Raw genomic sequence first — 288,358 nt, 5'->3', positions numbered from 1 at the left:
ATATTCAAATTAGAGTTTAAAAAAAGTACTTTTACACACAGCACATATGGAAGCACTGCATGATGTAGGCATTGATGGTGATCTTTCAGGAGTCACTGGAGTCAGGAAGGGTCCCAGAGGACTGGAAAATGGCTAATGAAACTTCCCTGTTTGTGAAGGGAGAGAGGCAGAAGATGGGAAATTATAGGCCGGTTAACCTGACTTCAGTGATTGGTTAAGATTTTAGAGTCCAATATTAAGGATGAGATTGCATAGTACTTGGAAGTGTATTGTAAAATAGGACTGAGTCAGAACAACTTTATCATATGGAGGTCATGAACAACAAATCAGTTAGAATTCGTTGAGGAAGTACCAAGCATAGACATTAGACAGCTAGTGGTTGTAATCTATTTGGATTTCCAGAAGGCCTTTGACAAGGTGTTGCATAGGAGTGCTATGTACAAAAATCCGATAAAAAGTCCCTGGTGTTAGTGGCAAGGTACAGGCATGGATAGAATATTCACTCACTGGCAGAAGACAGAGTGTAGGGATGAAGAAGGTCTTGTTTAGGATGGCAGCTGGTAACTAGCGGAGTTCTGCAGGGGTCAGTGTTGGGACTATGCTATTCACATTATACGTTAACCATCTGGACAAAGGAACTGAGGGCATTGTTGCTCAGTTTGTAGATGATTCATACGTATCTAAAGGTCGAGTTAGTATTGAGGAAGCAGGGAGGCTGCAGAAGAACTTGCGCAGGCTAGGAGAGTGGATGAAGAAGTGACAGATGGTTTACAATGTGGGAAGGTATAAGGTTATGCACTTTGGTAGGCAGGATAGAGGCGTAGCTCTTTTCCTAAATAGAGAAAGGCTTTGGAAATCTGAAGCAGAAAGGAGTCTAGTTCAGGATTCTCTGAAGGTTAACATACAAGGTACAGTTGGAGTTATGAAGGCAACTAAAGTGTTAGTATTCATTTCAAGAGAGCTAGAATACAAGACCAGGGGCGTACTGCTGAGGCTGTATAAGTCTGTGGTCAGACTTTATTTGGAATATTGTGAGCTGTTTTGGACCTCATATCTAAGGAAGGATGCCCTGGCCTTGGAAGTATCCGGGGATGGTTACAAGAATGGTCCCAGGGATGAAGGACTTGTCATAAGTGGAGCAGTTGAGGATGCTGTGTTTGTACTCAATGAAATTTAGAAGAGTGAAGGGAGATCTATTTTGAAACTTACAGTTACAGAGAGGTCTGGATTGAGTGAATGTAGTTAAGATATTTACACTATTTGGAGAGTCTCAGACCTTAGGGCAGGCAGACCCTCAGAGCAAAGAATTGAGATGAGGAGGAATTCAACCAAAGGGTGGAAAATTGTGGGACTCATTGCCATAGAAGGCTGTTGAGGCCAAGCTATTGAGTGTATTTAAGAGACAGGTATGTTCTTGATAAGTAAGGGGATCAGAGGTTATGGGGAGAATGTAGAAGAATGGAGTTGAGAACTTCCCACCAACATATCATAATCACCTCCTACCTTCACCCACCTATTGCCATCCCAAATACCTTTTCCCAGCCCCAACGCCCATCCCCCCATTTATTTCTCAGTTTCCTTCCCTCTCCCCAGTTCTGATGAAAAGTTATAACCCGAAATGTTGACTCTCTTGCTCCTCAGATGCTGCCTGACCTACTGTGCTTTTTACAGTGCCACACTTTATCGACTCTGACTTTTCCAACATCTGCAGTTCTCACTATCTCCTCCTTGTGAAATATATCAGCCACTATCAAATACTGCAGCAGACTTAATGGGCTGAATAGCCTAATTCTGCTCCTAAATCTTATGGTCTTAACGTTCTGAGCCTGGTATGACTCTTCTTCAGAACAGGGGCCTATCATGGAAACATAGGTCAATACTATTATTGACCATAGTAGCTCAGCCACTAAGAACAATTATCAAGATTAGTGTGGTGCTGGAGAAGCACAGCAGGTCAGGCAGCATCCAAGGAGCAGAAAATTGATTTACCTGCTCCTTGGATGCTGCCTGACTTATTTTCCTGCTCCTCGGATACTGCCTGACCGATTTTCTTGCTCCTCAGATGCTGCCTGACCTGCTGAGCTTTTCCAGCACCATTCTAATCTTGACTGATCTCCAGCATCTGCAGTCCTCACTTTCGCCTCACTAAGGACAATTGTTTACTTAAGTGTCTTGGGGTCACTGCCAATATCATCATAACTTACAGTTAGTTTCAGTCTGCTACCGTGTACCATTGGGTATTCTTTCCACAGTTAAATAAAAATAACAAATACGTTTAATTGGTAAGCAGTCGTCTGGAAATTTTTTTTTCTACTTTTTAAAACCTGAGAAAATGGAAGGATAATGTTGAGGGATTAATTATTAAAACGTGAGCCTGCTAACTTATCTGCAGCAAATTTAAGTGTTTTTATTTTTCATTCCAATGCAATTGGTCAGATTATCGAAACTACTGTATAACTATGAGCCCCAAACTAAACTACTGAGGGAAACCTTGATTAAGGTAGTAACAGTTTTGCTAAACCTTTTCTGAGGTGAACCAAAGCTATCTTCCTTATAAGTAGCTATAATGAAGCAATCTATTGACACTTTGGTATATCTCATTGGAGAAAGTGAGAACTGCAGATGCTGGAGATCAGAGCTGAAAAATGTGTTGCTAGAAAAGCGCAGCAGGTCAGGCAGATCCAAGGAGCAGGAGAATCAACGTTTCGGGCATTCCTGAAGAAGGGCTTATGCCCGAAACGTCAATTCTCCTGCTCCTTGGATGCTGCCTGACCTGCTGCGCTTTTCCAGCAACACACTTTTCAGCTCTATATCTCATTGCACAGTTCTAATTTGAGCAAAAAACTCAATGCTATTTTTCTAAATATATAATCAGAAGTTGATAGCACACTAATATCTATTGCAAATGCATTCTACCATGTTTATTTTAATGGCTTTAGAAACATTAAGCATGAAAAGTTGAGCAGGAGAATATTGGGCATTTCTTGTGTAATCTGGAATATGTTAAAGACATGAATAACCTAGTTGTAGGTCTCCAGACCTACAAAACATAAAACCCACCCATTTCCTTTTGTGTTGTAACTGCAGATGTGGAATTTGACCCAAGTGCTAAAGAAGCATTGTAGCTAAGCCAGCCTGTCACTGGTTAACCAATTCCTATGTATATAATCTCTCAATAAGCTTGCCAGTGTTGAATATGTAAACATTATAAAAACACCATGGTGTCTCTGTTTTTCCTCAAGCAATGAAAATCCTGATTTGGAAAGTAGGCATAGCCATAAGTTGAATATGCAACATTACAGTTTCCTGCTCAGTAACTATCACAATATTGGACTGAATCTTACTTTAGTTGGCTAAGTTCAAATTGTGTCAAGTTTTATGAAAGCTTTATAGCCATGAGACCTAACAGGTTTTCTTTCTTTCTCACCAAACTCACCTTAACTACTCCACTGATAAGGCATCCTTCTCATCCAGTTCTAAACCATAAGACAAAGGAGTGGAAGAATGGCCATTCAGCCCATTGAGTCCACTCCATTATTCAATCATGACTGATGGCATTTCAATGCCACTTACCCGCACTCTCCCATATCCCTTAATTCCTTGCAAGATTAAGAATTTATCAATTTCTACCTTGAAGACATTTAACATCCCGGCCTCCACTGTGCTCCGTGGCAATGAATGCCACAGGCCCACCACTCTCTGGCTGAAGAAATGTCTCCTCATTTCCGTTTTAAATTGACCCCCTCTAATTCTAGTCCTAGTATCCCCACCTGATGGAAACAAATTCCCAGCGTCCATCCTTTCTAAGCTATTCATTATCTTGTAAGTTTCTATTAGATCTCCCCTCAACCTTCTAAACTCTAATGAATACAATCCCAGGATCCTCAGCCAATCATCTATGTTAGGCCTACCATTCCAGGATTATCTGTGTGAATCTCCGCTGGACACGCTTTAGTGCCAGTATGTCCTTCCTGAGGTGTGGGGCTCATAACTGGACACAGTACTCCAAATGGGGCCTAACTAGAGAGTTATAAAGTCTCAGTAGCACATTGCTGCTTTTACATCCCAACCTTCTTGAGATAAGTGACAACATTACATTTACTTTCTTAACCATGGACTCAACCTGCAAGTCGACCTTTAGAGAATCCTGGACTAGCGCTCCCCGATCCCTTTGTTCTTTGGCTTTAGGAATTTTCTCATCATTTAGAAAATAGTCTGTCCCTGTATTCTTTTTTCCGAAGTGTAAGACTTTGCATATGCTCACATTGAATTTCATTAGCCATTTCTTGGACCACTCTCCTAAACTGTCTAAATCTTTCTGCAATTCTAGCTCCATATTACCATATGCTATTCCCAGAACAATTCATCTGGGATATCACAGAATGTCCTGGCATCCCTGGTGCCAGTGCCATCTTTTAAAGGTCGTTGTGTACCCAGACAAGTAAAGTCGGTCCGGTGGTGCCTTGTACAGTTCCTGGGATTTGACCAGATAAGGGGAAAGTGGCACCTTGTTTTCCCATCTCAACTACCTTTCCAGGCAATGTATTCCAGATTCCACTCTCTGGGTGAAAACGTTTTTCCTTAAATCCCCTTGAATCCTCCTGTTGTTCACCTTAAAATTATGCTCCTTTGTTGTTGACCCTTCAACTAAGGGAAACAGCTCCTCTATATCCACCCTATCCATGGCCCTATTATATACCTCAATCAGGTCCCCCTCAATCTTTTTTGCTTTAAAAAGAACAATTAAGTTTATCCACCCTTTATAACTGCTCCATCCCAGGCAACATCTTGATGAATCTCCTCTGCATCCCTTCCTATGGGGCAGCGACCAAAATTGCACACAAAGTACTCCAGCTGTGGCCTATTTGAAATACAGCTCCAAAATTACTTCCCCACTCTTATAATCTATGCTTCCATTGATAAATGCAAATGTCCTCTATGCCTTCATAACTACCTTATTAACCTGTTCTGCCATCTATGACAAGCACCCCAAGATCCCTCTGTTCTTCTAAGCTTCTTAATATTCTGCTGTTTATTGAGTACTCCTTTGTTTTGTTACTTCTCAAGTACATCACCTCACAATTATCAGGGTTAAATTACATCTGCCACTGATCTTCCAATCTGACCAATCTACCTACATCCTTCTGTAATCTAAGACATTCAGTTAAATCCCTGGTGGCATCCATCAGTCAAGGGTCCTAGCACAGTAAATCAAAGACAGTCTCCGATATCAGTCCAGGGGATTGGCTGTGGTTAAACATCCATTTGGGGAGATCTTGGTCAGGTGGTCTGTCATGGAAGTGTGTTATGATCAGTCTTGCGGCTCCATCGTGTAAAATATAGAAATGAAGGACTAATGAGGTTGAAGAAATGTACAGCCATCAGTTAGGAGTCTGGGTACTTCTTGTCTATTCAGTTAGGTCTATAGGGTGGAACACAGTCAGTCCACCAGGTCCATCCCCAGAAAATAAGGACAAAGAGTTTTTGTGGGATGAGGTGGTAGAGGTGGCCTTTGGTATGGGAATTAGTCATCAAGGTGGTTGGGGGGGGGGGGGGGAGGGTGCAGGGAGGATGGATAATAATTTTCAGAGGGATACAACAGTATCTGAAAGGTGAGGGGGATACAATAGAGCATGGCTCAGAAGAGTGTATGCAGGAGGGAGATTTGTCCACGGGTAGGAACAACCTCAGTTCAAATAAAAGTGTAGTGAATGACCACACTTGGCATAGTCACTTCACATTCTAGAGGCTAGGGAGGAAAGGTAGGCAGGTATGTGTAGATGGCTTACATGGTTACCTGTGGACATGTGAGGTCTATGGGGTTTACGGGAAGGGCTACAGGAAAGGAATTTGGATGTTAAGGGACTCATCAACATATTGACTGAGAGGTTGGAAGCCGCTTACGAAAGAGCTCACTGTTGCCTTCCACTGTGCTGGAAACCAAAAGTGCTGAATGGTGAAGAAAATGGCTGCATGCACATTTAGAGTGGGCAGGGTAAATAATTCAACTTTGTGAGGGAAGGAGCTGCAGGACTCACTGATAATAGGGCCTTTAAGGGGAAAGAACATTGCACACATACCTGTGTATTTATAGATGACACAGACTTGCGTTGTCCCTAATGCCTGGGTATCCCAATGCATTGTCCCTTGCTTTGTGTGGTATCTTACTGCTGAACAGTTAATTGACAGGTAGTCTTGGACACAGGGGCCACAAAGGAGTAGTACGAGGAAGGCCAAAGGTGTTGGCATGACCTAATGTTATGTATAGACATTGTTCCTCTTTCTTCCAGATAACGCAGCAGACACTCATATAGACATCTATCCTTGGAACTTCATCTATGGCCATGAAGTGATGCTTGATGATATGACCAAGTCATTTTAGACTGAATGGAGAGACCAACAGTCATTAAGTGGACTTCACCAGTTTCCTCATTTCCCCTCCCCCCACCTTACCCCAGTTCCAACCTTCCAGCTCAGCTCCTACCTGCCAATCTCCCTTCCCACCTATCCGCTCCACCCTCCTCTCTGACCTATCAGCTTCATCCCCACCTCCATCCCACATATTGTACTCTTGGTTACTTTCTTCCCAGCCCCACCCCCCTCCCATTTATCTCTCCACCCCGGAGGCTCCCTGCTTTAATTCCTGATGAAGGGCTTTTGCTCCTCAGATGCTGCCTGTGCTGTGCTTTTCCAGAACCACTCTAATCATTATGTAAAGTCAAAGCAGTGAAACTTGTTCAAAGTGTTCTGGGCAGTGAGGGCCATTGTCTCCCACATACCTGTTTGCAGCTGCTGTTCTTCCCTATGTATGTAGCTAAGGTTCCTGAGAGCTGACAACACAGGGTCCTCTCAGTGTAGGGCTGAGCAGGTCTGGTCTCCAGCAGTTCTCCGTGTTGCTGTGGTCTGAGGTGTTCCTTCCTCAGCCAACTGTGAAGCTTTCATAGTGTGTCGCTCACCAGATTATAGTTGTACACATTCTAGGCCTAACATTTCCACTAATGTGTGGGTATCTGAACTAGTGAGGAGTGCAAGGGGCAGCCTTACTGATGCTTCCTCTGAAGCCTTGATCCATTGGTCCATAGAAGTGCCAGGAAATGGATTTTGGAGAAGCTAGACATTTCTCAATGGAAATGGTGAAGATGCTGGCTGCATCTGCAAGATACATGTGAAAGTAGTTAGAATAAGCATGCAATGAATACAACAAATATTTCTGCATCCCATAGGAGCAGTCCTGGTCTTTTCATGCTAGTCCCAGGATTCTGTCCTCGTAGGGACTAAGGAATCTAATGTAGGTCTTCTCTCCAACCATGCAGGCACATTCTGCCCTCTTTGGCTATTTTCTCCTGTAATTAGAGAAAGGGAGGAATTGAATGAGATAAAGGTGGATGGCATTGTTGTTAGTGCTGGAGAAGTTGGTTGAAAGCTGGTGAGGTGTTCTGAGGGAGTATGGAGACAACACAGAGGCCATGCAGGGCCAGTGGTGTGTGGGAGTTGTCAGTGTCAGGGCATATGCCTACGTAGGAGGTGCTTGTATATTAGCAAAGATAGATTGAATGTGAGGTAGCAGACAGAAGAGTGTGGCAATGACCCTGGAGCAGTGTCTGTTGGCTGGTTCTCCTGACCATGGTATGGCATTGACCTCAGATCATGCAGCCAGGATCTGGTGGTATAGTCTCCTTGGCTTGTACTTTGCACCACCCCTTTGACAAGGATCTCCAAGTGTTACAACATGGAATAAACCCCCTCTGCTAATTTAAACCAGCAACACAGAAAAGATTTCTCCTGTGCAATAATCTGTGAAAATTCAAGAGGAAAAGAACAATCACAAAAATCACTATTTAAAGTAAAAATTAACAATTTTATTTTTTAAAGTCTAACAAAGAATAATTAACTAACAACTATTTACAACTCATTTATCTAAACCTATATTTTACCTTCCCCTCTACAATACTGGTCTGGTAAAATCCCCAATTACGATTTACAGAGAAATTCAAATTTCAAAACCAGCCAGCTGTTGAATATTCTCTTTGTATCTTCCCCTGTAGATTTGCTCTCCAGGTAAGTGTTGATGTTTTTTTCTGTGCAAACTCCTTCTCCAGACAGGTACCTCTCAGGGAGTTCTTACTAGCCACCTACATTTGTTGGTCTTTTGGTAGTTCTCTTTGCCGTTCTGACTAACTGTTCAAAGTGTCTGATATTTATACCCCAAAACATCAGATCATTTCATTGGTTTTAGTATTGTCAAAATACCAAATTCAAACTTGATTCGAGTTTGGTATCTTAGGTCATAATTTAAACCGATTGGCTGAATTTGAATTTGTTTTTGTCTCTCAGCAACCCAACCAGTGCTATTACCTTGTTCTGGACTCTCTGTGCCTCCCCAAGGCCTTGCCAGCTTTCAACTCTCTAAAATGTACAGTACCCCTTACACTTCATAACACCTCCTCCTTAAGAAAAAAATGAATCATCAAAATAAAAGATGGCTTCATTTCTTTCTATTCTTTAAATTTATCACCATAACATACAGATGACTTTAATCTAAGGTCAGCTTAATTTCTTCCTATACATACACAACATTGGATTAACATAAATCTCATCTAAACTTTATCACTTAATTCTATGATAATGCATCTGCTATTACATTCTTACGAACTGCAACATGTATGATTTTAAAATTAAAAGTCTGTAACATAAGACGCCAATGAAATAGTCTAATATTCTTGCCTTTAAAGAATTCTAAGAATGTAAGAAGATTGTGATCCGTGTACACAATCATCTCTGACACGTTGTTCGTGACATACACATTACAATGTTGTAAGACCAGTGCCAAACTCAATAGTTCTTTTTTCAGTCATGGAATATTTCCTCTGCTGGATATTGAGTTTCTCCGAAAAGTAACCAACTGGCAGTTCAATCCCATCCTTATCTTCCTGTAGCAGGACTGCTCCAACTCCTATGTCACTGGTATTGATGGTGACATTGAATGGCTTTGAAAAGTTTAGTGAAGCTAAAACTGGCTTGGCAGTTAATATTGCTTTCAAATGATGGAATGCATCCTGGCATTGTTCTGTCCACCAAAATTTGTGTTCTTCTTCAGCAAATCTGTTATCGGTGCCACTACACTGCTGAAGTTTGGAACAAACCTCCGTGGAATCCGCTGAGTCCTAAGAATCGAAGCACCTCTTTCTTTGAGGTTGTTCATGGAAATTCCTCGATGGCTTTTGTCTTTGCGTTCCTTGGGGTCAACCTTCCATGACCAATGTTCTGTCCCAAGAACATCATCTCTGCTTTCACAAATTCAGTTTTGTTTAAGATTATTAGCAGTATTGCTTCTTGTAGTCGTTCAAAGACGTCTTCCAACTGTACCAAGTGATCTTTCCAGGACTTACTAAAGATCACTACATCGTCCAAATAGACTGCACAATTTGTTAACCCAGCCACAGCTCTGTTCATGAGTCTTTGGAATGTGGCAGGTGCGTTCTTCATTCCAAAGTGCATCATTTAAAATTGATATAGCCCATTTGGGGTCACAAACACAGAAATTTCTCTCTCCTTCTTTGATAAAGGTACCTGCCAATAATCACGCAGTAAGTCCAACTTGGTGATGTAACTGGTTGGTCCAACTTTCTCAATACAGTCCTCCAATCTCAGAATTGGATATGAATCTGATTTTGTAATGGATAGTCCGATAATCCACATAAAATCGTTGAGTTTCTGGTTTGGAAACTAAGACGATCAGTGAACATAACTCGGACTGGCTTGATTAGATGATATCCTTGTTGAACCTGGCCTCCACCACCTTCTGGACCTGTCTGGCTTCGAAAGGATTAAGTAGATAAGGGTCTTGTTTTATTGGAACAGTATTCCCTACATCTACTTCATGTACAATAGCATAAGTCCTCCCCATCTGATTCTTATATATATCCTTATCCTGCAGTAACAAACCTTCCAACTGTGTTCTATGCTCCTGAGACAGATAGTTTACTAACCTACCCTATTCCTCAAGGACTTCTTCATTTTTTAATCTATTTTGAGGCACATCAAAATCCACATCATCTGGATTTGATTCCTCACTCTGGGGGGGAAGTAACTAGTACCTGTCTCTCATACCCAATACCTTTTTTTAACTATCTGACATTCTTACTAGATAGTTCACCTGACTCAACTTTTTCTCAATTTGATAGGGACCACTAAATCTGGTTTTGAAGGGATCTCCTATCACTGATAACAGTACTAACACGGCATTCCCTTGGGAAAACATTACAGTCTCTGAGTTTTTATCTGCTACCTGGTCATTCAATATTATACCCTCTTTAGGTGCTGTTTATCTAACTCACCTACTCGATTTAATCTCTCCCTCATCTCCGATACATAATCTAAGTGTGAGATCTCCGACTTTGGTCCTATCAATTTTTCTTTAATTCATTTCAAAGGGCTTCTCACTTCATGCCTGAATATTAACCCGAAGGGAGTGAACTGAGTAGATTAATTTGGGGCATCTCTAATGGCAAACAATACAAATGGGATACTTTTATCCCAATCATTCGGGTAATCCTGACAGTATGCTCTGAACATGGTTTTCAAGGTCTGATACCACCTTTCTAAAACTCCCTGGGAGTCAGGATGATGCACACTGGATTTAAAGTGCTGTATACCCAAGCTGTCTATAGCCTCCTTAAGCAGCCTAGCAGTAAAATTTGACCCTTGGTTTCTTGGATAGCCCATACCATTTGAAGAAAGCTACCAGCTCCTCTACCACCCTTTTTGCCTTGATTCTCCATAATGGATTTGCCTCCAGGAATCTCATAGACACATTCAACAGGTACTGGTTCCCATTTTTAGTTCTTGGGAGGGGACCTACACAATCAATTATAACCCGCGTGAAAAGTTCTTCAAATGCAGGAATTGGCAACAAAGGTACTTGTTTTATTATCACCTGCGGCTTACCTACCATTTGGCATTTATGACACTTATGGCAAAGTTCACAACATCCTTGTGCATTCAATGGCCAATAAAAATGTTTTTGTACTTTAGCCTGAGGCTTTTGTACCTCTAGGTGACCTCCTACAGGTTGTTCATATGCTACCCGTAACACTTCCTCTCTGTATGCTACCGGCAATACAATCTGGTGCACTTTGGTCCATTTCTCCTCTGCACTAACCTGCAGTGGTCTCCATTTCGGCCTTAGGATTCAATCTTTCAGATAATAACCCTCAAATATATTGTCTGCCTCCTTGTCGGAGTACTCATCCACATATATAGCTTTGATCGTCTTGTCTTGCTGTTGCAAGTCCCTTAGGCTTTCAGGACTAAACACGTCTGTCTGACCCTCTGCCAGTTCAGATTTTTCCTGCACCATTACCTCAAACAGGGTGCCTGCTAACTGAATCTCAACTCCTTCATCTTTCTTTTTAGTTTTTGCTTTGTGCTGTGATTTATAGTGGGACCAGGTTACTACACAGTCTGAGAAAATACCAGGATATTTCTGTTTTAACTCCTCAGTTTCTTGGTCTTCCTTGGGCTTCTCTACAACAAGGGGTGTCACTCCCACCTTGAATCCTGCTAAATCATTCCCCCGGAACTGACTCTCTGTCAATCAGTCCCACTGTAACTTCCCCAGTCTTGAGTTGGCACTCCAACCTGATCTTACACAAGGGAACACTAAATTTCTGTCCGTCTATCCCACAAGTTACCACACTCTCCGGTAACAGATCAGAAAGAGTACCATATTCGCTCATCTCTTACTATCAGCGGTCGGTTAGATCCTATATCTCTCAAAATTATAACTTCTTGTCTTTCTCCCCCTGTTCTTTCTGAGTAAACTTTACCCACGAAGGTGAATTCTTTGTAGAGGTCAGGTACTAACTCCATACCCAGCCCCTTCCTAGGCTGTGCACTCTACTGCAGCTCTTTAGCTCTTCTTAGAGTCTCCTTTACTACTTTCACTAATGCCACTGAATTAGCTTCTTTTCCCACAGTGCCTTTCTTTAACAACCAGCACTGTAACTTTACATGTTCCACTTTCTGGCAGTGAAAATGCCTTTTCCTAGTGCCCTTCTGAAATCATCAGCACTGTAATTTTCTGTGTCCCACTCCATTACAGTGACAACACTGGAGGCCTTTCACCTCCCTTCCACCATCTTGGGCATCTTTTTTTAACCTGCAGTAAATCATACCGGTGTTCCCTACCCTTTCTTTCATAGTGTAGGATTTCCGCTTCTCCCAACTACTATCCCTCACAGAACAAAATTGTGGCCGGAAGCTTGTCTTATGCACTAACATGTATTCATCTCCTACTTCTGCTGTCCTTCTCACTTTCTAAACCTTTCTGTTCCTCCACAAGAATTCTTACCATCTCTGGAAGTGAATTTTTAAACTCCTCCAGCAGAATAATCTCTCTTAGCGCCTCAATGATTAGATTAGATTACTTACAGTGTGGAAACAGGCCCTTCGGCCCAACAAGTCCACACCGCCCCGCCGAAGCGCAACCCACCCATACCCCTACATTTACCCCTTACCTAACACTACGGGCAATTTAGCATAGCCAATTCACCTGACCTGCACATCTTTGGACTGTGGGAGGAAACCGGAGCACCTGGAGGAAACCCACGCAGACACGGGGAGGACGTGCAAACTCCACACAGTTAGTCGCCTGAGGCGGGAATTGAACCTGGATCTCTGGCGCTGTGAGGCAGCAGTGCTAACCACTGTGCCACCGTGCCGCCCGATCCTATCTATTTTTAAAGCTCATACTCATCCTTAAAATGACAATGTTTATTCTTTCGTACTCAACATAAGTCTGACCTGGTTCCTTCTTTATGTTTCTGAACCACTGTCTATATGCTTCTGGTACCAATTCATAAGCACTTAAAATGGCCTGTTTAACCTCTTCATAATCTTTTGTCATATTGCACTTGCCTGTTTCTTTGATACACTTAAGTGCTCAAGTAATTCCCTCACAATTTCAGCTTTACTTTTGTTCTTGGTTAAACCCAAATCCAACTTCTTTGCTATTTCTAAAAGTATGGCCTTTTTCTTTCCTTCTAAATTTTCTTAGCAAATTTGAGAATCATCTTCAAACCTCTTGAGCAATTTCACTTTTAATTTAATCAACCATGATTCACTGAAAGTAAACAAATTGCCTCACCCTACATTTTATTTCAAGATCTAGGACACTAACCTGCAAATGTTTAAACCTACTGGGCTTTTCCGTAGCCCACATCTATTCAAATCTGTCTAAAACTGTTCCAATCTCGGATGAAAGCCCCAAACTGTTACGATATGGGGTAAACTCCTCTGCTAATTTAAACCTGTAACACAGAAATAATTTACCCCATATTGTAATCTGTGAAGATTCAAGAGGAAAGAACTATCCCAAAAGTCACTATTTAAAGCAAAAATTAACAATTTTAATTTTTAAAGTCTGACAGAGAATAATTAACTAACAAGTATTTACAACTCATTTATTTAAACTATCTTTTACTTGCCCCTCTACAATACTGGTCCGATAAAACCCCTGATTAAGATTTACAGAAAAATTCAAATTTCAAAACCAGCCAGCTGTTGAACCTTCTCTTTGTATCTGCCTCTGTATATTTACTCTCCAGGTCGGTATCGATGTCTTTTTCTGTGCAAACTCCTTCTCCAGACAGGTACCTCTCAGAGAGTTCTTACTAGCAACCTACATCTGTTAGTCTTTTGGCAGTTCTCTTTGCCACTCTTTGCCGCTCTGACTAACTGTTCAAAGCGTCTGATACTTATACCCTAAAACATTGGATCATTTCATTTGTTTTAATATTGTCAAAATGCAAAATTCAAACTTGATTGGAGTTTGGTATCTTGGGGCATAATTTAAACTGATTGGCCAAATTTGAATTTTTTTTATATCTCAAAGCAACCCAACCAGTGTTAGCTGTTCTGACCAAGCATTACATAGAACATAGAACATAGAACATAGAACAATACAGCACAGAACAGGCCCTTCGGCCCACGATGTTGTGCCGAACTTCTAACCTAGATTAAGCACCCATCCATGTACCTATCCAAATGCCTCTTAAAGGTCGCCAATGATTCTGACTCTACCACTCCCACGGGCAGCGCATTCCATGCCCCCACCACTCTCTGGGTAAAGAACCCACCCCTGACATCTCCCCTATACCTTCACCTTAAATTTATGTCCCCTTGTAACACTCTGTTGTACCCGGGGAAAAAGTTTCTGACTGTCTACTCTATCTATTCCCCTGATTATCTTATAAACCTCTATCAAGTCACCCCTCATCCTTCACCGTTCCAACGAGAAAAGGCCGAGAACTCTCAACCTATCCTCGTACGACCTACTCTCCATTCCAGGCAACATCCTGGTAAATCTTCTCTGCACCCTCTCCAAAGCTTCCACATCTTTCCTAACGTGAGGCGACCAGAACTGCACACAGTACTCCAACTGTGGCCTAACCAAAGTCCTGTACAGCTGCAACATCACTTCACGACTCTTGAATTCAATCCCTCTGCTAATGAACGATAATACTCCATAGGCCTTCTTACAAACTCTATCCACCTGAGTGGCAACCTTCAAAGATCTATGTACATAGACCCCAAGATCCCTCTGTTCCTCCACCTGACTAAGAACCCTACCATTAACCCTGTATTCCACATTCTTATTTGTTCTTCCGAAATGGACAACCTCACACTTGGCAGGGTTGAACTCCATCTGCCACTCCTCAGCCCAGCTCTGCATCATATCTAAGTCCCTCTGCATCCGACAACAGCCCTCCTCACTGTCCACAACTCCACCTATCTTCGTATCATCTGCAAATTTACTGACCCACCCTTCGACTCCCTCCTCTAAGTCATTAATAAAAATTACAAACAGCAGAGGACCCAGAACTGAACCCTGCGGAACTCCACTTGTAACTGGGCTCCAGGCTGAATATTTACCATCTACCACCACTCTCTGCCTTCGACCGGTTAGCCAGTTTTCTATCCAATTGGCCAAATTTCCCTCTATCCCATGCCTCCTGACTTTCCGCATAAGCCTACCATGGGGAACCTTATCAAATGCCTTACTAAAATCCATGTACACTACATCCACTGCTCTACCCTCATCCACATGCTTGGTCACCTCCTCGAAGAATTCAATAAGACTTGTAAGGCAAGACCTACCCTTCACAAATCTGTGCTGGCTGTCCCTAATCAAGCAGTGTCTTTCCAGATACTCGTAAATCCTATCCCTCAGTACCCTTTCCATTACTTTGCCTACCACAGAAGTAAGACTAACTGGCCTGTAATTCCCGGGGTTATCCCTATTCCCTTTTTTGAACAGGGGCACAACATTCGCTACTCTCCAGTCCCCTGGTACCACCCCCGTTGCCAGTGAAGACGGGAAGATCAATGCCAACGGTACTGCAATTTTCTCTCTTGCTTCCCACATAATCCTAGGATATATCCCGTCAGGCCCGGGGGACTTGTCTATCCTCAAGTTGTTCAAAATGTCTAACACATCTTCCTTCCTAACAGGTATCTCTTCTAGCTTAGCAGTCCGTTCCACACTCTCCTCTTCAACAATACGGTCCCTCTCGTTCGTAAATACTGAAGAGAAGTACTTGTTCAAGACCTCTCCTATCTCTTCCGACTCAATACACAGTCTCCCACTACTGTCCTTGATCGGACCTACCCTCGTTCTCGTCATTCTCAGGTTTCTCACATACGCATAAAATGCCTTGGGGTTATCCTTGATCCTATCCGCCAAGGATTTTTCATGCCCTCTCTTAGCTCTCCTAATCCCTTTCTTCAGGTCCCTTCTGGCTATCCTGTATCCCTCCACTGCTCTGTCTGAACCCTGTTTCCTCAACCTTATGTAAGCCTCCTTCTTCCTCTTTACTAGACATTCAACCTCCCTCGTCAACGAAGGCTCCCTCACACGACCATTTCTTTCCTGCCTGATAGGTACATACATATCAAGGACACGTCGTATCTGCTCCTTGAAAAAGTTCCACATTTCCACCACATCCTTCCCTGACAGCCTATGCTCCCAACGTATGCTCCTCAAATCCTGTCTTACAGCATCGTAATTTCCCTTCCCCCAATTGTAAAATCTACCTTGTTGTGCGCACCTATCTCTCTCCATAACCAAGGTGAAAGTCACAGAATTGTGGTCACCATCACCAAAATGTTCACCCACTAACAAGCCCACCACTTGTCCCGGTTCATTACCGAGTACCAAATCCAATATGGCCTCCCCTCTGGTTGGACACTCTACATACTGCGTTAGAAAAGCTTCCTGGACACACTGCACAAACACCGCCCCATCCAATCTACTTGATCTAAAGAGCTTCCAATCAATATTTGTGAAGTTGAAGTCGCCCATGACTACGACCCTGTGGCTTCTGCACCTTTCCAAAATCTGTTTCCCAATCTGTTTCTCCACATCTCTGCTGCTATTGGGGGGCCTATAATAAACACCCAACAAGGTGACTGCACCTTTCCTATTTCTGACTTCAGCCCATACTACCTCCAGAGGCAGATCCCCCTCAAACTTCCTTTCTGCAGCCGTTATACCATTTTTAATTAGCAATGCCACCCCCCCCCCTCCTTTTTTACCACCCTCCCTAATCTTACTGAAACATCTGTAACCAGGAACCTCCAACAGCCATTCCTGTCCCTCATCTATCCATGTTTCCGTGATGGCCACAACATCGTAGTCCCAGGTACCGATCCACGCCTTAAGTTCACCCACCTTATTTCTAATACTCCTTGCGTTGAAGTATACGCACTTGAGCCCATCTCTGTGTCCGCAAGTAGTCCCTGTCAGTGCTACCTTCTCCACAGCCTCCCTACAGTCTTGGGCATCCTGACACACAGCTAGCTTACTTGCTGGACTACAAGTCCGGATCCCATCCCCCTGCCAAATTAGTTTAAACCCCCCCGAAGAGTGCTAGCAAACCTACCCCCCAGGATATTGGTGCCCTTCTGGTTCAGGTGCAACCCGTCCTGTTTATACAGGTCCCACCTTCCCCAGAATGCAGTCCAATTGTCCAAATATCTGAAGCCCTCCCTCCTACACCATCCTTGCAGCCACGTGTTCAACTGCACTCTCTCCCTATTCTTTGCCTCACTGTCACGTGGCACCGGCAACAACCCAGAGATTACATTGTTATCTTGTTCCCGACTCTCTGTGCCTCTCCAAGTCCTTGCTAGCTTTCAACTCTCTTAAAGGTACAGTACCTCTTACACCTTCATAACACATACCTTTGACAAGAATTGCAGTGCTATCTTCCCCTTTCCTGATATCTTTCAGAGACGTGCAGGAAGGGTAACTTTAAAAAGCTAGGCTCATTCAGGTGCACAGTAACGTTTTAAAGATGGCTTGGGTGCAAGGGTTGCTGGTCTTTTAGTGGATATCCCCTGAGTGGTGAGTTGTTCTGAGGACAGCGCATGACAGATGGTTGTGGTGGATACCATAACAGTGATGTAGATTGTTTATACAGCAAGTTTGGTAAGTTATGGCTTGAGAACTCACCTAGCTTCACAACGAGAAACCCTCTAAATAACTCAATGCAACTCAGGCTTAGCCAAAAATTTTAAGTTATAACCATGTTTTCTGTTCTCAAACTCTGGATTACTCTGGCTGCTCTGCATAAACACATTTGTAACAAACTGCAGCTGGACTAATCTACTGACATCAGAAAACCTTAACTGCCTTAACTCAAAACTTCTAGTGCTACTCTGACTCAATAATGTATTGATCTCTCTATTTCAACGTTGCTATGCACAATTAAATAATGTGCATCATTTCATTGTTCTGTATTGCAAACCTCACCCGGGATTTTGGCTATATAACAGTGTCCAACTTCCAGCCCAGTGTCTAATCCAGAAAGAAAAACTATATATTCCCTTATGTTTAATTGATGGGAAAAAGTAAAAATAGAAATTAATGTCTGAAAAATCCAGAATGCAGGAATTGATCAATACATGCAACATTCTTCTGTGAAGAGTACTTGTATCGTTTAAGAGACAGTGAAGTGCTGTGATGGGGGGAAATACAGGACTTTAATGTATATTAAGATGTGCCAAAATGCTTTCCTAATCCAATTCTATTTAATTATCTATGCAATCCTCGTAGAAATATGTTTCTATCAGTGGTCAAATCTATGTAGTTATTGCCAAAAAACAGTTTTGATAAACACAGTTCACACTTAGGACATTTTGTTCTTCTTGAAGTATTGTATGAAGGTTGTAGAGTGTAGAACCCCAACTTACAATGGATTGAATCATTTTCTCTTGAGGCTTGTGCTGAACTACCTAGCTAACAGCACTTAACTTGATAGATTGTTTATTAGCTAGTAAACTGCAAGCAGATGCTAGATATGTCTGATCTCCAACAATTTCCATTCTGTAATGATGTTCACAGCTGAAAGAAGGTGCTGAAAGCATTGCACAGATGGGTGTGCCTCCAAATATTTCAATATCAGCATGTCAGAAGAATGCTTCAGCCAAGATTTAATTCTAAAGGGACATTTTCTGAAAATGTGGTTTTTTTTTATTATTTCATGAGATGTTAGTGCAATTGGTAATACCACAATATATTACCCATTCCTTTTTGACTTTGAGTCACCATTTTAAACTGCGATTATGTGGTGATAATCCCACAATGCTATTAGATGGGGAGTTGCAGTAGCAATGAAGAAACAACAGCATATTTTCAAGGGTGGGAAAATTGAAGGTATGGTGTCTGCATGTGCAAACTGCCTTTTGAAAATTGAGGTTACACGTTTGGGAGGCATTGCCAAGGAGAGCTTGGCTATGTACTGAAACACCAGAACAGATTTTCCTCTTCTGACAAAGGAGCAAAGTGCATTGTGTGGGCTTTAAAAATGGCAGTCAAGATTAGAGTGGTGCTGAAAAAGCACAGCAGGTCAGGCAGCATCCGAGGAGCAGGAAAATCGACATTTTGGGCAAAAAGCTCTTAATCAGGAATGAATTACCATTCCTGATGAATTGCTTTTGTCAGAAATGCCAATTTTCCTGCTCCTTGAATGCTGCCTGACCTGCTGTGCTCTTCCAGCACCACTCTAATGTTGACTCTAATCTCCAGCATCTTAGTACCCACTTCCGCCTTTAAAAATGGCAGGCAAGGCCTTGAACTGTCACATTACCAATGTCATAAATTTTCATTAGCACAAGAAAACAGGCAGCCACAAATCCACAGGTTGCTGTCTCAACATTGCGGGCACTTGTGGAAGTGAATAATGAGAATTCTGTAATTTGTAAAGCTAAGTGACCACTAACTAACTAGAAAATCATTAGTCATTTAATTCATTGTGTCTGCTCTGCCGATTAATGCAATCATACTGTGATAATGCTGCCCATTTAACAAGGTTATGTAGTCCTTGGCTTTTTTTTCAGACAGGCTGTAAAAGACACAAGCTCTGAAAATTCTAGGTTTGAAGAGTTTTAGGGCCAGTTTGATTATAGCTAACAGATGCTTTCTGAGGCAAAAGGCTTTTAAGTTTAAAAAAAACACTTGTACAATGAAAAGTACCAGTTCTCCCAGCTCAGCTTTTCTCTGGTTTGATTTGGGTTGGCAGTCTGGCTGTTCACTGAAAGCAGTCAGGCAGTTGTGAAGCTGCTGGACCCAAAGAGGCAGGTCCATGCTGACCCTGTCTCTAACATTTCTCCTGTAAGACCTGTGTTTGATTTTTCTCTTTGTGCCAAGGGGTTTTATGGGGATTGTTGCAAGTATTGGGAACAGCATCAATAAGGTTTGATGTTGGGTTTCTGGATAGGTTAAGTTGTTCAGTAGTCTGTTCTTTTTTTGTTTGTCTTTTATTTGGTAATCTTGTAAGTAAATTCCGTTTTGTTTAAAACTAAGTGGTTTGACCAGCTGCATCCCTCCTGCAATATCCATATTGCAGCTGATTAAAACAACTAGCAAAATTAAGGTCCGGGCTACTTTCTTGAAATGTTTTGAGGGGACTGGCCTGGTCCATAACGATAACTGGACTGATAATCCGCAATTCCAATTTCCTGTCATTTCCCCATAAATGTTGATTTCTTTATTGATTAAAAATCTTTATATCCAAGTCTTGAATATACTTAATGACCCAGCTTCAACAGGTCTCTGTGTTAAAGAATTTCACAAACTTAAGAACCCTCTGAAAGAAGAAATTCCCCTTCAAATCAGTCATTTAAGTGTAACCTCTTATTCTGAGATTATACTCTCTGGTCCCAGACTCTTCTACAAATAGAACATAGAACATAGAACATAGAAGAATACAGCGCAGTACAGGCCCTTCGGCCCTCTATGTTGCGCCGATCAAAGCCCATCTAACCTACACTAGCCCACTATCCTCCATATACCTATCCAATGCCCGCTTAAATACCCATAAAGAGGGAGCGTCCACCACTGCTACTAGCAGAGCATTCCATGAACTTACGACTCGCTGAGTGAAGAACCTACCCCTAACATCAGTCCTATATCTACCCCCCCTTAATTTAAAGCTATGCCCCCTTGTAATAGCTGACTCCATACGTGGAAAAAGGTTCTCACTGTCAACCCTATCTAACCCCCTAATCATCTTGTACACCTCTATCAAATCACCCCTAAACCTTCTTTTCTCCAAAGAAAACAACCCCAAGTGCCTCAGCCTTTCCTCATAGGATCTTCCTACCATACCAGGCAACATCCTGGTAAACTTCCTCTGCACCCGTTCCAGTGCCTCCACATCCTTCCTATAAATGGAAACAACCTTTCAGCATCTACCTTGTCAAGTCCCCTAAGACTGTTGTAAGTTTCAATATGGTATATTCCAACAAGTACAAGCTCAAACTACTCAGTCTCTCCTTACAAAGTAGTCCTACTGTATCAGCTTAATGAACCTTCTCTCGAGATGCCTTCAATGCTAGTGTCCCTTACCTTAGATAAGGGGAGAAAAACTGTTCACCCTATTCCAGTTATATTCTGACTAGTGCCTTCTACAATTTTGGCAAAACCTCCCTACTTTTATTCTCCATTCCTTTTGAGGTAAAGGCCAACTTTGCATTTATGTTCCCTATTACCTATTTTATTTGTATTTTTATACATTTAAAGATGATCTTGCTGTCCATCTTGATATTATTTGCTAGTTTAGCTTAAAGTTTATTTTATCTCTCTTTACTGATTTTTGGAAATCTTGTGTTGGTTCTTACAGATATCTGAGGTTTTTGAATGTCTCAGAATCTCTTATTTTCCGTTCAGTGACATTTTGTTTATTCAGTTGTTCAGAAGAAGACTAGTTTGATGATTTCACTATCTTGCAAATCGCTAAACCAAAATGCTCAGCAGGGTTGTTTACACAGCCATTCAAGAAATTATGAGCTTATTTATCATCTGACATTTACATGCATTTCTAAAGAGAATAATTATTCAAATTGTATTTTTTATTTTGATTGGTGTATGAGCTTTTCAAACGAATTTCAAATGTTATTACAGGACTGCGATGGTCTGTTAATCAAGGATTTTTTCTTTGCTGTGACGCAAGAGCATCATTAGCTGGGCCAGGATTTGTTGTCCATCCATAATTGCCTAGAGAAGGTGGTAATGAGCTGTCTTCTTGAATCGGTGCAGATCATGTGCTGAAGGTGGACTTACAATGCCACATGGAAATTCCAGGGTTTTGTTCCAACGGCATTGAAGGAATGGTGATATTTCCTAAACTGAACTAGTCCCATTTGCCCACATTTAGGCCATATTCCTCTAAACATTTCCTATCCAAGTACCTGTCCAAATGTTTTTATATGTTTTAAGTGCTCACCTCTACCTCTTCCTCTGGCAGCTCAATCTATATACGCATCACCCTCAGATCTCTTTTTTAAATCTTTCCCTTCACTCCTTAAACCTATGCTCTCTAGATTCAAACTCCCCTCCGTAAGGAGAATACCTTGGGTATTCACTTTATCTATACCCCTCATAATTTTTTAAACCTTTATAAGGTCATCCCTCAGCCTACTGTGCTTCAGGTAAAAACGTCGCAGCCTATTCAACCTCTCCTTATAACTCAAACTCTCCAGTTTTGGTGACATGCTTATAAATCTTTTTGCATCATTTCCAGTTTAATAACATCCTTCTTATGGTCTTATGGTCTTCTGATAGCAGCGCGACCCTATTGCAGTACTCCAATAGTGGCCTTACCATGTCTTGTACAGCTGCACATGACATCCCAGCTCCTATATTCAATGCTCTGACCAATGAAGGCAACCCTTCTAAACACCTTCTTCACCACCCTGTCAACCTGAGACACCACTTTCAAGAAACTATGCACATGCGCCCCTTGGTCTATGTGTTCAATAATACTCCCTAGGGTCCTACCATTAACTGTATAGCATTAACTGTATACCATTAACTACAGCAAGTAGTGAAGAAGGCTAATAGCATGCTGGCCTTCATAACAAGAGGGATTGAGTATAGAAGCAAAGAGGTGCTTCTGCAGCTGTACAGGGCCCTGGTGAGGCCATACCTAGGGTACTGTGTGCAGTTCTGGTCTCCAAATTTGAGGAAAGACATTCTGGCTATTGAGGGAGTGCAGCGTAGGTTCACGAGGTCAATTCCTGGAATGGCGGGATTACCTTACACTGAAAGACTGAAGCGACTGGGCTTGTATACCCTTGAGTTTAGAAGACTGAGAGGGGATCTGATTGAGACATATAAAATTATGAAAGGATTGGACACTCTGGCAGCAGGAAACATGTTTCCGCTGATGGGTGAGTGCCGAACCAGAGGACACAACTTAAAAATACGGGGTAGACCATTTGCGACAGAGATGAGGAGAAACTTCTTCACTCAGAGAGTGGTGGCTGTGTGGAATGCTCTGCCCCAGAGGGCAGTGAAGGCCCAGTCTCTGGATTCATTTAAGAAAGAGTTGGATAGAGCTCTCAAGGATTGTGGAATCAAGGGTTATGGAGATAAGGCAGGAAGAGGATACTGATTAGGAATGATCAGCCATGATCATATTGAATGGTGGTGCAGGCTCGAAGGGCTGAATGGCCTACTCCTGCACCTATTGTCTATTGTCTATTGTATAAGTCCTTCCCTGTTTGTCTTGCCAAAATGCAATACTTTGCAGTTATTCACATTAAACACCATCTGCCATTCATCAGTCCACTGACGCATTTGATCAAGATTCCATTGTACTTCCAGATAAACTTCTTCACTGTGTACTACACCACCAATTCTGGTGTCATCCACAAACTTATTAATCATGCCTCCTATATTCTCATCCAAGTCATTTATGTAAATGACAAACAGCAGTAGACCCAGCACTGATCCTTGCAGCATACCACTGGTTACAGGCCTTCGGTCTGAACAACAACCCCCACCACCACCATCTGTCTCCTACCACCAAGCCAATTTTTTTATCCAATTGGCTAGTATTACCTGGATCCCATTTGATCTACTCTTACTAACCAGTCTACCATGTGGAACCTTGTTGAAGGACTTGCTAAAATCCATGTGGATGCTATCACTCTGCCTTCATCAAATTACTTGGTCATCTCTTCAAAACCTCAATCAAGTTTGTGAAACATGATTTTCCACACACAAAGCCATACTGACTATCCCTAATCAGTCCTTACCTTTCCAAATGCATGTAGATCCTGTCCCTTAGAATCTCCTCCAACAACTTGCCCATGATTGAAGTCAGACTCATTGATCTGTGGTTCCTTGGCTTTCTTAAATAATGGCAAAACATTAGCCGCCCTCCAGTCTTCTGGCACCTCATCCATGGCTCTCTATGATAAAATATCTCTGCTAGGGGCCTCACACATTCTTCCCTAGCTTCCTACAATGTCCAGGGATACACTTGATCAGGTCCTGGGATTTACACATTTTAAGACCTCCAGCACCTCCTTTTCTGTAATGTGGACTATTTTCAAGACATCTCTATTTATGTTCTGAGTTCCCTAACTTCCATGTCTTTCTCCACAGTAAACAGTAATGTAGCATATTCATTTGAGATCTCATCCATCTCCTGTGATTCCACACATAGCAATGTAGTGTAGGGAACCATTCAAGTAGAGGGATAGAAGAGAAATTTTGTTGTAATTGGGGATAGTATAATTAGAGACATAGATACTGTCCTCTATAACCAGGATTGAGAGTCCCAAAAATTGTGTTGTCTGCCTCGTGCTCGGATTCAGGATATCTAATCTGGACTTCAGAGGAACTTGAAATGGGAGGGTAAAGATCCAGTGGTCGTGGTCCACATAGGTACCAATGACATAGATAAAACTAGGGCAGAGGTTCTGCTAAGGGAATATGAACAGCTAGGAGCTAAATTACAAAGCAGAACCAAAAAGGTAATAATCTCTGGATTACTACCTGAGCCATGAACTAATTGGCACAGGGTCAAAAAGATTAAGCAGGTAAATGCATGGCCCAAACATTGGTGTGGGAGAATTCATGGGACACTAGCAGCAGTACTGGGGAAGAAGAGACCTCTTCCTATGGGAAGGTGTTCATCCGAATTGTGCTGGGACTAGACTCCCAGTGAATTGCATAACTGTAGACAGGGCTTTAAACTAAATGGGGTTGGTGGTGGGGTGGGAGGGTTCAGTTACAGGATAAATGATGAAACCCAAATTAAAGGAGGAGGTAAGAGAGTAGAATTCAAGAAGAGTTATTTAAATCTCCGGCATAGACACAAATAGCTCAGAATATGGAAAAGATTAGCAATCAAACTTCAAGCACACTGGACAAACAAATGACAATGAGAAGAGGGATGGTTAATACAGGGCTGAAGGTGTTATATCTGAATGCACGCAGTATAAGAAATAAGGTAAATGAGCTTGTGGTGCAGATTGAAATTGGCACGTATATGTGGTGGGCATTAAAGAGAAGTGGCTGCAAGGGGATCAGGATGGGGAGCTGAATAATCAAGGATATACATCCTATCGAAAGGATATGCAGATGGGCAGAGTGGTGGGGGTTGTCTTATTAGTAAGAAATTGAATTAAATCAATAGTAAGAAACAAAGTAGGGTCAGATGGTGTAGAATCTGTGCGGGTAGAATTGAGGAATTGCAAAGGTGAAAAAACCATAGTTGGAGTTATGTACAGGCCTCCAAACAGTAGTTAAGAACTGGGGCGCAAGATCACCAGGAGTTGGAAAAGATGTGTAGGTAAGGCAAAGTTACAGTGATCATGGGGGATTTCAATGTGCAGATGGACTGGGAAAATCAGGTTGGGAGTGAATTCTGAGAAAAGGAATTTGTAGAATGTCTATGAGATAGCCTTTTGGAGCAGCTTGTGGTGGATCCCACTAGGAAACAGGCAATACTGGATTTAGTGTTGTACAATGAGGCAGATTTTTAGAGAGCTTAAGGTGAAGGAACCCTTAGGAGGCAGTAATCATACTATGATTGAATTTACAAACAGCCCTACCACAAATCCAACCCAAACTCTGGATCAGATACATAGATGACACTTGTGCTACCATTAAGAGAACAGAAATTGAGAACACACACTGGATTATCAACACCATACTCACAGGGATCAGATTTATGAGACAGGAGGAAACCAACAATCAACTCCCATCCCTGGATGTGATGGTACAAAGAACGCAGAATGGTGAATGCACCATAAAAGTGTACATGAAAGCCAACCAGGTCCTGAATTACAACAGCAACCAGCTGAACACACACATGAGAAGGTGCATTAAGACCCTGTTCAAAAGGGCTGCAACACACTCTGGCACTTCCGGCCTACCAAGGGAAGAAGAAGAAGAAGAAGATCTCTACAGAGTATTCTGCAAGAATGGATATCCCTGCAATTTCATCTGCAAATGCCCAACAGACAAATAATGAGACGAGGACATGCTACGACCCAACTCACTAGCCACACTATCTTGCATAAAGAAAGTCTCAGAACTGACAGCCAGACTTCTCCAACCACTCAAATTCATGACAGTCCATAGACCGACTGCCACGCTCAGACAACAACTCACCAGAACAAAAATCCCTATACCCATTATTGCAAGGCTAACACAATTTACATTGTTGGATTCCATGCAAAGACTGCACGAAACACTAGGGCAAACAGGTAGACAACTAGCAATCCACATCCACGAATACAAACTAGCCACCAAACGCCACAACCAGCTATCCCTAGTAGACATACACACAGATGAGGCAAAAGTGAGGACTGCAGATGCTGAAGATTAGAATCAAGATTAGAGTGGTGCTGGAAATGCACAGCAGGTCAGGCAGCATCCAAGAAGCAGGAAAATCAACATTTTGGGTAGGACTCCTGATGAAGGGCTCTTGACTGAAACGTCGATTTTCCTGCTCCTCAGATGCTGACTGACCTGCTGTGCATTTCTAGCACCATTCTAATCCTGATACACACAGATGATTAAGACCACAAATTTGACTGCGACAACACAATGATCATAAGACAGGCTAAACAGAGGACAGCTGGAGAATTTCTATAAGCATGGCACTCACCCACGGACTCCATCAACAAGCACATTGACCTGGACTTAATATATCGACGGCTACAATGAGCTACCAGAAGCAGTAGAAATGGAACCAAATAAATTCCAGAAGACACAGTACAGCAGCGTGCCAAAGGACACTCCAAAGCACTGAACATGTCACCTAGACAGGGGATGAAACATCTGCAAATCAACTTCCCAGCTCGGTGAATGTATCCATGATGATTGAATTTACTCTGCAATTTGAGAGGGAGAAGATAGAATCAGAGATAACGGTATTACAGCTGAATAAAGGCAACCACAGAGGCATGAGGGAGGAGCTGGATAGAATTGACTGGGAGAGGAGCCTAGCAGGAAAGACAGTGGAACAGCAATGGCAGGAGTTTCTGTGAGTAATTCAAGAGACACAGCAGAGATTCACCCGAGGGAAAAGAAACATGGTAGAGGGAGGATGAGGCAACCATGACAGTCTAGGGAAGTCAGGGATAGCATAAGAACAAAAGTGAAATTGCAGGGATATCCATTCTTGCTGAATACTCTGAATAATGTGACAAAGGGCAGTGGGAAACCAACGGATTTGGAAGCTAACCAATGGAGGGAAACAAAAAAAAGAAATAAGGAGGGACAAGATTAAATATGAGGGTAAGCTAGCTAGTAATATAAAGGAAGAGTGTAAGAGTTTCTTTAGAGATATACCAGATAAAAGAGAGGCAAAAGTGGAAAATGCTGCTGGAGAGATAGTAATGGGGAGCAAGAAAATGGCTGAGAAACTGAATAATTACTTCGCATCAGTCTGCACAGTGTGAAGACATGAGTAATTTTCCAAATATTCAAGTGAGCAAGGGGGCAGAGCTGAGTATGTTGGCCATTACCAAGGAGAAGGTGCCTAAAAAACTGAATGCCCTGAAGTTAGATAAATTATCTGGACCAATGGACTACACTCCAGAGTTCTAAGGGAGATAGCTGAAGAGATAATGGAGGCATTAGTGATGATCTTTCAGGAACCGCTAGAATCAGGGAGGGTCCCAGGGACTGGAAAGTCACTATCAAGACACTCCTGTTTAAAAAGGAAGTAAGGCAAAAGATGGCAAATTACAAACCAATTAGCCTCACCTTGGTTGTGAGTAAGATCTTGGAATCCATCGTGAAGGATGAGATTTCTGAATACTTGGAAGTATATAGTAAAATAGGGCAAAGTCAGCATTGTTTCATCAATGGGAGGCCATGTCTGACAAAGCTAGTAGAATTCTTTGAGGAGAAAAGATTTAAAAGAGACCTAACGGCAACTTTTTCATGAAGAGGGTGGTGCATGGATGGAATGAGCTGCTAGAAGAAGTGGTGGAGGCTGGTACAATTACAATATTTAAAAGGCATGTGGATGGATATATGAATAGGAAGGTTTAGAGGGATATAGGCCAAGCGCTGGCAAATGGGATTAGATTAGATTGGGATATCTGGTCAGCATGGACAAATTGGACCAAAGGGTCTGTTTCTGTGCTGTATATTTCTATGACTCTAAGTGACGAGCAGGTTAGACCAAAGAGAACCAACGGATGTCACCTACCTGGACTTCAAGAAGACCTTTGACAAGGTGCCACACAGGAGGTTACTGACTGATAAGGGCCCATGCTGTTAGAAGCAAGGTGCTAGCTTGGCAGCAAGCAGACAGTGGGGATAAAAGGGTCCTTCTCAGAATGGCAGCTGGTGACAAGTGGTGTTCTGCAAGGCATAGTGCTGGGACCACAACTTTTCACTTTATACACTAACGATCTAGATGAGAGAACTGAGAGCATTCTGGCTATGTTTGCAGATGATACAAAGATAGGCAGAGGGACATGTAGCATTGAGGAGGTGGGGAGGCTGCAGAAGGATTTGGACAGTTTAGAAGAATGGGCAAAGAAGTGGCAGATGGAGTACAACGTGGCAAAGTGTGAGGTCATGCACTTTGGTAGGAAGAATAGAGGTATGGACTATTTTCTAAATGGGGAGAAAATTCAGAAATTTGAAGTGCAAAGAGACTTGGGAGTTCTAGTCCAGGATTCTCTCAAGGTAAACTTGCAGGTTGAGTCAGTAGTTAGGAAGATAAATGCAATGATGGCATTTATTTAGAGAGGACTTGAATATCAAAGCAGGGATGTACTTCTGGTCAGGTCACATTTGGAGTATTATGCACAGTTTTAGGCCCCCAGGAAGGATGTACTGGCCCTGGAGCATATTTAGAGAAGGTTCACGAGAATGGTCCCAGGAATGAAAAGCTTAACATATGAGGAATGTTTGAGGACCCTAGGTCTATACTCAATGGAGTTTAGAAGGATGGGGGTGGGGGGAAATCTAATTGAAACAGACAGAGTAGATGCTCGCAAGCTGTTTCCATTGGTAGGAAAGACTAAGACCCAAGGGGTTCAACCTTAGAGCAAAGGGAAGACCTTTTAGAACAGAGATAAGGAGAAACATCTTCAGTCAGAGAGTGGTGAATTTATGGAATTCACTGCCACGAAAAGCAATGGAGATCAGGTCATTGAGTGTATTTAAGACTGAGATAGATAGGTTCTTGATTGTCAACGGGATCAATGGTTATGAAGAGAAGGCGGGAGAAGAGGGTTGAGAAACTTATCAGCCATGATCGAATGGCAGAGCAGACTCAATGGGCTGAATAGCTTAATTTCTGCTCCAATATCTTATGACCTTGTTGATCTTTAAGGGGCTCTATTCTCTCCATAGGTATTCTTTTCCTCTTAATATACTTGTAAAATCTCTTTATTTTCTTAACCTTATCTACCAAAGCTATCTCATGTTTTGTTTTGCTCTTCTGGCTTTCCTCTTAAGTGAATTCCTACCACCACTATTCCTCAAGGGATTCACTTGATTCCAACTGTCTATACCTGACATATACCTCCTTTTTTCTTGACCAGCGCCTCAATATCTTCAGTCACCGGCTAGCCTCGCCCTTCACACTATCAGGATTTTTTAAGTACGAGCAGCAGCGGAGGTAGGACGAACTTGGAATACTGCAGATAAGGTAAGGCAGTTTTTATTAAAATTACTTACCGGTAGTGGGCAACGGTGTTTTTCTCTTTCACAGAAGGAGCAGGAGTAGTGGAGGAAGTGACGGGAACCAGAGGGGCAGCCGGGAAGGTAAGCAGTGAGTATAAATACTCACCCTTCGACTCCAACGGCCATTTTAAGTGCGAGCAGCAGCGGAGAAGGAGCGGGAGCAGCGGAGGAAGTGACGTGGACCGGAGGGGCAGCTGGGAAGGAAAGCAGTGACTATATATATCAGCAAGGTGGTTAAATGTGAGACTCTACTACTGTAGTGTCTCCCACCCGCCCTCCTCCTCTAACCTAGTTAATAAGTAGGAAGAGTGGGAGCGACGACCAGGGGACTGCCGGTAGTATATCTGGGCAGTGGCTGAACCTGAGATACTACACTTGTTGTGTCTCCCACACACTCCCCCCCCCAACCAAAAGTAGGACTCTGGTTTGTTAAGGTAAGGATTTTCTATTTCTTTATCAGGGAATGGTTAAAAATTTACTTTTTATGGTTTATCTATTAATTTGTTTTAGAAAAAGACTATAGCAGAGTGGTATTAGAAAGTATTTTAAATCAAACCTATACAAAGTAATAAAGTAAGTAACTAAGCAGAGATGGCTGGGCAGGTGATGTGCTGTAGCTGTATGATGTGGGAGCTGGCTGATCCCTTTGTGAATGGCAGTGACCACATCTGCAGCAAGTGTTGGTTGCTGGAAGAACACCGGTCCAGAGTTGATGATCTGGAACCTGAGCTTCAAACACTGCGGCACATCCGGGAGGGGGAGAGTTACCTGGACGCTTTGTTTCAGGAGGCAGTCACACCTGGGAGATTAATTAATTCACATTCAGTTAGTGATCAGGGACATCAGAGTGTGACTGTAAGTGAGGCAGGTAGGGGGAACCTGAGTTCAGGAGTGCAGGAGCCTCAGCCCTTGACCTTGTCCAACAGGTATGAGATTCTTGCTCCCAATACGGATGAGGAAAAGGACTATGGACAGGATGAGCCAGCTGACCACGGCACCATGGTGCAGAAGGCCATTCAAGAGGGGAGAGCAAAAAGACAAGTAGTTGTTATAGGGGATTCTATAATTAGGGGGACAGATAGTATCTTATGCAAGCCGGATCGGGAGTCTCGCGTGGTGTGTTGCCTGCCCGGTGCCAGGGTGCAGGACATCTCCGACCGGCTTGAAAGCATATTGGAGCGGGAGGGGGAGGATTCAGTTGTTGTGGTCCACATTGGGACTAACAACATAGGCAAAGCTAGGGTGGAGGAACTGTTTGGGTATTATCAAGCACTAGGAAGGAAATTGAAGTACAGGTCCTCAAGGGTCATAATCTCCAGATTACTGCCCAAGCCACGTGCCAATTGGCATAGGGATAAGAAAATTAGGGAAGTAAACACGTGGCTAAGGGATTGGTGTGGGAAAGAGGGATTCCATTTCATGGGGCATTGGCATCAGTTTTGGAACCGGGGGGATCTGTACCATTGGGACGGTCTCCACCTGAACCGATCTGGTACCAATGTTCTAGCGAAGAGGATAAATAGGGTGGTCAGTAGGACTTTAAGCTTCTGAGTTGGGGGGAAGGGAAAGTGAAAGCGACAGGGAGTATGGAGTTAAATGGAAAGATAAGCAGGAGGATAGCATGTATGCAGGATTTAACCTTGAGGCAGATTAGGAATGCAACAAAAAGGAAGGATAACTTAGGAGATCTTATGACTTCCAATATCTCTAATGATAAGAATGTTAGCACTAAGGCACTTTACCTGAATGCTTGTAGCATTCGTAACAAAGCAGATGAACTAATGGCACAGATCATCGTGAATGATTATGATGTGGTAGGCATCACAGAGACATGGTTGCAGGGGGTTCAGGACTGGCAGTTAAACATCCAAGGATTTACAACTTATCAAAAAGACAGGGAGGCGGGCAGAGGGGGTGGGGTGGCCTTGGTAGTTAAGAACAAAATTTAATCTATGGCACTGAATGACATAGGGTCGGATGATGTGGAGTTTGTGTGGGTAGAATTGAGGAACCACAAAGGCAAAAAAACCATAATGGGAGTTATGTACAGACCTCCTAATAGTGGTCAGGACCAGAGGCACAACATGTACTAGGAAATAGAAAAGGCATGTCAGAAAGGCAAGGTCACAGTGATCATGGGGGACTTCAATATGCAGGTGGACTGGGTAAATAATGTTGCCAGTGGATCCAAAGAAAGGGAATTCATGGAATGCTTATAGGATGGCTTTTTGGAACAGCTTGTCATGAGGCGGGAGCAGGCTATTTTGGACCTAGTGCTATGTAATGAACCAAACTCCATAAAAGACCTTAAAGTAAGGGAACACTTAGGAAGCAGCGATCATAATATGGTAGAGTTCAGTCTGCAGTTTGAAAGAGAGAAGGCAAAATCGGTTGTAATGGTGTTACAGTTAAACAAAGTAATTATGAGGGCATGAGAGAGGAACTGACAAAAATCGACTGGAAGGAGAGCCTAGCAGGGAAGACAGTAGAGCAAAAATGGCAGGAGTTTGTGGGTATAATTGAGGACACAGAGGTTCATCCCAAAGAAAAGAAAGATTATCCGGGGAGGGATTAGACAGCCATGGCTGACAAAGGAAGTCAGGAAATGTATCAAAGAAAAAGAGAGATCCTATAAAGTGGCCAAGAGCACTGGGAAATCAGAAGATTGGGAAGGCTACAAAAACAAACAGAGGATAACAAAGAGAGAAATAAGGAAGGAGAGGATCAAATATGAAGGTAGGCTAGCCAGTAATATTAGAAATGATAGTAAAAGTTTCTTTCAATACATAAGAAACAAATGACAGGCAAAAGTAGACATTGGGCTACTTCAAACTGATGCTGGAAGGCTAGTGATAGGAGATAAGGAAATAGCTGGAGAACTTAATAAGTACTTTGCGTCAGTGGAAGACATGAGTAATATCCCAACAATTAAAGGGAGTAAGGAGGCTGAGTTGAGTATGGTTGCCATTACAAAAGAGATAGTGCTAGAAAAGCTAAAAAGTCTTAAAATTGACAAATCTCCTGGCCCCGATGGGATACATCCTACTGTTCTGAGGGAGGTGGCTGAGGAAATAGTGGAGGAGTTGGTTGAGATCTTTCAAAAGTCACTGGAGTCAGGGAAAGTCCCGGATGATTGGAAGACCGCTGTTGTAACCTCATTGTTCAAGAAAGGATCAAGACAAAAGATGGAAAATTATAGGCCAATTAGCCTCGGTTGTTGGTAAAATTCTAGAATCCATTGTTAAGGATGAGGTTTCTAAATTCTTGGAGGAGCAGGGTCAGATTAGAACAAGTCAACATGGATTTAGTAAGGGGAGTTCGTGCCTGACAAACCTGTTAGATTTCTTTGAAGAGCTGACAAGTAGGTTAGACCTGGGAAACCCAGTGGATGTGGTCTCTCTAGATTTCCAAAAGGCCTTTGATAAGGTGCCACACAGGAGGCTGCTGAGTAAGGTGAGGGCCCATGGTGTTCAAGGTGAGCTACTGGGATGGATTGAGGATTGGCTGTCTGACAGAAGGCAGAGAGTTGGGATAAGAGGTTCTTTTTCGGAATGGCAGCCAGTGACAAGTGGTGTCCCACAGGGTTCAGTGTTGGGGCCGCAGCTGTTCACGTTATATATTAATGATCTGGATGAAGGGACTGGGGGCATTCTAGCGAAGCTTGCCGATGATACGAAGATAGGTGGACAGGCAGGTAGTACTGAGGAGGTGGGGAGGCTGCAGAAGGATCGAGACAGTTTGGGAGAGTGGTCCAGGAAATGGCTGATGAAGTTCAATGTGAGCAAATGCAAGGTCTTGCATTTTGGAAAAAAAGAATACAAGCATGGAATACTTTCTAAACGGTGAGAAAATTCATAAAGCCAAAGTACAAAGGGATCTGGGAGTGCTATTTGAGGATTCTCTAAAGGTAAACATGCAGGTTGAATCCGTGATTAAGAAAGCGAATGCAATGTTGTCATTTATCTCAAGAGGGTTGGAATATAAAAGCAGTGATGTGCTACTGAGACTTTATAAAGCTCTGGTTAGGCCCCATTTGGAGTACTGTGTCCAGTTTTGGGGCCCCACACCTCAGGAGGGACATACTGGCACTGGAGCGTGTCCAGTGGAGATTCACACGGATGATCCCTGGAATGGTATGTCTAACATACGAGGAATGGCTGAGGATCCTGGGATTGTACTCATTGGAGTTTAGAAGGTTAAGGGGAGATCTAATAGAAACTTACAGGATAATACATGGCTTGGAAAGGATGGATGCTAAGAAATTGTTTCCGTTAGGCAGGGAGACTAGGACTCGTGGACACAGCCTTAGAATTAGAGGGGGTCAATTCAGAACAGAAATGCGGAGACATTTCTTCAGCCAGAGAGTGGTGGGCCTGTGGAATTCATTGCCACGGAGCACAGTGGACGCCAGGACGCTAAATGTCTTCAAGGCAGAGATTGATAAATTCTTGATGTCACAAGGAATTAAGGCTACTGGGAGAATGCGGGTAATGGAGTTGAAATGCCCATCAGCCATGATTAAATGGCGGAGTGGACTCGATGGGCTGAATGGCCTTACTTCCACTCCTATATCTTATGGTCTTATGGTCTAAGGAACATGCTGTCCCCTAGATTTAAACATAGAAAAATAGTCAACAAGGTAAATGATAATTTTTCAATAAATAGCAAAATAATAAAGCGGGCTTATATAAGCCTGAGAGAATAGCAGGAATACTTCAACAATCAAGATCAGATGTTACAAAGAGAATAAAATGATCATAGCATCCCTACATTGCAGAAAGAGGCCATTTCAGCCCATTAAGTCTGCACCGATCCTCCAATCATCCTACCAAGATTCAGCGACTACCCATAATCCCACATTTATGATGACTAGCTCACCTAGACTGCAGGACATTAAGGAGCAACTTAGCATAGCGAATCCACCTAAAACCAAATACTTTGTATCTGAATGTGCATAACATTTTAAATTAAGCAAACAAATTGATTTTGAAAGTTGAAGTAAATAAATATAATTTGATAGCCATTACAGAGATGTGCTATAAGACAACATGAACATTGCAGGGTATATGACAATCATGAAAAATAAGAAACTAGGTAAAGGTGACGAATAGCACTGTTGATCAAGCATAGCAAATGTGCAACAATTAAACATGACCTGTGTTCAGGATCTCAGATTGTAGACTCAGTTTGGGTGGAGGTGGAGGTGAGTAATAGTGGGAGAAAGAATTCCCTGATAGGAATAGTCAATATGCCCTTATCTGTAACTACAATATGGAACAAAGTATATAACAAGTAATATTGGGTACTTATAACAAGAAGATAGCAAATAATCATGAGTAAATTTAATCCACATACGAAGTTCAGAAATCAATTGGCAGTAGTAACCTGAATGGAGAGTTCATACATTGCTTTTAAGATTATTTTGTAGAGCAGCTCATTCTCGAACTGACCAGAGAGCAGTTTATAAAGCTACTAACAATGTGTAATCTGACAGGATTAATTTAGCAATCTCAGAGTTGAGGCACCTCTAGATAACAACGATAACAATATGATTTGATTTTATATTCAGTTTGGAAGGGAGAAATTAGATCTAAGACTCGTTGTTAAACCTAAATAAAGCAGCTATGTGGATGTAAATAATTAAAAAAACTGCAAATGCTGGAGATCCGAAACAGAAACTGCTGGAAACAGAAACGGAAATTGCTGGAGAAACTCCATCTGGTGACTATTCATCAGAAATGTTAATGGCTAGAGAAAACTAGCTATTTATGCTAGTTGAAGTGGGGGCTGGAGAGGGGAGAGATGAATGGATAGAGGAGATAGAATGGGTAAATGGAAGGATGGAATCAGATTCTAAAGTTACTGAACTCGATGATAAATCCTGGAGGCTGCAGGGTCCCAAAGCAGAAAATAAGATGTTGTTACCAACTTAACAGAGTTCTTTGAGGAAGTGACCAAGTTGATAGATGAAGGAAGGGCTGTTGATGTCATTTACATGGACTTTAGTAAGGCATTTGTTAAGATTCCCCATGGTAAACTAATAGAGAAAGTGAAGTCACATGGTGTGCAGGGTGTTCCAGCTAGGTGGATAAAGAACTGGTTGAGCAACAGGAGACAGAGAGTAATAGTTGAAGGGAGTTTCTTGAAATGGAGAAAGGTGACCAGAGGTGTTCCACAGGGGTCAGTGTTGGGGCCAGTGTTGTTTGTGATATACATAAAAGATCTGGAAGAGGGCATTGTTGGTATGATCAGCAAGTTTGCAGATGACACGAAGATTGGTGGAATAGCAGAAAGCATAAGGGACTGTCAAAGAATACAGCAAGATAGATAGACTGGAGATTTGGGCGGAAAAGTGGCAGATAGAGTTCAATCTAGACAAATTGAGGTAATGCTTTTAGGCAAGTCTAATTCTAGAGTGACTTATACAATGAATGGAAGAGCCTTGGGAAAAGTTGATGGGCAGAGAGATCTGGGAGTGCAGGTCCATTGTACCCTGAAGGTTGCTGCACAGGTGGATAGAGTGGTCAAGAAGGCAAGTATGCTTGTCTTCATTGGACGGGGTATTGAGCATAAGTGCTCACAAGTCATGTTAAAATTCTACAAAACATTGGTTCAGCCGCATTTTGAAACTGTGTACAGTTCTGGTCACCACGTTACCAAAAGGAGGTAGATGCTTTGGGAGGATGCAGAGAAGATTTACAAGGATGTTGCCTGGTATGGAAGGTGCTAGATATGAAGAGAGGTTGAGTAGGTTAGGTAAAAACAATGACTGCAGATGCTGGAAACCAGATTCTCGATTAGTGGTGCTGGAAGAGCACAGCAGTTCAGGCAGCATCCAAGGTTGCTCCTTGGATGTTGCCTGAACTGCTGTGCTCTTCCAGTACCACTAATCCAGAAGTTGAGTAGGTTAGGTTTGTTTTCACTAGAAAAAAGGAGATTGAGGGGGGACCTGATTGAGGTTTACAAAATCATGAAGGGTATAGACAGGGTGGATAGAGATAAGCTTTTTCCTAGGGTGAAAGCTTCAATAATGAGAGGTGAAAGGTGAAAAGTTTAAGGGGGATACTTGCGGCAAGTACTTCACATAGAGGGTGGTGGGTGTTTGGAACACATTACCAACAGAGGTGGTAGAGGCAGGCACGGTAGATTCATTTAAGATGCATCTGGACAGATGCATGAGTAGGTAGGGAGCAGAGGGATACAGATGCTTAGGAATTGGTCGACAGGTTTAGACAGTAGATTTGGATAGGTTCAGACTTGGAGGGCCGAAGGACCTATTCCTGGGTTGTAAATTTTCTTTGTTCTTTGTTCTTCGGGTTTCTGTTGAGGCTCATTGGAACACTGTGACAGAAATGTTGTATGTGGGCATGAAAATTGAGTTAGTAGAAATCAAACTAACTTACTGGCTAGGGGATAGTTCAACAGAGATATAGTGGCAGGCATTTAACAGGATATTTTGGAATATCATGTTTCCAGCTGATATTATTGCCAGATCCCAGACTGAAATCTGGCTTGATCGATTGTATTTTGTTTATTTGGTTTTAAAGAAGCAATCTTTCACTGAAACACAAACGTGCAATGGTGCAACTTCCAGTTTAACAACAAAACAGATTTACTTTGAAAAAAGTGAAGATAAAACAGAACAAACCAAACTATTTGCATATAACATACATTTTGTGTGGATCTGCAGGAGATGGGGAGATACTAAACAAGTATTTTGCAACAGTATTTACTGTGGAAAAGGACATGGAAGATATAGAATGTGGAGAAATAGATGGTGACATCTTGAAAAATGTCCATATTACAGAGGATGAAATGCTGGATGTCTTGAAATGCATAAAAGTGGATAAATCCCCAGGACCTGATCAGGTGTACACTTAATGGTAAGGTCCTAGGGAGTGTTGCTGAACAAAGAGACCTTGGAATGCAGGTTCATAGCTCCTTGAAAGTGGAGTCGCAGGTAGATAGGATAGTGAAGGTGTTTGGTATGCTTCCCTTTATTGGTCAGAGTATTGAGTACAGGAGTTGGGAGGTCATGTTGCGACTCTACAGGACATTGGTTAGGCCACTGTAGGAATATTGCGTGCACTTCTGGTCTCCTTCCTATCGGAAGGATGTTATGAAACTTGAGAGTTCAGAAAAGATTTATAAGGATGTTGCCAGGGTTGGAGGATCTGAGCTACAGGGAGAGGTTAAACAGTCTGGGGCTGTTTTCCCTGCAGTGTCGGAGGCTGAGGGGTGACCTTCTGGAGGTTTACAAAATTGAGGGGCATGGATAGGATAAATAGAAAAAGTCTTTTCCCTGGGGTCAGGGAGTCCAGAACTAGAGGGCATAGGTTTAGGGTGAGAGGGGAAAGATATAAAAGAGACCTAAGGGGCAACTTTTTCACGCAGAGGGTGGTACGTGTATGGAATGAGCTGCCAGAGAATGTAGAGGAGGCTGGTACCATTGCAACATTTAAGAGGCATTTGGATGGGTATATGAATAGGAAGGGTTTGGAGGGATATGGGCCAGGTGCTGGTAGGTGTGACTAGATTGGGTTGGAATATCTGATCGGTATGGACAGGTTGGACCGAAGGGTCTGTTTCCATGCAGTACATCTCTGACTCACAGCAGCCTGGGATTCAGTTTATCCGGACCTGGGAGTTTGTCTACTTGTACACCTGCTAAAACCTTCAATGCCTCCTCACACTCCATATGTCAAACTGCTCAAGAAACTTGCAATCGCTCTTCCTGAATTCTGTGCCCCTTCCTCCTCCAAAGTGAAGACAGATGTGAAGTGCTTGTTTGACACTGGAGCACTGACCTCCAGCTCCATGCATAGATTGCTCCCTTGGTCCTTAATGGGCCACATTCTTTGTTTAGTTATCCTCTTTCCTCTTGGTGTGTTTGCTATCCTAATTGCTGTCAGGTGCTGCCTGTTGCCCCAAAATAACACCTTTCTCCACTCAGGCCTTCATTGATTTGCTTCTTTTGTACCTGTTAACATGCTTCTCTTATCCTTTTTATCCAGTCCTGAATATCCCTCAGTATGTGGATTCTTTGGGATTGTTTCTGTATTTCATCTGACAGGGAGCATATTGGGCCTGTAATCTTGCTAATTCTGTTTTTGAATGCATCCCCCTGTTTTGCTGTAGATTTTACCTAGCTGTTTCCCATCTACTTTGGCCAGATTATGCTATATTTTAATAAAATCTGCCTTGCTCCAATCCAATGCAAAAAGGCTTTGGATTGAGGTAAGGCAGATCTTATTTTAAAAAACAGGATCTGGCCCAAATAGACTCAGTTATTGAGTGTGAAGCTACAGCAGAACAGTAGGAGCCATTCACAAAGATCCTGGGGAGAGTACTGCAACAATATTTTTCCTTTCGGGTAAAATGTAGGAGCAACAAGCCCATAGAAATACTGGATGTGTACAGATATTCAGGACTGGATAAAAAGAAGAGGATGTATAAAGGGAGCAAAACAATAGAGGCCATAGAGAAGTGTAGATAATGCAGGAGGCTATTTAAGAACACAATTGGAATATCGAGGGAGCATAGAAAAAGAAATACTGGCAGGCAAGATTAGGGAGATTCCCAAGATATTCTGCAAGCATATCAAGGGGAAGAGAACAAATGGGGAAACAGCAGGGCCTATTAGACACCAAGGGGCAATTTGTGTGTGAAGTCAAAGGATACTGGTAGACTGTTAAGTGAGTAACTCCTGTCTGTCTGCTCAGAAGGAGGAGGATGCAAGTACAGAATTAGAGAAGATGGACTGTAAAGTTTTTGAGCATTTTGATAAAGGAAGCAAAGAAGTATTGAAAGTTTTAGCAGATTTAATAGTAGATAATCCCCAGATCTGGATAAGTTGTATCCCAAGCTGTTGTGGGAGATGAAGGAGGAAATATTCTAATCAGGACTCTGGCCCAAACTTTTAATTATCTCTAGTGACAGGAGGGGCCAGAGGACTGCAGGACAGAAGGGTGGCAGAGATAGACGAGGGAGTGTAGATTGGTGACTGTCTAATTAATGGTAGGGAACGTATTGAAGAAGAAAATTAATCTCCATTTGGAGAAGTAAATTTGATTAGGGCTAGTCAGCATGGCTTTCAGAGGGGGATCATGCATTTTAAAATTAATCTGGTTGAACGTTTTGAGGAGGTGACCAAGTGTGTAGATGAGGCTAGGGTAGTTGATATAGTTTATATGGATTTCAGCAAGACCTTTTGACAAGGTTCCAGATGGACTACTGATTGAGGTAAAAGCACATAAGGTCCAGGATAACTTGACAAGTTGGATTCACAATTGCCTTGGTGGCTGGAGGCTGGTGACCAGTGTCAAACTACAAAGATCAGTTCTGGGTCCCTTACTGTTTGTAATATTCGTAAATGATGTAGATAGATTCATAGAGATGTACAGCTTGGATCCAACTTGTTCATGCCAACCAGATATCCTAAATTAATCTAGTCTCATTTGGCCCAAATCCCCCTCAACCCTTCCTATTCATGCACCTGTCCAGATGTTTTAAATGCTGAAATTATACCAGCCTCCACCACTTTCTGTGACGGTTCATTAATACTGACCGTACCTAGTCTTCCATCTAAGTACTAACCCAGTCTGTGGGGAGTGGTTGAAAGGAGCAGCAGCACGGAGTGAGCGTAAGACTCACTGTCTCTGAGAAAAATACTGGAGTGATGTCACAGGGAATCTGACCTGATTGCTGGTAGGAAATCTGCAGTAAGTTTTAAAAAGAGCATAGCTGAGAAGTACATAAATTTATGAGCTAATTTCTATAAATTAATAAAGTAACTAAGTAGAGGTGGCTGGGCAGGTGATGTGCTATAGTTAATGTGGGAGTTGGCTGATCACATCTGCAGCAAGTTGGTTGCTGGAGGACCTCCGGCTCCGAATTGATGATCTGGAATCTGAGTTTCAAACACTTCAGCACATCCGGAGGGGGAAGAGTTACCTGGATGCTTCATTTCAGATGGCAGTCACACCTGTTAGACAAGGTAATTCAAATTCAACCAGTAATCAGGGACAGCAGGGTGTCAGTGCAAGTGAGGCAGATGGGGGATCCTGAGTCTAGTAACATGGGAAAGCAAACCTTAGCAGGACTTATACACTTAATGGTAAGGTCCTAGGGAGTGTTGCTGAACAAAGAGACTTTGGAGTGCAGGTTCATAGTTCCTTGAAAGTAGAGAAGAAGGTGTTTGGCTTTCCTTTATTGGTCAGAGTTTTGAGTACAATGTTTGGAAGGTCATGTTGCGGCTGTACAGGATGTTGGTTAGGCCACTGTTGGAATATTGCGTGCAATTCTGGTCTCCTTCCTATCGGAAAGATGTTGTGAAACTTGAAAGGGTTCAGAAAAGATTTACAAGGATGTTGCCAGGGTTGAAGGATTTGAGCTACAGGATAGGCTGAACAGGCTGGGGCTGTTTTCCCTGGAGTGTCGGAGGATGAGGGGTGACCTTATAGAGGTTTACAAAATCATGGGGGGCATGGATAGAATAAATAGACAATAAATAGGGGTGGGGGAGTCCAGAACTAGAGGGCATAGGTTTAGGGTGAGAGGAGAAAGATATAAAAGAGACCTAAGGTGTAACTTTTTCATGCAGATGGTAGTACGTGTATGGAATGAACTGCCAGAGGAAGTGGTGGAGGCTGGTACAATTGCAACATTTAAAAGGCATTTGGATCGACATATGAATAGGAAAGGTTTGGAGGGATATTGGCCAGGCACTGGCAGGTAGGACTAAATTGGATTGGGATATCTGATTGGCAAGGACAAGTTGGACTGAAGGGTCTGTTTCCGTGCTTTACATCTCTATGACTCTATTTAAAGATTTCAAAACACATGGTAAATGTACAATCTGATTAATCCCAATAATACTTGAAATGTAAACAATGTAATTTATAAGTGAGCTTTTAGACTCTGAGTTAGTAACAGATGGGTTTTCTGTACATCTAAAATGAATAACTAACTTCTAAGTATTTCTTTAATCACAATGATTACTTCTAAAGCAGATTTTGAGATGTAACTTTAGAACTTATGAGTTTTTATGCACCACTAATGGATATTTGTTTACCTGAATCTGTTTCGTGACCCAGCAAGATAAATAAATGGGCTTCAAGGTTTTATTGAAATTTTTGGAACTTATTTTTGTTTAAGTATAAGGAAAATGTCAACAGCTAAGAGCAAGATTCTGTTTTTGGTTTACTTTAAGTTTTGAGAAGTCTTAAAAATTCTTGGACAAAGATAGTAAAGCTCATGAGAAAGGGAGGATTTAGAGAAGTAGGTTACTTTAGAGTAAAGAGTTAGGTACTGGGATAAAACCAAGAAGAGATTACTTAAAATTGAATATATTTAAGTTTAGGAGCATATAGTTCCAGGAAGAAGCTGTCTGTATTTCCAGTTTATAAATGGCTGTCACAAATGACTTAAACCTACCAAGGTATTAAAATCAGGGACTTTGCTGTGATTATTGTATGAATGGTATTTTTGTGTACAATTTGTATTTTTGTATGTTTTTGGGTAATGTGCTAGGGATATATTTTGAGTGCTTTCCAAAAAGTATTGTTTTCTTTTCAATTTATATATGAGTGTTTTGGGATTAATGGGATTCTACTTTTCTGTGTATTGAAAAATATTTGAATATATGTTATAAGTAGTTGGTTTGGTTTATTCTGTGTCACCCTAATTTCTTTTATTAATAGACTTCTGTTTTAATGTTAAGTAGTCAATGCTGCAGATTTTGCTTTATGTTTCAATGAGACACTATATTCTCAAAACCAAAGCGAATCAAAATGTGATTTATCAAACCTGACTTCAGTTTGAGATCTGACTTGGCCAGTAATGATATCAACTGGGATTACAACAAATGGTTTGGCCAGGATTATTGCATTCCCTGGATTAAAGAGGGATCCATGTCTTTACTACTGAAAATGACAGTTATGTGGTAGTTCTGGATATAAAACAGCTGTATTCTGGTAAAGTTTATTGCGCAGAATTTGAAGATGGCTTTGAATGTTAAGGATTTTTGGAAATGGAAGACATCACTGTAGATTATTTCAAATTCTTGACTAAAACTAAACAGAGTGATTTAGCAGATAAATTAAAGGAAGAAGCGAAAACAGACTATGTAAGGATGAGATGCTTCAAGTGATTACATATTGAGAAATGGAAGAAAGAAAACCTGAAACCTGGGCGGCTTTGTTGGATTTGATTTGATTTAATTATTATTGTCACATGTACCTAAGTTTTGCATACAGTACAAGCAGATCATAACATACAAAGACACAAAGATCATAGGGTGATTGAACAGGAATACAAAGTTACAACTGCAAAGAAGGTGTACAAAAAGCAAGATCAACATTAGATTTGAAATTTGGAAGTCCATTCAGAAGTCTAATACAGCAAGAAGGAAGTTGTTCTTGAATCTGGTGTTACGTGTGTTTAAGCTTTTGCACCTTCAACCTGACAGAAGACATTGGTCAAAATTATAACTAGGGTGGGAGGCATCTTTGATGATTTTGCTGCAGTTAGGAATAAACGGAATTGAACTTAAAGAAAAGAAAAAAAGACTTGAAACTGAGGTTAAAAAAAATGCTTCCTCAACATTGCCCCTTCACCTCACAATGCCCACAGTTCCTTCATCTAGATTATTATGCGTATAACGTGAACACTTGTGGTCCCAACATGGATGCCTGCGGAACTGCATTTGTCATTGACTTCCATCCTGAAAAAGACCATTTAGTCCCTATTCTTTGCCTTCTGCCAGTCAGCCAATCCTCTATTCATGCTACTACCCTAAACCATGGGCTCTTTTCTTACAGCAATCTGCTGTGCGGCGCCTCATCAAAGGTCTTCTGGAAATGGAATTTCAAATGCACGAGCGGATTAAAGAAATAGGAGATCTATGAATGGAAGAAGTACTTTTAAGAGAACACACAAAAGGACTTCAAAGTAAAACAAGAGAAAGGCTGGAACTGAAAAGCGATATGAATAAACTGCCATGCTTTCATTGTACTAAAATTGGAAATACCAAAGCCAATTGCTGGAAATCAAAAAGTTGACATGGAAAGAATGTTTTCCCTTGTCCCCGAGTTCAGAACTAGTGGAACATTGTTTTAAAATTAGGGATCATCCTTTTAGATGAGAGATGAGGAGAATTATTTCTCTTGAGGGTGTCTGCCTCAGAAGACAGTAGAGTCATAGAGTCATAGAGATGTACAACATGGAAACAGACCCTTCGGTCCAACCCATCCATGCCGACCAGATATCCCAACCCAATCTAGTCCCACCTACCAGCACCCGGCCCATTTCCCTCCAAACCCTTCCTGTTCATATACCCATCCAAATGCCTCTTAAATGTTGCAATTGTACCAGCCTCTACCACATCCTCTGGCAGCTCATTCCATATGTGTACCACCCTCTGCATGAAAAAGTTGCCCCTTAGGTCTCTTTTATATCTTTCCCCTCTCACCCTAAACCTATGCCCTCTAGTTCTGGACTCCCCTACCCTAGGGAAAAGACTTTGTCTATTTATCCTATCCATGCCCCTCATAATTTTGTAAACCTCTATAAGGTCACCCCTCAGCCTCTGACACTCCAGGGAAAACAGCCCCAACCTGTTCAGCCTCTCCCTGTAGCTCAAATCCTCCAACCCTGGCAACATCCTTGTAAATCTGTTCTGAACCCTTTCAAGTTTCACAACATCTTTCCGATAGGAAGGAGAGCAGAATTGCAAGCAATATTCCACAGTGACCTAAGCAATGTCCTGTACAGCCACAACATGACCTCCCAACTCCTGTACTCAACACTCTGACCAATAAAGGGAAGCATACCAAAAGCCTCCTTCACTGTCCTATCTACCTGCGCCTCCACTTTCAAGGAGCTATGAACCTGCACTCCAAGGTCTCTTTGTTCAGCAACACTCCCTAGGACCTCACTATTAAGTGTATAAGTCCTGCTAAGATTTGCTTTCCCAAAATGTAGCACCTCACATTTATCTGAATTAAACTCCATCTGCCACTTCTCAGCCCAATGGCCCATCTGGTCCAGATCCAGTTGTAATCTGAGGTAACCCTCTTCATTGCCCACTACACCTCCAATTTTGGTGTCATCTGCAAACTTACTAACTGTACCTCTTGTGCTCGCATCCAAATCATTGATGTAAATGACAAAAGGTAGAGGGTTCAGCACCGATCCTTGTGGCACTCCACTGGTCACAGGCCTCCAGTCTGAAAAACAACCCCCCTCCACCACCACCCTCTGTCTTCTACCTTTGAGCCAGTTCTGTATCCAAATGGCTAGTTCTCCCTGTATTCCATGAGATCTAACCTTGCTAATCAGTCTCCTATGGGGAACCTTGTCGAACGCCTTACTGAAGTCCACATAGATCACAGCTACTGCTCTGCCCTCATCAATCTTCTTGGGTACTTCTTCAAAAAACTCAATCAAGTTTGTGAGACATGATTTCCCACGCACAAAGCCATGTTGACTATCCTGAATCAGTCCTTGCCTTTCCAAATACAAGGTGCTCCTGTCCCTCAGGATTCCTTCCAACAACTTGCCCACCACCGAGGTCAGGCTCACCGGTCTATAGTCCCTGGCTTGTCTTTACTGCCCTTCTTAAACAGTGGCACCACGTTTGCCAACCTCCAGTCTTCCGGCACCTCACCTATGACTATCGATGATACAAATATCTCAGCAAGTGACCCAGCAATCACTTCTCTAGCTTCCCACAGAGTTCTCGGGTACACCTGATCAGGTCCTGGGGATTTATCCACTTTTAACCGTTTCAAGACATCCAGCACTTCCTCCTCTGTAATCTGGACATTTTGCAAGATGTCACCATGTATTTCCCTACAGCCTATTTCTTCCATATCCTTTTCCACAGTAAATACTGATGCAAAATATTCATTTAGTATCTGCCCCATTTTCTGTGGCTCCACACAAAGGCCGCCTTGCTGATCTTTGAGGAGCTGAAAATGTGTTGCTGGAAAAGTGCAGCAGGTCAGGCAGCATCCAAGGAACAGGAGAATCGACATTTCGGGCATAAGCCCTTCTTCAGGAATCTTTGAGGATCTTTGAGGAGCCCTATTCTGTCCCTAGTTACCCTTTTGTCCTTAATATATTTGTAAAAACCCTTTGGATTCTCCGTAATTCTATTTGCCAAAGCTATCTCATGTCCCCGTTTTGCCCTCCTGATTTCCCTCTTAAGTATACTCCTACTTTCTTTATACTCTTCTAAGGATTCACTCGATCTATCCTGTCTATACCTGACATATGCTTCCTTTTTTTTCTTAACCAAACCCTCAATTTCTTTAGTCATCCAGCATTCCCTATACCTACAAGCCTTCCCTTTCACCCTGACAGGAATATACTTTCTCTGGATTCTTGTTATCTCATTTCTGAAGGCTTCCCATTTTCCAGCCGTCCCTTTACCTGTGAACATCTGTCTCCAATTAGCTTTTGAAAGTTCTTGCCTAGTACCATCAAAATTGGCCTTCCTCCAATTTAGAACTTCAACTTTTAGATCTGGTCTATCCTTTTCCGTCACTATTTTAAAATGAATAGAATTATGGTCGCTGGCCTCAAAGTGTTCCCCCACTGACACCTCAGTCACCTGCCCTGCCTTATTTCCCAAGAGTAGGTCAAGTTTCGCACCTTCTTTAGTTGGTACATCCACATACTGAATCAGAAAATTGTCGTGTACACACTCAAAAAATTCCTCTCCATCTAAACCTTTAACACTACGGCAGTCCCAGTCGATGTTTGGAAAGTTAAAATCCCCTACCATAATTACCTATTATTCTTACAGATAGCTGAGATCTCCAAACAAGTTTGTTTCTCAATTTCCCTCTGACTATTGGGGGGTCTATAATACAATCCCAATAAGGTGATCATCCCTTTCTTATTTCTCAGTTCCACCCAAATAACTTCCATGGATGTATTTCCGGGACTATCCTCCCTCAGCACAGCTGTAATGCTATCCCTTATCAAAAATGCCACTCCCCCTCCTCTCTTGCCTCCCTTTCTATCCTTCCTGTAACATTTGTATCCTGGAACATTAAGCTGCCAGTCCTGCCCATCCCTGAGCTTTGTTTCCATAATTGCTATGATATCCCAGACCCATGCTCATAACCATGCCCTGAGTTCATCTGCCTTCCCTGTTCGGCCCCTTGCATTGAAATAAATGCAGTTTAATTTATTAGTCCTACCTTTTCCCTACCTGCCCTGACTGTTTGACTCACTTCTGTTCTCAGCTGTATCACTCTCAGATCGATCTCTTTCCTCACTATCTCCCTGGGTCCCACCCACCCCACCTTACTAGTTTAAATCCTCCCAAGCAGTTCTAGCATATTTCCCTGCCAGTATATTAGTCCCCTTCCAATTTAGGTGCAATTCGTCCTTCTTGTACAGCTCACTTCTACCCCAAAAGAGATTCCAATCATCCAAAAATGTGAATCCTTCTCCCATACACCAGCTCCTCAGCCGTGCATTCATCTGCTCTATTCCTGATGAAGGGCTTTTGCCCGAAACGTCGGTTTCGAAGCTACTTGGATGCTGCCTGAACTGCTGTGCTCTTCCAGCACCACTAATCCAGAATCTGGTTTCCAGCATCTGCAGTCATTGTTTTTACCTACCTGCTCTATCCTCCTATTCCTGCCCTCACTAGGTCGTGGCACTGGGAGTAATCCAGATATTACTACCCTTGAGGACCTCCTTTTTAAATTTCTGCATAACTCTCTGTAATCTCCCTTCAGAGTCTCAACCTTAGTGGCAGGGCCACTGAATATTTTTAAGACAAGGGTGTACATACTCCTGTTAGGCGGGTGAATCAATAGTTATAAGGGGGTAGATGGAAATGTGGAATTTGAAATACAAATGATCTTACTGAGTATCAGAACAGGCTGCAGGAGCCAAATGGTCACGTGCTTCTGCTATTTTGTATGCTGATATGTAACACTTTTCCACCGAAATAATTATTTTTGCAATGTTTTATTAGAGTTGCTAAAGGGTTCTAATTTTATTTGACTACAGGTTCAATGCACAATAAAAAGTATTTTCAAAGAATATTACTGGAAAAATTACTCTTAGGTTCACTTGGCTCCTCTTTCTTAAGAATGTAAGAACGAGGACCATATGTAGCCAAATCAGCCCCTCGAACTTGCTCCGCCATTCACTACAATCATGGCTGATCTCAGCTCGGCCTCAAGTTCACTTTCCTGCTCACTCCTTGTTACTGATTAAAAGCCTGTCTATCTTTCCTTAAACTTACTCATTCACCATACTCTGGGACAGTAAATTTCAAAGGCTCACAACACTTTTACAGAAGTAATTTCTCCTCATCTCTGGTTTAAATCCACGATCCCTTATCCTAAAATTAAGACTCCTCATTCTAGTTTGCACCCCCCCCCCCCCACCAAAAAGGAAACATCCTGTCTCTGTCTACATTGTCAATCCTCTTTAGCATGTTACATACCTCAATTAGATTTCCTCTCAGTCTTCTAAACTCAAGAGAGTGTAGGCCTAAACTGCTCAATCTCTCTTCATAAGACTCATCTCCTCTGAATTGCCTCCAATGCAACTGCATTTCTTCTCAAGTAAGTCATCGACGATGGCTTTCTAAAATGCAAGTATTTGTACACAATACTCCAGATGCTGTCTCACTAATGCCTTGTCCAGTTGCAGCAACACCTCCCTACTTTTACAATCTATTCCTTTAGCAAAAAATGCTAAAACTCCATTCGCCTTCCTTTCTAAGTACTGTACCTACATCCTAGCTTTCTACAATTCATGCACGAGGATACTCAGATTCCTGTCACTGAAGCACTCTGAAATTTCTCTCCAATTAGGTAACAAGTTGTTTTTCTATTCTTCCAACCAAAATGGACAACCTCACTTATCTATGTTAAACTGCCATCTTCTGAAAATTTGATGGCCAAAGATAAAATTAAGTTGGAGACAAAGGAACTGCAGATGCTGGAATCCAAGATAGACAAGCAGGAAGCTGGAAAAACACAGCAAGCCAGGCAGCATCAGGAGGTGGGGAAGTTGATGTTTTGGGTGTAACCCTTCTTCAGGACTGTGGATGGGTGTAAAGGGAGCTGCAGATAAAGGTGTTGTGGGGGGGGGTTGCAGGGTGGTGTAGTGGGGATAGGTGAAAACAGGTAGCGGGTACAAACTGGTTGATCAATGAGAGGGATGAATCTGGTTGGTGGCTGAGAGGAATGGAAGGGAGAGGGAGAGGCTGGGAAGGGAGTCGAGTTGGGGGATGGGAAGGGAGGTTATTTGAACTTGGAGAACTCAATGTTGAGTCCTCTGGGCTGTATACTGCCCAAGTGGAAAATGAGATATTGTTCCTCCAATTTGCAGTTTGGCTCGTGGCAATGGAGGAGGAGGCCAAGGATGGTCATGTCGGAAAGGGAGTGGGAAGGAGAATTAAAATGGATGGTGACTGGGAGGTCTGGGTGGCCCTTTCAGGCCTAGCTGATATCCCCGGGACTGGCCTCCAGCTTTTGCCTCCACTCCTGGCTCCTCCTACTCTGCAATCAACTACATTTCCCCAGGTTCACCCCAGCTAGCCTCACCTATCTACCCCACGGTGCACCCCAATCCCCTGCAGACCTTCCCCTATTCCCAACCCGCTCCCCAGTCCACCCGTCTCCCAATCTCCTTTCTCTCCAACACCTACTCCCCCACCACACCACATCCAATCCTCACCCACCACATCTATCACCCTTCCCCTTCCACTTCAGTCTCTTTGGGGCCCCCACAAAACCCCAGCCCCGAGCCTTGCCACATATTCATTATACCCCCACCCTGACCTCAAACTCTGAGTCTGAACTGTCCGTCCTTAGCAAAGGGGTAACATTCGTGTCCCTCCATCTCCACCTGAATGAATTCTGCACCCGCCAATGTTGAGCTCTTCTTTCTCTGCCTCCGTCCCTCTTTCTTCAACAAAAACTCCCAACCTCCCTCTGAGGATCCCTTCTCCAACCTCCAACCATCCTCTTCCACTTGGTCAAAACCCCGCCGGCCTCATACCCAGCCTAGACCTCTTCATTGCTGACTGCTGACCATGACATCAGCTGCCTCAATTTCTCCAACACCCTCACCCCCTTTGAACATGCAGAGGTCCACTCTCTCCATACAAACCCCCAGTTTATCATCAAACTCGTTGACAACAACCTCACTGTGATCCATCAGGCCAAAATCACTCACATTGTCCGTGCCTTCATTGCCTCTGGTGATCTCTCCTCCATTGCCTCCAATATCATAGTTCTCCAGCTCCACACTGCTCGGTTTGACCTGCTTCCCAAGATCCACAAACCCAACTATCCCAACCAACCCATCAGCTCGGCATGTTCCTGCCCTACTGAACTCATCTCGTTCTGTCTCGACTCCATCCTCTGCCCCTTGGTTCAGGCACTTCCCACCAACATCCATGACACCAACCACACCCTCCATCTCTTCAGTAACTTCCAGTTCCCTGGTCCCAGCACATTATCTTCACTGTGGACATGCAGACCTTATACACCTCATACACCCCACAAGGATGGCCTTCAGGCCCTCAGCTTCTTCCTCTCCAACAGACCCATCCAGTATCCCTCCACCAATACTACACAACCCAACCACCACTTCCCCCACCTCTCTGAACTAGTCCTTGCCCTTAATAACTTTTCCTTTAACTCCTCCCATTTCCTCCAAATCTAGGGGGTGGCCATAGACACCCGGATGTACCCTGGCTTCACCACAACTTCCACCTTGCCCTCAAATTCACTTGGTCCATCTCGAACACCTCCCTCTCCTTTCTTGACCTCTCCATTTCCATCTCCAGCAACAGTCTCAAAAAGGACATTTACTACAACCTACAGATTCTCACAACTACCTGGACTATACCCCTCCCACCCAGTATCCTGCAAGAATTCCATCCCTTTCTCCCAATTCCTCTGCCTCTGTTGCATCTGCTCGGATGAGGAGACATTCCACTCCCAAGCATCCCAGATGTCCACCTATTTCAAACACCGTTCTTTCCACCCTCTGTCATCCAAACAGCCCTTCACTGCACCACCTCCATTCCCTGTTCCACTGCTCCAAAGCCCCCCCAACACAATAATGACTGAGTTCCCCTTGTCCTCACCTACCACCCTACCAGTCTCCACATCCAATGCATCATCGTTAAAACGTCCGCCAATTCCAACTAGACCCCACCAGCAAGGACATCTTCCCCTCCCCACCCCTCTCTGTTTTCTGCAAGGACTGTTCCTGTTGCCAATCTCCCCACCAACCCCTCCAAAGCCCCCCCCCCCCCCGGTACCTTCCCCTGCAACCAGAAAAGATGCAGAACCTGCTGGCACACCACCCCCTCACCTCCATCCAGGGCCCCATTCAGTCCTTCCAGGTGAGACAGAGGTTCACCTACCTCTCCTCCAACTTAGTTTACTGCATCCAGTGCTCCTGATGTGGCCTTCTCTACATCAAGGAGATCAAACGTAAACACAGGGCTCGTTTCGCCAAACATCTCAGCTGGGGCCGACAGGACCTCCCAGTCATCGCCAATTTTAATTCCCCTTCCCACTCTTTCCGACATGACTATCCTTGGCCTCCTCCATCGCCAAAATGAACCAATCAGCAAATTGAAGGAACAACGCATCATCTTCCTCCTGGGCAGCCTACCGCACAGAGGACTCAACATTGAGTTCTCTAATTTCAAGTAACCTCCCTTCCCATCCCCCAACTTCCTTTCCAGTCCCTCCCCCTCCCTTCCTTTCCTCTCAACCACCAATTGGATTCATCCCTCTCATCGACCAACCAGCTTGTACTCTCTAACTATCTCTACCTATTCCCCTTCACCACTCTGCGCCCCCACCCCAATGCCTTTATCTGCAGCTCCCCTACACTCACCCCTGCTCCTGAAGAAGGGTTCTTGTGTTTAAAATGACTAGCTCAAATCTGTGGATGTTCATCACAGCATCATGAAACTTCACAGTTTATAGATGATGTTTTCTTAAAATTCAAATATTTCTACATATGAGGTACAGTATACTTACGTATTGTTTCTTTTAAAGCATACATATGAAAATAATCTAGTGCCCTACAAGTATTGGTCTTCTCATTGTCTTCAATCCAGTTCATTCATGGAATCCAGTTTCCTTTCTTCATATTTTTCTGATCTGTTCAATGCTTTTCTCCTTTTATTTCATCCACCTTGCGTCTCTATTGCGTTTTTGGCTTGAAAAGTCTTCGGAATTATGCATCGTTTTGCTGGAATTTGAACAGATTTCGGTTTGTACTATTTCAGTGAACTTGTATTGATATATGAGCTTTTAATGTTGCATCTGGCTTCTAAATCTAAAATGTTAATTTCCTTTCTGCATAATACTGAAATCTTTTAATTAAATTTTGAATAACGCAGATGAATAGTGCATCCTTATACATCAATGAAATCTAAGGATTTATTGCATTTACACCCCCAGTTGTTATGGGATACAGGCTTCCTTGGTTTGGTTTCTTTGTTTCCTGCAGGGGAAAGTGAAGAACTTGATCTGAAAGGAAGTGACAGTTCCATTAACTTAGAATGGACAGAATGAGTATACAAAATTCTGGCAACTAAAGACATTCTTTTAGAAGTAATGCAAAGTGATTCTGATTGCTGCCACTAAGTAAGTAAATGCCATGATGGGAGAATGATTTGACAGTTTTGTTTTGAGCTTTAGTGCTACATTTTTGGAAAGGTTTCTATTTGTCTTTCACAGTAGTCAAAAACTGGTAAATTGTGAATTGTAACTCTCGTGGCAAATTGCCTTCATTCAGTTGCCCTTAATGTAACCTCAAGTGTGCCATTTTCTAAAAGCTCCAATTTCTTAAGTTGCCTTTTATTAAAACTGTTTTGTAAAAAGTGGATATATTTAGTAAATTGTAGGTTTCTTCTTATTTTTATTGCTTTCATTTATGTGACTAGAGAGTAACCAATGTTGAGTGGTGTTGTGGCACTTTCACAATTATACTGCAATGTAATATGTTACATCTCTTTTTCCACAGTTATTCCTGATAAACTAAGATGTGACATTGTCAGTTGTTTACATTTTAGAAGTGTACTGACTAATCACAGAATTCAGAGAATTGGTACAGAATGCAATGAGGCCCACCATGTCATACAGTCATCAAGCTCTACAGCATGCAAACAGGCCCTTCAGCCCAATTTGCCTATGCTGCCTCATCTGCACAATTTAACCTAGTCCCATTTGCCTGAATTTGGTCCACATCCCATCCATGTACATTTTTAAATATTTCTCAAATGACAAAATTGTACTCGCTTCCATCACAGCCTCTAGCAGCCCGTTCCATAACTCATCACCTTCTGTGTGAAAGAATTGCCCCTTTGGACCCTTTCATATCTATCCTGTCTCACTTAAATCTATTTCCACTTGTTTAGACTTCCCTTCCATGTAGAAAAGCTGTCAGCTATCTAATTTATCTATGCTTGTCATGATTTTATAGACCTCTATAAGATCACCTCTCAATCTCCTGTGGTCCAGGGAAAGAAAACCCAGCCTATCTAACCTCTCCTTATAACTTCCAGTCCAGGTAGCATCCTAATAAATCTTTTGTGCACTCTTTCTAGTTTAATAATATCCTTTCCATAGTAGGATGGACCAGAACTCCAAATGTGACCTCACCGTCTTGTACAGCTGCAACAAGACGTCCCAACCCCTATACTCAAAGCTCTGACTGATGAAAGCAAGCATGCTGAAAGCCTTCTTCACCCTGTCTACCTGTGACTCAACTTGCAAAGAACTATGCACCTGCACCCCGAGGTGTCTTTGTTCAGCAACACTGCCCAGGAACCAATCATTTACTGTACAAGTCGTGCACTGATTTGTCTAATCGAATTGCAAAACCTCACATTTATCTAAATTAAACTTCATCTGCCACTAACTGATCCATTGGCCCATTTGATCAAGGTCCCATTGTATTCTGAATTAACCTTCTTCACTGTCTTCTACTACACTGCCAATTTTGGTGTCATCTGCAAACTTACTAACTACACCTCTTATATTCACATCAAAATTATTTATATGAATGATGAAAAGCAGTGAACCCTTCACTGATCCTTGCGGCACACCAATTTGTGGGTGGTACGGTGGCACAGTGGGCGGCATGGTGGCACAGTGGTTAGCACTGCTGCCTCACAGCACCAGAGACCCGGGTTCAATTCCCACCTCAGGCGACTGACTGTGTAGAGTTTGCACGTTCTCCCCGTGTCTGCGTGGGTTTCCTCCCACAGTCCAAAGATGTGCTGGGTCAGGTGAATTGGCCATGCTAAATTGCCCATAGTGTTAGGTAAGGGGTAAATGTAAATGTAGGGGTATGGGTGGGTTGCGCTTCGGCGGGTCGGTGTGGACTTGTTGGGCCGAAGGGCCTGTTTCCACACTGTAATGTAATGTAATCTAATCTAATCTAATCTAAACCACTAGTCACCGGCCTCTAGTCCAAAACACAGTCCACCACCACCACCCTCTGTCTCCTTCCTTCAAGCCAATTTTGTATCCACTGGGCTAGTTCCTCCTGGATTTCATGTGATCTAACCTTGCTAACCAATCTGCCAAGCGGAACCTTGTCAAACACCTTGCTGAAATCCATATAGACAACATCAACCTCTCTGCCTTCATCTATTTTTTTTGTCAAGTTAGTGAGACACAATTTTCCATGCACAAAGCCAGGTTGACTATCCCTGGCCTTTCCAAATGCACGTAAATCCTGTCCCTCAGAATTCCTCCTCACAACCTACCCATTACTGATGTCAGGCTCACAGGTCTATAGTTCCCTGGCTTTTCCTTACCACCTTTCTTAAATAATGGCATCACACTAGGCAACCTCCATTCTTCCAGCACTTTACCTGTGGCTATCAATGATACAAATACCTCAGCAAGGGGCTCAGCAATCTCTTCCCTAGCTTCCCACAAAGGTCTGGATTCTGCACCTTCAATGACTTATGTACATATATGGCAAGTCCCTCTGCTCCTACACCTCCTTTAGAATGAATCACTTCAGATTTCTCTGCATTAAATGTTGTCTGCCTCCTATCTTGTCATTTTATATTTATGTGCAGATCTTGTCGTTCATTAACAGCATAACACTGGAACCCTTTCTGTTTAGTGGTAATGTCACTGGCCTGTAATCCAACACCCCAGGCTATGGTTCTGTGGACATGGTTCAAATCCCGGATTAGTGGTGCTGGAAGAGCACAGCAGTTCAGGCAGCATCCAACGAGCAGCGAAATCACCTTTTACCATGGTTCAAATCCCACCAGAGCATTTTAAATTCAGTAAAAGTCTGAACTAAAAAGCTAATGACAACTATGTAACCACTGTCAATTATGGCAAATCCCAGTCAGGTTCACTAAAGTCCTTGGTCTAGCCTACATGTGACTCCAGACCCACAGCAATTGGGAATGGACAATAAATGCTGGCCTTGGCGATGACTCACACATCCCACAAGTGAATAATAAAAATTAGATGCCTGGTCCAACAGACTTCAGGGATCTATGTTCTTCCAGTCTGGGGATTTAGCTAAAATCAGTCCTGAAGATCAAGTTCCACCAGTCAGGGAATTACGGGTAATTTAGTATTTGCTTCCATTGCCTTTCTAGATGGAAGTGGCCATTGGTTTGGAAAGTATTGTATCAGCATCTTTGGTGAATTTCTGCTGTGCATCTTTTAGATACTACACACTACTACTGATCTTTGGTGAATGGAGTGGATGCTTGTGATATAGTGCCAATCAAGCAGTCTGCTTTGTCCTGGATGGTGTCAAGCTTCTTGAGTGTTGTTGGAGCTGCATCCATCCAGGCAAGTGGGCAGTGCTGCATCCTGGCTTGTGGGCTGTGGATGGTGGGCAGCCTTTGGAGAGGCAGGAGGTGAGTTACTCGCTGTGGGATTCTTAGCCTCTGACCTGTTCTTGCAGCCACTGTATTTATACTTTATTTATATGGCTAGTCCAGTTTGATTTCTGGTCAATGGTAACCCCAGGATGTTGTTAGTGGGGGATTCAGTGATGATAATGCCACTGAATGACAAGGGCAAGGAGTCCATATAAAATTCTATCTGAGCAGGGTCAGTTTGGACAGGAATCCACTGCATGTCTGAGCTGCCATGATGTTAAGATCACAAAGGGAATGGTTACAGAAATGGAAGAATTGGAGATAGTATAGAAATAACCGTTCCCTCCAGGGATGAATGGAATCATCGCTGATTCTGTACTCTCGTCACAAAATGGTTAAAGTGTGGAATGACATGTGCAGACCAGACCGTAGTACAATCCCTGCACTCTGTTTAGATTCAATGTGCCCCATGTGAACTGAAATACCTTGGATCACAGTTCAAGAATCGCTGATCACCGAGCCTATGCGTAGTCAAATCAGTTGCTGTAAGAGACGACCAATGCTTGGCCATTAGAAATCCTTTCATCCTTGGGATGTCTGAACTAGCTTCTCATCACTCATGATGTTGTGATTTAGTCAGTTCTGACAGCAAATAATTCAATTAAGCTGGCATTTTAATGGAGCAGGTTAAATATATTTATAAAAGTGAAAGATTATTTACAAGGATATTTGACACATATAAGTGCCTTCAGTAAGCACTTTTCTTCTTCTGCCTCACACTATATTAAAGTGCAGTCTTGACTTTTACAGCTGGGATGGTGAGAGCCTGTTTTGCAGTTGATCCTGTTGACCTGGAAAGTTTGGGGGATCATGCCTAGATGCCTTTGGGCCTAGATGGCCCAGGTTTTCTGAGTCTCCTGTCTAGATGTAATTTAATACTCCCCAGCTTAAAGTTTTGCAGAGTTTGTGATCACAGACAGGGTGGAAGTAGAAGGGTTGGGCATTGTCCTGAGAAGAGGTTTTTGGAGATCTTGTGTGGGTCCTGTTGTGCGTGGGTCTCACTGAGAGGAAGGGACACCTGAAGTGAATTTGAGGATTCCTTACTCTCTCTTGCCTTGGTATTGATGTTGCGAACTTCTGGCTAAAGTGATGGAGGATGAAAGTAGGTTCTGTTGCTGCAACTGTACAAAGCGTTAGTGAGACTGCACTCAGAGTATTGCATACAATTTTTCCCCTTACTTCAGGAAGGATGGAGTTTCATTGGAGGTTGCTTAGAGGCGATTTATTAGATTGATTCCAGAGCTGAGGGGTTCATGTACTGAAAAAAAATGAGTAGTTTAAGCCCATACTCTCTAGAGTTGAGAGTAATGAGAGGAGAGCTAATTGAGGTAAACAAGATGCAAAAGGGGATTTACAAAGTAGAAGTAGAGAGATGTTACCTCTTGTGGGGCAATCTGGAATGAGAGGCCATAGTTTTAGGATAAGGAGTAGCAGAGATAGTAGAAGTGGGAAACTTCACAATCTTTTAAAAGGTCCTTGGATGAGCATTTGAAATATCATAACATCCAAGGCTATGGGCTAAATGCTGCACAGCAATGAACCTTATTACTTCAGAACTTTATAAATGGCGTAGAAAATCATATATCCAAATTTGCTGAAGACACAAAATTAAGTAGCATTGTAGACAGTGTAGATGATAAAATAAAATTACAAAGGCATACTGTTAGTCTAAGTGAATGGACAAAACTGTGATAGATGGAGTTCAATGTAAGCAATTGTGAGGTTATCCATTTTCGATCCACAAAGGATAGATCTGACTGCTTATTGAGTATGAAGTTAAACATACTGGATGTCCAAAGAGACTTGGGGGTTCAGATGCATAGATCTTCAAAATGTTATGAATAAATGCAGCAAATAATCAAGAAAGCTAATAGAATGCTGGCCTATCTATCTAGAGGACTGAAGTACAAGGTTGGAGAAGTTATACTGCAGTTGTACAAATCCTAGTTAGACCCCACTTGGAGTATTGTGAGCAGATCTGGGCACCACACCTTAGCCTTGAAGTAAATGCAGTATAGGTTTACAAGAAACATTACTTCAGGGGTTAGGTTATAAGGAGAGATAATACAAATCAGGCCTGTTTTCTCGAGAATTTAGAAAGTTAAGGGGTGATCTGATCAAAGTCTTCAAGATAGTAACAGGAAAAGACAGATTAGAGAAAGATAAACTATTTCCATTGGTTGAGGATTCTTGAACATGGGGGCTATAGTCTGAGAATAATGGCTAGATCATTCAGGAGAGATGTTAGGAAGCATTTCTGCACACAAAGGGTGGTAGAGGTTTGAACTCTTCAAAGAGACTTGGGGGTTCAGATGCATAGATCTTCAAAATGTTATGAATAGGGTGGTAGAGGTTTGAACTCTCCAAAAAAGAGCAGTGAATGCTGGATCACTTGTTAATTTGAAATATGAGATAGATAAACTTTTGTTAAGCAAAGGAACAAAGGAATATAGACCAAAGGCAGGTATACGGAGTTAGGCCACAGATCAGCCATGACCTCATTATATGGTGGAACAGGCTCAAAGGGGGATATGGCCTATTTGTGTTGTTATATTGGGGCAAGTATAAATTTAGTGTTGCTTTGTCTGTACAGACTTGATGGACCAAAAGTCTCTTCTGCCCTGTTTGATTCTAAGATTCAGGTTTAAAACAGAGGTGATGAGAAATTACTTCTCTCAAAGTGTCGTGAGTCTATGGAAATCACTATCCCAGAGTGGAGCGTAAATTTAAGAAGGAGATAGACAGATTTTTGAGGCCAATATGAGAGTCGCAGGTAGATAGAATAGTGAAGACAGTTTTCCTTTATTGGTCAGAGCATTGAGTATAGGAGTTGGGAGGTCATGTTGCGGCTCTACAGGACATTGGTTAGGTCATTTTTGGAATAATTCTGGTCTCCTTCATATAAGAAAGGTGTTGTGAAACATGAAAGGGTTCAGAAAGGATTTACGAGGATGTTGCCAGGATTGGAGGATTTGAGCTATAAGGAGAAGCTGAATGGGCTGGGTCTATTTTCTGTGGAACTTTGGTGGCTGAGGGGTGATCCTATAAAGGTCTATAAAATCACGAGGACGTAGCTAGAATAAATAGACAAGGTCTTTTCCCAGAGATTGGGGAATTCCAAAACTCGAGGGCATAAGTTTAAGATGAGAGGGGAAAGATTTAAAAGGAATCTAAAGGGTAAGTTTTCCATGCAGAGGATGGCACATGTATGGAGTGAGCTGCCGGAGGAAGTGGTGGAGGCCGGTACAACTTAAAAGGCGTCTGGATGGGTATATGAACAGGAAGGGTTTAGAGGGATATGGGTTAAATGCTGCCAAATGGAACTAGATTTATTTAGGATATCTGGTTGGCGTGGACAAGTAGGACCGAAGGGTCTGTTTCCATGCTGTACCGTCTCTATGGCTCTATGTACCTTGTTGATACTTTTCTAGAATAACAGTTTCTGGAAAAAAAGCTTGCAATTGCTTTACATTTGGGTATATTGTCACAGCTTTAGAAATGGTGTGAAGGTGAAAGCTCCAAAGGGAGGCCCACGACTGCATTTTACACATTCTTCAATTCAGAACAAAGTTTAAATGTTGTACAGAGAAAAGGGTAAAAAAAAGCCTTATTTCTTTAAAACACTATTACTCATAATATGACCTTGGGCCATGTATGTTCAACATCTCCTTCACCTTTGACCCTTGGCAGACTCGCTGTTCCAGATGCCTTAAGTTTCTCTTTACACACTGCCAGCTTCTACAATGTTGACTGATGAGCTGGAATACATTGTTTTTCAATTTCCTATTGCTGTGCAGCAAAAAAAATCAGGAAATACTATTCAAAGACTGCTTCTGCAAGACTCCATTAAAACAGCACTATTGCACCCCTAGTTCTTTTGACTGTTGAAACTTATTCCTATTGTGAACTGTTATAATAGTAAATTTGAATCAGTATTTTGGTATCTACTGAATCCTGAGTACAATTCTCTGACTGAAAACAGAGCCTGAGTAGAACTTTATTTACAGTTGTGGCTATAAGCCATATTGAGAAGGAGCTAATTTGACTAAAGATAATAAGGTTATTAATTACAGTTCCTTCAGAGTTCCTTCTGTTTGGGCATTTTAATCTGCTTGCATGCATGACCAATATCAGTAAGACTTCCAAATCAATTTTCTTAAATAAACCTATAATTTTCTACTGTTTCTTTCCTTTTATTGATGCTGATAAAACAGAAAGCCAGTACGTTTCTGAAACCTTGAATACCTTCCATTTCTTTTTTTGTAAAGATATGTATTTCTAAGTTTTCAGACAATCTTTGTGGTGTAACGAGTAGTGTCCTGCTTTTGAGCCATGAGTCAAGGCTTCCACGCCTACTCTGCATTCTAGATTGCTACGGAAGCTATTGGGACATACATAGAAAATGCCAGCAGCCCAGGGAAATGGCCCTTACTTGGACTTTTAATTGTCTTGATTGGTTGCCTACCTCCAGTTGGTAGGAAGTTGAACTGCTGCTATTACTATCAATCAGAAACTTCTATAAGGGTCTATCAGGTTTCTCTGATATGGCTTCCCTGTTATTTTACCAACTCCCCACTTCCTAGCTTGCCATCAGGGGACCATAAAGCTCCACCATTTCTGCTTTTATGTACTGTAGAAATGAAAATTTCCTAAAATGACAACCACTGCCACACTGATTTGGGACAAAGAATCTGCAGTCCCTCTAAATGCAGATTGTGGCTGCACTTTCACCAATATCCTTATAATCAATAATCTGCATTATTGAACCTCTGCCTGCTGCCAAATGCTCACCTCCAAATTGGTCCCTGCCAGTTGACTGAAATGGCCGCATTTAATTGGTCCCAGTTGGTCTCAAGTTTGGCTCTTAACTCACCAAGGCTTCTTAAGAGCCATGAGTTGAAAAATGTGTTGCTGGAAAAGCGCAGCAGGTCAGGCAGCATCCAAGGAGCAGGAGAATCGACGTTTCGGGCATAAGCCCTTCTTCAGGAACCTGACCGCTAGCATCTGCAGTCCTCACTTTCTCCTTCTTAAGAGCCATGGCCTTTACCTAAAAGGACAAATGTAGAAACATCACCATTTCCAAATTCTGCTGAAATCCACAAACCATCATGACTCAACCACTAAGGGGTTAGGAGGGCTAAATGGAGACATGTAAAGTCCTTGTAAATTGAATTAAAAAGAATCTCAAGTCGCTTTATACATATCTGAGAGTTGCTATGGAAAGTATAGGTTCACTCAAGGATAAAGGAGAGAATTTATGTGTTTAGCCAGAGCAAGTGGGCGAGGTTTCCTGATGAGTACTTTAAAGCATCTCAAGCATCACAAGGAGAGGGACATGGATGATGGTAAGATTAGAGGGGTATGTTGATGTTCTAGGGCATGTTGATAATAATAAAGAGGAAGTGTTGGATGTCTTAAATTGCATTAAAGTAAATGCGTCACCACAGCCTAATGGGATCTATCCCAAGATACTGAAGAAGGCAAGAGAAGAGATTGCTAGGCCTTGACAGAGACTTTAATGTCCTCTTTAGACACAGGCAAGGTCCCAGAGGACTAGAGAATAAGTAATGTTCCTTTCTTTAAGAGGAGCAATGAGGATAAGCCAGGAAACTATAGGCTGGTGATCCTTAATTAGAGGTAAGAAAGTTGTTGGAGAAAATCCTTAGGGGCTGGATTTACTTGCATTTAGAAAAGAATGGACTTATTAGGGATGGCTAGCATGGTTTTGTGCAGGTAAATTAACAGGGAAGCCACATCAGAGAAACCCATTAGACTCTTCTTGAAGTTTTTGATTGATAATAATAGCAGCAGTTCAACTTCCTACCAATTGGAAGTCTTGTCTCTCAAATTTGATTGTTTATTGAAGATAAGGCCAGTATCACCTTTTGTTCAGTATGGAAATGTCAAATACTAGGGGGCATATAGTTAAGGTGAGAGAGGAATGTTGTCTACATAAACTTTTCTAAAGCATTTGAAGAGGTCCCTCATGTAGGCTGGTCCAGAAGATTAGGTCACATGGGATGCACAGTGAGGGGTAAGTTGGCTTGGTCACAGAAGTTAGATGGTAGTTCTGGAGAGGTGTTTTTCTTATTGCAAGTCTGTGACCAGTAGTGTTCCACAAGGATCAGTGCTGGGACCTCTGTTATTTGTAATATATTAAATGATTTGGATGAAAATGTGGGTGGTCTGATGAGTAAGTTTGTATATAACACTAAATTTGGTGGAATAGTGAATATGAGGAAGAATAGGAAGAATATCTGTGTCAAAGGATATAGATCAGTTGAAAGGTTGGGCAGATGAGAGATTCAGGATGGTGGCGACCCAGCAGGTCTGAGTCTGGGCACCCCACTAAGGCAAAGTGGGGTGCCCATCCTCACCCCACCTGTTAAATTACTGAAAATATCTTTAGCCCAGCACTCTTGGCCATTTTGCATCATGTATCAAACTTTAACAGTTTGGTCCTTTTTTAAAATGACTAAGGGCAAAACCTCTGACAGTTCGCAACAGGCAGGGACACCGCTCCCCTCCCCCCTCCCCCCCCCACCTCGGGGGACTTACCTGCAGAGGCAAGCCTGATTTTGGAGTTCATGAAACTCCAAGAGAAGATCGATGCATCCATCAAGGAGACCTGGTCAAGGTGGGAGTCGATCTCGGTCATTCTACAGAAGCTGGGTCAGGTCTGGGCTCTTGAGTGGCATGTTCAGACCCTGGAGGAAAATCGAGGTCATCAGAAAAACATCTGGTTGCTGGGCCTTCCCAACGAGAGGAGGAACGCCAGCTTGGGGATTTCCTGGAGCAATAGCTTCCACAACTATTGAAACTGGAGTCGGAGCTGGGCCAAGTGCGGGTTGAGCCGGCCCACTGGGTTGCTGTGCACAGGCCTGGGTCGGACCAACACCCCTACCCCGTTTCTAGTTCGACTTCAATGTTACAGGGAAAAACAAATGCTGCTGGAGGCCTCCAGAATCTTGGGGAAGGATCCCCATGCCATGATGTCCAAGGGCTCAAATATAATGTTGTTTCAGGACTTTTATCTGGTTGTGGTCCACAAGAGGAGGGCATTCAATGAGGCAAAGAAGCATCTGAGAGACTTAAATATTCAATATTCTATGCGATATCTGGCAACGCTGCACTTCAGTCATGGAGGATCTGTGTATAACTTTGGATCACCATTTGTGGTGCACCTGGAATGTCAAGGGGAGCCATTTGTCAATCAAAAAGATATTATCAAGTCTTAAAAAAGGAAGGGTTGCTGTAGCTCTTTTACAGGAGACACATCTACTTGATAAGGAGCACTCAAAGCTGCAACAGGGTGGGTTTGGCCAGATGTTCTTTTCATCTTTCAGCTCAAAAAGTAGGGGAGTAGCCGTTCTTATTTGGAAGAGTCTTCCCTTCCAAATGTTAAGCCAGATAAAAGATAAGTCTGGACGGTATATATTGATTAAAGCCCTAATATATGGAAAGGACTACGGAATTTTGAATCTTTATTGCCCCCCGGCACACCCTTTTAAATTTGTAATGGAAGCACTCTCTAAGTTGGGCGGCACGGTGGCACAGTGGTTAGCACTGCTGCCTCACAGCGCCTGAGACCCGGGTTCAATTCCCGCCTCAGGCGACTGACTGTGTGGAGTTTGCACGTTCTCCCTGTGTCTGCGTGGGTTTCCTCCGGGTGCTCCGGTTTCCTCCCACAGTCCAAAGATGTGCAGGCCAGGTGAATTGGCCATGCTAAATTGCCCATAGTGTTAGGTAAGGGGTAAATGTAGATGTAGGGGTATGGGTGGGTTACGCTTCGGCGGGGCGGTGTGGACTTGTTGGGCCGAAGGGCCTGTTTCCACACTGTAAGTAATCTAATCTAATCTAAGTTGATGGCCTTGGGGTCCGCCATACAATTATAGGGGGGAGATTTTAATTGTGTCATTGACCCAGAGATGGACAGGATACCTAGGAGCTCTGCGGGCATATCTCTGAAAGCTAGGCAACTGGCAGATCTGAACAGGGATTTGGGGCTGGTAAATGTGTGAAGGTGTCTCCACCCTGAGGGTAGAGACTTTATTTTCTACTCTAACCCACACAAGTGCCATACCAGAATTGACATGTTTTTTGTCCCCTCGATCCTTTTGAACTCGATACTGTCTTGTAAAATAGGTAATATAACTATTTCTGATCGTGCTGCAATACACATAGAAGTTAAGACTAGTGATGATGGGATAGGTCCCCGACATTGGTGTATGGACCCTTTCTTATTGAAGGATAGCAAGTTCATAAAATATTTCTTGCAGGAATTTAAAACCTTCTGAGATATCAACTCAGGCACGGCCAGTAACCCTTCGATGATGTGGGAAACTGCTACGGCATATGCGCAAGGCTTGGTTATCTCATATTCTGCGACCCGGAAAAGACAAAAGGGAGAGCAACAGCATCTGCTCGAGGCTCGCCTGAAGGCAGCTGAAATTGTGTATGTTGATAGGCCCTCCATTACTAAGGTACAGAGGATCACAGCCCTTAGGGCAGCCTTGAATACCGCACTGACTCAAACAGCAAACAGGGAGATAGTATTCGCAAAGCAGAGCTTATGTGAATACAGTGACAAGTCTGGCGGGTATCTAACATACCTTGCCAGAAAGAAAAAGGCTCCCCAAGCCATTCTGTCTATGAGAGAGAGTGCTGGTACCCTGACTTGTAATCGTAAAAAGATCCATGCAGCCTTTAGAAAGTTATATTTTGAATTGTGTAAGTCGCAGGACTGTGAGGATAGACCTAGGAAGATGGAGTCTTTCTTTAAAAATCTGGCCCTCCTGGACTGAACCTTGGAGCAGGTGTCATTCTTGAATGCCCTCCTGACAATCCAGGAAGTACAGGAGGCGGTGAGGCAGCTTCAGAGTGGCAAAGTGCCTGGACCAGACGGACTCCAGGCTGAGTTCTATAAAGAATTTGTAGGGGAACTGGCCGGGCCACTCATAAATATGTATAACTATTCACATAGTCAGGGCTGCCTTCCACCTTCGTTGAGGGAAGTAAATATTTCTCTCATTCTTAAGAAGGGAAAGGCCCAAGAAAACTGCTCTTCATATAGACCCATATCCTTGTTAAATGTGGATTTTAAAATTCTCTCAAAAATGTTAATATTAAGACTGGAGAGGGTGTTACCATTCATTATAAAAGAGGACCAGACGGGATTTATAAAGGATCGCAGCTCAACTAATAACATTAGAAGAGTCTTAAATATGGTACAAGATTGCCAGCAGGGACCGATACCAGGTTGAGTTGTCTCCCTAGCTGTAGAGAAGGAATTTGATTGGGTAGAATGGCCATATCTTTTCTATATGCTGGAACGGTTCGGTGTTGGAGAGGTCTTTACTAAATGGGTTTCAGTATCATATAATGATCCCAAAGCAGCGGTGATCACCAACGTGTTTAGTTCAGATAGCTTTAGTGTTGGCAGAGGCTGATGTCAGGGATGTTTCTCTCACCATTATTATTTACACTAGTGATTGAACCGCTGGTGGAAGCAATATGAACTGACCCTAACATAACAGCTCCGGAGGTTAGATCGGGCAAGCACAAAATGACTCCCTGTGTGGATGATGTCTTCCTTTTCTTAAGTGATCCTTTGACATCTGTGCTCCGCTTTATTCAAGTGGTCAATTTATTTGGTATGTTTTTAGGTTACAAAATCAATTTTGTGAAATTGGAGGCCATGCCATTGGGAGGCCTTGCCAGTACATCCAATTTTCTGGACTGATCTTGTTTTCCCTTTCGGTGGTCACTCTAAGGTTTTCTGTACTTAGGTATTTTCATTACTCCAGTATTTGGTCAGCTATATAAAGCTATTTATACACACTTATTAGAGAAAATAAGGCAGGTCCTTCAACGTTGGGAAGATGTCCCAATATCTTGGCTAGGCAGAGTATCTTAGTTAAGATGAATATTCTACCTCGTCTTTTATATCCTATGAGAATGCTCCCCTTGATGCTGCCGAGACAGGCATTCCATAAGCTTTACATATGGCTCAGCTCCTTTATTTGGAATCATAGACAGCCCCTTAATTAATCAGAAAAGCTGCAGCTTCCACAAGTAAGGGGAGGGCTGGACTTGCTGGATTTCAGGAGGTACCATTTGAGCTCCCTATTATCTTATGTAGCTGATTGGGTCTCTTGTGACCCACAATCAATCTGGTTAGATATTGAGATTTCCCAAGCAAAATGTCCCCTCATCAATCTACTATTTATGGACAAGATGAGAGTTATTACAGACTATTGTAAAAACCCTATTGTATTAAATACAATCAAAGCCTGGAGGATAATGCAACAAGATGAGGGTAACCTGCAAAAAAACCTCCCTTTCTACCCCCATAGTGGGAACATTGGGATTCTAGCCAGGACTGACCGATGCTACATTCAAAATTTGGGAGTCCTGTTTGGGAGATTGTTCAATGGGGAGGTCATGATGTCCTTTGAGCAGCTGTGGCAGAAGTTTGGACTGCTCAGCATCGACCTCTTTCAGTATTTTCAAATACGACATTTTATACAAAAGAAGACCACACTGATAGTCAATCCTTATAAGTCGGATAGGGAAAGGAGAGTGCTTTGGCTGATGGGGCCACCCTCGGTCAGTACTCTCTACCACTTAGTATGCAATAAGGTATGAAGGACATGGAACGGTTATATAAAACCTGGAATAAGAATTAGGGTTGGAAATCTCTTTAGAAATGTGGGAGGACGTATGGGAAAATGCCAGTAAGGTCTCTATCTGTAACAGAACTCAGGGCACTCAATTGAAGATACTCCACAGGACTCACAAAGCACCTGAACGACTCACAAAGTTCAAGGTAGGAGCATCCCCAATGTGTCCTAAATGCAAAATTGAAGTTGGTACTCTCACGCATTGTCTGTGGACATGCCATAAGATCCGCAGGTATTGGGACAGAGTGGCAAATGCCCTGACAAAGATTTTGGGTACGGAGATTGGATTGGATTCAGTGTCCCTACTTTTGGGCTCGCCAAATTTTCCCTCTCTGGATGTATATGGGAGGAAATTATTTACTATCCTTTCCTTTTGTGCGAGGAAAAATATTTTAGTGAACTGGGTATCCGAAGGTCCCCCAGGACTTTCAAATTGGCATAGGATAGTCATGGAATATATACACCTTGACTTCCTTATGAATATGGTGCACTAAGAAACGGAATTATTTTATAGAACAAGGCAGACCTTTTTGAACTACACCGACACAGATATTTCGGCCATATTGTCCAGGGCTTTTGCTTACCTGAGGTAATGGTTCCAGCTGGTTTGGAGGCCCCCTGGAGGAGGAATCCCATATAAATATGGGTTTTGTTATGACTTGATATAAATTTATTTTGAGTATGAATCTAGTTTTTTATTTACCTTTTTGTTTATTGTTAATAATGTATAATGTTTTGGTCGTTTGTAGAATAGATTAGTAGTTAGTTTTAAAAAAATTACATTAGTGTTGACTTAGATTACTTACAGTGTGAAAACAGGCCCTTCGGCCCAACAAGTCCACACCGCCCCGCCGAAGCGTAACCCACCCATACCCCTACATCTACATCTACCCTTTACCTAACACTACGGGCTATTTAGCATGGCCAATTCACCTGACCTGCACATCTTTGGACTGTGGGAGGAAACCGGAGCACCCGGAGGAAACCCACGCAGACACGGGGAGAACGTGCAAACTCCACACAGTCAGTCGCCTGAGGCGGGAATTGAACCCGGGTCTCTGACGTTGTGAGGCAGCAGTGCTAACCACTGTGCCACCGTGCCGCCCACCAGAGTATATATTGTAAAGTGGAATACACTAGTTTGTATTATTTTTGTAATTTTGTAAAAAAATCTTAAAAATCTTCTTTTTCAATAAAAATATCTATATAAAAAAAAGTTGGGCAGATGGAGTTAATTTGGACAACAGTGAGTTGATACAATTTGGGAGGTCAAATGCAAGAGGAAATTAGGTCCTGCATTGATATACAAAGATATCTTGCAGTATAAGACCATAGCTTCCTGAAAATAGCAACACAAGTGGATAAGGTTGTACAAGTGTAAGGTTAGGATATTAAGTATAAAGTTAGGCAATCATGTTGCATCTGTATAAAGCTTAGGTAGGCCACATTTAAAGTATTGTGCAGAATTCCGGTTGCACACCATAGGAAGGATGTGGGGAGGGTGTCAAAGAGTTTTGCCAGGACAATTGCCTGGATTGGAGTGTATTAGTTTTAAAGACAGATTGGACAACTTAGATAGTTTTTGTTAAAGTGTCAGAGGCCGAGGGTTGACCTGATGGAAGTATGTAAGTTGTGAGAGGCATGGATAGGGTAGATAGTTGGTAGGTAGATAATCAGTCTTTCTTCCAGTATGGAAATGTCAAATACTCTGGGCCATAGGTTTAAGGTGAGAGAGGGAAGGTTTTAATGAGATGCGTGTGAGAAATCTTTTAAATAGTTGATGATAGGTGCCTGGAACATGCTGCCAGGGAAGGTGGTAGAAGTAGATACAATTGCAATGCTTAAGAGATATTTATACAGACACATGAACAGGCAGAGAATAGAGGGATTTAGTCTATGTGCAGCCAGATAGAATTAGTTTAGAATGGCATCATGGTTGGTGCTGACATGGTGGACCTGAAGAGCCTGTTCCTGTGCTGTATTGTTCTATGTATCTACCTCCACCACCACATCTGTGTAAAAAAAAACTTTGAACTTTTCTCCTCTCACTTTAAATGTTCCTTCATTGTTGCTTGATCAAAATCCTAGAAATCTCTTCTTAACAGCACTGTGGGTCTATGAGGCCTGCAGCAGTCCAAGAAGTAGCTGACCATTATCTTCTGCAAGGCAATTTGGAATGGGCAATAAATGCTAGCCTAGCCATCAACTCCCACATTCAATGAATAAAAAAACAGAAAAGAAAATATAAAATTCCAGAAATAAAGGTTGAAAATTCTGACTGTAAATCAGTCAAAATCTAAAAAGGCATACCAACATTTTGGCATGTCTTATAGATACTCTCCCCCAACTTTTAACATTTTTCAAAATGCTGTCTCCTTTCTTATTCCAATGCTCGCTAACTCATTGCACACTGATCAACATTTCCTGTTTTCATTCACTGCATTTTCCAATATTGGCAGGAAGCCCATTCACTAAATTTTCCAGTGGCTATATTCTGCAGTTCTAACAAAAGGATTCTTTCTAGCTGCAAAAAAGTGTCTCTGGTTCAGTAGCAAACTGTGAAATGAGAAGGCATTTGTTTTCTAACACTCTAAAGCTACACAAAACCATGGCAGGAACCCTGCCTGCTGAAGACTAGGTTCCAAGAGTGCCAGGTAGATCTAATAGTGCAATAGTTACAAACATCTTCTTTACTGCCATTTAGCAAAGAACATAATTTTACAATTTCACAGTTTGCTTAGAATTTACCCTGCCTATGTTGGATTCAACATTATTTCAAGCACAGCAGATTCACGAAGAAGTATTTTGGCACTTGCTAAAAGTAATAGGCTATCACAATGGCTTCATTGGATAAGCCACTGAGTATCTGAACCATGCAGATCAGCAGGTTTCAGGTCTAATCCTAACTTGTGCATAACGTAAATAATTTCTGTGAATATACAGAAAAGAAACTACTTAAGAGTTTCCATTCTGAATTACCATCCTTTTGGAAATGTGTCTGTGTGAATATTATATGATAAGATTAGCTATGGCTGTGATACTCTTTGCAGTTCAATAAAATGCCACTACTCCAGAGGTAAATAAGAATGTCTTTAACCAAATAATGACAAAAATCATTAGCAACTGGAATGATGAAATGCTCTCAAACAGATCTCAAAAATAGTTTACTTGTATAAAAAATTCCTATATACATTTTGTAAATAATTTTCAATATGTATAAATGAAAGTTATTCCAATACAAACCGTATTTAAATAATGCAATGCAGTTAAACTTTTATTACCATGAAACTCATTTTTGTAGTATATTTAGAACCTTTGCCTTTCTTCAGTCATCTCACTTAAGCATTAAATGCATGGATTCATGAAAATAAGTATCCGACTCATCAGCACCGTAAAGGAAAAAGATTGGCTCACGTCACAGATTTGGACCTTTTGTCAGATTTGTGTCACAGCTGAGAACTGAAAGAAGACCTTTCTTTTCCCTTTTTGAGATGCTAGCTGACTGTTTTCTGTTTTTAATGTTAAGTATGATATAAGGCAGTCTAAACTGTTGCAATCCAGATGATAACACAAGTACCTGGAAAACAAATCCTATTAGTTTAACTGTGTTATCCCTATGTCTGCAGAACACTCTTGAATTGTTTATGACTTTGCGCAATTATAAGGATGCAGATATTTTAATTAGATGTGTGAATTTCATCAATAATTAAATAAATATATATGCATTAGTACATAACGTTAACTGTCTGGTTGTAAGTACTTTGGAACAGTGAAGTACTTTAAGACTGTTAAAAACTGAAAAAAATCTCAGAAGTCACACAACCCCAAGTTACAGTCCAACAGGTTTATATGAAATCACGAGCTTTTGGAGCGCTGCTCCATCATCAAGTCTTCACCTGATGAAGGAGCAGCACTTCGAAAGCTTGTGATTTCAAATAAACTTGTTAGACTATAACTTGGGTTTGTGTGACTTCTGACTTTGTCCACCCCAGTTCAACGACACCTCCACATTATGGCTATCATTGACATGAAAAACAATCTCTGCACTCTTACAAAATGCAAAAGTGTTCCTTCTTCCCAAGCACACTGCTCTTGACTACTCAACTCTTTCATGCATCACCACCAGCATCGGTTTAAATAGTAGTTCTATAGTAGATCCAAAGATTCTAGAGACCAAGTTATATTAAGGGGAACAGATTGAGTAGAGAGAGATTAACTATTTCTGATAGCTGGGGAATCCAGATCTAGGGGATGTGGTCTGAAAATTAAAGCCAGACCATTCAGGAGTGAAGTGACAGAATACTTCTACACACACAGCATGATAGAACTTTGCAGCTTTTTTCAAACATACAAATTAAGTGTAGGAGTAGGCCATTCAACCCCACAAGCCTGTTCTGCTATTCATAGATTGTTTAATCATCGATATTAAAAGATATGAAGCAATTTTGGATATGAATAAGGAGACAATTTACGCATTCATCTCATTGAATCATGGAACAGGCTTGAAGGATAAAGTGGTCTACTCCTATTTGTACATTGATTTTGGGAAACTGTTGTACGAATGGCTAACACATCATCTCATAGAATCATAGAACCTCTACGGTATGGAAACAGACCATTTGCCCCAACAATCCACACCAACCTATTCCCCTCCTGCATTTCTCCTGACTAATGCACCTAACCTACACATCCCTGAACACTATGGGGAAATTTAGCATGGTTAAATCACTTAACCCGCACATCTTTGGACTCTGGGGGGGGGGGGGGGGGGGGGATCGGGAGCTCCCGGACGAAACCCACACAGACATGGGGAGAATGTGCAAATTCCACACAGTCACCCGAGGCTTGAATTGATCCAGGGTTCCTGGCACTGTGACGCAGCAGTGCTCACCACTGAGCCACCATGCAGCATGTGGTATTCTTCTCTCCGTTGTTATTGCTAAATTAATGCATTTAGTAAAATTAATTATTGTGTGGTATTATTACACAGTGCAATTTTAAGACCATGAGTTTTGTTTAATCCAAGAGCTAAATAAATTAGACAATATTTTAGGATACAACAATGGCTCAGCCAGATGGAGAATTGAGAAACTGAGCCTTACAGATGGGCCCCCCGATTCAGCCCCTGTGCTATGCTCAACAAACTGATTTTCGTTTAAGCAACAAAAGAGTTCACAAAATTTGTCTCCCTATTCCTAGATTAGGCAGTAGAAAATCTAATATCTGCTTGAAATTGCAATGTGGTGCTTCTTGGATGAAGACACTCTCACAATCACCTGTTGAAGGAGCGGTGCTCTGAAAGCTAGTGCCTCCAAATAAATCTGTTGGACTATAATCTGGTGTTGTGTGACTTTTAACTCTGACAATTCCAGTCCAACACCGGCACCTTCACATCATTCATTCCCTCAGCTTGCATGGACTAGAGTGCATGATACTCAAAGTGAACAACTGGATGGACAGGGTAGTTATGGAGAGAATGTATCCACTTGTGGGAGTGTCCAATACTAGAGTCCATGAATACAAGATGGTTACTAATAAATGACCGAAAAAATAGTTTGCAAATAAAGAGAAATTTCTTTACTTAGTGAATTTGTTTTGTGCTGCCACAGGAAATGGTTGAGGCAATTAGCTCAGAATTTTCCCAAAGGATACTGGACTTTGTCAAAAAGGAAATCAAGTATAAAAGTAGGAAAATCTCAATAATACAACAATAAAGTGCATCAGTCAGTCCATTACCAGAGAATTGCATCCAGCTTTGGTCTCCTTATTTATTAAGGAGTGCACTTGGAGGAACAGAAAGTTCATTTTGTCAATTTCTATGATGAAGAGGTTGTCTTATGAGGAAATGTTGAGCTGTTTGGGCCTATGTTATTTGGAGTTTTGAAGATTGAGAGGTGGTTTTTATTGAAACGTACAAGATTGTGAGGGGGTCTTGAGAGGGTATATGCTGAGGATACTTCCTCCAAAAGACCAAAAAAGACACGACCCACGATCACTAGTTTCCATACATACAGACAAAGAAGGACACACTTTGCCTGAGACAACACACACATTCTAGGACAGGTGAAACAAATACATGCATAAGATTTGTTGGAGGCATGATATTCTAACCAGAACTCCATCAACAAACACGTCGACTTAGATCCCACCTACCTTCCCTTGAAAAAAATCAGAAATGACATCACCCACCTTAAGAAACAAAGACCTATAAATAGAGGCGGGACATACCACCAGCGCTTCACTGAAGACTCTCACTGCTGATGTTACCCAGTCATAGTGACGAAACATCTGAAAACAAACCTTCCAGCTCAGCAAGCTAACTTACATACTTATCATCAACCTGAGCTACAAATCTTCTCAAAAAATCACTAATACTTCATCTTGTTGGAGAAAATGACAGTTTCAAAATAAGGAGTCTTCCATTTAAGAATGAGATGAGGAGGAATTTCTCTTCAGAATAATCAATCTTTGGAACTCTCTACCTCAGACAGAAGTGGAAACTGGGTCATTTAAAATATTCAGTTCAGTCTTTTTTTTTAATCTACAAGAGAGTGGAGGTTTAAAGGGGGAGACAGAAACATTGAGGTTAGACTACAATTAGATCAACAATGATCTTATTGAATCCTGAAGCAGGATAACTTTGTTAGATGGACTACGCTGACTCCTAATGTACTCATCCATCATATATTTCATTGAGTCATAGAATCCCTACCGTTCGGAAAGAGGCCATTCAACCCACTGAGTCCACACTGATCCTCTGAAAGACATCCCACCCAGACCCAGCCCAGCTCCCCCATCCTAATCCTGTAACCCCACATTTACCATGGCTAATCCACCTAGCCTGCGTATCTTTGAACTGTGGGAGGAAACAGGAGCACCCAGAGAAACAAATGCAGATATGAGGAAGAACTTTCAAACTCCACACAGTCACCCAAGGCTGGGAGGGAACCAAGTCCCTGCTGCTGTGAGGCAGCAGTGCTAACCACTTAGCGATTGTGCTATCCCTATTTGAGAAAAAGAGATAGGAATTAAGCTGCAAGACTGAGATAATATAAATGGAATGAGAAGATTTGTGTAACATCAACGCAGGTACAGGCTAATTGGGCCAAGTTACTTATTTCTGGGCATTAAATTCTGTGTTATCAATTTCAAAAGGTAACCAAATAAAAGCATATTAAAATATTACAGCAAATCTACAAAGATTTGGTGGTTGTGCTGGCATCTATATCACATCTTCTAGTCATTTAACATTACGCAAACCAAAGCATGTTTTAAGATTCTCAAAACATTTTCTCTCGTCTTGGAATTCCTTTTAATGTGCAACAAATTCTAATTGTTACCAGAAGAATGTATAAGGAATCCAATTACAGGATTATTAATCAATATAGTAGGTCAGTGCTGAAAAGGCAAACAAAATTGTATTACAGACCCATGCTATATATCTCTATGTCTCTGGAGACAAAATTAGAAATTACTGGAAATGCTCAGCAAGTCTGCCAGCATCTGTGGAGAGAAATCAGAGTTAACATTTTGCGTCAAATGTTCCCCAGAACTCTGGTCTTGAGGTGGATGTTGACAATAAATGCAGAGTTTGAAGAGCCCAGCTGATCCTATAGTTGTCTCTGATTGGTCAGGATTCTGAGCAGAAACTGCTTCACAACCAGAAAAGGAAAAGATTCATCTCAGTTCAAACAATTGCCAATATCTTTTCTATATGACACAGAAATGTGGAAGAAGTCAACAGAAGGCATTACAGCCTTTTTGCTTTGGTAAGTGATAATTCACAGCTTTCTAGGTTGTCCTGTTACAATAACTGATGGAATGTACAACAAATCTGTTTTTTTTCTCTCTTTCTGCCTTCTTCTAAAACAGTATTGCTTAAATCATCCAAGCTTTTCATGTCCAGTTTAATTTGTCTTGTTGATTATATTGATTTGTTTCACATCCAAAGAGGCAGTATATGAAGAGTTAATGTCATGTTGGGTGCTTATAGCCATAAGGCACTCTGAGACGTAAATTGTCATGTATTGGAAGTGTGTGCTTATGGTAAAACTCAACCATGCTTGCGAGGCATATGAACTTTACATCCGCTTCTAGGAAGAACTTGGATTCCTAAAGAAAAAAGCAAAAATGGTATTTAGAACAATACTGCTCTACTGCTATCAGGAATACTAACACAATAAATTGAAATCAATAAATATTGAATTTCAGTACAGCTTCATGGTACTATTGGATACCATTGCCTGAAATCTCTGAAGACATATCATTAATTGGAGTGAATACAAATTTTGAATTCGAAATGTGGATTACATTTTTGTCAGACTTTATTTAACTTTTTAAAAACGTCCTAACATAAACTTTCACGACCACAGAGATAACGTTCAGAAGGGGACTGACTGGGTTGCTCTTCCAGAAAGTTGGATTGGATATGAAGGGCCGAATGGCCTCCTATGTTATAATTTCTGTACAACCAGAATTTTATGCTCCCAAGAGAATGGATTGGCAGCTTTGGGATTGTAAAATCATGTGGCATGCTGTGCCCATCACCTTTCCAGTTTCACTTCAATATAAAGGGAATTGGGTTGGTATTAGGCAGCCCATCTGCTCTTCAGTAATTGAAGCCCTCAAATGGCTATTTGAAACCCTTAAGAGGCCAATCAAAGCCCTTTAAAACTCATCAGATGTGAGAAAAGGGGAAACAAATCGAGAGATTTTCCATGACAATCTAACCACATCTTTAATGTAGCTACATTGATTAGTAGCTTGTGCACTGAGTATCATTGTTTTGCAAGGGTTTCTCAATGAACTGAGATTATGTTTGAAAAGAGGAATACAGAATTAAAACAGCAAATGTAGTTGACTACTCATCATGAGCAAAAATATTTAAAGAACGTTTGCTGACCTTTTCAAAAATTCTGTAGTTCCTCACTTTCTTCTCTGAGCCATCCCATACAACTAAAACCTTTTTCAACAGGGCAGAAAGTAGGAAAAATAAATTAAAACAGACCAGTTAATTATCAGTGATGGAGCAAAGGGTGCAACTACTATAAATTTTAAGACTGGTACCTTTCCTGCCTTTGAAGAATTCCGTATACAGTACAGTCCATTCTCTGGGTTGGATCTGGGATGTGTAGATACGAATAACCTTTTTGAATAAATGAGAATTATTTTAAACAAGTATTTCAAAAGTCTCTGTACTTTATTAAAACAATTGTATTCACCAGGGAAAGGGTACTGAAAAAATTCTTATAACTAAAAGCTCACAATTTGCCATTTCTAGATGGACTTCTTCCAAAGAAGATCTAAAGAGAAATGGTTACTGAAATAATAGATGCATTGGACTAATTTTCCAGAATTTCCTAGATTCTGGAAAGATCCCATAAAACTAGAAAATAGAACTCCTCTATTCAAGAAATGCAGAGATAGAAAGCAAGAAACTATAGGTCAGTTAGCTTAACATCCATCAAAGTGAAAATGCCAGAATGTGTTATTAAGGAGGATACAGGGGTGTTTCAAACTACTCTATCTCCTTCATGATATTGAAAAGACCATAAGACCATAAGATGTAGGAGCAGAATTAGGCAATTCAGCCCATTGAGTCTGTTCTACCATTCAATCATGGCTAATATGTTTCTCAACCCCACTCTCCTACCTCTCCCTGTAACCCTTTGATCCCTTTACCAATCAAGAACACATCTATCTCTGTCTTAAATACACTCAATGCTTGTCCTCTACAGCTCTCTGCAGCAATGAGTTCCACACACTAGCTGAAGAAATTCCTCCTCATCTCAGTTCTAAAGGTATGCCCACTAGTAGAAACATCTTCTCCATGTTATTCTATCCAGGCTTCTCAGTATTCTGTAAGTTTCAATGAGACTCCCCCCACAGCCTTCTAAATTCCAATGAGTACAGACCCAGAGTTTTCAATCATTCATTCATCATGTGACAAGCACTTCACCCCCAGGATCATTCTTGGAAACCTCCTCTGGACCCCCTCCAAAAGCAGCACATCCATCCTTAATTGGAGCCCAAAACAATATTCAAAATGTAGTCTAACTAGAGCCTTATATATTCTCAGCAGTACATCTTCTCTTACGTTTTATCTCTCTTGAAAGAATGCTAACAATGCACTTGCCTTTCCAACTGCCAACTGAACCTGCACGTTAACCTTAAGAGAATCCTGAATTGGGACTCCCAAATTCCTTTGAGCTTCAGATTTCAAAAGCCTTCCTCCATTTAGAAAATAGTCGAAGCTTTTATTCTTCCTGCCAAAGTGCATAATTACACAATTTCCCTCATTGTATTTCATCTGCCCATTCTCCTAGCCTGTCCAAGTCCTTTTGTAGCCTTCTGCTTCATCATCATTACCTACTCCTTCATTTATCTTTGTGTCATCTGTAAAGTTAGCAATAATGTCTTCATTAACATGTAACATGAATAGATGTGGTCTCTATTCGGACCCCTGCAGAACTCCACTAATCACTGGCTGCCATCCTGAAAAAGATTTCTTTATCCCTACCCTCTCCCTCTGCCAGTCAGCCAATCCTTTTATGAGCAGCCTCCTGTGAGGCACCTTGCTAAAGGCCTTCTAGAAATAGATCACATCTACACTCTGCTTTGTCTAACTTATTCATTACTTCTTCAAAGAATTCTAACAGATTTGTCAGGAATAACCTCTCTTTGCTTAAGCTGAGCTGACTCATCCTATTTTACCATGTACTTCCATGAACTCTGCAATCTCATCCTAAATAACGGACTGTAAAATCTTACCAACAACGAAGATCAGGCTAATCAGCTGATGGTTTCCTGTCATCTGCATCCCTCCCTTCTTAAGCAGAGGTGATACATTGGCCATTTTTGAGGTGTATGGGACCTTTTCTGACTCCAGTGATTCCTGCAAGATCACCACCAATGTCTCTATAATCTCCTCAGCTATCTCCTTCACAACTCTGGGGTGTAGTCATAGAGGCATAGAGATGTACAGCATGGAAATAGACCCTTCGGTCCAACCCATCCATGTCAACCAGATATCCCAACATAATCTAGTCCCGCCTGCCAGTACCCGGCCCATATCCCTCCAACTCCTTCCTATTCTTATACCCATCCAAATGCCTCTTAAATGTTGCAATTGTACCAGCCTCCACCACATCCTCTGGCAGCCCATTCCATACACGTATCACCCTCTGCGTGAAAAAGTTGCCCCTTAGGTCTCTTTTATATCTTTCCCCTCTCATCCTAAACCTATGCCCTCTAGTTCTGGACTCCCTGACCCCAGGGAAAAGACTTTCTCTATTTATCCTATCCATGCCCCTCATAATTTTGTAAAAATCTGTAAGGTCACCCCTCAGCCTCCGACGCTCCAGGGAAAACAGCCCCAGCCTGTTCAGCCTCTCCCTGTAGCTCAGATCCTCCAACCCTGATAACATCCTTATAAATCTTTTCTGAACTCTTTCAAGTTTCACAACATCCTTCCGATAGGAAGGAGAGCAGAATTGCACGCAATATTCCTACTTTGGCCGAACCAATGTCCTGTACAGCCGCAACATGACCTCCCAACTCCTGTACTCAATACTCTGACCAATAAAGGAAAGCATACCAAATGCCTTCTTCACTATCCTATCAACCTGCAACTCCACTTTCAAGGAGCTATGAACCTGCACTCCAAGGTCTCTTTGTTCAGCAACACTCCCTAGGACCTTACCATTAAGTGTATAAGTCCTGCTAAGATTTGCTTTCCCAAAATGCAGCACCTCGCATTTATCTGAATTAAACTCCATCTGCCACTTCTCAGCCCATTGGTTCATCTGGTCCAGATCCTGTTGTAATCTGAGGAAACCTTCTTCGCTGTCCACTACACCTCCAATTTTGGTGTCATCTATAAATTTACTACCTGTACCTCTTATGATCGCATCCAAATCATTTATGTAAATGACAAAAAGTAGAGGGCTCAGCACCGATCCTTGTGGCACTCCACTGGTCACAGGTCTCCAGTCTGAAAAACAACCCTCCACTACCACCCTCTGTCTTCCACCTTTGAACCAGTTCTGTATCCAAATGGCTAGTTCTCCCTGTATTCCATGAGATCTAACCTTGCTAATCAGTCTCCCATAGGGAACCTTGTCGAACGCCTTACTAAAGTCCATATAGACCACATCTACTGCTCTGCCCTCATCAATCTTCTTTGTTACTTCTTCAAAAAACTCAATCAAGTTTGTGAGACATGATTTCCCACGCACAAAGCCATGTTGACTGAACCGAATCGGTCCTTGCCTTTCCAAATACATGTACATCCTGTCCTCAGGATTCCCTCCAATAACTTGCCCACCACCGAGGTCAGTCTCACTGGTATATAGTTTCCTGGCTTGTCTTTACCGCCCTTCTTAAACAGTGGCACCCCCCCATCAGATCTGAATGAATCATCCACCTTCAGACCTTTCAAGTTCCCCAGCATGTTCTCCTTCGCGACATGCACTTCACCCAACTCTGTTCCTTGACTCTTGAAGTTCTGGTATGCTGCTGGTGTCTTTCACTGTGAACACTAATGCAATGTAGCTATTCAGTTCCTCTGCCATTTCTTCATTACCTTCTATTACTTCCCCAGCATCATTTTCCCATGGTCCAATGTCCATTCTTGCTGCTCTCTTACCTTTTTAGATATCTAAAATACTCTTGAAACCTTCTTTTATGTTACTATCTAGCTTGCCCTCACATTTCATCTTCTGTCTCCTTTTTTTTAAAGTTATCGTTGGGCTGATATTTAAAGACTTCCCACTAATCTTCACCATGTTGCATGTTTTTTTCTTTTGCTTTTAGGCTATAAGGGGTCTTCTGTTGGCAACGAGGAGGTGGAGATTTTTTTTCCATCAGAAGGTTTCTTCTTTATTAATATGGTTCTATAAATATATAATTAGAAAGAGTAAAATAGGGCACTGCACAGTCCAAATTCCTGAAAAAATTTACCATCAGGGCTTACAGAATAATAACCACTTTAGCAAAGAACCAGAGATGCCCGCATATGCGTCAATGCTTCATCAAACAGCCAACATTTATGGAAGGAAAGGGGAGAAAATGAACATCTTATAAAATTGAACTGTTGCATTATCTATGCTCTCTTGATGTATTTAAACAAACCTTCCAAAAATATTAGTGTTCACTTAGAGAGTTATATTGTATACGGCAGGAAGCAAATGCAATTGCATTTCTACTATCGCTTGAAGATTGTAGAAAAATTGAATGTTGCCATTTAATCCTAATGGTTAGTAATATATCTACGTTTATTGATGCAATAAACAATTACCTCTCAACATCGTTGGATTCTGTTGTATTTACAAAGACAGAGGGTGGCAGCTGTACCTGCAATAAAGCCACATTATAAGTAAAGCAAGTAAAATGACATAAAATAAATAAATGTGGTAATTCAGTTGAAGGCATACTTTCATATAGACCCTTCCTATTTTCTGTGGTTGGAAGAAAGCACTTTGGGTTAGGTTTAAACTCAAGCGGAGCAGTCATGTTCAGGGGTAATATTTTCTTAAATAAAACGAGCACTGCAAAGAGTACAGAGATCAGAGGCACAGCGCTGCAAAGTGTAAAGACCACTTTCTTTGCTCTGTGGACTAAAAATGAAAAAAAAAATTGCTTTAAATCTAGGAGACTGCGTAAAAATGCTTGAAATTTTCAAAACAAATCACAGGAATACACTGGGAGCTGTATCTGCAAGGTTTCCTTATTCAAGCAGTGAGAGAGCATTTCAGACAAAATAGCACTACCCAGAGGCAGCCATTTGATTGTTTTTCTTCAATCAGGACCAGTTGTGGACTCAGCACAGTAACAACTATTTGACTGGTTCCTGGGCAGATGACTACAGCAGAAACAGCCAACATGCGAAGAGAAAACATCCATCAACTTTCTTCCCCCTCTCTCTCTCTACACTTTTTTGTGGAAAAGTAAAAGGAAATCTTTAGTAGCAAGCTACTCTCCCTTTCTCTGTAAGTTGTTGGCCCTACAAATCCATTAATGAAAAGAAAAGGAGAAAACCACATTCAGACATACTGAGAGGACAAATCTTCCACCAGTGAATGAAAAACTAAGAATCTGTATATCCACAACTTTGTGTCATTAGCAAAGAATCAGAAAGAGTCAAAAGAAGGCTGAAAGAAAATAACTCACCAACATCTCTGATATGGACTACTACTGCCAGAACTGTGCTCCTCTGACATTTTTTCCCTCTCCACTTACATTTGCTTCTTAACATCTCTTTATGTGTTTGTTTAGATGTGTATGTGAATTTAAGAACGGGTAGAGTTTTAGTTGTGAAGTTATAGATTAGCAATTCAACTTGTTTTGCTATTGATTTAAAGAGACAGTTTGATTACAATAAATCAATATTTTCTTGATAATGGAAATCAATCTGGTGTGCATATTATTATAATCTGAGCTACACAGTTAGTTAAACAGTTCAGTGTTTTAAAGTAATATTCATATTTGTGACATCTCCAGAAGTAATGAGCCTGACTCCAATGCACTATCCCAGTGAATCATTACAAAAAAGTGCAGAGATTGACAGAACAGCAATGTAAAGAATTTGGTCAGTCTGTGACTCCAGAATGAACTAACTGCATCCTGAGTAAAATCAAAGTGTGTCATCAAAGGAACCATCCAATTGATTGGTTGGTGAGTATTTTCTCATTTCTCTTTCAAAATTAGTAATTGTAACTTTTTATCATATAAATAGTAATGCTCATCAGCAGCAGTCAGATTTATTAATTATAAATTAAGAACCATTAATTCACACATAATAAAGTTGGGATGTCAGGTGACATATTGCCGTTGCAGTAAATGTGCTTTGATGGATACGAAATGAAATCCAAGGCAATCAGGCTTGAGGATCTGATAGCTTGCATGAATGATTGCAGGAGCTACGAGGAGGAGGAATGAACAGACCATGGCACACAAAGCCATTCGGGGAGGGGAATAATTAGGAATGCAGTGGTGGTGGAAGATAGTATAGGCAAAGGGATGGACACAGCTCTCTGCAGCCAATAGCAAGAGACTAAAGATTGAGTTGCCTGTCTCATGACAAATGTCTAGACATTTGTCAAAGGCTGGAGATGATATTGCAGTGGGAGGGGAAGGATCCAGTGTTATGGTCCACAGGTATATCAATGACATAGCAGAGCTAGGAAGAAGGTTCTGAATAATGAATATCAGCAGCTAGGAGCTGAATTAAAAGCAGAACATTGATGGTAGTAACATTTGAGTTATTTCCTGAGCCTTGAGCAAATTAAAGTAGGATAATAAGATTCAAGAGATGCATGTATAGCATTTTGATACTAGTATTTTGTGTCTGTCTTCACTGTAGAAAAATTTGAAATCTTCTCAAAGATATTTAGAAATCAAGAGGCCAAAGGAAAGGATGATCTTAAAGCAATTGCCATCATCAAGGGAAAAAAACTGCTGGGAAAATGAAGAGACCTTAGGGCTGACAAGATCCCAGGATCAGGTGGGCTGCCTTCTAAGGTCATAAAAGAAGTGTGCATTGATAGTAGAGATAATAGTTACTATTTTTCAAAATTCCATAGATTCTGGAAAGGTCACAGAAAAAAGCAATAACTCCTTTATTCGAGAAAGGAAGAAATCACAAGGCTATAGCTCAGTTAGCCTAATGTGCACTTGAGGGAAATCCTGGAATTCATTTATGAGAAAGTTCTAACATGTTACTCAAAGTCACAATGGAAGCAGAGTCAACATGCTTTTGTGAGAGGGAAATTGGGTTTAACTAGTTTATTAGGTAGTAGCTTAGCAGTACAGGACTTCAGTATTGTCATAAAAAGAGATCTGCTGTTGAGCTTTTTAATCTCTCACTCATCAACACAAGATCCTAAGAATATCAAATGTCAAAGGGAATAACAATTTATAACAAGTTAGTAAGTTTGCAGATGACACCAAAATTGGAAGTGTAGTGGACGGCCAAGAGGGTTACCGCAGATTACAACAGGATCTGGACCAGATGGGCCAATGGGCTGAGAAGTGGCAGTTGGAGTTTAATTCAGATAAATGCGAGGTACTGCATTTTGGGAAAGTAAATCTTAGCAAGACTTATATACTTAATGGTAAGGTCCTAGGGAGTGTTGCTGAACATGGAGACCTTGGAGTGCAGTTCATAGCTCCTTGAAAGTGGAGTCGCAAGTAGATAGGATAGTGAAGAAGGCGTTTGGTATGCTTTCTTTTATAGATCAGAGTATTGTGTATAGGAATTGGGAGGTCATGTTGCAGCTGTACAGGACATTGGTTAGGCCACTGTTGGAATATTGCATGCAATTCTGGTCTCCTTCCTATCGGAAGGATGTTGTGAAACTTGAAAGAGTTCAGAAAAGATTTACAAAGATGTTACCAGGGTTGGAGGATTTGAGCTATAGGGAGAGGCTGAACAGGCTGGGGCTGTTTTCCCTGCAGCGTCGGAGGCTGAGGGGTGACCTTCTAGAGGTTTACAAAATTATGAGGGGCATTGGTAGGATAAATAGAGAAAGTCTTTTCCCTGAGGTCGGGGATTCCAGAACTAGAGGGCATAGGTTTAGGGTGAGAGGGGAAAGATATAAAAGAGACCTAAGGGGCAACTTTTACACGCAGAGGGTGGTACGTGTATGGAATGGGTTGCCAGAGAATGTGGTGGAGGCTGGTACAGTTGAAACATTTAAGAGGCATTTGGATGGGTATATGAATAGGAAAAGGTTTGGAGGGATATGGGCCGGGTGCTGGCAGGTGAGACTAGATTGGGTTGGGGTATCTGGTCGGTTGGACCGAAGGGTCTGATTCCATGCTGTACATCTCTATGACTCTATGACATTATACCGTTGATTGGTTGGTAAATAGACTCTGATAGTGGCATTGCCTTGGGAGTACCAGGAAGTTTCATTGACCGATATTCATGTCTTGAATTAGGTTGCAAAAGACAATCTAAGCTTTATAAGGATTTTATTGTCAATCTACAGTCTAGCACAAAAATCAGATTTTACCTTTCCCCATTCAGACGTCTGCTCACCATTAGAGGAGAACTAAAATCATGATAATTTCTAATCAACCCGTTCAGGGGCGTAATAACACGTTTCAGGAGCAGGTGGTATACGAACCCTAGCTCAGAGGTAGAGACACTACAACTGCACCACAAGAGAGCCAGCAGAACTGAGATCATTGTTTAAAAAAATCCATGTTCCCAATTAAGTAGTTAACAATTAATAAACACTATTCACCAGGCACAGTGCAACAATAATAAAAATAGAAGAGGATAGGAAAAGAGGGAACGAACTAAATTAAAATTAAGTTGGAGGAGGTGGCAGAATAAAGATTAATTTTCTAAGAATCAATAACATTGCTGTGGGCCTGGAGCCACACATATGCCAAACTAGGCAAGGATGATGCATCTCCCTCTCAAAAGGATACAGTGAACCAGAAGTGTTCCGACAACAATAGATACATGGTCCCCATTTGTTAAAGTTGCACATAATGGAATTGTGAGCTAACTCAAATTTTAGAAGAATAAGAGGGAATGTGATGGTATGGATCTAAAATCCATCTAAACTACAAAAGGTGGTATGCAGAGCCCAGACCATCGCAGAAGCCAACCTTCTATCCATGGACTCCATTTACATGGCTCACTGCCGCAGAAAGGCTGCCAACATCATCAAAGACCCTTTGCAAACCATTAATGATCTCCTACAACTTCTTCTATCAGGCAGAAGATACGAAGGCCTGAACACACATAACAGGAACAGCTTCTTCCTTGCTGTTATTAGACTGATGAATGGACATTTTAGCCTCAAATAATGCTGATCTTGCTAATGTTGATCTTGCCTAGCTCACGCCCTGTGCAGTGTAACCTGTATGCCTCTGTCTAAGTCTTTTTGATCTGTACATTCTTGCATTCTATGATTTGCCTTACTGCTCATAAACAAAGCTTTTCACTGTATTTTTAGATTAGATTAGATTAGATTACTTACAGTGTGGAAACAGGCCCTTCGGCCCAACAAGTCCACACCGCCCCGCCGAAGCGCAACCCACCCATACCCCTACATCTACCCCTTACCTAACACTACGGACAATTTAGCATGGCCAATCCACCTGACCTGCACATCTTTGGACTGTGGGAGGAAACCGGAGCACCCGGAGGAAACCCACGCAGACACGGGGAGAACGTGCAAACTCCACACAGTCAGTCGCCTGAGGCGGGAAATGAACCCGGGTCTCAGGCGCTGTGAGGCAGCAGTGCTAACCACTGTGCCACCGTGCCGCCCATTTGGTACACATGGCAACAAATAAACTCAATCAAAATTGACTAAGGTTCAGAATGCAGGAATGATGAAAGGCCTATGCCTTTCATCGACTCTCCTGCTCCTCGGATACTGCCTGATCTGCTGTGCTTTTCAAGTGCCACACTTTTCTGCAGTCCTCACTTTCTCTTTGGCTATGCAAAGATTTTTCTCTGGGATTGGTTCTAAGAGTATGCTCTTTTGATTTTTAAGGATCAAGTATCACTGGCAAAAGTTATTTACCGCCCATCCCTAATTGCCCAAATAGCGAAGGAGGCAATTAGGACTTGACCCTTTTGTTGTTATTGATCTGAAATTGAGAGTGCATTACAAAATTCAAAGTTCTCAAATGTCAAAAAGCTCTCAAATGTATTAAAGAAAGATAAAAATAATTATAGACTTCAGAAGACAAAATCTGATGGTGAAATGGCAGACTCATCACAAATTTAACAAAGAGAAGTGTGATGATGCATTATGTGAGGAAGAATGAGGAGACACAAAGTAAAGCTAAATGGTACGACTTAAAAGCAGATGTAAGAACAGAGAAAACTAGAGAAGCATGTAGCCAAATTTTTGGAGGTGATAGGAAAAGTTACAATATATAGAATCCTTGGCTTTATTAAGAGTGGCATAAAATGATAGGTAAAACAGCAGCAGGTATAGAGTGACATGAAGTGTTTTTATACTCAATAAAAATATTGTGATGTGGAATGTAGTACCTAAAAGGGTTATGGAAGATGCTTAAATAGTAACTTTCAACACAATTTGAAGGAAAGAATTTGGGACTTTTGGGAAAGAGGAGATTAATTGATAAGGACCCAGCACAAGTGCAATGGACCTCAACACCTCTTTATATGCTGTATCATTCATGATTCTATTATTACCATATCCTTGATATTTCAGATCTTGCAACAGTATTGTGATTATGTGACTTGGTAATTAACAAAATAGCTCTACTTTCCTATAAAGTGGCCAAACTGCCAAGTGTTAGTATCCAATAACAATTGACTGTCTTTACCCCCTCTCCTGAATTTACTCAATCGGTTCAGAATCCTCCCCATTATTGCGAGATGATTCCACTAGAGGCCACTGTTTGTTAACCTCCATTACTTATTTCCTGTAAGTCACACCCGTAAATTAACTTTACAATACTCAAAATTAAGGGCAACTGTTTATATTTAGGAATTTTATATAGCAACACAATTTTTGATTTCCTTATTGTTAGTACAAAATACATTGTAAAGATACAGTGCCTTTTAAAAACAAAAGACAACCTATGAAAAAGATCAATACATCCAATATATGACACAAGAACAGGAGCAAACCATTCAACCCATCAAGTCTTCCCATCAATCTATTAGATACTGGCTGATCTTCTATCTCAATGTCACTTTCCCTAATTATCTCTGTATCCTTTGAAGTCATTTGCCTATTCAAATCTATTGATTTCTGTCTTGAACATATTCAATGAATGAGCTTCCACAGCCCTTGGGATAGAAAGATCCAAAGATTCACCATTCTCTGTGTAAAGAAATACCTCCTCTCAGTACTAAATTACTTACCTCTTATCCTAAGAGTTTATCCTGATTTTAGACTCACCAGGTAATCATCCAATCTATGTCCAAGCTTTCTTTGTAAGAATATTGTAAATTTCAGTGAAATTACCACTCATTCTTTGAAACTCTAGGGAACATGAACCCACAGTCTCTCCTCATATGACAATATCCCCATCCTGGGATTAATGAGATGAACCTCCGTTGCATTTCTTTGTGATAAGTATTTCACTCCTTAGCTAAGGAATTCAAAAGCAGGGTGCACAATTTAAAATTAAGAAATACCACATAGGTCCAACAGCAGAAGAATTTTTTTTTAAGTTTAGTAGGTTATGGACTTTTGGAATCCTCAACACCAGATGGCAGTGAACGCCCAATCTTTGAGTATGTTTATGATAAAGATTGTTATATTTCTGATTATCCATGACATACAGGGTTATGGGGATGGGAGAAGAGCTTTGAAGTGTCCCAACAGCCATGTAACAGAAATAGGCTCAGCAGGCTGAACGATCTACTCCAGTTGCTATGTTCTTACAATCTGGAGTTTTATCTCGTCAAAGTTCTACGCAATTGCATTAATGCATCTTTAATTCTGTACTCAAATTTCCTTGTGATGAAGGCCAACAAATCATTTGCACTGTTAGCTCTTAGAGACTCATGAACAAAGAAACTTGGTTCCCTTTGGACATTTGTACTTCTGAACCAGACACCAAGACCCAAGATGGTAAAAATGATAAAATAAAGATCAGGTGATGCTGAGGTTAGACTTTTACACACCTGAGCATTGCAAAGGAAGTGAAGACCAAGAAAGGATTGAGATTTTTGTATTATGACATGCTGAGAAGAAATGAACTGTGAACCTTGCTTTCTAGGCAACTAAGGCAAAAGTAGTAGAACTGATGGTTGTGTGATCATACAAATTCAGATGAGAAGATAACAAGTGGATGTTAAAATTTCCATAGTACTATTTGGAGAATATCAGAAAGCCTGCCTGGTGTCTTGGCCAAAGATCAGTGTCACCAAAAGCAAACCAATCAACTCATCGCTGTTTCACTGATATTGCTGATGCAAAATAACAATTATATTTGACAACATATTTCATGTGAAATACTAATCAATTTTGACAAGGCAATTAGGTGCTTTATAAGTGCAGACCAGTTTTAACCAAAGGCCACTAATGTATTGAATAAATAAAATAAAATGTAGTGAAATTATCAGAGGGATAGGAAGTATTTCACTTTAGCCACAACATCAACATATAGTTAACAAAAACAAACACTGCCAAATGGAGTATTTTTAACTTTTTTTCCAAAAAAAATTAATTCAAATAATGCCATGTTTTATCTCATTACAATCCAAAGCACTTTTGTGATCTGCTCTGAGTCACTGGTCGTAGCATCAGAAGCTTAGGGGATAAATACTAATGGAGTTAGCAATATGTGGGGTGTTCTACAAAAGAAGGACATATTCTTACATTTTCATAATCATCATCATCACACTCAGATACAAGGCTCTGTGATGGCTGCGATTGAGACCTTAGTCGTGGAACCAGCTTTTCAGTTTCAGCAGACCGAAAACTTCGTCCTTCAGGAGATGAGCGGCTAGAAGAAATAATGTTTTATTCGCTCTTGTCCTTATATATTAACTATATATTTTTCTCATATTCTAATGTAGCAATGAACAATATGACTCATTCAATCTTAAATATCGTGTATACCATTATAAAAATGTGCAGTGCATAAAATGATGAGCAAGGACCAGAATATGTTATATAAATGTGGTGGAGCTAACGTTGCCCTGCAATTTTCAAGAAATAGTGCTATAGCATTATCTTCCTGGGAGACTCAGCATTGAATTATGTGGAATGGCATGCAATTCCTGTACTTGCACAATGTATTATGATTCCTGATGAAGGGCTTATGCCAGAAACGTTGATTCTCCTGCCCCTCGGATACTGCCTGACCTCCTGTGCTTTCTAGTGCCACACTTTTCGACTCTGACCTCCAGCATCTGCAATCCTCACTTTCTGCTAGGACAATGTATGCCCACTAAACAGGCCAAAAATGTTGTTACGTCTGAACCCTTTTAAATTGTTGCAAATGAAAAGAGCAGTGAATGCTCTGCCCCAGAGGGCAGTGGAGGCCCAGTCTCTGGATTCATTTAAGAAAGAATTGGATAGAGCTCTTAAAGATAGTGGAGTCAAGGGTTATGGAGATAAGGCTGGAACAGGATACTGATTGGGAATGATCAGCCATGATCATATTGAATGGCGGTGCAGGCTCGAAGGGCTGAATGGCCTACTCCTGCATCTATTATCTATTGTCTATTGTCTATTGAATATGGGTTAAGGACAGGTTTTTTTTACTATGATAAGAAGAGACCATTTGGATTCAATTCAAGAAAAATTTGGATATTGGCCGAAGGGAATTATTTTAAAATTTCAGAAGACATCAAGATAGCAGATATCTTGACTGCAAATAGATATTAATAGGATGAAGGATAAGGTTACAAGGTAAAAGATATATATCAGTGTCTCTCTATGAGTCATTCATTTTCATTTCGTTAAAATGTTGCATTCTATAAATGTAAGTTGCTGTTTGACACTGTTCCAGAGGAGAGAGACTTTTAGCCAAAGTCTCTCAAATTGTAGCAGAAAGGGGTTAAAGTAGTTCTAGACTTATTATAAGCAGTATAGACTATAGATACAAAGAGGTAATAAATCTGTGTAGAATCTTACTAAGCTGTCAATTGTTGTCTCCATTATTACATTCCAAACTAAAGGAAGATTATTGAGTCTACAGATAGGGTACAGTGCAGATTCATGAGGATGCTGTCTGAAATTGGGAAATATAAATACAAAGAAAGATTTCAGCTGATGACAGAGAAGCAGTAAATGGGAAAAATCTACTTGATTTCCCTTATCAATCTACATGTTGCAGATACATCAATCCATGGCAGTATTGGTAGGATAACCATCACACTGTAAGTTTTAATATTTATTCCACAACAATCTTTCTTTGTGCAAGATATACACTTTAACTAATGCAAAGGTTATTTCCCCCCTGATTTCTATTGACACCATGTTTGCTAGGGGTCCATGATGCCATACTGGGTCAAATATTGCTCTAGGGCAGGGACACCCCACCTCAAGTTTGGCTTTTTGCCCATGTTTGGTCAAAGGCTGAAATAAGGTCAGGTGCTGAGTAGTCGTGGCAGAACTGAAACTAAGCACTAACAAGCAGGTTATTCCTTTGCAAACATCATTTGATACCACTGTTGATAATCCCACTTTACTGAGAGTCATTGAGATGTACAGCATGGAAACAGACCATTCGGTCCAACTCGTCCATGCCGACCAGTTACCCTAACCTAATCTAGTCCCATTTGCCAGCACTTAGCCCATACCCCTCTCATCCCTTCCTATTCATATACACACCCAGATGCCCTTTAAATGCTGTAATTGCACCAGCCTCCATCACTTCCTCTGGCAGCTCATTCTACACACGCACCACTGTCTGCATGAAAACGTTGCCCTTAGCTCCCTTTTATATCTTTCCCCTCTCACCCTGAACTTATGCCCTCTAGCTCTGGACTCCTCCACCCCAGGAAAAACACCTTGTCTATTTATCATATCCATGCCCTTCATGATTTTATAAACCTCTGTAAAGTGACCCCTCAGCTTTCAACACTCCAGGGAAAACAGCCCAGCTAATTCAGCCTCTTCCTGTAGCTCAAATCCTCCAACCGGGCAAAATCCTTGCAAATCTTTTCTGAACCCTTTCAAGTTTTACAAAATCCTTCCAATAGGGTAGTCATTGGCCTTGCTGGATTTTCTTGCTTTTTGTGTACACAACATACCTGAGCAATTTTCCACATTAATTTTTTGAAAAAACCAAAGAACTGCAGATGCTGAAAATCAGAGGCAGTAGAGTTAACGTTTCTCTCTCTCCACAGATGCTACAAGACCTGCTAAGTTTTTCCAGGTATTTCTGTTTTTGCCTCCATCATAAGTAAAGTGGGACTATCAACAGTGCTATCAAACAATGTTTGCAAAGGAGTAACTTGCTCATTGGTGCTTGGTTTCAATTCTGCCAGGACCACTCAGCACCTGACCTTGTTTCAGATTTTGACCAAACATGAACAATGAAGCTAAACTGGAGGTGACACTGCCCCAGAGCAGAGTTAATGTTTTGGGTCAAGTGGCCCTTCTTCAGAACTATTTGTAGCTTGGAAAAGATTGGTATGTATGCTGACAGTGGGGTGAGGGAAGTGGGGGAAGCGGGGGTGTGGTGAAGGTGCAAAGAATAGGTGGAAATGAAGCCCAAACAGAGAAAAAAGCAAACAGGCAAACAAAGGAATGGGTAAAGGTCAGCAGGGAAAATAAATAGCTGCTAATGGAGACAATTAGTGATTGACAATGGGTTGTTTATAGGAGCAGTGCATGTGATGACAAGGCCTGGTGTGTGGGGTTTGGGGTAAGGACATGGGAGAAGGTGCTCAGGCCCTAATATTATTGAACTCAATATGGAGTTCCGAAGGCTGCAGGATTCCCAAGCAGAAAATGAGACGCTCTTCTTCCAGCTAGCGCTGAGCTTTGTTGGGGCACTGCAGGAAGCCTGAAAAAAGGGATGTTGTTCTGTCTCCTTCTAAACTGACTGTACTCCATGCTCTCAGAACTAACCCTGACTTTGTAATCAAGCCTGTCAACAAAGATGGTGCTGTTGGTGTCTGGCACACTCACTTCCACATTGCGGAGGCTGAGCATCAGCTCTCAGACACTTCCTCCTATCTCCTCGGACCATGACCAGATTATTGAACACCAGGCTATTATGTCCACAACGGTTACTAACCTTATTTCATGTGGTGATCTCCCTCCACTGCCTCAAACTCAGTCTCCCAACCCTATACAGGCCACTTCCACCTTCTTCCCAAAATCCATAAACTGATCTCCCAGGGCAGACCCATTAGTTCTGGCTGCTCCTGCCCCACAGAACTCATCTTTTCCTACCTCAACTTGTTTATTTCCTTTCCTTGCCCAGTCCTTTCCAACATACATCTACAATTCTTCTGATGCTTTATGTCAGTTTTAGAATTTCCAGTTTGTGGGCTCCAGCCGTCTCCTCTTCCCACGGAGATGTTATCCCTTTACACATCCATTCTCCAATAGAATCATCTCTACTTTGTCCTGGAAAAAAGCCTTGAATTGACCCCATCTACCACGACCACTCTCCTCCCCATGGCCTGCTCACTCTCACTTCAAATAATTCCTCCTTGAAGTCCTCGCACTTTCTTCAGATCAAAAATGTAGCCGTGAGTACCCACATGAGCCTCAGTTATGCTTGTCTCTTTGTGGTGTACATGGAACATTCCTTGTTCCAATCCTACTTTGGACCCCACGCACAACTCTTCCTCCAGCACATTGATGACATCAACAGTGCTGCTTCCCTCTCTCATAAAGTCATAGCCATACAACATGGAAATAGACCCTTAGATCTAACTTGTCCATGCCAATCAAAATTCCCAAAATGAACTCATCCTATTTGCCTCTGTTTGCTCCATATCTTTTCTATTCATGTACCTGCCCAAATTTCTTTTAAATTCTATAAAGCAACCTGCATCTACCACTTCCTCTGGCAGTTCATTCCATATACAAACCACCCTCTGTGTGAAAAAGTTGTCCCTCAGGTCCCTTTTAAATATTTCTCCTTTCACCTTAAAATTATGCCCTCTAGTTTTGAACTCCCTATCCTAGGGAAAAGACCTTTGCTATGGAAATAGTCGATGCAGATACAGTTACAACATTTAAAAGACCTTTGGACAAGTACATGAATAGGACAGGTTCAGAGGGATGTGGGACAAATGCAGGTCAGTGGGACTAGTTTAGTTTTGGAAACTTGGTTGGCATTGACAAATTGGATCAAAGGATCTGTTTCCATAGTGTATGACTCTCTAACTCTATAGAGGCATGACAGCAGGTGACCAGAGTTGGGAACTCAACTTTAAGGGTATTCAATATTTAACATCAACAAGGGAAAGGTGATGGAGTTGTATTGCTGTTTGAAGAGGAAATTAATGCAATTGTTTGGAAGGATATTGGTTCTGATGATACCGATTCTGTATGGATAGACCTGAGAAACACCAAAAAACTTTATAGGTGCTTGTATATGGACCCCTAAACTACAGGAGTAATATTGGGAATGGCATTAAATAGGAACATGGAGATGCTCAAATAAAGGCAATCTGTAATTATGGGTGACTTTAATCTGTGTATAAATTGGGAAACGAGGGAAGAGATTGCTGCACCTTTGGTGATGATCCTTGCATCCTCGCTGTCCACTGGAGTAGTACCATATGATTGGAGAGTGACAAAAGTTATTCCCCAGGGAATAGGGGTAACCCTGGGAATTACAGACCAGTCAGTCTTACATTGGTGGTGAGCAAATTATTCTGAGAGACAGAGTTGTAATAGATGTAAAGTATTCAGCCTGGAGCTCAGTGACCAGTGGTGTTTCGCAGGGATCAGATCTGGGACCTCTGCTCTTTGTGATTTTTATAAATAGCTTGGATGAGGAAGTGAAGGATGGGTTAGTAAGTTTGCCGATGACACAGAGGTTGGTGGAGTTATGGATACTGTAGGCTGTTGTAGGTTGCAACAGGACATTGTCATGATGCAGAGCTGGACTGAAAAGTGGCAGATGGAGTTCAACCTGGAAAAGTGTGAAGTGATTCACTTTAGAAGGTCAAATTTTAATGCAGATGATAGGGTAAAGGCAGGATTCTTGTCAGTGTGGAGGAACAGAGGGATCTTCGGATCACAAGTTGATAAGGTTGTTAAGGAGGCTTATGGTGTGTTGGCTTTCATTAGCAGGGGGATTGAGCTTACGAGCCGTGATGTTATGCTGCAGTTCTACAAAGCTGTGGTCAGACCACACTTGGAATATTGTGTTCAGTTCTGGTCGCCTCGTTATCAGAAGAATGTGGAAGTTTTCAAGAGGGTGCAGAGGAGATTTACCAGGATGCCGCCTGGATTGGAGGGCTTGTCTTATGACAAGCAGCATGATGGCTCAGTGGTTAGCACTCACAGCACCAGGGGCCCGGGTTCAGTTCCAGCCTCAGGTGACTGCACATTCTCCCATGTCTGCGTGGGTTTCCTCCCACAATCCAAAGATGTGCAGGTTAGGTGAATTGGCCACGCTAAATTGCCCCTAGTGTTCAGGAATTTGTAGGGTAGGTGCATTTGTAAGGGCTAACGTAGAGTAGTAGGGGAATGGGTCTGGGTGAGATACTGTTCGGAGGGTCGGTGTGGACTTGCTGGGCCAAATGGCCTGTTTCCACACTGTAGAGAATCTAATTCTAAGAAAATTTGAGGGAGCTAGGGCTTTTCTCATTGGAGTGAAGAAGGATTAGAGGTGACTTGATAGAGGTGTACAAGATGATAAGAGGCATAAATAGAGTGGATAGCCAGAGACCTTTTCCCAGGGTGGAAATGTCTATCATAAGGGGGCATAATTTTAAGAAGTTGGAGTCAGGTTTAAGGGGGATGTCAGAGGTAGGTTCTTTATGCAGAGAGTGGTGGGTGCTTGGAATGCACTGCCAGCTTTGGTAGTAGAGTCAGATACAAGACAGACATTTAAGTGACTCTTGGATAGGCACATGGATGATAGTAAAATGAAGGCTATGTAGGCTAGTTTGATCTTAGAGTAGGATAAAAGGTCAGCACAATATTGAGGGCCTAAGGGACTGTACTATTCTATGTTCTAAGTCAAATTAGTAACAATACTGTAGAGAAGGAATTCCTGGAGTGTATCTAAGATGTCTGCAGTTTTGGTCCTAATCTGAGGAAGCTTGTTCTTACTATAAAGGGGGTGCACCTAGGATCTACCAGACTGATTACTGGGATGGCAGGACTGATGTAGAAGGAGAGGTTAAAGCGGTTGGGATTATATTCGCTGAAGTTTAAAAAAAGGGGGTTGATTTTATAGAAACATGCAAGTTTTAACAGGACTTAGACAAGGTAGATCAGAAAGCATCCCAATGGCAGTTCAGGTCAAAGTCTCAGGATGGAGGTATAACACTTAAGACTGAGATAAATATAGATTTCTTTACCCAGAGAGTGTGCACCTGTGGAATTCACAACCACAGAAAATAGTCAAGGCAAAAAAGGAGTGATCAAGCACATGACATGAAGCAATTCAAAGGATATGGGGAGAAGTGGGAAGAGGCTATTGAGTTGGATTGTCATCCATGGTCATAATGAATGATGGAGCAAGCTCAAAGGGCTGAGTGGCTGACTCCTGCTCCTATTTCCTAAGTTTCTTTGACACTGCCTAGAACAGTGATTGGATTTTTGGATAAAAGGAAACATTTTAAAGGAATGTAGGAACATAGTGAGTAGGGTTTGTATAAAGGTTTGTAGCTCAGGTGTCAACAGGGGATGAAATGTCTGCAAATCAACTTCCCAGCTCGGTGAATATACACACAACTCTGACACAGTGAGTAAATTTCATAAAAATTCTTGCTCACATGAAGGGTAAATGCTAAAACAGTGGTGTTGCCAATTTACTTGAAATGTCAATTACATATCAATCATAACAATAATTTATAGCAAATCACTTACTGTAAGGGTTTTGCCAGTTTTGTATCATATTGGTGAAAGTTAGGCTTAACAGCAGGAGGTAGTTGCTTGGTGAAAGCTGAAGTTCCTTTTGGCAGCAGTTCTGGTTTATATAGTTTAGGCTTGGCCTGTACCATTTCAGATGGAATTGGTGAAAACACGGGTTTGTTTGCTCGTAATGGAGGATGGCTTGCATTCGATCCTTTGGGCAATGGTGCAGGAGGAGATCCAGCATTACATCCTTTTGTCGAGAGTATTGAAGGAGATGCAGTGCTTGGTTCTTTGTTCATAAATATTGTAGATTCAGCATTAAATCCTTTATTGACAGGGACTGGAGGAGGTGCAGCATTAGATCCTTTGTTCATGGGCACTGGATGAGGTAAAGTGTTAGCTCCTTTGTTCATTGGCAATGGAGGAGGTACAGTGCTAGCTCCCTTATTCATTGGCAATGGAGGAGGTACAGTGCTAGCTCCCTTATTCATTGGTACTGGAGGAGGTACAGTGCTAGCTCCCTTATTCATTGGCAATGGAGGAGGTACAGTGCTAGCTCCCTTACTCATTGGTACTGGAGGAGGTACAGTGTTAGCTCCCTTATTCATTGGCAATGGAGGAGGTACAGTGACAGTTCCTTTGTTCATAGGCACTGGAGGAGGTACAGTGACAGTTCCTTTGTTCATAGGCACTGGAGGAGGTACTGTGCTAAATGCTTTGCTCATGAGTGTGGAAGGAGACCCAGAATTATGTCCTTTGTGGAAGAGTGCAGAAGGCGATACAACATCAAGTGATGTCTCTTTTCCAGCTGTATGTTGTAAATGCTTATTTAACTCCATTGCAAATTTGCTTTTCACTTTGACGTCAGAGTCTGTAGTTTCTGAGTATCTCCTGTGTTGCTCCTTTCCATTTGAAGTGGATTTTAAATGTACATTAGAGGGGTTTGGACAGCCTGGAGAAGCTTTGGGAGACAGACATTTGAACAATGCACTGGTTTCAGTTTTTGTAGAAGAAGGGGAAGGCAAATGGACCTGTGATGAACTTGATACACCTTCTTTAATAACGACCAACTCATGTGACATGCGTCTTTGTGTGGGAGGTGGCAGAGGAGGAAGTGGTTTCTTATTGCTCCTTTCTAGCTGAATTGGAGAATTCAACATAGGGCGAACACCTAAAACATTGGGAAGAGAAAAGTAATATTTCACTTCACCACAACTAAAAATCCATCTGAATTACCTCAGATACAATTTTCAAATTTTTAATAGATGCCACCTATAATCTTTGTCACTTCTCCAACAAGAAATTAACTGATTCAATACATTCTACAACACTCTAGTACTTCTGATTGTTGTGAAAATCTGTGTTCATTGAACCAGTGGAGATTAGAATCCAATGTCACCATTTAGAAGACCAACCCTGGGACAATCTAACAGCTATTATTTGCTATATAATTTGGAGATGCCAGTTTTGGACTGGGGTCGACAAAGTTAAAAATCATACAACACCAGGTTATAACTCAACAGAGTTATTCAGAGGCACTGGCTTTCGAAGGCTAGTACCTCCAAGTAAACCTGTTGGACTATAACCTGCTGTTTTGTGATTTTTAACTTAGCTATATAATAAAATTATTCATACTTCAAAATATAAAGCCATTGCTTAATGCATTTTGGGATATTTTTGAAGTATAGGAAAACATTAGGTCAGATGATCAAAAGCTTGGTCAAAATAGTAGGTTTTCAGGAATGTCTTAAAGGAGAAAAGTGAATCAGAAAGAGGCAAAGAGATGTAGGGAGAATATTCCTGAACTTGGGATCTGTGCAACTGATAGGGGCGGCATGGTGGCTCAGTGGTTAGCACTGTTGCCTCACAGCGCCAGGGTCCCAGGTTCAATTGACTGTCTGTGTGGAGTTTGCACATTCTCCCCGTGTCTGCATGGTTTTCCTCCCACAGTCCAAAGATGTGTAGGTCAGGTGAATTGGCTGTGCTAAATTGCCCGTAGTGTTAGGTAAGGGGTAAATGTAGGGGTATGGGTGGGTTGCGCTTCGGCAGGGTGGTGTGGACTTGTTGGGCCAAAGGGCCTGTTTCCACACTGTAAGTAATCTAATCTAATGAAGGTGTGGCCACCAATGGTGGAGTAATTATATTTGGGAATTCACAAGAGGCCAGAAATAGAAGGATGACAGAGATCTTGGTGGGTTGTGAAGGTGGAGAATATTACAAAGATTGGAAGGGGTGAGGTCGTAGTGGAATTTAACAGCAAGGATGAGAATTTTAAAGCCTGATTTTACTTGACTAGAAGCCAAATAGTGAGTACATGTACAACAGGGGAACAGGACGCACATGCTTGAATCGTAAAATCATACCATATGGAAGAGGCCCTTCGGCCCACTGAGTCTACACCAGCTTGCTTCTATAATTCTAAGGATTCTGAAAAGGTTCCTAATGGCTGAATGGTAGCTTCCATAATTTAAGAAGGGAAGGAGAGTAGAGATCTATAGACTTGTTAGAGTGATGTCAGTACTAAGGAAAATGTTAGAATCTACAGCTCATTCTGCTATAATGCGTGTTTCATCAATGCAAATTAGCTGTAATGCAATTGGCGAATAGAGGATGTTGTTTCTAAAGCACTAGCTTTTAAAACATGCACTACCAACACTTTAAGTGCTATTTTTATTGCACGATTTTTATCTAGCCTGGGGTTTCACAAGAATGCAATCATTGCATTACAGAAGAATGACCTGTGTTATAAAGCGTGTAACAAATGGACATTCGGAAAAAAATAGCAAAATTGGAAAGAGTCAACATAGATTTACAAAAGGGAAATCTTGTTTGACAAGCTTGTTGGAACTTTTTGAGGATGTCACTTGACATGCCAGAGGCCATGAAGAGAAATCCCAAACAATACAATATTCTTTTCTATAATTTTTGGCTTAATTCAGTTTCCTTTAAAAATGAACAAAGTTATTGGGCTCATAAAATGATCATATTTTCAGAAACTTTTGAAGCTGTTCTATTCTGGTGATATTCTAGCTAAAGCTGACACAAAGGCGTTAGACACTAGCTGTCTGCTTCCTGCCAGCTTTGGATAAAGGAGAGCCTCAAAACAATTTATGTTTTCACCAGCTGGGGGAGGCAAAGCTGCACTGCTAGCTTAACAACCTTCCAATTAGTCCACTGAGATGAACCATCAGTACTGAAATACCTGTCTTTGTCACATGACCAGAAACTGAATTGCTGATGTGTACATTTGTGGGGTTCTGAGTTAGTTGCTGCTGATCTATAGGGGGCAAGCAGATCTCCATCTCTGTCTTGGAAGTTGCCGGATGGAAAGTTGACTACACTTTTGCCTGCAAGAAGGATAGCTACTGAGTCCAGCTCACAAAGGAAACTATTATTGGACACTGACCTTCAGAAAGTTATAACTTGTGAATGTTTTTTTTTAAGTGCCTCTGGATTGAACAAAGGTTGTAATATTTAACACATTTCTTTTCCTGTCCTCTTTTAGTTAATTCTCAGAGTGCATGTCTATATGGAAGGAATATCAAAACTATTCCTCTACATTTTAAATGTTTTGTTAGTAAATCTATCCTTGATTTCAGTTTAAAGGATTTTGCTGTAGGCCTATTTTGAAAATTGTAATCTGAAAACCAGGGGAGTTGGGGAAATATCCTACAGCCTACCTCAGTAAGTGACAAAAGTTAAAAAAGGAATAGAGTAAGTCTAACAATACCTTGCTGTTCTGGGCATAATTGTTGATTGTTATTAAAGCCCACCTGGTTCACTAATGTCTTTAGGGAAGGAATCTGCAATCCCTACCTGGTCTGGCCTGTGCGTGACTCTGGGCAAATAGGGATTGGCAATGAATTCGGGCCTAACCAGCAATGTCCACATTTCATAAAGGAGTAAAAATAAAAATACCTTCTGATTCTACAGAGAGTCCATCTGGTCTCAGGTAGTCACCCTCCTCCTCTTCTTCATCTTCCTCCTCATCATCATCCACTGCGTAATCTGAGTAAAACAATTAAAATCTGTAAGAATACATGACACAAAAGAGAAAACGTAGGAATGTGAATTCCTTAAGGTACTGTGAATTCTGTTATGGACTAGGCCAGACCACTCAAAACATTCTTAAGCAGGCAGCCCAGACCGTAACTTTGCAATTTGTATTGGTAAGTGTACAGTGAAAATTACCTGGAGTAAATTAGCTAGATTGATTCAGGTTTTAAAACACAAAGATTTATTTCCAAAATTAAACAAAGAACAGAATAAAGAACCCCCCAGAGAACTCAGTCTATCCACATTAGACTTAATTATGCTGTTCCAAATATACAGAACAGTACCAATAAGCAACCCTCTTAAAGAAAAACAGTGGAAATGGAGCAAATGCTCACAGGTTGAAGTTAGAAGGGCAGAAGGAGAGAGAGAGCCTGTTTCCACCCAGCTGAACTCCTAATGAGTTCTGGACTGAACTGCTCAGCTAGAGAGCTGACTACTCCCCTTTCATTATACAGGTCACTTCAAAAACATGACCACTTTGGCCTGAAGTCTCATCTAGGAGAAAGTGAGGACTGCAGATGCTGGAGATCAGAGCTGAAAAATGTGTTGCTGAAGAAGGGCTTATGCCCGAAACATCGATTCTCCTGCTCTTGGGATGCTGCCTGACCTGCTGCACTTTTCCAGCAACACATTTTTCAGCTTTGAAGTCTCATCTGTTAACACATAAACAAAAGGCCTCTCAATACCCTTTAATTTCCAAACCAAACCAGTCTATTCAGAACTGGGAGCTGTTTACAACCTCTCAGAAAAAAAACCAAGGACACAGTATCCTTGAGAAAAGAAACAGCTTTTCGAAAAACGCGACCAGCTTTATGACAACTCTCATAATACTCTGCAATACTGCTATAAATACTCAATACAGAATATATATTCATCTGGAAGAAAACGAGGACTGCAGACACTGGAGATCAGAGGCGAGAGTGTGGTGCTAGAAAAGTGCAGCCGTTCAGGCAGTATCCTAGGAGCAGGAGAATCAACGTTTCGAGCATAAGTCCTTATGCTCAAAACATTAACTCTCCTGCTCCTCAGATGCTGCCTGACCAGCTGTGCTTTTCCAGCACCACATCTTGACACAGAATATATTCATGCCTATTTACAATCTTGCTATAAGAAGGACCAAAGTAAATCTCGTCTTCCTCCTTACAGCATATAAACTCAGTTCAGTGTATGCTCTATCCAAGAAAGGTCGAGTTTTTGGATGCTGCAAACATTAATATCTAAAGCAGCTCAGGCATAATTCAATTATTGGATGTGAGGAATGTAATGAGTGATGAGATGAAATGAATGACATCAGTAAAGAAACACTTTTGCTCCACAGGTTTTTCTCTGCTATCTTCTCAGCCTTTTACATACATGTACTACCAGATTCTCATCTCTTAACCCTCCATTGAGTATGGGTTATGATCAATTAGTCACAGTGGCAGGTAACCCTTTAGATGTAAAATTAAAAGTTTTAAACTAAAGTCATGTTAAGACATAACTTGAGATATGGAAATGCAATTACTTATAAAGCTTTGTGCATACTTTCCTACATTTATCATGTCCTTTACTCTTGTTCTGTATGATAATAGAGTCATAGAGATGTATAACATGGAAACAGACCCTTCAGTCCAACTCATCCATGCCAATCTGATATCTAAATTAATCTAGTCCATTTGCCAACACTTAGCCCATATCCCTCTAAACTCTTCCTATTCATAAACCTATCCAGATGCCTTTTAAATGTTGTAATTGTACCAGCCTCCACCACTTCCTCTGGCAGCTCATTCCAAATATGCACCACCTCTCTGCGAAAAAGTTGCCCCTTAGGTTCCTTTTAAATCTTTCCCCGTCATCCTAAACCTATGCCCTCTAGTTTTGGACTCCCCTACCCTATGGAAGAGACCTTGTCTATTCACCCTATCCATGCCCCTCATGATTTTATAAACCTCTATAAGGTCACCCTTCAGCTTCTGATGCTGCAGGGAAAATAGCCCCAGTCTATTCAGCCTCTCCCTATAGGTCAAACCCAACAACCCTTAAAACATCCTCAACTCTTTCAAGTTTCACAACATCCTTCCTATAGCAGGGAGACCAGAATTGAAAGTAGTATTCCAAATGTGGCCTAACTAATATTCTGGAGACAGGCAGCATCCAAGAGCAGGAGAGTCAATGTTTCAGGCATAAGCCATCATTCTAAAACATCGAATTCCCGTTGAAGGGCTTATGCCCGAAACGTCAACTCCCTTCTCCTCGGATGCTGCCTGACTGGCTGTGCTTTTCCATTCTGATTCTGATCTCCAGCATCTACAGTCCTCACTTTCTCCTAACTAATGTCCTGTAAAGCCCCAACATGACATCCCAACTCTTAAACTCAATGCTCTGACCAATGAAGTCAGAATTCACACAACACCGGGTTATTGATTAGATTAGATTAGATTCCCTACAGTGTGGAAACAGGCCTTTCAGCCCAACAAGTCCACACCGACCCTCCGAAGAGCAACCCACCCAGACCCACAGGTTCAACAGGTTTATGTCGCAAGCTTTCAGAGCACTGCTCCTTCGTCAGGCAAACTGATGAAGCAGCAGTGCTTCAAATGTTTGTGATTTCAAATAAACCTGTTGAACTATACTCTGGTGTTGTGTGACTTCTGACTTTATTCACCCCAGTCCAACACTGGCACCACCACATCATGGCTGACCAATAAAGACAAAGTAAAAACAATAACTGCAGATGCTGAAAATCAAATACTGGATTAGTGGTGCTGGAAGAGCACAGCAGTTCAGGCAGCATCCAACGAGCAGCGAAATCAACGTTTCGGGCAAAAGCCCTTCCTGATGAAGGGCTTTTGCCCGAAACGTTGATTTCGCTGCTCGTTGGATGCTGCCTGAACTGCTGTGCTCTTCCAGCACCACTAATCCAATAAAGACAAAGGTCAAAGGAGACTATTTCAGAAAATCGTGCATATATCTCAAACAGGGATTTAAAACAAAATGTATTCTTTTATAGGGTATAAGCGTCACTGGCGATAATAATATTTATTATTCTGCGAAGGGTGTTCTCACAGTCACTGTCACAGTGAAGCAGTCTGGGAATAATGTCCATATAGTTGATGGCATAGTGAAGCAGTCTTGGAAGGGAATAAAAATTAATTGCTGGTAAAATGTTAGCAGGGCTGGTAAGGTCACTGGAGAGAAAACAGACTTAATATTTCAGATTGAGTGACCCCTCCATCAGTTATGCTGAGCTTATCCAGCAAATTCTGTTTTTATTTCTGATTTATACCATCCTTGGTTCTGTCAGTCTGGAATGGTGCCCTTGCAGTCAATGTAATGGTGAAGCAGTCTGGGAATGGTGTCCTCACAGTCGGTGTCATGGTGAAACAGTCTGGGAATGGTGTCCTCGCACTCGGTGTCACGGTGCAACAGTCTGGGAATGGTGTCCTCGCACTCGGTGTCACGGTGAAGCAGTCTTGGAATGGTGTCCTCACAGTCGGTGTCATGGTGAAACAGTCTGGGAATGGTGTCCTCGCACTCGGTGTCACGGTGCAACAGTCTGGGAATGGTGTCCTCGCACTCGGTGTCACGGTGAAGCAGTCTTGGAATGGTGTCCTCACAGTCGGTGTCATGGTGAAACAGTCCAGGAATGCTGTTCACGCAGTCCATGTCACAGTGAAGCTGACAAGGTATGGTGTCCCCTCAGTCGGTGTCATAGTGAAGCAGTCTGGGAATGGTGTCCTCAAGTCAGTGTCATGGTGAAAAAGTCTGGGAATGGTGTCCTCGCAGCGCATGTCACGGTGAAGCAGTCTGGGAATGGTGTCCTCAGTCAGTGTCGTGGTGAAGCAGTCTGGGAATGGTGTCCTCACAGTCGGTGTCGTGGTGAAGCAGTCTGGGAATGGTGTCCTCACAGTGCATGTCACGGTGAAGCAGTCTGGGAATGGTGTCCTCACAGTCGGTGTCACGGTGAAGCAGTCTGGGAATGGTGTCCTCACAGTCGGTGTCGTGGTGAAGCAGTCTGGGAATGGTGTCCTCACAGTCGGTTTCACGGTGAAGCAGTCTGGGAAGAGCCTCCTCACAGCGCAGTTTTATAGCAGCTCCAGAGTAGGTTTACGAGAATGATTGCTAGAATTAGGGCTTGTCATATGAAGAGCAGTTCAAGATTCTGGATCTCTACTCAATGAGTTGAGCAGGATCTTGGCGGTTCTCACTGAATAGAATGGATGTGGAGAAAACGTTTCCAGTTGTAGGAGAAACTAGGAACAGAGGGGACAGCCTCAGAGCAAAGGGACAACCCTTTAGAATTGGGATGATGAAGCAATTCTTCAGCCAGAGGGTGGTGCATCTGTGGACCTCATTGCTGCAGAAGACAGTTGAGGCCAAGTAATTTGTCTTTAAGACAAATAAGTTCTTGATTAGTAAGGGGATCAAATATTATGGGGAAGAGAGGAGAATGGGATTGAGAAACTTATGAGCTATGATCAAATGGCACAGCAGTCTTGATGGACTGAATGACCTAATCCTGCCCCTATATCTTACGGTCTGATTGCCTATCCCTAATTGTCTTGAGGAGCTAGTGGTGAGCCACCTTCTTGAACAGCTGCAGTCCACGTGCTGGAGGCAATCTGTTGAGGCAGAGTTCCAGAATTGGAAAGCATAGCCATAAAACTATGTCAATTTATTATCTCTTCTCATAGAGCAATAGGCTCGACAATCCTAGTTGGACATTTCGTCGTATGACATTCCTTCCAATGGTTGCTTGATACACCCATGCTCATTTGGAAAGTGAACAGGCTTGCTTAGTTGATTGCCTGTGAAGGATCATCTAATCAACCTTAATAGTTCTATAATGAATAAGCTTAACTGAGAGAGAGTATAGTAACATGTTCCACTTTTTAACAATATTCATGTTATGTACTAAAACAAATGTTAAAAATGTCATGCCCCTCCATTGAAATGTTTGCAGCAGAGTCCTGAAGATTAGTTGTCAATTCATAGTCTAGGACAATTTTGGAAGGCTGATATTTTAAAGCAGAATATCTTGAAGTAAATATTGGGCCAGGATTTGTGTTTGACTGACCACTTAACTATCAACACTGGGTAAAACTGACGGTAATCACTGCCATCTGTACAATGCAGAAATCCAAAAGATCTTTGTCAACAATACCTTTAGAGGGCACTGACCCAATCTTTATACATAGAATTATCTTTACACATGCATTGTGAACCTCAACTGAGAACACACTATTCTCATTGTTGAAAAGATGAGAATCAATCACAAGTTGCTGAGTTTCTAATAATATGAAACCATGGTTGGTGGCTGAGCAAGTTCTCTGGCTCTGTAAAACTCAGATGGGGAGTTGCATTCCCTTAGAAGAACATTTAAATGTTAATCTTAGAATCATAAATGCTGCAGATCTTTGAATAATTTTGTTTATCAAAAACTTTTTCTCCCATTGATCTATATTTGTGTTCCAATGTTTATTTCTGCACTTGAATGTTTATTTCTGACTTGAAGGTGATTTGTAAAACCTATCTTTTCCTTCCTACTTTGTGAGAACATTTCTATCTGTCTAGTGTATCAGACTTCCCTCGGCCGTTTTTGTTCCCCAGACACCACAGATTTCCTGCAGATGGCGCTAAATTGCACTATTGTCAACACCAGTTTCAATCTGTCGAGTTTACTAAATATTTGCGTGCATCTGTATTTTAGGCCACAACTATTGCTGCCCCTTAATTACTGATTGCAACATGTGGGCCATTCCAGGCAGCAGGCAGAGAGGGAAATATTGGATTTGGCAGGGTTTTGATAGCTGACATTCAGATGTTCTGTTGGATTAACTTCTATAACCAAGTCACTTTTCATCAGGACAGGGATAGAAAGATACACAGCATTCACCTGAGAGCGACAGAAGATGATCATCATTTTGTCATCAAATGCATGCATCAGAGCAATGCTATTGGCACTGGCCTTATGGAATTTGAACCGCGTTGTTGATAATATGTCATTATCCTAACACTAGCTGATGAACTACAAGTCCCATCATTGCCCATAAAACTACAGCAAATATAGCAGGAAAGCAAAATGCTAACCACTCACCTCCAGACTCTGATTCTTTTGCTGTGTATTTTATCTGCACTGGACGCTCTATTGAGCCGTAAAACTTCTCGGCATCAGAATAGTCACTGAAAGGAAGAACACGCAAAGCAAGTCGTTAAAATCCAGCCATTAGATCTAGATCTATGATCTATTCTGTCGCAGCATTTCTGCAGATACTCCATAGCAAGTTCCTCTCAAAATTTGACATTTACACCCCAAATATGAAGATGAACCTAGCTATGAAATTTGAATGTACCTTTTTCAGTCTAAAATATTGCTGTCAATTCACTGTAGGTACATATGCTGTCATTCAAAAAACAAATACAGCAATTAGCAACACAGATAATTAACAAGTAACCAGAAATAATAGGATGAAAAGGCCATTTTAGCTTTTTAAGCCTCCCTTAATTATGTCATGGCTGATGTGCCTCAGGCCTCAAGTCCTTTTTTATGTCAGTTCCTCAAGGTCCTCAATGTCCTGCTACTTCAAAAATCTATCTTCTTAAATACTCTCAGTGATCTAAACTCCACAGGCCTCTCATGTATAGCATTCCAGACTCTCATAGATTCTGAGAGGAGAAATTCCTTTGTCTCTTAATTTTAAATGAATGTCCCCATATTCTATAACTATGTCCCTAGTTTGCAATTTCACAGCTAGTGGAAACAACTTCTCAACATTTATCCTTAGAATCTTGTATGTTTCAATAAGACCATCTCTCATTGGTCTAAATTCTAATGATAAAAGGACTAGCCTGTTCAGCTATTCTTGATAAATCAACCCCTTCATCTCAGAAATCTGCCTAATGAATGTCTTATTTTAATTGCAAAAATATACTTTATTCATAAAAAAATTATACATATACTAAAGCAGTTCTGAAAGCTCTTTGCAATTCAAGGAAAACAAACCTTACATCTGACATTCCCTGCCAATGACATTTCTTACTTATGCAGGACACTATTTACATATATTGATTTGGAGATGCCGGTGTTGGACTGGGTTGTACAAAGTTAAAAATCACACAACACCAGGTTGTAGTCCAACAGGTTTAATTGGAAGCACTAGCTTTTGGAGCGACGCTGATGAAGGAGCGTCATTCCGAAAGCTAGTGTGCTTCCAATTAAACCTGTTGGACTACAACCTGGTGTTGTGTGATTTTTAACTACATATATTGAGGTGGCGAGAAGGTCTGACAACTGAAAAGACCCCCATTGTACTTTGGGAGAAACCACCTCAGATGGTGGTCTGCCCCCACTGTGCCCTCGGTGGCAGCTGCCCCAAGCTTTAGTGCATCCCTCAGCACATAGTCCTGGACTTTAGAATGTGCCAGTCTGCAACACTCAGTTGAGGTAATCTCTTTGCACTGGAAGACCAACAATGCTTTCAGCAGATCAAAGAGCATCTTTCACTAAGTTTATGTTCTTTCAAACACAGTCTTTGTTAGTCTCAGTGTGCATCCAGGATGCAGCCCGCAGAGACCAGAATCCCACGTCTGGAGCTGCTCAGGTCAAACTTTGACAAAAGCCACTAAATCTCTCTTCAGACCTTCTTTACAAAGGCACATTCCAGCTGCTCCCCACAGCCACTTTGATGGCACGCATGTGGACATACATGAAGAACTTGATGGAGAGTGCCCATCTCACCACCGGCCATGCTATGTTTTGGTGCTTGTTGGAAAGTTTTGGTGATAAGGTATTCTGCCAAATGACTTTGGCAGTCTGCTCAGGGAACCAGGAACAGGATCAACCCTCTTCCCCCAGGACCTCGAGGATGTTATGTGTTGACCACTTCCTGACAGAATTGTGGTCAAAGGTGTTATTCTTTCCAAGTTTTTCCACAAAGGATAGGTGATACACAATGGTCCAATCATTTGGAGCATCTGCAGGAACAAAGCTAGGCCCATTGTTTGCAATACCTGCAAACAGGATGGAGAGGGGACCCTCACTTTCCTTTCTCCTCAATGCCTTCAGGAGATATTCACATTGCATCAGGCTTCAGAAGGTCAGATCAAAGTACTGCTTGCTGGGAAAATCCTGCAGATAGACTATATCCGCTGCTTGGAACATACAGCAATCCAGGAGGATCCTCTTCATGAAGAAGATCCAATTTACTAGCATTCCTTCTTTCACCTTCTTCACAATCATCCTGACTGTGTTCCATGCACCCTGACCTGGGGTTCAGTCTCTTGCATTGGTTATAGCTCCAACTGGCTGTATGCTGAATTGACGTTAGGCCGAAGCCAGCATAAAGATCTACCAACAGCAACTCAGCTCAACTGACAATTCTCCAACACCCAATCATGATCTGTTGACCTTACTCCTTGTTCTCCCCTCTCCTCCAACCCTATCTGTGTCTTGTTAAAAAGAGTTGCTGTCAGTACAGCTGATCTATTTTCTATATTAGCACCTACATTTAAAACCATTAGCAGTTATTTTTCGTCTGTATAATCCATCTACCAGCATTCCCTTTGTTCTAAGCATTCCCCATCTGTTTCACTTGCCCCTCCTTACCCTTTATCAACAGAATAAAAACCATCACTTTCCACTGCACTTGAAACATTAACTCTGTTTCTCTCTTCACACATGTGAAGTGTCCTAACCCAACCATTTCCGGTTGTTTCACCAATAATTTTCTCTCCATTGTATGGTCAGATGTGGAGGTGTTTGCTGATAATTGCACCATATTCAGACAAATTACAACTCCTCTGATACTGAAATGGTCTATGTCAGAATGACAAAGCTACCTGGACAATATCCATTGTTGGGCTGACAATTGGCAGGTAATGCTCATGTCACACCATATCAGGCAAAGACCATAACAAGAGAGAATTTAACCATCTCCCCTTGATATTCAATGGTCTTACAATTGATGAATCCGCACCATCAATATCCTGGGGGTTACCATTGATGCAAAATTGAACTGGATTAGCCATCACATGCTGTGCTTACAAGAGCAGATCAGAGGCTAGGAATCCTGCAGCAGGTAACTCACCTCCTGACTCCCAAAGTCTGTCCATCATTTACAAGGTGTAAGTCAGGAAAATGATGAAGCACACTGCCTAGACGAATGTGACTCCAACAACACTCAAGAAGCTCGATAACACTAAGGACAGAGCAGCACATTTGACTGGCACAACATCCAAAAGCATTCTCTCCCTCCACCACCAATACTCAGTAGTGGCAGTGCGTACCATCTACCAGATGCACTGCAGAAATTCACCATGGTTCTTAGACATCACTTTCCAAGCCCACAACCACTTCCCTCTGTAAGGACAAGGGTACTAGCTACATGGCAATACCACCATCTGTAAGTTCCCTACCAAGGCACTTGCCATTATACCTTGAAAAAACATTGCCTTTCCTTTAGTGGCACCAGGTCAAATCCTGGAATTCCTTCCAATGGCATTTGGCTCTACCTTCAGCAAATAGATTGCAGCAGTTCAAGAAGGCAGCTTATAACCACCTGCACAAACCAGTTGGAATCAATAATTATGGAAGCAATAGCAATTGGAATATCGTAATCTAATTAAGCTGAGTCAGCATGGCTTCGTGAAAGGGAGATCACATCTGACTTAAGTAATGAGAGTTTTGTGAGGAAGTCTCAGCCAAAGTGGATACGGGGAACTAGTAGATGTGTTGTATTTGGACTTCCAGAAGGTGTTCCTCAAGGTACCTCACAAAAGGTAAAGTCTGAAGATAAGAGCCCATGGTGTTAGAAGTATTGTATTAGCATGGGTAGAGAATTGGATATGGGCAGGAAACAGTGAGTGAGGATAAGGTGTTCTTTCTCAGATTGATGACCCATAACAGAAATAACTCCACAGATGCCAGTATCCCATCACAATGTCCGAGTTCTCTACATGCCCTTTATTAGTTTTCCTGGTTATTAGCACATCTAGATAAATAGCGATTAGATTAGATTACAGTGTGGAAACAGGCCCTTCGGCCCAACAAGTCCACACCGACTCGCCGAAGCACAACCCACCCATACCCCTACATCTACCCCTTACCTAACACTACGGGCAATTTAGCATGGCCAATTCACCTGACCTGCACAGCTTTGGACTGTGGGAGGAAACCGGAGCAAACCCACCAGAATGTGCAAACTCCACACAGCGACTTTCTCCAGCACTCATAGAGTCATAGAGATGTACAGCATTGAAACAGACCCTTCGGTCCAACCTGTCCATGCCAACCAGATTTCCCAACCCAATCTAGTCCCACCTGCCAGCACCCGGCCCATATCCTTCCAAATCCTTCCTATTCATATACTCATCCAAATGCTGCAATTTGTACCAGCCTCCATCACTTCCTCTGGCAGCTCATTCCATACACATACCATCCTCTGTGTGAAGAAGTTGCCCCTTAGGTCTCTTTTATATCTTTCCCCTCTCACCCTAAACCTACGCCCTCTAGTTTTGGACTCCCCAACCCCAGAAAAAGACTTTGCCTATTTACCCTATCCATGCCCCTCATAATTTTGTAAACGTCTATAAGGTCACACCTCAGCCTCCGGCGCTCCAGGGAAAACAGCCCCATCCTGTTCTTGAGGTTCCCTTACCCATGCTTGGCCTGATATAATGAGACTTTATGGGCTCCATTGTCACAATGTTGAGAACACCTGGGCAACCCCTCATCAATTTCCCCCACAACTGTGTTCTGCTGGGTCTATCCTGCCACTGGAACAGAACATATTCTGGGGTGGTGTCTGGAAGTATGACTTTTGTGATTATAACTGTCAAGCTGTTACGTGATTAGTCTGTGAGACAGCTTTGCCAGTTTTAGCACTTGCCTGCAGATGATAATTAGGAGGGCTTCACAGGCTGACACAGCTGGCTTTGCTATTGTTGATTCATGTGTTTTGACTGGTGCCAAGTGGTTTGTCCAGTTTCATTCCTTTACTTAAAAAACAAAATTAAAAGGAGCTAGAGAAGACAATTTAGTCCCTTGAGGCTGCTCTACCATTTCATATAATCATGGGTGATCTCATCTCAGCCTCAACTCCACTTTCCTACCTCTCTCCATAATCCTTTAACCCATTACTCATTAAAAACCTGTTCATCTCCTTCTTAAATTTACTAAATGTCCCAGCGTGAGTTCACATTGGGATAGTGATTTCAAGCATTCATGACCTTTTTAACAGAGTAATTTCTTGTCATCTGTGTTTTAATCTGCTACCCCTTATCCTAAACTATGATCTCTCATTCTAGAATTCCACTTACGCAGAAACACCCTTTCTATACTTGCTCTATCAAAACCCCTTAGCATCTCTATTAAATCTCCCCTCATTCTTCTAAGCTCCAGACAATATATGTGTAAACTGCACAATCTCTCTTCATAAGGCAAACCCCTCACCTCTGGAATTAATCTATTGAATCTCTTTTGAATTGCCTCTAAGACCTGCAATGCTCCAGGTCTAGTCTCACTAATGCCTTGCACTGGCACAGTAACAGTTGCCTACTTTCACTCTCTACTCTTCTAGCAATGAACACCAAAATTCCATTTGCCTTCCTTATGACCTGCTGAACCTGCATACTAGTTTTCTGTCATCCATGCATGAGGACAAATGGAACCCTCTGCACCAAAACACTCTTATGTTTCTCTCCATTTAGATAACAGACATTTTAGTGATTTGATGCAATTGAGCGGCATGCTAGGCTATTTCAGACAGCAGTTAAAATTGTGCATTGATGTGTATTTGGAGTCACATTTCACCAGACCAGGCAAGGATGGTAGATTTCCTCCGAAAAGGATATGAATAACCAGATGTGTTTTTGTGAGAATGATTTCATGGTCATTATTAGACCTTAAATTCCAGATTTGTTTGGATTTATATTTTGTCTAAAAAGCAATTTGGATGATCCTAAAATCATGAAATGTGCTTTGTACAAGACACAGGCAGTCCCTTATCCTTCTCACTCAAGAAGGCTCGAATTTATCACAATTTGGAAATGCCGGTGTTGGACTGGAGTGTACAAAGTTAAAAATCACACAACACCAGGTTATAGTCCAATAGGTTTATTTGGAAGCACCAGCTCTCAGAGCGCTGCTCCTTCATCAGGTAGCTGTGGACACCACAATCACCTGATGAAGGAGCAGCACTCCGAAAGCTAGTGCTTCCAATTAAACCTGTTGGGATTATAACCTGGTTTTGTGTGATTTTTAACTAATTATCACAACAACTCAAGAACTCAATTTCTTTTGGAATAAAAGTTTTCTTCTTTTTGACTTTTCTCATTTAATGTTTCTTCCTTCTGCCTTTAAGGTATTGCCTCGATGGATACTGTGCAATGGTAACCAGTTCCCTTCATGGTGCTGCACACAAATGGCTCTTCTACAGGCTTGACTATAAGCTTTATTCATCAACAGGTTATTCCTCTCGGTGATATGACAGTATGGGAAAGAACAAGGCTGGAATTATGCCACACAAACCCAGAAACAATGAGGATAACTAAGACATTCCTCAATGTTTCCCAGGCTGAATGACTGAATGTATTAGATATTGAAGACTCACTTATGACAATGAAATAACTGAAAGAAGGCATTAAACAAGAACTAAGTAAATGTTTGTAAAAAAGATAACACAGTACAACCTCGATTATTCAATTTTGGATTATCCGAACAAGATCTCAAGGTCCCATAAAAACAGCATTAAGCAACTCAGCATCCAGTTAAATGACATTATGGTGTGCCTTGCTGGATAACCAAGTAATGTTCGATAAATGGCACTCAAATTACCGCTTGTTTTTAATAGATCAGTTATCTGTTAAACAACATTATGGCGTGTGTTGCCAGATAACCGAGAAATGTTCGGATAACTGGCACTCATAAATTACTGCTTGTTTCTGATCAGATCGATTATCCGAACGATCAATTATTCAAACAAAATACTCCCTGCCCGTCTCGTTCAGATAATCGAGGTTCTACTGTAATTAAGAAGTATGTGTGACTATAGAAAAATTAACTTTTCCTTATTCTATAGTTGAAAGTTTTCAGTGGATACCTCAGATTTCCTTGCATGTCTGTCTTCTCATGATAACGATCAATTTCTTTTCGCAAACCCATCATCCATTTCTGAAAGAAACAGCAATAAGAAATTATCAGACCACGTTTCATCTGTGTCTTTTCAGCATTAATTCACCATGGAAGCTATGGGAACAAAGGATAAGGAAGGCCCCCAAGCCTTCACAGTCGTGATCATTCAGTTGTTGTATTAGATACAATCTGTATTGTCACAATTCTTAAAATTCTCGTACTGTTGATCATTTCATTATTCTAGAGTGAAAACTGGAAACTGTGACCTTTTTTCCAGCTCTTCTCCTATTCCACACTTCCAATCCAAACAAGGGTCTTAATTGGGAAAGAATGAAAAGAAGCTAAGAAACTCCAAATGACCTTTCCTGGAATGTTGAATCTCCAAAATGTGATAGTGCACATCAACATTCTCTTTAACCTACAGCTGCTTATTCATCACACAGCACAGAATAAGACCATCTAGTCAATTGCAAGCATGCTGTTTGAGAGAATGGCTGATTTCCTTTCATATGGAAAGAAATATTGCAGTCAAGCACATTCCCGTTCCCAACTGTCATCTTCATGCATTTGTACTTCCAGTGGGGTTTCTGATTAGATTCACAAGTCACAATGGTCAGGAGCAGGAACTTTATCCAGTCTCAACCACCTTCTTTTGTTTTAAATTATTGGACACTAACTAACCACAGAATCACAAAAGTTTGGAACAGTTCACCCAGCAAAAGGATTAAAGAGAAAATAATCAAAAGAATCCATCAACAAAGGAGCTGAATTCTTAAAAGATCCACCTTAACAGGAAATTTATATGATATTTTGAATTTGATTTTTCATTTCTGATTCGTTCAAGAAGTTTAGTTAGCCCTCATCCATCCTTAATTCCAAGTATTTTCTCTTTGTGACTTAAGTATTAATACAATCAATGACTATGAAGCACTGTACATATCAGAGAAAACTCTGTTCTCTATCTTACAAAGGAAGTACTCTATGCTAAGATAAGGGCAGAAGTTCAGTGGGGTCAGGAAGACCCCGCGGAGCGTTTTAAGATGATGGTTGATACTTGGATTCATAAAACCCACTCCCATTGCCAGTGAAAATCATTTTCCCTGATTGGAGAAAGGAAATAAAGTTTAGGGATGGGGAGGATGCACAGAGGAACAAGTCTCAAGACTTATCCATTTAAAATTGGTTCAAAATTGAAATATGGCACATTTTGGCGGATACAAGAGCCTTATATGGGAGTCATAAATTGATGGAGTAGATGTAAACACTCTGAAAGGCAAATATGGTTTGTTTGATTGTCATGACCTGAGATTTTTCAAGTCCTCTGGTCTTTAACCTTAAAATAAGATAGCAACTGTCACCAAAAGAAAGAGAGAAAAAAAATCTTACTGGACTGCTTTAATTGATAGGTGTAAGTTAGAGAAAATGTTAGCATCTATTTGTGCAGCATCAACACAGCTGTGTTGAGGAGTCAGTTGGGATTTAAAAGCTCTGAAATTCTTTTTTGGTTCAAGAATTGTTTCACTATAAAGTTTATAAGATTTAGTGCCATATTATATTGTTAGAATCTTTTTTTTGTCTCCACATGACACCTGAAGTACGATGATGGAGGCATGGGGGGAGTTGAAGGAAGGGGTGAGAATTTTGAGGAAGGGTCACTGGACCCAAAACATTAACTCTGGCTTTGTTTCCACAGATGCTTCAGATCTACTGAGTTACTCCAGGTATTTCTGTTTTTGTTTCAAACCTTCCAATTAGTCTGCCTTGGCGCTAATCTACTCCCAGTACTATCTATATTGTACTTAAGTGGTTAGCTTGAGACCCCAATGAAATTAGGGGAAAATGAGGACTGCAGATGCTTGTGACCAAAGTCAAAAAGGGTGGCGGTGGAAATTACAGTCGGTTAGGCAGCATCCGAGGAGCAGGAGAGTCAATGTTTCAATCATAAGCTCTTCAGGAGGAATGTGGGAGGGCCCCAAGGGGCTGATAGATACATGGGAGGAGGGTGGGGCTGGGAGGAAGTTAGCTGGCAATGTGATAGGTAGGTAAGGTGAAAGCGATGGTGATAGGTCGGAGTGGAGGGTGGAACAGATAGGTGGAAAGGAAGATGGACAGGTAGGATAGTTCAAGAGGACGGTACCGAGTTGGAGGGTTGGACCTGGGATAAAGATGGATGGACAGGAGATGTGGAAACTGGTGAAACTGACATTGATCCCATGTACTTGGAGGGTCCCAAGGCAGAAAGTGAAGCGTTTTTCCTCCAGGCTTCAGGTGGCTAAAATTTGGCGGTAGATGAGGCCCAGGACTTGTATGTTCTTGGCAGAGTGGGAGGGGGAGTTGGAGTGTTCAGCCACGGGCTGGTGGGGTTGTTTAGTGCGTGTGTCCCGGAGATGTTTTCTGAAATGTTCCACAAGTTGGCATCCTGTCTCCCTAATGTGGAGGAGACCACATCGAGAGCAACAGACACAGCAGATGGCATGTGTGGCTGAACACTTCAACTCCCTTTCCCACTCAACCAAGGACATACAAGTCCTGGGCCTCCTCTGCTGGCAAATTCTAGCCACCTGATGCTTGGAGGAAGAATACTTCATCTTCCGCCTTGGGACCCTCCAATCACACAGGATCAATGTCGATTTCACCAGTTTCCTCATTTCCCCTCCCCTCACCTTATCCCAGATCCAACCATCCAACTCGGAACCACCCTCTTGAAGTGTCCTACCTGTCCATCTTCCTTCCCACCTATCTGCTCCACCCTCCACTCTGACCTATCACCTTCACCCCTATCTTCATCTACCTATCACATTCCCAACTATCTTCCCCCCAGCCCCACATTTTTCTTTCAGACCCCTTGGCCCTCTCCACATTCCTGATGAAGAGCTTATGTTCGAAACGTCGACTCTTCTCCTCCTCGGATGCTGCCTGACCAGCTGTGCTTTTCCAATGCCACACTTCTTGACTCTCTCTTTCTCACTACTGGAGATGTCAGATTAGTTAATTATTTGAATTTCCTCATTAAATGTTGTGAGAACTAAACTTTTTGTTCCCTATATTCTCTGATCCCTGGCTCCACGTTTCTCCCTGGTAACTGTCAGAAGCAGTACCCAACCTTGTTATATTTGATCCTGAGATGAGCACTGACCACATATCTGCTCCATCAAACACACATAATGTGGGTGCAGGATACGTTAGGTACAAAGTGAAGCTCACTCTACCCTATCTCACTCCCAAGGAAGGCACAGCATAGGTTACATCAGTCCTTTGGAGCACAAAATTAATTAGCTGAAACTTAGGGATCCCAACCTCTGAGATGACTGCTCTGCAGCTCTGACAAAATTATAAGATTAGATTCTCTACAGTATGGAAACAGGCCCTTTGGCCTAACAAGTCCACACCAACCCTCCTAAGTGTAACACACCCAGACACATTCCCCTACCCTATATTTTACCCCTGACTAATGCACCTAACATTATGGGCAATTTAGCATGGCCAATTCACCTAACCTGCACATCTTTGGATTGTGGGAGGAAACCCTCACAGACACAGGGAGAATATGTAACTCTACACAGACGGTTGCCCAAGGCTGGAATCGAACTCAGGTCCTTAGCACTATGAGGCAGCACTGAGCCACCATGCCACCCATAGCAACTATAACTTTTCTGTAACAGGACCCTACCCTCAGAAATTTATCAAGACTCCTGAGACAGCACCTTCCAATGACCACTACCATCTAGAAGGACAAGGGCAGCAGATACATTGGAACACCACCACCTGCAAGTTCCCCTTCAAGAAGCCACTTACTATCCTGACTTGAAAATATATTGCTGTTCCTTCAGGATCGCTGGTTCAAACTCTGGGATTCTCTCCCTAACAGCGCTGTCAGTGTCCCTAGACCCCAGTCCCCAAATACTGCAATGGTTCAAGGTGCAGGACACCACCACAACCACTTTCCCAGGGGCAATTAGGGATGGGCAATAAATACTGGCCCAACCACAAAGCCCACATCTCATGTATGAATTTAAAACAAATTGGGGCCACAAAAGGAAAACATTTGGGAAACAGTAGGTTAAAGACAGACCAAGGTTTGGTTGAGATCTATGTTGCGTTATTTGCAGAACTTTCTGGTTTTGCTTGTTGTAACTTTTGGATCTATTCAGAAAGAATGCTGAGCCATACACATCAATGTGCCAAACTCGGGACATTCTGTCTGTTCTGAACTAACTGATCTGAACCACAACAGTGCTCGCAACAAGAATTCCACAAATAAGAAGGTTACTGAAACATAGAGTTTATTAAAACTCTATTATTAACATAGAGTGTATTACTTACAGTGTGGAAACAGGTCTTTTAGGCCAACAAGTCCACACCGCCCCACCAAAGCACAACCCACCCATACCCCTAACCTAACACTATGGGCAATTTAGCATGGCCAATTCATCTGGCCTGCACAGCTTTGGACTGTGGGAGGAAACCGGAGCAAACCCACGCAGACATGGGGAGAATGTGCAAACTCCACACATCAGTCACCTGAGGCGGGAATTGAACCCGGGTCTCTGGCGCTGTGAGGCAGCAGTGCGAACCACTGTGCCACTGTGCCGTTCTGATATCAATATAACAATATGAAAATTGTTTTTCAAATTTAAATTAATGGGAAGTCCCACTGTCTATAATCATCCTGCACATTTTTTGGCTAGATGTCTTCTTTCTTTCAATGTATAAAATGAATACAATTTTATTCAAGGATAGATAAACATTCATTGTTTCATTGAGAAACCAATATCACCGAGTCTGGAGACCTTTTGTTCTATTTGTGAATGGTTAGTTCCATTTTAAAACAGTATTTGTTACCCACATTTTTTTTTCCTCAATTCATCCTCTTCTGAAGACAATAATTCAATATTACAGATTTTGCCCATTCCCCTATAACAGACGTGAGCAAAGGTAATGAGTGTTGGTTGGCTGTTCATGCATGGGCTATCACAGCCAAATTTGATTTTATCCTCATTTCAGATATAAACAAGAGTTTTTAGGGATGGCAGTGGTGTCACGGGATAGAGATCTAGATAAGCTGCCTTTCAAACTTCCAGGTCCAATACCCCATTGAGGGTTTGGGCACTTTAACAATTCCACAACCTCAAGTCTTCAGCCACGTTTTGCTGTGACAACCTACTGCTGACTCAAACTGGTCAGACCAGATTCACGGTTGCAGAGATTACTCAAGAATGAAAATAATATTATTACTCAATAAAAAAAAACAGGAAACCAACTGGCATTACCGTAAATTATCCAGTTAGATCTGAAATTAAGCTAGAATGCAAGAAGAGCCAAATCGACTCTACTTCTCATGGGAAAACTTCACAGAACACTTACATAGGCAGGGATTGTTAAGCTTGCTAACTTCAAGGTTTTAAAAAAAATTTTCACAGGTTATGGTGTTGCTGGCAATTTTTTGTCCATCCCTAATTGCCCTTGAACCAAGTGTTATTCACCAAATGTTAAATGTTTTAAGACAAAATCCAAGCAAACAGTTCCTAGTTAAGAATTTTATTTCAACCTGCCACACCCTGCATGAAACTCTGTAATAGATATTTGGAGAAGGTGGGACTTGAACCCAGGCCTCCTAGATCAGACGTAGAGATACCAGCACTGTGCCACAGAAGCCCTCTGACCCTTCTTTATATATATTTGAATACAATCAAATAATTAGTTCACAATACCAATTTGCCTTGTTACTTTCAATTGCTAGATATTTAACATCCTACTAACAGAACTTGTTACCAACAAATTGGACCATTTCAGAAGGTAGTTAAGAATCAAATACATTACTGTCGTTCTGGGTCTCATGTAGGTCAGACCAGTAAAGGTCAGTAGATGTCCTTTCCTAAGGACATTAGTGAACCAAATGGGTTTTTACAATAATTTACATTGTCACCATTAGACCAGCTTTGTTTTTAATTGAATTCAAATTTCACCATCTGCCCTGGTGGGGTTTAAACCCATGTCCTCAGTGCAGTAGTGCTGGGGTTCTGGGTTTCTAGTGCAGTGACAATGCACAACACACTTTCTCTCCAGTAAAATCACCTCATGATTATAAATGCTCCCTGCCCCCTGTTTCCACTACATGCCATCTGACATCTCTATTTTCATTGCATACCACTATCCCATGACAGTTTGAAAGCCAATTGGATTAACCTTGATTCTTGGTCAAAACAACCTTCCTTCACATCTGCAATATAGAGTCATAGAGTCCTACAGCACGAAGACAAACCCTTTGGTCCAAACTGGTCCATGACGTCCAAAATGTCCTTCCACACTAATCCCATTTCCCTGCACTTGGCCCATATCCTTCTAAACCTTTCCTATCCATGTATTTGTCCAAATGCCTTTTAAATGTTGTTAATGCATCCTCCTCAACCACTTCCGCTGGCAGCTCATTCCATATGTGTCCCACCCTTTGTGTAAAAAGGTTGCCCCTCAGGTTCCCTGTTATTCTTTCTCCTCTAACTTTAAACTGATGCCCTGGAATCCTTGATTCCCCAACCGTGGGAAAACACTGAGCGCATTCACCCTATCCATGCCTGTCATGATCTTATACACTTCTATAAGATCCCCTCTCAGTCTCCGACACTCTATAAAGAAAAATGTCCTAGCTTGTCCAACCTCTCCATATAACTCAGACCGTTAAGTTCTGGCAACATCCTTGTAAATTTCTTCTGCACTCTTTTCAGTTTAATAACATCCTTCCTATAGCAAGGTGTCCACGTACGTTTGGGACACCACCCACGCCCTCCACCTCCTCCATGATTTTCGCTTCCCTGGTCCCCAACGCCTTATCTTCACCATGGACATCCAGTCCCTGTACATCTCCATCCCCCATCACGAAGGCCTCAAAGCCCTCGGCTTCTCCCTTTCCGGCCGTACCAACCAGTACCCTTCCACCGACACCCTCCTCCGACTGACTGAACTGGTCCTCACTCAGAGCAACTTCTCTTTCTAATCCTCCCACTTCCTCCAAACCAAAGGAGTCGCCATGGGCACCCGCATGGCCCCCAGCTATGCCTGCCTCTTTGTAGGATATGTGGAACAGTCCATCTTCCGCAGCTACACTGGCACCACCCCCCACCTTTTCCTCACCTACATCGATGACTGTATCGGCGCTGCCTCGTGCTCCCACGAGGAGGTTGAACAGTTCATCCACTTTACCAACACCTTCCACCCCGACCTCAAATTCACCTGGACCTCTCAGACTCCTCCCTCCCCTTCCTAGACCTTTCCATTTCTATCTCTGGCGACCAAATCAACATGGACATTTACTATAAACCGACCGACTCCCACAGCTACCTAGACTACACCTCCTCCCACCCTGCCCCCTGTAAAAACGCCATCCCATATTCCCAATTCCTTCGTATCCACCGCATCTGCTCCCAGGAGGACCAGTTCCAAAACTGTATAACCCAGATGGCCTCCTTCTTCAAAGACCGCAATTTCCCCCCAGACCTGGTCGACGATGTCCTCCACCACATCTCCTCCACTTCCCGCTCCTCTGCCCTTGAGCCCCGCCCCTCCAATCACCACCAGGACAAAACCCCACTGGTCCTCACCTACCACCCCACCAACCTCCATGTACAGCGTATCATCCGCCGTCATTTCCGCCACCTCCAAATGGACCCCACCACCAGGGATATATTTCCCTCCCCTCCCCTATCAACATTCCGAAAAGACCACTCCCTCTGTGACTCCCTTGTCAGGTCCACACCCCCCACCAACCCAACCTCCACTCCTGGCACCTTCCCCTGCAACCGCAAGAAATGCAAAACTTGTGCCCACACCTCCCACCTCCAAGGCCCCAAGGGATACTTCCATATCAGCCACAAATTCACCTGCACCTCCACACACATCATTTACTGCATCCGCTGCACCCGATGTGGCCTCCTCCATATTGGGGAGACAGTCCGCCTACTTGCGGAACGTTTCAGAGAACACCTCTGGGACACCCGGACCAACCAACCCAACCACCCGTGGCTCAACACTTCAACTCCCCCTCCCACTCCACCAAGGACATGCAGGTCCTTGGACTCCTCCATCGCCAGACCATGGCAACACGACGGTTGGAGGAAGAGCGCCTCATCTTCCGCCTGGGAACCCTCCAACCACAAGGGATGAACTCAGATTTCTCCAGTTTCCTCATTTCCCCTCCCCCACCTTGTCTCAGTCAAATCCCTCAAACTCAGCACTGCCTTCCTAACCTGCAATCTTCTTCCTGACCTCTCCGCCCCCACCCCCACTCCAGCCTATCACCCTCACCTTGACCTCCCTCCACCTATCGCATTTCCAACGCCCCTCCCCCAAGTCCCTCCCCCCTACCTTTTATCTTAGCCTGCTGGACACACTTTCCTCATTCCTGAAGAAGGGCCTATGCCCGAAACGTTGATTCTCCTGTTCCTTGGATGCTGCCTGACCTGCTGCGCTTTTCCAGCAACACATTTTCAGCAGTTAAAATAGTGATGGTAAAGGATAGACCAGATCTAAAAGTTGAAGTTCTAAATTGAAGGAAGGCTAATTTTGAAAGTATTAGGCAAAAAGTTTCAAAAGCTGATTGGAGGCAGATGTTCGCAGGTAAAGAGACAGCTGGAAAATGGGAAACCTTCAGAAATGAGAAAATGACAGTCCTGAGACAGTATATTCCTGTTCGGGTGAAAGGGAAGGCAGCTAGGTGTAGGAAATGCTGGATGCCTACAGAAATTGAGGGTTTGGTTAAAAAGAAGGAAGCATATGTCAGGTATAGACAGGAATTCCTTAGAAGAGTATCAAGGCAGTAGGAATATACTTAAGAGGGAATTTAGGAGGGCAAAAAAGGGACATGAGATAGCTTTGGCAAATAAGGTGAAGAGAATCCAAAAGGCTTTTATAAATACATTAAGGACAAAACGGTAACGAGGGAGAAAATAAGGCCCCTCAAAGATCAGCAAGGCAGCCTGTGTGTGGAGCTGCAGGAGATAGGGGAGATACTAAACAAGTATTTTGCATTAGTGTTGTGGAGAAGCACATGGAAGATATAGAATGTAGGGAACTAGATGGTGACATCTTGAAAAATACCCATATTACAGGGGAGGAATTGCTGCATGTCTTGAATCGCATATAAGTGGATACATCATCAGGACCTGACCAGGTGTACCCTAGAGCTCTATGGGAAGCTAGGGATGTGTTGCTAGCCCCCTTGCTGAGAGATTTGCATCATCGATAGTCATAGGTGAGGTGCCGGAAGACTGGAGTTGGCTAACATGGTACCACTATTTAAGAAGGGTGGTAAGGACAAGCCAGGGAACTATAGACCAGTGAGCCTGATGTAAGTGGTGGATAAGTTGTTGAAGGGAATCCTGAGGGACAGGATTTGGAAAGGCAAGGTCTGATTAGGGATAGTCAACATGACTTTGTGCGAGGGGAAATCATGTCTCACAAACTTGAATGAGTTTTTTGAAAAAGTCACAAAGAGGATTGATGAGATTACTGCAGTTGACGTGATCTATATGAATTTCAGTAAGACATTCGACAAGATTCCTCATGGGAGACTGGTTAGCAAGGTTAGATCTCATGGACTACAGGGAGAACTAGCCATTTGGATACAGGACTGGCTCAAAAGTAGAAAACAGAGGGTCGCGATGAAGGGTCACTTTTTCAGACTGGAGGCCTGTGACCCGTGGAGTGCCACAAGGATCAGTGCTACCTTTTGTCATTTATATAAATGATTTGGATGTGACCATAAGAGGTACAGTTAGTAATTTGCAGGTGACACCAAATTGGAGGTGTAGTGGACAGCGAAGAAGCTACCACAGAGTACAACATGATCTTGATCAGATGGGCCAATGGGCTGAGGAGTGGCAAATAGAGTTTAATTTAGTTAAATGTGAGGTATTGCATTTTGGAAAAGCAAATCAGAGCAGGACCTATACACTTAATGGTAAGGTCCTAGGGAGTGTTGCTGAACAAAGAGACCTTAGAGTGCAAGTTCATAGCTCCTTGAAAGTGGAGTTGCAGGTAGATTGGATAGTGAAGAAGGCGTTTGATATGCTTTCCTTTATTGGCCAGAGTATTGAGTACAGGAGTTGGAAGGTCATGTTGCAGCTATACAGGACATTGGTTCAGCCACATTTGGAATATTGCATGCAATTCTGGTCTCCTTCCTATTGGAAAGATGTTGTAAAACTTGGAAGGTTTTCAGAGAAGATTAATAATGATGTTGGAGGATTTGAGCTATAGGGGAAGGTTGAATAGGCTGGGGCTATTTTCCCTGGAGGTTGAGGGGTGACCTTAGAGAGGTTTATAAAATCATAAGAGGCATGGATAGAATAAATAGACAGTCTTTTCCCTGGCGTGGGGGGTTCCAGAACTAGAGGGCATAGGTTTAGGATAAGAGAGGAAAGATATAAAAGGGACTTAAGGGGCAACTTTTGCACACACAGGTGGTGTGTGTTTAGAATGAGCTACCCTCCAGTCTTCCAGGACCTCACCCATGGCTAATGGTGATGAATGGGTCTAAATATCAGCCAGGGCCCCCATAATTTCTTCTCTAGCCTCTTGCAATGTTCTTGGATATATCTGGTCAGGACCAAGAAATTTATCTACCTTCATACATTCTAATACATCCAACACCTCCTATATTGTGATATGGACTGTCCCTAAGATATCACCACTAACCTCCCCAAATTCCCAAGTCTTCATGTCTTACTCCACGGTAAATATAGAGGAGGAATATTCATTGAGGAGCCCGCCCATCTCCTGTGGTTCCACATATACATGTCCACTTTGGTCCTTGAGGGGCCCTATTCTCTCTCTAGATTTTCTTTCCTTTAATATACTTAAGATACCTCTTTGGATTCACCCTAATCTTCTCAGCCTAATCTTCACAAGGCCACCTTGTGCCACCTTATCACCCTCCTGATTTCCTTTGTCAGCAAACTACTGTATTCCCTATATTACTCCAAGGATACCTTTGATCCCAGCTGTTCCAACTGCCTGTACCTGAGCCATGCCTCCTCCTTTTTTTTTGGTCAAATCCTCAATATTTCTTGTCATCCGGGGTTCCCTATTCCTGCCAACCTCGTCCTTGACCCTCACAAGAACATATAGACCTTGAACTCTATCGATCTCATTTTTAAAGGCCTCCCACTTGCCAGAGGTCCCTTTGCCTGTAAACAAACTTCTCCAATCAACCCCTGCAAGCTCCCGTCTAACTCCATCAAAATTCGCCTTGTCCCAGTTTAGAACTTGAACCTGTAGACCAGTTTTGTACCTTTCTTAAAATTAATAGAACTATCGTCACTGGTCCCAAAGTGCTCCCCCACTACCACCTCCATCACCTGTCCTGCCCTATTTCTAAGAATAGGTCGAGTTTTGCCCCTTCCTGAGTAGAACCCTCTATATACTGCTTGAAGAAACTTTCTGAATGCACTTAACAAGTTCCACCCCATCCAAGCCCTTAACGCTAAGGTAGTCCCAGTTTATGTTAGGAAAATTAAAATCCCCTACTACTTGAGGTAAACAAGATAATGAGAGGTATAGATACAGTCAATAGCCAAAGACTTTTCCCCAGGGCAGGACTGACTGGTACGAGGGGTCATAGTTTTAAGATATTAGAAGAAAGGTATAGAGGGGACGTCAGAGGGAGGTTCTGACACAGAGAGTTGTGAATGCATATAATGCGTTGCCAACTGTGGTGGTGAAGCAGAGTCATTAGGGACCTTTAAGCGACTGCTGGGCATGCACATGGAGAGCAGTGAGTTGAGGGATGCGTAGGTCAAGTTATTATATTTTACATTAGGATTAAACCTCAGCACAACATTGTGGGCCAAAGGGCCTGTTCTGTGCTGTACTTTTCTATGTTCTATGACAACCCTATTGCTCCTGCAAGTCTCCCCAATCTTCCTGTATATTGTTCCTATAATTCCCGTTGACTATTTGGGGGCTGATAGTATAGCTCCAATAATGTCACCATCCCTTTATTTCTTAGCTCCACCCACAAAGCCTCACTGAATGATCCTTCAGTTATTTCAACTCTGACACTTACTGTGATACTCAACGTTAATCAAAAATGCAACACCCCCTTCCCTCCTTCCACCACCTCTGACCCGCGTAAAGCATCTGTACCCTGGTACATTAAGCTGCCATGTGCCAGTCCTGTCTGCCCCTTAGCCATGTTTCTGTAATGGCTATAATATCCCAGTCCCACGTACCTATCCATGCCCTGAGTTCACTGGCCTTACCTGTCAGCCCTCTTGCATTGAAATAGATGCAATTGAATCTAACAGGCATTCTTTGCTCCCTGTCATGTTCCAGCCTGACCTGTCTCTTCAACTTACTATTTTTGATTACTGTATCTCCTTTGAGCCTCGCACTTGCCTCCCTGCTGTTGAGGATCTCACCTCCCTGCCAATGTTTGTAACAAATGAACAAATGTATTCAAAGTAAATAAGGGAAGTTTTCAATTCCTGGAAGTTCCAAGACAATCTGGAGGAACAGAAGGAAGTGGATGGGGCAGTCTTTTCCCAACTTTGGTGACTCTTCTACTTAATCTCCTACCATTGCTTGAAGGTTGGTAATCCTCAGGTTAAACCACCAGTAATTGTGTGTGTGTTTCTCTCTCTTTAATGAAAATAGCCTTACTGTCTGGTAAGACTATGGTGACTTTACCTTCATTTATCATGCAAAGGGTCAAAAAGTGGAATGGATTCTGGTGATAAGGAGAATTTTCTAGATCAGTATGTTTCCAATCACACAAGGAATGAAATATAGCGAGCCCTGTTTGATGAGAGGTGAGAGACAAGTAGATCAAGTGTCAATAGGGGAACAGTATTCATACTATTATTTGAGTTAGATTAGCTATGGAAACGAATATACAGTAATCCAGTGCAAAAATAACTATTTGGAGAAGTGTCAATTTCAATGGAAAAAGATTGGATCTGGCAAACATAAACTGGAATCAAAGATTAACCAGCAAATTCGTATCATGAGCTGTCTTTAAAGAGAAAATATTGCGTTTATGGTCAAGGTACATTCTTTTGAAGGGCAAAAGTAGACCAAACATAGCCAAATCTTCCCGAATGACAAAACAGACAGTAAGAAGAGCAAAGCATGTGTAAATTACAGGTGCCAGTTTGGTATATAAATGAGATCAATGCTTGGATATAGAAATTGGTAGGGACATGGGAACACCTGCAAGGAGCCAGAGTAAGAGGAATTAAAGACAAGAACAAAAAACAAAGGGGAATAAAAGTACTAGGCAGAGACATCAAAGGCTAGAATCAAACAAGGCCTCAGTAAAAAATAGTGGGAATAGAACAAGGAGTGCTAAAAGGGACAGCCTTAAGCCTTAAGACTTTGTGCCTGAACACATGGACCAATTGAAATAAAGTGGATGAATTAATCATGCCTGTAGATGTCAAAGGGTATTACATAGTTGGAATTTGTAGGCATGGCTGCAGGGTCAAGAGGGATAGGTACTGGACACTCATGGGCATTCAGTATTTAGGAAGCTAAACCAGAAAAGGCACTGAAGTTGTATTACTGGATAAAGAGGGTATAAACACTATTTTGAGGAAAGATATTAGATCAGACGATGTAGAATCTGTGTGGGTAGAATTGAGAAATACCAGTGGGGGTGATAATATGGACTACCAAATTATAGTGGTTATCCTGGAAATAGCATTAAACAGGAAATCAGAGTTGCATGTGGTAAAGATAGTGCTGTAATTACTGGAGACTTTGATGTGCATTGATTGGAAAAATCCAATTAGTTACAAGACCCGAGAGGAAGAATTCCTGGAGTGTATGTAAGATGGTTTTCTGGACCAACATGTTGAGGAACCAACTAGTGAACTTGCCATCTTAGATCATTATTCTGTAATGAGAAATAAAAGATTTGTAATGTAATTGTCAGAGCCTTGGGGATGAGCAACCATGATATGAGAGAATTTTTTATTAAGAATGGAGAGTGGGTGAATTGATTCTGAAAAATTCATGGTCCTGATTCTTAATAAGGGAAACAACAATGGTATGAGGAGTAAGTTGGCTATGATGGATGGGAAGTGTCACTGAAAGGAATGAGTGGATAGGCAATGGTAAACATTCAAAGAGCTAATGGATGAACAACAAAAATTGTTTGGTACAAGAGTGCAAACAGAACAGTGGAACAGTGAAAATTGATAGGATTGAAGGCTAATTAATCCCCAGGACATGGTAATCCAAATTGCAGAGTAATTAAGGAAGTAGCTCTAGAAATAACTGATGCATTTGTGGTCATCTTCCAAGATCCTTTAGACTCTGGAACAGTCCCTACAGGGAGGTAAAGAGAATATAGGGGATAATAGATCAGTGAGTCTGACGTCAGCAGTGGGGCGGATACTAGCATCCATTATTAAGGATGTTAGAGCTGAACTCTTAGAAGACAGTGTGTAAAATCAAACACAGTCAGCATGAATGTACAGAAAGGAAATCATGATTGACAAATCTACTGGAACTCTTTGAAGATGTAACCAGAAGAATAGATTGTGGGAGCTCGTGAACATGGTTTGTTTGGACTTTAAAAGGGCTTTTGACAAAGTCCCACATAAAAGATTATTATGGAAAATTAAGGTGCATATGATTTGGGGTAATGTATTGAGATGAATAGGAATTTGGTTGGCAGATAAGGAAGCAGTAGAAATAATTTTTTTATTTGAATGACAGGCAGTGACTAGAGAGATACCACAGGGATCAGTACGAGGTCGTATTCACAATAAATGTTAATGATTTCGAGGGGGATCTGCCTTTGGAGGTAGTATGGGCTGAAGTCAGAAATAGGAAAGGTGCAGTCACCTTGTTGGGTGTTTACTATAGGCCCCCCAATAGCAGCAGAGATGTGGAGAAACAGATTGGGAAACAGATTTTGGAAAGGTGCAGAAGCCACAGGGTAGTAGTCATGGGCGATTTCAACTTCCCAAATATTGATTGGAAGCTCTTTAGATCAAGTAGATTGGATGGGGCGGTGTTTGTGCAGTGTGTCCAGGAAGCTTTTCTAACGCAGTATGTAGAGTGTCCAACCAGAGGGGAGGCCATATTGGATTTGGTACTCGGTAATGAACCGGGACAAGTGATGGGCTTGTTAGTGGGTGAACATTTTGGTGATGGTGACCACAATTCTGTGACTTTCACCTTGGTTATGGAGAGAGATAGGTGCACACAACAAGGTAGATTTTACAATTGGGGGAAGGGAAATTACGATGCTGTAAGACAGGATTTGAGGAGCATAAGTTGGGAGCATAGGCTGTCAGGGAAGGATGTGGTGGAAATGTGGAACTTTTTCAAGGAGCAGATACGACGTGTCCTTGATATGTATGTACCGATCAGGCAGGAAAGAAATGGTCGTGTGAGGGAGCCTTGGTTAACGAGGGAGGTTGAATGTCTAGTAAAGAGGAAGAAGGAGGCTTACATAAGGTTGAGGAAACAGGGTTTAGACAGAGCAGTGGAGGGATACAGGATAGCCAGAAGGGACCTGAAGAAAGGGATTAGGAGAGCTAAGAGAGGGCATGAAAAATCCTTGGCGGATAGGATCAAGGATAATCCCAAGGCATTTTATGCATATGTGAGAAACCTTAGAATGACGAGAACGAGGGTAGGTCCGATCAAGGACAGTAGTGGGAGATTGTGTATTGAGTCGGAAGAGATAGGAGAGGTCTTGAACAAGTACTTCTCTTCAGTATTTACGAACGAGAGGGACCGTATTGTTGAAGAGGAGAGTGTGAAACGGACTAGTAAGCTAGAAGAGATACTTGTTAGGAAGGAAGATGTGTTGGACATTTTGAACAACTTGAGGATAGACAAGTCCCCAGGGCCTGACGGGATATATCCTAGGATTATGTGAGAAGCAAGAGAGGAAATTGCAGTACCGTTGGCAATGATCTTCTCCTCTTCACTGTCAACGGGGGTGGTACCAGGGGACAGGAGAGTAGCGAATGTTGTGTCCCTGTTCAAAAAAGGGAATAGGGATAACCCCGGGAATTACAGGCCAGTTAGTCTTACTTCTGTGGTAGGCAAAGTAATGGAAAGGGTACTGAGGGATAGGATTTATGAGTATCTGGAAAGACACTGCTTGATTAGGGACAGCCAGCACGGAATTGTGAAGGGTAGGTCTTGCCTTACAAGTCTTATTGAATTCTTCGAGGAGGTGACCAAGCATGTGGATGAGGGTAGAGCAGTGGATGTAGTGTACATGGATTTTAGTAAGGCATTTGATAAGGTTCCCCATGGTAGGCTTATGCGGAAAGTCAGGAGGCATGGGATAGAGGGAAATTTGGCCAATTGGATAGAAAACTGGCTAACCGGTCGAAGTCAGAGAGTGGTGGTAGATGGTAAATATTCAGCCTGGAGCCCAGTTACAAGTGGAGTTCCGCAGGGATCAGTTCTGGGTCCTCTGCTGTTTGTAATTTTTATTAATGACTTGGATGAGGGAGTCGAAGGGTAGGTCAGTAAATTTGCAGATGATACGAAGATAGGTGGAGTTGTGGACAGTGAGGAGGGCTGTTGTCGTTTGCAAAGGGACTTAGATATGATGCAGAGCTGGGCTGAGGAGTGGCAGATGGAGTTCAACCCTGCCAAGTGTGAGGTTGTCCATTTTGGAAGAACAAATAAGAATGCGGAATACAGGGTTAATGGTAGGGTTCTTAGTCAGGTGGAGGAACAGAGGGATCTTGGGGTCTATGTACGTAGATCTTTGAAAGTTGCTACTCAGGTGGATAGAGTTTGTAAGAAGGCCTATGGTGTATTATCATTCATTAGCAGAGGGAGTGAATTCAAGAGTTGTGAAGTGATGTTTCAGCTGTACAGGACTTTGGTTAGGCCACATTTGGAGTACTGTGTGCAGTTCTGGTCGCCTCACTTTAGGAAAGATGTGGAAGCTTTGGAGAGGGTGCAGAGAAGATTTACCAGGATGTTGCCTGGAATGGAGAATAGGTCGTACGAGGATAGGTTGAGAGTTCTCGGCCTTTTCTCGTTGGAACGGCGAAGGATGAGGGGTGACTTGATAGAGGTTTATAAGATGATCAGAGGAATAGATAGAGTAGACAGTCAGAAATTTTTTCCCCGGCTACAACAGAGTGTTACAAGGGGACATAAATTTAAGGTGAAGGGTGGAAGGTATAGGGGAGATGTCAGGGGTGGGTTCTTTACCCAGAGAGTGGTGGGGGTATGGAATGCGCTGCCCGTGGGAGTGGTAGAGTCAGAATCATTGGCGACCTTTAAGCGGCATTTGGATAGGTACATGGATGGGTGCTTTATCTAGGATAGAAGTTCGGCACAACATCGTGGGCCGAAGGGCCTGTTCTGTGCTGTATTGTTCTATGTTCTATGTTCTATATCTAGCCTCAGGGAGAGCTTCTGACACATATCCAAGTGTATACATTTCCAAATTTCACATGTCCCTCAGGCCATCTGATGCTGAAACACTCATCTGTGCCTTTGTTACAGTTGGACTTGTCAATCCTGAGGTATTAAAAATCATGAATAGGCTGGATAAGATAATTAGGGAGAAACAGTTCCTGCTTATTAAAAAAAATGTGATGGCATAGATTTAAAGTGATTTGCAAAATAAAAGGTGATGCGAGTAAAATGTTTTCACTCAATGAGTAGTTAGGGTATGAAACACACTGTCTAGAAGTGTGATAGAAGCAGGCTAAATCGAAACATTCAAGAGGACATTATATGAATATTTGGATAGAAATAGAATACAAGGATAGGGAAAAAAAGTAGGAGATTGGCACTAGGTAATTATGCTCATTCCAAGAAATGGTGCAGGCCCGATGGACCAAATGGCCTTCTTCTATGCCGTAAGACTTCTGTAATTCTGTATTTCTGCCAACCTCCCATATTCTACACATTATTAACTTGAGGTCCTCCAAATCTCTATGTCATGTATATATTTAATCAATGTTCATTCATCAATTGTTTCTCTGCTAACTTACATTGATTCATGATGAAACAAAGTTTCAGTTTTAAAATCCCAATCCTGGTTTCCAAGTCCCTAGATGGCCAAGGCCCCTCCAAGTCTCTGCAACCTTTTGAGTTATTTACTTTCCTCTAATGCCAGTCGCTTCAGAATCCTTAGTTTTAATTACTCCACCATTCATCGTCATGACTTCAGCTATCTAATTCCTAAACACTGGAATTTCCCTCAGTCTCTGTCTTCTCCACCACCCCCCCTCCAACCCCGCCTCTCTTTTTCTTCATAACACTCTTTAACATCTACGTTTTTAGTAATGTTTTTGATTACCTGCCCTAACATCTCACGGACTAGTGTCATCCTCATGTGAAACACCTCATGACATTTTATTAGGATAAAGTGCAAAATGTGAAGAGAGAAATGTAACAGTTAGCTTTTATACCAGTTTAAGGCTGAGAAGGGTTATCAAGTGATTTAGAAAGATAGTTACAAAGGTAGAGTCACAAGAACTAACAGGAGTGTTTTCATGTATTAGTTTGAAGTCAAGAAACTGACAAATAGGTTTAACCAGAGCAACTGCTTTATCGACAAATACGCATGACCTTCATGAAAATTCATGACCTTTGTTCGCTTCACTGACAAAGGCACATGGCTTGGTAAATGGATCTCTTGTTTCCTGTTTTGGCTGCAACAATAAGCTTCAGTATAAAGGTTTTCATTTATCCCCATCGTTCAACAAAATATTCATAAGGTTATTATTGTGCAAATTAGAACGCATTTACTTTCTATGTAAGAACCTGGGATTTCCTTCATTATAAAATTGTTTACTTTTAGTTCTTACTGTTGCATTGATTTAATCAGGGAGAGTAATCTGAGCCCCTAAAACTGGATAGGTTTGGATAACTTTAGTTGATTTGAATATGACGAGGGCAGAGCAGTAGATGTGATCTATATGGACTTCAGTAAGGCGTTCGACAAGGTTCCCCATGAGAGACTGATTAGCAAGGTTAGATCTCATAGAATACAGGGAAAACTAGCCATTTGGATACAGAACTGGCTCAAAGGTAGAAAACAGAGGGTGGTGGTGGAGGTTGTTTTTCAGATTGGAGGCCTGTGACCAGTGGAATGCCACAAGGATCGGTGCTGGGTCCTCTACATTTTGTCATTTACGTAAATGATTTGGATGCGGGCATAAGAGGTACAGTTAATAAGTTTGCAGATGACACCAAAATTGGAGGTGTAGTGGACAGCGAAGAGGGTTACCTTAGATTACAACAGGATCTGGATCAGATGGGCCAATGGGCTGAGACGTGGCAGATGGAGTTTAATTCAGATAAATGCGAGGTGCTGCATTTTGGGAAAGCAAATCTTAGCAGGACTTATACACTTAATGGTAAGGTCCTAGGGAGTGTTGCTGAACAAAGATACCTTGGAGTGCAGGTTCATAGCTCCTTGAAAGGAGAGTCGCAGGTAGATAGGATAGTGAAGAAGGTGTTTGGTATGCTTTCCTTTATTGGTCAGAGTATTGAATACAGGAGTTGGGAGGTCATGTTGCGGCTGTACAGGACATCGGTTAGGCCACTGTTGGAATATTGCGTGCAATTCTGGTCTCCTTCCTATCGGAAAGCTGTTGTGATACTTGAAAGGGTTCAGAAAAGATTTACAAGGATGTTGCCAGGATTGGAGGATCTGAGCTACAGGGAGAGGCTGAACAGGCTGGGGCTGTTTTCCCTGGAGCGTCGGACGCTGAGGGGTGACCTTATAGAGGTTTACAAAATTATGAGGGGCATGGATAAGGTAAATAGGCATAGTCTTTTCCCTGGGGTTGGGAAGTCCAGAACTAGAAGGCATAGTTTTAGGGTGAGAGGGGAAAGATATAAAAGAGAACTAAGGGGCAACGTTTTCACACAGAAGGTGGTACGTGTATGGAATGAGCTGCCAGAGGAAGTGGTGGAGGCTGGTACAATTGCAACACTTAAGACGTATTTGGATGGGTATATGAATAGGAAGGGTTTGGAGGGATATGGGCCGGGTGCTGGCAGGTGGGACTAGATTGGGTTGGGATATCTGGTCGGCATGGATAGGTTCGACCGAAGGGTCTGTTTCCATACTGTGCATTTCTATGACTCTATGACTAATAACATGACTGAACAGTTTGTTTAAAAATCTCAAAATCTGGATTTTCAATGTTGTTCATGATTACCATGAAACTGTGTTGTAAGCACCATCCTAGTTCCCTAACTTCCTTTAAGGCCACCCCTCAGCCTCCATTGAATTTAAATTCCATCAGTAATCATGATGGGATTTGAACTCACTCCCCCAAAGAATAAGCATGAGTCTCTAGATTGCTAGTCCAGTGACATTACCACAACTACAGCACCTCTTCCTGATTTTACAGTATTTGTGAATGGATGAAGGATTGCACAATACAGTAGATTCAGAACAGATCTAGAAACTCAAACACTTAGAGGCCATGAGTTAGATGTGCATTTCACAAAACCCTCTAACTTTATGGTCTATTATATCCACCATTCCACTATTACCAACAGGGAACTGACTTTGGTTCAATGAAGAGCGCAGAAGAGGAAGCCAGGTGCAGAAACAGTTATATGTAAAAAGGAGTTGGCAACTTGGTGCAGCTGCAACACAGGACTGCATGAATGCTAAATAGTGGAAACATCATGCTGTAGACTTAGCTAAACAAACCCACAACCAAGAGATTAGATTAAGGCTCTGCAGCCCTGCTCTAAGTGGTGGTGAGCAATTAAAGGCAGAAAGAGTCTCCATAAATACCTCTACATCCTTGCTGAGGTACAGCCAGGATGTGAGTTTGAAAGACAAGGTTGAAGTAGTTATAACCACCCATGTGCTAAATGCATAACAAATGCTCCTCCCAAGATCCATTATCTCAGTAGCTAGTTTGATTCAGTCGACAAAATATCCAGAAGTACTGGACATTCCGAAAACAGCAAAGGTTATGGATTCTGATAACATTCTACTATAGGGTTGTAAACTCTAAGCTATAGTTGTTGGAGGCCAATTATCTTAGGTCAATGATATTACTGCAAAATTACCCCCAAGGCCTATCTGGTCCCAACTTTCTGCTGTTACATAAATGACCTCACAGACTTCAGATAAGATGACGTCAGAGTAGGACTTCTGAGCCTGGGGCTCATCTGGTTTTGTTTTTGTTTCTTTTCTTTTCCTCTCTTTTCTTTTATTTACTTCTTGTTGAAGACCTTGGTCAAGGTGATGGTGGTGGTGAATGAGACCAGCAGGGACTCATATAGGCCCAGCAAAGCAGCGTTGGAGGTGAGTACGGGTTCCCGGCAGCTTCTGTATTGACAGGACGGTCCTAGTGCTGACTCATTGTTGCTGCAGCGGAGGCAAGTTTGGGTTCCTGGCGGCACCTGCATCAAGCGCAGATTCATGGAGGTAGTGACAAAGGCAAGTTTGGGCCCAGTACAAGATCCAGCAGCATCGCCACTGACTACATCAGTGAGGTGGGCCCAAAGCATACTCATTGTGGCAACAGAATCGAATTTGAGTCAGCATGATACCTGGCAGCTTCGGTGGCATCTGCATTGGCGAGGGCTAACGAGGATTAATAGTGATGAGGGCATTGGTAGAGGCGCGATGGTACTGATGAGTGCAGGAAATGCAGTCAGATCCTGATCCTCACCGAACGAGTTAGGGAACTGGAGCTGGAGCTGGATGAACTGAGGATTATTCGAGAGGCTGAGAGGGTGATCGATAGAAGCTACAGGGACATAGTTACGCCGGAGAACAGAGGTAGCTGGGTAACAGTTAGAGGTGGGAAGGGGAAGAAACAGGCAGTGCAGGGTTCCCCTGTGGTCGTTCCCCTAAAAAATAAGTATGCAGCTTTGGAAACTGTTGGGGGGGACAGCCTTGCAGGTGTAAGCTGCAGTGAAGGGGTCTGTGGCTCTGAGACTCAGAAGGGAAAGGGGGAGAGGAGGAGAGCGCTAGTTATAGGGGACTCTCTAGTTAGAGGGACGGACAGGTGGTTCTGTGGACATGGGCGAGACTCTCGGATGGTTTGTTGCCTCCCGGGTGCTAGGGTCCGAGACGTTTCGGACCGTGTCTTCAGAATCCTTAAGGGGGAGGGTGTGCAGCCAGAAGTCGTGGTACACATTGGCACCAACGACATAGGTAGGAAGAGGGGTGGGGAGGTCATTCAAGAGCTCAAGGAGTTAGGCTGGAAGCTAAAAGCTAGGACAGACAGAGTCTCTGGGTTGTTGCCGGTGCCACGTGACAGAGAGGCAAAGAATAGGGAGAGAGTGCAGTTGAACACGTGGCTGCAAGGATGGTGTAGGAGGGAGGGCTTCAGATATTTGGACAATTGGACTGCATTCTGGGGAAGGTGGGACCTGTATAAACAGGACGGGTTGCACCTGAACCAGAAGGGCACCAATATCCTGGGGGGTAGGTTTGCTAGCACTCTTCTGGGGGGTTTAAACTAATTTGGCAGGGGGATGGGACCCGGACTTGTAGTCCAGCAAGTAAGCTAGCTGTGTGTCAGGATGCCCAAGACTGTAGGGAGGCTGTGGAGAAGGTAGCACTGACAGGGACTACTTGCGGACACAGAGATGGGCTCAAGTGCGTATACTTCAACGCAAGGAGTATCAGAAATAAGGTGGGTGAACTTAAGGCGTGGATCGGTACCTGGGACTACGATGTTGTGGCCATCACGGAAACATGGATAGATGAGGGACAGGAATGGCTGTTGGAGGTTCCTGGTTACAGATGTTTCAGTAAGATTAGGGAGGGTGGTAAAAAAGGAGGGGGGGTGGCATTGCTAATTAGAAATGGTATAACGGCTGCAGAAAGGAAGTTTGAGGGGGATCTGCCTCTGGAGGTAGTATGGGCTGAAGTCAGAAATAGGAAAGGTGCAGTCACCTTGTTGGGTGTTTATTATAGGCCCCCCAATAGCAGCAGAGATGTGGAGAAACAGATTGGGAAACAGATTTTGGAAAGGTGCAGAAGCCACAGGGTCGTAGTCATGGGCGACTTCAACTTCCCAAATATTGATTGGAAGCTCTTTAGATCAAGTAGATTGGATGGGGCGGTGTTTGTGCAGTGTGTCCAGGAAGCTTTTCTAACGCAGTATGTAGATTGTCCAACCAGAGGGGAGGCCATATTGGATTTGGTACTCGGTAATGAACCGGGACAAGTGGTGGGCTTGTTAGTGGGTGAACATTTTGGTGATGGTGACCACAATTCTGTGACTTTCACCTTAGTTATGGAGAGAGATAGGTGCGCACAACAAGGAAGATTTTACAATTGGGGGAAGGGAAATTACGATGCTGTAAGACAGGATTTGAGGAGCATACGTTGGGAGCATAGGCTGTCAGGGAAGGATGTGGTGGAAACGTGGAACTTTTTCAAGGAGCAGATACGACGTGTCCTTGATATGTATGTACCGATCAGGCAGGAAAGAAATGGTCGTGTGAGGGAGCCTTGGTTGACGAGGGAGGTTGAATGTCTAGTAAAGAGGAAGAAGGAGGCTTACATAAGGTTGAGGAAACAGGGTTCAGACAGAGCAGTGGAGGGATACAGGATAGCCAGAAGGGACCTGAAGAAAGGGATTAGGAGAGCTAAGAGAGGGCATGAAAAATCCTTGGCGGATAGGATCAAGGATAACCCCAAGGCATTCTATGCGTATGTGAGAAACCTGAGAATGACAAGAACGAGAGTAGGTCCGATCAAGGACAGTAGTGGGAGACTGTGTATTGAGTCGGAAGAGATAGGAGAGGTCTTGAACAAGTACTTCTCTTCAGTATTTACGAACGAGAGGGATCGTATTGTTGAAGAGGAGAGTGTGAAACGGACTGATAAGCTAGAAGAGTTACCTGTTAGGAAGGAAGATGTGTTGGACATTTTGAACAACTTGAGGATAGACAAGTCCCCCGGGCCTGACGGGATATATCCTAGGATTATGTGGGAAGCAAGAGAGGAAATTGCAGTACCGTTGGCAATGATCTTCTCGTCTTCACTGGCAACGGGGGTGGTACCAGGGGACTGGAGAGTAGCGAATGTTGTGCCCCTGTTCAAAAAAGGGAATAGGGATAACCCCGGGAATTACAGGCCAGTTAGTCTTACTTCTGTGGTAGGCAAAGTAATGGAAAGGGTACTGAGGGATAGGATTTACGAGTATCTGGAAAGACACTGCTTGATTAGGGACAGCCAGCACGGATTTGTGAAGGGTAGGTCTTGCCTTACAAGTCTTATTGAATTCTTCGAGGAGGTGACCAAGCATGTGGATGAGGGTAGAGCAGTGGATGTAGTGTACATGGATTTTAGTAAGGCATTTGATAAGGTTCCCCATGGTAGGCTTATGCGGAAAGTCAGGAGGCATGGGATAGAGGGAAATTTGGCCAATTGGATAGAAAACTGGCTAACCGGTCGAAGGCAGAGAGTGGTGGTAGATGGTAAATATTCAGCCTGGAGCCCAGTTACAAGTGGAGTTCCGCAGGGATCGGTTCTGGGTCCTCTGCTGTTTGTAATTTTTATTAATGACTTAGATGAGGGAGTCGAAGGGTGGGTCAGTAAATTTGCAGATGATACGAAGATAGGTGGAGTTGTGGACAGTGAGGAGGGCTGTTGTCGGCTGCAGAGGGACTTAGATATGATGCAGAGCTGGGCTGAGGAGTGGCAGATGGAGTTCAACCCTGCCAAGTGTGAGGTTGTCCATTTTGGAAGAACAAATAAGAATGCGGAATACAGGGTTAATGGTAGGGCTCTTAGTCAGGTGGAGGAACAGAGGGATCTTGGGGTCTATGTACATAGATCTTTGAAGGTTGCCACTCAGGTGGATAGAGTTTGTAAGAAGGCCTATGGAGTATTATCGTTCATTAGCAGAGGGATTGAATTCAAGAGTCGTGAAGTGATGTTGCAGCTGTACAGGACTTTGGTTAGGCCACAGTTGGAGTACTGTGTGCAGTTCTGGTCGCCTCACTTTAGGAAAGATGTGGAAGCTTTGGAGAGGGTGCAGAGAAGATTTACCAGGATGTTGCCTGGAATGGAGAGTAGGTCGTACGAGGATAGGTTGAGAGTTCTCGGCCTTTTCTCGTTGGAACGGCGAAGGATGAGGGGTGACTTGATAGAGGTTTATAAGATGATCAGAGGAATAGATAGAGTAGACAGTCAGAAACTTTTTCCCCGGGTACAACACAGTGTTACAAGGGGACATAAATTTAAGGTGAAGGGTGGAAGGCACAGGGGAGATGTCAGGGGTGGGTTCTTTACCCAGAGAGTAGTGGGGGCATGGAATGCGCTGCCCGTGGGAGTGGTAGAGTCAGAATCATTGGCGACCTTTAAGCGGCATTTGGATAGGTACATGGATGGGTGCTTAATCTAGGTTAGAAGTTCGGCACAACATCGTGGGCCGAAGGGCCTGTTCTGTGCTGTATTGTTCTATGTTCTATTTTCTATAACTTTTGTTCCAGTGGCAGTGGTGCAGCGAAGGCCCATGGCAGACACTTAACAAGATAGACTGTAAAGTTGAACAATTTTTCTTTATTCCTTTATTTTCTGCCTTTATATTCTACGTATTGATTTATATTTCTGTGTTTTAAGATGGTGTCAGAAGGTGGCAACATTGTACAACACATTTTGCTGTATTTTGTAAAAATACTGGTCAAATAAATCAAATCATGACCTTCCCTCCAAATGAAGATTTAAAGTTGAGATGTTTGCTGATGAATGCACAATATTCAGTACCATCCTTAACTTTTCAGACAATGAAGAAAGTCTGTTCAAACAGAAAGTAAAATGTGAACAATATTCAGGTTGAACGGAGAAATGCCAAATAACATTCATGTCATGCAGAAGACAATCAATGATCACCTGCAACAACAACAAATGGAATCATGTCCTCTTCAGCTTCGATGTCATCACTTCATCATCACTTATCCCTCCCCCTATCAATATCCTGGGGGTTGCCACTGTCCAGAAACTAACTGGTCCAACCATATAAATTCTATGGCTACAAGAGCAGCTTAAAGGCTAGGATTTCTTCAGTAAGTGACTCACGTCATAATTTTTCAACATTTACAAGGTACAAAGTAAGAGTTTAATGGAATACTTTTCACTTGCCTGAATGAGTACAGATACAACTGCACTCAAGAAACTTGACACCATCCTTGTCAAAACAACCAACTTACCTGATATCCTACACCACCACCTTAAACATTCACTCCCTACACAACTAATGCGTAGTGGCTACAACGTCTACAAGATACACTGTAACATCTCACAAACGTGGCTTCTAGGGAACACAATCCAAACACAAAACCTCTATAACGTAGAAGGATAGAACTGCAAACATTTTGAAATACTCTGTGAAGTTTTCCTACAAGTCACACATCAGCTAGAACTTTCTGCAGTTCCAGATTTGGAAAGGTCCCACTGTTTTTCCATCATGGCTGGTCAAAATCCTGAAACTTCCTTCCTAACAGCGCTGTGGGTTTAAAAAAGGTAAAGTCATCATTGTCTTAACAAACCATGGGCTGCTCTGTCATTAGACAGCAACGATTGGTAGTCATTGAACAGGAGGGTCATCACAACTCAGATAAGAGGAAACGTTGAGAATGAGAGGAAACGTTGTGAACGAGTGTCCTTCATGGTAACACACAAGGTGTAGCAGTTCAGGAATGCAGCTTAGTACCACCTTCTCAAGGCTGGACAATAAATGCTGGTCTTGCCAGCAATACCTATATTCCATGAATGAATTTAAAAAATATACCTGTACATACATAAGACAAAGTTCACATGAATACACAGTTCAATAAGTAATAATAAAATTATATGCCTGTCATTGGTATATATTATTTGTTTCACTTATTAATCAATTAATAAAATAATTACAATATTGAAATCAGGATTCCCAATTAGCTACTGAATGGCTAACATGGTGGATAACACTGATGTAGAAGAAATTGCTTTCAAAGTTTTCAGTCACTGATTGCTATTGAGTCAGAACTGGACTTACACTGAAATAATAAAATAATTAAACAATTTGTTCAATTCTTAAATAAAAGTCTTACCTTGCATTTTTAGGTACTTTTAAATGGAGCACTTGCAACAGCGGTTATAAGAAGTTAGGGCACTATAGATTATAATCTCCAAATAATACTGTAGCCACAAGCCATGCCCCTATCTACTTCTACAGTCATTCACCCTGGCATTTCACCATCCTCAACCAGACACTAACAGCAGTGTTCATATTAAACCAAATGCTCTCACCTTTCTCTCCTCCTCGCATGCTGCTGAAAAGTACCAGGTTCTGTGTTTCTTATTAATGTGAATGATTTTGAAGGGAAACACATTGCTTGATGTTGTTTCTTCTGTTGATCTCATAACTCTGAGGAAAAGAAAGAGAGAAGTAAACACCACAGTAACAGAGTTATGGAGAGCAGACTGGGAAGTGGAGTTAAGGCCTAGATGAGATCAGCCATATTTATTTTAAAACAGGGGAGCAGGCTCAAGGAGCTGAACTGCCTGAACATCCCCAGGGCACATTCAACAGCAGCTTCAGTTAAGACAAATCTCACCAGATGCCCTAGCAACCTAGCCAGATCAGAGCAACCATGATGTAACCATGCAAAAGTTGCCATTGTCTTAGCAAACCATGGGGCTGCTCTGTCATTAGCGGCAATGATTGGTAGTCATTGAACTGGACTTCAAACAGGTACTACATATGGCTTTATCATTGGCAAATATGGTAAGTGGAGCATGAGAGTTACAGGATATTCTGAGGGAAGCAGACATCTTCACCAGTCCGAACTAGGGAACACCTGCGAGGAATTGTATAGCCTCATTCGGGACATATTGTGATCAAAGGGACTCTAAGTCAGTCCACAACAAAACCCCAAAACAAAGTCAAGCGTTGGCCAAAAGATTAAAATTATCTTCAGGATCCTGGCCCACAAGTCATTGTGCCAGTATGCTGACTTGAGATAGTTAAAGAGTTTTACTCGACCTAAATTGAGTAAGATAATTCATAGGCTGGTACCTAGGAGAGTTCATACCCTGAAAGTCCACCTACATCTGAAACAGTTAAAAGACTTAGCAACATCCAAATCAGAACCAATCAAAATAAACATCTGGTCAAATGGTCACCCAGTTCTAATAGAAGTCAATAATGGTGTGGCCATAGCAGTCATTCCAGAACTAGTTTTTAAAAGATTCACTCCAGACTGCAACTCTTAAGTTTGCGTAAGACCTCGGCTAAGCTGAGAACTGAAATGGTTGTTCCGCTATAAGGTGCTGTAGCACAATTGCCAAATTGGGGACACTGTTTCTCAAGTGTGAACTTCTAAAATGTGTTTTGGCTGTAACATGATTACATCATCAACACTTTAAGCACTGTTTCGAAAGTGTGATTTTTCTACAACACGGACAAGAATGCAAGCATCCCGTTCTAGAAGAACTACCCATACTGTGGAACATTGACAGATTAAGCGTACAATTGTGGTTCCCATCTCTTATGAAAAGCGACTGGTTCAGTGATTGTAAAAAAAAGGCTTGGGTCCAAGCTTGAGGAGGCAGAATTGCTTGCGAGAGATTCACCTGCATTGGCTCAACATTTTTCAATTAGAAAATGGTTGCCTGGGTGACTAGAAGTCTCCAGAAAAGTTTAGGAACTATCAGAGGAGCCAAGACCACCTTGCACATTGACTAGGAAGCAATTCCATGATTCTGCAAGGCCCACCAGTGCCATTGCCTTATGGGCAAAAGTAGAAGAAGTCAGACAGCTGGAATGCAAAGGAATCATCAAACTAGTCCAATTTGCAGAATGGGCAGCCCTGGTTGAGCAGGCCGATGGGTCATTTTGCCTTTATGGGGATTTTTGTGGCAGAGAGCTGTCCTTGTGCAGCTAGACATGAGTCGTTCTTACTTGCAATTGCATTTAGATGAGGATTTCCAGAAGTATGCTCCAATTAATACCCATCAGGGTTTGTACCAATATATGAGACTGCCATTTAGGGTACTGCCAGCCTGTTCAATTTTTCAGCTGAAGATGGAGAACATTTTGCAAGTTCTACCTCAGCTCGCCATTTATCTAGATGACGTTCAAATAACAGGGAAAACTAACAAGGGACACTTAGAGAACTTGGTAAAGTCCAAAGGCTTTTTTTCCAAAGCAGGCATATGCTTAAGAAGGGAAAAATATGTTCCAGGCCCCGCAAGCGTCTTACTTGGGCTACACAGTCAACAAGATTGGGTTATACCCGTTTGACGGTGAAGCGAGGTCAAAGGTTCCCGGCTTCCACATCTGTACTGGAGCTTGGGTAATTTCTTGACTGGTAACTTATTATGTTAAGTCCAAACATAACCTAGTATCCATCCCGGCACCTTTGCATCAATTCTTAAAAAGTGGATCAACCTTGGAAATGGTTGCGCAGCCAAGTCAAAGCTGTCAGTGAAGCTAATAGTGAGTAAAAGTGACCGTACAACTTAATTGCAAAAACCCACCTTGTTTACTAATGTCCTTTAAAAAAGGATTTGACCCATTTTTACCTAGTTCTAGCCTATATGTGATATTACCCTCTGAAATATTTCAGTTCTAAGGAGTGCAGCTCATTACCATCTTCATCATCACCATCAATTAGAAGCTCTCATATTCTAAGAATGAATTTTTTTTAAAAAAAAGAGTTTGTCAGAATCTGTCTGGAAATGTTAACTGTGTGGGGCCAGAACATGAGTAACAATGACTTCATATTTGGAGCTAACTGTCTGTATTTGATTCTAAACCACGTCAGAGATTAGAAACTGTATACATTGCAGGGTCAGTACTGATGCTCTGCCAATTCTTGCAGCTTGAATGCAGAGGCTGAAATGTCACAGAAGCTTTGCAGATATGGTGTAACCGAATGCTCACATCCTGTTTTTGCTCAAGTGGACACTATATGCGCCCATGAATAGAACTTTGGCTCGTAACCACACACACTACAAAATTCTCCGAAGAGTAAGGTCCTACAGCTTCAGTTATATACGGATGCCAGTCCTTGATTCATGCCCTGTTTGTGAAACTAAAACTGCAGATTGCAAACCCAAGCAAGACCATGAAGACCAATATAGCAATAAAATTATTGCTCAGAGTATTGAGTACATGTGGCAAGGAGTTGTTGAGATGAATAACACAGATGCCTTTGTGTAGACACACAAAGAAGAAAGGAATTGCCAAGATAACGCTAATAGGGCTACTTGAGTTAGGATGGGTGGAAGCATATGTGGAATATAAACATTTGCATCAACTCTGATGTGGACAATTGGAATACCACGTTCCGTTATGATTTCTGTATCTTTAAAAAGATAGAAAAGCAACAGAGTAGGTAAGTAAAGGCTGAGAATGATACCATTGAGAAGTTACACCTATCAGAAAAGACTGGAGGCCTTTTTCTTTCGAAAAAAAGACTAAGGGGTAACCTAAAAGAGGTTTTTAAGATTGTCAGAGGATTTGCTTGAGTAGATAGAGAAGGTATCATCATGTGAGTGAGAACAAATTTAAGATCCATAAATTAAAACATGTCATTAATAAATCAAATAAGAAAATCACGAGAAGCTTCTCTACCTATGGAGTGATGAGAACTCACTGTTGAATGGAATATTTAAAGCAAATTGCACAAATGTACTAGATTAGATTCCCTACAGTCTGGAACAGACCATTTGGCCCAAAATATTCCTTCATCACTCCGAAGAGTAACCCACTCAGACCAATTCCCCTGCCCAATACCCTATATTTACCCTAGACTAATGGACCTAACACTATGAGGAGAAAGTGAGGTCCTGCAGATGCTGGAGATCAGAGCTGAAAATGTGTTGCTGGTGACCTGCTGCGCTTTTCCAGCAACACATTTTCCGACCTAACACTATGGGCAATTTAGCATGGCCAATTCACCTGATCTGCACATCTTTGGATTTTGGGAGGAAAGAGAGAGCTAGATAAATACTTGCAAGAGAAAGGAAGAAAACATATTGATGAGATTCGATGAAGGGTGGGACATAAATATCAACGTGGGCCTATTGAACCCAGTGGCCTGATTCTGTATCTTAATGTTTTCTATACAACAAAAACAGAAACTTCTCAGCAAAGTTCAATGCTTTCTGCATTCAGCTTCCTTCGACCATCTACAACTGAATCTAATAAAAGGCCGACTTCTGTATTGCATAACATCACCAGACTGACTAGCTTATCTCTCCACGCTTCAGGCTCACTGCCTTTATTCCTGATGAAGGGCTTTTGCCCGAAATGTCGATTTCGAAGCTACTTGGATGCTGCCTGAACTGCTTTGCTCTTCCAGCACCACTAATCCAGAATCTGGTTTCCAGCATCTGCAGTCATTGTTTTTACCCTGACTACAATATAGTTACATTAGCTTCACAGAATTCTGGTATAGATTCACAAGCAAAATCTAAACATACCACAGGCTGTACATTTCTAGTGTCTGTATATACCAACTTCACAAAGGCCATGTAAAACTGCTGCAGATTACAGCTTTAGAAGGAGTGTTTGATTCAGGAAAGCCATCAAATTCTATCACTGATCCTGAACATAATCCATAGACAGGGACAAACACTGTAATTATATAAGAGCCAAAGGTAGCCCCTTGAGCCTGCTCTGAGTAATGTAATGATATTTCTGTCATAGAGACATTGCTCAGAACCATTCAAACTAATAAACAAAGATTGAAATTGATCCAAAGATTCTGTATGACCTCAAAATATCCTAAAGAATTTACACCATTGAAGTACTTTTGAAGTATAGTCACTGTGGTATTGTAGGAGTAAGTAGCTTTGGATCTGGAGATGATTAATTAAGGAACAGGATGGGGACAATGGGTTTGGATTAATAAAATTCAACCACTCAAAATCTAGTCTTGGAAATATGGCAACAATTTAATAACCAATCTGTGTAGTAAGAAGAGCATACTTATAAAGCAATGCTACCACTCAGCCAGCATTCATTACATTTAGAGAAAAGATCAGTCTGATCAGATGAGGAATTCTCCAAAGGCTTAACTAATTTATAAAATTACTTCTGACCCCTCACAATTAGGGACATAGACTTTCCTAGAAACTGTGCCTCCCGGTTACTCACAGCTCTTAGCAAGTACAAGACTATAAGACCTAGGAGCAGGAGGAGGCTTTTCAGCTCATCGATTGTGCTCCACCATTCAATGAAATCAGGGCTGACTTGAAAGATGTCTCAGTAACAAATAAGTAAAGCAAAAAAAAATAAAGACTAGCTGCCCACCAATGGCTCAGATAATTCAGCTGGAAAACATTTGTACCCTACAGACCTAGCTTAATCCACTAGGTAGTTTGTTACTGACAGAGTGTCAGTAGCAGCACAGCAACTAGCCTCACCACCCACAATAAATCAGCTCAGGTCCCTACTTGTCCTGACTATTCAGCTATCACTGTTTGAGAGTACTGATAAGGAGGAGCTATGATAGTTGTTAGGGTGAAGGTGTTCACCAATAACATACAGCAAAGCTTTTAACTTTCAGCTGTGAGACGTCACCAGAAACAATTTTACAATATTTACAGAATCCCGAAGAACCCACTTCCCAACATTGGTTTCCAATAGATGAGAATATCTACCAGCTTGTGTTAAAAAAAATAGCTTTGATCAATCTGTTCAGACACATCTCTGAAGAAGGGTCACTGGACCTGAAACTGTGATTTCTCTCCACAGATGCTGCCAAATGTGCTGAGTTTTTCCAGCAATTTCTGTTTTTGTTTCTGTGGCAGATGGGATTTGTATCTAGATCTTCTGGTTTAAAGGTAGGAAGACAAAGCAGTATAAGGGGCCGAAGGGCCTGTTTCCACACTGTAGGTAATCTTAACTAATCTAAAAAGCCCCCCAACTTGTATGTATGCTCACACATAATGACTGACAACTTGTGTCCTTGATACTAAATAACCCTTGCTTGATTTATGTTCTTACAAAAATAGAACCATAGGTTTAGTAAGGAGAAAGAAAGAGAGAGAGCAGTGTGAGTGAGAGGCTGGTGTAGATTATATCACTGTGCATACAACGAAAGGTTTGAAATCTCTCTGGGATTACACTACTATAAATACAATGAGTTAAGACTCCACAGGAACGCTACGTTGGCCTTCCAGTATAGCATAACAAGTGAAGTTGCACAATCTACTCTCCACATCTTAGTCTTCAATGGGCAACCCCTACCTAATGTTCAAACTGTCCCCCTTAGTTCTAGTCTCTCCCAAAGGGGAGAAACATTCTTTCAGTATTCAATCTGTCAAATCTCCTCAGGATTCTGTATGTTTCAATAAGATCACCTCTCATCTGTTTTTGGAAAATGTTAAAATAAGTTATTAAGGACATAATAGCAGAACATTTAGAAATACATAATACAATCAAGCAGAGTGAGCATGGCTACATGAAGGGGAAATTATGCCTGATCAATCCATTGGAATTATTTGAGGAGGTAACAAGCAACAAGGATTTTCAGAATGTGCTTACATATTAGGCTACTTAATAAGATAACAGCCCATAGTGTTGAAGGTACAGTAGCATAGATAAAGAATAGGCTAACTAATAGAAGACAGAGAGTTGGGATAAGGGGAACATTTTCAGAATGGTGACTGCTAACTAGTATTGGGTAACAAGGGTGACGTGGTGGCTGAGTGGTTAGCACTGCTACCTCACAGTGCTAGGGACCTGGGTTCAATTCCTGCCTAGGATGACTGTCTGTGTGGAGTTTCCACATTCTCCCCGTGTCTGAGCGGGTTTGCTCTGGTTTCCTCCCACAATGTGAAGGTCAGGTGAACTGACCATGTCAAATTGCTCATCGTGTTAGGTGCATTAGTCAGGGGGAAATGAGTCTGGGTGGGTTACTCTTTGGAGGGTCAGTGTGGATTTGTTGGGCCGAAGGGTCTGTTTCCACACTGTAGGGAATCTGTTTATCTCTGTACTTACAATATATATGAATCTCTTGAATTAATGCCTTAAATTTCAGGACTCTTCACTTAGTACTCACTCAATTAGCACCTACCTGCATGTTCTACTTCTAACCTACCTGTAAAAACTTTTTAGGTTTCTATGAGATTCCCTCTCATTCTTCTAAACTCTAGTAAATATAGTCTCAACCCAACCCATCTCTCTTCATGCAGTAGTCCTGCAATTCCAGGAATCAGAAATAAAAAAAGTTAATAAGGATGATACTAGAACTATTAGGTTATACCCATTGGAAAAAGATCAACAAGCTTAATCTCTTGAAGCGTTATCTAATAAGAATGCTTTTTTTTAATTATGTAAAGTTTTGTCAGATCAGATAGTGAAAATGTTCCACTTGTAGGTAAGACCTAAACTAAAGATCATCAACATGAGATAATCCCTTAGTAAAGAAATATTTTGATTAACAAAGTGGTGAGAGTGTGGAACTTGCTACCCAGGATATTGTTAAGTTGAATAACCTGGATATTGAAGGCAATAAAGACAAATGGTGTGACCAACAATCAGGGATATACAGGATCGGATAACGAGAAAAAAGGAGGCTTATTGCAGATACTGAGGGCTCAGAACAGCAGAAGCTCAAGATGAAAATCCTAAGCTATTTTACAAAAAAATTGATGAAAGGAGAACTATGGAAAGAATAAGGATTATTAAGGATAATTTGTACTTGGAGCCATACAACATGGGTAGTGTTCTAAATCAATACTTTGGGTCGGTGTTCACTAGTGAGAGGGATATTGTGGGAATAGAAATCAGACAAAAGAACTGTGATACACTAAAAAAAAAATTAGCTTGAACAGACAAGGCATTTTGAGTGGTCTGGCAGGCTTAAAAGTAGCTAAATCCCCAGGGCCGGATGAAACTTACTCCAAATTGTTCAATGAGGCAAGAGAGAAAATAGCAGTGGCACTGGCAATACTTTTCAATTCCTCTCTGGCCACAGGAGAGGTGCCAGAAGACTGGAGGACATCCCATGTGGTACTTTTATATAAGAAGGAACCAATGAATAAAACAGGAAACTACAGACCTATCAGTCAAATCTCAGTGATGGGAAAACTATTGCATGCAGTTCTGATGGACTGAATTAACCTACACTTGGAGAGGTGTGGATTAATCAAGAATAGTCAGCATGTCTTGTTAAGGGGAGGTCATTTCTGGCCAACCTGAATGAATTTTTCGAAGAGATAACCATTGATTAGGACAATGCATTCGATGTAGTCTACTTGGACTTTAGCAAATCTTTTGATCAGATTCCAAATGGCAGACTGATACCAAAGGTAACAGCCCATACGCCCAAGGAAATTTGGCAAATTGGATCCATAATTGGCTCCAACTGAGGAGCAGGAAGCAGAGGGTGTTGGTCGAGGGATGCTTTTGTGACCAGAAGCCTGTGTCCAGTGGGATCCCATGGGGATCAACACTGGGACCTTTGCTGTTTGTGGTACATATTAATGATTAGATTTGAATGTAGGAGGCTTGAGCAGTAAGTTTGCTGATGATACAAAAAATTGGTGGGGTGGTAGATAGTGAGGAGAATAGCCTTAGAATATGGGAGGATATAGATGTTTTGGTCAGATGGGCTGATCAACGGCAAATGGAATTCGATCTGGATTAATATAAGGTGATGCACTTGGGCTGGACAAACAAGGCAAGGGAATTCATGATGAACAGTAGCACCCTGGGAAACACCGAGAATCAAAGGAACCTTGGTGTGCATGTACCTCAGTCCCTTAAGGTAGCAGGACAGTTAGTTAAAATGGTTAAAGAGTCATGTAGAATGCTTGCCTCCATGAGTTGAGAGATGGAGTTTAAGAGCATGTTGGGATTATGCTGAAATTATATAAAAAGTTGGTTAAGCCACAGCCAGAGTATTATATCCAGTTCGGGAATCCAAATCATAGGAGGGATCTGATTGTGCTGGAGAGGATGCAGAGGAGATTTATTCAGATGTAAGGGTTTTACTGTATTCTTACTGTAAAATACATGTGACAATAAAATCATACATTCAAGAGTTCTAGTTGTGATCAGAGATTGGACAGACTCGGGTTGTTTTCCTTGCAGCAGAGGGCACTGAGGGGGATGTGATTGAGATGTATAAAATTATGAGGGGCATAGACAGAAGAAACCTTTTCTCTTAGTGCAGGGATAAATGACCGGGGGCATAGATTTAAGGTAAGAGCAGAAGATTTAGAGGGGATGTGGGGAAAATTATTTTTACACAGAGAGTGGCAGGAATCTTGAACTCACTGCCTGTAAGGGTGGGAGAGGCAGAAACACTCATAACATTGAAGTATTTAGAAGTACACTTGCAATGCCAAGGTATACAAAGCTATGGGAAAAGTGCTGGAAAATGAAATTAGTATAGTTCGATGAGGCTTTTTGACCAGCACAAGTTTGATGGGCTGAAGGACCTTTTTCAATGTGTCAAGCTTTATGATGCTATGGATAAGTTTAAATATAGATACACATGAAGAAGAAGGGAATAGGGAGGCACACTGATGGAGGTAGATGAGAAAGTATAGATGGAAGCTTATGTACAATATAAACCAAATGGACTGATTGGATCGATTGGCTTGTTTCTGTGCTTTACATTCTGATGCATTGTGTACAGCCATCAGTAATAGCTCTGCAGCAACCTACAGATCTGTATGTGCTTTCAAAGTGTGCTCAAAATCTTGACAATTGGGTTCCTCTGAAGATCTACATTAATTGTTTATAGTTTGTAATGGAACATTAGACATTGTCACTCACATCATTGCTCTCCTAACTATAGTACATATAAACTGGAGAATTTCAGTTGAGGTAATGTCTGTACATGTGTTGCTGTATGTGTATCTTTGTCCGAATCTCTGTTTCTGTGTGTCCATGCCACTGACTGTGTGTCTCTGTCTTTCTCTGTGTCTTTAAGCCACTCACTAAATGCACACATTTGTCTTTTTTTAATTAATTCATGGGATGTGGCATCATTGGCTAGGTCAGTATTTATTGCCCATTGACCAGAGGGCACTTAAGAGTCAACCATATTTCTGTGGATCTGGAGTCACTTGTAGGCCAGAACAGGTAATGACGATAGATTTCCTTCCCTAAATGACATGCAGGCACACACCTGTGTCTGTGAGTGTGTCTCTGTGCATGTTTCTTTCTTTGCACATCTGTATCTGTGTGCACACTTCTGTGTCTGTACGCCTGTGTCTGCATGTGTATGTTTGTCTGCATGCATCTCTGTGTGTGCACATCTGTCTGCGTGTGCACATCTCAGTGTTTGTGTATGTGCAAGTCTCTCCTGTGTGCATGCATCACCGTCAATGTGCACATGCCCCTGTCTATGTTTCCACATCTGTGGGTGTACTCCTGTGTCTGTGTATGCATGTCTCTGTCTGTGTCCACCTGTATCTTTCTGTGTGCGTGTCTCCACTGTCAAGGATGCTATCTTTTGGATGAGACTTTAAATAAAGGCCGCACTTGCTCTCTCAGATGAACATAACAAATTCTTACACCACAGCATGTGAACAAGAACAGGAGAGGTGCCTCCACATACACTGGCCAATAATTAATTAGGTCAACCATCTGGTCATTAATGTAACAGCTGTTTGTAGAAACTGACTGTACACAGATTGGCTGTCACCTTTCCTACCTAACGACAATGATTAACCAGGTAAAGCACTTTCAGACATTACAAAAGGTGCTGTATACATAGAGTCATAGAAATGGACAGCACAGAAACAGACCCTTCGGTTCAACTTGTCCATACCGACCAGATATCCTAAATTAATCTCGTCCCATTTTCCAGCACTTGGCCCATATCCCTCCAACCCTTCCTATTCATAAATGCATCCACATGCCTGTTAAATGCTGTAATTGTACCACTTCATCTGACAGCTCATTCCATACACACACCACCCTCTGTATGAAAAAATTACCCTTTAGACCTCCTTTAAATCTATCCCCCCTCACCCTTTCTTTCATTACAAGAATAATCAATTTGTAATATAAAAGAATACGCCTGGATCTGTTTCTTGGTAACAGTTAGATTAGATTCCCTACAGTATGGAAACAGGCCCTTCGGTCCAACACCGACTCTCTGAAGAGCAACCCACCCAGACCCATTCCCGTACCTTACATTTACCCCGATCTAATGCATCTAGCACTCGCATAGCCAATTCGCCTGACCTGCACATCTTTGGATCATGGGAGGAAACCAGAGCACCCATAGGAAACCCATGCAGACACGGGGAGCATGTGCAAACTCCACACAGACATTCACCTGAGGTGGGAATCAAACCTGGGTCCCTGGTGCTGTGAGGCAGCAGTGCTAACCACTGAGCCACTGTGCCGTCCTGAGTATTTTTAGAAAGTAAGCATTGCAGAGGCCAGGTAGAACAGAAAAGCAGAAACGCTTTTCTACGCTTTTTCACATGAGCCAGATTGATTCTACAAGAAGGTCCCTGCAGTTTGAATGAATAAAGGTTAATGTGATCTGTCATTTATGTCTACAAGGTGCAGTGGGGAAGCCACAGTCCAACTTCTATATAAAATAGACTATTTTTAGAACAAGCATTTCCTTTCTACTACAACAGGAGGACAAGTCTGAAAAGGCTTGATGGTAATGGTTGGGTGGGGGATATGAAGTTGCAGATTGTGCTGAAGAACTGCTGCTATTGATGGTCCAGAGGACCTCACAGATACCCAGTCTTGAGTTGCTAGATCTGTTCAACGTCTGTCCCATTTAGCACAATAAGTGCTGCACAATGTGGCAGAAGTATTCGCAATGTGAAGGTGGGATTTTGTCTCCACATGGACTGTACAGTGGTCACTCTCACTGATAGTCATGGACAAATGCATCTGCAGCCAGCAGATTGGTGAGGATGAGATTGAGTATGTTTTTCCCTCTTGTTGGTTGCCTCACCACCTGCTGCAGACTCAGTCTTGGTGATGAACATTGAAAACCTCTACCCAGAGTACATTTTGTGTCCTTGCCATCCTCAGTACATCCTCTAAATGTTATTCAACATGGAGGAGTATTGATCAATCAGCTGAGTGGCTATGAAATGGTATGGAGGTTACCCATGTTTAACCTGATGCACTGAAGCTTCATGGGTCCAGCATCAATGTTGAGGACTCCTAGAGCAATTCCTTTCCAACTGTATACCACTATGCTGCCACTTCTGCTAGGTCTGTCCTGCTGGTGGACAGGACATACCTAAGGATGGTGAGGGTGTTTGGGACACTGTCAGGTAATGATTCCGTGAGTATGATCATGTCAGGCTGGTGCTTGACTACTGTGTGAGACAGCCCACTCAAGATTAGATTCCCTACAGTGTGGAAACAGGCCCTTTGGCCCAACAAGTCCACACCAACCCTCCAAAGAGTAACCCACCCCCCTCTGACTAATGCTCCTAACAACTATGGTCAATTTACCATGGCCAGTTCACCTAACCTGCACCTCTTTGGACTGTGCGAGGAAACCAGAGCATCCTGAGGAAACCCATGCAGACACTGGGAGAATGTGCAAACTCCACACAGACAGTCGCCCGAGGCTGGAATCGAACCTGGGACCCTGGTGCTGAGAGGCAGCAGTGCTAGCCACTGAGCCACCGTGCCAACCTCCCAGTCAGGAAACACTTCAGCGGCCCGGGATATTCGGCCTCGGATTTTCGGGTGACCTTCCTCCAAGGCAGACTTCGGGACAGGCAAGAACGCAGAGTGACCGAGCAGAGGCTGATAGCCAAATTCGGTACCCATGAGGATGGCCTCAACCGGGACCCTGGGTGCACATCACATCATAGATGACCCCATTGCACTACACACACACACACACACACACACACACACATACACACACACACACATACACACACACACACACACACACACACACACACACACACACAGACACATACACACACATACACACACACACACACACACACACACACACATGTTTGTGGGGTGAATTTGTACTTGCAGAATTACATTTTACTTTGCTCAAAAACTGTATGACTTCATGTAAGATTCTGTAAGTTCATTTTTTAAGATTAGAATCAGTGTAAACATTGTGGCACAGACAGCATCACCCAGGGGAGCTCACATCTTTAATACATTATCTGGCCTGACAGATACCAATTGTTAAAGTTCACTTGAGAACGTAACTTTTAAAAAAAAGTTTTGCGATTTACATATGAAAGAACTGAAACCAACATGGTCATTCTAACAGATGAGAGACTTAACAAACAATCCCCCAGGCCTTTTTCAATATATAATTTCAGTTACATCACACAGTAAACTTTTGCTATAAATTCTGTGCCTTACAATTATATACTCCACAACCACCTGATGAAGAAGAGATGTTATACTAGTCCCCAGACAGGACTCTGCAGGGTCTACAAGGCTGGTTTTGCCACCGCGGTTAATGCTAGGTGTTCCCCCAATGTCATCTCTTTCTAAAAGAGATGGCGGGAGAATCACTTTGTAGTGATTGTTACAACTGCGTGCCTTGCTAGGGCTATTTTAGAGGGCAGTTGAGAGTCAACTGCATAGCTGCAGGTCTGGAGTCACATCTCGCCAGACCAGTTAAAAGATGGAAGATTTCCTTTCCTAAGGGAAATTAGTGAACCAGATGGGTTTCTCCCCAGAATCATTTTTAATGGAATTCAAATTCCAATATGTACTCTGATGGGATTCAAACCTGCATCCCCAGAACATTAGCTAAATTCCTGGATTAATAGTCTAGTGATAATACCACTAGGCCATCACCTTGCCCTAATCCCAGATCTGTACCACATTGCCTCAATCATACTCTGCTCAAAGATGCAAACTCATGATACACACATATAAAGGCAAAATACTGTGGAAGTTGTAAATCTGAAACATATATTGACCCATCTTGACCACCCTGGGGAAGGTCAAATACAAGTAATGTGATTGTTCCGTACTGACCTGTTGTACCCATTGAGAGAAAAAGCTCCCTGTGGAGAGGCCGCAGTGCTGGATTTGAAGTAATAAAGGCAGCCCTTGTGAATGATAACAAATCGCAGTGGCCCTGAAACCAGAAATAGAATCAATTTTAGACCAGTAAAGACAGGTCCTGGAGTAAAGTAAGGAAGCTAGGGAACTTCACAAACAGAGAAGACAAATCATAATCATAGAGTCATACAGAATAGAAACAGGTCCTTCGATCCACCATGTCTCTGACAACCAACCAACACCAAACTACACTAATCTCATTAGAATAAGGTCGAATCCATTTGGGTGTAAACTAGAAATTCTAAGAGGAAAAAGTTACTGATAGGTGAAGTCTGTAGACCACCAAATAATAACATCACATTGGGGGGGGTGGGAGGGCACACAATTAACAAAGAAATAACTAATGCCTGTAAAAATGTAACGGAAATTATCATGGGGATTGTAATCTACATGTAGATTGGTCAGACCAGGGCAGCCTTGAGGAGGAGTTTGTTGATTGTATCCGTGACAGTTTCCTTAAACAGTGTGTAATAGAACTGAAGAGGGAGCAAGCTATCCTAGATCTGATCCTGTGTAATGAGAAAGGAATAATTAATAACCTCACAGTTAGGGATCCACTTGGAAGGAGTAATCACAGTATGGTTAAATTTAGAATACATATGAAGAGTGTGAAGATAAAATCCAATACCAGGGTCCTGTGCTTAAACAAGGGAGACTACAACAGAATGAGGGAGGTCTTGGCTAAAGTAGACTGGAAGCAAAGATTTTATGGTGGGACAGTTGATGAGCAGTGGAGGACTTTCAAAACAGTTTTCAAAGTGCTCAGCAAAAACATATACCAGTGAAAAGGAAGTAATGTAAATAAGGAGTAATCTGCCGTGGGTGTCTGAGGAAATAAGGGAGGCTATCAAACTGAAAGAGAAGGCATACAAAGAGGTCAAAAAGAGCAGGAAACTAGAAGATTGGGAAAACTTTAAAGGTCAACAGAAAGCCACAAAAAGAGCAATAAGGAAAAGTAAAATAGAACATGAGAAAAAAAACTAGCACAGAATATAAAGACAGATAGCAAATGTTCCTACAAATACATAAAATGAAAAAAACTGGCTAAAGTGAACATTGACCCTTTAAAGGATGAGAAGGGGCATTTAGTTATGGGATATGATGAAATGACCGAGGCATTGAACAGGTATTTTGTATCGGTCTTCACAGTGAAGGACACTAATAACACGTCAGTAATTGACAAAGAGACAAGGGTAGGCGATGACCTGGAAACAATCATTGTTATGGAAGAGGTAGTGTTGAGCAAGCTAATGGAGCTAAGGATAGACAGTCTCCTGGCCCTGATGGAGTGCATCCCAGGGTACTAAAAGGGATGGTGGGAGAAATAGCACGTGCACCGGCAGTAATTTTCCCAAGTTCGCTGGACTGTGGTGCAGATGAACATAGATACATTAAGTGTGTGGGCAAAGGTCTGGCAGATGGAATACAATCTTAATAAATGGTTTTGGTAGGAGTAACAGTAAAACGGATTATTACTCGAATGATAAAAACATGCAGTCTGCTGAGAGGGAAAAAGTGAGGACTGCAGTTGCTGGAGTTCAGAGTCGAGAGTGTGGTGCTAGAAAAGCACAGCCAGTCAGGCAGCATCCAAGGAGCAGGAGAATCGACGTTTCAGGCCTAAGCTTATGCTCGAAATGTTGATTCTCCTGCTCCTTGGATGCTGCCTGACTGGCTGTGCTTTTCCAGCACCACACTCACGATTGCTATGCAGAGGGACCTGGGTGTCCTTGTGCATGAATCACAGAAGGTTGGTCTGCAGGTACCACACATAATTAAGAAGGCAAATGGAATTTTGTCCTTAATTGCTAAAGGGATTGAGTTTAAAAGCAGGGAGGTTATGTTGTAGCTATACAAGGTGCTGGTGAGGCCACACCTGGAGTACTACGAGTTTTGGTCTTCTTACTTGAGAAAGGATGTACTGGGGCAAGAGGGTGCAGAGGAGATTCACTCGGCTGATTCTGGAGATGAGGGGGTTGGCTTATGAGGAGAGAGTGACTAGTATTATAGTAGTAAGATTATATTTATTGGAATTCAGAAGAATGAGGGGGATCTGAAAGAAACATATAAAATTATGAAGGGGATAGTTAAGATAGACGTAGAGAGGATGTTTCCACTGGCAGTTGAAACTAGGACAAGAGAGCATAGCCTTAAGATTAGAGGTAACAGATTTAGGACTGAATTGAGAAGAAACCTCTTCACCAGAGGGTTGTTAATCTATGGAATTCCTTGCCTAGTGAAGTAGTTGACGCTACTTCAGTAAATGTTTTTGAAGCTAAGCTAGATTTTTTTTGAACAATAAAGGAATTAAGGGATAAAGGAATACAGTGAGAGGGCTGGTAAGTGGAGCTGAGTCCATGAAAAGGTCAGCCATGATCTTATTGAGTGGCGGAGCAGACTCAAAGTGCCGAATGGCCCACTCCTGCTCCTAGTTCTTATGTTCTTATGTATTTGCTCTTTGTCCATAGCCTACTATACTCTGGCATTTTAAGTGTGTGTTCACGTTTCTTAAACGTTATGAGAGTACCTGCCTTCACCAAGGTCTCAGACAACATAATCCATACATCTCCCACCTCTGAGTGAAAACATTCTTCTTCAGATTCCCTCTAATCCACTTATTCCTCACCTTTAACCTATGCCCTCTGGTCTTAGATACATCTACTATCTTTCCATTCCAGGCAACATCCTGGTGAATCACCTCTGTACCCTCTCCAGTGCAAATATGTCCCTATGATAGTATGGTGATCAGAATTGTACACAGTATTCCAGCTGTGGCCTAACCAATGCTCAGTAAAGTTTGAACAAGACTTTGTTGCTCCTATATCCTGCACCCTGGCTAATGAAGGCAAAAATCCTGTATGGCTTCTTTCCCACCCTATCTACCTGTGCTGACACCTTCAGGGATCTATACACTTGTACATCAAAATCCTTTGTTCCTCAGTACTCCCAAAGGCCAATCAGGAAACCCTGGCTGATATAAACAGGAGTCTCAGAGAGTCTTCTCACTCTAGGGACTGGCTCTGAACTAGCTGCATGTACTGTGCACGTGTAAATACAGGGTGATTTGGTGACAGGACACCAGCCTCTGTGCAGTTATTTCACCTTCCCACCTCACACTTCACAGGATTACATCCTATCTGCTATTGCTCTGCCCAATTTACCAGCTAATCAGACTGTAGCCTGAGACCATCCTCCTCACACCAACTTTCGTGTCATCTACAACCTTAGGAATGTCAGAACATAAGAGCAAGAGTAGGTCATTCAGCTCCTCGAGCCTGCTGCACCATTCAAAAAGGTCATGGCTGATCTGTGGCCTAACTCTGTATGACTGCCCTGGGCCCAAATCCCATCATCCTTGCTAAATAAAAATTTGTTTTTTTTTTAATTTATCAATTGAATTAGCATGAACTGCTATTACAGAGAGTCCAAAATGCCACTTCTTCTTGCGTGTAGAAGTGTTTTCTAACATCTCTGCTGAATGGCCTGGCCTAATTCTTAGACTATCCTCCCTGGTTCTAGAATCTTCAGCAGTGGAAATAGTTTATTGTTATCTACCTTCTCTTTCCCTGTTAGTATCCTGAAGACACTTACTAATTAAACCTTCTACATTCACATCCAAGTCATTAACATACATATCAAACAGCACCGAGCCATGTATTTCACACTGGTCAGTGGCTTCCAATCACTAAAGCAACCATTCAATATCACCCTTTGCCTTCTATTTGGAAGCCAATTCTGAATATAGTTTTGTAACTTGCCTTGAATCGCATGGGCTGTTACCTTTTTCACTAGCCTTCCATGTGGGACTTTGTCAAAAGGTCTTACTGAAGTCCATGTAAACTACATCAGCTGTACTACCCTCCTCAATATATTTAGCCACCTTTTCAAAAGATAAATGAGTCAGTCAGGATTTCCCTCTTACAAATCTGTGCTGACTAATCCTGCCTTTCCAAGTGTTAATTAATCCTGTCTCTAAGAATTCTTTGTAATAATTTCTCCATCACTTAACATCAGACTAACTGGTCTGTAATTACATGGCCTATCCCTGCTGTCCTTCTTGAACAAAGGAATTACATTAGCTATCCTCCAGTTATCTGGCATTTCACCTAAGGTCGTCAAAGTATTAAATATCTCTGCCAGGGACCCAGCAATCTCCTCCTTCACCTCCAATGGCAACCGAGGATACATTTCTTTAGGACTTGGGGCTTTATGCATCATGTATGCCTGTAAAAACATCTATCTTATTAATCTTAATGTGTTCTAGAATCTCACCACCCAAACTGAAATCTCCAACTAAATGTCTTTTTCCTCTGTGAATACAGATGAGAAGTATTCACTTCAGACTTCACCCATGTCCACTAGTTCTCCGTACAGGTTGTCCCTTTGGTCTCTGATAGGTCCCATTTTTTCCCTGTTAATTCTCTTACTCTTAATATACTTATAAAAAGCTTTGGGGTTTTCCATAATCCCATCTGCAAAAGATATTTTCTGGCCTCTCTTTGCCCTCCTAATTCTTTTTTTAAAATATCTCCCTACACTGTTTATTCCTGAGGGGCCTTCCCTGTTTTTAATGCTCTGAATCTAACATATGCTTTCTTCTTTTTCTTTATCAAACTGTCAATGTCCCTTGATACCCCGGGTCCCCAGACTTGCTGCCCGGCCCTTCTGTTCTGCCATGATTCTACATAATTTTGAAATAAATGTTGAACTATTTGGATTTCCCACTTCCTTGGTGTGGGACAGTAGCCAAAGACCAGGCTTCACCCTATAGGCAGGCAGAGAAATTGCAGATTTGATCGAATTTAGGTTTTCACAGCAGCTGCTTTCAGAATGACTGACAGAATGTGTCTGTCTGTCTTTCCTACCATAATGTGCGATGCCAGGAATTCAAAAAAAAGGGGAAGAAGAGTAAAACAGACCTACAGTGCAAAAAAGACTGACACAGTGAGTAAATGCAGACATGAAGCACCTTCTCCACACTAAATAATCCCAGTCAGAGTTAGTCACAGCATTTATGATCTTGAATATTACTCCCGTTAGAGTGTGGGAGACAAACAGCAAGCTGAATTTTATCTCCCCGCTTCCCCCATAGCTTTTGGACTGTTGCCCAGGTTCAGGGAATGTGGCTGAGCAGCGTGTAACCACTGAGCCTATCAATATCAATGGAGCTGCACTGTCCAGCTGCAGGAAGAGGAAAAGTGAACGATACTGACAGTAGTGGACATTTCATCTTCCACAAAACATTACAATCATGGACAAGTGAAAATAATCTTATTAAGTTACTGACCCCACCCCCACCAAACGTGAACATTCAGATGAGACATTAAACTAACATTCCTGCCTCCTCTCTCGGCAGAATGTATCAGAATCTTGGACTGCTGTTATGAAGTCAAGGAGCCAGTTTCTCCCAATGTGTTGGCCCATATTTATCACACAGTTGTATCTACCTAATTCTCTATAAGCAACCCAGAACATGTATAAATGCCAAAACCCTGCATTTCTTAAAATGTATACAGTAAACGATCCTGGAGAGTTTCACAGAGATATCGGATATACAATCAGAGGATGTATTTACAAGTGCAGTGAAAGGAAAGTTAGAGGAAACTGACATTAGGTGGGAGTGGAAGAGGCTCCGAATCTGATATCAGCGAAAGGAGCTAACGATAAAACTGAAACAACAAACTGTGTGACTGACAAACTTACACTTCATGATCTTCCATTGGGATCCTCCTTTCTTATGGAGATAGCCAGACTGTGTAACTCCTCCTGGCATAGTGAGAAGGTTCTGAGCTCCAATCGCTCTCATTGGGACCGGCCAATTCTCCTCCATTCCAGTGGCCATTGTGCTGAAACAAAATATTAAAAATTGCTGATTATGTATTAAATTCAAACAAACCCAAACAAGATGAGTTCATTGCTGCAACTTAATACAGTACTCAAGTTATTTAAATAGGCTTGAGTCTTCACTGAATTTTAGACCATTGTATACTTGTATTTTTATTGTCACTGCAGAGTCATAGAATCACAGAATGGTTTCAGTACAGAAGGAAATCACTCTGTCCATCCTATCCATTCCTACTCTCTGCAAGAACAGTCCACTTACAGTCATAGAGTCACAGAGATGGACAGCACAGAAACAGATCCTTTGGTTCAACTTGTCCATGCCGACCAGATAACCTAAATTAATCTAGTCCTATTTGCCAGCACTTGGCCCATAACCCTCTAAACCCTACCTATTCATGTACCATTCCTGTCTTTAGCTCTGTAAATTTTGTTCTCTTCAGGTAATTACCTAATTTTCTTTCAAAAGCCATCATTGATTTTGGGTCTACTATTCACTCAGGTATTGCATTCCAGATCCCAACCACTCGTTGTGTAAGAAAATATATGGTTCTTCTGCAATTAATTTTAAATCATTGTCCTTTGGTACTTGAACACTTTTGCTGATTTCCTATTTTCCCTACTCAGATCATGGATTTTGAAGACCTCACAGAATCATAGAACTGTTACACTGTCGAAGGAGGCCATTTGGCCCATCGTGTCTGCATCAGTTCTATTACCCAGTGCCAATCACCTCCTTTTTCCCCATGTTCTTGCACACCATTTCTATCCAAAATATCATCCAATATCCTCTTGAATGCCTCAATTGAACCTGCCTCCATCATATTTCCAACTGCACATTCCAAACCCTAACTACTCACTGTGTGAAAAAGCTTTTTCTCACTCACTCTTGCTTCATTTTCAGATCACTTTGAATCTATGCCCACTTGTTCTTTGAGTCATAGAGATGTACAGCACGGAAACAGACCCTTCAGTCCAACACTTCCATGCTGACCAGGTATTCTAAATTAATCTAGTCCCACTTCCCAGCATTTGACCCATATCCCTCTAAACCCTTCCTATTCAAATCCCCATATATATATCCCTTTTAAGTGTACCAGCCTCCAGCTCCTCTGGCATCTAATTCCATACAGGCACCATCCTCTGTGTGAAAACATTGTTCCTTAGGTCCTTTTTAAATCCTTTCCTTCTCACCTTTGGCTCCCCTACCCTGGGCAAAATACCTTGACTATTCATACTTTTCATGCCCCTCATGATCTTATAAACCTCTATAAGGTCACCCCTTAGCCTCAGACGCTCCAGAGAAAATAGCCCCAGTCTATTCAGTCTCTCCCTATAGCTCAAACCCTCCTCTTCTTTTAATCAACAGGAACGTCTTTTTCCTATCCACTCTGTCCAGCACAGTCAAAATTTTGAAAACCTCTAACAAATCTTCTCTTATCCTTCTTCTCTCCAACGAGAACAGTCCCAACCTTTGCAAATGATTCTCATAAGTGAAGTTTCTCATTCTTGAAATCATTCTTGTAAATCACTTTTGCACACTCTCTAAGGCATTCACATATTTCTTTGTATGGCACTTACAACTCTTGTATGGCACTTACAACTCTACACAAGACACCAGCTGAGATCTAACAAGTGTCTTGTGAGGTTCAACATCACTTCCCTACTCTTGTACTCGATGCACCTAACAATAATGCAGAGCACATTGTATGCTCAGTTGACTGTTTCCCCCATCTATTCTGCCACCTTCAATGATCTGTACACATATACACCCAGATCTCTCTTCTCCTGCACCCCTTTTAAAATTGTGCCCCCTATTTTGTCTTTCAATGTTCTTCTGACCAAAGTGCATTGCCTCACACCTCTCTGCATGAACCTCATCTGCCATGTATCCATCCATTCCACCGACTAATCAACGTCCTTTTGGAATTCCACACTGTCATCCTCACAGTTTACAATTTATAAACTATAACATACATTAATTTTCAAACCTTCTAATACTAGCCCCACATGGAAAACTAATAATGAAGATAAAAGCACATGGGATCCAGGCCATTTGGATCCAAAACTGGCCTAGTAGCAGGAGACAATATAATAAGTACAGTCAATATTCGTATGTCAAGTCTTTAACATTATACCCCTGTATGGGATTGCATTTGTAAATACAAGCATTTGTAAGTCACATATTCATAAATCAGGGACACCCTGTAAATGGGAATGTTGAAGGGATGATAAGTACATTTACAGATGACACAAAGATCAGCTGGGTGGTTAACAGTAAGGAAGAAGGTCTTCAGTTACAGGAGGATATAAATGGATTGGTCAGATGGGCAGATCATTGGCAGATAGAATTTATGACAGATAAGTCAGAGGTGATACACTTTGGAAGAAGTAACAAAACAAGGGAGTACTCAATGAAAGGTAAGACTCTAGAAAGCTCAGTGGAACAGAGGGCTACTTGTCCACAAATTCCTGAAGGTGGCAGGGCAACTAATATGGGGCCCTAGCCTTTATCAATCATAGCACAGATTATAAAGACAGGGAGATTATGGTATGTTTGGTTAGGTCACAGCTGGAGTACTGAGTGCAGTTCTGGTCACCACATCTACAACATAACTCAAGATTCTCATCCTTGGAACCATTCGAATGAACCTTTGCTGCATCCATTGCCTTGACATCCCTTCTCAAGTATGATGCCTGGATTGGAAAATATACTTTAGTTGAGACCAAACCAGTATTTTATAATGTCCTGCCATAATTTTCTTGCTTTTGATGCTAGACCAAAATCCTGAAACACCGTTCCGAACATCACTGTCAGGATTTCTATACCAGATTTCAGCAGTTCTCATGGGTCACACATGCTGATTCTGCTAGTAATTCTCTCATCCAATGAAATAATAAAAGAAGTCATTCTATACTCCTACAAACTTCTGGCAAGTGCCTAATGTGCAAACTGAGGAAAAGCTAGCATGTAATCACTGTCAGAAAACAAAGTTACAAAATACATCAATGAAAATCACCAGAATGAACTCTTGGGGCTCAATTCTATCTTATTTTGCACAATTCTGAATTGGGTAGAGTTTTTTTTGGTGGACTTTGCCACAAGGCGAAGCAATATTTCTTGCTGTATCTTCCCAAACTTGCCTCACTTACTATCAACTCCGCCCCTACAGTATCTCTCAGAGCCGATTCCAGCCTCGTCTTAGCCCGTCTTTCCCAGAATAACTTCCAGCTCTTTTTAAAAAAATAATTAATATAGTTAGCAGTGTAAAAATAACCAGGTAATTTTTAATGATGTTGATTGAGGGATAGATATTGTCCAGGGAGAACTCCCTGCTCTTCTTCAATGTGGTGCCATGGACTTGACTTTTATATACAGTTGAACAGGCAGGTGCAACCTCAGTTTAACAGCAAGGAAATTAGATAGAAAACAGCAATTATACAAATACTCTTGAGGGTTTGTAGTGCAGTGGTCGTGTGCCTACCTCTGGATCAGGAGGTTTTGGTTGAAATCCCATCTGTTCCGGAGGCGTGTCATGTTTGAACAAGTTAATTAAAAATATTCACAACTTGGCTGTTTCCATTGCCTCGTACCAAACAATCCAATAACTTCTTTAACAACGATCCATCTACAGATCCACTGAAGGCAAACGATTCGTCAAAATGCACCAAACAGCCTTCCCACCATCTGCTTCGAAAAAGGAGAATGGAAACGGGATGTTCGTGGGCTTTGTATCCTGAGAGATCAGTGATCTCTGCACCTCTCCAAATGTTGACAAACTGTCATCCTACTCACGTCTACCACTGGAAGGAAAATTCTCGCTGACAACTTCTTCCAACAGCTACTCCCTATTTCAGATCCGTACCATACTTGTATATTTATGTACCATATGTATTCATAAACTCTATTTGGTTTCCTGACTTTCACATTCACAGGAAGCCGGAAGCTGTACAAGTTGGTCAAAGGAACTTTTCGTTCTAATTTTGCAACAACATGATCAGATGCATTCCCTCCCCACACCCGACTCGTGCAACAAGAAAATCTTCCCAGACAGGACGTGACATGAAGTGTCTGTTCATTGGCGAATCAGTACATTTATACCTTTCAATATTGTCTGTGGCTACCTCTGCCTCTACTCCACACTCGGATGGAATTACGATGGTGTAAAAGGGTCTAAAATCTCAAACTTGAAGTTCCAAAATGATGCTTCTGCCCCTCACTACCATTTGAGTGCGAAACATTTTCAGAATATCCAAGTGTCACACTATGCTATATGTTTAAAACTCAGAGTCATACATTTTTAAAATAAAATTAAACAAAGAGAACATGGTACAAGAGAAATGCCCCTGTTTAACTATTCCTCCATGGATTCAGTTCATCAATATAGAAACATCGAAAGTAGCAGCAGAGCCATTCGGCCCATCGAGCCTGCTGCCCCATTCATGATGATCAAAGTTGATCATCCAACTCAGTCCCCCGTTCTCCCGGAATGCTTTGATCTCTTTAGTCCTAAGAACTACATAAATTCCCTCTTGAAAACATTCAATGTTTTGGCATTACCTGCTGCCTGTAGCAGAGAATCCCACTTCTCCTCATCTCAGTCCTAAATGATCTATCTTATATCATTAAACCGTGACCTGGTTCTGAATTTCCCAGTCAATGGGACCCACAGTCTCACTTTCACCAAACATTTTGTCTCTGTCTTTATTAACTAACTTCATTTTCTATGATCTTGTGGTCAGCACATGGACATGACAAATAAAGAGGTCCCAGCCTCATCACTTTGCAATGCAGTGTTCCCAAGATTGACCTGAAAAAGCCTTTCAACATTAGAAATGCAGTAGGCCATTCGGCCCCTCACCTCTGCTCTGCCGCTTAACCATCAGTCTAATCAATATGAGTGGCAATGGTACTTTTCAACATACTTTCAGTTGTAAAATGCCTAATCAAAATAAGAGTGGCATTATCTCCCAGGTTTGTGAATTAGGAATGGTACAATATTATATGCTCTAATATAGTTAAATTGCATATTTGCATTTTCCCCAATGGTTCAGTGAGTTTCACCAATGAATACTGTTTGATCTACAATGGGTCCCAGCCTGACAATATTTCGTATTTAAAATTCTGTCCATTTTTATAAGACCCTCTAGGGGCCTCGCCCGCGTCCATGTCCGTAACCTTTATCAGCCCTGTAACCTGAAAGGTCATTTCATTTGTTAAATTCTGGATTTTTAGACAAATTGAGGCTCTTTTATTTTACAAATCAGAAGATTGACAAGTGACCTGTAATATGTAATTAAAACTGTGAAAGAGGCTGAAGGGTAAGACAAAAAGAAGAATTCTCCACCTTGGTATAGTCAAACTCCAGGAGTTGCAAATACAAGATAGTACAAATAAGTCTAATAAATAATTTGGCTGAGATCTCATTAACCAGACTCATTTGAAATGTGAAATCTCCTGCCATGTGGGGAAAATAGCATAAACAGGGGGAAAGGGACAGAGGGATAATGTGACAATGAGGAATGAGGATCATGTGAAGCCTAAACATTTAAGCTAAATTACTCATTTTGCACTGTAACTTCTGTGAAATTCTAAGGATTAGACAATATTAGTGTCTCTGACAATTGGGCTATAGCTTTCTAGGGTGATTTCTACCTTCATTGTTGTGATAACCCCTGAAGTAATTCCTCAGAGGCCAATTTCCTATCACCAAGTCACCCTTTATTTACACTTGGAAAGTCTTTGACACTGATCCAGCTCCCTCAGCCAGCTCTTAGAATGTCAGAATGTCTGTCTGCCAGGGCTCCCTGATTGGACCAGATTAACAGCCCAATCAGGGAATTCATATTCTACGAGGTCCACCTGGTTTGACTTCGTTACAATCACTAATCTCCCTAGAGAGTTTGTTGAGTATGAGTTCCCTTTATATAACAAGCAATGGCCTGCTCAGCCAGAACTGAGCCCTTTATAATGCAGACAACTTGTCATAATTTTTCTAGGTAAAAGAAAAGTAAAGCAAACCCTCAGCTCTCATTGCACATTGGTAGTGTCCCTACCTCGGAACCAAGAGACCCAGGTTGAAGTATAAAACATCTCTGGACAGGTTGATTAGAAAATAATAAGCCAGACCTCTGGGTGGGGAGGCAATAGCCTAGTGGTATTGTCACTGCCCTGGCAGTTCACAGACCCCAGTAATGTTCTGGGAAACTGGTTCGAATCTGACATAGCAGATGATGGAATGTAAAAGTAGGCCATTCAGTTTATCAAGTCCACACTGACCCTCTGAACAGCATCCTTCCCAGATCCACCCCATCCTTGCAACCCAATGTTTCCCATGGCCAATCCACCTAAACATTAACTCTGGTTTCTCTCCACAGATGTTGCCTGAGCTTTTCTAGCAATTTCTATTTTTTGCACATCTTTGAACAGTGGGGGGAAAATGGAGCACTCAGAGGAAACCAACAGAGACGCTGGGAGAGTATACAGACTCCACACAGTCACCTGAGGGTGAAGATTAAACACACGTTCCTGACACTGTGAGGCAGCAGTGCTAGCCACCATGCCATCCTACTGAATTGAATGGATTTTAAAAATATCAAAAGCAGACTCCCCTTCCTTCTCCAATTCAATTTTGATTCTGTCCCTACCCTCACTCCCTACCTCTCCCTCACTCTTGATGCTTTGCATTAACTAATATGGGCTTTGCTTGTAAACATTTAATCAGCCACATGCGTGATTACTGGTGATGGTTAGCGTTTTATTAAAAAAAAGTCACCATGATTTGATGATGGAAAAGTCACTCTGTTGTGTGGGATAGCACTTCTGGGTATAAAGAGTTGAAAAGAGCAGACCCCTTTCTCTTTCAATTCCATTTTGATTTAGTCTCTTCTCTCATCCCCTACCTCACCCTCATGTTTGGTTGTTTGTAGTGCCTAGACAGGTTTTAACTACTAACTGGCTACATGGGCGTTTTACTAGCAGTGGTTAGTGTTTAAAAAGGGAAAAGAAAAAGAGTCAGGTGATTTTGGGAGTTGGAAAGTCATTCAGTTGTGTGTCTTAGCCATTCTGGGTGTATATTAAAAAAAGTAAAGTCTCTGCTTAACCTGTCATGCAAAAACTGCCCTCTGACAGGATGCCACTAACTCAATACTGCAATGGCAATGCTGGACTAAGTTGCAACCATAATTTACTAAAATGGGACATGAAACACAGTTTTCGGATTCAAAGTGCAGTACCTCTGTGAGGCCTCTTCTTGCAGTGCTGTGACCTGTTCTAGGTATCCTGTTCCAGTAAGGGTATTTAAATTGGAGAGGGCTTAGAAGAGACTTGCCAGAATGTTGCCACAGATGGAGGGTTTTAATTACACAGAGAGACTGGATAGGCTGGGATTTTTTCATTGGAGCGTATGAGGTTGAGGGTTTGTAAAATCATTAGGGGCATAGATAAGGTGAATTGTAGATTTCTTTTTGGTTGGGCGGATGTCAGGACTCGGGGACATATTTTAAAGGTGAAAGGAAAAAGACTTAAAAAGGCACGAGGGGTAAATATTTTACACAGAATGGGGTTAGCTTGTGGAATGAACTTCCAGAGGAATTGATAGATCTGGGTACAGTTACAACATTCAAAAACATTTAGTTATGCACATGAATAAGACATGTTTGGAGAGATATGGGCCAAGTGCAGGCAGGTGGGACTAATTTAGTCTGGGGTATTTGGTCAGTACAAACTGGTTGGACTGAAGTATATGTTTTTGAGCTGGATGACTTTATGAATCAATGCTCTATGATGTACTGAGGCACAGTTGAGGGCACGGGAGTGGAAAATATGATTGAAAAGAAATGGAGAGCAAAATCTGTTCCTTTTTGTATTTCGTGTTTCTACGGTATTGAATGCAATACCCTCTCCAAAGAAAACCAGTCAACTGAAAATTTCAAAACCGGTTTCTGCCAGATAAAGTTTTGGAGAGTTCTGGAACAAAGGCTGGTGATTGAAGTGAAGATACTGATTAGCCATGATGTAAATGACTCACTTCTGATTCCAACTTCCAATCTACAGAGTGTGATGTTGCCACGCAAGAATGTGTCAGCACAATGCTGCTATTTTATGAAAGGTATTTATAGGTCTGCTCATCTCCACTTGCCTATATATACTGCATTCACACCGCCTTATTTCTGAATTATAGATATCACTTCCTGTATCACAGCTGATGTTGTGGGCAGAGAACAGCAAGTGGTTATAAAATAGATCAAAATCAAGCAGGCACAGTTATCTATTATAGGTAACAATTGCATGTTAATGATGGAGTACTTTATACCTTACGTAACCTTCACTCAAGTTTAAATTTTTCTCTTGGCACAGTGTCATTTAGAATCCTACAGGATAAGTTGCCCAACGTTCTCCTATGCCAACACTTTGAGAAAGCTATCAAGTTAGTTCCATTCCACCAAAAATGTACTAAGCTTCTTGAATTCAATCTAGTTCTCCAATTGTAGTGTTGGAATTTGAACTCATAGCCCAACTTTGCAGACAGCAAGGTCCTCCAAACAAACTGTAGCTGCTAAAGTTCCGATTAGGTTGGCTGAGTCAGCACTGACCAAACCAGACTTTCCTGGTTCAGACAGAGGTACCTTTCTCTTCTTTAAAACCTGTTGCTAGTGTCTGGCATTGATAACAACTTCAGTTAATTTAGTGTCCTTGTATGTAACAGGCATATCTATCAAATTATGCCATCTTTTGTAATGTTTGATTCCAAATGTTTGTGTAAATTAATCTCCTGCAAACCACTTTCTTGTTTAAGTTGTTATAGATCCTATCTTCTTCTGTCCTGGAATTTTGCTGGGGTTTGTGTTCCATTGGCACCTAATTGAGTTCTTTGCCCAAGTGACCAGATTAATTTGGGTCTCTCTCAGCCCAGCCTCCCTAACTTAATTAGGGCCAATTACAGAGGTATGACGAAAGGGATGTGGAAAGGGGGCTGGGAAAATACACTAAGGGGAAAGTCTGTGGATGAGCATTATTAATCATATAAGCAGATATTTCATAATGCACAGCAAAATATTTTTCTGGTTAAAAAAAGGAGGATTCTGTGAAAAGGACAAACCACCTGTGATTAATAAAGGTGGTCAAAGAGAATTTCCAATTAAAAACTAAGGCATTCAAAGTGGCGAAAACTAGTGGCAGGCCAGAGGTTTGGGTTTTTTTTAGGAACCAGCAGATGACTAAAATCTAATAAATGAGAAAATTGATCGGCAAAAATTGGCAAAACAAAAAGCAAAAGGAAGAGCTTCCACAGTATATAAAAAAAAATGTATGTGTATATGAAGTGAGTGCAGAACCTTTGGAGGATGCATCTGGGTAATTCATAACGAGAACAGGGAAATGGTACATAATTTACCTCATTATTTTACATTGATCTTCATGGTGGAGGTTTCTATAAATATCCCAAAGATAGCAGATACAAAAGGTGCTAATGGTAACATCAGCTGGCATAGGAATTGAACCCATGCTGTTGGCAATACTGTACTGCAAACCAGCCAACTGAGCCAACCAGTCCCCGATGCTGCCTGAACTGCTGTGCTTTTCCAGCACCACTCTAATCCAGAATCTGGTTTCCAGCATCTGCAGTCATTGTTTTTACCCTTAAAGGCAGACCTGGTGGCCTGCATCCAAGGGGTTTTAATGGAATTGGCTGCAGCAAAAGTGGAGGCATTGGTTGTTATATTCCAGAACTCACTGGATTATGGGAAAACTGCGAATGGGTCACCCCAGTTCAAGAAGGGAGGAAGACTGAAATCAAGAAACTATAGGTCAACTATCCTAACATCTGCAACAAAGTCAGAAATTGCTGGAGAAACTCAGCAGGTCTAGCAGCATCTCTGGAAAGAGAAAGTAATGTTAGCGTTTTGATGACTGGACTCGAAATGTGAACTCTGCTTTGGCTCCACAGATGCTGCCAGGCCTGTTGAGAATTTCTCCAGCATTTTCTGTTTTTGTTTCAGATCTCCAGCATCCACAATTCTTTGTTTTAGTTTAGCCTAACATATGCATTGGGAAAATGCCAGATTCTGTTAATAAAGAAGTAGCATGACATTTGGAAAAGCTTAAAGCAATCAAAACGAGTCAACATGGTTTTGTGCAAGTGAAACTGTTATTGACAAATTTGCTGCAGTGGTTATGAGGATATAACAAGCAGAGTTGATAAAAGAGAACTGGAAGATGTTGTGTATTTGGATTCCCAGAAGGCATTTGATAAGATGCCACATAAAGGGTTATTGAACAAGATAGGAGCTCGTGTATTGAAGGTAATGTATTAGCAGGAGTTGAGAATGGGTTAACACACAGAAGGCAGAGATTCAGAATGAATGGCTTTTTCAGGTTGGAATAACATAATTAGTGGAGTGCTCCAAGGATTGTAGAATCATGCACTATAGAATAGAATCTTCTGCCCAATGAGACTGCACCAACAAAAGCAACACTAAATCCACACTAGTCCCACTTTCCAGCACATAGCCCACAACACTTCACGTGTTCATCCAAGTATACTAAAAGTTTATAAGGTTTCCTGCCTCAACTATCCTTTCCTCCAGATTCCCTCCACACTCTGGCTGAATAACCTATTTCTTAAATCCTCTCTAAATCTCCTGTCTTTCACCTTAAAATTATGTCCCTTTATTATGATCCTTCAACCAAAGAGCAGAGCTCTTACTATCCACCTTGTTTGTGTCCCTCAAAACCTTACACCTTGGCCTTCTCTGCTCCAAAGCAAACATCCCAAACTTATTCAGACTCTCTTCATAACTAAAATGCTCCATTCCAGGCAACATCCTGGTGAATATCCTCTGCAACCCCTCCAGTGCAATCGCATCCTTCCTATGATACGGAGACTAGAAATGTACACAGTACTCCAGCTGTAGTCAAAGAGGCATAGAATCAAAGAGGTGTACAGCATGGAAACAGACTCTTCAGTCCAACTCGTCCATGCCGACCAGATTTCCCAACCCAATCTAGTCCTACCTGCCAGTCCATATCCCTCCAAACCCTTCCTATTCATATACCCATCCAAATGCCTCTTAACTGTTGTAATTGTATCAACCTCCACCACTTCCTCTAGAAGCTCATTCCATACACGTACCACCCTCTGCATGAAAAGGTTCGTTTATATCTTTCCCCTCTCACCCTAAATCTATGCCCTCTAGTTCTGGACTCCCCCACCAGGGAAGTGACAATGTCCATTTATCCTATCCATGCCCCTCGTGATTGTATAAATCTCTATAAGGTCACCCCTCAGCCTCCGATGCTCCAGAGAAAACAGCCCCGGACTTTTCAACCTCTCCCTACAGCTCAAATCCTCCAACCCTGGCAACACCCTTGTAAATCTTTTCTGAACCCTTTCAAGTTTCACAACGTCCTTCTAATAGGAAGGAGACCAGAATTTCACAAGATATTCCAAAAGTGGCTTAACCAATGTCCTGTACAGCCGCAACATGACCTCCCAACTCCTATACTCAATGCTTTCACCAATAAAGGAAAGCATACCAAATGCCTTCTTCTCTATCCTATCTATCTGTGACTCTACATTCAAGGAGCTATGAACCTACACTCCAAGGTCTCTTTATTCAGCAACACTCCCAAGGACCTTACAATTAAGTGTATAAGTCCTGCTAAGATTTGCTTTCCCAAAATGCAGCACCTCACATTTATCTGAATTAAACTCCATCTGCCACTCCTCAGCGCATTGGCCAATCTGATCAAGATTCAGTTGTAATCTGAGGTAACCTCCTTCGCTGTCCACTACACCTTCAATTTTGGTGTCATCCCCAAACTTACTAACTGTACCTCTTTTGTTCACATCCAAATCATTTATATAAATGACGAAAAGTAGTGAATCCAGCACCGATCCTTGTGGCACTCCACTGGCCCAGGCCTCCAGTCTGAAATATAACCTTCCACCAATACCTTTGAGCCAGTTCTGTTTATAAATGGCTAGTTCTCTCTGTATTCCATGAGATCTAACCTTGCTAACCAGTCTCCCACAGGGAACCTTGTCACACACCTTACTGAAGTCCCTATAGATCACGTTCACTGTTCTATCCAATCAATCCTCTGTTATTTCTTCAAAATCTCAGTCAAGATTGTGAGACATGATTTCCCACGCACAAAGCCATGTTGACTATCCCTAATTAGTCCTTGCCTTTCCAAATACATGTACATTCTGTCCCTCAGGATTCCCTCCAACAACCTGCCCACCACCGACATCAGGCTCACTGGTCTATAGTTCCCTGGCTTGTCCTTACCTCCCTTCTTAAACAGTGGCACCACATTGGCCAACCTCCAATCTTCCAGCATCTCACCTGTGATGATTGATGATACAAATATCTCAGCAAGAGGCCCAGCAATCACTTCCCTAGCTTCTCACAGAGTTCTATGGTACACTTGATCAAGTCCTGGGGATTTATCCACCTTTATGCATTTGAAGACATCCAGCACTTCCTCCTCTGTAATATGGACATTTTTTCAAGATGTCATAATCTCTGTTTCCCTGCATTCTATATCTTCCATATCCTTCTCCACAGTAAACACTAATGCAAAATACTCATTCAGTATCTCCCCCATCTTCTAAAGCTCAACACAAAGGTTGCCTTGCTAATCTTTGAGGGGCCCTATTCTCTCCCTAGTTACCCTTTTGTCCTTAATGTATTTGTAAAACCCTTTGGATTCTCCTTAATTCTATTTGCCAGAGTTATCTCATGTCCCCTTTTTGCCCTCCTGATTTCCCTCTTAAGTATACTCCTACTGCCGTTAAACTCTTCTAAGGATTCACTCGATCTCTGCTGTCTCTATCTGACATATGCTTACTTCTTTTTCTTAACCAAAACCTTGATTTCTCTAGTCATACGCCTAGACCTACACCTACCAGCCTTGCCTTTCACCCTTTCTCAGGAGTCAAAGGTCCTGAAGAAGGATTAAACCTGAAATGTTGACTTCCCTACCTCCTGACGCTGCCTGGACTTGCTGTGTTCTCCCAGCCTCCTGCTTGTCTACTTTGGATTCCAGCATCTGCAGTTTTTTATGTCTCTTGCCTTTCACCCTAACAGGAATGTACTGTCTCTGGATTCTTGTTGTCTCATTTTTGAAGGCTTCCCATTTTCCTGCTGTCCCATTAGCTGTGAACATCTGCCCCCAATCAGCTTTTGAAAGTTCTTGCCTGAATTGGCCTTTCTCCAATTTAGAATTTCAACTTTTCGATCCAGTCTATCTTTTTCCATCACTATTTTAAAACTACGAGAATTATGGTCACTGGCCCCAAAGTGCTACTCCACCAACACTTCAGTCACCTGCTCTGACTTATTTCCCAAGAGAAGGTCAAGTTTTGCACCTTAGAGTCATGGACATGTACAGCACGGAAACAGGCCCTTTGGTTCAACTAATCCATGCTGACCAATTATCCCAACCTAATCTAGTCCCATTTGGCCCGTATCCCTCTAAACCCTTCCTATTCATATACCCATCCAGATGCCTTTTAAATGTTGCAATTGTACCAGTTTCCACCACTTCCTCTAGCAGCTCATTTCATATGTGCACCACCCTCTGCATGAAAACGTTGCCCCTTTTATATCTTTCCCCTCTCACCCTAAATCTATGCCCTCTAGTTCTGGACTCCCCCACCAGGGAAGTGACAATGTCCATTTATCCTATCCATGCCCCTCGTGATTGTATAAATTTCTGTAAGGTCACCCTTCAGCCTCCGATGTTCCAGAGAAAACAGCCCTGGACTTTTCAACCTCTCCCTACAGCTCAAATCCTCCAACCCTGGCAACACCCTTGTAAATCTTTTCTGAACTCTTTCAAGTTTCACAACGTCCTTCTGATAGGAAGGAGACCAGAATTTCACAAGATATTCCAAAAGTGGCTTAACGAATGTCTTGTACAGCCGCAACATGACCTCCCAACTCCGATACTCAATACTCTCACCAATAAACGAAAGCATATAAAATGCCTTCTTCTCTATCCTATCTACCTGAGACTCTACTTTCAAGAAGCTATGAACCTGCACTCAAGGTCTCTTTAATCACTCCCAAGGACCTTACCATTAATTGTATAAGTCCTGCTCTGATTTACTTTCCCAAGATGCAGCACCTTGCCACTCCCCAGCCCACTGGCCCACCTGATCAAGATCTCATTGTAATCTGAGGTAACCCTCTTCGCTGTCCACTACACCTCCAATTTTGTTGTCATCTCCAAACTCACTAACTATACCTCCTGTGTTCATATCCAAATCATTCATATAAATGATGAAAAATAGTGCATCCAGCACCAATTGTTGTGGCACACCACTGGACATAGGCCTCCAGTCTGAAAAACAACCCTCCACCACCACTCTCTCTCTTCTATCTTCGAGCCAGTTCTGTATCCAAATGGCTAGTTCTCTCTGTATTCCATGCGATCTAACCTTACTAACCAGTCTCCCATGGGGAACCTTGATGAATGCCTTACTGAAGTTCACATAGATCACGTCCACCACTCTGCCCTCAGCAATCCTCTTTGTTACTTTTTCAAAAAAACTTAATCAAGCTCCTGAGACATGATTTCCCACGGACGAAGCCATGTTGACTGTCCCTAATTAGTCCTTGCCTTTCCAAATATGTGTAAATCCTGTCCCTCAGGATTTCCTCCAACAACTTTCCCACCACCGATGTCAGGCTCACCTGTCTATAGTTCCCTGGCTTGTCCTTACCACCCTGCTTAAATAATGGTTCCAAATTAGTTACATCCACATACGGAAAATTTTCTTGTACATACTTAACAAATTCCTCTCCACCTGAACCCTTAGCTGCAGATGCTGCTGCTTATGGCAGTCTTAGTCTATGTTTGCAAAGTTAAAATCCCCTACTGTAACCACCCTATTATTCTTACAGATAGTGAGATCTCCTTACAAAGTTGTTTCTCAATTTCCAGCTGACAACTGGGGGGACTATAATACAATCCCATTAAGGTGATCATCCCTGGACTAGTCTAAAGATTAGGGCCAAACCAATAAGGAGAGATGTTCGGAAGCACTTCTACACACAAAGGGTGGTAGAGGTTTGAAGTCTCTTCTATAAATGGCAGTGGATACTGGAACAGTTGCTAAATTTAAATCAGAAATAGATAGATATTTTGTTAAGCAAAGGTATTAAGGATATGAGTCAAAGGCAGTGTTATGGACCAGACCAAACCACCTCAAACATATTAAGAAAATAGTCTAGACCTTAACATTTTCTTATTTTAGAGCGAAATGTCAGGCATTGTGTTCCAGATGCAATTTGATTGGTCAAATTATTCAATATTAAGCAAAACATACTTTATCGTTAAAATACAGACAAAATTAAAATAAAATAATTGGCTTACTTGTAACTATTGAAATGCTTATCAAAATAATATAAATATATAAAGTACCACTAATTAATTGTTGCAATATAGTAACATTCCATAAGCACATCCTTGGCAAAGGCAAACTCAGTAAAATAGATTGTCTCACATGTAATTCTAGCAGCAGGAAGAGAATGTCAGCTTTTAGCTGTAATAGAGAGAGGAATAAGAGCTTCCACACCCAGCTTCAAGACTCCAGCAACTGCTGTTGAAAGCTAAACTAAAATTCTTGTTCTGAATCAGCTTGACCTCACCTATTGTTTCAACTCTTTTAAAAAAAACCCAAGGCCCCATAGGCTCTTTACTTTATTGGCTTTGGAGCAGGCCACTTGGCACTTCTGTCTCAGCCTCTCGTCATAAAAAAAGGACAAAATACACCTCTTATGGCCATAGTATCGTCAAAGCAAGAGTAGTGGAATTAGATCAGATCAGCCAGGTCTCATTGAATAGTGGAATAGGTTTGAGGGGCTGAATGAAAGGCTTAAACGTTGATTCTCCTGCTCCTTGGATGCTGCCTGACCTGCTGCGATTTTCCAGCAACACATTTTCAGCACCTTTTCCTTACTGTCAACTACCCAGTAAGCCTTTGTCTGATCCACAAATAATTTTGCATCGCTCTGCATCTGCCCCTCACCAACATTTCCTTCTGCATTATTTATATATATCATAAACAATGTCTGGAATTCTGTACCCAGGAGAGTTGTGAAGACTCGATCTTAAAGTATTTAAAGAGGAAGTAGATAGATTTTTGAAGTAATAGAACATAGAACATTACAGCGCAGTACAGGCCCTTCAGCCCTCGATGTTGCGCCAACCTGTCATACCAATCTGAAGCCCATCTAACCTACACTATTCTATGTACGTCCATATGCTTGTCCAATGTACTTAAAGTTGTACTTAATGTACTTGTTAAATGTGCTTAAAGTTGGTGAATCTACTACCGTTGCAGGCAAAGCATTCCATACCCTTACTACGCTCTGAGAAAAGAAACTACCTCTGACATCTGTCCTATAAATAATGGGGAGTTAAGAACCATTAGGAGTTGGCACAAAAGAGGAACTGAGAAATGATTTTATAGAATAATGGGGCACACTTAAGGGGCTGAATGGCCTACCCTTTCTCCTTCTTGTGTTCTTATTAATGTTTCCTCATTCAAAGCAAAGGAAAGAATGGCACTTTTCTTCGCAAGGCCAGTGATATGGTATGGCATGCAGGACTCCATCAATAACACATTCCAAAGTTGTGTCCTTCACATTAAATAAATAAATCTGCATTCTAATAAAATCTAGTCTCAGAAATGGTCTCAATGTTACTTCTGGACCATTGTAAAAATCTAGCTGCTTTTCCAATACTGTCCTTTGTCAGTTGGCCTGTATATGAATCCAAACCCAAAGCAATGTGACTGACTTTAAAGCCATAGCATCATGACGTATCAAACCACTCAGAAGGCAGCTCACCAACACTTTCTCAAGGGCAATTAAGGATACACAAATAAATATTGTGCTTAACCCTGTGCTGCACCTGTCCTAGGAATGTTTGATAGGGACAGTATAGAGGGAGCTTTCCTTTCAGTTAAAAGAGTGGCCAGTGCTCTACTCTATCTAGCGCAGTGCTATACCTGTCCTGGGAGTGTTTGATGAGGACAGTATAAAGGAAGCTTTAGTTTCAGTTTAGCAGAGTAGAAACAGTGAGATTTATGCTGAAGGATAAGTAAGAGGATACAAGAGCATATACAGTGTACATGTTAACAAGGTCTTAATTGTACACCTGCATCGCCGTGTGGATGACAGTCTTGAATCTGTCTCAATACAAACGAACGCAGATAATGCTGGAGAAACTCAACAGCTTTGGCAGCATCCCTGGAGAGACAATAAATACTGTGCTTGCTGGTGACGTCTACCAATAGCCTGTACCCCAGGCTGATACTCATTCCACTGATAGATACCATTTACTCAATTGGTCATTGGAGCTGCAGCTTGGAGTAGATAATCTTGTAGGAGAAAGTGAGGATTGCAGATGCTGGAGATCAGAGCTGAAAAATGTGTTGCTAGAAAAGCGCAGCAGGTCAGGCAGCATCAAAGGAGCAGGAGAATCGACGTTTCGGGCATAAGCCCTTCTTCAGGAATCAGATAATCTTGTGCCAGCATTTGACTGAATTGGGAAAACCATAACGAGGTAACTATGACAATGTGAAACAGCACAGTACGTACCTGTCAGGAGAGGCCACTGGTGGAGGATTATGAAGGTCATTCAATTCCTGCTGAAAACAAATAGCAAATGATTGTTACTGAAGCAGGTTCTAAAGACAGCCAACAAAAGAGTAACTTGTAGCAATTAAGCCAGCATTATCAACAACCTACAAACAGTCTTAGGAATAAAAACCGAAGGAACCATGGATGTTGGAAACCAGAAACAAAAATAGAAATTGCTGGAAAAGCTCAGTAGGTCTGGCAGCATCTGTGGAGAGAAATCAGAGTTAACGTTTCAGGTCCAGTGAGCCTTCTCAGAACTCAGCCGTTAACTCTGATTTCTCTCCAAAGATGCTGCCAAACCTGCTGAACTTTTCCAACAATTTCTGGTTTTGTTGCTTGGGAAGTAGTCGCCTGATAGTACAGAACATAAAACTGCTGAAGATAAAGAGACATGCTGTGGAAGTTTATCATCTCACACTCGTCAAGCCAAACAGAACAATACCAAATCTTAAATGCAGCAACTATTTATTCTCTATGACTAAAGGGTGCTGATTAGTTAGCTAGTGGTCTTTGAGACAAAGCCTAATCAATTAGATAGTGTAAGGATATTTGTATAGGTACCATTAATAGGTATAAAGGGCAGTGGGAAGACAATTAGGATAACTTGGGTATTATGTAATTTTTTTTGTAGCATTGCATTTAACTTATGAATATAGTTGTTATATATAAGTAATAGATAAATAGATGGGTTGTGGGTCTTTGAAACTAATAACACATCAAATGATGTTTTTGATAATATGAGGAATGGCTGAGGATCCTGGGATTGTATTCATTGGAGTTTAGAAGATTAAGGGGAGACTTAATAGAGACGTACAAGATAATACATGGCTTGGAAAGGGTGGACGCTAGGAAATTGTTTCCGTTAGGTGAGGAGACTAGGACCCATGGACACAGCCTTAGAATTAGAGGGGGTAAATTCAGAACAGAAATGCGGAGACATTTCTTCAGCCAGAGAGTGGTGGGCCTGTGGAATTCATTGCCGCAGAGTGCAGTGGAGGCCGGGACGCTAAATGTCTTCAAGGCAGAGATTGATAGATTCTTGTTGTCTCGAGGAATTAAGGGCTACGGGGAGAATGAACCGAAAGAACTGTGGATGATGTCAATCAGAAACAAAAATCAAACTGGCTGGAAAGGTTCATCAGGTCTGGCAGCATTTGTGGACAGAAATCAGAGTTAACGTTTCAGGTCCAATGATGCTTCCTGATGGTAGCTAGGAAAATTCAGTTCATATGCAGAAGATAGGGTTGGTGAGGGGGTAAGGAGTAAACAATGGGGATAGAGCCCAAAGGGTGAATTAATGGGGACTATCAGTGGCTAACAATGGGTTGTGTGTAATAACAGACTCTGTGATAACAAAGCCTCGTGTGTGGGGCTTGGGATAAAGACACGGGAGATCTTAAGCCCTAAAGTTGTTGAACTCAGTATTGAGTCCAGGAGGATGCAGTATCCCCAAGTGGAAAATGGTAGTTTCCTGGTCACCATTAATGAGATTGAATGAACTGAATTTAAATCCTTCTAACTGCTTTGGTGAAATTTGATCCTGCTCTGCAGAGTATTAGAGGGGGTCTCTGGATTAAATGTCGAGAGACAATACCACTACATTCCTATCTGTTTAAATTTAATAAAGTTGTTTCAACTGAAATTGCTGTTTTTTTCCCCTTTTCCAGCCTCCTTCTTCTCCATTTGCCTTTCCTGAAATTCTGTTTTCTTTCCATTCCTGCCTCTCTCTCATTTATCCTTACTTTGAATTCTGCTTCCAATTACCACTGCTCCAATTGAAATTTACCTAAATCCGCTTCCTCAGTTTCCAGCTTCTAGATATGTTGCCACACGTTTTTCAATTCCTATTTTCCTGGTTTTCAGGCAGAACTCCACCACCAAATACCTAGTTGCTCCTTATAATTTCTACTCCTTCTAAGGACAGTGCCCTTAATTTTTCATAAATTGCCTTGTCCTTTCCCAGGAAAGTATTAATGTCAATTATATATAATTTATTATAATAAACCTAATTGTAGTTTTTAAAAAAATGTTTTTATAGGAACATTATATTTCCCCATTCAAGTTCCTTTATGGTTTGTGGGTACTATGGTAGTGCATGTGGAACTCTCTGCCACTGAAAACAGTTGAGGCCATAACATTGAAGATTTACAAGAAAGATGTAGATGTAGTTCTTAGGACTTAAAGGGATCAAAAGATATGGAGGGAAATTGCTGGAAAACTGAGAACAAAGTAGTGAGTAGGATGATCAGCCAAAACGATGCTGAATAGTGGAGCAGGCTCAAAGGGCTTACCTCTGCTCCTATTTTCCATGTTTCTATCCCAGAAAACCAGCCCACAATTTTGTAACACATAGGTAAGTAGAAAGGGAGAACTGCAGATGCTGGAGATCAGATTCGAGTGTGTGGTGCTGGAAAAGCACAGCAGGTCAGGCAGCATCCGAGGAGCAGGAGAATCGACATTTCGGGCATAAGCCTCCTTCCTGATGAAGGGCTTATGCCTGAAACATCGATTTTCCTGCTTCTCGGATGCTGCCTGACCTGCTGTGCTTTTCCAGCACCACACTCTCGACTTACAAGTAGGTAAGGAGGTGTGAGCTGGCTTATCTCTTTACAACCTCTTTCGTTGGTTGCAATCAAAGTTTATGTTCTTTCCAGTGCAAGGCATACCTCAGTCTAATTAAATGTAGTTCAATAGTTCACCAGAAGTAATAAGGAATCAATTTCAAGGTTTTATTTTTCCAGGGTGAAAGTATGACAATTTTATTATCTGCTAACTTTTAGAAAAGGTAATCATGATGCAATGTCTAACATACATGTGCACATGTACAACATTGAGAGAAAGACAAAGTCCAGTTTAAAAGGAAAATCAAAGGAATATACAGTTTAAAATATTTGTGGCTTATAGGTTTTAATTTGAGGCTACAGTTGTTTAATTGAGTCTTATAATCCCAGCTGGAGTGACTATTTCAGCTGTCCTTTGAATCCTCAATGTTCTGATGTTTTCTCTTAATCAGCTGTGTCACTGGGCATTTTTCTACTTAGAAGCTCAGAGAGCACCTTCTCCAGCTGGTTCCAAGAAAACCTTGAAATTAGTTCCTTAATACTTCCTGTGAACTAATGAACTACACTTAATTGGACTGAGGTGTACCTTGCACTTAAAAGTACATAAACACAATTTCTCTGCATTGCCAAAAGCAGCTCCCTGAAGTACAACTGATTCGTGGTTTCCAACATCAAGCTTGACAATTCGCTATCCACAATGTACAAAATTTATCATACAGGTGTAAATCAAGGTAAGTGCTGAGGATTTCTTTATGCTCAACAGCATAGACTAAGTTTCAATATCCTTTGATTAAAAATATTAATTTCAGTTCTGATGATTTTGTTTCGATCACTTTGGTTTCACAAAGCTCAGGTAACCTGTGTTGTCTGCTGATTGCTGTGGCCACTTCAACACAGGATATTCTTTCCCCTTAAAATCATTTTAGTCGATGAAGGTCCCAGGTACTAAAATAAGATGACTGACTTTGAAAATCAATGGTCCATATTTTATCACTATCATGGCCTACCTCTAACCTTCTCCAGTTAGACCATAAGACATAGGAGCAAAACTTAGGCCATTCAGCCCATCGAGTCTGCTCCGACATTCAATCATGGCTGATAAGTTTCTCAACCCCATCCTCCTGCTTTCTCCCTATAATCCTTGATCCCCTTGATTCTCAAGAACCTATCTTTCTCAGTCTTAAATATACTCAATGACCTGGCCTCCACAGCCTCCTGTGGTAATGAATTCCACCAATCTCTGGCTGAAGAAGGTTCTTCTTATCTCTGTTCTAAAAGATCTAAAAGGCCCTAGTCTCTCCTGCCAATGGAAACATCTTCCCAACATCCACTCTGTTCAGTTCTGATGAAAGGTCATCAGCTGGAAACATTCTATACATCTTTGGATAGATACAACGAGTCAAAGTATTTTCAGCATTTCCCATTTTTACTATCGACTTTCAGTATCCTCTGTATTTTGTTTTTGTAACAAAGGTAGTTCACTCTCTGCAAAGTGCTTCATTGTGATGTCCCATGATCATAAAAGCTGCAGTATGCATGCAAGACTCTTTCAAATTCTCCTAACTAAACTAAACAATAACTGAATGATCTCTCAACTCCTTTAGGGATATGGCTCAGCAATATTACACTTGAAAGATGCAAAACAAGTTCCACAGGTCTTGGAAATTTCGGCTGCAGATACTTTATCATGATCAATGTACCCAAGTCACTACCATAAACAATTCATTCCTCTTATGTATCTAAATTAACTCACTAATGCCCAATTTGTACATGCAAGATATTATTATGTACACCAGTTTGCACTATGACGTCCTCTTATCAGATGGAGGATGAATTTGTCATATATTTTCTTGTCTGAGTTTCATTAGATTTTTTAAAGGCTAACCAAGAGAACATTTACTAAGATGAGATAGTGATAAATTATTCATCCTCTATGTCACAGACATCAAGGCACAACACAGGACAATAGTAAACATCGCACACACACACTCTATATAATTAGCCTCTACATAATATAAAAATTAAAACAGGTTTGTCTCTCCACATCATATGGGTCGCCTTGCCTGACTTAAACAGAACAACTGCTAGCTGCTCTCCTGTGTTCTAACCCACTGAGCTTGACTAACACTCATTAAATAATCTGCATGCAAGATCACAGCCCTTGTCAAACCTCACTGTCTGTAGACCTCCACTATGCCTGCATCTCAGTTCTCTCATTTCCTGTGCCCTAGGAAGTTCGGAGCTGAAAATGTGTTGCTGGAAAAGCGCAGCAGGTCAGACAGCATCCAAGGAGCAGGAGAATCGACGTTTCATGCCCGAAACATCAATTCTCCTGCTCCTTGGATGCTGCCTGACCTGCTGCATTTTTCCAGCAACACATTTTCAGTTCCAATCTCCAGCATCTGCAGTCCTCACTTTCTCCTTAGGAAGTTCAACCGTGATTTCTGACCACTCTGCACACGCAAGGGTTTACCAAATTATGCACAGATGTCTCCTAAAATAGCAATAAAGTAATAGAGTCATATATAATATAGAATTTTACAGTGCAGAAGGAGACCATATGATCCTTCGCGTCTGTACAGGCTCTGAAAAGAGCTATCCAGCGACTCCCATTCTGTGGTCCTATTGTTGTAACCCTCTAAATTCCTCAGTTTCAAATATATATCCAGCTATTTTTGAATTCTCCTATGGAATACACCTCCAAAACTCTCCCAAGCAGCGCATTCTATATCCTGACAACTCTCTGAGTAAAGAAGCTTCTGCAAGGTTTGTGAAGGTTTGTAGCTCAGGTTGAGGTTTAGGGTGTAGGTTTGCTCGCTGAGCTGTAGGTTTGATATCCAGACGTTTCATTACCTGGCTAGGCAACATCATCAGTGGCGACCTCCAAGTGAAGCGAAGCTGTTGTCTCCTGCTTTCTATTTATATCTTTCTCCTGGATGGGGTTCCTGGGGTTTGTGATTATGTCATTTCCTGTTCGTTTTCTGAGGGGTTGATAGATGGCATCTAGATCTAAGTGTTTGTTTATGGCATTGTGGTTGGAGTGCCAGGCCTCTAAGAATAACATGCCAGAGAACTCCTAGAGGCCTGGCACTCCAACCACAATGCCATAAACAAACACTTAGATCTAGATGCCATCTATTAACCCCTCAGAAAACGAACAGGAAATGACATAATCACAAACCCCAGGAACCCCATCCAGGAGAAAGATATAAATAGAAAGCAGGAGACAACAGCTTCGCTTCACTTGGAGGTCGCCACTGATGATGTTGCCTAGCCAGGTAATGAAACGTCTGGATATCAAACCTACAGCTCAGCGAGCAAACCTACACCCTAAGGAAGCTTCTCTTCATCTCACTCCTGGGTCTCTAGCTGACAGTCTTGAAAACATGGTCCCCTAGTTACTGACTGACCAGATATTGTTTCAAAAGGCATGTTAACTGAGGGATTAGCCAAAAACTGAATGTGATTGCATAGTTAATAAAAACCAAAAGAACTGCAGATGCTGTAAATCAGTAACAAAACAGAAGTTGTTGGATAAGCTCAGCAAGTTTGGCAACATCAATGGAGAGAAACCAGTTAACGTTTTGGGTCAAGTGGCCCTTCCTCAGAACTTTTTTTCTTAACACGAGTGCAGCTTCCTTGAGTTCTGAGAACGAGTCACTCGACTGGTTACATTAACTCCGATTTCTCTCCACAGATTCTGCCAGACCTGCAGTGATTGTATAGCTTCCCCCGTCACCATTCACTTCATGACTGTACAATCCCTCAGATTTCTCTCCCAACCCTGGCCGTATGCTGCCTTTTTGTCTGCTGGTTAGAGGTATAACAGCTGCTCCTCAAAACTCCATGGTGCCCATTTACAGTGAACACAATCTTTTTAAAGTAGTAATAATTGCAGCTGTCACATGATCAAGGGTCTCATGGTCATATGTCATGATCGGACCACTCCTAATTCTGCCAGCTACAGTTGGCAACACTCATGTTATTGGTTGAAACAGAAACAATTCAAGACTAATCACCTGTACCCTGTTACAGGCAGCTCTGGGAGAAAAAAGCATCAGCATTTTTTAAAAAAAGGGTTTTATTCCATTTTTGTAGATCCCTTCCATTTCTTTGCTATAAAAAATACTGCAAAAGGGATATAATGGGTCTGTGAACAGATGGGGCAGGTGATGAAACTGCCAGGAATGCGTTCAAACAGAACTGGCAATCATACTCCTCTCTGTTCCACAGCCTGGCAATCTAATGGCTGCTGGCTTCCAATCCAATCCTCTCATATCATGCTTTTTGTGAATGCACAAAAGCAGAAGCTGCCAGTTTCTGAACATTTCAGTCTCATTTTCAATCAAACAGCCAAAAAAAAATGTGAAGGGAAACTTCCAGTCATAGGGACTTTACTTGACAGCAAATGTTGGTTGCATTTTCCAGTTGAGTCTTAGTTGCTAATACAAGTACTTTTTAATACTTGTACTTTTTTTCACACCTAGCTTGTTCCTGAAACACATTCACCATTGTTTGGTAGGAAAATACATCAACCAATCCAAGGTTCTGAAATCAGCACAGAGCAAAATCTGCTTTTGGTGACATGGTTTGGCAGTAAATTAAAAGGTTACACCTACAGAAAGGCAGCATTTCATCAATGGTGCACTGAAATATCGGTCTAGATTATATACCTAGTATTAATTAAAAGGTGTAATTTTGAACAGGACGTGGGAACAGAGAGAGACCTGGGTACATAGGATTGCAACTCACTCTACTTATATCCTTAATGAGCATCACCCTTTCCCCAGCAGATTCTAAATGCTGACATCTCCATAATCAAGAATGAACAAATGCTGTAAAAATAGTACAACAGATTAGGAGATGTTGAGAAACCTAAGCATCCTGTTTGTTACTATTTGAAAGAAGAGGTTACTTTTCCCTTAACTGAACTTCCTGATTTTTATTTCACAATTTAAACATTTCAATACCACAGCAGGATAGTACTGTAAGTGAGTGGTGTATTATAATAATTTGAAAACAGAAATGAGCAGAAGGGGATCAGGTCATGACAACAGGTATGGGTGGATCAACGATAGCGCAATCACTGCCACACTGCTCTCATCCCACAGAGCACAGCCTTCCTTGACAAAGTTAGGACCCTGGGAATAACTGAGAGCAGACACAAAAGAAGAGGTTATAAACCACGAGAATTAGTCAGAGTACTGGAAAGAATCTGTCGACTGAGTTCACAGTGCTGAAGAGTATACAGGGGGACAGGAATGTAGGAGTTCATGTGACAGAACATACTGAGAGGGTCATTAGCAAATTATATGGGATGTAGCACTTCAGACGTACAGATATAGCACACAAAGCAGGGAAGTTGTGCTGAAACCTTGAAGTCTGGTTAGGCCATAATTAGTGTTTTGCCTCCAGTTCTGGTCACCAGAATTTAAGGTGGATATGAGGAGCTTTAAGAGGGCAAAGAGAAGTTTTACCAGAATTGTTTTGGGTCAGGGGATTTTAATTCTCAAAATACTGAGACAAACAATGGAGATGGACAAGAAATTTGACAGAAAATGATAGTTTTGGATAGGACAGACACAGACATGCTATTCCAATCAACTGATCATAGAAGGACCAGGGACATAAATTTAAAGTCTTGAGCAAGAGATCCAGGAGGGCTCTGAGGAAGAACTTGTTTCATGCAGTGAATGGTCATTAACTAGAACTCTCTGCCACTGTCTCAGTTTCCACTCTATTGCAAACAATCAATGGTGTCAAAAAAGAAATTGGATCGGCACTGAATGAAATTGAACTTGCAGGCTTACAAAAGCAGAGCAGGATAGGCCTCACTGGATTGTTCTACAAAGAGCCAGCATTGACTTGATAAACCAATGTACTGTAATGTCTCTATGAGATGCAAAGTCTACATTCAAAACCTTATCCTCCAAATGAAGATATTCCTTTGGGTTTTTAATCAGTCCAACCATTTACCAAGCATTTTATATGTTCAAACAACATTTTAGGCTTCAATTTAAAGTTGCCTGCTAATTTTTGCTCACTCTTCTCTTAAACCACCCTGTGGCCCAACATTTCAACTCCCTCTCCCACTCTGCCGAGGACATGGAGGTCCTGGGCCTCCTTCACTGCCGCTCCCTCACCACCAGACGCCTGGAGGAAGAACGCCTCATCTTCCGCCTCGGAACACTTCAACCCCAGGGCATCAATGTGGACTTCAACAGCTTCCTCATTTCCCCTTCCCCCACCTCACCCTAGTTTCAAACTTCCAGTTCAGCACTGTCCCCTTGACTTGTCCGGACTTGTCCGACCTGCCTCTCTCCTTTTCCACCTATCCACTCCACCCTCCCCTCCCTGACCTGTCACCTTCATCCCCTCCCCCACTCACCCATTGTTCTCTATGCTACTCTCTCCCCACCCCCCACCCTCCTCTAGCTTATCTCTCCACGCTTCAGGCTCACTGCCTTTATTCCTGATGAAGGGCATTTGCCCGAAACGTCGATTTCACTGCTCGTTGGATGCTGCCTGAACTGCTGTGCTCTTCCAGCACCACTAATCCAGAATTTGGTTTTCAGCATCTGCAGTTATTGTTTTTACCTTATTAATGGAGTCATGGAGTCATACAGTACCAAAACGGACCCTTCAGTCAACTTGTCTATGTCAACCAGGTTTCCTAAATTGAACTCGTCCCACTTGCCTACATTTGACACATTTCAAATTCATGTACCTGTCCAAATATCCTTAAATGCCTTTGAATTCTTTCCTGAACTTTTCGTAACGTTCCCAGTGATAACTGTATGTTGCTCCTGATATTTGTGGGAAGGTTTGTATTGTTGGGATCATTGTCAGCTAGATGATATCCTTGTGTCACACATTCCACTTGTCTTAATTCATTTACCAGAACCAGATCGAAAACTGCTTCCTTCCTTGTTCGGCTGGCAAGAAATTCATATCAGCGAATTATTTCCTTCCCTCATGAGTACTGTGGTCTGTGCAATCCATGTGAAGGCAATTAAAGTTGGACATTATTATTATTCTACTTTCATTACATATATCTGTACACTTTGAACAAATTGCTTTAACTCCCTCTCCCAGCAATGTAACAACACTGTCTCTATTCGTCAAATGAGGCCTAATAGATGTAGTCTTCAGACCAGGTAGTATAACTAAGGTAAGATTCTAAATGAAGGTATAGATTGGAAATGGCTCTCCAGTCTCACTGAGGGAACACTTAACCCAGTCAGTTGCCTACTGACAGGAGCAGTTCACTGTTCAGTTTTGTCAGGTATGTCTACCTCAGAGTATTGTTAGTTACACTACTGTTCAACATAGAGTCATAGAGATGTACAGCATGGAAACAGACCCTTCAGTCCAACTAGTCCATGCCATGTAAATTAGATTACTTACAGTGTGGAAACAAGCCCTTCGGCCCAACAAGTCCACACCGCCCCGCCGAAGTGCAACCCACCCATACCCCTAACCTAACACTACGGGCAATTTAGCATGGCCAATTCACCTGACCTGCACATCTTTGGACTGTGGGAGGAAACCGGAGCACCCAGAGGAAACCCACGCAGACACAGGGAGAACGTGCAAACTCCACACAGTCAGTCGCCTGAGGCGGGAATTGAACCCAGGTCTCTGGCGCTGTGAGGCAGCAGTGCTAAACACTGTGCCACCGTGCCGCCAACCAGATATCTCAACCTAATCTAGTCCTATTTGCCAGCACTTGTCCCATATCCCTCCAAACCCTTCCTATTCATATACCCATCCAGATGCCTTTTAAATGTTGTAATTGTACCAGCCTCCACCACTTCCTCTGGCAGCTCATTCCATACACGCACCAACCTCTGCATGAAAGAGTTGCCCCTTAGATCCCTTTTATATCTTTCCCCTCTCACTCTAAACCTATGCCCCTCTAGTTCTGAATTCCTCCACCCCAGGGAAAAGACCTTGTATATTTATCCTACCCATGCCCCTCATGATTTTATAAACTCCTGTGAGGTCACCCCTCAGTCTCTGACGCTCCGGGGAAAACAGCCGCAGCCTATTCAGCCTCTCCCTGTAGCTCAAATCCTCCAACTCTGGCAACATCCTTGTAAATCTTTTCTGAACCTTTTCAAGTTTCACAACATCCTTCCAATAGGAAGGAGACCAGAATTGCACACAATATTCCTGAGCAGGGAGATCTTGGTGTCCATGTACATAGATCCCTGAAAGTTGCCACCCAGGTTGGTAGGGTTGAGAATAAGGCATACAGTGTGTTAGCTTTCATTAGTATAGGGATTGAGTTTTGGAACCATGAGGTCATGCTGCAGCTGTACAAAACTCTGGTGCAGCCGCACTTGGAGTATTGTGTACAGTTCTGGTCATCGTATTATAGGAAGGATGTGGAAGCTTTGGAAAGGGTTCAGAGGAGATTGACTAGATGTTGCCTGGTATGGATGGAAGGTCTTATGAGGAATTGCTGAGGGACTTGAAGCTGTTTTTATTAGAGAGAAGAAGGTTGAGAGGTGACTTATAAGATATGAGACATATATGGGCAGCACGGTGGCACAGTGGTTAGCACTGTTGCCTCACAGCACCAGAGACCCGGGTTCAATTCCCGCCTCAGGCGACTGACTGTGTGGAGTTTGCACGTTCTCCCCGTGTCTGCGTGGGTTTCCTCCGGGTGCTCCGGTTTCCTCCCACAGTCCAAAGATGTGCAGGTCAGGTGAATTGGCCATGCTAAATTGCCCGTAGTGTTAGGTAAGGGGTAGATGTAGGGGTATGGGTGGGTTGCGCTTCGGCGGGGCGGTGTGGACTTGTTGGGCCGAAGGGCCTGTTTCCACACTGTAAGTAATCTAATCTAATAATCAACGGTGGACAGTGAGAGTCTTTTTTCTCGGATGGTAATGATAGCATGAGAGCGCATAGCTTTAAATTGAGGGGTGATAAATATAGGACAGATGTGAGTGGTAGTTTCTTTACTCAGAGAGTAGTAGGGGTGTAGAATGCACTGCCTGCAACAGTAGTAGACTTGCCAACTTTAAGAGCATTTAAATGGCCATTGGATAGACATATGGATGAAAATGGAATAGTCTAGGTTAGATGGGCTTTAGATTGGTTTCATACTTTGAGGGCCAAAGGGCCTGTATTGCGCTGTAAATTTCTATGTTCTATGTTCTATAACAGCAGAGAGGCCAAATATTTAGGATTGACCTGAGGAGAGATTGCTTGACTTAGAGAATTGCAAATCTCTAGTGTTCTACACCTCAGTGGGTTGAAGATAGTCCATTGTCAAGTATATTTAAATCTAACATTAACAGATTTTTGTTCTCTCACTGAATCAAGAGAAATGGGGAGCAGTAGATTTAAAGCCTGAGATTAACTAACTTTGTGCTGACTAACAGAGCTAGCTCAATAGGCTTTTTGCACGCCTCCATTTTCCATGGCAATATCTCTCAATCAGTGTTCACTTGCCTACCAATCAGAACTCGCCTCTCTTGCAGTAAAATGTGGATTTCTACTTAAATTGGTATTGTCCTGATGAATGAAACATTAAGAACTTTAACAAAATGTGTCTTTATTTAGCCATGTTTAAGTACTTGTTGTAGCCTGTCTTATAAACCCAAACTAACAGCTTGGTTAGACCACGAGATTGTTTAGGTCAGTCTCATGAGACCATTTCTGCACTTGAATAGTGACCCAGTCCCACGTTCAACTAGATCCTGACTTCTCATCTTGAAAATATTACCTTAATGGTATTCAGAGGATAGGAGAGTTCTGTGGGAAAGTGGCTTTGAGCTAGAACGGCCACAATCATATGAAATGGCAGAGGAGATTCAAAGGGCCCCAAGAACTCCTTCTGATATATCGTCCTCCCATTGCATCACTGTGTGACTGCTGAAAGTAATCCTAAAATAACCGATTTCTAGCTTTTATAAGACCATAGGACTTAACAGCATAAGTGGGTCATTCAGCCCATCAATTTTGCTCTACCATTCGATGAGATCATGGCTGATCTGATAACCCTCAATTCCACTTTCCTGCCTTTTTCCCAAAACCCTGGATTCTCTTGTTGATTAAAAATCTGTCTACCTCACCCTTAAAAATATTTAATGATACAGCCTCAACAACCCTTTGTGGTAAAGAATTCCACAGATTCCACAAAAAAAAAGATTTCAACCATCTGACAGAGGAAATTCCTTGTCTCTATCATAGAAGTGCAAGCCCTTATTCTGAGATTATGTCCTTTGGTCCTAGACTCTCCCACAAAGGGAAATAACCTTTCCACATCTATCCCCCCCAAAGAATCTTCTATGTTTCAATAAGGTCACCTCTCTCAACCCAATAATTAAGGACCCTATCTACTCAACCTCTCCTCATAAGACAACCCCTCCATTCCTGGGATCAACCGAGTGAACCTTCCCTGGACTGTCTCCAATTCAGTTTATCTCTCCTCAGATAAGAGGGGAGCAAATGATCTAGTGGTATTTTTGCTAGATTATTAATCCAGAGACCCAGGTAATGTTCCGCAGATCTGTTTTCAAATCTTGCCATGGCAGATAGTGGAATTTAAATTTGATAAAAAAATCTGGAATTAAGACGTTAATGATGATCATGACACCATTGTCAATTGTCAGAAAACACCCATCTGTTCACTAATGTCCTTTAGTGAAGGAAAACTGTCATCTTTACCTGGACTGGTCTGTATGTGATTCCAGACCCATAGCAATATGATTGACTCTAACTGACCTCTGGGCAGATGGGGATGGTCAATGAATGCTGGTTTAGCCAGAGACGCCCTCATTCCATGCACAAATTTTTAAAAAGGCACAAAACTGTTCAAAGTATTCCAACTGTGATCTGACTAGCATTAATTTTGCAAGATGTCCCTATTTTTATATTTCATTCTTTTTGAAATAAAGGCCAACATTTCATTTGCCTTCCCTATTATCTCTGAACTTGATGCCAGCTTTTTACGATTTATGCTAGAGGTCATAGATTCATAGAGATGTACAGCACAGAAACAGGCCCTTCGGTCCAACTCATCCATGCCGACCAATGTCCTAAATTAATCTAATCCCATTTGCCAGCATTTGGCCCGTATCCCTCCAAATCCTTCCTATTCACATACCCACCCAGATGTCTTTTAAATGTTGCAATTGTACCAGCTTCCACCACTTCCTCTGGCAGCTCATTTCATACACGCACCATTCTCTGTGTAAAAACATTCCACCTTCGGTCCCTTTTAAATCTTTCCCCTCTCACCTTAAACCTATGCCCTCTAGTTCTGGACTCCCCCACCCCAGGGAAAAGACCTTGTCTATTTATCCTTTTCATGCCCCTCAAGATTTTATAAACCTCTATAAAGTCACTCCTCAGCCTCCGACGCTCCAGGGAAAACAGCCCCAGCCTATTCAGCCTCTCCCTGTCGCTCAAACGCTCCAACCCTGGCAACATCACTGTAAATCTTTTCTGAACCTTTTCAAGTTCCACAATATCCTTCCGATAGGAGGGAGACCAGAAATGCACACAATATTCCAACAGTGGCCTAACTAATGTCCTGTACAGCCACAACATGACCTCCCAACTCCTATTTTCAATATTCTGACCAATAAAGGAAAGCACACGAAACGCCTTCTTCACTATCCTGTCTACCTGTGACTCCACTTTCAAAGAGCTATGAACCTGCCCTCCAAGGTCTCTTTGTTCAGCAACCTTACCATTACGTGTCTCCCAAATCATTCTGTTCTCTAGCTTTCTGCAGTCTTTCTCCAATTAAATAATATTCAGCTCCACTATTCTTGCCAAAGTGCATAACCTCACATTTTCCCACATCATATTCTATCTGCCAATTTCTGCCCAGTTGTTTAACCTGTCTATCTCTCACTGCCAATTCTTTGAGTCCTCACTACATAGAACATAGAACATAGAAGAATACAGCGCAGTACAGGCCCTTTGGCCCTCGATGTTGCGCCGATCCAAGCCCACCTAACCTACACTAACCCACTATCCTCCATATACCTATCCAATGCCTGTTTAAATGCCCATAAACAGGGAGAGTCCACCACTGCTACTGGCAGGGCATTCCATGAATTCACGACTCGCTGAGTAAAGAATCTACCCCTAACATCTGTCCTATACCTACCACCCCTTAATTTAAAGCTATGCCCCCTCGTAATAGCTGACTCCATACATGGAAAAAGGTTCTCATGGTCAACCCTATCTAAACCCCTAATCATCTTGTACACCTCTATCAAGTCACCCCTAAACCTTCTTTTCTCCAATGAAAACAACCCCAAGTGCCTCAGCCTTTCGTCATACGATCTTCCTACCATACCAGGCAACATCCTGGTAAACCTCCTCTGCACCCATTCCAATGCCTCCACATCCTTCCTATAGTATGGCGACCAAAACTGCACACAATACTCCAGATGCGGCCGCACCAGAGTCTTATACAACTGCAACATGATCTCAGGACTCCGGAACTTAATTCCTCTACCAATAAAAGCCAGTACGCCATATGCCTTCTTCACCGCACTATTTACCTGGTTGGCAACTTTCAGAGATCTGTGTACATGGACACCAAGATCTCTCTGCTCATCCACACTACCAAGTATCCGATCATTAGCCCAGTACCCCATCTTTTTGTTACTCATACCAAAGTGAATCACCTTACACTTAGCTACATTGAACTCCATTTGCCACCTTTCTGCCCAGCTCTGCAGCTTCTCTATATCCCGCTGTAACCTGACACATCCTTCCTCACTGTCAACAACTCCACCGACTTTCGTATCATCCGCAAACTTGCTCACCCAACCTTCTGGCCCCTCCTCCAAGTCATTTATAAAAATGACAAACAGCAATGGTCCCAAAACAGATCCTTGCGGAACACCGCTAGTAACTGCACTCCAAGATGAACCTTTACCATCAACTACTACCCTCTCTCTTCTTCCAGCCAGCCAATTCCTAATCCAAACCTCCAACTCACCCTCAATGCCATACCTCCGTATTTTTTGCAGTAGCCTACCATGGGGAACCTTATCAAACGCCTTTCTAAAATCCATATACACCACATCTACCGCTTTACCCTCGTCCACCTCCTTGGTCACCTTCTCGAAGAATTTAATAAGGTTTGTGAGGCACGACCTGCTCTTCACAAAACCATGCTGACTATCCTAGATCACATTATTCTGATCCAGATGTTCATAAATCCTATCCCTTACAATTCTCGCTAAGACTTTGCCCACAACAGAAGTGAGACTCACCGGCCTATAGTTACTAGGGTTATCCCTACTCCCCTTCTTGAACAAGGGAACCACATTTGCTATCCTCCAGTCTTCTGGCACTATTCCTGTAGACAACGAGGACATAAAAATCAAGGCCAATGGCTCTGCAATCTCCTCCCTTGCTTCCCAGAGAATCTTAGGATAAATGCCATCAGGCCCAGGGGACTTATCTATTTTCACCCTTTCCAGAATTTCCAACACCTCTTCCCTACATACCTCAAAGCCGTCCATTCTAATTACTTGTGACTCAGTATTCACATCGGCAACAATGTCCTGTTCCTGAGTGAATACTGACGAAAAGTATTCATTCAGTATCAAGGTCAGGTGAATTGGCCATGCTAAATTGCCCGTAGTGGTAGGCAAGGGGTAGATGTAGATGTAGGGGTATGGGTGGGTTACGCTTCGGCGGGGCGGTGTGGACTTGTTGGGCCGAAGGGCCTGTTTCCACACTGTAAGTAATCTAATCTAATCTAATCTCCCCAATCTCTTCAGCCTCCACACGCAACTTCCCACTACTTTCCTTGACTGGACCTATTCCTACCCTAGTCATTCTTTTATTCCTGACATACCTATAGGAAGCCTTAGGGTTTTCCCTAATCCTACCAACTAAGGACTTTTCATGTCCCCTCCTTGCTGCTCTTAGCTCTCTCTTCAGATCCTTCCTGGCTACCTTATAACACTCAATCACCCCATTTGAACCTTCACGCCTCATCTTTACATAGGCCGCCCTCTTCCCTTTAACAAGGGATTCCAATTCCTTATTAAACCACGGCTCCCTCACACGACCCTTTCCTCCCTGCCTGACAGGTACATACTTATCAAGGATACTCAATAGTTGCTCCTTGAACAAGCTCCACATATCAATTACGCCCTTGCCTTGAAGCCTACTTTTCCAAGCCACGCATCCTAAGTCATGCCTCACTGTATCATAGTTTCCCTGCCCCCAGCTATAACTCTTGCCCTGCAGTGCACAATTATCCCTATCCATCACTAGAGTAAAAGTCACCGAATTGTGGTCATTGTCCCCAAAGTGCTCACCTACCTCTAATTCTAACACCTGGCCTGGTTCGTTACCCAGAACCAAATCCAGTATGGCCTCACCTCTTGTTGGCCTACGTGCCTTCCCACTTTTTTGTGGACACGATGAAGCCAAGCTGACTCTGTTTGATCATATTATATATTTTAATGTTTTGTTATTATAACATTTGTAACAGACTTTGACACTTGGGTTGGAATGATGGCTCAGTGGCTAGCACTGCTGTTTCACAGCACCAGGGAACTGGGTTCAATTCCTGCCTTGGGCCACTGACTGTATGGAGTTTGCACATTCTCCCTGTGTCTGTGGCTTTCCTCCCACAGTCCAAAGGTGTGCAGATCAGGTGATCTGGCCATGTAAATTGCCCATAGTCAGGAGAAAACATAGGGTCTGAGTGGGTTACTCTTCAGAGGATCGGTGTGGACTTGTTGGGCAAAATGACCTATTTCAACACTGTAAGGATTCTAATCTGCTTTACTTTTGTCTCCTTCCCTTTTTAAATAGAGGTCTTACATTGGCAGTTTTCCAGTCCTCTGGGAATTTTCCAGAATCTTAGGAGTATGAGAAAAGATCCAGTCTTACTGATTAAGCTACAGCAATATTCCAGGCTGATGTAGTTAAAAACTGTAAAAGGAATTTCCAGGCACTTCTTTCCCACATTAAGAAACCTAAAATCATTCTTCAGTCAACTCCCCAACGCATCCATTAACTTAAACATACTTTCTCCACCACTGACCTATAGCCGCCATGATGTTGAGGTGCTGGTATTGGACGGGGGTGGACAAAGTCAGAAGTCACATGACACCAGGTTCACTTGACAAAGGAGCAGCGCTCTGGAAGCTTGTGATTTCAAATAAACCTGTTGGACTATGACTACTTACATCTAGACGGTGCACTGCAGCAACAACACAGCCTAACATGACACAGCAGACTCCTCAAAGACCCTGAAAATTAACACCAGTGATGCCTTTGCAAAATTCTTCCGATCCACGAGAAGGATAGATCCTCCAATATCAGTGTCAATTCTCAGGGCAACAACCCCAATATCAAGGCACTAGTTACATTGTCCACAGGTCTGACACATAACCTCCAGAACAAATGATCTATTCAGAGTTTCAAGTAAGGGTCAACCAGGAGGACAGGTGAAATACTTCAAGTTCGTCTTCAAAGTCTCCCTGAAAAAAATCAACACCTGTAATAACATGTGACAGTCCCTCGCCCATTACTGCCCAAACAAGAAACGAAGCATCTGCAAAAGCACCAACTATCTTGAGTTGTCGGATAGAGCCCGGGTTGAGGACAAGTGCAAACAGCAGGAAGACTGTGCAAAAAATCCAGATATCCCACTCAAGCATTTCCACAAGCATCACTTGCCTCGCTTGTGGCAAGGAGTGTAGATCCAGCTTTGAATTGTTTAGTCACACCCACAACATTAGAGTGGATCCCAAGGGATTGCCTGAGCAGGAGGATGTAGGAACTCACCAAATCTCCTTCAGCATTATCTTTCAAAACCACCATGTCCACAACTTAAAAGAAGGAGAAGGGAGCAGATGTCTAGGAACACCACCATCTGCAAATTCCCCTCCAAACAATTCACCATCCTCACTTGGAAATATATCATCATTCCTTCAATGGGACTGGGATCAAACTCCTAGAATTCTCTTTCTAACAATTATACTTACCTCACAGACTGCAGAGGTTCAAGAAAGCAGCTCACCACCTTCCCCAGGACAGTTAGGGATAGACAATAAACGCTGGCCCAGCCATCCACAATTCACAAACAAGTTTAAAAACAAAGATTACATGGCTAAAATATTTGGAAGAAAAGCAAGGAACTTCTGCCCCAATATCATGGCCAATGTTTATCCCTGAAACAACACTACAGAAACGGATTATCAGGCAGTGTCTGCAAGCTTGCTGTGCACTCATTTCCTGCATCATAGCATAGTGACGACACTTCAAATGCAAGCTTGAATTGGCTTTAATGTACCCTAAAACATCCTGAACCTGTGAAAGTTATTAAAGTGCATTTATTTTTGAATGAATTAAACACCAACCTTTATTTGGAGACAGACATTTTTTAAATCAAGTATATTTGCAATACAAATACTTGTACAGTCTGACAAATAAGTATAGTGGCTATTTCATTCTGAATACAATAGGATATTTCTAAAGTTAGCACTTTGTGCTTCCTGCTGTATTATCTTTACTTCAATTTGTTGTGTTGCATCCAGTTACTTACGTCCTCCATTCAATTCCTGCAAGTACTGCAACAGCTCACATAAAGATCTTTTCTTCTCACTCTAATAGTGCAGACTTGATGGGCTGAATGGCCTCTTCCATACCGTACAATTCTGAGATTTACGGCCCATCCCCAGAAGGTGGTGTTGAGCTGCTTTCTTGTGTTACTGCAGTCCATTTAATGTAGATGCACTCAATGTTGTTAGGGAGGGAATTCCAGGATTTTCAGCAACACTGAAGGAACAGCAATATATTTCCAAGTCAGGAAGGTGAGTGACCTGGAGGGGATCTTGCAGGTGGTGATGGTATTCCCACATATCTGTTGTCCTTGTCTTTCTAGCTGGTAGGGGGTGTCTAGTTTGGAATGTGCTGTCTCAGGAGCATTGGTGAGTTACTCCAGCACACACGGTGGCGCAGTAGGGTGGCATGGTGGCTCAGTCGTTAGCACTGCTGCCTCACAGCGCCAGAGACTTGGGTTCAATTCCTGCCTCGGACAACTGTCTGTGTGGAGTTTGCACATTCTCCCTGTGTCTGTGTGGGTTTGCTCCGGTTTCCTCCCACAGTCACAAAGATGTGCAGGTTAGGTGAATTGGCCATGCTAAATTGCTCATAGTGTCAGGTGTAGGGGAATAGGAGTGGGTGGGTTGCTCTTCGGAGGGTCGGTGTGGACTTGTTGGGCCGAAGGGCCTGTTTCTACATTGTAGGTAATCTAACCTAATCTTACACAACTCTTTTCTTTCAAAAACACATTCTTTCTGTGCTATGAATTTCTAGGATGCTATGAATTACTTGGAAAGCTTTGTTTAGGAAAATGTAGAAAGAACTTTCCAAAATAAATCTACATAGATCAAAAGCTAATTGAATTTTAATTGCTATTTTACAATTGGCAGGAATTTGCATTATCATGGAGAAAAAGTGAAGGGGAATGAATTTTTCAGATAGCTCTTTTAAAGAGCTGACATTAACAGGATGGTATGAATGGCCAGCTTCTGTGCTGCATAAACATAAGGAGTAAGCTATTCAGCCTCTCAAGCCTCCACCACTACTCTTTGAGATGAAGACTGATCTGATTATAATGCCAAATGCAAATTCTCACCTACTCCTTTTAAGCTTTCAGTCCATTGAAAATATCCAAGAACTCTGCTTCCACTATTTTTTCAGAAAGCAAATTCCAAAGATTCTTGACCCTCAGAGAGAAGGTTTCACCTCATTCTGTTTTGAACAAGTGACCAAAGATTTTTGAACAGCAATCCTCATTCTAGATTCTCTGACTTGAGGAAACAACCTCTCCACAATCTATCACGGTGTGATATCAGAATCAATGGGAGAGTATGCCATAAGTTAGATTGTATTTTTTAGATGATGTTCATAGATGGTTGAAAGTTGACCACGCACTGTGGAGAACTCTTTGTTCATGATCAAATGTTACCATCTCAACTTAAAACATGGACTAAAATGGCTCAGGTTCAACGGAAACTGTAGACATGACTGTATAGAGATCTGACACCTCTGAGGGGCAAAACCACAGTGTAACAGAACAAAACTGCTTGACCATTCAGAGAGGAGTTGCTGAACCAAAAATGATATTAAACATTTATTCAATGTTTTGACCAGTAATGTCAACTTCAAAGAAGTTACAAATCCCCCAATTTCCATTGATGTATTAAAAAGTTCACCACAACATGTAAATACACTGCAGAGGAAGCAATGCATGGATGTTGTGACTGAACAAAAGAATGAATGAACAAGCAAAAGAAAAATGAATCCAAGAAAGAGAGGAAACTGCAGTATTTCACCTCAGAATCAGATCTTTCTTTGCCTACTATCACTACCCCTCCCTGTGAAACTGAGCTCCAGGTGAGGGAGCCTACCTCCTGGAGGAGCACAGATGAGGAGTTTAATTCTGTTCTCATTACATCACTCCACACTATCTCATAAACTAGCAACTCACCCACCTCCAACACTGTCTCATCAATGAAATCCCAAAAAAGGCTTCTGGAGAATACCTTTCACCTCAAGATAGGCCATTCAGCTGGCCCAGGGAAGGTCAACCTACAGTTTTATCCCCATTGCTTTTCCCAGCCACAGCACTGTGGTACCAGACTGAGACTTGGAAAGTTCCTTAGGAACAGATCACATTAACCTGACTTGAATTCCAGCGGTGATCTAATCAGTGTCTTTAAAATACTCAGAGAAATGGGGACCTCAGACCAAGAATATGATTGATAACAGTTAAATAGTCTTTTCTGTCTCACTCAATACCTTCATGTGTGTGTTAAACCAAACACTAATAAAAAATGTCCTGAGGAGTTCCTTTCCTCAGGACATAGTGGGTGTACCTTCAGGACACGGACAGTAGTGGTTGAAGATGGCACTTTTTTGGGGCAACTAGAGATGAGCAATAAATGTTGGTCCAGTTAGGAACGCCCTCCTCCCACACTACTGAATGAATAAAAAACACAGTTTTAAATGGTGTGGACAATTCAACAATTAATTGGATGTGAATTTATGAATATCCTTCTCCTTAATGAAGGAAAAGCCCAGCATGGATGCAAAAGAAACAGCTGAAGTATTTGAAGCCAACTTCAACAAGAGTTACCAAATGGAAGATTTCTCTCAGCCTCTCCCTTCATTGCCTGGCTTTGTAGATGACAATCTTTGGCCATCAATTCACTCCTGATGTGATATCAGGAAAGTATCTTTAGCACTGTATATAATTCAAGACCCAAGCCCAGACAACATCTCAGCTGTAGCTCTGAAGGCATGTACTCCAGAACTAGTCTGGAGCAATAAATGCTGGTTCAGTATACCCACCACACTGACACCTACCTGACAATGTGGAAAATTTCCCAGGTATGTCCTGCGTACAAATAAAAACAACACAAATCCAATCTGGCCAGTTCCTGCTCCATCAGACTACTCTCAATCATCAGCAAACTGGTGAAAACTGTCATTAATAATATGATGCAGCATTTACTCAGTGATAATCTGCTTACTGATGTTCAGTTTAACTTACACCATAAGACATAGGAGTGGAAGTAAGGCCATTTGGCTCATCGAGTCCACTCCACCATTTAATCATGGCATTTGGGCATTTCAACTCCACTTACCTACACTCACCCCGTAGTCCTTAATTTCTTGTGAAATCCAGAATTTGTCAATCTCTACCTTTAAGATATTTAACGTCCCAGCCTCCACTCCGTTCCGTGGCAGTGAATTCCACAGGCCCACCACTCCTTGGCTGAAGAAATGTCTCCTCATTTCCATTCTAAATTGACCCCCTCTAATTCTAAGTCTCCTAGTCTCCCTGCCTAATGGAAACAAATTCCCAGTGTCCACTCTTTCTAAGCCATGCATTATCTTGTAAGTTTTTATTAGATCTTCTCTCAACCTTCTAAACTCTAATGAATACAATCCCAGGATCCTCAGCCGTTCATCGTATGTTAGGCCTACCACATGGGCAGCGCAGTGGGTGGCACGGTGGTTAGCACTGCAGCCTCACAGTGCTAGGGACCCGGGTTCAATTCCCACCTCAGGCAACAGTCTGTGTGGAGTTTGCACATTCTCCCTGTGTCTGTGTGGGTTTCCTCCGGGTACTCCAGTTTCCTCCCACAGTCCAAAAATGTGCAGGTTAGGTGAATTGTCAATGGGAAATTGCTCGTAGTGTTAGGTGTTGGGGAATGGGTCTGGGTGGGTTGCTCTTTGGAGAGTCTGTGTAGACTTGTTGGCCAATGGGCCTGTTTCCACACTGTAAGTAATCTAATTCCAGGGATCGTCCATGTGAATCTCCGCTGGATACGCTCCAGTGCCAGTATGTCCTTCCTGAGGTGTGGGGCCCAAAACTGGATACAGTACTCCAAATGGGGCCTAACTAGAGTTTTATAAAGTCTCAGAAGCACATCGCTGCTTTTACATTCCAACCTTCTTGAGATAAATAACAACATTACATTTGCTTTCTTAATCACAGACTCAACCTGCAAGTTAACCTTGAGAGAATCCTGGACTAGCACTCCCAGATCCCTTTGTACTTTGGCTTTAGGAATTTTCTCACGGTTTAGAAAATAGTCCATGCCTGTATTTATTTTTCCAAAGTGTAAGACCTCGCATTTGCTTGCATTGACTTTCATCAGCCATTTCCTGAACCACTCCCCTAAACTGTCTCAATCTTTCTGCAGCCTCCCCACCTCCTCAGTATTACCTGCTTGTCCACCTAACTTCGTATCATCGGCAAACTTCGCCAGAATGCCCCCACTCCCTTCATCCAGATCATTAATATATAAAGGGAACAGCTGCGGCCTCAACACTGAACCTGCGAGACACCACTTGTCACTGGCTGCCATTCTGAGAAAAAAACCTTTTATCCCACTCTCTGACTTCTATCAGACAGCCAATCCTCAATCCATGAGCTCACCTCAAAGACCATGGGCCCTCACCTTATTCAGCAGCCTCCCATTAGGCACCTTATCAAAGGCCTTTGGAATCTAGATAGATAACATCGACTGGGTTTCCCTGGTCTAACCTACTTGTTACCTCTTCAAAGAATTCCAACAGGTTTGTCAGGCACGACCTCTCCTTACTAAATCCATGCTGACTTTTTCTAATCTGACCCTGCACTTTCAAGAATTTAGAAATCTCATCCTTAACGATGGATTCTAGAATTTTACCAAAAACCTAGGTTAGGCTAATCGGCCTATAATTTTCCATCTTTTGTCTTGTTCCTTTCTTGAAAAAGAGGGTTACAACAGCGATTTTCCAATAATCTGGGACTTTCCCTGACTCCAGTGACTTTTGAAAGATCACAAGCAACATCTCCGCTATTTCCTCAGCCTCAGAACTCTAGAATGTAGCCCATCTAGGCCACTTTCTCTTTTGTAATGACTACCATACTCAACTCTGCCCCCTGACTCTCCTTAATTGTCTTTGACTGTGAAGACTGACACAAAGTACTTATTAAGTTCTTCAGTTATTTCCTTATCTCCAAGCACTAGCCTCCTGTGTTAATTTGGAGCAGCCCAATGTCTACTTTTGTCTCTCATTTGTTTCTTATGTATTGAAAGAAACTTTTACTATCATTTCTAATATTACTGGCTAGCCTATCTTCATGTTTGATCCTCTCCGTCCTTATTTCTCTCTTTGTTATCCTCTGTTTTTGTAGTCTTCCCAATCTTCTGATTTCCCAGTGCTCTTGGCCACTTTATAGGATCTCTCTCTTTTTTTGATACATTTTCTGACTTTCTTTGTCAGCCATGGCTGTCTAATTCCCCCCACCCCGGATAATCTTTCTTTTCTTTGGGATGAATTTCTGCACTATGTCCTCAATTACAACCAGAAACCCCTGTCATTGTTGTTCTACTTCTGCTTCAGAGTTTATTACAGCTTCTGTTTTAAATTAGACAAAAGCACAATTCCCAGATCCCTGCATCCCATCTACTGTAATTCTGGCCTCTTGAATACTCTCTGATTTGAATTACTATTAATCTATCCAAGTGCTAAACTCTGGAATTCCCACTTCTCTCTCCCTTTTTAAGGCGCTCTTTAAAAATCTACCTCTTTGATTAAATGGTGGTTGTCTAATCTAATATCATCTTATCAGGTCCTTCCTGGAAAGTACCTTGGAATGTTTCCTGACATAAAAGGTGCTATTTAAATCTGAGTTCCTGATGTTGTTGGGATGTTGGAAGTGAAGCAGCCAATAAACACTGATTCCAGTGTTGAAATGAGAGGGACTGCCCATGATATCAAGGCAGCATATGACCAAGTGCAGTATGTTGTAAAATTGAAGTCATGGGAATCAAAGAAACTCTCCATTGGCATGAAGAACAAGGGGGGTTGGTTAGGACTGTTGAAGACAAATCATCCCAGTCAAACCCATAAATTCTACCACCTAGAAGGACAGGAGTAGTAGGTGCAGGGGAACACCTCCACAAGCAGATTCTCCTCCAAACCGTATTCTATTCTGAACTGGAAATATGTCACCATATCTTCACAGTCACTGGGTCAAAATCCTGACACTATGGGTGTGCCGACATCAAATGGAGTGTGTCAGTTGAAGAAACAGCAAGGACATTTACTGATGTGCAATAAATGTCTAGCAATGTGTAGGTTAGCTGAATTGGCCCTGCTAAATTGCCTGTAGTATTTGGGGAATGGGTCCAGGTGGGTTGTGCTTCAGTGGGTTGGTGTGGACTCGTTGGGCCGAAGGGCCTGTTTCCACACTGTAAGTAATCTAATCTAATCCAAAAAAAAACACCCATTTCCCGTGAACTAATAAAATTAAAAATAAAACTTGGTCATATGGTTAAGATAGATCAGTGGTGTAACTTGGAAATAAAAACAATTATTTGTTTTTTGTTATCTGTATTTTCCGAACTGCTAGATTAATTTATTTTGTCAACACCATAGCACATATCACTTAGATAGTTGTTAACCCTTGTTGATATTAACCTTGGAGGCATGATTTCAAATCAACTTCCAAAAAGTTGAATAAAAAATTCAGATAGACAATGCAGTCCAGCGTGTATCAAAGTCCTATTAAAGAGCAGGGGATTTCTTTCTTCCTGACATTCTTAGCAACAGTCATCCCTCAACTGACATCATTAAAGCAAATTAGCTCCTTCCATTTTGCGGTTGCTTGCTGTGTGTTTATTGGCTGCTTCACTTCCAACATCCCAACAACATCAGGAACTCAGATTTAAATAGCACCTTTTATGTCAGGAAACATTCCAAGGTACTTTCCAGGAAGGACCTGATAAGATGATATTAGATTAGACAACCACCATTTAATCAAAGAGGTAGATTTTTAAAGAGCATCTTAAAAAGGGAGAGAGAAGTGGGAATTCCAGAGTTTAGCACTTGGATAGATTAAGGCCATTAATAGTAATTCAAATCAGAGAGTATTCAAGAGGCCAGAATTACAGTAGATGGGATGCAGGGATCTGGGAATTGTGTATTTGTGAAACTACAGGTAAAAAGGAGTTCATTACCTACTTTGGAACAGCCTTAAGTTTTGAAAAACACCACGGAATTGGAAGTTTTTCTATACCACTAATCAATGTAAGAAATTCTGTCAAATATTGTCCCTTTACAAAGAATTGAAAAGTTTAAGTCTTGATGAAGAAAGCTAACAATAATATAAATTATTGGAAATACTGATGATCTGTGGGTGCTGTACAGAAGGCTGTCATGTCTTCAGTTGCCATTGTCTGTACTTGACTATTTCCTCTCTCTAACTAGACCTAGAAATCCAGAACTTCTACTCTTGATCTAACCCATTCATTCATCTTTCTGTCCATTCACAGATTTACTCTCATTATTCAAATCTCCAATGGATACAGGCTTAGCCTGCTCAAACCTTCCTCTTAAGACAATCCCTCCATCCCAGGATCAGCTGAGTGCATCTCTTCTGCATTCTCTCCAATGCAAGTAGATCTCTCCTTAAGAGGAGCCTTTTGGCACAATGTAGTGCCCCTACCTCAAGTTCCACCTGATCCTGCGGTGTGTTTGAACAGGTTAATTAGAAATGCAAGTAAGATGTTCAAAACTGACTGCAATACCTTAGGTACAGTCTCTCCTGACAGTTCTGTGCAAGTATAGGAAAACAGCCCCATGTTAATCCTCGAAATGTCTAACAAAGACTGCTAACATTCCATTTCCCAATTCCTGGCTTTATCATTCAAGACAGGTTACCAGATGAAATTTCAAAGAGAGGAAAAGTTTAGGGAGTAAAGTCCTGATTTTGTGTAAATATCATTTTCCAGAAATGTGGAATAAAACCACAAAAATAGCTGGAAACATTCATCAAGATTGCAACATGGAAGGAGGCGACGGTTAATGGTATCATTGCTTGACAATAAAGACAGAAACTTGGCTAATGCTCTGAAGACCCGGGTTTGAATCCCGCCACGGCAGATGATGGAATGTGAATTCAAGAAAGAACATCTGGAATTAAGAATCTGTTGATAGCCATGAAACCACTGTCAATTGTCAGGAAAACCCATCTGGTTCACTAATATCCTTCAGGGGCATCCTCACCTAGTCTGGTCTTCATGTGGCGCCAGACCCCACAGCAATGTGGTTGATTCTCAGTTGACCTTTGAAATGGTCAAGCAAGCCATTCAGTTGTAATAATTACTCTGAAGTCTCAAAGAAATGAAACCGGATGACTACCTGGCATCGTCCTCGGCACCAGAAAAGACAACGGTTAAAAACAGCCCTATTGAAGTTGCGAAGTCCGCCTCATTAACATCTGGGTCCTAGTGTTAAAATTGGGAGAGCTGTCTCATAAACTAGTTAAGCAACAGCCTGACATAGTCACACTCATGGAATCATACCGCACAATGTCTCAGAAACCGCCAGCATCCCTGAATATGTCCGTCCCACCGGCATAATAATGTGCAGTTGGGAAGGAGTTGCCATGGGAGTCCTCAACATTGACTCTGGATCCCATGAAGTCTCATGGCTTCAGTTAAAAAAGAAAACCTCCTGGTTACCATCTACAGCCTTCCTTCTGTGGATGCATTGGTACTCCTCCACGTTGTCTAACATTTGGAGGAAGCGCTGAGGATGGCACAGGTGAAAAATGTACTCTGGGTAGGGGAATTCAAAGTCCACCACAAACAGTGGCTTATCAGCAACACTAGTGATTGGGCTGGTTGGATTCTAAAGGATGTAGCTGCTAAACTGGGTCTGCAGCAGGAGGTGAGGGAAAGAGCAAGAGGGAAAAACATACTTGATCTCATCCTTATCAATCTGCCAGCTGCAGATCTGTCCATGGCAATATCAGTAGAAGTGACCAACACACAGTCCTTGTAGAGAGAAAGTCCTGTCTTCACATTGAGAATTCCCTCCATCGTGTTGTGTGGTAATATCACCGTGCTAAATGGGACAAACTTCAAACAGATCTAACACCTCAAGACTGGGCATCCATGAAGCATTGTGAATCATGAGCAGCAGCAGAATTATACTTCAGCGCATTATGTAACCTCATGGCCTGGCATATCCTTGACTCAACCATTACCATCACACCAGGGGATCAACCCTGGTTCAATAGAGATTGCAGGAGGGCATGCCAGGAGCAGCAACAGGTATCCTGAAGATGAGGTGTCAATTTGATGAAGCTACCAAACAGCTTCTTGTGTGCCAAACAGTAGAAGCAGCAGGTGATTGAATGAGATGACCCCATAACCAATGAATTACATGAAAGCTCTGCAGTCCTGTCACATCTAATCGGAAATGGTGGTGGACAAATAAACAACTCAATCGAGGCGGAGGTTCTACAAATATCCCCATCTTCAGTGCTGGAAGAGCCCAGCACATCAGTGCAAAGGATAATGCTGAAGGATTCACACCAATCGTTAGTCAGAAGAGCCGTGTGGATGATTCATCTCAGCCTCCTCCAGTGGTCCCCAGAGATACTGATACCAGTCTTCAGCCAATTCGATTCACTCCATGTAATATCAAGAAGCAGTTGGAGACATTGGATATTGCAAACCCTACATGCCCTGACAATATATCAGCAATAGTACTGAAGACCTGTGACCCAGAACTTGCTGCTCCCCTAACCAAGCTGCTCCCGTACCATTGCAATACTGGCATCGATCCAATAATGTGGCAAATTGCCCAGGTCTGTCCTGTACTCAGTATTTAGACAGGGAACTTAGGGAAATAAATATTGATGTCTTGAAAAGAGTTCATATTACAGAAGAAGAGGTGCTGGAGATCTTAAAATGCATAAAGGTAGATAAATTCCCGGCCCTGATCAGAACTTTTGTTTTCCAGGACTGTGGAAAGCAAGGGAATAAATTGCTGGGCTCTTTGCTGAGATATTTGTTTGACTGATAACCAGTTGTAAGGTGCCAGTAGACTGAACGTTAGCTAATGCAGTGCCATTTATTTAAAAAAAGGTTGTAAGGAAAGGTCAGGGAACTACAGACCAGTGAGCCTTACATTGGTTGTTGGAGGGGATTCTGAGGGACAGGATTTACATGCATTTGAAAACACAAGGACTGATTAGGAATAGCCAGCGTGGCTTTGTGCATGGGAAATCATATCTCAGCTTTTTGAAGAGGTGACAAAGAAGCTGATTAAGGCAGAGTGGCAGACGTCTGTATGGACTTCAGCAAAGCTTTACACGGTTCCGCATAGTAGTATGATTATTAACATTAGATCACATGGAATCCTGAGGGAACTAGGAGATTAGATACAAAAGGCTTGAAGATAGGAATCAGTGGACGATTGTTATTTGGACTGGAGGCCTATGACCAGTGGTGTGCCACAAGGATCAGTGCTAAGTCTACTGCTTTTCATCACTTATACAAATGATTTGGATATGAATATAGGATGTATGGTTGGGAAAATTGTAGATGACACCAAAATAGGCAGTGCAGTGGACAATGAAGAAGATTATATCAAAGTACCACGGGACCTTGATCAGATGGGTCAGTGGGCTGAAGAATGGCAGATGGAGTTTAACTTAGATAAATGTGAGGTGTTGCATTTTGACAAGACAGACCAGGGCAGGATTTCTACAGTTAATGGTAGAGCCCTGGGGAGTGTTTCCAAAAAAGAGACCGAAGGGTGCAGGTGCATAGTTCCTTGAAAGTGGAGTCATAGGTAAACACGATGGTGAAGAAGACTTACCTTTATTGTTCAGTGCATTGAGTATAGAAATTGGGAGGTCATGTTGAGGCTGTACAGGGCATTAGTGAGGCCATGCTTGGAATACTGCATATATTCTGGTCACCCTTTAATAGGAAAGATGCTGTGAAACTTGAAAGGGAGCAGAAAAGATTTACAAGGACGTTGCCAGGACTGGAGGGATCGAGCTACAAGGACAGGCTGAATAGGCTGGGGCTCTTTTCCCTGGAGCATCAGAGATTGAAGAAACCTTATATAGATTTATAAAATCATGAGCTGAATAGCCCTTATCGACACCAATGGAGATAGTCAAGAACGTCAACTGGTCTCCCTGCTTTGGGAAGGATGTGAAAATTGAAAGGGTTCAGAAAAGATTTACAAGAATTTGTCACAGTGGGAGGATTTGAGCAATACATAGAAGCTAAATAGGCTGGGGCTATGTTTTCTGGAGCATCAGAAATGGAGGGGTGACCTTATAGAATCATGAGAGGCATGGATAGGGTAAATAGACAAGGTATTTTCCCCTGGATGGGGTAGACCAAAACTAGAGGGCATAGGTTTAAGATGAGAGGGGTAAGATTTTGAAGGCAATGAAAGGGTATCTTTTACATGCAAAGGGTGGTACATGTATGGAATGAACTGCCAGAGGAAGGGATAGAGGCTGCTACAATTACAATATTTAAAAAGCATCTGGATCGGTATATGAACAGTAAGGGTTTAGAGGGATATGGGCCAAATGTTAGCAAATGAGATGAGTTTTATTTGGGATATCTGATCAGCATGGAAGAATTGGACCGAAGGTTCTGTTTCCATGCTGTACATCTCTCTACTCTATGACTGTATAAGTTCCTGGGAATGACAATAACTAACAATCTGTCCTGGACCACTCATGTAGATGTGATGGTCAAAAAGGCACAACAATGGTTCTTCATCATCAGGAGGCTAAGGAATGAGGATCGATGAGGGAAGAGTAGTGGACGTGATCTATATGGACTTCAGTAAGGCTTTCAACAAGGTTTCCCATGGGACACTGGTTAGCAAGGTTAAATCTCATGGAATACAGGGAGAACTAGTATTTTGATACAGAACTGGCTCAAAGGTGGTGGAGGGTGGTGGTGGAGGGTTGTTTTCCGGTTGGAGGCCTGTGACCAGTGGTGTGCCACAAGGATCAGTGCTGGGTCCACTACTTTTCAACATTTATATAAATGATTTGGATGTGAACATAAGAGGTATAGTTAGTAGGTTTGCAGGTGACACCAAAATTGGAGGTGTAGTGCACAGCAAAGAAGGTTACCTCAGATTACAATGGGATCTTGATCAGATGGGTCAATGGGCTGAGGAGTGGCAGATGGAGTTTAATTCAGATAAATGTGAGGTGCTGCATTTTGGGAAAGAAAACCAGAGCAGGACTTATACACTTAATGGTAAGGTCTTGGGGAGTGTTGCTGAACAAAGAGACCTTGGTTCATAGTTTCTTGAAAGTGGAGTCGCAGGTAGATAGGATAATGAAGAAAGTGTTTACTATGCTTTCCTTTATTGAGCATTGAGTATCGGAGTTGGGAGATCATGTTGCGGCTGTACAGGACATTGGTTAGGCCACTTTTGGAATATTGTGTGCAATTCTGGTCTTCTTCCTATCAGAAGGATATTGTGAAACTTGAAAGGGTTCAGAAAAGATTTACAAGGATGTTGCCAGGGTTGGAGGATTTGAGTTATAGGAAAAGGCTGAATAGGCTGCGGCTGTTTTCCCTGGAGTATTGGAGGCTGAGGGGTGACCTTATAGAGGTTTATAAAATTATGAGGGGTATGGATAGGATAAATAGACAAAGTCTTTTCCCTGGCATCAAGGAGTCCAGAACTAGAGGGCATAGGTTTATGGTGAGAGGGGGAAGCTATAAAAGAGACCTAAGGGGCAACTTTTTCACGCAGAGGGTGCTACACGTATGGAATGAGCTGCCAGAGGAAGTGGTGGAGGCTGGTACAATTGCAGCATTTAAAAGGCATCTGGATGGGTATATGAATAGGAAGGGTTTAGAGGGATATAGGCCAAGTGCTGGCAAATGGAACTAGATTGGAATTGGATATCTGATCGGCATGAATGAGTTGACCCAAAGGGTCTGTTTCCATGCTGTACTCCTCTATGACTCAATGAGGTTCAGCATGTCCACAATGATCGTCACCAATTTTAACAGATGCGCCATCGGATACATGACTACTTGCTATGGCAACTGCTCTGCCCAGGACTGTAAGAAACTACAGAAAGTTGTGAACACAGCCCAGACCATCACACAAGCCAACCTCCCATCCATTGACTTCATGTACACTTCCCCATTGCTGCTGAAAAGCAGCCAATGTTATCAAGACCCCTCCAACCCTGGTCGTAATCTCTTCCAACCTCTTCCATCAGGCAAAAAACACAAAAGGTTAAACATATGTACCAACAGGTCCAAGAATAGCTTCTTCCCTGTTGTTATCAGACTGCTGAATGGACCTCTCAAATTTCAAACATAATGTTGATCTTGTCATTGTACACCTTCTGATCAGATGTAACTCTGCCTTGCTCAGTTCAATCACCCTATGACCTGTATGTCCTTGATTGTTATGAACTGCCTGTACTGCACTCAAAACAGAACTTTTCACTGTACTTAGTTGCAGGTGATAACAATAAGTTGAATCAAATCAAATCCAAGATCTCTTTTCTGGAGTGGGAAATCCAAAACTAGAGGACACAGGTCGAAGGTGAGAGGGGAAATTTAAAAAGGACTGGAGAAATAACTTTTTCACACAGACGTTGATGCATGTATAGAACGAACTGCCTGAGGAAGTGGTGAAATTACAACATTTAAAAGCCACCTGGATGAGTCTATGAATATGAATGGGTGTATGGACCAAATGCTGGCAAATGGGCCTAGGTCAGATTGGGATGTCTTATCAGTCTGAATGAGTTGGACCAAAGGGTCTGTTTCAGTGTTGTATGAATCTATGACTCTTAATCCAACGTGGCCAATTACCATCAGACACCCCCGTCGTAAACAAGATCGTCAGTAAAGTGACGGAAGTTGTCATCAACAGCACTATCATGCAGTACCTGCTCAGCAATGAGCAGCTCAGTGAAACCCAGTTTGGGTTCTGCTTGGACCACCTAGCTCCTGACCTCATTACAGCCTTGGTTCTAACATGGACAAAAGGTGAGAGTTACATCAAGGCTGCATTCGGCCGAGTGTGGCATCAAGGAGCCCTAACAGAACTTGAATCGATGGGTATCGGGGGCAAACTATGCTGGTTAGAGTCTTACGCACATAGGAGGAAGGTCATGGTTGTTAGTGGTCAGTCTTCTCAGCTCCAAGACATTTCTGCAGGAGTTCATCAGGGTCATGTCCTAGGCCCAACAATCTTCAGTTGATTCATAAATGACCTATTCTCCAAAGATAGACAACACCTTCTAAACTTGTGACCACTTCCACCTAGAAGGAAAAAGGCAGCAGATAGATGGGAACTCTACCACCTGCAAGTTCCCTCCAAGCCACTCATCATCCTGACTTGCCATTTCTTCACTGTCACTGGGTCACAATCCTGGAATTCCTTCCCTAATGACATTGTTGGATCAACCTTCAGTGTGTGGACTGCTGTGGTTCAAAAAGCTCACCACCACCTTTTCAAGCGCAACTAGGGATGGGCAATGTAATGCTGGCCCAGCCAGTGATGCCCATGTCCCACAAGTGAATTAAAATTAAATAAGGTCGCAAAGTGAGAGTATTTGCTGAAGACTACACAATGTTCAGCACCATTCATGACTCATCAGATACTGAAGCAGTCCATGTTCAAATGCAACAAGATCTGGACAATATCTAGGCTTGAGCTGACAAGTGACAAATAATATTTGTGCCACACAAATGCCAGGTTATGATCATCTCCAATAATAGACAATCTAATCACTGCCCTTTGACATTTGATTACATTAACATCACTGAATCCCCGACTATCAGCATCCTGGCAGTTACCATTGACCAGAAACTCAGCTGGGCTCACCATCTAAACAGTGGTTACGAGAGCAGGTCAGAGATTAAGAAACCTGCAGCGTGTAACTCACCTCATGCCTCCTCAAAGCCTGTCCTCCATCTACAAGGCACATGTCAGGAGTGTAATGGAATACTCCCCACTTACCAGGATGGGTGCAGCTCCAACAACACTCGAGAAGCTTGACACCATCCAGGACAAAGCAGCCGCTTGATTGTCATCACATCCACAAACACTTACTCCCTCCGCCACTGGCACTCAGTAGCAGCAGTGTGTACTAGCTACAAGATGCACTGCAGAAATTCACCAAGAATCATCTGACAGCACCTTCCAAACCCGCTACCGCTCCCATCTAGAATCACAAGGGCAGCAGATACATGCAAGTTCCCCTCCAAGCCAACCACCACCCTGACTCGGAAATATATGACAGTTCCATCAGTGGGTCAAAATCCTGGAGTTCCCTCCCTAATGGCATTGTGGTACAACCCACAGCAGGTGGACTGCAGTGTTTCAAGAAGGCAGCTCACCCCCACCTTCTCAAGGGGCAACTAGGGATGGACAATAAATGCTGGCCCAGTCAGCGACACCCACATCCCATCAGTGAATGAAGGATCCTCAACAGCAACATGAGCCTGTCCCAGTCTCACTCCACAGATCCTCAGCGCTTCCAGACTTTTCTGGATTTCATTTTAAAAAATAAACAAATTACAGTTAAATTTCCCAACCTAGTGCACGGGAGTTGGGTCGAATGGCCATCAAATTCTTAGCTTCTTTAAATAATTTACGACTTGTAAATATTGATGTTTGTTTTCTGTTCCTGAACTCCCTGTCGCCCTATTTAATTTTCATCTCCACATCATTCAGCAAACAGACTGTCACCTCGCTGAATAAATCCTGGGGACAGGTCACAGTCCCACTCATGTCCGGGACAAATGCTATTTTCACTACATCTGGAGGCGTAGTCAAAAACTCAACCTATCAGCCTCCGAATTTCTAAAACATCTCTCCCTCTCTCCTGAGAGTTCAACTCTACTTGTCTCGACTTCTCTTTAATTACAAAGGACACTGGCGATGATACTGTACCTGAGCGAAGCTTCCATGAGAGTGGCCAGCTGGAAGGGGAGCTGCCCGATCTTTCAGCCCGGAATGTGAACTGTCCCACTCGCTCTCTGTGGACTCTCTCTGACCAAACACTGCTTTCTCTCTCTCTCTCTCTCTCGCTCAACTTCCTCAACTGAATCCGCTGACTCAGTTCCTTTGAAGGAGCTGAACTTTATGCTTTCAAAACAAAATGCTCACTGCCGCCTTGTCAGCCACCTGGTAGAATAATGCAAGTGTTGCATAAGTGCTGCCCCCGAATTAACCCTGGAGAGATGTCCAACAGACCACTGGGGCTGGGCACTGAGTCTGGCCGAGAGCAGCCCCGGAACCCAGGGGGAGGGGGGATGCTGGTCACTGAGACAAGCTGCCAAGTGAGGATCATCGATAACACTCCTCAACTCTCTCCGCAGCAAACGTGTGTTCACGTCGCGCCTCGTAGTTTGGTGAATTTGAATTGATTTCAAAAAGTTTGGAAATAAAATGAAGAGTTTGCGTTCGAAACGTCGACTCTCCTGCTCCTGGGATGCTGCCTGACCGCCTGTGCTTTTCCAGCACCGCTTTCTCACTCAGCTCTCCAGCACTGCAGTCCTCACTTTCTCCAAATAAAATGACGGTAAAGCTGTCAGATTAGGCAAAGACTTACAACATCGTCAATATATGCACTCATACTGCTCACCACTGTGTGTACATTTGCACTCACACTGCCCTGGGTGCACATCTACACACACACAAACAGACCTGTGTGTACATGTACACTCACATATTGACCTGTGTGTACATCTACACACACACACACACACACACACAGAAACCTGGGTGTACATCCACACACACACACACACACACACACAGAAACCTGGGTGTACATCTACACACACACACAGAAACCTGGGTGTACATCTACGCACACACACACACAGCTCTGTGTACATCTGCACACACACACCGACCTGTGTATACATCAAGGTAAGGGGCCCTTGGATAATAAGAGAGGCTGTGAAATTAGTAAAAAGGGAAAAAGAAGCATATGTAAGGTTTAGGAAGCTAAAATCAAATAAAGCAGGAAAGTACTCAAACAAGTACTCAAGGAATTAGGAGAGCAAGAAGGGGACATGAAATAACCTTGGCAAGTAAGGTTTAAGAGAATCCCAAGCTATTCAATAGATACATTAAAACAAAAGGATAACTAGAGAGAAGGTAGGACCACTGAAGGATAAAAGAAGGAACTTGTGCTTGGAGGCAGAGGATGTGGGTGAGATCGTTAATTACTACTTTGTGTCAGTAGTCACCCAGGAGAAGGATATGGAGGATTGTGGGATTTGTGTGCTAATGTGCTGAGGTATTTTGAGAGCAAGAAAGAACTGGTGTTGAATCTATTGAAGAATATTAAGGTGGCTACGTCCTGATGGTATCTACCCCAGGTTACCGAGAGAGGCAAGAGGGGAGATTGCTGGGGCCTTGACCAAGTTCTTTGTATCCTCACTAGCCACTGGAGAGGTCCCGGAGGAATGGCAAAATAGCTAACGTTCCTCTGTTCAAGAAGGGATATAGGGACAATCTAGGAAACTATAGACCGGTGAGTCTCACATCAGTGGTTGGGAACCTATGAAAGTGAATTCTTAGGAATAGGATTTATGCGCATTTGGAAAAGCATGGCCTAATTAGGGACAATTAGCATGGCAGGTCACGTCTTACTAACTTCGTTGAACTTTTCAAGGAGGTGACAAAGGTGATCAATGAGAGTAGAGAAGTGGATGTTGTTAAGCCTTTTAGTAAGGCTTTTGACAAGGTCCCTCATGGTAGGCTCATCCACAAGATTAAGATGCATGTGATCCACGGTGAATTGGCTGCGTGAATTCATAATTGGTTTGCCCACAGAGGGTAGTGGTGCAGGGGTGTTTTTCAGGCTGGAGGTCCATGACTAGTGGTGTTCCATAGGGATTGTTACTGGGACCTTTGCTGTTCATGAGATATATATAAATGACTTGGATGAAAATGTAGATGGGTGGGTTAGTAAGTTTGCAGGCAATACAATCATCGGTGGATTTGTAATAGTGTAGAAAGTTGTCAAAGGATACAACGGGATATGGGTCAGTTGCAAATATGGCCAGAGAAATGGCAGATGGAGTTCAATCCAGGTAAATGTGAAGTGCTGCACTTTGGAGGATCAAATAGAGTCAGAGTCGGAGAGGTGTACAGCACCTAATTCGTCTGTGCCAACCAGCTATCCTAAACTAATTTTGCCATTTGCCAGCACTTGGTCCATAGCCCTCTAAACCCTTCCTTTTCATGTACCCATTCAGATGCCTTTTAAAAGTTGTAGTTTATCAGCATCCACCACATCCTCTGGCAACTCATTCAAGACACACACCACCCTCAGCATGAAAACATTGCCCCTTAGGTCCCTTTTAAATTCTTTTCCCTCTCACCATCCAGATCTGGACTCCCCCACCCCAGGGAAGAGAATTTGTCTATTTACCCTATCCATGCCCCTCATGATTTTATACACCTCTATAAGGTCACCCCTCAGCCTCCGACACTCCAGGGAAAATAGCCGCAGCCTATTCAGCCTTTTTGTGTAGCTCAAATCCTCCAACCCTGGCAACATCCTTGTAAATCTTTTCTGAATCCTTTCAAGTTTTACAACATTGGGGCGGCACGGTGGCTCAGTGGTTAGCACTGTTGCCCCACAGCGCCAGGGACCCGGGTTCAATTCCCACCTTCGGCAATTGTCTGTGTGGAGCTTGCACATTCTCCCCGTGTCTGTGTGGGTTTCCTCCGGATGCTCTGGTTTCCTCCCACAATCCAAAGATGTGCAGGGGTGAATGGGCCGTGCTAAATTGCCCATAGAGTTAGGGCATTGGTCAGGGGTAAATATAGGGTAGGAGACTGGGTCTGGGTGGGTTCTCTTTGGAGGGTCGGTATGGACTTGTTGGGCTGAAGGGCCTGTTCCATACTGTAGGGAATCTAGTCTAATCTAATCCAATTTTTCTGATAGGAGGGACACCAGAACTATACGCAATATTCCAAAAGTGGCTTAACCAATGTTAAGGAAAAGTATATAATTAATGGCAGGACTCTGAACAGCATTGATTTACAGATGGATTTTGGGGTTCAAGTACATAGCTCCCTGAAAGCAGCAACACAAGTAGATTGGATGATAAAGAAGGTGTATAGTATGCTTGCCTTTATTGGTCAGGAATTGAGAATGAGTCAGAATTGAAAGCAAGAGTCAGGATGTCATATTGCAGCTTGATGTGAATTTGGTGAGGCCACACTTAAGAACATAACCTTCAATTCTGGTTACTACATTACAGGAAGGATGTGAAGGTTTTGGAGAGAGTGCAGAAGAGGTTTACCAAGACGCTGCCTGGATTAGAGAATATGAGCTATAAGAAGAGGCTAGCAAAACCCAGGTTGTTTTCTCTGGAGCGGTTGAGGCTGAGGAGAGACTTGATCAAAGTCTATGAAATTATGAGCTGCTTAGATAGGGTTGATGGTCAGAATGTCTAATACTAGGGGCAAACATTTAAGGCAAGAGGTGGAAAGTTGAAAGGAGACATGAGGGGCAAGTTTTTTACAAAGAGAGTGGTAGGAGTCTGGAACACGCTGCTAAGGGGTGGTGGTGGCGGCAGATACGATAGGGGCATTTAAGGGACTTTTAGATAAGCACATGAATATACAAGGAATGGAGGGATATGGACTGAGGGCAGACAGTAAGGATTAGTTTCATTTGGCGTCATGTTCAGCACCACATTGTGAGTTGAAGTGCCCATTCCTGTGCTGTACTGCTCTATTTTCTATGGATTGAAGGGTCTTTTACCACGTTTTAGAATCTTTATGACTCTATGACATATGTGCAAGTACATGTGTAAATAAATGCATCTACACACACATCCATTGACCAATGTGTATTAACATCCACACAGATACATTGATTTTTGAGTATTGCCCTGTGTGCACACACACATACATACACACTCACACACACTCTCACACACACACAAACCCACTTGTCAAAAAACACACATAAGCAGGAAAACAAATGTGTTCTCAGGCATCAAAATATACAACCCATATAACTGCAGAATTAAAGGAATACTGAGAACATTGAAATGTGAATGAGCCATTCCAGCACTGAAATAACTCTACAGAGGCCAATATCTTGTCACCAAGTCACCCTTTACTTATATATGAAAAGTAATCGACACTGATCAAGCCAATTCTCAGAGTGAGCATGATGTCTGACACTCCTATTCTTGGATGTAGGTTTGCTCATTGAGCTGGAGGGTACATTTCCAGATATTTCATCACCCTACTAGGTAAGATCTTCAGTGGGCCTCCAGGCGAAGCACTGCTGATAATTCCTGCTTTCTAATTATATGTTTGGGTTTCTTTGGGTTGGTGATGTCATTTCATGTTCTTTTTCTCAGGTTTGTGGGCTACCATGATGCCAAGGGGTCTGTGTAGTCTGGCAGTCATTTCCGAGATGTCTTTGATGTAGGGGAGAGTGATTCGGGTTTCTGGACATGTTTTGTCAGCTTGTTTGGATTTGTTGCTGAGAAATCGGAGGACTGTGTTCATTGGGTACTCATTCTTTCTGAATACACATTATAGGTGATTTCCCTCTGCTCTGCATAGTTCCTCTATGCTGCAATGTGTGTTGGCTCATTGAAATAATGTTCTGATTGCAGCTTCATTTGTGGATATTGTGATGATTGCTTTTGTAGTTCAATATTTGGTCCGTATATGTTGCTGTCCTGTAGACGCTGGTTCGAAGTTCCCGATTGGCTGTTCGCTTTATTGTGACATCTAGGAATGGCAGTTTGTTATTGTTTTCCTCCTCTTTAGTGAACTTTATGCCAGTAAGGGTATTATTGATAGTATTGAAGGTTTCCTCTAATTTGTTTCGTTTAGTGATGACAAAGGTGTCATCCATGTAGCGGACCCAAAGTTTGGGTGGATGGTTGGCAGAGCTGTTTGTTCGAGTCTCTGCATTACTGCCTCTGTTAAGGACTCTGATATCTCCCCTGCATCAAAGATATCTCGGAAATGACTGCCAGACTACTCAGACCCCTTGGCATCACGGTAGCCCACAAACCCACCAACACATTAAAACTGCAGTTAATAAACTTGAAAGACCCCATACAGACAACAAGCAAAACAAATATCATTTACAAAATACCGTGCAAGAACTGTAACAAACACTACATTGGACAAACAGGCAGAAAACTAGCCACCAGGATACATGAACATCAACTAGCCACAAAACGACGTGACCCACTTTCACTAGTATCCTAACATACGGATGAGGAAGGACACCACTTTGACTGGGACAACACATCCATCCTAGGACAAGCCAAACAGAGACATGCACGAGAATTCCTAGAAGCATGGCATTCAAACCAGAACTCTATCAACAAATACATTGAATTAGACCCTATCTACCACCCCCTGAGAAAAAGAACAGGAAATGACATCACCACAGGAAATGACATCACCAACCCAAAGAAACCCAAACATATAAATAAAAAGCAGGAATTAGCAGCAGTGCTTCGCCTGGAGGCCCACTGAAGATTTTACCTAGTAGAGTAACGAAATATCTGGAAATGTACCCTCCAGCTCAACGATTAAACCCACATCCAGAACCTCAACCTGAGCTACAAATCTTCTCAAAACTCACTAACTCCTGTTCCTATCTTTCCAGCAGATCTCCCTGATTTGAAGGATTAACATCCCTAATCAGGGAACTGATATTCTATGAGGTCCATTTGGCTAACTGCATTACAATCACTACATCCTTCTCCCTCTAATTCTGAGTAAATCAGTCAGTGTTTTATGTAGCTCCTCCTGGAGTGTTTTAGCACTGGGCCAGGTTCCTCCAACTCTGCCTCTGATATGGGCAGCTTGTAATGCATAGTAGCTCCCTCTTGTGCCTGGAGCATCTTGAGAGAAATTTATTCTCTTCCTCAGAAGGCAAGGGCATTGAGGAAGTAACATCTGCTGTGTCCATCTCAGATTCTGAGATCTGTTCAATGCTTGGCAGAGAGGGAGATCCCATGGGTTCTGGAACAGTCAGAAAGGCTTTTGAGGAACTGGGCATGTTTTTTACCCCACACTGTTTGTGAATTTGGGGTCTATTGTTCACTCTGTTAAGTATTTTCCTTGTTCAATATGTATTCTCTTTATTTATAGTTCTAGTTAGCTTTCTCTCACATTTTAATTTTTCCCTCCTTACGAATCCTTTAGTCATTTTTTGCTGTTTCTATTCAGTCGTCTGACCTGCCACACATCTTTACACAATTATGCTCCTTTTCTTTAAATTTTCTGGAATTGAGTAATGAAGTACTCGACCAGATCCCCAAGTCTGTTCTAACCTCCCACTGTTAGTATAGTTAACTTTTTAAATGAATCACAGGTGGTCTGTCATCACCTTTGAATTTTTCTTTCCCAAATCGGCAGAAGTCTGGCATCAGTGAAGATAGGGATCAGAAAGATGATTGTCAATGTTTCAGCCTTGTCTCTTAAGAATGTAGGAAATTTAACTTTTGAGCGAGTCTTTCGAAATCCTGCCTCATCAGACGTGAGGATGGAAATACTCAGGGAGAAATGTTGTTGCAATTCTGGAAAGAAGGAAGGACAAAGGAAGGAAGAACGTGCATCTGTAACACACCTTTCACACCCCCAGACTTTTCATAATTGTTTTTTAATGAATTAAATACTTAGTATTTGTTGTAACACAGGAAAACCCACAGGCAGTTGCTCACAACAAACCCCAACAAATGACAATGTGATAATTGCCAACTGATCTGTTTGAGGGATAAAATTAGCTAAGGTACAGGGATGGACTCCCCTACTCATCTTCAAATAATGGTCATGAGAGTTTTTTTTTACATCCACCTCGAGGGCAGACAGGGACTCAGCTTAACGTGTCTTCTGAGAAGTCTTTGGTTCAATGCAGTCTTGTAGTGGATGTGAGCCCACACCATGTGAATCAGAGGTGAGAAAGTGACACACTAAGTCAGAGTTAACTTCAAAAAAGGGAGGTAGGGTTAGAAAGTGTCAGCTCATTACTCCAACTTGTCAAAATTGGTTATCATCTTTTTTGAAGTAAGTGTAATTTACAGGAAAAGCCCCTAACAAATCTTAAATGGAAACTCACTTCAACAAATATGACACAGACTAATATTAGATGTGGCTGGATATTTGCAGATGATGTAACTATTTATGAAACACTGTAAGTTGCAGAGTGAATCATCTGTAGGAAACCTTCTCCATTACACCCTCATTTGCAAGTCGACATATTAGAATTTGTAGTAATGAGAGGAGATTCGACTCCGTCTGTTTGGATTCTTCAGTTCTGTAGCTGACTGAGGAGGCACCGATTGATAATGGCAGACATAATATATCTTCTAGATCTGGAAACACTTCAGTTAGAGCATTTTCCAAACCAGTAGCTTTTCCTCCTCTGCCCATGTTTAACACAATCCTACCATACAGCTTTTATTTCAACTTAAGGCACTGCACAGATTGCAAAGGACACATGCAAACACAGAATAGGAGCAGGAGTAGGCCATTCAGCCCTTGAGCCTTCTCTGCCATTCAGTAAAATCATTGGAATTCTGACGGCACCCTCAGCTCTACGTTCCTATCCAACCTCATACCCTTTCACCTCCATGCTCATCAAGAATCTATTTACCTCTGCCTTAAACATTTTTCAAAAACTGCACTTCCACCAGCTTTGGAAAAATGTCTTTCTTTATCCCTGTCTTATGGAGGCAACTCTTTATTTTTATACAGAATTGTTCCAGAATCTCTGACAAAAAGAAACAAGCTTTTCCAGATGTACACATCTGGACAGACAACGCAGGATCTTACAAGTTTCAGTCAAGTCACCTCTTACTTTTCTAAACTTTAATAAGTACAAACATAACATAATAGATAAGACCCTCTGGGCCGGATGGGATCTATCCTCAGATCCTCTGGGAAACCAGGGAGGAGATAGCCGAGCCTTTGGCATTGATCTTTAAATCATCATTGTCTACAGGAATAGTGCCAGAAGACTGGAGGATAGCAAATGTGGTTCCCCTGTTCAAGAAGGGGAGTAGAGACAACCCTGGTAATTATAGACCAGTGTGCCTTACTTCAGTTGTTGGTAAAGTGTTGGAAAAGGTTATAAGAGATAGGATTTATAATCATCTAGAAAAGAATAATTTGATTAGGGATAGTCAGCACGGCTTTGTGAAAGGTAGGTCGTGCCTCACAAACCTTATTGAGTTCTTTGAGAAGGTGACCAAACAGGTAGATGAGAGTAAACCGGTTGATGTGGTGTATATGGATTTCAGCAAGGCGTTTGTTAAGGTTCCCCACAATAGACTATGGTACAAAATGCGGAGGAATAGGATTGTGAGAGATATAGCAGTTTGGATCAATAATTGGCTTGCTGAAAGAAAACAGAGGGTGGTGGTTGATGGGAAATGTTCATGCTGGAATCCAGTTACTAGTGGTGTACCGCAAGGGTCGGTGTTGGGTCTACTGCTGTTCGTCATTTTTATAAATGACCTGGATGAGGGCTTAGAAGGGTGGGTTAGTAAATTTGTAGATGACACTAAGGTTGGTGGAGTTGTGGATAGTGACGAAGGATGTTGTAGGTTGCAGAGAGACATAGATAAGCTGCAGAGCTGGGCTGAGAGGTGGCAAATGGAGTTTAATGCGGACAAGTGTGATGTGATTCACTTTGGTCGGAGTATCTGGAATGCAAAGTACTGGGCTAATGGTAAGATTCTTGGTAGTGTAGATGAGCAGAGAGATCTCGGTGTCCAGGTACACAGATCCTTGAAAGTTGCCACCCAGGTTGACAGGTTTTTAAGAAGGCATACAGTGATTTAGCTTTTATTAACAGAGGGATCAAGTTCCGGAATCACGAAGTTATGCTACAGCTGTACAAAACTCTGGTGCGGCTGCGCTTGGAGTATTGTATACAGTTCTGGTCACTGCATTATAAGAAGGATGTGGAAGCTTTGGAAAGGGTGCAGAGGAGATTTACTAGGATGTTGCCTGGTATGGAGGGAAGGTCTTACGAGGAAAGGCTGAGGGACTTGAGGCTGTTGAGAGGTGACTTAATAGAGACATATAAGATAATCAGAGGGTTAGATAGAGTGGACGGGGGAGCCTTTTTCCAAGAATGGTGACGGCGAGCACAAGGGGGCATAGCTTTAAATTGAGGGGAGATAGATATAGGACAGATGTCAGAGGTAGTTTCTTTACTCAGAGAGTAGTAAGTGTATGGAATGCTTTGCCTGCAACAGTAGTAGATTCACCAACTTTAAGTACATTTAAGTCGTCATTGGACAAGCATATGGACGTACATGGAATAATGTAGGTTAGATGGGCTTCAGATTGATATGACAGGTCGGCACAACATCGAGGACCGAAGGGCCTGTACTGCGCTGTAATGTTCTATGTTCTATGTCCTATGTAACCTTTCCTCATTAGACAATCCTCTTATTCTTGATATTAGTCTGGTATACCTTGTCTGAACAACTTCAATATATTTATAACATTCTATAGATAAGGAGACCAAAACTGTACACAGTACTCAGATGTGGTCTCATCAGTGTCCTGAAAGCTGAATCATATTATAAGAGGCTCAGAATCCTGTGGCGAGTAACTCCCCTCCTGACTCCCCAAAGCCTGTCCACCATCTGCAAAGCACACATCAGGAGTGTGATGGAATATTCCTCACTTGCCTGCTTGAATGCAACTCCAATAACATTCAATATGTTTGACACTATCCAGGAAAAAACACCTGGTTTGATTGGCACCACATTCACAAACATCCACTCCCTCCATCCACATTCAGTAGTAGCAGTGTGTACTATCTACTGCAGAAATTCACCAAAGATCCTTAGACAGCACCTTCCAACCCACAACCACTTCCATCTCGAAGGACAAAGGTTTGAGACACATGGGAACACGACCACCTGCAAGTTCCCCACCAAGTCACTAGCCATCTTCACTTGGAAATATATCACCGTTCCTTCACTATCGCTGGGTCAAAATTCTGGAATTCCCTCCCTAATGGCATTGGGGGTCTACCTACAGCACATGGACTGCAGTGATTCTCATAGGCAGCTCACCACCAAGGCTAAAGAGGCATGGGCAATAAATGTTGACTCAGCCAATAACACCCATATCCCATGAATGAATACAGCAAAGAAGGTTACCTCAGATTACAACGGGATCTTGATCAGATGGGCCCATGGGCCGAGGAGTGACAGATGGAGTTTAGTTTAGATAAATGCGAGGTGCTGTATCTTGGAAAGGCAAATCTTAGTAGGACGTATACACTTAATGGTAAGGTCCTGGGGAGTGTTGCTGAACAAAAACACCTTGGAGTGCAGGTTCATAGCTCCTTGAAAGTAAAGTCTCAGGTGGATAGGAGAGAGAAGAAGGCGTTTGGTATGCTTTCCTTTATTGGACAAAGCACTGAGTATCGGAGTTGGGAGGTCATGTTGCTGTTGTACAGGACATTGGTTAGGCCATTTTTGGAATATTGTGTGCAGTTCAGGTCTCCATGCTATCAGAAGGATGTTATGAAACTTGAAAGTGTTCAGTAACGATTTAGAAGGATGTTGACAGGGTTGGAGGATTTGACCTATAGGGAGGTGCTGAATAGGCTGGGGCTATTTTCCCTGGAGCATCGGAAGCTGAGGGGTGACCTTACAAAGGTTTATAAAACCATGAGGGGCATGGATAGGGTAAATAGACAAAGTATTTTCCCTGGGGTGGGGGAGTCCAGAACTAAAGGGCATAGGTTTAGAGTGAGAGGGGAAACATTTAAAAGGGACCTAAGGGGCAACTTTTTCACGCAGAGGGTGGTGCATGTATGGAATGAGCTGCCAAAGGAAGTGGTGGAGGCTGGTACAATTACAACATTTAAAAGGCATCTGGATGGATATATGAATAGGAAAGGTTTGGAGGGAGATTGGCCAAGTGCTGTCAGGTGGGACTAGACTAGGATATCTGGTCAGAATAGATGAGTTGGAGCAAAGGGTCTGTTTCCATGCTGTGCATCCCTATGACTCTATGTTACTTTAGACTTGACCTTACCAGCGTCTTCCTGATTGGCTGCCCACCTTGTAGAATTAATTAACCGATTGGATAATTCTTGACTGTCAGTGTCAGACATTGGCCAGAATCTTAAGTTGCTGCCAGCTGCTTCAGGAAATCAAGGGAGAGGCCACCCTTGCATGATGAATCAGCTAATTGTTCCAACTGGCCTGAGGTGGGAGCAATTCCTGGCCATCTGTGTTCAATATGGAGTGGTGCGCTGAGACTGGATTGACTCGGATTATATTCAATGAGTTTAGAAGAAAAATGGAGGTAAAAATCTCATGTAAACCTATGAAACTCTAACAGGAGTAGACAGAGTAAACTCAGGAGGGATGTCCCAATTATTAAGGAGTCCAGAAGCAGGGGCCGCATTTTAAGGATGCGGGTTAGGCCACTTCAAGCTCAGGTGAGTGAAGAGTTCTTTTCCCAGAGAGAGGTGAGCCTATGGAATTCTCTGCCACAGAAAGCAGTTGAGGCAAAACATTAAATATTTTTGGGAAGGAGTTTGATGCAGTTCTTGAGGCAAAAGGCATCAAAGGATATGGGGAGAAAGCTTGTAGGGGACTGAGCTGGGTGGGTCAGTTGTGATCATACTGAATGGCAGAGCGAGCTCAAAAGGGCTGAATGGCCTACTCCTGCTCCTGTATTCTAGCCTTCTATATTTCTAAAACCACTTGATTCTTATTTTCTCTAACAGTATGAAGGGCTATTGCCCGAAATGTCAATTTCGCTGCTCTTTGGATGCTGCCTGAACTGCTATACTCTTCCAGCACCACAAATCCAGAATCTGGTTTCCAGCATCTGCAGTCATTGTTTTTACCTCAGAGAGGTACTTATGGTCCGTTACAAACTATGGCTAACTGCAAACAGATAACCCACCCTTACTGTAATCAAGATGCTGCTTAGATCCCAGAGAGACTGGACAATAATTCTAGGGGGGGTTGTAATCCTAATTCAGTGCTGGGAAATGTGTTTTTAGAATAATTCATCCCAAAAATCCTGACCAGCATTGCTGCTGGATTGCTGGCTCTCACTTGGAGATCTTTAGATTTTTGGAGGTGTTCACCACTCCATTACTCTCTTCCTCTGTCTCTAAAAGGACAGAATACTCTGGGATGCAGCTAAAGCAGGACGCTTCTCTAGAGTTGCATGCTACCTGAGTCCAGTGACCCACTCTATCCCAGCCTTCAGTGACTGTGTAGAGTTGCACATACTCACGTGTCTGCTTAGGTTTTTGCCAGATTAGGTGGATTGGCAAAAATTGCCCACAGTGTCTAGAGATGTGTAGGCTAGGTGGGTTACGGAGATAGGTTGAGGAACTGGTCTAGGTGGGATCAGACCGTCGGTGAAAAAAAGAATCGATGGGCCGAATGGTCTCTTGCTACAGTGTGGGGATTTTATGATTCTAATTACATTCTTCCTGGAATGAATCATAAACCTCAGATGCTCACTGTTTCTGAGGTGATCGGGAGATGTGCCTCCCTTTTCTCCACACATGCTCTCATTCTGTGATACCAAACTCCTGCTCCCCCTCCAACACCTCCACTGAGAACCGGGACCAGCAAGATTACCAGCAAGATTCGACTTTCAGCAGGAGGGGAGATACAAAGGACAGAGCCAACAATCAAAGGCATGTTTGGAATGAAATGTCTTGGAAATCCAGAATGTCGGAAATTTGAGGAATCAAGGGGAAAATCAAATACATCAGAAATTGAAAAGCAGTTTGCATTCAATGAGGGTAACAGAAATGAAGGGTGTGGGGAACCGAGTGGATGTCAGGAACTGTGGGTGACTAGAATTGAAGGTGATGGGAATTGAAGGCATCATAGCAACAATGAGATGTCAGCAGGTGAAATGTCAACAACAGGAAGTTTACTGAATTACTGTTGGGTTTCATGCGTAACAGTCATTACTGTTTATAGCTTCTTCAATGTGTGAAATTCTTGAGGACAACCATCCTCCAAGGCAAGCTTCGGGACGGGCAACAACACAAAGTGGCCGAGCAGAGGCTGATAGCCAAGTTCGGTACCCATGGAGATGGGGTCAACTGGGACCTTGGGTTCATGTCACACTATAAATAACCCCACTGCACCACAGACAACACACAGACACACACACATACAGTCACAGATAGACACACATGCACAGACACACTCACACAGATAACTCCTACAGACCCATTCACTCACGCAGACTCTCACTCATATACACAAGCTCTCTCATAAGCTCACACATACACTCCCACACTCACATGCACCCTCTTACAGACTTATACCCCTTTACACTCACATTCACACACATCCATATACACACACACTCTCACTCTGTCACACTCCACACACTCATCCACGTGCACACACACGCACACACACACACACACACATAAGTTTGTCGGGTGAATTTGTACCCGCAGAATAATGTTTTACGTTGCTCAAAAACTGTATGAATCCACGTAAGATTCTGTAAATCCCTTTTTTAGATATAGAATCATCCTGAACATTGGGGCATAGACAGCCTCACACAGGACACCTCACACCTTCAATGCATTCTCTGGGCCAACATGACACCAACTGTTAAAGTTCACTTGAGAATGTAACTCACGAAAAGTAATGTGATTTACATATGAAAGAACTGAAACTAACATGCTCATTCTAAAAGATGAGAGACTTAACAAACTTTCCAAGTATTTTTCAATATATAATTTCAGTTACATCACACTGTAAACGTTTGCTATAAATTCTGTGTCTTATGATCTTATACTCCACGATCACCTGATGAAGGAGCAGCGCTCCGAAAGCTAGTGCTTCCAATCAAACCTGTTGGACTATGACATGGTGCTGTGTGACATTTAACTTTGTACACCTCCATATAAGAACTACTAGGGATGAGCAATAAATGCTGACACAGGGATACCCACAACCCTGTAAATGAATTTTAAAAGGGTACTTTATGGTGTTCAGGAATAATTACGTCCCCTTGCTAATAAATTGTGTCACATCATATAATGTTTCCACCCTCCGCAATTTGTACAAGGATTATAATTTCTTTAAGATTTATGTGTGTGCGCCATCTAGTGGACCAGAGTTCCATAAATAGGGAATAAGGAGAAACGGGATTAGTAGTCCAGGAAGAGCACAGCAGTTCAGGCAGCATCCAAGGAGCAGTAAAATCGACGTTTCGGGCAAAAGCCCTTCATCATGAATCAGGAATCTGCTATATTCCTGATGAAGGGCTTTTGGCTGAAACGTCGATTTTACTGCTCCTCAGATCCTGCCTGAACTGCTGTGCTCTTCCAGCACCACTAATCCAGAATCTGGCTTCCAGCATCTGCAGTCATTGTTTTTACCTAATAGGGAGAAACATCCTTACTCAGATGGAAGTGAAAATGTCGAACTTCCTAACACAGGATGTAGATATTTTTAATCAACCCATTCAGACATGCACACCTCTGGAATAGGTAGAACTTGAACCCACCCTTCTAGCCCATAGAGAGAAACACTACCATGGCTCCACAAGTATTCTATCATAGTGCAGTTAAGATGAATGGCTTGGATACATTTAATAGGGTACATAGAGGAGAAAGGAATAGATGGTTATGGTGAGAGGTGAGATGAAGCAGGGAAGGAGGGTCACAGGTCATGATGGCTCAAGTCCAACATTTGTTATCAGATGTGAACTACATACTACAGTGTCGGCTAGTAACAGCACCTATTTTGGCCCCTGTTTCAATCCATGTGAAAGCCTTTATTCATAACATTTTTAACTCGAGCTGTGACCAGCCCTGCACAGTTCTGGCTAGCCTTCTGCTTTGCTTCTGCTGTAAAGTGAAGCTCACCAAAAAACTCTGGGTGCCCGTATCCTATCAAATTAAATCCCATTAACCTGTCACCCTATTCTCACTGATCTATTTTAGCTGCTGGTCTGGCTGTGCCTCAGTTTTAAAATGAACACCATCATACTCAAATTTCTCCAACATCTCTCCATCTCTGTATTCACTTCCAGCTTCTCAACAATTGCTGAATGTGCACATTAATTCCTCATTAAACTTATTCAGAATATTACAACTCATAGGGAAAAACCTAAATACACTTTTAATGCTACGATAATTGCTAATATAATGCCAATTAATTTCTTGGCCAGAAAGGGAATATTTAAACATTTTAAATTGATTTGTATCAAATTAGCATACATGTTAGTAAAGTTTAAACATTGTAACATTTCCTTTCTGTCTTCTTTTTCTCTTAAATTCAATCTTTATTTTTCTCTTGGAACAGATCTTAACTTATGCAAATTGCTTTGTTTCTAATAAGTTGAAATCTCACCCTATATTTCTCTTTCTGATTTATAGGTTGTAACAGTTTTTGAAAGACAGCCAGGGCTGTTAATGTTTCGGCCATTCGGAGGCTCTGTATGAAGAATCCCCCAATTGCTTGTCACACCAATGGGATGAGAGAGGATTGACCAGCTCATGTTACATTCTGAAAGCCTGTGGAAAATTCTGCACCTTCCACTGTTCTTGGGCACAGTTTGAGAGTATCTTTGAAACGTAGAGGGATTTCCCCATTGATTCAACATCGTTCACTTGTCTGTTTCTCTTTAACTTATGAATGGAAACTCTCAGGGCTGTTATATACTGAGGTCACACAACTTATGGTCACAGTATCTCTTAGTCTCCATAACAAACTCGTTTTATTACAAAGTGTGCTTTGTCTTCCCCTGCTGGCTTATCACAACAGTGACAGTCCCAGATTCAATCACTCAAACCAAGCAGTAATTGAAAGTTAGCATTTATGTAACACATTCCACAATTTTGAGAAAGTACTTTACAACAATTGCAACATTTTTCATATTGCAGTCACTACAGTCTATTAACTAATTAATCATTAAACATTACTCATTTATTTGTGAGGAAATGAGTTGTGGGGAAAATAATATCGGAATGGAACACTGGCAAAGTCTCACTGCTTCATACAATGCCTGAGATCTTTTTGAGGAACCTTTATAAGGCAATGGCATAAAGGTAATGCCATAGGAGTAGTAATCCAAAGACGCAGGGTAATGCAATAGGAACCATACAGCTGGTGGAATTTTAATTCAATTAATAAATAAAGTGAAAATAGTGAAATTGAAAACTAATCTAGTAACGGTAGCCATGAAATTGTCATCAATCTTTGTATAAACCCATCTGGTTCACTAATGCCTTTTAGGGAAGGTAATTTGCCTTCTTCACCAGTCTGGCCAACATGTGAGGCCAAACCCAGAGCAATGTGTTTGACTCATAACAGCCCTCCAAAATAGCTGAGTAAGCATCTAAGTTTAAAGGCAATTCTGGATGGTAATAATCACTGCCTTGACTATCCCATGAAACGATTGTTAAAAATGAGGAATATCTGGTTTATATTGCAAAGGAGATGGTATATAGAAGTAGGGAGGTCTTGCTACAATGGTACACAACATTTTGTAATGATCCTCATGGCAACCAAGACTCTACAAAACAGACTTAAATTCCCAGTGATTAGTTTAAAATAACTTTACAGAAGCTAGTATCCTGTCACCAAGTCACCCTTTACTTACAAGTGCACAATACAATGTGGCCAGCTACCTCAGAGTCAGTCCCTGAAGTGAAGGAATCCTCTGTTTAGATCTGTCAGCCAGGGCTCCCTGATTAGCCCAGATTAACAACCCCAATCAAGGATCTCATTGTTAGTAAGATCCACCTGGTTTCAATCACTACAAAACCGTTTTGTCCTTTTTGGCTGTAATGATTGCAGCTGTCCTGTCTCTCTTTGTATTCAGTGTGAAATATGACACCTGGGTTCAGTAGGTCTTAACCTGGGATCCTGTCCCAATGCTGATGATCACCAGCACTGTTACAGGAAATCAAATGGCCCTTATCATAAAAACATTGGAACAGAAGTAGGCCATTTGACCTGTTAAACCTGTTTTACCCATCCATAACCCTATATGTCTCTGGTAATCAGACATCTATCAATCTCTACCTTAAACGTATTCAAAGATTGAGCTTCTGTGGTAGAGAATTCCAAAGGTTCCCAAACCATCAAAGTAAAATAATTTCACCTCAGCTCAGATCTCAGTGGTATCTCCCTTATGTTTAAACATTGTCCCTGGTTTTAGACTCCCCTCCCATGAGTAACATCTTACTGTATTTACTCCGTCCATCTCTTTTAAGTACTTCATAGGTTTCAGTGAGATCATCTGTCAATGTTCAAACCTCTCTAGAATACAGGCTCGGTTTGTCCTATCTCTCTTTATTGGACAATCCTGCCATCCTGGGAAAAGTCGTGAACCTTCATTGCACTCCTTTGATGGGAATATTATCTTTCCTGAGATAAGCAGACCAAAACTGCACACACTACGCTAAGTGCAATTTCACAAAACTCTTATACAATTGAAGCAAGACTTCACTACTCCTGAATGATTAATGATTTTATTGTCACATGTATTTGGGAAAATACAGTGAAAACTGTTTCGTCATCACCGTCCGGTGCCATTTTGGATTATAAAATGAGTAAAAAGAAATTAAGATACAGTGTCACCTTCTGTGTAATTGACAGAACAATGTAATGGCAGAAAAATAAGAAATAATGTTTAATTTTACTCCCCTTCTTGTCAAGCACGGCTCAAGGTTTCCTTAAGGTCCCCATTGTTTCTGCAAGATGTTGCAGTCTCAGGACCACAGTAAGTCTCTGTTCTGAGTCCAGCTGATGCCCCAGGAGTAGTCCCCTTGCTCCATTGCTGCTGCCTCACAGACATTGCTAGTCCCACCACACAGCCAAAGCTTCAGCTGCTGCCGCGCCAACATCGCTAGGAGTTCCCACTCTGGGCCTACAACCATAAGCCACAGCTACTGCCATTGCCTCATCACCTTCACCATGAGTCCCACTCCAGCCTCTTCCCTGATAACACCTCCTCTGCTGCCGACAAGATGAAGATGAAGAAACAGAAAAAGAAAGAAGATGAAAAGGAAAGAGAAAGAGGGATGTGTCAACCTGGAGTGGATGGGCTCAGGAGCCTAACCTTACCAGCACTACCATCTTGAAAAGGTCCTGTATACCTGCAAGAAAGGCTAACATTCCATTACTCTACCTAATAACTTGCTGCATCTGCATCTTAGCCTTCAGTGATTCATTGACAAGGACTCCTAGGTCCCTTTGGACATCCACACTTTCCACACTCTCACCAATTAGGGGCGGCACGGTGGCACAGTGGTTAGCACTGCTGCCTCGCAGCGCCGGAGACCCGGGTTCAATTCCCGCCTCAGGCGACTGACTGTGTGGAGTTTGCACGTTCTCCCCGTGTCTGCGTGGGTTTCCTCCGGGTGCTCCGGTTTCCTCCCACAGTCCAAAGATGTGCAGGTCAGGTGAATTGGCCATGCTAAATTGCCCGTAGTGTTAGGTCAGGGGTAGATGTAGATGTAGGGGTATGGGTGGGTTACGCTTCGGCGGCCGCGGTGTGGACTTGTTGGGCCGAAGGGCCTGTTTCCACACTGTAAGTAATCTAATCTAATCTAATCTAATCTAATTGAGAAATACTCTGCACATCTGTTCTTCCTACCAAAGTGGTAATCTGACATTATATTCCATCAGCCATGTTCTTGCCCATTGACTAAGTCCTTTCAAATCTTCTTGAAACGGTTTTCCAGCTTCCACTGAACTTTCCCACTTAGCTTTGAATTGTTCGCAAATGCAGAAATATTCCAATTGGTCCCCACTTCCAAATCATTAATCCAGATTTTGAACAGTTGGGGGTCAATCACTGATCCTTGTGGTACCCTACTTGTCACAGCCTGCCATTGTCAAACTGACCCACTTATTTCTTCATATCTGTTTTCTGTCTGTTAGCCAATCTTTAACTCATGTTAACTCATAACTCATAACGCATTGTTTCCTATCCAGTTTGAATAATTTTTTCTAAAGGTATTTTGTGGATCCTATATCAAAAACCTCTGAAAATCTAAGTATGCTATGTCTATTGCTGTCCTTTCTGAATCCTGTTAGGAATATCTTCAAAAAACCCCAACAAGTTTATCAAACGCTATCTCCTATTCACAAATCCATGCTGACTCTGCCCAATCAGATTATTGTCGAGGGTGTGTTACTGAAAAAGCACAGCAGGTCAGGCAGCATCCAAGGAGCAGGAAAGTCGATGTTTCGGATAAAAGCTCTTCATCAGGGCTTATTTCTTGATGAAGGGCTGATACCCAAAACGTCAATTCTTCTGCTCCTCGGATGCTGCCTGACCTACTGTGCTTTTTCAGTAACACACCCTCGACTCTGATCTTCAGCATCTGCAGTCCTCACTTTCTCCCAATCAGATTATTATCAATCAGCTTATTTATCCTATCCCTATAATAAATTCTAGAAGCTAACAGGACTGAAACTCCCCCTGTTTTATCTCTAGTACCCTTTTGAAATAATGGTGTGCCATTTGATACCTTCCAACCTGTAGGAAGCATTTCAGAATCTGTAGAATTTTGGCAGATGATCATCTTCCAATGATGCATTGACCATCTCTGACTACCTCATTCAACAATCTGCAAAATGGACCATCAGGTCCTTGAGATTTATCAAATTTCAGCCCAATTGACTTAACATTACAATCTTCTTACTTATACTAAATTCTTTTAGCTCCTCATAGCCATTTGGATCACTAATTCTGGGAGACTTTTTTGTATTTTCCTCAGTGAAAACAGACACAAAAAAATTACTTAACTTCTCTGCCATTTTTCTATTCACCATGTGCTTGTATTGGAGGCCATACAGAGAAATCTCATTCAGCTGGTCTTACGGTGAAGGTGGTGTTTTATGAGGAGAAATTAAATAGATTTTGCCTGTACTTGGTTTTTTTTGTGCTTCGAACCATTAAATTAAGCCACATGGTGTCTTGATTTAAAAAGTTTCGGTGATGATTGGTGATGATTGTTGCAGAGAAGGCTTAATGGTCTGTATGGCCTAATCCTCCTCCTATTACTCAACATCTAACAGCACAAACAGTACATAATTGATACTGGATCAGGCTAGATTTTGTATTCAGATCTCTGGAGTGCGATTTTATTCACACAGTCTTCTGACTCAGAGGCAAGATTGCTGCAACTGATAACTGTTTAGGTACATAATTCTTTGAAGTTTGCATCACATATAGATTATTAAGGCCTTTGAGCGTAGGAATTGGGGCATCATGTTGAGGTTGTACAGGACTTTGGTGAGGCCTCGTCTGCAGTACTGTGTCCAGTTCTGGTCGCCCTGTTCCAGGAAGGATATTAGTAAACTTATTTGGAAGCGTTGGTGTTGGACTGGGATGGACAAAGTTAAAAATCACATAACATCAGGTTATAGTCCAACAGGTTTATTTGGAAGCACTAGCTTTCAAGGTGCTGCCTCTTCATCAAGTGGTGGTGAAGCAGGACCATCAGACACAGAATTTACAGCAAAAGATTACAGTGATACATTGAACAAAGCTAGATTGTTAAGTCTTCCATCTTTTAGAATTGATTCGCTGGCTTTGGTTGTTTAATATGTAAATCCCAGAACTTCTTTTAAGTCACATACTCAAGATAATTTAAGGTTTTCACATCTCAGCTCAGACAATGCCTTAAAGGTGTGAGTCAGACCAATCTTGAGTCAGACCGATTCCATTTCCAAAGTGGAATTTATAAATATTATATGGATTGACTGCATGCATTGATTGCTTGCAGGTTCTGCATTTTCTAAGCAAAATAGAACGTATCAGCAATTTTAATTCTGCAAATACAAATTCACCCCATAAACTTATATGTGTGCACATGCAGGAGAGAGAGAGAGAGGGACAGAGTGAGTGTATACATGTGAGTGTGATTGTGTGGGTGTGACTGCACATGAATGAGTGTGTGCAACTTGGTAAAGTGTGTGTGTGTGTGTGTGTGTCTGTCTGAGTGTGATGGGGCATAATCCGGTGAGAGGGTGCATGCGTGGGTATGAATGTGGGAGGTTTATGTATGTGCACATGAGAGAGAGCTTCTGTATGACAGAGGGTCTGCATGAGTGTGTGAGTATGTAGGAGTGTGTGTGTTTGTGTGTGTGACAGAGTGTATCATGCAGTGCGGTCACCTGGAGATTAGATTAGATCCCCTACAGTGTGGAAACAGGCCCTTTGGCCCAACAAGTCCACAACAACCCTCTGAAGAATCCATCCAGAACCATTTCCCTCTGGCTAATGCACCTGACACTACAGGCAATTTAGCATGGCCAATTCACCTGGCCTGCACATTTTTGGACAGTGTGAGGAAACTGGAGCACCCGAGGAAACCCATACAGACATGGGGAGAATGTGCAAACGCCACACAGACAATTGCCCGAAGCTGGAATTGAACCCAGGTCCCTGGTGCTGTGAGGGAAGCTGTGCTAACACTGAGCCATCAGGTAGTGTGACATGAACCCAAGGTCCCAATTGAGGCCATCCCCATGGATGGCCATGGGGACCAGCTTCTGCTCAGCCACTCTGCATTGTTGCCTTGGAGGATGGTCACCCAAAGGTCCAAGACTAAATGTCCCTCACCACTGAAGCATTCCCCAACTGGGAGGGAACATCCCTGTCTGGTGATTGTTGCACGGTGTCCATTCATCCGTTGTCGTAGCATCTACTTGGTCTCACCAATGTGCCATGCCTCGGGGCATCCTTGCCTGCAGCGTATGAGATAGACAACATAAGCCACATGTATAAGTTTATGGGCTGAATTTAAATTTGCAGAATTAAATTTGCTGATACATTCTATTTTGCTCAAAAAATGCAGAACCTGCAAACAATCAATGCAGGCAGTGAATCCAATAATATTTATAAATTCCACTTTGGAAATAGAACCAGTTTGACTCAAGATTGGTCTGAGCTGAAATGTCACCTTTTGTTAGAAAACCTTAAATTATCTTGAGGATGTGACTTAAAAGAAGTTCTGGGATTTACATATTAAAGAACCAAAGCCAGCGAATCAATTCTAAAAGATGGAAGACTTAACAATCTAGTTTTGTTCAATGTATCATTGCATCACTGTAATCTTTTGCTGTAAATTCTGTGTCTTAATGTCCTGCTTGACCATCACGTGATGAAGAACCAGCGCTTCAAAAGCTAGTGCTTCCAAACAAAACCGTTGGACGATAACCTGGCGTTGTGTCATTAATAAACTGAAAAGGGTTCAGAAGAGATTTATCAGGATGTTGCTGTGAATGGAGGTTTTGAACAATAAGGAGAGGCTGGATAGGCTGGGATCTTATTTTACGAGAGTGCAGGAAATTTAGGGGTAACCTTAGAGAAATTTATAAAATGATGTAGGGTATAGATAAGATGAAAAGTAGGTGTATTTTCCCTTGGGTGGGGGATTTCAAGATTCGGGGCATATTTTTAAGATGAGAGGAGAAAGATTTTAAAAAGACATGGGGGCAATTATTTTACACAGAGAATGGTTTGTGTGTGGAATAAACTTGCAGAGGATTGATGGATGCAGGTGCAGTTACAATGTTTAAAAGACTTTTGGATAACTACATGAATAATAAATGTTTGGAGGGATACAGGTCAAACACAGGCAACTGTGTTTAGTTTAGTTTGGAATTATGGTTAGCATGAACTGGTTGGACTGAAGGTCAGCACATAAAGAACAGGCAGCTGAGTGGGTCTGCCAGTGGGACTGCACTGGCTGGAGTGATGAAGTCAGGGATAAATGTAGCACCACAAGGCATTAGATACTGATTCAAGGGTATCCCTCAAACACAAACTTGGAGGGGAACAATTTTGCTGGAAACTGAGCAAAGAATCAAGAATGAGGGCAAGCTGGATACCTCATCAAAAGAACCAACACAGATTAGATGGAATGAATGGGCCACTTTTTGTGCTGGATCATCCTATGGTTCTACGATCATGCCATTTGTTCAATGGTTATTATTTTATCTGAGTTCAGTTTCTACTTTTTAAGTCTGTTCCTGAGATCTTCCTTCTCCTTGCATTCTCTTGGTTTTCCCCATTGCCTCCTCCCCATTGTGTTACTGGCTGAGAGGGTTAATCTTGCTAATGTCCATCTTAACTGGTCAGCACCTTGCTGGTCCCACTCTGTGGGAATTCCTGAACCTCAATTGGTGACTTCCAACAATGGCAAAACAATGGTTTCTAACTGAACCTGAGGAAAGCCAAGGGGGAGAAAAAAATCTGATAAATATTGAAAGCTTTCTCTCTTTTATATTTCTGATATTGCTGAGGTTAGTGCTGCTTTAGCATTTGATCCTTATCTTATGACCTCTCTCACCCCTCAATGCTGATAGTACAATCCTCCTAGCCCTCCAGTGTATCAGGTCTGATACTACAATCTCCCCTTCCATATACAAAGCTACAGGTAGAGTAATGAAGGGGAGGTAGCAACAGGATGGGTTAATAAGTAAATTACTGGTTTGGATGGAGGTTGAACAGGTACTGATTGAATTGTTTTCAGATTTCCAATTAGGCCATAAGACATATGAGCAGAAGTTAGGCCAATCAGCCCATCTCTTCTGCCATTCAATCATGGCTAATAAGCCTCCCAAACCCATTCTCCTGCTTACTCCCCATAACCCCTAATCACCCCGACAACCAAGAACCTATCTATCTCCGTTTAAACTATATTCAATGACCTGGCCTCCACAGCCTTTTGTAGCAGTGATTTAATTGTTTTCCAGTTGTTGTCCAATCAGAGAAGCTCTTGTGAAAGGCAAGTTCTAGTCTTACATTTTTAAAATAATATGTTGTTGTAAAGGAGGAGACAGAGATGGAGAGGTTGGGCAAGACACCTTTTAGAGTTTAGGGCATAGTTCAACGAAGGCACAGTGACCAATGGTTAAAGAACTGAGAGAAGCACAAGAGTCTAACTTGGAGAACTCAGAAGATGATTTGAGTGCAGGTATAAAGATGTCTTACTGCTGTTGTATAGCGCCTTGGTGACACTGTAGTATGGTGTGCAGTTTAGATGTCCTTATCAAGAGATACTTGCAATAGAGAGAGTGCACAGAGGCTCTCCAGATTATTCCCTGTGATGGTGGGGTCGTTTTAAGACATTGAGGCATCTGTGTCTGAATCCTCTAGAGTTTTGAAGAATGCATTGTGACAACACTAAAGCTTACAAACATAATGTTTGATGTATATAAGATACTTAGCTTAGCTGATCAGTAGGGACCATACTCTCAAGGTAAGGGGCAGGCCATTTAGTTCTGAGGAGAGGAGAGTGTTTTTATACAGAAGTTGGTGAAGATTTGGAATTCCCAACCCAGAGGGCTGTGGAAACTCACTGGTTTTGGAGAAAGGGTTTGGGTTCAAGATGGAGTAGCAAATTACTGCAGATGCTGGAATCTGTACTGAAAATAACAAATGCTGGAGATTACAGTGGATTAGACAGCATCCACGGAGAGACAGCAAGCTAACATTTCGAGTCTAGGTAACTCTTCACTTTAACTCTGATGAAGAGTCATCATGAATGTTGTCTGATCCACTAGCATTTATTATTTTCAGTGGTTCAAGATGGAGATTGGTGGATTTCTAGTGATTCATGACATTAATGGACATGGATATAGTGGAGCAAATTGATGTTGAGAAGATGATCAGCAGTTATCTAATGTAATGCTGCAATGGACTTACTGGGGCTAAACAGCCTATTCCTGTTTCGATGTTTGTATAGAGCTAGAGGAGGTTATTGCAATAGAAATGAGTGAGGCAATTATTGGATTTGAAATAATCAAGAATGAGAATTTTAAATCCAAGCATGACTGGACCTTGAAGCAATGGAGATCAGCAAGTCCACAGGTGAAAATGATTTACTATACTACAGGATGTAGTTTGAGTTGGTTGAGATGGCGTCAAAATTATAAAGTCACTGGTCTAGTAATCTTAAGGCCCAGGTTAATACCCTAGGGTCATGTTCAAACCCCACCATGGCAACTGGTGAAATTTAAACAATGAGTTTGAAAACTCATCTCATCCCAGAAAACCGTCATTGCCCTATGCCCTTTAGTGAAGCAAATAGTCATACGGCATCAAAACAGGTCCACCTTGTCCATGCTGACCAGATTTCCTAAACTGAACTAATCCCATTTGCCTATGTTTGGACAATATCTCTCTAAATCTTTCCTATCCATGTACCTATCCAAATATCATAATTGTACCTGCCTCTACCACTTTCTCTGGCCTTCCTTTCCATACACGCATCACCATCTGCATGAAAAGGTTGCCCCCTTGGGTCCCTTTTAAATCTTTCCCCTCTCACCTTAAAAGCCTATGCTCTCTAGTTTTGTACTCCTCAACCACAGGGAAAAGAGCTTGGCTGTTCACCCTATCCACGCTCCTCATGAATTTATAGATCTCTATGATGTTACCCCTCAGCCTCTGACACTCCAGGGAAAGAAGTCCAACTCTGCCATCCTTACCTGGATTGCCTACATGTGACTTTAAAACAATGCAGTTGACTCTTAACTGCCCTCTGAAATGGCTGAGTAAGTCATTCAGTTCAAGGCCAAGAAATGAAGGTCTTGTCAATGACGACTACATCCCATGAAAGAACAATAGACAATAGACAATAGACATTAGGTGCAGGAGTAGGCCATTCTGCCCTTCGAGCCTGCACCGTCATTCAATATGATCATGGCTGATCATTCCTAATCAGTATCCTGTTCCAGCCTTATCTCCATACCCCTTGACTCCACTATCTTTAAGAGCTCTATCCAATTCTTTCTTAAATGAATCCAGAGACTGGGCCTCCACTGCCCTCTGGGGCAGAGCATTCCACACAGCCACCACTCTCTGGGTAAAGTAGTTTCTCCTCATCTCTGTCCTAAATGGTCTACCCCGTATTTTTAAGTTGTGTCCTCTGGTTCGGCACTCCCCCATCAACGGAAATATGTTCCCTCCTGTCAGAGTGTCCAGTCCTTTCATAATCCTATACGTTTCAATCAGATCCCTTCTCAGTCTTCTAAACTCAAGGGTATACAAGCCCAGTCGCTTCAGTCTTTCCGTGTAAGGCAATCCTGCCATTCCAGGAATTGACCTCGTGAACCTACGCTGCACTCCCTCAATAGCCAGAATGTCTTTCCTCAAATTTGGAGACCAGAACTGTACACAGTACTCCAGGTGTGGTCTCACCAGGGCCCTGTACAGCTGCAGAAGCACCTCTTTGCTTCTATACTCAATCCCTCTTGTTATGAAGGCCAGCATGCTATTAGCCTTCTTCACGACCTGCTGTACCTGCATGCTTGCCTTCATTGACTGGTGGACAAGAACACCCAGATCTCTCTGAACAGCCCCTTTACCTAATTTGATACCATTGAGGTAGTAATCTGCCTTCCTGTTCTTGCCACCAAAGTGGATAACCAGACATTTATCCACATTAAACTGCATCTGCCATGCATCTGCCCACTCACCTAACTTGTCCAGGTCACCCTGTAATCTCCTAACATCCTCATCACATTTCACCCTACCACCTAGCTTTGTGTCATCAGCAAATTTGCTAATGTTATTGCTGATACCATCTTCTATATCATTTACATATATTGTAAAAAGCTGCGGTCCCAGCACGGATCCCTGCGGTACCCCACTGGTCACTGCCTGCCATTCCGAAATGGAGCCGTTAATCACTACCCTTTGTTTCCTATTAGCCAACCAATTCTCTATCCAATCTAGTACTTTGCCCCCAATCCCGTGCGCCCTAATTTTACTCACTAACCTCTTGTGTGGGACTTTATCAAAAGCTTTCTGAAAGTCCAGGTACACTACATCCACTGGATCTCCCTCGTCCATCTTCCGAGTTACATCCTCAAAAAATTCAAGAAGATTAGTCAAGCATGATTTCCCCTTCATAAATCCATGCTGACTCTGTCCTATCCTGTTACTATTATCCAGATGTGCCGTAATTTCATCCTTTATAATAGACTCCAGCATCTTTCCCACCACTGAGGTCAGACTAACTGGTCTATAATTTCCTGCTTTCTCCCGCCCACCCTTCTTAAAAAGTGGCACAACATTAGCCGCCCTCCAATCCTCAGGAACCAACCCCGATTCTATTGAACTCTGGAAAATAATCACCAGCGCATCCACGATTTCCCGAGCCACCTCCTTCAGTACCCTGGGATGCAGGCCATCAGGTCCCGGAGACTTATCAACCTTCAGACCTAACAGTCTCTCCAACACCAAATCCTGGCAAAGAGAAATTCCCTTAAGTTCAGGTCCTTCAGCCACTGTTACCTCAGGGAGATTGCTTGTGTCTTCCCCAGTGAACACAGATCTGAAGTACCCATTTAATTCCTCTGCCATTTCTTCGTTCCCAGTAATATATTCCCCTGCTTCTGTCTTCAAGGGCCCAATTTTTGTCCTAACCATTTTTTTGCCTTAGACATACCTAAAAAAGCTTTTACTATCCTCCTTTATATTCTTGGCCAGTTTACCTTCGTACCTCATTTTTTCTCTGCGTATTTCCTTCTTACTAATCCTCTGTTGTTCTTTAAAAGCTTCCCAGTCCTCCGTTTTCCCACTTATCTTCGCTAAGTTATACTTTTTCTCTTTTAACCTTATATGTTTCTTTACTTCCCTCATCAGCCACGGCCGCCCATGTCTCCTCCTGGGATCTTTCTTCCTTTTAGGAATGAACTGATCCTGCAACTTCTGCATTATACACAGAAATATCCGCCATTGTTCCTCCACGGTCTTCCCTGTTAAGGTATTGAACCATTGAACTTTGGCCAGTTGCTCCCTCATAGCTCCATATTTCCCTTTATTCAACTGAAATATTGTCACTTCAGATTGTACCCACTCCCTCTCAAATTGCAGATTGAAGCTTATTGTATTATGGTCACTACTTCCCAATGGCTCCTTCACTTCGAGGTCACTGACCAATTCTGGTTCGTTACACAATACCAGATCCAGAATCGCCTTATCCCTGGTCGGCTCCAGCACCAGCTGCTCTAAAAATCCATCTCTGAGGCACTCCACAAAGTCTCTTTCTTGAGGCCCGATACCATCCTGATTCTCCCAGTCTACCTGCATGTTAAAATCCCCCATAACAACTGTAGTAACATCTTTGCGACAAGCCAATTTCAGCTCCTGATTCAACTTACCTCCAACATCCAGACTACTGTTTGGGGGCCTGTAGATGACTCCCATGAGGGTCTTTTTACCCTTAGTGTTTCGAAGCTCTATCCACACTGACTCTACATCCCCTGACTCTAGGTCCCCCATGCAAGGGACTGAATATCCTCCCTTACCAACAAGGCCACCCCACCCCCTCTGCCCGTCAGTCTGTCCTTACGATAGCACGTGTAGCCTTGAATATTCATTTCCCAGGCCCTGTCCCCATGAAGCCACGTCTCAGTTATCCCCACAATATCGTATCTGCCAATTTCCAAAAGAGCCTCAAGCTCATCCACCTTGTGTCTAATGCTTCGTGCATTCATATATAGAATTTTTAATTTGTTACTGCTCTCACCCTTCCCCTCAACCCTTATTTCACTCAACTTTACAGCATGATGCCTTTTCCAGTTTTCTGCCTCCTTGATACAAAGGCAGCCTTGAGTTCTTCATCTCTACGACCACTCTAAGTGAACATATAGATTGGAGATGGTCCTCTTCGGGCTCTCCAGTCTCACTGAGGGAACACTTAATCCAGTCAGTTACCTACTGATAGGAACAGTTCACTGCTCAGTTCTGTCAGGTACGTCTACCTCAGAGCATTGTTGGTTACACCACTGTTCAATGCAGAGTCATAGAGTCATAGAGATGTACAGCATGGAAACAGACCCTTTGGTCTAACCCGTCCATGCCGACCAGATATCCCAACCCAATCTAGTCCCACCTGCCAGCACCCAGCCCATATCCCTCCAAACCCTTCCTATTAATATACCCATCCAGATGCTTTTTAAATGTTGCAATTGTACCAGCCTCCACCACTTCCTCTGGTAGCTCATTCCATACACGTACCACCCTCTGTGTGAAAACATTGCCCCTTAGGTCCTTTTTTTATCTTTCCCCTCTCACCCTAAACCTATGCCCTCTTGTTCTGGACTCCCCAACCCTAGGGAAAAGACTTTGTCTATTTATCCTATCCATGTCCCTCATAATTTTGTAAACATCTATAAGGTCACCTCCGACGCTCCAGGGAAAACAGCCCCAGCCTGTTCAGCCTCTCCCTATAGCTCAGATCCTCCAACCCTGGCAACATCCTTGTAAATCTTTTCTAAACCCTTTCAAGTTTCACAACATCTTTCCGATTAGAAGGAGATCAGAATTGCATGCAATATTCCAACAGTGGCCTAACCAGTGTCCTGTACAGCCACAACATGACCTCCCAACTCCTGTACTCAATAGTTTGACCAGTAAAGGAAAGCATACCAAACGCCTTCTTAACTATCCTAACTACCTGCGACTCCACTTTCAAGGAGCTATGAACCGGCACTCCAAGGTCTCTGTTCAGCAACACTCCCTAGGACCTTACCATTAAGTGTATAAGTCCTGCTAAGATTTGCTTTCCCAAAATGCAGCACCTCACATTTATCTGAAGTAAACTCCACCTGCCACTTCTCAGCCCATTGGCCCATCTGATCAAGATCCTGTTGTAATCTGAGGTAAACTTCTTCACTGTCCACTACACCTCCAATTTTGGTGTCATCTGTAAACTTACTAACTGTACCTCTTATCCTCGCATCCAAATCATTTATATAAATGACAAAAAGTAAAGGTTGCAGCACTGATCCTTGTGGCACTCCACCAGTCACAGGCCTCCAGTCTGACAAACAACCCTCTACCACTACCGTCTGTCTTCTACCTTTGAGCCAGTTTTGTATCCAAATGGCGAGTTCTCCCTGTATTTTGTGAGGTCTAACCTTGCTAACCAGTGTCTCATGGGGAACCTTGTCAAACGCCTTACTGAAGTCCATATAGTTTACATCTACTGCTCTGCCCTCATCAATCCTCTTTGTTACTTCTTCAAAAACCTCAATCAAGTTTGTGAGACGTGATTTCCCACACACAAAGCCATGTTGACTTTCCTGAATCAGTCCTTGCCTTTCCAAATACATGTACATCCTGTCCCTCAGGATTCCCTCCAACAACTTGACCACCACCACCGAGGTCAGGCTCACTGGTCTATAGTTCCCTGGCTTGTCCTTACCACCCTTCTTAAACAGTAGCACCATGTTAGCCAACCTACAGTCTTCCAGCACCTCACCTGTGACTATCGATGATAAAAATATCTCAGCAAGAGGCCCAGCAATCACTCCTCTAGCTTTCCACAGAGTTCTTGGGTACATCTGATCAGATCCTGGGGATTTATTCATCTTCATGCATTTCAAGACATCCAGCACTTCCTCCTCTGTAATCTGGACATTTTGCAAGATGTCACCATCTATTTCCCTACAGTCTATATCTTCCATATCCTTTTCCACAGTAAATACTGATGCAAAATATTCATTTAGTATCTCCCCCATTTTCTGTGGCTCCACACAAAGGCCGCCTTGCTGATCTTTGAGGGGCCCTATTCTCTCCCTGGTTATACTTTTGTCCTTAATGTATTTGTAAAAACCCTTTGGATTCTCCTTAACTCTATTTGCCAAAGCTATCTCATGTTCCCGTTTTGTCCTCCTGATTTCCCTCTTAAGTATACTCCTACTGCCTTTATACTCTTCTAAGGATTCACTTGTTCTATCCTGTCTATACCTGACATGTGCTTCCTTCTTTTTCTTAACCAAACCCTCAATTTCTTTAGTCATCCAGCATTCCCTATACCTACCACCCTTTTATTTCTCCCAAACAGGAAAATACTTTCTCAGGATTCTCAGTATCTCATTCCTGAAAGCTTCCCATTTTCCAGCCGTCCCTTTATCTGCGAATGTCTGTCCCCAATCAGCTTTTGAAAGTTCTTGCTTAATACCATCAAAATTGGCCTTTCTCTAATTTAGAACTTCAACTTTTAGATCTGGTCTACCCTTTTCCATCACTATTTTAAAACAAATAGAAATCTGGTCGCTGGCCCCAAAGTGCTCCCCCACTGACACCTCAGACACCTGCCCTGCCTTATTTCCCAAGAGTAGGTCAAGTTTTGCATCTTCTCTAGTAGGTACATCCACATACTGAATCAGAATCTTGTACACTCTTAACAAATTCCTCTCCATCTAAACCCTTAACACTATGGCAGTCCCAATCTATGTTTGGAAAGTTAAAATCCCCTCCCATAACTACCCTATTATTCTTACAGATAACTGAGATCTCCTTACAAGTTTGTTTCTCAATTTCCCTCTGACTATTTTAGGGGGTCTATAATACAATCCCAACAAGGTGATCATCCCTTTCTTATTTCTCAGTTCCACCCAAATAACTTCCCTGGATGTATTTCCGGGAATATCCTCCCTCAGCACAGCTGTAATGCTATCCCTTATCAAAAATACCGCCCACCCCCCCCCCCCCTCCTCTCTTGCCCCCCTTTCTATCCTTCCTGTAGCATTTGTATCCTGGAACACTAAGCTGCCAGTCCTGCCCATCCCTGAGCCATGTTTCTGTAATTGCTATGATATCCCAGTCCCATATTCCTAACCATGCCCTGAGTTCATCTGCCTTCCCTGTTAGGCCCCTTGCATTGAAATAAATGCAGTTTAATTTATTAGTCCGACCTTGTCCCTGCCTGCCCTGACTATTTGACTCACTTCTGTTTGCAACTGTACCAGTCTCAGATTGATCTCTTTCCTCACTATCCCCTGGGTCCCAACACCTCCCCCCCCACCCCCACCCCCCCCCCCCAACCTTACTAGTTTAAATCCTCCTGAGCAGCTCTAGCAAATGTCCCTGCCAGTATATTAGTCCCCTTCCAATTTAGTTGCAAACCGTCCTTCTTGTACAGGTCACTTCTACCCCAAAAGAGATTCCAATGATCCAAAAATGTGAATCCTTCTCCCATACACCAGCTCCTCAGCCATGCATTCATCTGCTCTATCCTCCCATTCCTGCCCTCACTAGCTCTTAGCACCGGGAGTAATCCAGATATTACTACTCTCGAGGACCTCCTTTTTAAATTTCTGCCTAACTCTGTGTAGTCTTCCTTCAGAATCTCAACCTTTTCCCTTCCAATGTCATTGGTTCCAATGTGGACAATGACCTCTTGCTGTTCCCTCTCCCCCGTGAGGACATTCTGCACTCTGAGACATCCTTGATCCTGGCACCAGGGAAGCAACACACCATTCTGTCTTTTCGCTGCTGGCCACAGAAACGTCTGTCTGTACCTTGGACGAGAGAGTCCCCTCACACAATCGATCTCTTGGAACCAGACGTACCCCCTGTTGCATTAGAGCTAGTCTCAATACCAGAAACTTGGCTGTTCGTGCTACATTCCCCTGAGAATCCATCACCCCCTACATTTTCCAAAACAGCATACTTGTTTGAAATGGGGATAGCCGCAGAAGGCTTCTGCACTAGATGCCTACCCCTCTTACCTTTCCTGGAGTTAACCCATCTCTGTGACTGTATCTGAGACTTTCCGCCCTTCCTATAACTGCCATCCATCACATACTGTTGCTGTTGCAAATTCCTCATTGCTTCTAACTGTCTCTCCAACCGATCCATTTGATCTGATAAGATTCACAACCAACAGCATTTATTGCAGATATAATCCGCAGTAACCCTTAAACTCTCTTAAAATTCCCACATCTGACAAGAAGCACACGTCATTCTACCAAAGGCCATTTTTGCTCCTTCACAATCTACAGACCCAGAAAATAACACTGTCTTATTCCTCTACAAACACACTGTCCTAGGTTAAATTAATAGCTATGGCTTATATTTTAAGTTTAACATATTCAAAGTGAAAAATCACACAACTCCAGGTCATAGTCCAACAGGTTTATTTGGAAGCACTAGCGTTCGGAGTGCTGCTCCTTCATCAGGTGGTTGTAATAGAGTCATAGAAAGGTACAGCATGGAAACAGACCATTCGGTCCAACCCTTCCATGCCGGCCAGATGTCCCGACATAATCTAGTCCCTTCTCCAAACCCTTCCTATTCATATACCCATCCAGATGCCTTTTAAATGTTGCAATTATACTAGCCTCCACCACATCCTCTGGCAGCTCATTCCATACACGTACCACCCTCGTTGTGTTGGACTATAACCTGGTGTTGTGTGATTTTTAACTTTGTACAGCCCAGTCCAACTCCGGCATCTTCAAATCATAACATATTCAAGGCCGAGATAGACAGATTGCTTATTTCTCAGGGGAGCAGGTGGAAAAGTGGAGCTGATTGGGACGATCAGCCATTTTCCTAATAAACGGTGGGGCAGTCTCACGGTTGATTCTTCCTCCTATTTCAGATGTTCCTAAAAAAGGAATGGAGATTCTCAAATGTACCAATAGATGGCAGCACTATAAACTAATATTTGTCTCTGAGGCAAAAGCAAAATATTGTGGATGCTTGAAATCTGAAATGAAAACAAAAACTCAGCAGGTCCGATTTCACCTTTAGAGTGAGATGAGAGTCAGAGTTTCAGGTTTGTGACCTTAAATCAGAAGTTGGAATTCAGAGGTGGAGAAAGGGAAGGTGAGAGCAAAGTAAAAGCATGTCTTAATAGAGAGCTGTGTCTTGACGAGATTTGAATAGAAAATGCATAATCATTACTAACAGCTGCCTTTCAAAAAGAAACTAAAAATGGGACACAAGGGTATGAGCTGGAATTGTTGAATGCATATCCAAAAAAAAGAGTTGGAGAAACTCAGCAGGTCTGCCAGCAACCATGGAGAGAGAAACAGAGTTAATGTTTTCAGTCCAATGTGACTCTACTTCAGAACAGTTCAGTGTGAGGTTGAATCCAGAAGGCTCTAAATTGCCTAGCTGATGACAAAGTTCTGTCTTTTGAGTTGAACTTAATTGGACAATCTCCAGGTTCGGGGTGATGAGTGATGCACCTTACATGACCACCTCCAACAAGAGACAATTGAACCACCATCCCTTGATATTCACTGGCATTACCAATACTGAGTCTCTCACCATCAACATCTTGAGAGTTACCATTGATTAGAAATTGAACTGGACTGTGGCTACAAGAACAAATCAGAGGCTAGGGGATCCTCCAGTGTGCAACTCATCTCCTGACTCCCAAAACCTGTCCACCATCTATATGTCACAAGTCAGGAGTATGATGGAACACTCCCCACTTGCCTGGATGGGTGTAGATCCAACAACACTCAAGAAGCTCAACACCATCCAAGACAAAGCAGGCCACTTAATTAGCAACACATTCACAAACATCCACTCCCTCCACCACCAATGCTCAGTAGCAGCAATGAGTAACACTTACAAAATGCACAACAGAAATGTGGAAGCTGTTTAAGGAGCACTTCCTGCGAGTGTTGGATAACTTTGTCCCACTGAGACAGGCAAGGAACAGTAAGGTGATGGAGCCTTGGATGACAAGAGAAGGGGAGCTTCTCATCAAGAAGCAGAAGGAAGCTTACTTAAGGTTGAGGAAGCAAGGATCTGGCACAGCTTTCAAGGATTACAGGGTAGCTAAGAAAGAACTCAAAAATGGACTGAGGAGAGCTAGGAGGTGGCATCAAAAAGCCTTGGTGGGAAAGATTAGGGAAAACCCAAAGCTGTTCTACACGTACGTGAGGAATAGGAGAAAGATCAGAGGGAAGGTAGGGCCGATCAGAGATAATGGAGAGAACTTGTGCCTGAAGTCTGAAGAGGTAAGGAAGGCCCTGAATGTGTTTTTTGCTTCAGTATTCACGACAGAGAGAGGCCTTGTTGATAGTGAGAACACTGTGGACCAGGTTAATAGATTGATATTAAGAAAGCAGATGTGCTGGATATTCTGGGAAGTATCAAGATAGAGAAGTCCCCAGGGCCAGACCAGATCTATCCAAAGGTTACTATGGGAAGCACGGAATGGGATTACTACACCTTTGGCGATGATCTTTGAGTCCTCACTCTTCATGGGAGTAATACTAGCTGATTGGAGGGAGGTGAATGTTGTTCTTCTGTTCAAGAAAGGGAACATGAAAATCCCTGGGAATTACAGACCAGTCAGTCTTACGTCAGTGGTAAGCAAGGTACTGGAAAGGACCCTGAGCAATAGGATTTATGACTATTTGGAAAAACATAGGTTTATTAAAGATAAAGGCAGGTCATGCCTCACAAGTCTTATTGGGTTTTTTGAGAATGTGACCAGACAAGTTGACAAAGGTCAAGCAGTGGATGTGGTAGACATGGATTTCAGTAAGGCATTTGATAAAGTTCCCCATCGTAGGAAGGATGGTTAGTAAGTTTGCTGATGACACAAAGTTCGGTGGTATTGTAGATAGTGTCGAGAGCTGTTGTAGGCTACAATAAGATATTGACAGGATGCAGAGCTGGGCTGAGAAGTGGCAAATGGAGTTCAACCTGGATAAATGCGAAGTGATTCATTCTGGAAGGTCGAATTTGAATGCTGAATACAGGGTTAAAGATAAGATTCTTGGCAGTGTGGAGGAACAGAGGGATCTTAGCGTTCACGTACATAGATCCCTCAAAGTTGCCACCCAACTTGATAGGGTTGTTAAGAAGGAATATGGTGTTTTGGCTTTCATTAACAGGAGGATTGAGTTTAAGAGCCATGAGATTTTGCTGCAGCTGTATAAAACCTGGTTAGAACACACCTCGAATATTGTGTCCAGTTCCAGTCGACTCATTACAGGAAGGATGTAGAAGCTTTGGAGAGGGTGCAGAGGAGATTTACCAGGATGCTGCCTCAATTTGAGGACTTGACTAATGAAGAAAGGTTGAGTGAGCTAGTGCTTTTCACACTGGAGAGAAGGAAGAGAGGTGACTTGATAGGGGTGTACAAGGTAATGAGAGGCAATGATAGCCAGAGACTTTTCCCCAGGGCAGAAATGGCTGTCATGGGGGATGAAGGTATAGGGGAGATGTCAGAGGTAGGTTCTTTACGCAGAGAGTGGTAGGTGTGTGGAATGCACTGTCGGCTGTGGTAGTAGAGTCAGAGACATTAGGGACATTTCAGCGACTGCTGGACAAGCACATGGATGGGAGCAAACTGAGGGGTGTGTAGGTTAGTTTGATCTTAGAATCGGATAAATGCTCAGCACAACATCGTGGGCCGGAGGGCCTGTGCTTTTCTATGTTCTATATTCACCAAAGATCCTTGTACCTTCCAAATCCACAACCACTTTCAGCTCGAAGGGCAAGGGCAGCAAATACATGGGAACAACCACATGTACAAGTTCTCCTCTAAGGGGTAAAAACAATGACTGCAGATGCTGGAAACCAGATTCTGGATTAGTGATGCTGGAAGAGCACAGCAGTTCAGGCAGCATCCAAGGAGCTTCGAAATTGACGTTTCGGGCAAAAGCCCTACATCAGGCTTTATTCCTGATGAAGGGCTTTTGCCCGAAACGTCGATTTCGAAGCTCCTTGGATGCTGCCTGAACTGCTGTGCTCTTCCAGCACCACTAATCCAAGTTCTCCTCCTAACCCACTCACCATCCTGACTTGGAAATATATCACTACTCCTTCAGTGTCACTGCGTCAAAATCCAGGAATTCCCACCCTGCCAACATTGTGGGTATCCCTTACAAAATGTGGATTGCTGTGGTTCAAAAAGGCGGTTCCAGTGTACCTACAGTCATAGAGTCATACAGTATGGAAGCAGACATTCAGTTCAACTTATCTGTGCCAACCAGACATCCCAATCTGACCTAGTCCCATTTGTCAGCATTTGACCCATTTTCCTCTAAACCCTTCCTATTCATGTACCCATCCAGGTGCCTTTTAAATGGTCATGATTTGGAGATGCCAGTGTTGGACTGGGGTTTACAAAGTTAAAAATCACACACCAGGTTATAGTCCAACAGGTTTAATTGGAAGCACACTAGCTTTCGGAGCGACGTTCCTTCATCCGCTGATAGTGGAGGGCTCAATCGTAACACAGAATTTATTGCAAAAATTTACAGTGTGATGTAACTGAAATTATACATTGAAAAATTGATTGTCTGTTAAGCCTTTCATCTGTTAGAATACAGTGATAGTTTCACTTCTTTCATGTGTAAATCACAAAACCTTTTTTTTAAAAATTGCTTTCTCGGGTTAGCTGTTAACAATGGTGAGAGCTAGACAATATGTTGAAGGTGTTAGCCCCCTGTGTTCTCTGTCTATGACCTGATGTTTAGATTGATTCTAATCTAAAAAGTGAGATAACGGAGTTTTACATAAATTCATGCAGTTTTTGAGCTCAGAGTTCTACATGAATGTATGCAGTTTTTGAGCAAATTACAATGTAACTCTGCAAGTACAAATTCACCCCACAAAATATATGTGTGCATGTGGGGCCTTGTCTGTCTGTGTGTGTGTGTCTGTCTGGGTTGGGGGTTGTGAGTGTGAGAAAGTGTATGTGTGTGTGTGTAGTGAGTGCAGAATGTCTTACGTCTGTGAGGGGGTGCGTGTGTGAGTGTGTGTGTCTATAAGGGTGTGTGTAGGTGTGTGCGCGTCTGTGTGTACCTGTGTCCATGTGTATGTGAGAGTGTGTGTGTGTAGGAGTATCTGTGTGTGTGTCTATAGTGCAATGGTGGTCACCTGTAATGTGACATGAACCCAAGGTCCCAGTTGAGGCCCTCCCTATGGGGACCGAACTTAGCTATCAGCCTCTGCTCGGCCACTTTTCTCTGCTGCCTGTCCCGAAGTCCACCTTGGAGGATGGTCACCCGAAGGTCTGAGGCTGAATGTCCTGGACCACTGGAGTGTTCCCCAACTGGGAAGGAACTTTTTAGATTAGAATCAATCTAAACATCATGGCATAGACAGAGAACACAGGGGACCAACACCTTCAACATATTGTCTAGCTATCATCATTGTTACAGTTAACCTGAGAATGCAATTTTAAAAAAAAGGTTTTGTGATTTACACATGAAAGAAGTGAAACTATCACTGTATTCTAACAGATGAAAGGTTTAACAGACAATCAATTTTTCAATGTATAATTTCAGTTACATCACACTGCAAATTTTTGCTATAAATTCTGTGTTACAATCGAGCCCTCCACAATCACCTGATGAAGGAGCGTTGCTCCGAAAGCTAGTGTGCTTCCAATTAAACCTGTTGGACTATAACCTGGTGTTGTGTGATTTTTAACCTTTTGAATGGTGTAATTGTAGCACCCTCCAACATTTCATCTGGCAGCTCATCCCATACACACACTCTGTCTGAAAAAGTTACCCCTCAGGTCCTTTTCAAATCTTTCCTCTCCCACTTTAAACCTATGCCTTTTAGTTTTGGAGTCCCCCATCTCGGAAAAAGATCTTGGCTATTTGCCCTATCCACATCCCTGATGTTTTTACAGACTTCTATAGGGACACCCTTCAGTCTCTGACACTCCAGGGAAAATAACCCCAGCCTATTCAACCTATCCATACAGCTCAAACCCTCTAATCCCGGCAACATCTTTGTAAATATTTTCCGCACCCTCTCAAGTTGAACAACATCCTTTCTGTAGAAGGGTGACCAGAATTGTATTCCATGAGAGGAGGGCAAATGTTTCAGAGGGTTAGGTTCAAGTCTCCGGACTGGGATTTGAACCCATTGCATAGGAAGGTAAGAAATGGAGTAGGCATTTTAGTCTCTCAAGTCTTTTCCACCACTCAGTGAGGTAAAGATTAATCTGCAACCTAACACTATAAAGTCATCTTTGTCCTCTATCACTTCATACCATTGACTACCAAAAATCTATCAATCTCCAAATTAAAATTAATACTTATCTAGCATCAATTACTAGTCACAGATAGGAATTTCAAACACTTACTATCCTTTGCATTGCAAAGTGTTTCTTCATCTTATTCCTAAAGGATCTGGCTCTAATTTTTAGACTGTGCCCCCCCCATTCATAGACTCCTCACCCACAGAAACAGTTCTTCCCTGCCCTGATCTCTTTAATATTTAGAATCCCTCAATCAAATAATCTCTAATCTTCTAAAGTGCAGGACTACAACACTAACACAATTTTGTAAATATTACAACATGTTCATTTTGTAATTTAATATCAGGTGTCCAGATATCATTTAGGTCAACCTCTCTTCAAGATTAATGCATTCTTCACAAGGGGTGTACCTAGAATAGCTCCCATTACCCCAGATGTGGTCTAAGAGCTTTGTTAGCTGGAGGAATAATGTTCATACTCTAGTATTCCAATGCTTTATCTATAAAGGCCAGAGTTCCTGAGTTATTTTAATTACTTTCTGCCAATTTCACAGTATTTTGTTGGTGCATGCGCTGGCCCCAAAGTCTCCTTGCAGTTTCATAATTTCAATTTTTTTAATCTTTTGGAAAATTTCCTGTTCTTTTCATTTTAAGACCAAAGTGGATAACCTCACATTTACTTACATTGAAATCCATTTGCCATACCTTCGCATATTTTTGCACTTTTCACACTTTTCTTTCACCTAATCTATATGTAACTCTTTATAATTTAATATTTCCATCTGCACTAATTGCAATGTTGCCTCTTCTTATCTCAACCACAAATCTAGATGCATAGCACTCTATTTCATTATCCAAACTGTTAATTAAGTTAATGAATATTTGAGTCCTTGACACTGCTAGATCACATGCTGCAAATTGCAGCGACCTGTTTATTATCTCCATCGTTTGTCTCCTGCTTCTTGGACAACCGGATAAGCAGGTTAATAACTTACCTTCAAGTCCCTGACTTCCAACTTTAGTTAACAATCTCTTACTAGGGGCTTACTCAAGGTATGCCTGTAAGTCCATATGAACAACAACTACAGTCACCAAAAGAGAAAATGCTGGAAAATCTCAGCAGGTCCGGCAGCCTCCTTTAAATCCCTGAGTTTATTACTCTTTGGTGTGATTTTTCTTCTTCATTACTGCTATTTCGTTTGTGTTCACGTTGCTCAGTCTCTGCCCTAATTCACTGTCAAACTCCTTGGGATGTATGCCAAGTTGAACACTTCCTCTATTGTCAAAGCTTTAACAAAGGGTCAGTTAGACTCGAAATGTCAGCTCTTTTCTCTCCTTACAGATGCTGCCAGACCTGCTGAGATTTTCCAGCATTTTCACTTTTGGTTTCAGATTCCAGCATCTGCAGTAATTTGCTTTTAACAACTACAGTCACTTATCCATTGCTTTAGTGACCTCTTCAAACTATTTAACCATCCTTGACAAATTCATGTTGATCTTTTCTGATCTACCGAAAATTTTCCAAATGTTTACTCACACGATCCTTAATCAAAGACTTTTGACACCCTCTGACAACAGATGTCAGGCTGACAGATATATAATCCATTGGTTTACCTCTCCCACTCTTCCTAACTAGCAGAGTGACACTCAAATCTTTCCAAGCAAAAACAATTTTCAAATCAAGAGAAGTTTGCACAATTATGGTTTGGACATTTGCAATGCTCTCAACAGCCTCCTTTAAATCCCTGAGTTTATTACTCTTTGGTGTGATTTTTCTTCTTCATTACTGCTATTTCGTTTGTGTTCACGTTGCTCAGTCTCTGCCCTAATTCACTGTCAAACTCCTTGGGATGTATGCCAAGTTGAACACTTCCTCTATTGTCAATATCGAAACAAGGTAATTATTTCAAAAGTCCATAATTTCCTTATCATCATTGACATCATCACCATTAACAATTTTCAAGGAATCTGCACTACACTTGATATTCCTGATGACCAAGGAGTCCAGAACCAGAGCTTACTGTCTAAATATATGGGGTAGGCCTCTTAGGGCTGGGGTGAGGAGAACTTTCTTCACCAAGAAAGTGGTGAACCTGTGCAATTCACTGCCACAAGAAGCAGTTGAGGCCAAAGCATTGAATATTTTCAAGGAGTTAGGTACAGCTCTGAGGGGCAAAGGGATTAACGGGTATGGGGAAAAAATGGAAACAGGGTACTGAGTTGGATGAAGAGCCATATAGAGTCATAGAGTCGTACAGCACAAAAACAGACCTTTGATCCAACTCATCCATGCCAGTCATGGAAGGGTATTTTTCAGGCTGGAGATCCGTAAACATAGAACATAGATAGAACATAGAACAGTACAGCACAGTACAGACCCTTCAGCTCTCGATGATGTGCCGACCTTTTATCCTTCTCTAAGAAGGATAAAGAAGATTAATGAGGGCAGAGTAGTAGATGTGATCTATCTGGACTTCAGTAAGGCATGCGACAAGGTTCCCCATAGGAGACTGCTGAGCACGGTTAGATCTCATGGAATACAGGGAGAACTAGCCATTTGGATACAGAACTGGCTCAAAGGTAGAAGACAGAGGGTGGTGGTGGAGGGTTGTTTTTCAGACTGGAGGCCTGTGACCAGTGGAGTGCCACAAGGATTGGGGCTGGGCCCTCTACTTTTTGTCATTTACATAAATGATTTGGATGCGAGCATAAGAGGTACAGTTAGTAAGTTTGCAGATGACACCAAAATTGGAGGTGTAGTGGACAGCAAAGAAGGTTACCTCAGATTACAACAGGATCTGGACCAGATGGGCTGAGAAGTGGCAGATGGAGTTTAATTCAGATAAATGCAAGGTGCTGCATTTTGGGAAAGCAAATCTTAGCAGGACTTATACACTTAATAGTAAGGTCCTAGGGAGTGTTGCTGAATAAAGAGACCTTGGAGTGTAGGTTCATAGCTCCTTGAAAGTGGAGTTGCAGGTAGATAGAATAGTGAAGAAGGTGTTTGGTATGCTTTCCTTTATTGGTCAGAGTATTGAGTACAGGAGTTGGGAGATCGTGCTGTGGCTGTACAGGACATTGGTTAGACCACTGTTGGAATATTGCGTGCAATTCTGGTCTCCTTCCTATCGGAAAGTTGTTGTGAAACTTGAAAGGGTTCAGAAAAGATTTACAAGGATGTTGCCAGGGTTGGAGGATCTGAGCTACAAGGAGAGGCTGAACAGGCTGGGGCAGTTTTCCCTGGAACCTCGGAGACTGAGGGGTGACCTTATAGAGGTTTACAAAATTATGAGGGGCATGGATAGGGTAAATAGACAAAGTCTTTTCCCTGGGGTCCGTGAGTCCAGAACTAGAGAGCATAGGTTTAGGGTGAGAGGGGAAAGATATAAAAGAGACCTAAGGGGCAACTTTTTCACGCAGAGGGTGGTATGTGTATGGAATGAGCTGCCAGAGGATTTGGTGGATGCTGGTACAATTGCAACATTTAAGAGGCATTTGGATGGGTATATGAATAGGAAGGGTTTGGAGGGATATGGGCCGGGTGCTGGTAGGTGGGACTAGATTGGGTTGGGATATCTGGTCGGCATGGACGGGTTGGACCGAAGGGTCTGTTTCCATGCTGTACATCTCTATGACTCTATGACTCTATCAGACTAACCTACATGACCTTCACTGTACTATCTTCCATGTGGTTATCAGACAGTCAATTCCCAAATGTATCTGACTCTACTACCACTGCTGGCAGTGCATTCCACCCATCCACCAGTCTCTGTGTAAAGAACCTCCCTCTGACATCTCCCCTAAACCTTTCTCCAATTACCTTAAAATTATGCCTCCTTGTGATAGACATTTCCATCCTGGGAAAAGGTCTCTGGCTATCCACTCTATCTCTGCCTCTCAACATCTTGTACACCTCTCTCAAGTCACCTCTCATCCTTCTTCGCTTCAATGAGAAAAGCCCTAGCTCCCTCAAACTCTCTTCATAAGACATGCCCTCCAGTCCAGGCAGAACCCTGGTAAATCTCCTCTGCACCTTCTCTAAAGCTTCCACATCCTTCCTATAATGAGGCGATCAGAACCGAACACAATATTCCAAGTGTGGTCAAACCAGAACTCTATAGAGCTGCAGCATAACCTTGTGGCACTTAAATTCAATCCCTCTGTTAATGAAACTCAACCATACACCTTCTTGACAACCCTATAAACTTAGGTGAGAACTTCGAGGGATCTATGGATATGGACCCCAAGATCCCTCTGTTCCTCCACACAGCCAAGAATCCTGCATCTAACCCTGTATTCTGCATTCAAATTCAACATTCCAAAATGAATCACTTCACATTTTTCCAGGTTAAACTCCATCTGCCGCTTATCAGCCCAGTTCTGCATCTTGTCAATGTCCCGTTGCAACCTACAAGAGCCCTCCACACTATCCACAACTCCAACAACCTTCGTGTCATCGGCAAATTTACTAAACAACCCTTCCAATTCCTCACCCAACTCATTTATAAAAGTAACAAGGAGCAGAGGTCCCAGAACCGATCCCTGTAGAATACCACTGGTCACCAAGTTCCACGCTGAATATTTTCCATCTACCACCACCTCTGTGGGGCCAGCCAATTCTGTATCCAGACAGCCAAATTTCCCTGTACCCCATGCCTCCTTACTTTCTGAGTGAGCCTACCACGGGGAATCTTTTCAAATTCCTTGCTAAAATCCTAAACACCCCATCCACTGGTCCACCTTCATCAATGTGTTTTGTCACATCCTCAAAGAATTCAGTAAGGTTTGTGAGGCATGACCCAACCCTCACAAAGTCATGCTATCTCTAATCAAACTATGGTGCCCAAGTAATCCGAAATCCTGTCTCTCAGAATCCTCTCCAATACTTTGCCCACCACAGATGTACAACTGACTGGTTTGTAATTCCTGGGATTATCCCTATTCCCTTTCTTGAACAAGAGAATAACATTTGCCATCCTACAAGCATCTGGCACTATTCCAGTGGACAGTGAAGATGCAAATATCATTGCCAAAGGTGCAGCAAACTCTTCCCTTGCTTCCTGTAGTAACCTAAGATATATCCCAAACAGGCCCAAGGATTTATCTATCCATATCATTTTCAAAATTTTTAGCACATCCTCCTTCTTAACATCAACCTGTGCAAGCATATCAGTCTATTTCAGGCTGTCCTCAGGTTCATCAACATCCCTCTCAGTAGTGAATACTGAAGCAAAGTATTCATTAAGGACCTCCCCTATCTCCTCTGATTCCTGGTGCAAGTTCCCTCCACTATCCCTGATCGGCCTTACCCTCACTCTGGCCATCCTCTTGTTCCTCACATACATGTAGAATGCCTTGGGGTTTTCCTTAATCCTACCCACTAAAGCTTTTTCATGCCCCCTTCTAGCTGTCCTCAGTCCATTCTTCAGTTCCTACCTGGCTACCTTGTAACCCTCTAGAACCCTGTCTGATCGTTGCCTCCTCAACCTTAAGTAAGCTTCCTTCTTCCTCTTGATTAGATCTTCCACAACTCTTGTCATCAAAGGTTCCTTCACCCTACCATCCCTTCCTTACTTCAGTGGGACAAACCTGTCCAGAACTATTACCAAGTCCTCCCTAAACAGCCTCCACTTTTCTGTCATGCATTTCCCTGAGAACACCTGTTCCCAATTTAGACACCCAAGTTCCTGCCTAATACCATTGTAATTCCCCCTCCCCCAATTAAATACTTTCCCATACTGTCTGCTTTTACCCCTCTTCATAACTATAGTAAAGGTCAGGGTGTTGTGATCACTACCACCGAAATGCTCTCACACAGAGAGATCTGACAGCTGGCCTGGTTCATTGCCAAACACATGAATCCAATATGGCCTCCCCTCTAGTCGGCCTATCTACATATTGAGTCAGGAACCTTTCCTGGACACACCTGCTCCATCTAAACTATTTGAACTAACGAGGTTCCAATCAATATTAGGGAAGTTAAAGCCACCCATGACAACAACCCTGTTAGTTCTGCACCTTTCCAAAATCTGCCTCCCAATCTGCTCCTCCATGTCTCTGTTACTATTAGGAAGTCCCAATAAAGTGACTGCTCTTTTCCTGTTTCTGACTTCCACCTGCACTGACCTCCCTTTCTGCAGTTGTAATACTATCCCTGATTAGCAATGCCACTCCCCACCTCTTTTACCTAACCTTTCACACCCCCCCCACCCATTCCTTTTGAAACATCTAAACTCTGGAACATCCAACAAACATTTCTGACCGTGTGATATCTAAGTCTTCATCATGGCCACAACATTGTAGTTCCAAGTATTGATCCATGCTCTGAGTTCATAACCCTTATTCCTGATACTTCTTACATTAAAATAGACATACGTCAACCCATCACACTGACTGCATCTTTGCCCTATCAAGTGTCTATCCCGCCTCACAGATTCTCTGCATGCTATGTCAGGCTGTTCATTAACTATTCCATCATCTGATCCCACCACCCTGCCAATCCAGGTTAAACCCTTCTGAAGAGCTTTAGCAAATTACCTGCCCAGGATATTGATATCCCTGCAGTCAGGTGCACCCCATCCTCCTTGTCCAGGTCCCACTTTCCCCAGAAAGTATCTCAATAATCCACGTATCTGAAACCCTCCCCCTACACCAGCCCTGCAGCCAAGTGTTCATCTGCACTCGCTCTCTATTCTTAGCCTCACTAGCATGTGGCATCGGTAGCAATCCTGAAATTACTACTCTGCTTGTCCTGCCTTTTAGCTTCTAACCTAACTCCCTATATTCTCTTTTCAGGTCATCCTCTGTTTTCCTAGCTATGTCATTGGTATCAAAGTGTATCAGCACTTCTGGCTGCTCACCCTCCCCTTAAGAATCCTGATGACTCGAGCCGAGATATCCCTGATCCTGGCACCCAGGAGGCAACATACCATCTGAGATTCTCGCTCGTGACTGCAGAACCTCCTGTCTGTTCCTCTTATGATTGAATCTCTATCACTATTGCTCTCCTATTCTATCCCCTTCAGTGCTAGTAACTAGCGGTGTTCTGCAGGGACCTGTACTGAAAATGTACTTGAAAATGTAGATAGCTGGGTTAATAAGTTTGCAAATGATACAAAGGTTGGCAGAGTTGTAGATAGTGTAGAAGGTTGTTAAAGGATACAATGGGCTATAGATCAGTAGCAGGTATGGGTGGAGAAATGGCAGATGGAGTTTACTCCAGGTAAGTGTGAGGTGCTGCACTTTGGGGGATTAAATGTTAAGGAAAAGAATATAGTTAATGCAGGATGTGGAGGTTTTGGAGAGGGTGCAGAAGAAGCTTACCAGGATGCTGCCTGGATTAGAGAGTATGAGTTGTAAGGAGAGACTAGAAAAACTCAGTGTGTTTTCTCTGGAGTAGCAGAGGCTGAGGGTAGACTTGACAGAAGTCTTTAAAATCATGAAATGCATAGATAAATGTTCACAGTCAGAATCTTTTTCCCAGAGTTCAAATGTCCAATACTAGGGGGCATGCATTTAAGGTGAGAGGGGAAAGTTCAAAGGAGATGTGAGGGGTACACAGAGAGTGGTGGGAGTTTGGAACATGCTGCCAGGGATAGTGGTGGAGGCAGATATGTTCGGGGCATGTAAGAGAGATTTAGATAAGCACATGAATATGCAAGGAATGGAGGGATATGGGCCAAGGGCAGGCAGAAGGGATTAGTTTAATTTGATGTCATGTTCAGCACAACATTGTGGGCCGAAGGGCCTGTTCCAATGAGGTACTGTTCTATGTTCTGTGTTCTACACTGACCAAGTTTCCCAAACTAAACTAGTCCCACTTGCCTGCACTTGGCCCATATCCAACAAAACCTTTCCTATTTATGTACCTGTCCAAGTGTCTTTTAAATGTTCTAACAGTACTTGCATCTACCACTTCCTCTGGCAGTTTAGTTTTGAACTTGCTACCCTAGGGAAAAGACCTTTGCTATTCACCTTATCTATGCCCTTCACAATTTTATAAACCACTATAAGGATCATATGGAATGAACAGATTAGATTCCAGCAAAGGGAGATGAAGAGCCTGATTAAGAGAGGGAAAAATAGAAAATGAGAGTAAACTTGCAGGGATTATACAAACTGATAGAAAAACTTCTATTGTTATTTTCATTTATTCATTTACAGATGCGAGTGCCTGTAATCTGTAGTTATTGCCTATCCCTAACTTGTTTAGAGGGCAGTTAAGAGTCACATTATTGTGGGTCTGGAGTCACATATGGGCCAGACCGAGTAAGGATGTCACTTTGCTTCCCGAAAGAAGGTCTTTTACTGACCAGATGGGTATTTACAAAATTCAACAGGAAACCAGCTGGGTTTTCCCAACAATTGACAATGGTATATGAAGAGAAAATTGTTAATAAAGATAAATATAGGTCCCCTACATTCAGAATCAGGAGAACTTATAATGGGGAACAAAGAATGGCAGTCCAATTAAACAAATATTTTAGTTCTGTCTTAACAAAAGAAGAGAAAAATAATATTACAAACACAAGGGAACCCAAAGCCTAATGGGAAGGAGGAATCAAAAGATATTAATATTTGTAAGGAAATGGTATTGGGAAACCTAATGGGATTAAAGGCAGATAAATCCCTAAGACCTGATAAGCTTAATTCTTAAATAAGTAGCCCTAGAAATACTAGATGTGCTAGTGGTCATCTTCCAAAATTCTATAGACTCTGAAACAGTTCCTGTAAATTGGAAGGTAGCTGAGGTAACTCCACTATTTAAGAAGGGAGGTAGAGAGAAAACAATGAATTGCAGACTAGTTAGCTTCACATTGGTAGAGTCCATTATAAAATAGTTGATATAAGATTTGATTCAATATGGGTTCTGAAGAAGGCTCACTGGACCCAAAACATCAATTCTACTTTCTCTCTGCAGCTGCTGCCAGACTTGCTAAGGTTTTCAAAATTTCTGTTTTTGTATAATGTAAGAGCACTTGGAAGACAGTGACAGGACCAGTCAGCGTGGATTTACAAAGGATAAGTTGTGCTTGACTAATCTGCTGGAATGCTTTGAGTCTGTATCGAGTGGAGTGGATAAGGGGGAGGCAGTCATTATAGTTTATTTGGATTTTCAGAAGGTTTTCAATAAGGTCCCACATAAGAGATTAGCTGCAACATCAAAGTGTGTGGGACTGAGGGCATTGTTTTGAGATGGATTGAGAACTGGTTGGCAGACAGGAAACAATGAGTAGGAAAAAAAACAGACCTTTTTCCGAATGGCAGACAATAACTAGTGGGGTGCCACAAGGATCAGTGCTTGGATCCCAGTCATTCAAAATATATATGAAAGATTTAGGTGTGGAAACTATGCATCATATCTCCAAATTTGACCATGAGAAGCTGTGGGAGGCTGCGGTCTGAGGAGAATGCAGAGACGTTTGTGTGATTTGGGCAATTTGAGTGAGTGGGCAGTTATATGACAGACACAGTGTAATTTGGAAAAATGTAAGATTATCCACTTTGGGAATACTGTGTGACTCTATAATTCTATGACTTTATGGTAACAGGAAAAGGCAGGTTATGACCTGAATGGCATGAGATTGGGAAAAGGGAGAGAGGCAATGAGACTTGGATAACCTTCTAAACCAGTTGCTGAAAGTAAGCAAATGATATGTTTGATAGTATCAAGACTCAAATATAGATGCAGGGATGTGTTACTGCAGTTGTACAGGACCTTGGTGAGACCACACTTGGAGTATTGTGTGTATATTCAGTCTCCTTATCTGAAGATGGATGTTCTGGCTATTGAGGGAGTTCAAAAAAGATTTACCAGCCTGACTCCGGAGATGGCAGGGCTGACATATGGGAGAGACTGAAAGGGATTAGAATTATATTTCTCTAGAGTTTAGGAAAATGAAGGGGGATCTCATGGAACCTATAAAGGTCTAACAGGATTAGAAAGGGCAGATGTAGGAAGGATGTTCCCAATGACTAAGGAGTACAGAACCAGAGTTCACACTCGAAGGATAAAGATAGGTCTTTTCAGGTTGAGATGAGAAGTTTCTTCATTCAGAGAGTGGTGAGCTATGGAATTCTCTACCACAGGAAACTGTTGAGGCCAAAACATTGAAGAATTTCAAGAAAGATGTCGAAATAGTTCTTAGGATTAAAGGGAACAAATGATGTGTGGCAAATGTGAGGACGGGGTACTGAGTTGGATGATTTGAATAGTAGAGCAGATTCAAAGAGCTGAATGGTCTATTTCTGCTGTTATATTCTACGTTTCTATGTATGGCAGAACAATCCCATTGGGCTGAATGACCTATTCCTTCTCCTATGTTTCTATGCATATTACACTCTTTTTCCGAGGATAACCGTAAGAATGCTTGGTGTTGATGTTGATTTTGTTTTTTGTTTATTTTCACACCCCTTTTCTTAGCTCTTCCTAGCTACTGTGTCACCATTGGCTGTTCATTTTCTCAGTTCCACTTGCTTGGATCTGTACTTTCCTTTAATGGGCCTTTTTATTGAATCATATGTCATTTCTTCCCTCTTGTATTGTTCATGGATTTTTTTTTGGCAAGTACAGCTGTTGCCTTTTAAGGTATAAACTTTGCTCTGAATTACATTGAATTATTTTTTGAACACCTCCTACTTATTTTCTGTCATTTTATCCATGAACAAATTTGACCTTCTAGCTCACAGGCACTGACCACTGAGGAAGAGGGCAGAACAAGCAACCATAACCTTCTAATTTATCCGAATTGAAACAGGTTGAAGCATGTCTGCTTGATAATGTCATTGTGCTCGCCTCTTGTGATTCAGAAACTGTAGGATATCATTTCCACTGATGCATTGAATATGACCTTACAAGCACTGTCTCCAGAGTTCCCCGAGTCCAGCTCTCAGTGTGAGAAATGTGGGGTAAATTCAACATTCACATCTCAACCATTCACACAACTAAGCTACAGCTCAGTTTCAAATTGAATTGCTAGAAGGCACACTTTCTGGCTTTTGCTCTTTCTGATCACGTCACTGGGTATAAATCTCAGACAAGGAATGACAAAGTGTCAGATTCTGTCTTGAAAGACTCAACTGGGAACTGAATCACTGGGGTTTTCTCAAATGCTGTTGCCTTCAATAGTACAAAACAAATGTATATTATTAATTGTCGCTTCAAATGAGAAAGCCTGCAGTGATGACTTAGAGCAGATGCTTTCATTTTCAATTTTTTTTTCCCAGCTTTCTTCTCAGACATATAGTCTTCTCCAGCCTGGATCATATATTCTAGTCCCTGGAGCATCCCATGTACCCATAACTTTCCAGCTCAGAAGCTACAGAACTACTAAAACTAGAACCATTTACAAACTTGACAGAAGGCTTTGATTATTGAGGTGAAAACTGAGAGTTCCAGCAATACGTAGAATCAATCAAAATCTGAGTAATAAGGCAAGTTTTGAACATTTGGTAAGATTCCCCAAATATACCCAGACCACACAAAATACATTTGCTATGGTGAAGCTAACTCAAATTGGACATATTGTTAGAAGTTATTGCGTGACTTCCTATCTCAAATCATCCTGCCTAATCAAGCAGGTCTTTTGCCTTATCTTCAAAATGTTCAAAGGCAGTAGCTAAAGAAATTTGTTCCAGCTCCAACCATGATTTTCTTCTGGATAATTCTTCAATCTCTGCAGACTCTGTGTGACGGGTTGGCAACTTTCTCAGCTTTCTGATTATGGCTTTCACAGTTGTTTTAGCATAAAAAGTCTCACCAGCCAGTATTCTCAACTTAATTATTACTGAAAACAGAGACACATTGCTAAACCAATCATCTTATCAGGAAAACACAAGAATGACACCTTTTAAACAATCACAGCAATTTACACTATTAGGGAAAAGATGCTGAATGGTTGGCAAATCTGATTAGCTGAGGCATTAGCAAGGTGAAAACTGTAGGGTTTGATAGGATCCCTATCAAATTTTGACTTTAGGGAATGATACGATTGTGATATTTATAATAAAACACATTAAATGGGTCACTGAAAAAAATCAGAGGAATGAAGGAACAAGGGGCCCTGATCTCATAATTACAGCTAGATAATTCAGGAGGGAAATTAGGAAGCTCCTTTCTCACACTGAGGATAGAGAACATCAGGAGCTTTCATTCCAAAACAGCTGTGGATGCTCCATGAGAACCCATTCAAACTCTCAAGACTGCAAGTTAGATTTTTATTGAAGAAGGGATATGGAACAAAAGCAGCTCAAAGGGATTGAGTCACAGATCAGCTATGATCTAATCATGAACCATGCCCAAGGCGCTAAACAGACTCCTCCTGTTCCTTGTTTATATTTTTTTTCATCTGGCACATTTCCAGGATGTAAGAATTCCTGGAAGATTACTGTAAGTGTCTCTGTAGCTACTTCCTTAATATCCTAAAATGTCACACATCAGTTCCATGGAATATAATGCCCTTTAGCCCCAATAGTTTCCCAAGTACGTATTGTATTTATTTTCTTGCTCATTTTGTGTGTTTGGTGATTCAATACTTTTTGGAATGTTATTGGTGTATTCTATTGTAAAGACTGATGCAAAGTACTTATTCATTGCTTCTGTCATTTCCTAGTTTCTCATTATTATTTGCCCAGCGTCATTCTCTAAGGGGCTTGTGTTCACTCTTCTTTCTTCCTTTTTATATATTTAAAGAAGCTCTTGTTGTCTGTCGTGATATTATTTGCGAGTTTACCCTCAAAGTTTATTTTCTCCCCCTTTTTTTTGTTCTTTTGTTACTTTTTAAAACTTTCCCAATCCTCTGGATTACCACTAACCTTTGTCTTCTTGTCTGATACTATATTTAACTGGTTAATCATGGTTAGATTATCCCTTTCCTACAATCCTGGGATAAATCTTTGTTGTGAGCCACTAACTGTTTTCTGAAATGTCTGCCATTGTTCATCAATTGTGTTTTTTTTATAAAACTCCTTTCCCAGTACTCTCCAGCTAGCTCTGCCTTCATTCCTTTGTAATTATCTTAGGTTTAACAGAGCAGTTTCTGATCCAGTTTACTCACTCTCAAACTAAATATTAAATTTTACCATGTTATGATCAATGTTTCCTCAGAGGAACTTTTAATTTCAAGATAATTTATTAAACTTGCTTTATTACACATTACCAGGTTGGATCCACAACATTTTGATCTAGGAAATGTCTCAATCACACTCTCGGAGTCTTCCTTGCAGTTACCTCTGTCGATATGATTATCCCAATCAACATGAATTTTAAAGTCATCCATGAATAGTGTACTGCCTTTTTTAAATGCCTTCATTATCTAATTTATTTTCTTTTGCAGAACTGCTATCGATGGGTTTCTATAGGTTATTTCCATCATGTTTTCCTCTCCTTCCTACTTCTTATCTCCACTCATACAGATTCTAGGTCTTCCAATCCAAGATCATTTCTTGCTATCCTACTTATTCCATCTGACAGTAACAAACCTTTCCTGCCAGCTAAGGCCTTCCCTTCATACCAGACAACATTCTCGTAAATCTCGCTCTGTAACCTACAACATTCTTCTGCAATGTCTGCAATTCCATTGACCTTAGTGCCAGCTGCAAACTTACTAACTCTTCCTTCTATGCCCTCATCCAGGTCATTTATAAAAATGACAAACAGCAGTGGCCCCAAAATAGATCCTTCTGGTACACCACAAGTAACTGAACTTGAGGATGAACATTTCCAATCAACCACCACTCTCTGTCTTCTTCCAGCTAGCCAATTTCTGATCCAAGCCGCTAAATCACCCTCAATCCCATGCCTCCATATTTTGTGCAATTGCCTACCATGGGGAACCTTATCAAATGCCTTCCTGAAATCCATGTACACTACATCAACCACTTTATCCTCATCCGTTTGGTCACCATCTCAAAGAACTTAATAAGGTTTGTGAGGCATGACCTACCCTTTACAAAATTATGTTGACTATTCCTAATCAACTTATTCCTCTCTAGATGCTTATAAATCCTATCTCTTATAATCTTTTCCAACACATTACCCACAAAGTAAGCTTCACTGATCTATAATTACCAGGGTTGTCTCTACTCCCCTTCTTGAACAAGGGGACAACATTTGCTATCCTCCAGTCTTCTGGCACTATTCCTGTAGACAATGATGACATAAAGATCAAAGCTGAAAGTTCTGCAATCTCCTCCCTGACTTCCTAGAGAATCTGGAGATAAATCCCATCTGGCCCAGGTGACTTATCTATTTTCACATTTTCCAGAATTGCTAACACATCCTCCTTGTGAACTTCAATCCTGTCTATCTTAGAATCCGCAATTCTTTGTTTATTTTTGATTTGGAGGTGCTGATGTTGGACTGGGTTGGACAAAGTTAAAAATCACACAACACCCAGTTATAGTCCAACAGGTTTATTTGGAAGCACTAGCTTTTGAAGCACTGCTTTTTCATCAGGTGGTTGTTAAGCAGGACCATAAGTCACAGAATTTATAGCAAAAGATTACAGTGTCATGCAACTGAAATGATTTATAGAACAACCCTCAATTAAATATTATTTAGTATATCATTTCAATTGCATGACACTGTAATATTTGCTATAAATTCTGTGACAGTAAGAATCTTTTTTTCCAGAATTGAAATGTCCAATACTAGGGAGCATGCATTTAAGGTGAGAGGGGAAAGTTCAAAGGAGGTGTGAGGGGTACACAGAGAGTGGTAGGAGTCTGGAACATGCTGCCAGGGAAAGTGGTGGAGGCAGATATGTTCGGGGCATGTAAGAGAGATTTAGATAAGCACATGAATATGCAAGGAATGGAGGGAAATGGGCCAAGGGCAGGCAGAAGAGATCATTTTAATTTGGCGTCATGTTTGCCACAACATTATGGGCCGAAGGGCCTGTTCCAGTGCTGTACAGTTCTATGTTCTAATCCCTGTATGGTCAGTTCACTCTTATTGCATTCATCTGAAAGATGGCACCTCTAACAAGGTAGCTGTCTCTCTTAGAATGGGATTCAGTTTCTTGTACTGGTTAAGATGTTTGAGTTCTTTTTCTGTGAATATGCCCACATTTCATAGCTGCTTGTTATTGCTAAGCCCTGTACCTGAATGATGGTTCAGCCTAGCCACACATTGCTGATCTGCAAAGCCAAGATATCTAACCAGAACCAGAGAGGCTCTGTGATGGCACCCTCAACTAGAGGACAAAAATAGAAGCTAGTCGCCAAAAGATCCAATAGGAATTTTGGGAGAAACTATTTTAGATTAGATTCCCTACAGTGTGGAAACAGGTCCTTCAGCCCAACAGGTCCACACCAACCCTCCGAAGAGTAACCCACCCCCCTACATTTATCCCTGACTAATGCACCTAACAGTTGGGCAATTTAGCATGGCCAATTTACCTGACCTGCACATCTTTGGATTGTGGGAGGAAACCAGAGCACCCAGAGGAAACCCACACAGACATGGGGAGAATGTGCAAACTCCACACAGTCAGTCAGTCAGCCAATGCAGGAATTGAACCTGGGTCCCTAGTGCTGTGAGGCAGCAGTGCTACCACTGAGCCACCACACAACCCCCAAAAGTAGTCCTAAAGTAGGGGTGGTTACTCTTCAGGGGGTCGGTGTGGTCTTGTTAGGCCAAAGGGCCTGTTTCCACACTGTAGGGAATCTAATCTAATCTAGTCACTACTGGTATGTAAATATGATATGGAGGGACTGGGGTGGACAAGGTCAAAAATCACACTACACCAGGTTATAGTCCAGCAGGTTTATTTGAAATCACAAGCTTTCGGAGCGCTGTCCCTATGTCAGGTCAAGTCACTACCATTCACCAAAGCAGCCCATCCTCTCATCTATCACATCAGTGTAACTAGTTGCTATAATTAAATAACCAACATTAATAAAGACAAGAGCCATTTCCAGTTATACCAGCAAATGTGTTTACTCCACCAAACCAAATCAAGAAGGCCTTACCAGTAGAGAGGATAGTAGCTACAAAACTTTCAGGTATCTGCTGTTTCAGCATTTACTGTTTTTCTTTTATTAGCATAAAGTCAATAACATTTCAGGGGAAGCGATGGTGAAGGAACACGATGAGATGTACCCCTCATTGGGAAGTGTCAGCAGGGTCCGTTTCTGTGGTCTAAATTCTACTGAAGAGTTATAACTGAACTTCCCACAGGGGCCAGACTTATCATCTGTCAACGAAGACTCAGTAATGCATCACTTCCTGGAATTGATAGATGACAAAAGAAAATGCCCACATAAATCAAATAATTCTAAAGCGTAGTTTTGAAGAGTCTTTGTTCCGGTTGGTAGCTTCATTTACAAAACTTTCCAGCATGACTTGCTCACAAACAGCCCGCTCACGACCCCACTCTGCCTTGTCCCGGGAGAACTAGTGCCAATTGCTTTCTCTCGCTTTTCAAAAAGAAATTCGCATGAAACTGAAATGAAATTCTGAGAAATAACGTGAAGCGGATGTTGCTGTGATGGGCCATGCACGCCCACTTGGAGAAGGAATGTTGTGTAATGAATGTGAAATGTATACATTTACTTTTGAGATGGGAGAGGGAAGAGGGGAAAGAGGGGAAAGAGGGGAAGGGGGGGTCGATGTAAAAGATCATATTTTAAAGGTTGTATATCCCTCATTTAAAACAAAAGGGTAAATCCGAACAGGAAGCGTCAAAACGTCATGTGAAAAAAAAGCCTTCGTCAAGCGAGTAGTTCCTTTTAGTCAGACACGTGTAATGTTTTAAAAAAATATACTGCCTGTGCTTTTGTCTTTTTTTTAAATTATGAGAGTGGTTTTCTTGGAGCTTTTAACCAGCAAATGTTAAGCGGAATAAGACAGAGGGGCGAGCGAGTGGAGTAGAGTTGGACATTTATTTTTAGAGAGAGAGAGAGAGAGAGAGAGAAGTACGAAAAAAAATCCGGAGAAGGAGGGGGATCCCCCGGAGAGGAAATTCCCGAGCTGTTGGATGGAAATACGCTGATTGCAAAATGAGATGGAGGGAACGGAATGGATCCCGTCAGTCACTACCCCGAGGACAAGGTTTAACCATATTTACTAACTGAGCCGGAGTAAACTCTTCAGTCTCATTTCAGACAATCCACATAAAGCTACAGTGTCTCTCAATAATTAGCTTTCAATGTAACGCTGAAAATACGGACAATTTGTGCTACTTGCTACTTTTTTGACAATCAAAACTCAGACAATTAATATTTAGGGACGGAGGAATTTTTGGTAACATTTTTACAATTTGATCCAGCACACAATGTCTTCGTTTAGATATCCTTTTTCTAAAAACTCCTTGGACTTTTGAGAAGAAAATCCCGATTGATAACTTTGTTTTTTTTTTGTCCGCTCTGATTTTTTTTGGGGGGGGGGGGGTTGGCCGCATTGGGGAACCGCGTTCCTAAAACAATGTCTGTGGACAACGATGAGGTCTGCAGCCGGCTGACGAAGGAGAACCGGGGCCCCAAGGCCAGGCTGAAAAGCTACAACGCCATCACCACCTTCTACCACGAAACGCTGCAGGAAGTGGGCCGCCTGAGCCAGGAGCTCGCCCTGAAGGACGGCCTGGTCAAGGAGCTGCAGGCTCGCCTGGCCGCCTACGAGGGCAGCACCGCGGTGGTCAGTTACGGCCAGGAGCCCGGGGTCAGCTTCGGCCCGTCCGGCTCCCTTGTGGACTGTCTGTTGCAAGAGGTGGGTAAAGCCAAAAAGGAGCTGGCGGATTCATCAAGGACTTGGCAGCAGGAGAACACCAAGCTGAAAGAGGTAAGGGGCAGAAACATCTGTAAAGATGTATCTGGTATTTTAAAAAATTATTATAATTGTATTGTCATGTGTACCGAGGCATAGTGAAAAGCTTTGCCTTGCGAGCAATGCAGGCAGTTAAGTAGCATAGATATTAGAATAGATCCCTACAGTGGGGAAACAGGCCCTTTGGCCCAACAAGTCCACACCGACCCTCAGAAGAGTAACCCACCCAGACCCATTTCCCTCTCGTAAATGCACCAGACACTATGGGGCAATTTAGCATGGCCAATTCACCTGATTTGCACATCTTTGGACTGTGGGAGGAAAACGGAGCACCCGGAGGAAACTCCCGCAGACACAGGGAGAATGTGCAAACTCCACACAGTCGCCCAAGGCTGGAATCGAACCTGGGTCGCTGGTGTGTGAGGCAACAGTGCTAACCAGTGAGCCACTGTGCCACCTATTAAATAAATAATAAGTAAACAGTGGCAAAAACAAAAACATAGGTACAGGCGAATGTTAAAAGTTTGAGAGTCCATTCAGTATTCTAACAACAGTAGGGTAGAAACTGTTACGAAACTGGCTGGTGCGTGTGTTCAGGCTTCTGTACCTTCTCCCCAGTGGTAGAGGTTGTAGAAAAACATAGCCAGGGTGGGATGGATCTTTGAGAATGCTGGTGGAAATCTTGCTGTGGCATTATGGAAAATATGTAATCCAAGTTGATTCACAAATGAATAAAAGCTGCTGAGGGGTAAGGAATTACTTTGCTCAGAAACAGTAGATACTGATATTTATCAGAATGGATCCAGGGATGTGGAATTTCAGTTTTGAGGACAGTTCGGAGATTCTGGGATTGTTCTCCTTAGAGAGAAGGTTGAGTGGATATTTTGTTGCAGTATTCATCTGTCTTATTCAATATTAATGAGAGGTTGGGACAGAGTAAATAGAGGGAAGCATGTTCCCACTCGTGGAATGATCAAGAATGTGAGGGCACAAATTTAAAGTAATTGGCAAATGAGAAGAAAGGCTTTTTTCATACAGAATGCAGCTAAGGTCCAGAATGAATTACGGGAGAATGTGGTGGAGACAGGTTATGATGCAGCATTCAAAATGGATTTAAACTTATCTGAAAAGGAAGAAAATGCAGAGTTACAGGAGGAAGCAGGAGAGTATTACTAAATGAATTTCTCGTTAAAAAGCTTGTACAGGCACAATGACCTGAATTGCTACCTCTTGCATTTAGTTGAAGGAATGTGGCACAAAGTTAAAAGAACTAATCAAAGTGAATTACTCTGCGTTGGGGTGTCTTTTTAAAAAAAAATTACTGAAAGCTGCATAAGCTGATTGTGTGGCTCCTGATGCACAGCAGTGGTCTCAGTTGACGTAACAGTGTAACTTCCCTCCTTCAGTGGCTAGGAGTCCAAACTGTAAGTGACTCACCTTGAGATCAACTTGGGATTTGAGGCACCCTCAAATGTTTAAGGGAGAATAAAATCTGATTCCACTAACGTCCTTGAGGAAAGGAAACCAGCCTCTTGGACTTACCCGTGTGACTCCAATGCCACCAATAATGGCTTTGAGTGGTGAGTCAATCAGTTGCATCAAATCCTTCCCGGGGCTCCAGAAGAGTCACTAATATCTTCTTATTAAAAATTGGCAATAAGTGCTGACTTTGCACTTGATGCCCACAACACAAGGGGGAAGAAACAAAGTATTTTTAAAGGTTTTCTCAAAAGCCAAGTTGTTACATTCTTTTTCTAAATGTCAGCTGGATTAAAAGGAACTTTATTTTAAAGAGAAAATTAGAGAATCTGACAAATTGCCTTTTTACCATAGTGTTTCTAGGTAATGGTACTTTTCAAGTGCCATTGCTGTACAGTGAAGACAATGCAATGGCCATTTTAGGTACAGCAAGTTCCCACAAACAAGCAGGTAATGAGTGTCAATCTATTGCAGTAACAGTGATTGAGAGGTAAACAGTTGGTCAGGTCATTGTGAAGAATACTTTTGCATTTCCACAAAACTGTACTGTGGAATCACCTGAGGGGGCAGAGGCAGGGCTTCATCCAAAATACAGTGTCTCTGATAGTACAGCATTAGGAATGTCAACACAGATAAGTGTGTATGTGGCCCTGAAATGGATGTTCAACCCAGAGGCATGAGAGGTATAAACTGGAGTGTGGTAGTGGGGCCTCATTGTTTGTTTGTGGTTCACTGAAGTTCATCCATCCTGCAGGATGGAGTTTGCAAAACTCATTCCCACTAGACACCACTGAGAGAGAGCTGTGCTTTTCCAAAACATGGGAAAATCATTGCAGACTCTTTAGTATAGGTTTCCAGCGCAGTGGCTTATTTAAAAAAAAAGCCAATCAGTTTCACCGGTCTGTGCCCACACAACTTTTCATCTGTTCCTCTTCCTCTCACCCTATCAATTCAACATATTCCCCCTCACTCCAGTGTGTTTGCATAGCTTGCCCTGCTCTTCATCAGCACTTTTTGCCTGAGCTACTCACTGTGATGGTAAGGAATATATAATTCCTGATTTGGATTATTAATGACCATCTTTCATTTATGACCCATAATTTTGACTTTCCCCACACGGGGAAACACAAAGGGTGCTGTGAATCAATTGGATAGACAACAGGAAAGCCATGAGGAAGAAAGGACTTCATAGAGTAAACACAGAAAACAGGAATTTGAGGATTGAAGACTTCTAGTCTCCAGAAATAGGAAAACCAAATCTCTGGCCAACAAGATGATTGATCAGATGTGATTCTGTGGATCACACTTTCATCTCCAAATCAGAAAATTACAGGTTCAATTCCTACTGCACAGCAATGGTCTCAGTTGACATAGCAGTGTAACTTCCCTCCTTCAGTGGACAGGAGTCCAAACTACCACACTCCAATTTAAATGTCAAGTGTGGCTCTCATGCCTCTAAGTTGAAGTCACATTTATCATCCTCACATCCATGTACCCTTTCATCATAACCTTGAATTGGTTACCCTTTCTCCAGTGAAAGGAGCTGGAGTCTATTTGAATGAGAATTGCTTAGCTCAGTAAGGCTGAGACTGAGACATTTCACTGAGGGGATGGGAACCAAGAAAGGCAAACAATGGAAATTGACACCGTCTTATATCCCACTGATCCAGTAAGTTGAGAAAGTGATTTGCCTGCTTTGTTAGAGGGATGACATTGAGCCAAATTATAACCTAAGAGTGAATGCTATTCAGAATCACTTGATCGATTGACTAATATCTCGTGAAGGCACTCATCTTCTGGTAAACCCATTCATTATTACTTGTTACAAAGCTAGTCATATCAACCTAGCTGACCATAAATACCACAAGCCCTTAACACACTTCATTTCCTTCTGTTGTCACACAGTCAACGTCGGGTTTTCTCATCTGAAGAAAGAATGTATTTGCGTTTTTAGAAAACACCTCAAGTTCCTCAGGACATCCGAAAACACTTTGAAGTTCCTTTTGAAGTGTTGTTATTTGTAGAAAACAGGGCAGTCAATTTGCTCACCGCGACCTCTCTCAAACAACAATAAGAGAGAATTTGACTTTGCTAATTTGGACTGAGGGATAGATATTGTGTAGGACACCAGGGAAGAATCCTGTCCTCCCCTTTCAATGGGGGCCATTGAATCTTTATGTCCATCCCATCTGAAAGAAGCCACCTTCATTCTGGTGCTGGGAATGTCATTCTAGATTTTGTGCTCGATTGTCTGCAGTAGGAATTGAACCTGCAACTTTCTGGTTTAGTGATGGAAATATGATCCGCTGAATCACATCTGACCAATCATCTTGCTCTTGGCCAGAGATTTGGTTTTCCTATTTTTCTATTTCTGAGGCTAGAAATCTTCAACCCTCTTTCCTGTTTTGTGTCTACTCTATGAAGTTCTTTCTTCCTCGTGGCTTCCCCGTTGTCTATCTGCACCCTTTGTGTTTCCAGAATGGCCGGCAACCATTCACCACACTTCTTTGTAATATTGATTCTTGGAATGTTGCTATCACTGGCAAAGACGCTGTTTTAGTGACCATACCAAGTTACCCAGAGAAGGTAGAGATAGCCCACTGTGTTTATGTCAGTGGTGGTTTGATATAGCAGATTGACTGCTCAGTCATTGAGTAGTTAAGAGCCAAGCATGCTGATCATTCTTCAAATACTCATGTGACATGAAATTACTCAATGTGGCCTCTGCAAGTCATATCCCTCTGAACTGAGAATAGAGTACTATACCAACACAGAATGACAGGCCTGGACTAAACATTTTGAGATCAGATTTTAGCAAAGAAGCGGGGATAATGTAAACCTGGAATTAGTCAGCGTCTATAAGCACAAACACAAAATTACTGGATTTTTCTTTAAAATCTGGTTAGGAATGACCCATAAAGGAAGAAATCTGTCCTTGCCTGGTTTGGTCTACATGTGACTCCTGACCAACAGCAATGTGACTGCATTTCAACCACCCGCTGAAATGGCCTGAGACCCAAGTCACTTTCCTCTTGGAAGGGTTGAGCATTGACTGCTAGTCTTTCCCTTGATTTGAATAACCAAGTACAGGTACTTGTGAATTTCTGAGACCAAAATTGATTTGTGTCTGCAGACAGTCTGCTGCTTCCAGAATCACTCTGTGACTGTCACAATTATGGACTTCCCCCTTCTGCACAATCTCTTTTCTCACCCACATGTAAATCAAACTGATCTATTAGTACCATGTAGGTCTTGATTGCTAGGGTAAAGCAGCAGTGGCTACAGAGAAACCTGAGAGGTTATGCAGGAAACTGAGTGGCACTTTGAGGACTGTATGTTTCAAGGGTGACTAACTCAAACGATCTGTGAAAGTATTTTTTTTTAAAAAACGACTGTTTGATTCCTGGATTAGTGAGAATGTGGAACTCAGTATCAAAAGATATGGCTGACATGAGAAACATCAATGCATTTAAGAGGAAGCTGGATAAACACTTGAGGAAGAAGAGATTAGAAGGACATGTTGATGGGGTTAAAGGATAAAGGCGGCCAGTGTTGTATGAACCTTGGTGCAAACCAAATGACCTTTTATAACACTGTGTAGATTCTATTTATTTGCATTATTCAGTTTGAATGATTGGATGATTTAGGTATTCCATGGGAGATTTTTCAACACAATAGTCTGTACTGGGTGACCTTCGTCCATAGGTAGTTCCTCACTTTTCAATCAGAATGACATGGTACAAATTTGAACAAATCATCTCGGCTGCTGTACTACTGTTCTACTGTAATCCTGATGGAGTGCTGCACTTTGTGTGGGATATTTAACGAAGGCTGTTCTCTGATGGTTATAGAGATCTAATTGCACTATTCTGGTGAAAAGGGTGTCCCTGGGTATCCAATATTTATCCCTTTACCAACTGCTCTTTGCGGGAGCTGGCTGTGTGTAAATTGGCCCTCCTTGCCTACAAAACAATAGTGACGACAAACATAGAAAAAGGGAGCAGGAGTAGGCCATTTGTCCCATCGAGCCTGCTGTTCCATTCAATATGATCATGACTGATCACCCAACTCAGTGCACTGTTCTTACTTTCTTCCCAGACCCTTTGATCCTTTTAGGCCTAGGAACTACATCTAACTCTTGGAAAAACTCCACAGGCTCACCACACTCTGGGTGAAAACAGTTCTTTTCATCTCTGTCCTGAATGGCCTACCATATATCCATCGGCTATGAGCCCTCGTTCTGTACTCCCTGGTCATCAGGAATATCCTTCCTGTATTAACCCTGTCTAATGCTATTAGAATTTTATAAGTCTCTCTGAAATTCATCCTCCTCTTTCTAAACTGCAGAGAATGTAGTCCAAATTGATCCAGTGTCTTTTCACATGCTTTAATTACTGTAAGGCCCATCATGGCATCCTGAAGATGTGAATTGTGTTATATAAATGAAAGTTTGTTCTTTTACCAGCTTAAATTCTTCTTGAGTAAACTATAGATTACCATCCTTAATGGGGAGGATTCCTGGCCGCACTTACTTAACATTGAAGTTAGGCAAGTCAAAGTGCATAACGAGAGAATTATTGACAAAATTCTGTCTTGCAACATTGGGGAAAGGATCCCCAGGTAATCAGTGGTTTACACAGGGTGGAGAAGGAAAGTTTGATTAAAATGAGTGTTTCATTGCAGTGAGAAGGACAAGGGAAGGCTTTGCTATATGACAGCTAAGTGTTGCAACATAGAATGCTGAGGTTAGTCCAGAGTTTTGGAAGTTGCTAAATCTAATCAGAACGAAATTAACTTTTTTGATTCATTTATGGAATGTGCGTTTTGCTTGCAATGTTTCTTGCTCATCTCTCATTACACTTGGGAAGATACTGGTGAGGCACTGCTTTAAGCCTTTGTAGTCCCATGTGGTGTAGGAATTCCAGGACTTTGACTCAGTGACACTGAAGGAATATTTCCAAATCAGAATGGAGAGTGGCTTGGAGGGGAAGTTTCAGGAGGTGGTGTTCCCATGGATCTGCTGTCCTTGTGCTTTTTAAGTGATAGAAGTTGTTGGTTCATAGAGCAAATTTAGATTTACCTTGCAAAGCGGGATTGGGGAAAAAAATTCAGTTCATTAAATATTTGTCGTAAATGAGGCAGAGTGGGAAAAATATCAAATTCAGAAACGTAAGCCAAAGAGTTAGAAAAGTAAAAAGTTGAATTTCTATCGCACCTTTCCTGAATACAAACAATCAATATTTATTGCTGCTGCTTGGGAGTTAAATACTGTCCAGGGCGTGGGGTTATATTTCTCTTCTAAACATTGGCTCATTGGGAGCTTTCACAAACACCTTTTTGGGGGGGTGCTGATTGAGCCTTGGTTTAAACTCTCAGCCAAAAGAAGGCACCTCTGACAGTGTGGCACTTGCTGAGTATTGCCCTGGCATTGTCAGCCCAGTGTGAGAGCTAATTACTGTGGCACGGGGTCAGTTGTTAAATGAAATTAACTTGGTTTGTTTCTCTATACCCCCGCTTCCTCCTCTGAAGGATCTGCAGGCGGTTCAGTTACGGCTCAGGGAGAAGGAACGTGAAGTAGAGCAGATGGTGAGCAGCTCAAAGCACGAGGCGACCAGCGAGATTGCCAGGCTGCACCAAACCCTGCGGGACAAGGAGAGGCTTCATGCCACCCAGAGGCTGTGGTGCCGCTCGCTGGCAGATGAGACCGAACAACTACAGTTACGGCTGGCCAGCACTGCAGACATGTGCCAGCAGCTGGCACAGCAGCTGGAGGAGCAGCAGGCAAAGACTGGGCACAGGATGGAGAAGGAGCAGAACCCTGCCAGACAGGATGCCGAGGCACGACCGGTACCTTTCCCAATTGGACACATTCGGGTATAAAAGTGGGAGGTATTGAGCCAGTGAATGGCGCCGAGTTGGTGGGGAGGGGATTTTGTACTAAGCCCTCACTCAACCCAAAATATAATGGTTTTGATCAGAGTTGATGTCTAGACTGGCTCCCTTGGCATCTCACTAACTTGCCTGCATCTACACCACCCTGCCAGGCATGTGTGGCCAAACAGATGGATCTGATTCTTGTCCATCATGGTGGAGGCTGACTGTGTTATTGAGAGAAAAGAACCTTCACATCTTTATGAATTACTGACAGGACCCATGGTCAGGAGGTCTGTCAGGTCCTGATAGTGTAAACCCGTGGGGGCACAATATTTGACAGTGCCACTCCTCTCAGTATGAATGTCCCAGCCGACCGGGAAGCTTTAACACTGCTCCCCAACTTGTCTATTCTCTGTCTCTCTCTTGTTTTTCTCTGTCTGTCTTTTCAGTTTATTCCCCTATTTCTCTCCCTCTCCCCCCACATCACTATCTCAACGTTCACCATTTGTCAATCCCCCTTAACTCACTGTCTCAGCCTAATGTGACATTTACTGGGATTTGAACAAGATTATGGTGTCTGTCACCGTGAGGCAGTAGCTCCTTCTGTTAGTTTTCAAGGAACAAGTGTTGTCAAAAGGTGCATTGGTGAGTGACAATAAAACACACAGCCCCTCTAGCCTAATCTCTGAAGCATTATGAACCTACACTGTGCAGGCCTGACCAGAGCTGGGATACTCTAACTCCTCGGCCTTATAGGCATTTTTATCCAGCAGACTGACTTATTTTTATTGTTTAATCAGCCTGTTGAGAGATGTTAATGAGCACATCTAGAGCAGGCCAGACAAACTCGGGTCTCCTGGCTCAGAGGTAGAGACACTAGCACTGTGCCACAACCCCTGCGCATTGGACCTTCTATGGACAGTACATCCTGCAACCCCAAACCCCCCCTAAAAAAATATTATTCCCAAACACTGCACCACCCTCTGGACTTTCTCAGCTGTTTGACCTTGAAAACCTTTTGGACTTTTTTGAAAATTTAAAATTGTAGGCAAAACATACACAAGCAGAAATATAAGGTTTTAAAAACAACATGATTCCCAAGGAATAGGTTTGAAATTTCCCAGGCACCGACATGAGATTTGTTTCCAGTCAGTTGATGTTGGAGGTTATTCATGATGTGAAGTGTGGACTTTCCCATCCTCCATTTTATCTGTTTGATTAATGCTGGGACTTTCCAACAGCAGGAAACAAGGTTTTAGAAAGATAGTTATAAAAGTATCTATAGCGCTGCACCACGTTATAATTAACCTTCCTGATGACATAATTTTGATCGCTTGCCTTTTTAACTGAATTACTTTATTAACGAGAGCATTTTCTTTTGTCTAATTTCCAAATTTAGTGGTAGCCATATTGTATGAGCATTTAGAAACTTACAGAACAGAGGCTGGTCATCCCCACTGTGCAGCTTTTTGGGAATAACTGGATGATTCGATGAACCCAATTGTGTCCACATAGCTGTATGGTTTTTGCTTTTCTTGAATTATCCAGTTCTTTTTAATTCAGCCCTTTTCAAGCCATGCATTTCAAATCTTACTAACTTCTTATTTTTTATATTAAAAAAAAGCTTCTCATCTGGATGTTTTACCACTTGCCTTTGGTGTCCCTCAAGTTAGTGACATTCCTGTCAGTGGCAACACTTCCTCCTTGCTTATGCGTGATTTTATATTGCTTCATTAAACCACTGCCCCTTCCCCAAGTTTCTTTGATCTGGAGATTCAGCCCAGCTTCATAAGAGGTAAAAACAATGACTGCAGATGCTGGAAACCAGATTTTGGACTCTATACATAACTGAAACTTGGCTCCATTTACTAAACTGACCTTTGAAAATGAACAGTAAATGCTTTGTAGAAAGGTTTGTCGAAGGGTGTAGAGTGCCTGTCTTCCCCTGTAATGTAATGAGTTCCAATTCATTTCTACACCTCGATTACTGTATGCAATTCTGGTCTCCTTACAGAAAGATGTAAATGCATTGGAGGATGTTTATTAAATTGATACCAGGAGGTATTATGAGGGGAGGTTGGAGAGGCTGGATTTGTTCTCATTGGAGTTTAGAAGAGTGACAGGCTGACTTGAATGAAGTGATATGATCCTGAATGTTCCCAATGAGGTGAACATGGACAGGATGCATCCTCTTGTGGGTGATTCCAAGCTAAGGGCCACTGTTTTAAAATTAAGGGTTTTTTAAAAATTTTAAACAGATGGGGAGAACAGTTCCATGAGGGTCATTTGACTTTGGAACTCTGCCTCAGAAGCAGTGGAAGTGGGGGTCAGTGAATATTTTTAAGGTAAAGGTTAATAGCATCTTAGGCTGAGGAATTAAAGGTCATCAGCAATAGATGGTAGTGTGGAGTTCAAAATATCAACACATTAGCCTTGCTAGTGTTCATTGACAAAGAAGGCTTGGACAGCCGAGCAACCTAATCCTGGTGTATATTAATTCAGCAAGTAGCAGTGTTTTGTAATTGTTTCAGCATGCATCTGAACAGCATGCCCTTGGGGTTCACTTAGATTTACTCTGCAGTGTGGACGTGAGATTATATGTTGAACTTGCTTTGACCTTAATTTCCTCATTTAATGGAGGCCTTTATTAAATGAGTTTGTGAATGGAAATTTATTCTGGAATGCAATGTGTGCAGGAAGTCGGATCCCACTTGTTTATTATTTAATTTAAAGTAATGGGCAATCTGTATTTGTCATGCCTTTAAAATTTACAATATAAATTCTGAAAGAGATGTATGGAGCGAATGAACCCAGGCAGAATGATCAGAGGTGAGAGTGTGGTGCTGGAAAAGCACAGCAGGTCAGGCAGCATCCGAGGAGCAGGAAAATCGACATTTGACCCTCATTTCTGATGAAGGGCTTTTGCCCGAAACGTCGATTTTTCTTTGCTGCTTGTCCGGCTGTGCTTTCCCAGCACCACACTCTCGACTCTAATCTCCAGCATCTGCAGTCCTCACTTCCACCTCAAGTGATCAGAGAGGTGACTGGTTGGATTGGCACCTCCTGTCAATGTTGGGGAGAGATGTAAAGCCGAGGAGGGGAAATGAAGAGGGAACTAAGGAAAGGGCAGGAGGGATTGATCTGCAAAGTAAGACCAGAAAGTCTCTGGGAATGAAAGGATTAATGGAGGAAGTGAGAGTGACTGTGAAAGGAAGGATCGGTGAGAGAGAAGGACCCTTTGGAGTCAGTGCTCAGTTCCAATCCGAGCTGGTAACAGTGCCAAGCAAACTGAGCCATTCCCAGTAAATTCAGAGGAAGTGGCTTGGCCAGGTTGACCCATTTTTAAAACTGTGTAAGCATCCATAACATAAGTGGTGCCAACTCCAGTCACAAATTCCTGGAGGTTTCAGCAGGAATCTCCAACTGCATATCCATATATTTCTGCCATTGGTCACTTAATGTTTTCATCTTTGTGGAAACCCACCTTATGCCAACCTTTTGGAAGTGAAGGGACCCTTCTGTATCTAACTGGGTATTTTTTTTATTATTGTACTATGTGGGTGTCACTGGCTGGACCAACATTTATTGTTCATCTCTAGTTGCCCTGGATAAGGTCTTGGTGAGCTTCCTCATTGAACTGCTGCAGTCATTTGGGTGTGTAATGCTTTATATTAAAAGAAAAGGGCTCAAATAAATAATCTTTTTGAAAACACTTCATTGCTGTGAAAAAGCAGAAGAATAACTATGTGTTTCCATAGCAGCGTCAATCGAGGTTCATGATCTAATTTGGTAAGGATGTGAAAGTTTGAACAAAAGCCTGACAATGTAAACTTTACCTCAACAGTTACATCAAGCCGATTCACCAGACAGCAACATGTGTCAACTGCAAGAAGAGAACCGAGTGCTCAAACAGAAAGTACTTTATGTAAGTAGATTCAACCACGCCCCTTTAAGCCTGCAGTAAACAAGGCCTGTCTTTTTGTTCTAAAATTCCTGTCCTTTTCCGCCCCTTTCCCCTTGGGCTTCCCCGTTTACTGAGCTCTGCATTCTCTTTACATCCCTCTCCAGTTTTTGCGTTCCTCTGGTTCTGGTCTCTCGAAGAGCACCTGATTTCCTTCACCTCACTCTTGGTGGCTGTAGTTTTGGTGCTGAAATCTGGCAGATAGCAGCTCCTGCAAATACCAGTGAGATAAATGGCCAGGAAAGTGATTGGACAGGCCACCAAGAGAGTGTCTCTGCTCTTTTCAAAGTAGTTGCTATGGGGTCTTTTACACCACTTGGGAGGACAGATGGTCAGGTATTGAGTTTAACTTCATCTGAAAGACAGCCTTTTGTCATACTCTCTGATTCAAAAACCTATGTGTTACACACTGAGCCAGAGCGCACTAGAAGTCACATGGTGTGTGTCACTGGAGTCCCATGCTTGTTTAGTTGCTCTCACGTATCTGACGGTGGATACCCTTATTTACCAGGTTGTTTACAGGATTGACTGTAAGACGTAGGAGCAGGAGGAGGTCGTTCAGCCCATTGGGTAACTCCACCATTTGAAGAGATTATGGCTGATCTGACCGTCATCAACTCCACTTTCCTCATAACCCTTTATTCCTTTACAGATTAATCTGTCTATTTCTGTCTTGAACATATTTGGCACCCCAGCCTCCCTAGCCGTCTGTGGTAAAGGATTCCATTGAGAAGAAGTTCCTCCTCCTTTTTGTCTTAAATGTGTGACCTTTTATTCTGAGGTTCTAGATTCTCCCACAAGGGAAAACAACTTCTCTGTATCCACCCAGTCAAATTCCCGTAAGAACTTTTTATGTTTCAAGAAGGTTATTCATCTAAACCCCAATGCGTACAGGCCCAACCTACTCAACCTCTCCTTGTAAGACAGTCCCTCTGTACCCAGGATCAGTGTAGCGATCCTTCCTTCGTTGCCAGTATATTTTGCTTCTACGTAAGGGGTACGGGACTGTGGATAGTATTCCAGCTGTGGCCTTGGGTCTGGGGTTTCAGGATTATCACACTGTGGATGAAACAGTTGCCATGGGGTGTTAGGGAAGGTTGCTGATATTTTTCCCTAATCTTCTGCTGCTCCCCTCCAGATTGGAGACTGCAGATCTGGGAGGTCACTGAGTGCAGCACTATACACACAGGACTAACATAGCTAAGGCTGTCTACGATTCCAAGCATGTGCACTATATAACAGTTCCTTACTCTTGAATCCTGTCAGGTGGAAGACCTTAATGCCAAATGGCAAAAGTATGACATCAGCCGAGAGGAGTATGTTAAGAACCTTCACCAGCAGCTGAAGGATCTGAAGTCCAGGGTTGATCGAACTGGACTTAGTGCCCCTCAGGCTAACGAGAATGTGCTGCAGCAGGAGATCTTGAGGCTGAACCGGCTGCTGGAGGAGAGTATGAAAGAATGTGGGCGCCTCGCAGGCTTCCGGGATGGCCTGGACAAGGAAAGGGTGACCATTCAACAACTCCGGGGCGAGCTACAAACCGCACAGGCAGCTGAAGCTGCTGCCAATGAGAGAGTGCAAATGCTGGAGCAACAGGTACTGAGACAGAAACCACCACCAGTCCTGACCTTCCTGCTCCTTTTAAAATCGGAGTGTGTTAATATTGCCTCACAGTTCCAATCAAAATGCATGATTTCACATTTTCCTGCATTGTGTTTCATCTCCTATTTCCCCATCTGTTTCAGTCATTCTGTAGTCTCCAAATGTCCTTCTGTTTGTTCTTGATTGCATTATCAAGTTCTGGAAACTATATCCTATGCATCCAAACAGATGGAGTGATGATGTCTGTGCTTATGGAGTTCAAAGCTCATTGGACTGATTGAAGATGCATCAGTAACTGCCTGGGACACAATCTCCCATTAACAAATTGCCCTAATTCCTGGCCGGGATATCTTTTTGGATTTACACATGTTTTGGGGGAATTCCTCTCTAGCTCCCTGCAACTCCAGGCTCTTTGTGACTCATCTCAGCCACAATTAGCTGGGGATTGGAAATATCATCTATTGTCAGGAACTTAGCAACTTCCCTTTTTTTTCACTAAAAGCACTGAAGTGAGTCACTGCTTGCCTTGGTAGTTCTGTTGCCGTGGCCACCCCTACAAACCAGACTATTGTCCATCTTTGAAACTTGGCTTTGCTAGTTAGCAGGAATGTGTATTCCAACCCACCAATAAAGAGTTGACAAACTACTTTATAGTTATTGCAGCACAGAGGCCATTCAGTTGGTAGAGTTCACGTGGGCTGTCTCTAGAATTAATATATGATGTCATTTACCATTTTGGACCTTGACAGCATAAGTATTTTTTTTAATGTAGGTGAAGTAGGAACCACCAGTCTCTAGTGAATCTTGTGGTTAAATGTGATTAGATTAGATTCCCTACAGTGTGGAAACAGGCCCTTTGGCCCAACCAGTCCACACCGACCCTCTGAAGAGCAACCCACCCAGACCCATTTCCCTCTGACTAATGCACCTAACACTACGGGCAATTTAGTGTGGCCAATTCACCTGACCTGCACATCTTTGGACTGTGGGAGGAAACCGGAGCACCCGGAGGAAACCCACACAGACACTGGGAGAATGTGCAAACTCCACACAGCTGGTCGTCTGGGCTGGAATCGAACCTGGGATCCTGGTGCTGTGAGGCTCCAGTGCTACCCACTGAGCCACCTTGCCGCCCATGATGATGGGTTGTGTAATGTTTCAGTGACATTGCCTGATAGGCTGGTTTCAGCATGAGGTGTGTTTCTCTCTTATTCCCAAAAGGAATTTCCAGGTACTTTATCTAAAGAATGTAAGTCTTTGCTAATCTCAGGAAGAAACTTCATCCAGTTGTCTGTAGCCTAGTTTTGACAGTCGGGTTTAGTTTGGCTTCACCCAGCCTCCAAACTCCTCCCCACGACCCTTCCCTATTCCAACCACAGTCCCACCTTCTCAGCCAGGACCCAGCGATGGACTTGGGATAATATCTTGTTCCCCTCCCCCCACCAGTTCCCCAAATGAGGCAGAGTAAATCAACTAGAAAACCCTAATTCAATGATTAAAATCCAAACCCCTCCCTGTTTCTGATCCACTGCCTGTGTATCTGCTGGTATATTCTGGTGTTTTTGTTTTCCCTTCCCTCCCTGCATCCTCTAACTGAAGTTGACTTGGTTTCAGGTCCTCGTCTACAAAGATGATTTCCATTCAGAACGGGAGGACCGTGAACGGGCCCAAAGCCGGATTCAGGAGCTCGAGGAAGAGATGGCTTGCCTGAGGCTGCAGTTACCAAGGAAACAGGTAAACAAAAAACAAAGGATAAGGCTGAAAATGGAAAATACACTCTGAAGGATCAGTGCGAGCTCAGCAACCAGTCTGTTCTGTGGGTTTCAGCCATAGCTCTGTGTGTAAATCCTATCCTTGGCTGGAGGTCCCAGTGTAGTACACTGTGCAATACTCTCAGGGCTGTCTTTCTCTGTACGTTAATCAAAATCTCTCACTGAGGGATGTTAATGTTTCTGTGGCACTGATTCACAGCAGGGGAGCTCTCCCTTGTTATCCTTCAAGCATCAACCACTAAAACAGATTACACAGATTTCACTTTGGGATCTTGCTGTGCATAGAAGGACTGGGCCATTTCTGGTAGCGAACACACTTCAAAAAAACATACGTTCGTAAAGCGGTTCAGGATGACTGGGATCATATAGCTTTGAGTCTTTTGTTTTAGTAATGCCCTGCCCGCATCAACCACCCCCTGCCCCTTCCTAATAATGTCAAAGGAAAAACACTCCTCTTGTGGGATCTTGCTGTGTCTTCAAATTTGACTACATCAATGAATTCAATCTCTGAAAAGTTTGTGATAAAGAATGAATTGTATTTACGTGGCACTGTTTGCGGCTTGGAAACTGCTTTATTGCTGAGAAACAATGAATTACCTTCTGATGTCACTGTTGTAATGTTTATTTGATGAGGTTGTTGTATAAAGCCTGAGCCAAGTCCCTGAGCAAGGCTCCTCATCGTGCCGGTTATTGTTTTGTAGGAACACCGGGATGCAGCTGCCCGTCACCATGGCAGGATCAGCCCCTACTACTTGGAGCCTAATGTGCAGGCGCCATTCCTTGGTAATAGTACAGAGACACCAGCAAAGATCTCCCATCCCTTACAGTCCAGCGGGAGCCCGGGTACTGAGGCCAGGCAACAAGGACTTCTGCAGTGCCCCAAGTGCATGAGACTCTTCAATGATGAGGTGAGCGATGAGTGCCTCAGGCACATCTCCGAGTGCTGCCAATGAACCTACACCTCTCTCTCGTATCGAACCACCAGCAGCGAACATTGACTCTGATGTGCCTTCATCCTGGGATCTTCCCATTGACACTGATTACATAACGTTCAGCACCATTTGTGACAACTCAGATACTGAAGCAGTCCATGTCCAAATACAGAAAGACCTGGACACTGGCCGTTGATGAACCGACATCGAGAAAATTCCTGGATTCACAGGAAAAGCCTGCACAACAATAACTTTAAACATTTCATATAAATGGTTCATCAATTACTTTTCATGATGATAAGGTCAGAAGTGGGAAGATTTTTGAATTGTTGAGCAGTGTTTCATGGTTCCTCATGTACTGAAGCAGTCCATGAGCAGCAAACCTTGGACAATAACCAGAGAATGGAGAAGAGGCAAGCAACCTCACACCATACAATTAGCAGACAATGGCCATCTGAACAAGAGAGAGTCTAACCATTATCCTTTGACATTCAATAGCACCACCATCACCGAATCCACCACTAATAACATCCTAATGAATCACTATTGACTAGAAATTGAACTGGACTATCCATGTAAATACATTGCCTATAATAGCATAAAGATTTGGAGTTTAATTTAAAACGTGAGGTGCTGCATTTTTGGAAAAGCAAACCTATTGGAAAGATGTTGTGAAACTTGAAAGGGTTCAGAAAAGATTTACAAGGATGTTGCCAGGGTTGGAGGGTTTGAGCTATAGGGAGAGGCTGAATAGGCTGGGGCTGTTTTCCCTGGAGTGTTGGAGGCTGAGGGGGTGACCTTTATAGAGGTTTATAAAATCATGAGGGGCATGGATAAGATAAATAGACAATGTATTTTTCCAGGGGTGGGAGAGTCCAGAACTAGAGAGCATAGGTTTATGCTGAGAGCAGAAAGATTTATAAAAGAGTGCTAAGGGGCAACTTTTTCACACAGAGGGTGGTACGTGTATGGAATGAGCTGCCAGAAGAAATGGTGGAGGTTGGTACTATTACAGATTTAAAAGACATCTGGATGGGTAGGGTTTAGAGGGATATGGGCTAGGTGCTGGCAAATGGGATTAGATTAGGTTGGGGTATCTGATCGGAATGGACAAGTTGGACCAAATGGTCTGTTTCCATGCTGTACATTCTCTATGATTCTCAGAGCAGGTCAGTGGTTGAGAATCCTGCAGTGAGTAACTCACCGTCTCACTCCCCAAAGCCTGTTCACCATCTACGAGGCACAAGTCAGACGTGTGATGGTATACTCCTCACTTGCCTGGATGATGCAGCTCCAACCTTACTCAAAGTTCGAAACCATCCAGGACAAAACAGCCTGCTTGATTGGTACCATACCCTCAAGCATCTACTCCCTCAACACCAACAGCAGCAGTATGTTATATCTACAAGATGCACTGCAGAAATTCACCATAGATGAATTTTTATTAATTTTTTATTAATGACTTGGATGAGGGAGTCGAAGGGTGGGTCAGTAAATTTGCAGATGATACGAAGATAGGTGGAGTTGTGGACAGTGAGGAGAGCATTTGTCGTTTGCAAAGGGACTTCGATATGATGCAGAGCTGGGCTGAGGAGTGGCAGATGGAGTTCAACCCTGCCAAGTGTGAGGTTGTCCATTTTGGAAGAACAAATAAGAATGCGGAATACAGGGTTAATGGTAGGGTTCTTAGTCAGGTGGAGGAGCAGAGGGATCTTGGGGTCTATGTACATAGATCTTTGAAAGTTGCCACTCAGGTGGATAGAGTTTGTAAGAAGGCCTATGGTATTATCGTTCATTAGCAGAGGGATTGAATTCAAGAGTCGTGAAGTGATGTTGCAGCTGTACAGGACTTTGGTTAGGCCACAGTTGGAGTACTGTGTGCAGTTCTGGTCGCCTCACTTTAGGAAAGATATGGAAGTTTTGGAGAGGGTGCAGAGAAGATTTACCAGGATGTTGCCTGGAATGGAGAATAGGTCGTACGAGGATAGGTTGAGAGTTCTTGGCCTTTTCTCATTGGAACGGCGAAGGATGAGGGGTGACTTGATAGAGGTTTATAAGATGATCAGAGGAATAGATAAAGTAGACAGTCAGAAACTTTTTTCCCCGGATACAACAGAGTGTTACAAGGGGACATAAATTTAAGGTGAAGGGTGGAAGGTATAGGGGAGATGTCAGGGGTGGGTTCTTTACCCAGAGAATGGTGGGGGCATGGAATGCCCTGCCTGTGGGAGTGGTAGAGTCAGAATCATTGGTGACCTTTAAGCGGCATTTGGATAGGTACATGGATGGGTGCTTAGTCTAGGATAGAAGTTCGGCACAACATCGTGGGCCGAAGGGCCTGTTCTGTGCTGTATTGTTCTATGTTCTATGTTCTAGATCCTGGGGCAGTACCTTCCAAACTCATGACCACCTCTATCGAGAAGGAGAAGGGCAGCAGATACATGGGAACACTGCCACCACCACGTGACTCACCATCCCGACCTGGAATAATATCAGTGTTCCTTCACTGTCACCAGATCCCATTCCTGGGAACCCCCGCCCACCCCAAACCCCAACTATGAAGTTGCTGTTTCTGGAAGCTTGCTGTGTGCAGTTTTTGCACATTACTTCATTGGCTGTGACGCATTTTGGAGCATTTGAGAAAAGCACTATATAAATGCAGAAACCATGTGGTAAAACTAAATCTGTTGTTGGAGCCAGGAATAAAGCAGGTTCCAGCATTTAACACTATGTAAAGTCACTGTCTGGATACAGTGCACATTAGCTGGGGTTAAGTTGCACCTTTCTCATTGAAAGTATGGAACTGGGTTGGGAAGGAGGAGAGGGCTGAGAAGGGAAAGGGAATGCCAATGGCAAGAGCTTGCATCCTGAAATTAATGTCTGTGTGAGAGACAGCAAAATAGAATGTGGAATAAAATTAAAAATCACTTTAGCTCTGTTACCAGCTGTTTGTAATGAAGGGAGTTTTAAGTTGTAACCAAAAGAAGTTAATCAAATTAACCAAATCTGCAAGTGTACAACAGGTCATAAAATTAGTCAAATGAAGGAAACAGCAATAGTCCTGAAAACACCAGGTCCTCCAAAGCATACCACATTCCTCACACATTATGTGTCTGGTTTCTCCTACACTCAGCCTGGAACTGGAACTGTCTGAGACTGGTACCTCCTGTTGTTTCTGATGCCTGGACCATTGTGCAAATGGGTAGCTTTCCCTTCACTCCTGAGATTGGTGCCTTAGCCATTGGGAAAATCCTGTTAACTGCTGCTGGAATCTTAGCTTCGCACTGTCTCTGAAGGCTAACACTAGGAGCCAGATGTGTCTCGCCACAAAGTTATGGTAGGACGGAGATTATCTCATCAGTGCCAAACTTAAAATGTGTGTCGCACATTGAAGCGCATAGGTAAAGCTCAACTATTGGGGAAAATCCACAATGGAAAATGAATTAAATCAAACAATTATTTATTGAGTTATTTAAAAAAGTGATTAATTTTATTGTGCCAGTTTGTGTTAAGGCTCATTTGAAAACTCATTATTTTAAAACTGATAAACAAAGGTTGAGCCTGTTTTCTCTGCCATGAAGTTGTTCTGTGTCTGTACTTATTCAGTGTAATTTTGCAGGGGTTTCATCTGCTCAACCTTCTGACATTGCTGAAAGTCTTGTACTAAACCATTTCATCCTGGATAAAGAGATTTGAGTGACTTGTTCTAAAACTATACAATCGCATGGTACAACACACCTGAACTTGGTTAACATGTGCCGGAAGTCACCTGTGTTTTGGTTTTACAAAGCTGACTGTGTGTGGGGGAAGCAGTCCGGTGTCAAGATCTGGGCTCAAGCTCTTGTTGAGCACCAGAAATGATACTTGTTTGAAGAACTGTTGCAGGTACAATGGGCTGAACAGCCACCTCCTACATCATAACAATTGTGATTTTTTTTTCTGAGCTCTGGCGTCATATGCAACCCAGAACTGAACAGTTAGTCCAGGGTAGGCAGTGATCAAGCCTTCATACAAATGAAGCATCAGCTTTGTAATCCAACCACTGGGGAGGAGCGGAATAACAAAATGTTTCTACGGGCCAGCTACTATTGCGTCTTTCCCTGAGCTTCGACAATTTTGGGAGGCAGATTCCCACTTCCCCCTCTGAAGAAATCCTGATTTACCTGACCGCTCTAATTTTAATCAATCAAAATTCCCTTCACCCTCACTCTCCTCCAACCAGAGTTTCCATCCAGCCTTGTCATCTCCAGTTCCTCAACAGGGTATGAAATAGTAAAATACGTGATGGAATTTCCAGAATTCTTAATCAGGGTTCCAGACGTTTGTGTATGAAAAACACAAGAATGGACAGTTTGTGAATAAATTGGTCCATTTAATGGTAGCAGCATCATTGGATCCAGCACAGCGTATGGGCTCCAGTGGTCATTCAGAATTGCACAACGTTTCAGCTGTGTCAGATCTATAATAATCTTTAATAATGCTCTAACTGTAATTTTCCTTGCATATTAGTTATGCTGCTTTGTATTTTTGTAATTTGTTCTTCAAAGTTTTATTTCCTGAAACCCCAGCCTTTCTCTAATATGACACAACTCCAATGTTTAAATTATTTTTATATTAAAATAATTTTTGAAAGATTTTGGTGTATTGTAGCATTCAATATTTCAGTTTGAGAGAAATGTTAAAACCAAACAATGCAGAAGGATGTCATTCAACTCATTGTCCTTGTCCATACATCTGATCCTATAGATATAGATCCTGGAAATCTGAAACCAACAAGAAAATGCTGAGACAGTTGGCAGGTCTCTGCAGACAGAGGGAGAACTAGAAAATGTTAATAATATTTAAGCAAGAGTTTTTTTTGGGAGGTAGTATCCTAGCAGCTAAGAAATGACTAAGCAAGCACACCATGACATTGTATCCAAAATGGCAGCTTATCACTAACTTCTTTAGATGGGCAATAAATGCTGCCCTTGTCTGTGTGGCCTGCCTTCTCCTGATTTGAATCTCTATCTGAACATCTATAGCTCTTG

At 42.3% G+C, this 288,358-nt stretch overlaps 2 protein-coding genes and 1 long non-coding RNA gene across 5 annotated transcripts; 2 read left to right on the top strand and 1 right to left on the bottom strand.

Annotated features, from left to right (window-relative positions):
- Nucleotides 1–29,372: 29,372 nt before the first annotated feature.
- On the top strand, nucleotides 29,373–48,606 carry LOC140494609 (uncharacterized). The gene is made up of 3 exons (XR_011964017.1): nucleotides 29,373–29,450; nucleotides 29,544–29,949; nucleotides 43,336–48,606. It is a non-coding gene; the product is annotated as an uncharacterized lncRNA (long non-coding RNA).
- A 22,298-nt stretch (nucleotides 48,607–70,904) lies between these two features.
- Nucleotides 70,905–211,117, bottom strand: LOC140494599 (SH3 domain-binding protein 2-like). 2 transcript variants are annotated; one of them, XM_072593961.1, is made up of 14 exons: nucleotides 211,101–211,117; nucleotides 176,212–176,258; nucleotides 158,455–158,597; nucleotides 152,668–152,770; nucleotides 138,990–139,107; nucleotides 111,732–111,802; nucleotides 104,732–104,817; nucleotides 98,518–98,607; nucleotides 94,612–95,770; nucleotides 87,469–87,595; nucleotides 79,434–79,489; nucleotides 75,203–75,281; nucleotides 75,039–75,098; nucleotides 70,905–74,248 (listed from the first exon to the last, which is right to left on the bottom strand). In XM_072593961.1, exons 3-14 carry the CDS (start codon nucleotides 158,591–158,593, stop codon nucleotides 74,111–74,113), a joined length of 2,226 nt encoding a protein of 741 aa, XP_072450062.1. In that variant the 5' UTR covers nucleotides 158,594–158,597; nucleotides 176,212–176,258; nucleotides 211,101–211,117; the 3' UTR covers nucleotides 70,905–74,110. The 2 variants fall into 2 exon arrangements, with proteins under 2 accessions (XP_072450062.1, XP_072450053.1); XM_072593952.1 differs by lacking the exons at nucleotides 176,212–176,258; nucleotides 211,101–211,117 and adding an exon at nucleotides 162,078–162,542.
- Nucleotides 211,118–266,551: 55,434 nt separating this feature from the next.
- Nucleotides 266,552–287,916, top strand: tnip2 (TNFAIP3 interacting protein 2). 2 transcript variants are annotated; one of them, XM_072593939.1, is made up of 6 exons: nucleotides 266,552–267,723; nucleotides 274,717–275,025; nucleotides 278,906–278,986; nucleotides 280,289–280,618; nucleotides 282,239–282,358; nucleotides 283,098–287,916. In XM_072593939.1, the coding sequence occupies exons 1-6, from the start codon at nucleotides 267,370–267,372 to the stop codon at nucleotides 283,347–283,349; spliced, it is 1,446 nt and encodes a 481-aa protein (XP_072450040.1). In that variant the 5' UTR covers nucleotides 266,552–267,369; the 3' UTR covers nucleotides 283,350–287,916. The 2 variants fall into 2 exon arrangements, with proteins under 2 accessions (XP_072450040.1, XP_072450031.1); XM_072593930.1 differs by having other exon boundaries at nucleotides 274,717–275,034.
- Nucleotides 287,917–288,358: the final 442 nt, after the last annotated feature.

This window comes from Chiloscyllium punctatum, chromosome 2, assembly GCF_047496795.1.
Source record: "Chiloscyllium punctatum isolate Juve2018m chromosome 2, sChiPun1.3, whole genome shotgun sequence".
Lineage (NCBI taxonomy): Eukaryota > Metazoa > Chordata > Chondrichthyes > Orectolobiformes > Hemiscylliidae > Chiloscyllium > Chiloscyllium punctatum.
The sequence above is the reverse complement of the archived record's forward strand: the minus strand, read 5'-3'. Positions and strand labels throughout refer to the sequence as shown.

Coding starts and splice junctions, on each gene's coding strand:
- LOC140494599 (XM_072593952.1), bottom strand. CDS start 162,130: ATGACACGCCTCCGGAACAGATGGGATTTCAACCAAAACCTCCTGATC. Junction 139,108..152,667: donor TCTCTCAATGGGTACAACAG/GTCAGTACGGAA, acceptor TCTTTTCCTCAG/AGTTATGAGATCAACAGAAG. Junction 104,818..111,731: donor GACATGCAAGGAAATCTGAG/GTATCCACTGAA, acceptor TCTTCCTTTCAG/TGACTATTCTGATGCCGAGA.
- tnip2 (XM_072593930.1), top strand. CDS start 267,370: ATGTCTGTGGACAACGATGAGGTCTGCAGCCGGCTGACGAAGGAGAAC. Junction 267,724..274,716: donor AGAACACCAAGCTGAAAGAG/GTAAGGGGCAGA, acceptor CCTCCTCTGAAG/GATCTGCAGGCGGTTCAGTT. Junction 275,035..278,905: donor AGGATGCCGAGGCACGACCG/GTACCTTTCCCA, acceptor TTACCTCAACAG/TTACATCAAGCCGATTCACC.